This window comes from Esox lucius, chromosome 13 (assembly GCF_011004845.1).
Source record: "Esox lucius isolate fEsoLuc1 chromosome 13, fEsoLuc1.pri, whole genome shotgun sequence".
Classification (NCBI taxonomy): Eukaryota; Metazoa; Chordata; class Actinopteri; order Esociformes; family Esocidae; genus Esox; species Esox lucius.
Genome location: NC_047581.1, coordinates 7,876,522 through 8,120,314, shown reverse-complemented (window position 1 = coordinate 8,120,314; position 243,793 = coordinate 7,876,522). Strand labels below are relative to the sequence as shown.

Here is a 243,793-nt window from a genome sequence, read left to right as displayed (position 1 = left end):
GGGTACATTTCTGCTGTGATGAAACGTAAACAAACATTTCAGTGGTAGAATAAAATACCTTTTCTTTTGGTCAACAAACCAATTTTCAGTTGATAAAAAAAAAAAATCAGAAATCCAAAGTGTTCAAAATAAACATTTGACAGAATGGTGCAGTACAGTTTTTTACCAATTGGGTGTGAAAAACGTCATAAGTCATGTGCTTGTATTTATTAGAAAAACTGACTTGATCAGAAAGGGTCATTAGAGTACATCATTGTTTTGGGGCATTACGTTTACGCACCAACGCATGTTACTGTGAGAACATATTGGTTTTCTTACACAAGGGCCAATCCTGTGTTTTGCCAGCACCAGGGCCATATTCAAGTAAGGCAATAATACATTGAAACTCCAGCAGTGGTTACTGGAATAATTGTATTTCTGGCTAAGTAATTATTAATTATTTATTAGCTACCAGTTTTCTTAGGCCATGGACTCACCAACGTATTCACTAAAGAAGAAAAACAGTCAGTTAATTGGCAGAATGTTTTTTGGTTTTCTAGTAAAGGTTTCAAGTTGGTGATGCTGGACATTGAGGTCGATGCCATGACTTGCAATGCCCAAAATGCACTGTGGTGAGGTAACTCAGCTACTGGGTACTAAATGTCTGCAAGCTAACCATTTGCATGCATTTCTCACAGATTAAATTATGTGCTTACTGTAACATGGGATGTGAAACAGCAAGCCCAACACGAAATGCATTAGGCAGAGGACACTGCAAATGAGACATTATTTTTGTTATCAATTGCAAATGTTCTAATATATGCCAGTGATTTAACAGTGGGTTCATATTTTAGACTTTACTGAACAACATTTTAGGAAGGTTCGGCCTGCTAATAATCAAATTATTGACACCTCTCTTCTTTTCCTACCATCAGTGAGAAGTACACTGAGAACTCCCGGTTCTGTCTGATCTCAAATAACTTGTCTAAGATCATCCGGGCCTGCAGAATGGTTTTGCATCAGGTTCCGCATTGGACCCCTGTCCCAGGACCAGATGATCCCCAGGCTGGAGCACGTTATCCAGCAGGAGAGGTGAGGCTGAGAAGCCTTTGTTGGGTATAGCTGAAAAAAATGTTTTGGGTTTAACCAATAAAGGAAACCGCAATCAACCACTGTTGAGGAGAGTGAGATCTATTCATGGTCTTAGAGAATACAGACACAGCTTGTTCTGTCGTCAATGGTTCTCACTCACTCTGAACTGCCCACAGAAATGTGAATACATGCCATATGCACAGAGACACAACATTGTTTGTTTAGATAAGCCACTGACCTTCACCAAAAGTGCAACACATCTTCCTATCAATTCCAACGGTTTATCATGCCCTGTCCATACCACACATCCTGATTTCCCTTTAAGGTTTAGCTTTACTTAGTGATCGTATAGTTCTCATCTGCATTGTGTTAAAGGTATAATACATGTAATTGGAATCCAACAATGTGTAGGCTAGTATACTATACACTCAGCATTGTTATCTGCATTACATTATCTGCTCTCAAATGAGCTGACATCATTCTAAACAACACTAATTTACATTATCCATAGAGTATGAATTGTATGTTTCACAGTTAAATCATGAAGTGTTATTATTCCCATTTGACTATAAGACATGTTAAGGTAGGTTAGGATAAAATGTGAAATGCTACGATGCTGATCCTACATTGAATGGACTTTTTAAACGTGCATCACTCCACAGAAATGAACCAGAGTAGCCTGTTCTGTAAGAACCTGAAAGATTGGAACAAGACGGTAGACAACTCTATTATTATTATACACTTAACTCTGTTTGAATACAATAGGTACCCATCCCTAGTTGATGGCCCATCTATTGACAATTATGTTAAGTCAAGAGCCTGCCCTGCTGTGAGACTGTCTCTGTGAGAGTTTTCTGAATGCAGGAACAACATGCTTTTTAAAAGAACAGTGTCAGTAGGGAGGCTAAACCAGTATCACAGCCTCACTCGTTATGATATCAATTGACACCGACTTCAATATCTTGTCTTGTAAAGCTCTCATCTCAGCAGTTTTTAACAAAATGCTTATACAGATAACCAGTCATGTAGCTTTGAGATGTTTTACACAATCAAAAGTTATCAGGCCGACATTCCTACTAGGGGGAATGTATGTTCAAACGTATGTTGTATTTAAATACCAACTGTATTTATATGCAACAGGAACATACTGTGTTGGTGAAGCTTGGCAATACGCAGTAAACACACAGATACAGTGCCTTGCTGTGTCAAAATATCATCTTTTACTTTGGCCAACAGGGCTGGGTAGTTAGCTAGATTGCTTGTTTAGTTTAGTGTGTACTCAGGCATTTTAATTAACTGAAGTTTGATTTCATCAGAACTTTAATGACATTGGATCATCGAAAATGACAGCAGTTTCTGCTAATTGTTTTCAGACTGGGATCCAAATTCACCCCACACACAAAACAAGCTTATTTGAACTGTCAAATAGTGTTTTCTGATGTGAAGTGGAAATGGTTTAAGGGAAACTGTTAAACAGTTCAGGACACACTAAAATCTTAAAAATAATCCTGCAGAGGCAAGGCAAGTTGATTCATATAGCACATGTCTTACATGGGGCAATTAAAAGTGCTTTACATAAAAAATTTAACAAACTAGTAATACATTTAGAACAAAAGACAAAGCATTCAAATAAAGGTTTTTAGCCTAGATGTAAAAGTGGTCAGTGGTGGAACAAGTCTAAGATTTTCTGCTGATTAACCAGCTAGCCAACAATAATTCATGAATTAGCAACTGCTTCCTCCCACCAGCTATAGCAATCTTTGTGTCGGACGTTGGTTAGAGATATATATTAAGAACCTCTTGATACAGTATTGGTAGAAATAGCCTTTGACATGGTCTTCAATACAAACTGGCCCAACACTGCAGTGACCCGTCGGGGTAGCAGATCATTTAGATCTTGACTTGTTTACATTATTAATCTTGTTTTATTTATTTTTATTGCTGATGCAAATCTGGCAACATGTAGTGGTTCTCAAACCTCCTCTGGGGACCCCCAGCCAGCTGATTATCAAGTCCTTGGCTGCTTGATTCAGATGAGCTAGGCTTCTGACTCAATTCACAAACATACGATATAGTATGTCAAATTAAAATGTCCTGAACCATAGTGTGTTGGAAATAGCATGCCAAATGTGCCTGGATGTTTTTTTTAGTATGCAACCATGCATGCTTTTTGGGGTAACAACCCCTTGCATAATGGAAGAGGAGGGTTTTGCAACAATTTTTTTCACTTAAAAAATTTGACAATTATTGAATGAATGACAAAATGAACATTGTTATGCCATGAAATGTAGCACGCTAGCTAGGTTAATATTATTAGCAATTTTAAGGTGCAATCCATTACTTGCTGATGTCATCAGTATCTTGCTAGGTATAGCCAGCTACCTTTGCTCAAGTAAGATTAGATTTGGCAGTGTAAAGTTAATCTACAATCTCGCCAGCGTGGGCTCAATTCTCATGACCATTCCATGGTACTCAGATATTAGTACTACTGGCTTGTAAGTTTTTTCAAGCAGCCAGTTGGCAAAAGCCATAAATGGATGCTTCTTGTCATAGATGTTAATCTGCCATAAAAAATACTAATACAAAGAAAAGGTTGGTCAATGAAGGACCATGCTTAATGTTGTCTTGCTATATATTCAATACATTTTGATTTTAATGTGCAAGAAAGTGGTTTAATTTCAAGATGCAATTTTATGACAAGGTGGTATGCCCCAATACTGGCATACTGGCTTACTATATAATTAATAGTACACGAGAGGTTTCAGAATCACTGACCTAGGAGATCAAGGACCCATGTGCAGTTAATATGGGTGTGCCATGTGGGTGTAAAATATGTTTTTGCTAGATTGTCACATGCTGTTAATGCATTTTGATTTTCAGGGGTTGAGAAAAATGAAGTGATAAATCGAGAAAAAAATCCCCAACCTCAGGTTACTATGGTAACTTCACTGCCAAATGATTGTATTTATTTTTGTAGTCATCAATCTCCACACCAAATCCCATAATGAAAAACAAAAACGTGGTTTTAGAAAAATGGGCCGATTTGTAGAAAATAAAAAACTTAAATGTGCATAAGTACCCCAGAATACTTTATTCAGTACTTTTTAAAAGGCCCTTTGTGATATTGTGTTGTGTTTATTATTCGAAAAAATATACATTTAATCAATTATAAGTCGAGGACAAAATGTGGAGAAAGGGTCTTACTTTCCTAAGGCACTACATTAATATACATATATAGTTGGTTTGAATCCTGATTGGCTAATATAGCCATAAACTTTTCAATGTTTGTCTAGGGTGCATTTATTCAAGTGAGCAAAGTTGTTTCAATTAAACCTTGAAATAAGAAAAGCCACAAAGCGCCATCTCTACTTAATAGACCATGTACTCCATTTATAAGATTAGTAGGTGTCGCTCTCTACACTTGGTTTCAGATTTTAACAATAGAAGTCAATATTATCTTGTGGAAAATTGGTGTTTCACAAACTCGGCATTTCCGTAGCCCTCGATTACCTCTCCCAACAACACAACTGGTAAAGCTATTATCTGAGAAGGCACACTATTACATCAACTTACGTCATGGATGTTTTGAGAAAGACCCCGCAGCACTTACGCCTAGAAAATGACCGGGAAAGCCTTTCCATGTTGCTGTAATTTTCCACATAAAAAACGTCTTGACGCATACATTAGCGTCACACCCTGCATGTCAGCACCGCTAGTATATCACCCCGATGTCCTTGCGACATGACAGGCCTTTCTTTAATGTATTGATAGACCACCCATAATCGTTTTGTGATACACCGTCAGGGCCTTTCAGGGTGCCTATATTGAACGATCTATAAACGGTTTGCGTATTTGTAGTTCTAGCTGTTTGGATTCGATTCGAATCCAAAATGAAATGTAAACAACGCTAAGATCAGAATCCACATTTCGAACAGTAATTGATTCCAGACACGCTAGTAAGCACGCAACATTTTATTAAGATAAAACAAAAATCCAACAATGCAACTGGTCAAATGATACAGAATAAAGAATGGGGTTTCCTGAACCGAAACCGGGAATGGGATAGTGTTTTTAGCATAGCCTTCAGCTACCTGAACGCAATGCTAGAGCAGCATACATGTACACTTGGCAAAAGGATTAGGCATTTCATGCCTTCTCCTTGCGTTTCCGTAGATAAGCACCATTGCTAGAAAATTGATATTATACAAAGTGAAAAGACATCCTCGAACTGATAACAGAAATACGTTTTGGCACTCTGAGTCATGTTTTAAGTGTCAATTCACTGTTGTACTCTAGTCCGGCGTTGGCACACAGGGCCTACACTGCGCAACGTCTCTTTTGTCGTGCAAACGTAGGGCCTCCCATTGATTCAAACTGCGGCCATTTGGCCTCGACCAGCCTTAATATCCACCAGAGTATCCACCACCACCGCCGCTCCTGTATCCGCCACCACCTCCGTATCCTCGGTCTTCGCCACCGCCATAACTACGGCCGCCACCGCCATATCCTCCACCACCACCACCATAGCCTCCGCCGCCACTGTATCCTCCGCCGCCACCGTATCCTCCGCCTCCTCTGGAGCCTCTGTATCCACCGCCTCCACCACCGCCGCCACGACCGCCACCCTGGCCTGCCTCATTTACGCGGATGGTTCTTCCATCGAGAGACTGGCCGTTCATGGCCTCCATGGCGTCCTTCGCATCTTCGGTATTGTCGAACTTCACGAAGCCGAATCCACGAGGCCTTCCCGTTTCTCTGTCCATGATAACATCACATTTAGCAATGCTTCCAAACTTGGAAAAAGCTTCTGCAAGAGACTGCTCTGTGGTGTCGAAGCTCAGGCCACCGACGAACAGTTTCCCTTCGTCGGACATATTTCTTTGTTTTCTACGGCGCTAGGATAAAGAGCTGCTGCTTGAAGTGGAACGTCGTAGCAAGAGAATGGGTGTGTTGCCGCGAAATATTATAAAGATGACTTAGACTCCGCCCACAGGGAAAAAACAGTTGTGATTGGTTGTAGACCTGCCGTAAACTGTTTACCATCGCATCTTGTTGAAGTGCAGCGCGCCAAATACATCTTCCATATTCCATATTACATATTAAGTCGTATTTTTGTAATTAAAATACCTGGCAGTTAGGCAAATATTCAACTGATTAAAATGGCGTCGACTAGCAAGATACCATTGCAGTCAAGAAATTTGCCGTGGTAAGTTGAGGACAGTAGATAGATTTCAAATGCTAGCTTTTCAACTAGTAAGCTAACCTGGCTTAGCTATCTACGTCGTCAGTAGGCTTTTTATGTTAGCTTGCATATAAACAACATATACATGTACATGTGTTGTGGAAGTCTGTTGATGTGTATTTTAGTTTATTGTATGTAGTTATTTTATCAAACATTTACTGCGTGAATGTTTAATGTTGGGCCTACCTTCAAGTCTGTACTGTCGATTTTTAGGGTGGAGAAATACAGGCCACAGACCCTAGATGACTTGATTTCTCACAAGGACATATTAAGCACTAGTAAGTTTACTGTTGTTAGTCCTTCCTTGAAGAAGCAAAAATATAAGTGCAGTACACAACAATGTATGGTCATGTGAATGTATTCAAAATGTTTTAATGTATTGCTTGAGTTTTATTTAACAGCATTTAGTAACCAATCCTGACTTTCTTCAGTCCAGAAGTTTATCAGTGAGGATAGGCTGCCACACCTCCTCTTCTATGGACCCCCAGGCACAGGGAAGACATCTACTATTCTTGCCTGTGCCAAGCAGCTCTACAAAGACAAGGAGTTCAACGCTATGGTCCTGGAGGTATGCCCCAACTCATCACTGAGATGTAGAAATATCAAGAAACCTAACACTGCATTTCAGGGTAGTCTGGTTTTCACATTATACAGGCAGACTATTAACTTTCTGTCAGTTATCCTTTTCTCACCAACTGATTTCTCACCAACGGAATTTTCACCCTCTGAAGTCCTTCAGGTTGAATTATGATTTTTACATAGGTTACCATTCATTCCTGGTCTTGTGTGCTTTTCCCAAAATATTAATTCAGTCACAAACTGCTGCTGCAGTCATTGTTGACCCGTCCCACCCTTGTCACCCACTGATTGAAAAACAGGTGGACAGTACTGGTCAGTCACAACCAAACAAATCCCCCAAATGAACCGTTTTTATCCCCATACTGTGGCCCTTAGCAACCTGTCACTTAGACACTAATAAGAAAATGCTTATTACATCAGAATGTTAACTTTCTCGCTGCAGTGTACAGTAAACATATTGTTATTATTACACTACAATATTTTTCTTTAGATGAATGAGGTCTGGGAAAAAGTTGGCTTTGCCCACGTGCAGAAAGATTTCCTCATTATTAGTTTGAATTGAAAATTCGACCTACCTGTTTTGTTGATGTTATTTAATTGAAATCGTCTTCATGATGCTTGTTGTAGTCAGAGTTAATGATCATCTCTCTTTATCTTGAAAGACTGCTGACGATGTATACAGTAACAGTCAAAGGTTTAGACACATACGAATTCTAGTGTATTTTTTTATTTTTTACTATTTTCCACATTGTAGAACAATAGTGAAGGCTACAAAACTAGGTAACTAAACATATGGAATCATGTAGCAACCAAAAATACAGATCAAAATACAGTAGCCAATCTTTGTCTTGATGAAAGCATGGAATACCCTTGGCATTCTCTCAACCAGCTTCATGGGGTAGTTACCTGGAATGCTTTTCCAACAATCTTGCAGGATTTCACACATGCTGAGCACTTGTTGGCTGCTTTTCCTTCACTCTGCAGTCCTTCCTGCTGCAGTACCTGTGCTTTGGTGGCAAGAGCATTGAACCACCTCCCCCAGACCACTGAAGAAGTATATTTCAATGGCACATTGTAATGACAAAGACCTCTTTCCAAGAGGTGTTGAATGTTTCCAGATGGGCTAGCCTCATAGGTGAACGATTCACAGCCCTCTTCAGGTACCCAGAGATTTTGGTACAAATAATCAATTTAAATATCATTTTCATGACAACTAGATAACATTTTCAGTTCACACCGCAAACAGGAGAGGCTTTTAATGCTACAAAGTGTTTATCTAAAATAATGTAAACAGGTGAAAATTGAAATTGTCGCACATTTCCTTCCTGAGGTAAAATATTACACTCTCTGCAGCAACTGAGTTGTACAGATGTTGTCTTGTTCGGTGTGTATTGGAGAGGAATGAGAGTTGTTTTATGAAGTCTCCATGTGTAAACAGAATCAGAAAAATATTTTTTGTAGGGAAGAAACTGAAAACATGACACAATGATACTGAAACTATTCTAGAGCACCATGTTTGTTACCAGGTAAACATAGTGAGTTTGTACACCTTTCAGGCCATGGGGATAACTAAAACACTGTTTTATATCAAAACTGTCCAGAAACTTGGGTAAGTTATAGGCTTGCAGGAAAATTTAAATATCAGGATGTTGTTGCTCTGGCATTAAAGTGGCAAAGATATGGTACATTTTCTCAGAGATAAATTGCAAAAAAAAAAAATCCAGTGGCAGAACACAGAACCCTTTCTATTGGTCAACAGACTATTTTCAATTGCTTAATTATTCATTAATCAAAACTCTTCACAATAAGTACTTCAGGGACAAGTTATTGTTCTTACATGTTCATGCAATACCTATTTTATAGCTAAATGCATCAGATGACAGAGGTATAGATGTGGTTCGAGGGCCAATCCTGAGTTTCGCCAGCACCAGGACCATATTCAAGTAAGACAATAATACGTTGACACTCCAACATGTTATGTTTCCTTGTGGTTACCAACACTGTTGGCTTTTAAAGTAGTAGACTTCCAGTAGCTTTTAGCTACCTGTCATTCCAGAAGAAGAAAACCTCAACCTTTTATTACAAGTCCCTGTAAACAGCACAGATGACCCTTACTTAGGAAGATTTAGGATTTTTATTTTCGTCTTCCAGGAAGGGTTTCAAGTTGGTGATACTGGACGAGGCTGATGCCATGACCCGCGATGCACAGAATGCATTGCGACGAGGTACCATATTTTTTTACGATCTCATTTGTTGGGTGTCAACTGTCTGTCCGCTAACCAATAATTTTAGAATCGCCTTTAAAGTACATTCATGGACAGATTTCGGGGTAATGTAGTGTAGCAATTTTCCTGTTAGTCTACAGTCGTTCCCACAGATTCAAATATCTGCTTACAGTAACATGTAAGACAGCAAGCAACATGCTGAATGCTTTTTTTCCCCCCCAAGCGACAGCCAATTATTAATACTGCCAATTATTTTGAATGTGAATGTCCTGCTGTTTCTCGTTACTAAACCAATGTTTTGCAGGAAAGTCGTATTCTAGACACGTCGTGACTTTCTTGACATCCATCCCTTTTTCTCTCTCTCTCTCTCTCTCTCTCTCTCTCTCTCTCTCTCTCCTACACCTCTTTCTCTCTCTCTCTCCTACACCTCTTTCTCTCTCTCTCTCCTACACCTCTTTCTCTCTCTCTCTCTCTCTCTCTCTCTTACACCTCTTTCTCTCTCTCTCTCTCTCTCTCCTACACCTCTTTCTCTCTCCTACTCAAACAGTCATTGAGAAGTACACTGAGAACACCCGGTTCTGTCTGATCTGTAACTACCTGTCTAAGATCATCCCGGCCCTGCAGTCCAGATGCACCAGGTTCCGCTTCGGACCCCTGTCCCAGGACCAGATGATCCCCAGGCTGGAGCATGTTATACAGCAGGAGAGGTGAGGCTAAGAAGGCCTGGGTAATGACAGGCTGCTCTTCTGGGGAATGTGGGCCAGAGACGACTGTGTGCAGTTCATTGAACAGTGTACATTTTGTTATTAGGACTTGCAAATTTTTGAGGGAGGAATTGTGTAACTATTTCAAAACCGGGTATCTGATGTTAGTAATCCTCCAGAGTGGTAGGTCAGGCATGCTCTGATTGTATTTGGCTTGCATGTAAACCTTGAGAGTATTGCATTATTTGTATTTCCAGAGGTGTTATGTATTTGTGAGACCGCATACCTCTCCAGGCCCAATATCCAATAAAAACGTGAGCGAACTGAAGGAATAACACCGGGGTTTAAAACAATCTACTTTGTCTTGTGCTATCTGTGAGCATCTTGTTTTCTCTGTTCTGTGTTTTTTCTTCCGTTTATTTTGTCTGTTCTGTGTTTTTTTTCTCATGTCTGTTCATTCATACATGTATACGCGGGGCCCAGCTATAAAAGAGACCTCGAAATAAAGTTCTAATAATAATAATTCTTGACTTTTCAGTCAGGCTTATGCATCTGTGTTCTTGTCCCTGCAGTATTGATGTAACTCCAGATGGAATGAAAGCTATTGTGACCCTGTCATCAGGGGACATGAGAAGATCCCTCAATATACTGCAGGTACAGAAAAGAGCACACTACCAGTATGTAGCCAAATGGTCTGACATATGTTGTGGTTTTTAAATGTTTTTTGGGAAAGACAGTTGGGAAAGAGTTTTCTGAATGAGCTGTAGGTTGAGGGCAAACCTACGCTGCATTGGTGGTCTTCACAATTCTGTAAGACTGAGGGGACACACTCTAGACCAAAGATATAAAGCACTGTGCTCCTGTGCAGGATAATGTACTATAAACAGTCTCTCTACTAGTTACGTTTTCTGCTGATAGAAGGAGAATACTGCTTCTTTAACAAACTAACAATGAAACTCATTGTCTGCTTGGTCATATAATATATTTGTATATTACAGAACTGACTGTTATTGCATTGTAGAAAGTTTACTGTACACAAAAAACACCTAATTTCTCATGAAATGTAGGATTATTTATTCAGGAGTTTTCTTTTATGGCGCCAAAACACACATACCACTAGTATGGCCCTATGTTCTCCCCCCAAATTATTATAATAATTTTTTCTAGTTTAAGTTTTTACTCTCAAAATCATTTTTTTTTTAACATTAGCATAAATGTTCATGGCTAAACAATGTGGTAAGCTTTGGCATTGACTATACAGAGCAGCCCATTCTCATTACCTCTTCCATAACTGGTGTTCTAGGATAAACGTTTTTCAAATTAATATTGATTACACATACTAATTTTTAATGTTGTGGGATTCTGTTTGAGTATCTGGATTGGCCAAGTGTTCTGCGAAAGATTTCCTTTCTGGTTGTACATTATGCTAGGCCTGTTTGTGTAGATTACAAATATCCAAATAGGGTATTTTACTGTTTTAATTCACGTTTACATTTTTTTTTAGTTTCACTCAAATATTGTGGGTTACTGTGTGTAAACAAAACAAGAAAAAGTAAGATATGATGTGTTAGCATATCAGGCTGTAAGGCAACAAAAGGTGGCCATTTTTAAAGGGGGCAGTGACTTTCTAGATCAACCTTAAAACAGATTGCTTTTAAACACTGTGTGTTCTCACATTTGCTCAATCTGGAACTTTTCCAAATAATAATATTTGTATGATCAGAACATTTGTATGATCAGAACATTTGTATGATCAGAACACGTGAGAAAAAATCATACAGTGAAGGAAATCCCGTGCTGGTTTTTGTACGTTTGCCCACTGACAAAGAAATGGTCAGTAAATAATTTCAATGGTAGGTTTATTTGAACAGTTAGAGACAGAATAACAACAAAAAAAATCCAGAAAAACATGTAAAATGTTTTACATTGATTTGCATTTTAATGAGTGAAATGTTAACGGGAGCGAGAAGAGGGTGTTCCACGTGCGTGTGCAAAACTGATTGTCTACACAGCGTTCCCTGCTGAGAAATAGTCAGTGTGAACGTGACAATCGCTAATCAAGACATGCTGTCATGTCTGATTGCAAACCAAGCACCTATGCCTGTGCCTTTAGGTATGTTAAGTCATGAGCCTGCCCTGCTGTGAGACTGTCTCTGTGAGAGTTTTCTGAATGCAGGAACAACATGCTTTTTAAAGAACAGTGTCAGTAGGGAGGCTAAACCAGTATCACGGCCTCGCTTATTATGATACTTAAGAACATTGACATCATATTAGAACAATTTAGAAGCCCAGCGCTAGTTTATACCAAACAATACAGATTCTGAATGCAGTATTTTTAGCTGGAATCCTTCAATATAAAAAAGAGGGTTTTCCTGGCTTTCGCTGTAAGGCTGGGGTAATGCAATGTAACCACTCTGATATTCACAGAATGATTGATGCAGTGGACATCAACTGTCTAGTGTTCAAAAGTGTTTTTACCATGTTTCGAGGCTTCATAGTATTGAATCACATTTTTGACAAACCCTGCTTTAAACCCACTTACATGAGCTTTGGACTGCGAAACAAATTTCATGACCTTTTGTGTTATTACATTTACGTTTTTAATTTATCACTTTAGTGCAACCTTCAAAAACAAAACTTTCCTTCAATTTTATTGATTTAGTCAAACAGCCATGTGAACTATTTGTCCTGATATCAAATTCTTTACTTTGTGAGTTCCGTCTGTGGCTGCGTGGGAGCCACTCCCACTGACTGTGTAACCGTGACAACAGCATCTAATCGTGTTGAAACTGCCACTAGATCAGGTTTTAAATAGTTTATAAAAAATTATTGATTCTATGTCTGTTAGTTATAATGTAAACAATGTCCAAGTCTAAAACATGTTAGAAATAGACAGTCATGCTGAAGTAGAGTCATGTGTATAGCATCATGACTTGAGTTTTCAGTTTGCTGGGTTATTGACTTGAATTAATTACATCATTCAAAATATTTGTTATTTTAATTGAAAGATTTAAATAATGTTGAACTTTCTGTTACTTGTCATTATTGGCCACATTGAAATCTAGTATGCCCACACAGAAGGAATTTACTAAAAAGGTACGAACATAATGGCTAAACGGAAATCTTGTACCACCAACTGAAAGACTCCGTAGCACCAGTGGAAAATGTTCATCTGGAGCCCAGTCTTTAATGTAACGCTTAAAAACAACCAAATTGACAGACTTACGTCTGTAATGACTGATTGTGTCCCAAATTGTACCTCACAACTAAGGAATGCTAGTTCCACATTCTTAACTTTGAGGTCTTTTGACGTTTTGTTTCCTCTGTATTTGTCAGAGCACCAGCATGGCCTATGGGAAGGTGACTGAGGACAATGTTTACACCTGCACCGGTCACCCACTTCGCTCAGACATAGCCAACATCCTGGAATGGGCCCTAAACAAGGACTTCAGCACCGCTTACAAACGTATCCTCTGTTCACTCCCACATCATATGTTGTGCCAGAATGTTTAGTCTATTAAAAAAACAACTTTGCCCTTACCCAAAGCAGCTCTTACAAATACCATCAGATACATGATATTACCACCTACAACAATGCAGTATTTGTAAAGTCTCCAATGTTTAATAAGTTAATTTAACATGATGTCTCTGTTAGGAAATATTCTGAAAATGTAGGATTAATCCTGGAGGTTTGAGCGAAGCTTAGGGATGGCTATTCTCTACCACCCACACATCCACCGTTTTCCCAGTAGCTCCCACCTCTTCTAGGAACTGGCTGTGAAAGCCTTGCTGTGTTCTGGTATCATACTGGGATGCCATAATGTCAGTATAGAAAGTCACTTTCAATGAAATCTCTATTCCAGTCCATGACCATGTCAAAAAAAGCACAAACTCCAGATAAATACAAAGTCACACCTCTGCACTGGACCAGGACAACTCAGAAAATGAAAATGTTTTCTAAGCCGTGAAACGTCCGCTTCTATTTTGAATGGATAACATTTTAGAGGAGAAATCAATTTCTTAATAAACCTTTAATTTAACAGGTATGTCCAGAAAAATAAACTCTATCGAGAGATGTTCCTTAGCTTCTGTACCTCAGAGACTCTTCAGCTGAAGACGTTGAAAGGCCTGGCCCTGCATGACATCCTGACGGAGATCCATCTAGTCATACACAGAGGTAAGCCCTGGTCAAAGTCAGGCTTTTTATTGTACAAATAACAAAATAACAGTGGTGCTCTGAGCAGTGAAATGATGACGACATTACATTCTTATGTCTGGACACAGAGCACCTTTACAATTCAGTGGCTCATGTAATTAGTTCCCATGCTGTATGAGTCATTCTTCCATTGAGTGAATCATTCAAGATGTTCAAGGACATTGTGCTCAGTAGCTGCATCGTTTCTGGTTCAAATCCCCTCAACTGACAAGGTGGGGAAATTGTCTGATTGTATTGTTACATGGTACATAAACAGCTTCATGCTGCCAGGTATGAGAGGACACTTACTAAATCTGAATTTGACAGCGTCTGCATAGAGGCTTGATGTTTTCTTGCTGCGGGTTCCCAGAAGACCCCATGGTGATTATCATGGCTGTGAACAGTAGAAGGAATGCCATTGGGGTAGAGTGGCACCCTAAAATGAACAAAATGGTTGACTTTGTTTTAGAATGTTTCTACGTTCATAACTGTGAAGTATTTTCTTATTTTTGAGGTTACGTGTCGGTTCTTAAGCAGTTTGGTCAGATTGTTCTGGTCTTACCATAGACAGCTTTCATTAGCTGATAGCTTTTACTTTCATAATGCAGGATTTGAGGGATTTGATACAGTATGTACCTACAAACAATTGTAACGGTGGATGTAAATGACTGGATTGTTTGTAATGGAATTGGCCATAATCTAAGACTTTGGAAAAACTCTGTTCTCAAATAGAGGTTGAAACTCATTACGCCATTATAAATTGTGTAGCCAAATGCAACACAGACCTTGACCCTGAATAAACAATGTTTTTCCCTGAATTCAATGCCAGAGCAGTACACTACAGGAGAGGACATTTTCTGTCTTTTCCTTGTGCTTCCGTTGATATTGACATGGTCAAATAAATGAGAGCTAGAAAATACCTGAACTTCTTCATACATTGCAAATTGAAATGAAGCATCATTTCTTTGTTATGTTGATAATGTAAAACAATCCTTTATGTCAGTGTCTTTTCACTGTTGTTTTCTGGTTCTGCCATATGTAACACTTCTTTGTCGGAAAGCAAAGAGGGCATCCCATTGTTGGGGAACCGTTTGAGCAAGCCCCCACCTCAATGCTAATTCCTTTGATATTCAAACTGCGGCCATTTGGCGGCATGGTTCTTAGCTGGGTGTGAAGCCACTGAATAGACAACTGGTGATTTTTTTCCCTCTTCTTCTCCCCCACGGAGAGGCGTCTCCTTCCTCCCCCCCTAGAGAGAGGGTCCCCCATTGTGATTTGAGCAGATGGGTTCACGCCTCAGTCCTGTGTTGATTAGTTTGAGTAGATTACTTGAGACGTTGATCAGAAGTGTTGCCCTTCCTGGTCAGACGGAGCAGTGATCAATGTTTTGATGTATTTGATTGCTCTCTGTGGTGTTATATGCCATTATTAACAATGTAATTTGATTTGTTACAGTGGATTTCCCTCCTGCCATTCGGATGGGCCTGCTTATCAAGTTGGCAGAGATTGAGTAAGTGTCTCTTTAGTTTGCTGGTGACATAGAGCTTTCCCAAAAGTGATGAATAGCTTACTGTTTTAAGTTGCTCTGGATGAACGCATCTGTTAAATGCCTCAAATGGGAATTGAATGTGAATCTTTTTCTTTCAGGTACCGGCTGGCCTCAGGAACCAGCGAGAAGATCCAGTTGAGTTCGATGGTGGCAGCTTTTCAGGCGGTCAGAGACATCGTGGTCAATGAGGCTACCTAGACCGTCTGTACCAAAACGGTCACAAACACTGAGTGCACAGAGGTCTCGTTCCCAAGGTCCTAGGGGCCTATGGTGTGTTGGTTCCAGTCGATCACTAGCATATCTGGTCAAGGCCAAAGTAACCTGAATTGTGTGTTAGTGCTGGGGGGGAACAAAAAGGCCTGCATTGACTGGTCACCATGACTGGGACTCTATGAGGGGAGAGAACTCCTGAGACTGATGCTTGTGCTTGTTTAAGAAAATTCCTGTATGTACATTAGATTGAATGTCTGTTTAATTAAATAATGTAAAAGTTTCTACTATGTTGTCATGGAATAATGTTTAAACCAGTTTCCTGTACACGTTTCCAGTTGATTTAATCTTTGTAAATAATACATACATAAATTACAGTTTACACAATATATACCTCTAACAAAAAATAGACTTCTGGTAGCAACTTCCAGAAAGGTTTCTGAAACTTGTAATTTTATCTTTTATAATGTTAGGATTCAAGGCTTTTAAAAGTGCCATTGCATGTTTGAATTTAATCATAAGGGGAATTTTCACTTAGGCATCCTGAGAGATTTCCTCAGACAAATCTAGCTGATTGGACATGACTGCTTAACCCATTTATAACATTTGCCACGGTAGAGCATTTTCTAGAGAAAAGAGTAAAAGTGGCATATTAAAATGGCATATAGCAGATGCTCTGACCAAGAACTGAGTGCCGCCCCTCCATGCTCTACCAGCGGAGCCACACGGTCCACTCCATTCAGAGCCCTAAAACAACCCAGCAGGCCCATCAACACATCATGCACTTTAAAAGCAGGCAAGATAAGCTCCTGTGCCTGGACTGTTTGATCATCAGTCAATCAATACTCGACAACTCAAAAAGGATTGCAAAAGTAGTCCAAAAACAAGTTCTCTGCCCATTCCCAAAGTCACGATATGGTCGTATCTGTGAAGCAGTCAGGCCGTGCTACCATGAGGTCCGGGATGTCTCTGTAGGTGAGGAACTCCAGGATTCTGCGTGGAATAGGGAGGGCCTCCACCTGTTGGGTGGAGACTGACAGACGCAAAGCGGAGCGACACAGGTGGCTCAGGCTGGGTACTGACCTAGGCACCTTCCAGAATCTCACATGGCCATCTCTGGTCCTGCAACCACAACACACAGGCACAGCCAATTTGTTTGCCTTGTTGTAACCTTCCTACATGTATATGCCAACTAAGACTTCCTTTTTTTAACTGCATCAACACAAGGTGTTGGGAGTATAGCTAAAAAATATAACTGCTTATATTCCTTGTTTCCTTACCTCATCTATACTATTCATCTTTATTAATAGTAATTCCAATAAAAATGGACCAACAAACTATTGATCCACGGTTGATACAATGTTTTTGTATGTCAGCAATCAAGTTTTGAAAACAACTTGAAAAATTGCAGGTATGGTGTGTTTAGGATCATATGACATTTTCCAACATCTGGCATATTTTGGAAGGGCTACATCTTGAAACCAATATTGCCGACATCAAAATGTTGGTAGTGTCAACAGTGGACTAAAGAAACAGAAACGTCATTGAAAGTGAATCTACCCTGTGGCAACGACGCCACCATGTGGATGGAAGTTGCAGCACAGCCCATTGGAGGCACGGTCCTCTTTGGTCTGCATCACCATGCCCCTCTTTCCCAGCTCCCAAAGCTGGAGGGCTCTGTAAAACAGCAAACATTTCTGTAACTGCATTCCCTATTTTCATATGTAAAGTCCTTAAAGAAGTAGTGTACACAGTGGTCAGTTTTTTTAAATATATAAAGGTGTATATAGATATACAGGTGCATCTAAAAAAAAAATATTGTGGAAAAGTTATTTTCCGTAATTCGTATTAAGAAGTTACACCTTCATATATTCTAGATTCATTATACAAAGTGAAACATTTCAAAGCCTTTGTTTCCATCTAGATTACAACTTACCGCTCATGGAAATCCAAAATCCAGTATCTCAAAAAAATGTTAGAAAATATATATAATACAGAAATGTTGACCTGAGAAGAGCTCTAATCAGCTAATTAACTCCCTGAGCCTTCAGTACACATAACCACAATCATGAGGAAGACAATCATTGACACCATCCATGAGGAGGGTAAGCTACAGAAGGTCATTGCTGAAAGGGCTGGCTGTTCACAGAGTGCTGTATCAAAGCATATTCATGGAAAGTTGACTGGAAGGGAAAAGTGTGGTAGGAAAAGGTGCACAAGCAACAGGGAATGAGAGGATTGTCAAGCCAAGCCAATTCAAGAACTTGGGGGAGCTTCATAAGGAATTAACTGAGGCTAGAGTGAGTGCTTCAAGAGCCACCACACACAGACGTGTCCAGGAAATGGGCTACAAATGTCCAGCCACTCCCACGTCAGAAGCGTCTTACCTGGGCAAAGGAGAAAAAGAACTGGACTGTTGCTCAGTTGTCTAAAGTCATATCTTCAGATGACAGTACATTTTGCATTTAATTTGGAAGTCTACATCCTTGAGTTTGGAGGAAGAGTGGAGAGGCACAGAATACAAGTTGCTTGAAGTCCAGTGTGAAGTTTCCACAGTCAATGATGATTTGAGGCGCCATGTCATCTGCTGGTCTTGATCCACTGTGTTTAATCAAGTCCAGAGTCAATGCAGCCGTCTCCCAGGAGATTTTAGAGCACTTCATGCTTCCATCTGCTGACAAGCTTTATGGAGATGCGGATTTATTTTTCCAGCAGTACTTGGAAACGGCCCACAGTGCCAAAACAACTGGTAACTGGTTTGCTGTCCGTGGTGTTACTGTGCTTGTTTGGCCAGCCAACTCGCATGACCTGAACCCCATAGAGAATCTATGGGGTCTTGTCAAGAGGAAAATGAGATACACCAGACCCAACAACAAAGATGAGCTGAAGGTCGCTATCAAAGCAACCTGGGCTTTCATAACACCTCAGCAGTGCCACAAGCTGATTGCCACACTGCATTGATAAAGTAATTAGTGCAAAAGGATTGAGTGCCTAAATTAATATACATAGGAAACCTTTGCAGGTGCTTTGAGTTAATTAGCTGATTAGAGCTCTTCTCAGATTGACATTTCTCTGTTCTAATATTTTGATATTGGATTTAAAATTTTTATTTCCATGAGCTGTAAGCCTTAATTATCAAGTTTGAAACAAAAAAAGGCTTGAAATGTTTGACTTTATGTGTAATGATTCTAGAATATATGAAGGTGACTTATTGATTTGAATTATGGGGGGGGATGAACTTTTCAAAAAAAAAAATTTTAGATGCATATATCACAACATAATTCTAGGAATTCATACCATACCAAAACAATTGTGTTTTCCACACACAAGTCCAACTAGAAAGTCAGTCTGACAAGCTCACTTGACGGGTGATCTCAGGTAGCTTTTATTAGGAGTCACTCCGACACGAGAAAAGCCAAAGCCATCAATATGCATGGGCTCATGCAGTTTCCAACCACACATCAGCCAGCAGCAAACTCATGGCTCAAACGTGGTGTCCATAGACTTCTTAATGTGTTAGAAAACCAGTATGTCGTTTTGTAGTTTCGATGAACAATCCCTTTAAATAGACTTTCCATAAGGTTTGCATATTTTTTCAGAGAGTAGTTCTGAAAGTATCACGAGAGGCAAAACATGGCTTCAAAACAACATGCTGTCTTTCATTTTGCCCTCCTAAAATTTTTTTTACTCCTCATATGTGTAACATATCAAAAGGTTGTGATTAGCTAATCATTTACTCATGCTAAAGATCCTTGTACATGTTAGTAATCTGTAATTTTAACCAAATTAACATCAATTAAATATCACTAATAGAAACACTCTAGTTGTAAAATCGTGTCATAGTTTAATAAACTTCATCAAAGTAAACCTCTAATATCTCGACTAACTTTACTCTCACCTGTCCTCCGTAACAATAGCCAGGTACAAACCATCGGGTGAGAATCGCAGCGATGAGATCTGGTTCTGTCCATACATCTCACAGCAGTCCCTATGGAGAAGGCAACAACTTTAAACTAATGAACGACAAATATCCAACAATTACCACGACACACACACACTTACACCAGTGAGGCCAGTTTCTGTGCAGTGTATGGGTCCCACAGATCAATCCACCAACCGGAGCCGCTGAAAGCAGCGGTGGCAAGCAGTGCCCCATCAGGAGTGAAGTCACAGGAAGCTAACAGGTAGAACGTCTTGTGATTTGTCCCCTTTAAGTTCTTGATAAAGGTGTACGACCGCAGGCTCCACAGACACACCATCTGATAACAGAAAGAAAAGGTACTTTTCACACCACCATCCTGAGATTAACCAAACTCTGACATTGGCTCTGACATTTCCGTTTCAGCACATGGTGCATAGATCTTTTCAACCACGTGGTGGTTGCATAGATCTGCTCTCTACCGCATGGTTTGATTTGGCTTACTTATGTAAAAAGATCATGTTTTGTTGGGTTTGCAGCCTGTCTGCATTTAAATAGTGTGAATATTGTAAGATGAATTATTCAAACCCCTTCACTTTGTTCACATTTTGTTTGATTTTGTTACAGCTGTATTCTAAAAGGATTACATAGACCTTTTTCCTCAATACCCCATAACAACGTTTTTTAGAAAGTTGGAAAATACAAATATCACATTTACAATATTCAGATTCTTTGCTATGACACCTGAAACAGAGCTCAGGTGCATCCTGTTTCCACTGTACATACTTGAAATATTTTTACAACTTAAGAGTCTACCTGTGGTAAATTCAATTGATTGGACATGATTTGTAAAGGCACACATCTGTTTATTTAAGATCCCACAGTTGACAGTGCATGTCAGTGAAAAAGCCATGAGGTCAATGGAGTTGTCCACAGAGCTCCGAGACAGGATTGTGTTTAGAAACCGACCTGGGAAAATTATTTCTGCATTGGTCTTAGTCACTGAGGTGACCAAGAAACCAATAATCACTCTGACAGAGTTCTTGTGTGGAGATGGCAGAACATTGCAGATTGACAACCACCTCTGCTGCACTCCAATAATCAGTTCTTGGTGGTAGAGTGACAGTAAATGGCACATGACAGCCAGACGAGAGTCCTTTAGGTGCCCTTCAGGTGCCTTGACATCGGGTTCTTGGTCACCTCCCTGACCAAGGCCATTCTCCCGATTGCTCAGTTTGGACGGGTTGACAGATTTAGAAAGACTGTTGGGGGTTCCAGTCTTTTTCCATTTCACAATGATGGAGCCAACTCTGCTCCTGGTAACTTTCAGTGCTATAGCAATTGAGAGTCCTGGCAAAGGGCCCGAATCTTTTTTTTTTTTAAGTTGGTGAATTTCTAAAAACATGTTGTCTTTGCAAAAAAAAATATGTAATCAATTATAAATGAAGTCCATAACACAACAAAACCTGGAAAAAGTGAAAGGGTCTGAATACTTTCTGAAAGCACTGTATATTTAGATTTTTTTCTTTGTAAGGGAGGTGAAACAATCAAAGGAAGTAAAAATAAGTAAATAATACTGAACAACTTTAAAAAGTGTTTGACTACGGTCACATCTGAAATCTCCCACAAAAGTCTTTGCAGACAAATCATTGGTTCAGTGGAAAATACAACTTACTCTGTCAAACCTGCCAACGGACGCTATCATGCTGCAGTCTGGTGAGATGCTACAGCAGCTGATCCAATCCTTGTGACCAGTGAGGACATGCGACTCCTTTTTACCTATGAAGGCCAGAGAATGAAATCACATACACTGTATAGAACTTGAAGGTAAATTCCCTATATGAACCTGTTAAACATTGGCCACGTTCTCCTAAAGGATTAACAGAGCTGAGAGAAGGATGAACTGAGCAAAATATAGGTAGGTCCTCCATTGCTTACTAACCGTCTGCATTTCCAGGTTGTTTTGTTCTTTTATTCTATACCTAAACACTTTTTTTACTTTGGGTCTTGGCTGGGTATAGCACTTTTAGACAACACTGCTGATGTAAAAAGGGCTGTACAAAATACATGTGATGAGTTGATTTGAAAAATATTTAAATTAATTTTGTATATACTAAATATTTGCCCAAAAGGGAGATGAGTAAATACTTTAATCTAAAAAAGAACGCCTTGCCACCTGGTAGTCCCATACTAGAAGATTCTATCTGCAAAAAATATGATTCTATTAACCTATATGCTTCTGAAGCCTCATTTCTTTCAAGTGTCATATTTTTTGTTATCACTATATTTTTGAGTATTATACAAATACAGAATATTCAACTGAACAAGGTTGTCTAATTCTCAATTCTAACCCAACTGAAGATAGAATCTTTCAGTCTCAATCTCTTAATATAATTTGGAGTGAGGTTTGAACAGTAGCTGACCTTTCTGGGTTAGATCCCATATCCTTAAGGTTTTGTCTCGAGAGGAAGACACAAGAGTGAGCTTTCCGTTGGGAGTGAAAACCAGTTCCCTTGCAATCCCCTCATGTCCTCTGAGGTCAAACCGAAGCTGACCTGAAAATACCATCAGGGCACTTGTAAGAGACTTGGGTTTTATGATCATTGCATGAAAGAGAAGTGTATTGAGTTAAATATCCCACCAGTTGCAACATCCCATATCTTGATCACTCCGTTCTCTAAGCCAGTTGCCAGAAGCAGTCGAGATGATTTTCTGTCACAGGATGCCGCTTTATCTTTGAGTGCTTGGTTCTTCGATGGACGTGGTCCAAATGCCAGCCCCCACACTGTCTGACCACAGTTCAGAGACTGGTCCTTTGGATGGCTCTCTGGGGCAATCCCAACCTTGTTGGCCCTATTTGGACAAAAATGATTGACAGTGAGCACATAATCAACACTTTAAAGTGGAAGTTCAAATGGGTAGGATGTTGGACAGGGCTGCCATGTCTTGACCGCTCTAGCTACTCCTTGTGGTCGGTCAGGTGAATGCAAGCTTAATCATGGTTGTTGTGAATATTCTCTCCAAGCAGGTAGGCAATGTGGGTGGTGAATACATCCTGATTAAGCGAACAGTGTGATAAGAAGCGGAATGGCGTGACATGATTTGCATGGAAGATCAACACAACTTGATCTTCCATTCTTCTGAACCCATTTGGTTGCTGCCATGATTCAAAACAATAATTGTAAACCCACTGAAAAACGAAATTAAAATAAGACCACATGTTAAAATCGTTGAACTTCGCATTTAATGAGAAGGGAGGAAAGACAGGGAGATTGGAAGCAAATACTTTTAGAAAGTCAAAAGCATGGATATTATTTACAGGAATAGTCTTTGTCCATATACTTATCATACCGAAGCGGCCAGGCGACCACCCACACAATCCCGTGTCCCATGGTCCATGCAAACCATGATCCATCGTGAGAGAAGTCCACGCTCCACGTCTCGCAACCAGCGCGCCCCTCCAGGGATATAGGGTGGGCGGATTTCAACTCCAATATCAGCCCGTCGGACGCTGTAAATGGCAAGACGTTTTTGTAACATTTTATGTTGTTGGACTATAACACAATACAACACATTTGAGCGAATACTCTACATATCAGTGCGCAATACAGCGGTTCGAACATAAAGCTTCCCTTCTCCCCAATAATTTCTCTTGCTGTTGATGTCCAATTGATTTATTTTGCCTGCTATTTAATGAGGTGTTGATGTAATTGCTCGTCTTTTCTGGAAGACTCGGACTCCAAACGTAATAGAGATGTTAAGAATCTACTAGAAAAAACGCAGGAATTCTTCAAACACATGGTATTTACATATAACATGTACTGTACCTGACTGAATGTCCGGAGTGTTGTCTTCGGACGAACACATTGTTGCAAATGATATACCTTGACAGGAGTGGGTTTACATTCTTGATCCGTTGACTGTCTCTACTTCCTGATTACTTGACGATACCGTCGAGTCCATTTGCCTACATGTTAAAACGCCGTTGGTCTATTTCTAAAGAAAAAGAGCGCAGTTTGTTTCTTGTTTGACGAAGTGACGTGCTAGACGAGTTATCTTCTCAGAAAACAACAAAAAAACGTGACTCTAAGCAACATGTTACATGTTATTTCCTGTAAATGCAATTCCTCAAACCCAACACGATTGGCTACCTTGCCACACGTGCTGTTATTTTCTTTTACGTAACAAACTCATCTCTAGCTTGTTTGATCTCATGATTAGGCTAGGCCTCACCATTGTATCAGTGGTTCATTATAAAAAAGGAAAGAGATTCACCTCCATATACTTTTACATTCATATTTAGTTTTGTGTTTAGTAATACAACATTTTATGTAACATTGTATAAAAAAAGTAATTTAATGATAAATGGCATCAATCCGTTGAAATAACCCTGTTAACGACCAATTGATAAACCTGAAGCTAAAACGATACAAGGGTGAAATGACAGTAGCAAACATAATCAATCAATCTACATATTAGGTTAAATCCAACCAACAATAATTTCACACAGTCATAAGTAATACACGTTGTTTCATATTCTCTGAAAAAGAACAAATAAATAAACAAAAACACCTAAAATGTGACAAGTTCTTCCGTATCCGTAGTATGTTCTAACTGTAATGGATGTTCAACAATTTCTGCATCTTCGTATATACTTTTACATTCATATTTAGTTTTGTGTTTAGTAATACAACATTTCATATAACATTGTATAAAAAAAAAGTAATTTAATGATAAATGGCATCAATCCGTTGAAATAACCCTGTTAACGACCAATTGATAAACCTGAAGCTAAAACGATACAAGGGTGAAATGACAGTAGCAAACATAATCAACCAATCTACATATTAGGTTAAATCCAACCAACAATTATTTCACACATTCATAGGTAATACATGTTTTGTTTCATATTCTCTGAAAAAGAACAAATAAATAAACAAAAACACCTAAAATGTGACAAGTTCTTCCGTATCCGTAGTATGTTCTAACTGTAATGGATGTTCAACAATTTCTGCATCTTCGTGGTCATCTACAAAATATGTTAGAAAAATAGGGGTTAGACTTGCATCTTCCAGTTCCAGAGCCTTTTCCATGATTTAAAGGGTATTTTCAGTCATATGCTTTATTGGACAGTAAAGTGGTAAAATATCACTAAATATATTAGAGACAGAGGTGGAATTGCTGCATTACAATCATTTCACTTGCCTTCCTAATATAAGGTGGAATTGACCTATACCTTTTCAAAACACATTATGCTGGTAATAACCCTATGGGCTTTTCCACTGATATTAGGAAATTCACCCTTACTGGACGGAATTCTGTGTATCTGCACAAATGTGGTGTTGTGTCCATTAGCCACAGGTTGCGAAGGTAGTCTGGGTACAGCTTCCTCAAACACAAACTCCTCGTCGGAATCAACTAGGCTTATCACATCTCCCGTCTCCTCCTCCATTCGCCCAAATCCATTATCTGTTATAAAAAGGACCAAGTTGCTTGTCAGAATCTAAATACATATTTGAATAGTCAGTACATTTCCATGTCATTATTAATAATTAAGTATTATCTTTCATTAAGGTTGAATTAGAATTTAATTACTAAAAGTTGAATTAGTATTTTCTTTTCATAAAAATATCAAAAAAACAATAAGATTATTACCCAGGCAAATTCGGTCACGTCGGGAGTATAATATTTTCGCAATAACAACTCCAGATCCAACGACCAAAATGGCAAGGAAAACCCCAATGACTGCTCCAGTGTACTGTGATGAGTCTGTTAATAAAAACAGACATGTTTTAGCTGCTGAAAGTGGTTTACACTCGCATAAATGTCACTTAATGGCCATAACTGTACAATAATCACTCACAAGGAGAGGCAACAGGTTCAGCAACATTCCAGAATAGGTGTTGCCTCCTTTTGCACCCGCAGTTACTTCAAGATTTCATTGTCTAAAAATGTGTATATTATGTTCACAAACAGATCCCACACACCTAGCCCCTTTCTAATCAGTGATATTGATTATAACTAGGGACAGATCATTCTGCAGACACATTTTCCATACAGTTTACAACACGTTTTATTTATTTTCTGTATAGCAAGGAAAACTAAACATGGAAACATGGTTTTGAAGTACCTGCCCAGGGAAAATCTCACTTTTGAAAGTTCACATTTCCAAATGTGGATGTTAACTCATATAGACATAAGAAATCCCAGAATACTCCTGAGGTGTATGAATCAGTCAATGAGAGGTCTAGAGAAGTATTACTTGTCCCATTAACTGTCATCACATAGTAACATTTTTGATGAAAATAATAAAAACATTTTAGGTATATTACGGTATATTTCATGACCTTTTTGTAAGAAACTATTTCAACATGATTATATTCTAATTAATTGTGAAGTAAAATGAAAATACTGGGCAGTACCATAAACTTAAGCAGACCATAAGTGGGTTCTCTCTTATCACCAGAGGGTTAAAGACTTGCATTGGCCTGGTCTATGAGCAGGGGGCCGGCAAAGCTTCCTTTGTCTTATTGCTCTATAGGGGCTGCCACAGGCAGAACTGTGGTCATTCCCTGTCGTTATTCCTTGTCTTATTGCTCTATAGGGGCTGCCACAGGCAGAACTGTGGTCAATCCTTGTTGACCAAGCGGCGTACAATGTGCCAGAACAGCAGGTATATATTGGAGGACACATATCCTAAACTTCAACTCCCCCGAGCCATTTGTGAGTTACTGCGATAAGACAAGGTGGTAACAACTAAGTGGATATACACAAACATGGAGATAAAGAGGGGTAAAATAGGATGTACATGTACACATTGATTGTTTGAACTATGAAATAGAAATAACATCTCTCTGAACTTACACTTCACCGTCAACTGGATCTCAAGTTCGCGGACCATTAGCGGGTTCTCACTCCTACAGAAGTAGAAGCCCTCGTCCTCCATGGTGACATTAACTATGGTAAGGCTGAAGACTGGGCCATTCTCCGACATCACATACTTTGCGCTGGGGATCACGTCCTCCTGGTGGATTGTCTTCTGCCAGGTAGTGATGGCTGGAGGCACGGAGATGGACTCTGTACAGGTTAACGTGACATTGGTCCCCTCCAGGGCTGTCACCAATGGATTCCCACTGGGATAGGGAGACCCTGAGGAGAGGGTTATTTCAGATATGAGGACAGGGAGACCCCAAGGAGACGATTATTTCAGATATGAGGACAGGGAGACCCCAAGGAGACAAGTATTTCAGATATGAGGATAGGGAGACCCTGAGGAGACAGGTATTTCAGATATGAGGATAGGGACACCCTGAGGAGACAGGTATTTCAGATATGAGGATAGGGAGACCCTGAAGAGACAGGTATTTCAGATATGAGGATAGGGAGACCCTGAAGAGACAGGTATTTCAGATATGAGGATAGGGAGACCCTGAGGAGACAGGTATTTCAGATATGAGGATAGGGAGACCCTGAAGAGACAGGTATTTCAGATATGAGGATAGGGAGACCCTGAGGAGACAGGTATTTCAGTTATGAGGATAGGAAGACCCTGAAGAGACAGGTATTTCAGATATGAGGATAGGGAGACCCTGAGGAGACAGGTATTTCAGATATGAGGATAGGGAGACCCTGAGGAGACAGGTATTTCAGATATGAGGATAGGGAGACCATGAGGAGACTGGTATTTCAGATATGAGGATAGGGAGACCCTGAGGAGACAGGTATTTCAGATATGAGGATAGGGAGACCATGAGGAGACTGGTATTTCAGATATGAGGATAGGCGGGGCGTGTGCTAAGACCACTCTGACAACCAACATATCATGCCCTTGTATATTTTACCAGACAACTCCCTTGCTTGTTGTTTTTGGAACAGTGCCCCGTTTCTCATGAAAGACATTTTCTGAGCTTCTTTATGGCCAAAGACAAACCAGAGACATGTCGATTTCTATTAGTTGCAAAACAGTCAACGTGTTGATAAATTGTCAAATGTCAGTGTTGTGATGAGTTACACCGCTTCTACAGCCTTCCCAATAACTCCAGGCCACACCCTGACACTCCACATTTGTTCCTACTCCTTAATCAGCTTTTCTTGATTCCTTTTGCACACTCAATTTCCTTTGTAAGCTTCATGTGCTTTTCCACCTACAAGTTTAGTTTGTGAAAGATGATGCCACTGCGGAACAGCCTAGAGTAGTCCTCTTTTTCCTTCCTCTGTGTGTGAAACATTCACTTTTCATTGTTCATTGTTTGAGTGTTTCTAATGGAAACATTATAGCTACAACATGTATAATACTACCAATTCGTTTAGCCGGACCAGGTGATATTCTTGTTCAGTTCTGCTTAAGTTAGGCTGTTTCTTTTTTTTTTTTAACACAGTAAAAGCAAAGTAAAGCATAACATCAGAGTAAAAGCAGAGTAAAGCATAACATCAGAAAGTCCATTTACCTCCTTGTTCGTTCACCGGTCACTACACTTAATCCTTCCTAGACCTTGATTTACCACCCTTTAGGTAAATCTGCTCCTGATCTGTGGTATTTGTCTCTACATCAGACAACTACAGCTCACTTACCTACCTACCTTGCCAGACTCAAATCTTGGACCCATCCATCTACGCCTCTGCTTTGCTGTGTGTAAATAAAGTGGATTATCCTGTCGTCATTTCCGGCTCCTCGGTTCATTCTTACCCACGGCCTGTGACAGCAGTGAAGCCCTGAACCTCGTCCCGGACCAACCAGTCATACAGGAAATGTCTTCATTGTCATTATTTTGTTTCAGTTGGTATGTTCCAATAAAGCCTTACTGAAGGGTGCTGCGGTGCTTCTATTCTGATAGGTACAGTGGTAATGCAGTAAAGAAAAGGCCTAACAGCGCTTGCTTTATACCTAGTAAATGTGCAACTTTTAAGTATCCTCTTGTGTATGTACATTTGAATTTGGAGCAGTCTGTGCATACCACAGATGCCTTTTATTCTGATTCTACCGGAGTATCTTGTCAGTTGTCCCTGACATGTCTATATAGTATAAATTGTGTTCAGAAGTCAAAGCTTTTAGATTACTTACTGAGAGTGAAGAGGCAGAACTTCTCCTCTTCCGGTCTAATTGTAGGGTGATGCCCGTAACACCTCAGATTCTCCTCTTCCAGTAACAACGACCTGTTCAGATTTACCACCAAACTGACTGTCTCCTCCTCCTGCATCAGCTGTTCAAACACCTAAGACCACAACATAAGTATGTTATTAGCATTTTTAATGACATTAAATGCTTTAGTCCCATTAAATTTGATTTCCGAACTGTTGACAAACAACACAAAAAAGATATTCAAAATACCTGACTCCCTGGCATGATATGACTCTCCCCCCAGAATAATGTCGGAGTGGGGTAGCCTCCAAACCAACTGCAATTAAACTGGACATGGTTCAGGTCCTTTGCTACCCTCCACATGCACTCTGGACTCCTCTCAGGGGGATCTACGGGAGAAAATGTATTAGGTTCATATATCATATTCAAATGTATTTATTTTTGTTAATAAAATGCCTCAGAGACAGGCAAAAGATTGTTCCAATTGTGTTTTCATTTCACACAACCGTTTTATATGCGCATGCAACTTTAGTTAAGGTTGTCAATTAATCCGGCTTTACACTCCTGCCCAAATGTAGGAGATTTCCCAACCTACTTGAGCAGTCCCAAGAGCAGAGTTCGATAGGCAAAAATGTTGCCCTTTATTTGGGGTATGGTGTGCTGTCCTGCACAACCAGACTTTGAACAGGCAATATTCATACACCTTAAAATGAAACTGAATTTCTATTTTTTTAATAAGTTCTCTTTTCACTTAAAGGAATTGTGCACATTGTAAAAGAAAACAATTTTAGAATGTCTATTTAATATGTAAGCATATCATTTTTAAAAGAGCCTAATTACAGTTATTACAAACAATGTATAATTTTGATTTTAATAAGAATTAAAATGATTAGGAAAAATATTTCATCTCAAAAAGCACTAACACCATATATACCTAGTATCCAGCCAGTGGCTACTGCAGATGGAGAAAACCCTTTTGACAATCATTTTGTTTTTAACTTTTACCCAATTTTCCACCCAATGTTCTGATATCCAACATGTGATCATCACCATAACATAATGTGTACTCCGAATCGCATCAAATTTTGTACTGGTTCTTATCACGCTGCTTGCATAAGTAATTCTGTACCATAATCCTTATTCACTGCAGGTAAACACTCTTTAGTCTTCTACAGTGATTGCGCTCACTAATGCCCAAAACTGACACGAGGAGTCCCAACAAGGGTAAGGAGTCCCAACAAGGGTAAGGAGTCCCAACAAGGGTAAGGAGTCCCAACAAGGGTAAGGAGTCCCAACAAGGGAAGGAGTCACAACAAGGGAAGGAGTCACAACAAGGGAAGGAGTCACAACAAGGGAAGGAGTCACAACAAGGGAAGGGAACAATATTCGATGAGTAACTACCCTCTGTTGGATCCCTGGGCTAATCAGCAGCAGGATTCAAACTCTGGTCTTGCAATGACGCAGCTAACTGTGAGGGAACATAACGAACTAACCTGACGAAACGTACTAACTACTGGGGGGGGGGGCATATTAATTGTCCTGCCTATGTAAACACAACCTTAGTCGATTACCCTTTATAGTCACCTACAGTATACGAGCAGCTCTTTGCTCCCAACAACTGCCTCCTCGGAGACTGAGTTCTGTGCTCTGCAGCTGTAGATCCCCTGATCTTTGGGTTGGACCTCTATACTGATGTTCAACCAGGATCCATTCCCGGCTGCCAGGGATTCATTGCTGGACGCCACACCTTGAAACCACCAGGACAGTCTCTGGGAGGGGTAGAACAAGCTGGAGCAGTTCAAGGCCAGTCTGGAACCCCTCTGGATGAAAAGGGTCCCATTGGGAAGGGCCTTGGCCGGTCCGATGACTGTGATACCATTGTCAGGACCACCTTGGTGAAGTAAACGTTGTAGTTTAGTACCAGTGTAGTCAAAGTAGGCATATCCATAAGGATTCAATAAGTCTTCAAGGTATACAAAGTCAAGCCCTGGTACAACCAGAGGCGTCCACCTTTCATTATTACAAGACATTTCATCATTATTGCTTAGAGAATGTGCATCTTAGGATTCAGTATTTCATTCAGCAAAATGTCAGTACTTTACATGATTAAAAAACAGACCCTTTAACAGACAGTATATAAAATAAACTGCAATTGTTCCTTTGTCATGCACATTCAAGTGCCGAATAGACACATGGATATGCTAACACAGTATCTGTTGTTTCCCTGAAACTAGCTTCAGCCACAAATATACCGGTGTAACCAGTTTCAAGGAAACACCTGCGCTTTGGAGCCAGGGTGGTTCCTTTTATGAATTAATTATATAAACCGGCACATTGGAAGACAGTCATATACTTACTGACTATTTGCAATTTGACATTTGTTAGATTTTTTTTCTCGTTGGGTAAGGATACACAAATATAGTCCCCTTGATCTGATCTAGCTAGCACATTAATGTACAAACTTTGATTGTTCAGTATCGTCAGGTGCGCTTCACTTAAAGGCGTTATAATTTTTGAATGATTGCTGTCAATAATTAATTGTCCATTCTTCATCCATTGCGTCAACGTAGGGGTAACATTAATCGCTGTGTTACAACACGGAAGTACAATACTCTCTCCTAGTGTTCCATATAGAACTGTCTCATCTGGGCTCCCATTTGCTGCGCCTTTCAAAAAAAAAATAAACAAGACCATTAGAAAAACAATAACAAAAATAGCCAATAAAGGTGAGCAGTAAACAAAATATTTTTAAAATATTCATAATTTCACTGTGTCACGCTAAAACAACGAATGTTTCAACTCAGTTACTTATTCATAAAGATGTTATAAATGACACTCACCTGTCTGATGTATGAACGTAAGGAAAAACGCAACTGTGAATCCCTTCATTATACTTGATGTACAGCTTACATACACTGATTTCAAACTTCACAATTTCTGGATTTGACTAAACTACCTGTTTTATGTGCGGTGACAGAACACACCACCTCAACAATTAGTTCACAGAAGACTGAACAGATAAGATAATGTATCCCTTATGAGCCATTTTGGCTATAATAATTCAATCTGTATCTTTTCCGTGTAACTGCCACTGCCACATGCTATGGTTTGTCAACCAGTCGGCTACTTGGTTGTTTACTCGTGCAAGTTCACCCGGAAACTTCAAACCACACCCAAAGCTTACCTTCTTAAAGGAGAAACAGGCACACCTGTCACTCTGCTGAGCCGGGGTCTACGCTCTGCTCGGCTACTACAAAAAATATAGGCAAAAATCTGTTGTAGGCTATAGGCCTGCTTCCTGACAATATAATATTTGGAAAAATTAATAAAACTCGACTAACAGCGGTTAAAAAACTAGACTAACATAAATAAAAACGTCATGAAAAATGTAGGCTATGCGGTGTCTTTATTTACAATATTTATCCCATGCACACACACTTCTTATTCCGAAAATTGAAAGCATACCTACGAAGGATTGCTCAGGCACTTTTCCAACGCAGAATTATTTTGAACAAGGAGTACTTAGTGAATACACATTCTTAAAGGTATAGTATCATATTCCCACATTCGCCTATTTCCAAATCCGGATTAAATCTACAGGTGCTGGTCATACAATTATAATATTTATTTCAGTAATTCCATTCAAAAAGTGAAACTTGTATAATGTATACATTCATTCCACACAGACAAGTGTTTATTTCTTTTAATTTTGATGATTATAACTGACAACTAATGAAAACCCCAAATTCAGTATCTCAGAAAATTTGAATATTGTGACAAGGTTCAATATTGAAGAGACCTGGTGCCACACTCTAATCAGCTAATTAACCCAAAACACCTGCAAAGGCCATTAAATGGTCTCTCAGTCTAGTTCTGTAGGCAACACAATCATGCGGAAGACTGCTGACTTGACAGCTGTCCAAAAGACGACCATTGACACCTTGCACAAGGAGGGCAAGACACAAAAGGTCATAGCTAAAGAGGCTGGCTGTTCACAGAGCTCTGTGTCCAAGCACATTAATAGAGAGGCGAAGGTAAGGAAAAGACGTGGTAGAAAAAGGTGTACAAGCAATAGGGATAACCGCACCCTGGAGAGGATTGTGAAACAAAACCCATTCAAAAATGTGTGGGAGATTCACAAAGAGTGGACTGCAGCTGGAGTCAGTGCTTCAAGAACCACCACGCACAGACGTATGCAAGACATGGGTTTCAGCTGTCGCATTCCTTGTGTCAAGCCACTCTTGAACAAGACACAGCATCAGAAGCATCTCGCCTGGGCTAAAGACAAAAAGGACTGGACTGCTGCTGAGTTATGTTCTCTGATGAAAGTACATTTTGCATTTCCTTTGGAAATCAAGGTCCCAGAGTCTGGAGGAAGAGAGGAGAGTCACAGAATCCACGTTGCTTGAAGTCCTGTGTAAAGTTTCCACAGTCAGTGATGGTTTGGGGTGCCATGTCATTTGCTGGTGTTGGTCCACTGTGTTTTCTGAGGTCCAAGGTCAACGCAGCCACCTACCAGGAAGTTTTAGAGCACTTCATGCTTCCTGCTGCTGACCAACTTTATGGAGATGCAGATTTCATTTTCCAACAGGACTTGGCACCTGCACACAGTGCCAAAGCTACCAGTACCTGGTTTAAGGACCATGGTATCCCTGTTCTTAATTGGCCAGCAAACTCGCCTGACCTTAACTCTATAGAAAATCTTGGGGTATTGTGAAGAGGAAGATGCAATATGCCAGACCCAACAATGCAGAAGAGCTGAAGGCCACTATCAGAGCAACCTGTGCTCTCATAACACCTGAGCAGTGCCACAGACTGATGCTACGCCGCACTGCTGCAGTAATTCAGGCAAAAGGAGCACCAACTAAGTATTGAGTGCTGTACATGCTCATACCTTTCATGTTCATACTTTTCAGTTGGCCAACATTTCTAAAAATCATTTTTTTGTATTGGTCTTAAGTCATATTCTAATTTTCAGAGATACTGAATTTGGGATTTTCATTAGTTGTCAGTTATAATCATCACAATTAAAAGAAATAAACATTTGAAATATATCAGTCTGTGTGTAATGAATGAATATAATATACATGCTTGACTTTTTGAATGGAATTACTGAAATAAATCCACTTTTTGATGATATTCTAATTTTATGACCAGCACCTGTATATGCCCGGGGTAAAAGTGTAGTCATCCATGCAACAACTCAATCAGCGATGTGTCTGGCTGGTTGGGCTTCACCTATCTGGCTGAACATAGGAAAATAGCAGACCTACCCTTGAACTTTCTGTATGTTTGTTATTTCATGAAAAAACTGATTAGAGGCAGTAAGATAATGTCATGAAGAATATACTGTTGCAATTTGGGATGAATAGCTAAAAATATGAATAAGCTGTTTCAAAGGGACATTTTTAAATACTTAAAAAAAACACCTGCTTGTTATTTCAAGACAAAAACAAGGTTGAGGCAGTCACATAATGTTATGTATAATATACTGATGACATTTGGGATACATATACAGTTAGGTCCGGAAATAATTGGACACTGACACAGGTTTTGTTATTTTGGCTGTTCAACAAAATATATTCATTTTACAGTTAAATAATGAATATTGGCTTAAAGTGCAGTATCTCAGCATTCATTTGAGCATATTCACATCCAAATTGGAGGAAGGGTTTAGGAATTACAGCTCTTTAATATGTAGTTCCTTCTATTTCAAGGGACAAAAAGTAATTTGGCAATTGACTCAAAAGCTGTTTCATGGAAAGGTGTGGGCTATTCCTTCATTATTTCTTCATCAATTAAGCAGGTAAAAGGTCTGGAGTTGATTCCAGGTGTGGAATTTGCATTTGGAAGCTGTTGCTGTGAACCCACAACATGCGGTCAAAGGAGATCTCAATGCAAGTGAAACAGGCCATCCTTATGCTGGAAAAAAATCCATCAGAGAGATAGCAGGAACATTAGGAGTGGCCAAATCAACAGTTTGGTACATTCTGAGAAAAAAAAAGAATGCACTTGTAAGCTCTGCAGCACAAAAAGGCCACATCCATGGAAGACAACAGTGGTGGATGATCGTAGGATCCTCTCCATGGTAAAGAAAAACTCCTTCACAACATGCAGCCAAGTGAAGAACACTCTCCAGGAGGTAGGCATATCATAATCCAATTCTACCATAAAGAGAAGACTTCACAAGAGCAAATACAGAGGGTTCACCACAAGGTGCAAACCATTCATAAGTCTCAAGAATAGAAAGGCCAGATTAGACTTTGTCAAGAAATATCTAAAAAAGACAGACCAGTTCTGGATCAGCATTCTTTGGACAGATGAAACTAAGATCAACCTGTACCAGAATGATTGAGGGAAAAAAGTATGGAGACGGCTTGGAACAGCTCATGATCCGAAGCATACCACATCCTCAGTATAACACGGTGGAGGCAGTGTGATGGCATGGGCATTCATAGCTTCCAATTGCAGTGGGTCACTAGTTTTTATTAATGATATGTCATTCACCAGATCTCAACATGATTGAGCATGCTTTTCACTTGCTGAAGACAAAACTTAAGGCAGAAAGACCCATGAACAAACAACAACTGAAGACAGCTGCTGTAAAGGCCTGGTAAAGCATCACAAAGGAGGATACCCAGCAACCAACATTTTATTTATGAATGTGTAAGTTTGTCCAATTACATTTTAGCCACTGAATTTCAGGGACTGTGTATGAAAATGGTTGCAATTCCTAAATATTTCATATTTTTTGTCACATTAATCAACCCCTTGAATGAAAACTTAAAGTCGGCACTTCAATTGCATCTTGGTTGTATCATTTCAAATCCATTGTGTCAGTGTACGGATCAAAAATACGAAAATTGTGTCAGTGTCCAAATATTTCAGGACCTAAATATATCTCAACATTGAAAAAGCTGTTTCAGAGGGAAGCATTAAAACATTTTATTGTTCTAAAGCTTAATTTTACTATTATTGTTATTCACCCCAAAACAAATCTTCAGGTAGTTAGACAATGTCATATAAAATGTACTGATCTGATTTAGGATGAATATCTGAACATTAGAAAAATATATTTCAAAGTAATTGTTTTGAAAAATAAAAAAAATATGAATGCATGATATTTGGTGAAAAAACAAGGTTGACCCAGTTAGTGTAATTTATCATAGAGAATGATTTGATATTAATATCTTTACAGTTATCAAATATATATATTTTAAGTAGGCAAATCATTTATCCACTGTACAGAGGAGCACTTTAATGGTTGTCCCTATCCTCGCTGAATCTTGAGTACTACAATGTACCGTATGCAGTGGCAGTCGCCACTATTAGGCAAGGTAGCCAACCACCTACGGCCCCAGAAAGCCTAGGGCCTTGTGAAAATTCTAACTGAAATAAAATATAGGAAAATATAATAATACATTGTTTTTTAATATTCTTTTTTGTATTATTAAGATCTGATGGTGTTACTCAAAATGACTAAAATTAAATTATTTCTTCTAATACATTATTTGTTTGAGACCGAACCCCCATCTTTTACTCAAATGGTCTGTTCAATAATGTTTCTCACTGCAGCAGCCCGAAAGATGTTAGGTAGCTTACTCAGTCAGCCTAAGTATGCTACACTACACAAGACATGGACAGCAACGTTTTTAAAATATAAGGAAGGAGGAAAATAGAATAAGTGTCCATAACAGTTATAGCTTAGTGGCTGAGGCTACTACTTGTGTTATAAACATGAGTAGCATAGCAGCTGTGGCTATTGTTTACTGAATGGGACTGTTTGACATAAGGCTGTAATTATAATATACACTCACCTTAAGGATTATTAGGAACACCATACTAATACTGTGTTTGACCCCCTTTCGCCTTCAGAACTGCCTTAATTCTACGTGGCATTGATTTCAACAAGGTGCTTAAAGCATTCTTTAGAAATGTTGGCCCATATTGATAGGATAGCATCTTGCAGTTGATGGAGATTTGTGGGATGCACATCCAGGGCACGAAGCTCCCGTTCCACCACATCCCAAAGATGCTCTATTGGGTTGAGATCTGGTGACTGTGGGGGCCTTTTCAGTAGTGAACTCATTGTCATGTTCAAGAAACCAATTTGAAATGATTCGAGCTTTGTGACATGGTGCATTATCCTGCTGGAAGTAGCCATCTGAGGATGGCTACATGGTGGTCATGAAGGGATGGACATGGTCAGAAACAATGCTCAGGTAGGCCGAGGCATTTGAACGATGCCCAATTGGTACTAAGGGGCCTAAAGTGTGCCAAGAAAACATCCCCCACACCTTTACACCACCACCACCAGCCTGCACAGTGGTAACAAGGCATGATGGATCCATGTTCTCATTCTGTTTACGCCAAATTCTGACTCTACCATTTGAATGTCTCAACAGAAATCAAGACTCATCAGACCAGGCAACATTCTTCCAGTCTTCAACTGTCCAATTTTGGTGAGCTCGTGCAAATTGTAGCCTCTTTATCCTATTTGTAGTGGAGATGAGTAGTACCCGGTGGGGTGTTCTGCTGTTGTAGCTCATCTGCCTCAAGGTTGTGCGTGTTGTGGCTTCACAAATGCTTTGCTGCATACCACGGTTGTAACGAGTGGTTATTTCAGTCAAAATTGCTCTTCTATCAGCTTGAATCAGTCGCCTATTCTCCTCTGACCTCTAGCATCAACAGGGCATTTTCGCCCACAGGACTGCCGCATACTGGATATTTTTCCCTTTTCACACCATTCTTTGTAAACCCTAGAAATGGTTGTGCGTAAAAATCCCAGTAACTGAGCAGATTGTGAAATACTCAGACCGGCCCGTCTGGCACCAACAACCATGCCACGCTCAAAATTGCTTAAATCACCTTTCTTCCCCATTCAGTTTGGAGTTCAGGAGATTGTCTTGACCAGGACCACACCCCTAAATGCATTGAAGCAACTGCCATGTGATTGGTTGATTAGATAATTGCATTAATGAGAAATTGAACAGGTGTTCCTAATAATCCTTTAGGTGAGTGTATATTGGGGTGGACACATCCTCCCTATAGTCAGATATTGTTAACATGTCCCCCTCAATATATTGATATATAAAGTATTAATGAAATAAAAATGTGCTACGCTACAGGCAACCACCCCCAGCCGTCCGAAATAATCATTAGCAAATGTATTCATAATTATAACCAAACTCAACAAATTGACATTATTATTACTAATGCTTCTAGTATTATGTTGTACTGCAGTTCTTGTGTGTGGTTTGTCCAAGTGGTGTTGCCGTACCCCAGCAAAAGCCATTGGTTGACTGCTGCATAGAATGTAACGTGTGTGTTACATAGGCTATATCACTGTTGAATGTGATAGTTTTAATGAAAACATCAATACATCTTTTTGCACTGGAACTGTAGTTGTGGAAATTAATAAAATGTTGTTAAAGTGTCAGTAATTGTAAGTGGAAAGAAAAAAAATTCCGAGTTAAGTGTCAATCATTTATGTTGCCCTGCATGTGTAATTTATGTAGACAGTAGTAGCTTTCATTTATTGCATATTCATATAGTATACTGTATATCTGTACTTGCTTATAAATAGCATTATTAGTGTTTATTTGAAAGCAATTTTATTACAGCTTTCATTCACAGTGAGTGTCATCATGAGCACGAGGAAGGGAGGCAGTGATATTTCATCCGTTTTTTGGGTAGCCCCAGAAAAGCTGAGAGCAGTGAGAAAATGAGTACTAGTCTGATTATAGAAGTAGGCTATACAATATTCTGTATTTGGACTGGGGTAACCAACTAACTACAGGTCAGTTACAATGATGGTCCTGGAGCAACATTAATTATGATGTTGTAGGAACAACACCAACACAGTAATATCAGATTGTACAAATATTGACAATTAAGGGTCTTGGCTACGGCTTTGGTTTGACATAAGAAAGTGCTATCCCTGGGCTGGACCATCATGAATGGCCACCAGTTCATGGTTAAGAAGACATGATTCAGTTTCATCATGTCTGTCTTCTAACGTCACACATTTTGATTACAATTACACCAGGGTTGGTTATGATGGTGATAGGGACAGTGCCACGGATCACAAATGAGCAATGTTGATGTTTACTCTGCCCTGGCTCTGACAGTGTAGTCAGACAGAAGATAATGTCTGGTCCAGGTATATGTGGCCCTCCCAGCTGACAGATAAGGAGAGGTGCAGGATAGTGAGAAAAGGAAGGTATATGAATGCACTTGATCACTATTAAGAAACTTTACACTTGAACTAAATGGCTAAATGCTTTGTGCTTCATTGTAGTTGTAGCTTATAAGGCAGTATGTAAGCAAGCAAACAAGAAAGCAAGTTCATACATAGAAGCAATTCAATGTGCTTCACAAAAAAAAAGAGAAATAGAAAAATACAACAGAAAAGAAACTAATACTAGAATAAAAACAATAAACAATAACAAATCATAATAAGAAAACATCAGTAAGAAAATAGAAATAGAATTAAAACAAAATAAAAACATAACTGGTAGATTCCGTATTAGATTCCATGAGGAAGCTATAAAAGCTGCAAGGTTAAACAGTGTGGTTAATTCTAAGCACTCAGTCACAGGTGTGTGAAAAGATAAGTGTTTTTAACCTGGATTTAAAAATGGATACGTTTGGGACACATCTAAGATCTTCTCTTAGTATATTCTAGTTATGTACAGCATAACTGCTAAACGCAGCTTCTCCATGTTTAGTTTGGACTCTGGGCTCTACTAGCTGACATGAGTTAATGGATCTAGGAGCCCTGTTCGGTTTATATTCTTCAAATGTATCAGAAATTTATTCGGGGCCTAAACCATTGATAAACTAAAAGCACCACTTTAAAATCTATTCTGTAAAGTTTTAAGAACCAGAGTGATGTGCTCTGTTCTCTTGGTCCTGGTTAACATTCTAGCAGCTGCATTCTGAATGAGCTGTAGCTGTTTTACAGTATTTTCTGGGGAGTCCAATTAAGAGGTCATTACAGTAGTCAACTCTACTAGAGATAATAGCATGGATCAGCTTCTCTTGGTCTTTTTGGGACACAAAGCCCTTAATTCTAATGTGATAGAATGCTGTTTTGGTGACAGCTTTGATGTGACTGTTGAACATGTGGTATGAGTCTTTCAGAACACCAAGATAACGCACTTGGTCCCTGGTTTTTAGGGCCCGGGAATTTTTGTTGCCAAACATAATAATCTCTATTGTATCTTGGTTTAATTGTAGACAATTTTGGTTCATCCAGGTATTTATGTGCTCTATACAGGGACAGTGAGTCTATTGAGCCATATATATTTGAGTATCATCTACATAGCTATGGTAGTTAGTGTTGTTGATCTGAGTTGTTGTAGCATATATTGATTGGACGGAAGTGGTCCGAGAACTGATCCCTGAGGAACTTTGCATGTCATAGCCACCCTATCAGATACATGATTACCAATGGTGACAAAGTAACTCCGGCCATCTAGATAAGATCTGAACCAATCAAGGACTGTCCCGGAGAGTCCTACCCAATTTTCCAGCCTATCTATAAGTGTTTTATGATCTACAATGTCAAATGCTGCACTGAGATCTAATTGAACCAGAACTTTTACTTTATCCAAATCAGTATTCAGCCATATATCCTTTAAAACTTTTATCAGAGCTGTTTCAATACTGTGGTGAGGTCAGAAGCCTGTCTGAAATTTGTCTAAGAGACCACTTGAGGTCATAAAATTGCTGAGTTGATTGAAGACAACATTCTCAATGATTTTGACTATAAATGGGAGATTTGATAGAGGCCTATACTTGTTCAGTATAGATGCATCCAGTGGTCTCTTTTTTAATAGAGGCTTCATGGCAGCTGTTTTTGGAGAATGTGGGAAAATGCCTGATTGCAAGAGCCATTAACTATTTGCTTTAGATTCATTGTTATAGAGCTAAAAATAGTATTAAGAAAAGTCAGATGACAGTGTGTTGAGACAACATGTGGAAGCTTTAAGATGTCGAACTGGGGTTCCTGATAAATGTTGCTGTCTAGCCCAGCGTAACGCTTAGTTGAAGCTACCAAGGCTTTGTTTCTAGATGTCTTAGTGGATTTTAAGTTTAGTTTTTCTCCAGTTACGTTCCGCTTTCCTGCATTCTCTTTTCAGGGCACTTGCCATCATAGTAGTTCTCCATGGTGCTTTTCTGTAGTTCTCTTTACCTTTACCGGAGCAGCACGATCCATGACATTCAATATTTTGGTGTTAAAATTATCAAGGAGTACATCGACTGGCTTTGCACTTATTGTTGGGGAGATAGCTATGGCCTCCGTAAACTGAGCATTGGTTCTCTCATTAACTAACCTTTTCTTAACACTAACAGAGTTTACTTGAACAACCGGGGTGATCAGTGATTTAAAAAAGACAATGAAATGATCAGACAGGACCAAGTCCATGACAGAGGAAATATCGAGACCTTTGGAAATAACCAGATCTATGTGGCCTTGAGTGTGCGTACGCTCTTTCACATATTGGGTGAGAACAAATTATTTTTAAACTAATTGATTTGCTCTACTGAAAAGGGCAGCAACGCTAGTGTCTTTGTAAGTAGCAGTTCAGATCAACAATAAAGAAAGAAGTTATGTTTAAAATGTTGCCATATGGCTTTGATAAGGGCAATAGGTAAAAAACTGAGGATGTTGGGGCCTCAACCAGTCTCTGCAGAGGCTCCCAAATCACTACAACCGCCACTGATGGCATGTTTTATTTAATGGATCTGAGTCCCTTTAAGGAAGAGCTGCTTGGTAGATATTGACATGATGAGATCATTGCTGTCACATACAGTAAGATGAGATGAGCAAGGCAAGACATATTGTGCGCATGTGAAAGTGTTTAGTTTCACACTCCTACAACGTTACTAGAAGCTTCAAAGTTGAGTTGTTGAAGAAACTGACCCAATGCTGCTTCATTTCGGTATCTACATTATATTGCTGACTCCACCTTTAAGGTAATACAAAAACATACATTAAGCATTTCTAGTAAGTGCTATTATCACCAACTAGCCAATCTGAAAAAAATGGTCAACTCAAACAGGATTTGTTCTCGATTTGTCATCTAGGGTTCTAGAACTTTACATTGGGGTCAGGCGGAGCTGTAGAAGCACTGTGCAACGAGAGTTGGCCCATTGGCCAATCACAAAATGTTTTATCAAGTGGGGGTTTTATTAAGGTACCAGGAAATGGCACGTTAGGTAAACAGACAAAAGCAATTAGTGTGGCGCAACTAGATCAAATGAAACAATGTTTTTTTTCATTTCACCTTTATTTAACAAGGTAGGCCGATTATGATTAAGAACCAATTCTCCTTCAGAATGCAGACTAATAATTTCACGACAACACTCAGCGTCAGACAAATGCTAGAAAAAAACAGACACTATATGTAGAATGGAATGCTCATGAGATCAATAAGTTAAACCATCTTGCATGGGTATTTTACTCTTTCTCTACAAGGGCAGGAGTCTCTTTCCTGTTTTACCTCAACATTTATTGCACCCACTTGGTATTAATAAGTCCCTGATTAGGGGGTTGCAATGAAAAAATAGAGTGGAACCCAGAGTTGAATACCCATGCCATATGGGATACATACAAAGGACTAAGGTGTACAGATGCTCACCACAAGATTTGGTACATAGAGATAGATGGATTAGGTACTTGATCAGATAACAGCTCTGAAAATTTGCTTTTGAAAGAATAAAATTGCCAGGTTTCCCGTCATAGGTACCAGAGTACTAGAAAGAATGACCAGGGTAATGTATCCACTGGAGTGCAGAATTATTGGTAGGCAGGCAAATATTGAAGTGCAAACTGGGGTAAAGGGGGATTGGCCTAAGAATCTAAGTTGGAACTAGGGATCGAAAGTTCGTCTCTTTACTGATTCAGTAAAAATAATTTCGAATCATTGCAGTCAGTTGTCAGTAACACCAGGAGTAGTGTTCACAGTGAGTCTGTTGTTGCGTCTCCAGTTATAACTGTTAATGAAAGCAATGAAATAATTTGAGATTCACCGTTCCGACGTGGTTTGAATCAACTATCTTTTTCCGGTGCAGAACACGCCTTCCCGGGACCGATATAAAACTCCCTCGTTAGCACAAAAGTAAATCATGTGATAGTCCCATGCACCTGACTGCCCCCTGGTGTGTGTTTTGTTGCAGAAGTGAAATCTGCATGGTGCAGCAGGCGTGCAGTTCATCCTCATCAGTCGAAATGCCGGTAGATTTGAGTCAGTGGACTGGTGGTCTTGACCTAACAGACGTTGATGAAAAGCCTGCACAGACCCTCCATGTCAAATATGGCTCTGTTGAAATCGACGAGTTAGGGAAAGTGCTGACGCCAACCCAGGTACCGTTATGCTTATGAGCTAGCCTGTTAGTTCGAGTATGATATTGTGGGGCTGAGAGCTCGTATTTATTGTCATGTTTGAGCGGTATGTAAGTGAAACAAAATTAGCTGGTAAGCTAATAAAAATGTTTTTTTATCTGTCTCTATGACTGCGCTTGCAATTCTTAGTTCACAGTATTTGATGGCTAGACAACATAGCCATTAATAGTGTTGCTAACTTTAGCAAGCTAACTAGTTTAAATGTGCATGACTACAGTACAGGCAACTTTTCTGGAACCAGGCTTTAGCTAGAAAATAAGCAACTCTCATTAAAGATCCAGAAGCTTCTACGCATGTTTTTATTCACTACGCGGAATTGCTGAGTTGCTGCTCGACTTCCGTTTACTTTGGAATGCTTTCCTTTCTGGCACGCTGAGTACAGTTAGACGTTAGAAGATAGTTTGACGTTCGGTATTTGACAGATATTCAGACATTCAAAACTCAATAGCTCGCAAACATTTTTAAGCTACAGACCTCTGGTTAGATATGAAAGAAAAAAGTTAGACAACACTGCACAGGTCTCGTTTTCTCGATTCCGACCGTCATTTTGAAATTGCAGGAGACATTTATAGCGACATTGCAGTCAGTCTGCACATCACCAAAGCACGTCGCAAGGGAGCGTCAACAAAGTGCATCATCAACATTTTCAAATCTCAACTACTCTTTGAGACTCTCACCTATAAATCTCAAACCAATATAAAACTGTTCAGGAAGACATGGATATGGGCTGCTCTTTAATAAGGATTGCTAAACCTTTTTATGGATAACATAGATATTTATATATTTTCTATGAACAGATTAAAACGATGTACAGTTTAGAATTTCGATAGCTCTCTGATCACATGACCTAGATTTTTCAAAGCACTGTTATAATCTTCAGAGAGATGGCTCACACATTGCACAGCCTTTGGTTTCCCAGTTAAGCACCTACACAATTTTAGGGAAGCATTTCAATAGCTTTTGCTTAGAATGAGTAGGGCAGCATGTTCCTTGTGAATTCAATAGCTCTCTGATCACATGACCTAGATGCTTTAAATCACTCTTCTAATCTTCAGAGGGAAGGGTCACCGAGTTGGTTTGATCTACAGCACAGGGTTGGCAGATTTGATTGACAGTGTGCTGCCCAATTCTGGAAAAAATCATGCTGACTTGACTATAACCTCATCCAAAAATCAATGTTCATAAATCAGCTGCCTTTACTTTACTTTATATGTTTTAGTAGCAGATTGTAATATAGGCTGTTATCTTTGGAATTTGCAAACATGTATGATCAAATGAATAGATTTGATGGACTATAATTTACAAATTAAATTTAAGGTTAAGTATGACGATGCTGAGATTATGGTTAGAAAACACGTAAACGTATAGTATTTTGCGTATTCCCCCTAGACCAGCCTGACTGCTCAGGTGGTCAGATGGTCAACATCCGACAGGGTTGGGCTATTGATGACTGTTGCTGTGCCTCATCAGCATTCTACTAGCCTCAAAAATCCAGCACTTCACAGCTTTGCAATACCTCCGTTTATGTTCTGGTAGATTAAATTTAACTGATATTGGTGTCTTCCGCAATGGTCAAATTCAGTAGTGGACTGTCGATCTGTCATCATCATTGACTGAGTGCATTCCCCGACTAGTTAATTAGTTCTCAGTGTGGCCAGATTGGGATGTTGGGCACGTTCAAGAGGATCAATACTGCAGCCGCTTACATTTTATTTGTAGATAAATCACTCACATTGCTGTTTTTAACTGATCCTCTGGACAAAGCCATAGATTTTTTCCCCCTTTTGTAATTGGTCTGGTGGATAGTCAGGTGCGCCTTGTCTTGTCACGGTATTGTGACTCCTTATTTTAAGGTCTGGTGCCTACAAACTAAATTGTGGATGTACAGTCGGAAGTATTTTGGTCAGTGGTCTTGTGTGATGGTCGAATGTGATAATTCGCTGATGGGCCAGCCTAATTAAAAGTTTAACACATTTTTACCTTTTGCCTTGGAAAATGGGTAAGAATTTTCTCACAAAGGAACATTGCTCCGTTGTTCGCCAACATGCAACTCCTGTTGAAAAAGCATCCCAAATACCTGATCCAGATTAAACCAATGTCCCAGTTTGGCAGTGTACTAGTTAGCACACTCCACGAGCAGGTGACCACTCACAACTGAACAAATACATATTTGGTTTCTGTTCTCGATGGCTGTGTGTGGTCGCAGCATTTAATCACCTTTAATCCGTTACATGTACTCAAAACTTTACTTTGTGAAATAGTGCCACTGGCAATAGACAACATATTGCATGTCTGTCCACTCCTACACCTACTCTCCTTATTTCCCCAGTCCTGCGAAGAGGATTCCCCCCAAAGCAAGCATTTCTCTTGCAGTTTTCTTTTATGGGGAGGGTTGTGCGTGACCAGAAAAAGAATTGCTAGTGAGATGACTTGCTTGTTGCCTTGTGTGTGTGATCCGTAATAACCACAACCACCTTGGTCTGTATTCACTGTGGTTCCAGTCACATTAGACTTTGCCTTCTACATGTCTCTGCTGAACATCAGGTGCAGAGCCGACCCACCAGTGTGGAATGGACGGGCTGTGATTCCAGTAAGCTGTATACTCTGGTCATGACCGACCCGGACGCGCCCAGCAGGAAAGACCCCAAGTTCCGGTGTGTAGTCCTTATGTCTCCTTTGGAAAGCACTTCATATTTAACCAGTGTTTCATGTTGGAATCATAATGAATGTTAACATTTGAATGATGAATAATTCTTTCTTTTAGGGAATGGCACCACTTCCTGGTGGTGAACATGAAAGGCAACGATGTCTCCAGCGGACACGTTTTGTCTGACTACGTTGGGTCAGGACCACCTAAAGGCACTGGTAAGTCCATGCCTCCCCAACCAGTTTTTAATGTCTTAAGCTTGAAAGTGTGGAATCTGAAGTTCTGTTTGACGCTTTTGTGCATGTGGGTAACTGAGTCCATCCACACCTCTGTAATGATCACTGTAGACTAAATCACCCCATCTCCTGTTCCTCAACATCTGTTTTTGGCCATCCACAGGTCTCCACAGGTATGTTTGGCTGGTTTACGAGCAATCGGGCAGTATTTCCTGTACCGAGCCGATCCTGACCAACCACTCTGGGGCTAACCGGGGAAAGTTCAAGATCCGGGCCTTCCGCCAGAAATACGGTCTGGGAACTCCTGTGGCCGGAACCTGCTATCAGGCAGAATGGGATGACTACGTCCCAAAGCTTTATGAACAACTGTCTGGAAAGTAAAGTAACTTGTGAGATGAAGGGTAATGCTGAAATTGACATTCAGTAGCTGAAGTCACTGCAACCCCCTCCCCCCCAGAGAACCTTTGTTGTTTGTGCCACACTCACCCCACTCTTATATTATAACTCAACAAAGTATACTGACCCACAACTGCTAACTGGTAATTTGCCTTTCAAACATTGTCCATGTAGCATACTGTTTTAACTAGTTTATTACACTGTGTCGTCTTTTTTGGTGATGCTGGTAAAGTAGCTTGCAATAATGAATCGTGATCCTGTGAGGGTCCCCTTCAAAATCTGAGCCTTTGTAATGAATAAAGCATGGTAAAACCCTAAGCTGGATACCCAGCCTGTAGTGGACCCTGAATGGCACCAGTGTCCTCAGAGTCATACCAGTTGTAGTATTAGTGAATAGCTTTGTTAATCATTTGTTAATTTATCACTGTAATTTATGCTAATCTGATGTGGTACACTGAGTTGGGTATTCAATAAATAGAACCAGACGTCTGGGGAAAAGTTATTAATGATAAACCATTTAAATGGGACACCATTCTTTGGAGATTTGTTTGACCATTACCAGAAAAGGCTGAATAAATGTCAGTTTGCTTAGATTGGCTGATATAAGCAAATCATATCTAGTAACTTGCTGTTAAAGATCTAACGACAATGTATTAAAGCATCATAAATTCAAACAGAACTTTGTGATGAGCACTTTATTTACAAATATAATTAAAAGCTCTGACAGATTCATGCTTTCTCAATCCTGAAAAACAAAATTAAAGTGCATGCAATAATAAAGCCTTTATTTTCAATGATCTGGTTTTATAAGAAGCCCCCCAGCTTTTAGAGGGGGCAACATTTAAAGTCCTTATCAGTCACATTGCCACTCCCAACTTTCCAAACTGTTCACAAAAAGTGATCTTGCAGACATCAGCACTGATCCCTATCAAAATGAGGTTAAGGTGTACAGTAGGTCGTTTTGGGGCCAGGGACGCACTGCTGTCTTTCAATAGACTAGACATTGCTGTCACTCATTGCCTTCTAAACCAAATATTTGGTTGCAAGGGAGGCTTCTCAGATTGAGATTTCTGATAAAAGATGTGACTTGACTGGACCTTTTAAAGCAAGAATGATTCATTTCAGACAGAAATTTCTGAGAAAGAAACCCATTGATCAATTCATTGGACTTTCAAATACTGAACAAATAGAAGAAAAAAATCATCCGTCATTTAAAAAAAAAATGATTTGAGTAACAGTTAAAATAGTACAATACGAAAATAAGTAAAAGCTCTCCATAAATCCATCTATACACAAAATACATGTCCCTCCCCCAAGCCCCAACAAAGCCCTTTGTGCTACCTGGGAGTAGGGATTCACATGGCTCTGAAATGACACCCTATCCCCAACACAGTGCACTATTTTACATACTATAGTGCACTAACCAGAGACCTAGAAGTACTGCACAGCACAGGGAATAGTGTGTCACTGCAGACTCAACAATGTGGTTTTCACATTACCTGCCAGTACAGAGAATCTGTATGATACAGTGAAGTACCAGGATGCATTGCAAGTCTCCCTCCTCAGTGTCCCAAGCAAATAATCAGATTCTCTCCAAATGAGGAGTCACATTTATTTACTGTACCTTCAGGTACATCATTACTTTAAATATGTTGTCAAAATATTAAAATCACTTTCAAATTTTGTCTATAGAAATTTTCCAGATGAATACAAATAGCAAAAAGAGCCGAATGAACTTTAACCAGGGTCGGCTTGTTTTCCTTTTTTTTTTTTTTTGCGGTTTGATGTTTTCGCACAGCTTGAACGAATGAACAACCTCTACTGCGGTGTTGCTGAGCAACACAGTGTTGCTCCCTTGGTTCGTCCCTTAACCTATCGCTCTCTTTCTCTGATTTGACTTTCAGTCACACTCAAGTTTTTCCATTGCACAAGAAACAGGAACACTGGGACATTGTATTATTCTTTAAAACAGACAACCAAGGGCAGTCATCTAGCATTCTGTCATCTAGTGACAGACACCCCAGGAAAAGGCGGGCCCGTTGGCTTGGACCAGCACCGACGCGCCTGTGTGTCTGCGTTTCAGGTGTGTGCGTATTTTTGTCTGGTGTGTGTTTGTGCGTGTGTGCGTTTTTCTTTCTGGTGTGTGTGTTTCTGTCTGGTGTGTGTTTATGTGTGTATGGGCATCAGTAGCTAAAGACAATCTACCCGGCCGAACCAAAACCAGACCAGATCGCAACAGGTCAGAGGTCCAACAAGGAAGAGGAGGGCCAGTCCAGACGATGCTGATGAAGACTGAGGTCACTGGGGCTGGCCTAGTCATCTGTAGTCGTCCTTGGGGTAGTCCAGTGCCCCCAGGTTACTGAAACCCAGACGAAGGCTCTCCATGTCGAATGTGTCGATCTCCCTCTCCTGGCGCTCCAGCAGATGTTTGATCCTCTCCGTACGCTCCTTTTGAAGGGAAGCCAGCTCCTCTTCAATCTACCAAACCACAACAGTTAACTAATGAAAGCAAGCGCATTTGGAAGGTACTGAAGTAAGCTATTATTGAGTAATGCAGAGTTGTGAATTTCTTTGCTTCCTAGGGGGCCAAGCTTTAATCTGAAACCCCTTCGCCAACTAACTCCAGACAGAAATACTCCGTCCTCAGCCGTGTGTACGGCCTTACACTTTTTACCACCAAGCTTCAATCAATGTCTACATCTTAAATCAATAAATAGTGGTTGTTCATATTTCAGTTTCAGCCTTTGGCATGAATTGATTCATGATTTCATTCCATGAAGCCTCGGTCTCTGGGTTTCATCTCGCTGTGAATCGCCACGTCGAGACAGTGGATCCATATCTGCAGTCTGCAGCCCCCCCACCCCCACCGTGATTTGGAAGCACACGTCTTGAAAGGTGTGTTCACCAGGACAAAGACGAATGACAGTAAAGGGACCATCTGCACTCTCTCTCCTCTATACATCCCGCTTTGTCAATAAAGTGTAAACATTTCCCAAAACAAATAAAACATATTATAAATGTTAATTATACGTTTTTCCAGCTAATGTATACCACGATCAACAGTTAACGATGACATCACCTGTTCCAGACAGACTGCAGTGGTGAACAGGACCACCAGGTGACGCCACATCACCACTGGTTGAGTACTGATGTAATGATACCTCTATAAGATATCGTCTGGGCGACTGAAACTGGATCAAGGCGGCATGTTCCTTTGTTTTCAAGGAGCGCTATAAAGCGATGACATCATTGCCTCAGATAAACATAGTATTCTATAAAAAAAATTATGAACCATTGATAATTTGGCCTATAAACTGATTTGATTTGACGCACTGTGCTAGTTTCTGCGTGTTTAGATGCAAATGCACAACACTGGGGCAAAGAACCAGTGAGTGGAGAAAAGCGGAGAACAAGGTATTGTGACTCCAGACTGGATAAGACGGGATGAAGTGTGTGGCTAATTAAATTCAACTGGAGACAACAAGCAGCGTGTCACATAGTGAGTGTGTAACATCTTATGGCTGTCAATGACCATGTTACGTAACGGATTATCATAAATCACTTGTTCGTTTTCAACCCCCCTCTCATGTGATCAAAGTGTAGGGCATGTTATGAGAATAACAAATACACAATTTACACTGGTGGGATTTCACCACACAGCCTGAGCGTATGACATGAGCAGGGCCTTCGTTACATATCTGTCAAATGATCTCTCTGTCTGTCTCTCCATGTCTGTCTGTCCATCCATCTCTGTCTGTCTCTCCATGTCTGTCTGTCTGTCTGTCCATCCATCTCTGTCTGTCTCTCCATGTCTGTCTGTCTCTCCATCCATCCATCTCTGTCTGTCTCTCCATGTCTGTCTGTCCGTCCATCCATCTCTGTCTGTCTCTCCGTGTCTGTCTGTCTGTCTGTCTCTCCATGTCTGTCTGTCTGTCCATCCATCTCTGTCTGTCTGTCTCTCCATGTCTGTCTGTCTGTCTCTCTATCCATCCATCTCTCTGTCCCTCCATCTTTGTCTGTTGTCCCTCCATCTCTGTCTGTTGTCCATCTCTCTGTCTGTTGTCCCTCCATCTCTGTCTGTTGTCCATCTCTCTGTCTGTTGTCCATCTCTCTGTCTGTTGTCCATCTCTCTGTCTGTTGTCCATCTCATCTATCTCTCTCTCATCCATCTCTCTGTCCATCCATCTCTCTGTCCATCCATCTCTCTGTCCATCCATCCTCTTTCTGTCTGTCAGTCTTTCGGTTGATTCAGCTTCCAGCATGTTGTGCTCCAGATGGACTCCACCAGCATGCATGTGTATGTAGTAGCTGTCTGTCTCTTTTTGCCTGTGTGCGGGTGCGAGTGTGTGTGGGAAGGGGGTTGGCCTGTCCGTCCTCCTCTCTGTTTGTCCATCTGTCCATCTCTGTCTACCTTTCCGTCTCTCTATGGTCTGTCTGTCTCCACTGTCTTTCAGTCTGTCTACCTCTGTCTGCTCATCTTTCTGTTCACCGGTCTCTCTCCATTGGTGCCCTCCTAGCTCCCAGGCACGGTACCTTTTGTTCTAGGTGGGCGCGGCGCAGCAACACCTTCTGCTCCAACTTCTGCTGCTCCCTGTCGTGCTGTGCCTCCGTCTGCATCTTGATCTTACTCTGGTAGGCGTTGAGGAGCTCCATCTCCTGCTGCAGCTGCTGCCTCAGAGCCTGGCACTCGGCTTCCTGGGCCTCGTCCAGACGCAGCTGACCGGGAGGAAACAAAGACCCCGACAGAGAGAGGCAACAAAGAGACAGAGAGAGAGAGGTGGAAACATGGGGAGAGCAGGGGGAGGAAAGGGCGGGAATAGAAGAGGGACAGTGAAGAGGAGATAGAGACGGGGGAGAGACGGGGGAGAGACGGGGAATTAGAGAACCATACAGGGTCGCTCATCCAACTGCCTTAATGTCTGATAACTCGGGGCCGAAAATGTGATCCACTTATACAACTCTTACCATTTTTTTGTTTTTTAAAGTGAGATAACACTTATAGACTTGATTTCAATGATTCTTGGAGATGTTCATAAAGGAATCAACCAGATAAAGGAATCGACCATAAAGGAATCAACCCCACTTCCCAGTAATCCCAACTAAAGGTTGCGGAAACGTCCGTCCTCCATTTTGAGCCGACTCACCGCCTGCGATGCCATCATCTCGTTGATGCTCTGCTCGTACTGCTCGGCCAGGATGGCCAGTTTCCGCGTCTGCTCCTCCTTTAGGGCCTTAAGTACCGTCTTGTGCTCGCTCTTGGGTGTCACCTCCATCTGATGGTGTCTCAGAGCCTTGTACTGTTTGGTCTGGACTTTACAGGTGTCCTGGAACTGTTTCTTGATCTGCAGCTCCATGGCCTCACAATGTTGGAGGGGAGATTGGATTTAGTTTTAGGTGAAGTGGTAGTGGTCAAGATAAGCATACAAACAGACATATTCTAGGGTTGATTTTCTACGTTCAGATACAGTCCTATCCTTGCCTGTCCGAATAGGCTTAAGGCTATTAAATTCAACAGATTGTTTTGTTTATAAAGAACGGGGGGGCTGATTCAATAGATATAATTTTGTAATAGGCCCTGCGAAGCAACGTTTATATGCCTAGCTTCTTGAACGTAACAAAAAGGTTGCAGTTTGCAAGCAAATTCCCAGTGACTTTATACATTTTATCATGGGGTGAAGAGGTATAGTTTTTTACAGCTGTATGGCAAAAATTACATTTTACATTGTGCCTTACTACACCCTCTTAACTTACTTCCTGCAATGAAAGTTTCCCTTCATCCAAATCTGGCTTATCTGCTGTTATTGGTTTAGGTGTTACAAAAAAGGGGAAAAAACACACTGTGTAAATCTGATCTTCCACCAGTTGGAGAACCAAAAAACCCAGTTTAAAAAACTCCTGCCCAGTTATTTGACTATTGTTCAGCAATTCCCATTTCCTGCTGGAAACGGTCTCAAATGAGGCTGCATGCCAACATTGTGCCCGTTGCCGATCTAGCCCCGGCCTCGTCCTCACCTTCAGGTTCTTGGGCTGCTGCCGTAGTTCCAGGACGTGCTTGCGGTGGAGCTCCCTCTCACGCCGGTTGTTGTACTCGATCTGGTTTTCCAGTTCCGTCTGATGCTGTAGGCGGATCAGATCCATGCGCAGCTTCTGGAGAGTCTTCAGCTGGCGGTGCTCCAGCTCCTGGGTAGACTCGTCGTGTCGGATCAGCATGGCGTGCTCCATTTCCTTCTGGGTCTTCTTCTTGTTCAGCTCCTGTTGGAACGGTGGGGCGGGTAGAAATTAGCATCCCTGACGCAAACTTGGCTTTTGTATAGGAGGAGGAAATCCGATTTAGATGAGAAAAAAAACTATTCAGACATTCGGAATGGAGCGTCTCGTGGCTTTGCCCTAAATGGTCACTGGTCGACATTGGACTTCACTTGTCCCTGTGCTTGTTTTTCTGTCAAATCTACCATTGCGCTGCTAAGCTAAGGCGATGGTGCTGTGTAAATAATGTCTGGCACAACTGTATCATAATGCTGGAGGTATTAAGACATGCAGAGAGTAAAGCTTTATGAAAATACTTCCTGAAGTCAATGACAGGATTGGCTTTGGTATGTTCTGGGTCTTGGAAAACCCAGGGTAGTGTTCTGGTGTTGCGTCATTTTCGGGGCGGACAAGTCAGAAAAAGGCTTATTTGGGAGCAGGTTGGCTTCAGAGTATCACCCATAATGTCGCCATAGGATTTTGGGGTGACATCCATGTTGGGCTCAAAGCTAATACTTACCACTTGATTTACAGAGCAGATTAGGAGATTACTGCATTGTTGCCTTGCTTAAACTCATTAAATCTGCTTTCCTAGAAATTGAAAACATCCTTCTTTGCTTTCTGCTAAACAACATTCCATGTTGGTCAGAGAACATGATAATTTAGTGAGAACCTTGTTTTCCCCGTTACAATGTAGATGTTATAAGATCTGCCCAACCCTGTTTCTAGAGAACTACCATCCTGTAGGTGTTCATTAACCCTACTCCAAATCAGTTTGTTCACAACTGGGGTTGGAGCAAAACTCACAGGACATTACAGTGAATCTCCAGAAATACTGTATAATCATGCGGCCATCTAACCAGGGATATGTTCAGTTGTCACGCCAGCTACTCCCCACGCCTTCTTGTTTGAAAGAGGAAACGTTACCTCTCGTATCTGCTCCTGCTCGAACTCATGCCTCTTGACCATGACCTTGCGTTTGAAGCCTCTGCAGTTCCTGTCATAGAAGACCCTCTGCTGGCTCAGGAGAAGGGCCTCCTCCTCTGCCTGGCTGTGCTGCAGGTTCTCCTTGTGCTTCGACAGGCGCTCCTGCTTCTCCTTCTTAGGGGTGTGTTGGTCCTCGTTCATCTCCTGGAAGGGACACAGGGAAACAGTTTATGATATTGGGTTCCTTGCGACTTTATGTGGCCTTGTGGGTCAGGTATGAGGCGGATCACCTCATTATCTAAGGGTGAACTCATCACACATAATTTACATATTGATCTGAGCTATTCAAATGTACTCCAATTAGTGAAAAACAAAATGAATGTAAAATAATTTGTAGTGGTCTTCAACAAGATGCAGTTTTCAGCCAAACTCTGTTTGATTAGGGACCATCACCATTTTATTTAATGACGTTACGCTAAATCCATTTCAGCATCCCAAATAGCATATTTAGAGCAATATTTAGTATGTTGGTCAAAAGGCAGTGTACTACACAGGGAATGTGGAGCCATTAGGGGGAAAACCCAACCTATTCATCTCCTCTTAATATAATGCCTTTAACACTGCTTCTAATTGCAGATTTTAAGCTACTGTTTTTAGTTGGGAAAACCATCATCAATCCAGGCCAACAAGGCCTCTTAACTGATAAGGCCTAGTTCAGGTCACCAACAGAAAAATGCTGTATATGATGCCTCACAATGAAGGCTTGGGGTTTTAGAAATAGTTTGGAAAGGTTCTTAAAAGCCCCAAAACAGTGTGTGCGCGCTGTGTGTGTAGGAGGGATGACTCAGCTGCTCCAAAGTAAAATGTACAACAAACATACTGCACTTGTGTATTTGCTAGTTTGTGTGTGTATCCGTAGGAGGGTTGATTCCACCCAGCACAATACACCACATTGAATGTTTGACACCATAGCCTCCAGTGATTCACGAGGGTGAGATAAGTTGTACAAGAGAGGGGGAGAGAGGGTATGGTACTGCTAGCTGGGGAGGGGGTGGGTAGGAAAAGGAGGCTGGCGTTGCGAACCTCTTTAATCTTCTCTTTACAGAGCTTGTACTGCTTCTTCTGGTTATCTAGGAAGGTGGTAAGCTCCTTCTTCTGCTGGGCCAGTATCTGTTGCTGGAACTTCTTCTCGTCTGCAGACGTCGTCTTCATCTGGGAGCAGATAAGAAGGGGGTAGAGAGAGGGACAGGGTACGAAACAGATAGAGAGGGAGAGATGAAGGGAGAGAGAGAAAGAGAGACGCTGGTTAGCTTTGTAAGTGCCTCAGAGGTGCCAAGAGATAAAAACACCACATGGCCACTGTTTTTCTGCTAGCTGGATTTTTATTGCTGAAACAAAGTGTGTTATTGTATAACACTGAGAGCCTGCTGGATTATGAGGGACACCCAGTGAGCAAAATAATCTGAAAGACATCTGAAAAACACATATTTTCAATTCCCCCACACACATATTTTCAGTGTCTTCTCAACGCCCTTTCAGCTTCTGATGCTCATTGTCCTACCAGTCAACAGAGTTTCAGACCTACAGTATTTTGCCCTGGCTCTTCAACATTGAGTGGCAGCAATTTCCAAGCCATGAAACAAGGGATTTGTCCTCTCTGATTTGTAGTAGGTTACCATCCCAATCCCTTCCCAGGTAAGTCGGTCTGGGTGGACAAGCCGGTTTTTCCCCTTCCACCTCCCACACTCACCTCTTTGTCACAGTGGACGGCGTGTCTCTTGGCCAGTTTCTCCAGCTCGATGTAGGCGTTGTTGGCCTGGGTCTCCACCTCCTTCTGCAGCTTCAGCCGGTGTTCATCCATCTCAGCCTTCAGCTTGTTCTCCAGGGCGATCAGCTGCTTCTGGTGCTGCCGCCTCATCCGTTTGTAACCCGACATCTGCTCCCGTAGCTCATTCTCCTGCTCATGCTCGTGGATCTGCTTGGTCACCTGTGGAAAAAGTTAGGATCAAAGGTCAAAAGGCAAGGCATACCCACTGAAACTGACAGGATAGAGTCAAGCGATACCTGGGACACTGGAGCCCTAGCAGTCAAAAGATTTTATATTAGCATTGGTCTTCAAGCTTTAGCAGTTCCTCGTTCATGCAGATTTTATTTTAATTCCATCCCCTTAATCGGCTCAATGTAGCCTTATGAGTGGACTTGAATATAATGTGAACAACTCAAACACTTCTACTGACATGTTGTCAAAGCACAGAACACAATTAGTCACTGACCCAACATTTAGCCGGAGTTGAGGACGTTCTAAGAATTAGAACACAACAAGACAATGTACAGCGGCCCAGCAGTATACTGGCAAAAGTAGAGCTCATGATCGAGCTTATCAGCCAGTTTTCAGAGGCTTTCGCAAAGCATGTTAACCTGCCGACAAGAACAATCCCTCCACAAGGCATCCAACCAGCACCAACGTTCCCCAAAGCTGCATTAAAACCAACCAACAGGAATCTAACCAGTGCCATCACTGAGAAACCCAACCGAACCAAGTTAGTAGAAAAAAAACAATTCTCGACGGCTTCCGTTGCTCACAGCTCCAAACCGGTCAAAATCCCAACATCATCAAGCGAACAAACAAACCACACCTGACAAAAGTGACTGTCCGGATCCCCGTAGAAGTCGCTCATCTTCTCATAGCTGATCTTCTGCAGGCCAAGCATCATGGCAACATTCATGTTGGACAACCGCGCGAGCATCCAGACCCCCTGTGTATGTGGCGTATCCTCAACCTGAACCTCTCAACCTCACCCAACCCGGCTGCGAATCGACAGAGACCGACGCTGACTGGGGTGCGTTTTGGACAAACGGCGTCAGGCGAACACTGTGGCTGTGATACCCGGGGGGTGGGAGGGTGGCAGGGGTGTGAACTGTGAATGGGTAGGGAGGGGGAGCGAGCTTCGTGGTCAGGAAGAACAGAGGGGGCTCTTTTTGGGGGGCCGAACGGCACTCCTTCAGCAGGTGGGTGACATGAAAGCCTCATTGAGAGATTGAGAGGAAGAGGGAGAGAGAGGGAGAGAGAGGGAGGAGAGTCCGAAAGAAAGCGAGGGGGGCTGAGAGAGAGTGGGGGAAATGGCGAGAGAGGGTTGAGAGGGGGAGATCCCTCCCCTAATCTAGCTGAATCAATACCCCTACTGTAATGCAGGCCCAATCCTGGTCACTAGCTTTCAGCCACGCTGCCGACCTGGGCCAAACCGGGTCATGTGACCCCGCCATTGACACCGCCTGGCTCGCGGGAGGGAATCAGGACCAAGCAGGGGGAACGCTTCCAGGTCAAAGGTTAATAAGACTTACTAAACAGGGCCACCAGGTGGGAGTACCTATTCATTTGTTCAGATGACCAGGTCACCCAGTGAGCTAATTGCTCGTTTGATCAAAGTAGGGGTTTAAATAAAGTTGTTCTTTATTTTCAATATATTATACTTCATCCTTTCTATTGTAATGTTGGTATTACTATGTATCATTTGAAATGGCACCACCTTCATGGTAGTATTTGAATAGATAACAGGACTGTTCAGAAGGTGTATGTTGCTTAGAGGGCAGGTTCGTGGTCAGAGAGCCGTTCACTGTTCCTCATGTCTTTCTAAGGGTAAGCAGTGGTTTCATTCATTATTACACGTTCTCTCCCCCACCCCCCCGCCCTCTCTGTCTCTATTGAGGAATTTTTCCAAATGCTGTTGCGGACACCCTAAAGAGGTGCATTTTTTGTTACTGGTCAGTTTATAATCAGTCAGCGATTTGTTATCGGTCAGCGATTTGTTATCGGTCAGCGATTTGTTATCGGTTAATTGCTTTGCCATAAAACGTGATTCAACCAACACATCAGACAAAGAACAACTGGCATGGATTTTTACTCCATGTACATTAAACCTGTCAAAGGGACATGGCCTAAACCCCAAAAAATATAAAGATTTCAGATCTCTCATCTGGCTGACCTGCAATAACCCCATTCCTCCCTGTCTCCCCCAGATGGGGCTCTGTGTTTAACCCTGTGTCCAGCCCCATCCCTCTCTGCTCCTCCTTTCAGTTTAAAACCATTCAGTGAGACCAGACAACACGCCACTCTTCTCTCCCACCGGCTGGCGCTCTCTCTTCAGTCTCTCCTTCATTGCTCTCTATCTCGTCTGTCTGCTTCTCCTTTCTCCATCCCGTCAGGTTCTCTCCTCACCCTCTTCATAATCACTACCCCCAGCTCCCCGTCGTAACACCCCCCCTAACCCCCCCCCCCCCCCCGGTCTACACCTGCTCTATCCAGTCTTAGCGAGCGGCGCAGGACCAACCCAGGGAGGCTCACCCTTCACGGTGGCCAAGGGGAGGTGATGTCATCGCCTCATCGCGCGCGTCAACAGACTTCCCTGACGCTGTTCACACCTCCACTCCACATGCACCACCCCCCCCCCCCGGCACAGCGGACGTTACACAGGTTAAGGACGTGGAAGCGCGGTTCCCTCCCGGAGCCCAAGCCAGTCCGAGGACGGGCGCTGAGGGAAACCCATCCACCATTAAAAGCAGTGGGAGGACAGACCATAGATACCATTACCAATGACTGATTGCTTACTGGAGCCCCGTAACCATGACAACAGACACAGAGAGAGGGAGAGAAAGAGAGAGGGGGTAATATTGGTGCATACTGCTGCCCTCCGAACCCCAAAACCACAGAGGGGGTACTGGAGTGATGTATTAATGAGGGGAAAAGTACAGGAGTGAAAGAGAGGGAGGGGAATGGAAGGTGGAGAGGAGCAGAACCATAGTGAAGGACCAGTAGATGACAAAGGAGTTGAGTGAGGAGAAGGACACAGGGAGGGAGGGAGGGGGAGAGAAGGGAACTGAAGAGAGAGAGAAGAAAAAGACCAATAAGAAAGAGAGTGGGAGGGGAGGACAATACCAGAGAGGGAGAGCGAAAAAGACAAGAAGAGGAAGCAAACAGAGTGAGGAAGGAGAGGGCGCAGGAAGCCAGGGAGAGAGATAGGACACTTAAGCCGAAATCAAGAGGGGAAAGATTAGGGAGGACGCGTCGCCCAGGGAGAGCCATGAGAAGGAGAGAGAGATGGCAATAGAGTGTAGTCCTTACCAGGGACGCGTCGCCCAGGGAGAGCCATGAGAAGCAGAGAGAGATGGCAATAGAGTGTAGTCCTTACCAGGGACGCGTCGCCCAGGGAGAGCCATGAGAAGCAGAGAGAGATGGCAATAGAGTGTAGTCCTTACCAGGGATGCTGACTTGATGGTAGAGAAGTTGTTGTGGCGGTAGTGGTGTGTCGGGCCCTTGTCTGAAGGCGCCGGTCCCAACTCGGTCCTGTGGTCTCGTTTCCCACCGTCGTCCCAGTTGTAGCCGTGTTCCTGGTGACAAACCACGGACATTATGAGGTTCACCGCCCACTACTACAATACTCCAAAGTTAACAACCACAAAAAATAAGGGGCATATTGGGATCTAGTGATGGGGTTTTGCTTCGAAAATCAGCCGGACGCTAGACACCCGGGAGGGTTTGAGATCGTATTCAGTCTGATGCCAGTATGGTCACATGACACTGCACTGGGGTTAGGAGTTCCTGGTGGCCGGTTATTTGGGTCAAGGAAGGGTCGAGGGACTTTTCATCCGAGTCGTTATCTATAGACAGGCAGCTGTCTACAACCCGCGTTTGCCTCGGCGACGTCATCGGCCTACACGCCGAAAGACATGGGTAATTATGGCCTGTCACTGCAGACAGATCCCAGAACAAAGGCCAGACACGAAACGCGGGCTAAGAGGAGGAATGACAGGCATCTTATCTGTCGGCTTCTGATTGAAGTGTGTTTGTGTGTGTGTGTGTGTGTGTGTGTGTCCGTGCGTCATACTGAGAATTTGGAGAGGAATGTCAGGCATTCAGCAGCGAGTCCTCATCAACCCGCACAAAAGTCCAGGAGCGAGAGTGAATGACATCCGTGTGAGAAACCCTGCCCCCGTTTGTGTGAGCGCGACTGTCTCTGTTAGGTGCATATCATTTTCAGAAAACGAGCAGGACACTCAAAACGGGGGAAGAATGTGGTTTCCATGGCGTCCGAGCATTCGGAACACAGTTTGGTTAGTTTGTGAACATGATTTCCACCCGGGGGGGGAGGGGGGGTTGGTTGATTGCGTGTGTGCAAGCCGAATGTCGGTTCCGTGGAAGCTCGCTGCTATGTACGAGGGCCTCTGCGCTTTTGTGTGCCTCTGCGCCCCGTAGGCCTGTCATTCTTAAGGACGTGGGCTGAGGTTTGGCGTAGGTGGCTGCCGGCTGGCTGGCTGAGGGGGCGAGATGAGCGTTACCATCCCGGTGTGTTTACTTGTATTTCTCTGCCGACTAGCCATAACCTTCCTCTGCACTCTTTCCTGGCCGGCCGGGGGTTTACCTTCTTGCTGTGCGCCGAGGACTCAGGCTCACTGTCGCAGTCGCGGTGCATCATGGTCAGGTCAGAGCAGCTCTCGTCCAGGACCTCCTGCATGCTGTTGACACTGCTGCTCTGACTCCCCGTGCTGATGGATGTGCTGGGGATGGAGTGGTTACTGCCCAGGCTGTTCATCTTACAGCTGGCCCGCTCCGACTCCTAGAGGAAGAGCACATAGAGGGGGATCGGCATTCGGCACAGCAATAGCGCCAACACACAGGTACACGTAAACACAATGTCACGCAGAATATCTGTCTGACGCCACCCCCACACCCCAAAACAAACACAGAGGTTAATGTCCAATGCAGTGTGACGTTGAACGTGTCGCCGTCTCCCAGTCGCAGGATTAGTTAGGCTATTAGGAAATTGATATTTATGGTTAGACGGTGTGTTTGTTTCGGAAGCGCGAATCAAATACAGTTGCCAAGAACAAACTGTCCTGAACTGTGTTATTTAGCTAAATTAATAAAAAAATACTTGCAGTCAACTTTTGCAATACATTACGAGATGAGGCAGATGTTTTTTTTTTCATGTCACATTTTTACATACTGTCAAGTTTACATGCTTACAACTGAAACATCTTGGCCTAGTCACGTCACATGTTTTTGTTTGGAAAACTAGTGGTGAAATCTGCTGAGAGTCAATTGGTTTAGTTAGCAAAGTAAGTGTCTGAATTACAACGGAATTTGTACACTTATGTTGGTCTTTGAATATTCATTTACACATCAATTGTTTTCATTTGTAAATGCTCAAACTGAAAAGAAATTGGTGTTGGTAGCTGGCTATACTTGTATAACATTGAGTTGGATTGGTAATATTTTCAATTTGTTTGTTTACTATCGATCATTATTAACAAAAGACTGCTGGTATAATAATATTGTAAACATTCTGGTAACAAATGCCTAAATCGTATTTTTTTAGGTTTATTTTGTAACTGTGCTTCCATTTTGCGCCAAACATGAACAGGAGTCGAGGTTAAAACCTGGAGCAACGCACCTCCTCCTCCTCTTCATGACTCTCCCCCATTGGTCCATTATGCTTCTCCTGATAGAGGATCTTCTTCATCTTGCGGTACTGCAGGTTGTCCAGGTCCCGCACCGCGTCCTTGGTCCTCTGGATGAGCTCCATAAGGACCCGCGGGGGGCGCTCCCGACGCACAAAGTCATGCTGGTGGAAAAAAGATGTCAGAGGTCAGGATGTGCAAGCACATACATTGTCTGTCAGTCTAATTATGTTTGAAATAGTCCCGAAATGGTCTGAGGGTCTCAGGTCAGGGTTAGTGTGACAACAGGCCCATAAAATGTTCAATCTCTAATAACCAGCGTTTACTTGATGTTAAAAATCTATAGTACAAACATCATTCATAGTCTGTAATCGTACTTCATCAATTGTCAATGTGATTATTATTATATCAGAGATCATTACAATTTTCTCTCTCTATCCATAAAGGAATTGTTCTGATGATTGAGTTCTCTCAATCATCTCAGTAGAGGGCGCCTGTGAGTTATTCAACCTAGATAGAGTTGCATACTGGGAATACTCTACTCTGTGGAGGTGGGGACGCATGGAACTGACCAGTAGCAAAGACACGTGCGCACATTCACACGCACACATGCACACCTGCATTCAACACTCATTCATGAAAAATCTATTAGCTGAAATGGGTGAGTGAAAATGTAATGTATGCAACCCCTCTGGGTCTGTGTGGTTCTGGACCGGTAGACCGTTCTCCTGGCGGGGATAATGTACCACACACTCATTTAGAGGCACTCTGATGACATCATGTTCTGGAAATAGACATGAGACATTTCCTGTTTAAAAAAAATAAACTAAACGGAAGGACGGAGAGAGAACCGGAGCTGTCATGGACCAGGGGGTGGGGGAGGGAGAGAGAGATAATGAGAGGGGGAGAGAGAGAGATACTGAGAGGGGGAGAGAGAGAGATACTGAGGGGGGGAGAGAGAGATACTGAGGGGGGAGAGAGAGATACTGAGGGGGGAGAGAGAGATACTGAGAGGGGGAGAGAGAGAGATACTGAGGGGGGAGAGAGATACTGAGGGGGGAGAGAGATACTGAGGGGGGAGAGAGATACTGAGGGGGGAGAGAGATACTGAGGGGGGAGAGAGAGATACTGAGGGGGGAGAGAGATACTGAGGGTGGAGAGAGAGATACTGAGGGTGGAGAGAGAGATAATGAGGGGAGAGAGAGATACTGAGGGGGGAGAGAGAGATACTGAGGGGGGAGAGAGAGATACTGAGGGGGGAGAGAGAGATACTGAGGGGGGAGAGAGAGATACTGAGGGGAGAGAGAGAGATACTGAGGGGAGAGAGAGATACTGAGGGGGGAGAGAGAGATACTGAGGGGGGAGAGAGAGATACTGAGGGGGGAGAGAGAGATACTGAGGGGGGAGAGAGAGATACTGAGGGGGGAGAGAGAGATGTTGAGAGGGAGAGAGCGAGATGCTGAGAGGGAGAGAGAGATGCTGAGAGGGAGAGAGAGATGCTGAGAGGGAGAGAGAGAGAGAGAGATGCTGAGGGGGAGAGAGAGAAAGATGCTGAGGGGGAGAGAGAGAAAGATGCTGAGGGGGAGAGAGAGAAAGATGCTGAGGGGGAGAGAGAGAAAGATGCTGAGGGGGAGAGAGAGAAAGATGCTGAGGGGGAGAGAGACAAAGATGCTGAGGGGGAGAGAGACAAAGATGCTGAGGGGGGGAGAGAGATATGCTGAGGGGGAGAGAGATGCTGAGGGGGAGAGAGATATGCTGAGGGGGAGAGAGATATGCTGAGGGGGAGAGAGATATGCTGAGGGGAGAGTGATATGCTGAGGGGGAGAGAGAGAGATGCTGAGGGGGAGAGAGAGAGATGCTGAGGGGGAGAGAGAGAGATGCTGAGGGGGAGAGAGAGAGATGCTGAGGGGGAGAGAGAGAGATACTGAGAGGAAGAGAGAGAGATACTGAGAGGAAGAGAGAGATACTGAGAGGAAGAGAGAGAGACTGAGAGGAAGAGATGCAGAGAAAAACGAGAAACAGGGAGTAGGAGAGAGAGATACTGAGGGGGAGAGAGAGATGACTAATCTTCAGTGTAATCCCTGCCTAAAAAAAGGAAATCAGAAGCTCCAATCCTGACGACTGTGAAGGAAGTCGGACAGACAGTCGCACATCATTCTCTCGCCCACCCGAACACAGTCCTCCCCCATTAGTCCGCTGCACGCGCCCAACCACGCCACCCTCCTAAGACCATGGGGATGGTGGTGTTCGGGATGGGTGTAAAAGTAAAGGAGCATGGGAAATTTTGTATTAATCTAAACCAAGGAGGCGGAACCTGAAGGAAAAGGGGCCGTTGACAGCTCAGAGGGGAGAGATTAATGACCTGATTTCTCCTAAAGAGCTCTAAGATAGGCAGAGGGGCCCCTGTGTGTGTGCGTGTGTGTCTGCACATTAATCAGGGGCTCTGGGTCTAGATGCCCCCTGTCTTGACCCAGATTAGAAGGAACTTGCATACTAGCCTTTTCCCCACGAACATTAAAAGGTAATGGGAAAGCAGATCTGGGCCCCAAGGGACAAGGTGCCCAGAGCTCCAGACGAGCCACCCTCCCCACCGTCTCATCCCCTCCAGTCCCACTGACTCCCACCCTCCCTGGGCAGCCAGGTAAGACCGACAAGGCCCCCTTGGCTGGAGCTCTACATCAGACCAAGAACATTAAACCCTTAGCAGGCCAAAAGGATTACCTGTCGGCCAAACAAACAAAAAGATCAACTTTTCATTACACGCCCAGACACCGACTGGACACAACACACAGATTAACACACACAGGACTGGCAGATCAGGACGTACAAATTACAAAGACTGGCTGGCTGAGCAATCAGCGGACTGTTTTTATACAATAACTCACAGGTCTGAGAGGGCCAGTCAGTCCCACTTCAGATTTTATTTTATGTCGAGGGGAGTCCACACACAGATGGATGCCTTATCAACTGCTAACACGAGGCGTAGGGGAAAAAAAGGTTCAAAAACACTAAACAAAACCCTGTGGAATCAGCGTGTGTGTGTTTTTGTGTTCTTGTGTGAAAACAACAAAAACCTAGCCCCAGTGGAATCAATGAGGCAGTGAGTCATCCACCACTTCTGAAATGGCGACCTATTCCCTACAAAGTGGTCTACATTGACCCTGGGAGGGGGGCAGCCTGGTCTAAAGGAGTGCACTAAGCAGGGAACAGGGCGACATTTCGGACATGTGCACATCCAGATGGTGTTTGAGAGACCGATACAGGAAGTGAAGTCCTCGTCTCTGTCAGAGATAACAGGAAGTGCACTCACTCGCAGCAGTTCCCCTGACGAGGGTCTGTCCTGAGGAATTTTGAGTAGGCAGTAATCCACAAAGCTCCGGAAAGGGTCCGACCTTGTACCAAGATGGAGGGGTGAAGAGGTGAAGTGATGAAGGGAAACAGGATATTTAAGAGAAAACATAATACATTGTAGTCATTTAAAGCTTTACAGTGAGGGTTAAGTGGGACAACTACACAACTATTGTAGTACATGCACTTTCTAATTATTATTATAATTAAGAACCTGCATCTTAAATGGAAATGGGGGGGGGGGGGTAAGGATTTATAGCAGTCTTAATAAATGCCTTAGAAATTGTTTAGAAGATCCTTCAAAAAATAATAATAATTCTGGATGCTTTAAATACAAGTGTTGCCAGATCTTTCCAAATGTTACTCTGTATTGCAATATTTCTAAAAGCTTCAGATTTTGGCCTGAGGGCTGTCTGAATCACCTCCAACGGATGATAGGCATTCACTGAGGTAAACAGAACACAATGCTAATGCGTCTCTATGGGAGAGACACAGCCTTGCCTCTCCAGCACAAGGCTTGCTTTTCATGCTAATTTCTACTAAATATGCATCATCTTTGGTTACTGAAAGTCAAACACAAATTTCTTGGATAGTCTGCTGCTTGTACTTTGAGTTTCGTAACACGCTGAACCAGCTCTGACACCGGAGAACAATGGCTTTTACTGTTCTGTAGGTTACATGTGTTCTGGAGAAAAAAAACAATAGCACCTAAAGGCAATTCACCTTGTCAAGAAAAGCGCATGACGCCACCAAACATTTGCAGAAATTAATGTATTCTTAAAATCATGTAAGCCCTTGATTTAACAGACATGATTTGGGTTTAAACAAAGTTATGGCCACAGGACCATTCAATTATCCAGGGCAAATGAAAGTAGACTGAGACTGACATTGTGATATGGTAAATAAAAAGAAACAAAGTTTTAGTATTGTGACACTGTAAATATAAGTTAACAGGGAATAACATTTTGACATGGTAAATTAACGTTAACTGGGCGTATTATTTTGACATGGTAAATGAATGTTTCCTTGTGTATTATTTTGATATGGTAAATTAATGTTTACTACTGTGGTGTTTTGACATGGTAAATGAATGCTAACTGGGCATAGTAGAATAGTATAGTATGGACTTGGTGTAGGGTGTGATTAAGGCCCTGCTTCATTGCAGGAAATTCCATCGGACTCATGACAGTCAATGTTGAGATATGAAGTATATCCAATGCCGTTCTGGTTCTCACCCTACTGCTGGCTTAACCAGGAAGTCTCATCTGAAATCTCTATGTGCCAGAAGGATCACACTCTCACGGCAAAGCAAGGGGACTTACCATACCAACCACTGTTAACCATAATGTTCAGGGAAAAAAGGACAATTGTTTTCACTTTGCAAACGGATATTTCCTCTAGCAACCTTTCGGTTACAGGTCAGATGCTCCAAAGAGCCTCTCTCAGTCCATCCGCCCGAGTATGGTGGGGTACGGTACAGTAGAAGCCTGTGTATGCGAGCTGAGCCTGGGGCTTGGTTCTTTAAATAGGCTAGGTCTCAGCTCGTCCCCTCAGGTAATTACATAACAGACTCTGACAGGGAATTCCGGGGCAGCGGGAGGGTGTGTGGTCGGAAGGACCCTGGTCGGCTTACCACTCATTGGACTGCAGCGTGGGAGAGTCGTTCTGGGCGATGTGATATAAGGCACTCATAGCGTTCATGTTGAACAGGGGAGGCTTGCGCTCCGCTATGGAGGGAGGGGGAGAAAGAGAGATAGGAGAGAAGCGGGGGGTTATCACAGCTGGTTGACAGAAGACCTGGACACTGTTATCCCCTCCCTCCCACTCTTTCTCCCTCACTTTCTGTTTACATGCAGTGTCTGAAATAGATAAGAGCCCATGGTAATCACATGAGGAACACATGACCGAGCCACGCTGTGAATCAAGGGTCATGTGTTGAGGAGTGGCATGTAGATGCGTCAAGGTAGATGCGTCACATAGATGCGTCAAGGTAGATGCATCACATAGATGCGTCACATAGATGCGTCACGCAGTAGACGTCTGCACCCAGATCTTTTTTCATTTAAGCATTTTCATTTTAATTTGACAAATACATATTGGGTGTCTCTGCTCTCTAGGTGGGGAAATCCTATGTCAATTTCCCAGGACACAGTCTCCCATGACAGGAATGGAATTTCCCTAGTGAAGGTTACTCCTGTGCAAAACAGTGTTCTGGAAGCAGAGTGGGATAGCTGCAGATTTACAGCTCTCATCTTGTTCTCCAAGGTCGAAAAAAAACGTAATCGTTTTTATCAGGGAGTCATTAAAACCTTGGAGACTGGGTGTGTTCAGTTATCATGAGGGTAGAAACAAAAACTGAATGGATAAATGAATGAAATGTTCAACGTAAAAAGAAAAGTGTCTACAGAAGCAAGAGGCAAAGATAAACAGAGGGCTGTTCACATACCCAGTTCAATACAGGTGATTCCTAAGGACCAGATGTCCACCTTCCCTTCATACTGACCCTCATCCATGGCTAGGATCACTTCCGGGGCCATCCTGGGACGGACGGACACACACACACACACACACGCATACACACAGTGACAGAGACAGAGACAGAGGCAGACACACACACACACACACACACACACACACACAGAGACAGACACACATACACGCAGACAGACACACATACACGCGGACAGACACACACACACCATACACAGACAGACAGACAGACAGACACACACACACACACACACACACACACACACACACAGACAGACACACACATCAGTTACTAACTACCACTGTTAAATTCATGGTAATGCATGATCTTAAAAAGTCTGTGGTATGCAGTGATAGCCTAAGCTCAGGCCAGAGTAATGTGCTGCTTAGATAGGGGTCTAAATAATGTGACGGAATGAAAGTAGACTGATGATGTGTAGAGCGGCAGGAAAATCAACAGACTGGGGTCTTCTGATGGTTCTCAGAGTTCTCTGTGTGTTTGGTTTATACTTCACTAGAATTACTGGCAGTGATTCTATAGGAATGACCAGTGACTTTCATAACATTCTAGTTGCAAATCACAGCACATAGTGATCTGGTCCTGGGGATTCCCACATTCTGCATTTCAGAATTCCAGCTGGACATGTAAGTCAATGAATCAACTATTCGCCAAGCCCTTGAATTGTTTAATCAGATGTGACAGCTGGAACAAACAAATGGCATTCTTGTGAGGCCTGAAGACTGGGACAGAAAATCCCTGTGTGTTTGGTACAGTATGTAGGTTATATTATTTCCACCAAGGTGAAGTTTAAGACTGGGCCTCCATGACACTGACCTGAATGATAAATAGGTATTTACAAATTCAATACAAACTCTGTTAAAGTACTGCCCAGTAAAGTATAGTGTTGAAATTATGGTTAATGGTGGACATTGACCTGTAGTGTTGAGGTAATAATTAATGGTAAACATTGACCAATACTGTTGAGGTAATGATAGACATTGACCTATATTGATGAGGTAATGGTTAACTATAGAAATGGACTTATAGTGTTGAGGTAATGGTTAATGGTAGACATTGACCTGTTGTGTTGAGGTAACGGTTAACGCTAGACATTGACCTGTAGTGTTAAGGTAACGGTTAACGCTAGACATTTGTAGTGTTGAGGTACTGGTTAATGGTAGTCATTTGTAGAGTTGAGGTACTGGTTAATGGTAGACATTTGTAGAGTTGAGGTACTGGTTAATGGTAGACATTTGTAGTGTTGAGGTACTGGTTAATGGTAGACATTTGTAGTACTGAGGTACTGGTTAATGGTAGACATTTGTAGTGTTGAGGTACTGGTTAATTGTTGGTACTCACCAGTAAGGTGTTCCTACAAAGGAGTTGGCAGGAGAAGCTATAGAGGCAGAGCCAAAGTCTGCCAGTTTGACCTGGCCTGGCTCAGTTAGCAGGATGTTTCCAGCTTTCACATCTCTGGAGGGAGGAGTGAAAGCGACAACACAGAGTAAGAAAAAAACAACAAAAGTAAAATCATCCTTTCGTACTTGAAAGGCTTTTCCTGATAACTATTTCTGTGGGGAAAATATGCCACTATGACTTTGATATGATGTTGTTTCTCCTAGCTTAAATACGTCTTTTTAGTATTGAATGTTTTTATTAAGGATGCAAAAAAGCAGCTTTTCTGTTTTGCAATTGTATAGGCGATCACAACAACACAATGATCTGGCCATATACTGGTTAGTACAAATATTTATTTGAGTAGATGGGCCAGCTCATCGCTCTCTATAATTCTGTTTCCCCGGCTCCTCCCTTAATACACTTCTGATTGAACAGCTCATCTTCTTGTGACACTTCAGGTACATAGCTACTTTTCTTGAGTGATTTGTTTTAGGTACACTGGTGTCATGTTCGTGCATTTCCCCTAGCCAAAGCTTTAGCCATAGATGTAAAACAATGCTTTATATCTACGGATCTAGCATCACTTGTGATGTACATATGTCAGTGTAAATTTATACTGGTGGATTTAAAACAATAAACATCTCCAAAAAGAAAGGAACATTTGGGCTCACTGGCAAGTTGGAGCACACGGATGTGGTTGCAATGTAAATAAGGCAAGCTTAAAAACTAAAACATTTCTTTAAGACCTGTACCATGGAGTCACAACCTCACACTAACTGATTAAATATACTCATTTCTTTGCTTTCGGTTTCAGTATTTCTAAATGACAAAAACATGGTAAATCAGTGTGGCAGTGATCGGATTAGCTTTTGCTAAACAACGACAGTCAGATCATTTAGGGCTGAGTACTGGCTCAACTGCCAAACAGACTTGTGTATGAGTGCAATAAAAAGGGCCAAACTTGGTGAACTGATACGGGTTTCACATTTTCTGTAAATGACGTTCACCCAGGGGCCTCGCCCGGATTGCACACTGAACCGCAGATTAGTACATGACAGACAGACCGATGTGACCCCTGAGAGGGTTTTATCTCCGACACACTTCATATTCATAACCCAACAAGTGAGACCAACCGCACAACATATGGCGCCTCTGCATCAGCTCCAACTTGTTTCAATGGGCTGAAGAGACGCTTGGGCCGAGAGCTCACCTGTGAATCATATTATGGGAATGTAGGTAAGCCAGTCCCAGTAAGGCACCATGGGTTATGGCAGCAATTTCAACCTCTTGGAGCGGTTTCTTATGAACTGGCAGAGAGGGAACGAGGAAGAGAAAGGGGGGAAAAAAACATCAGCGTTATCTAAAGGTGAAGGGTGAAACTATGTCTGTATTGTGGCAGTGTCTTTTCCGACAGGATGAAAGACTAGCCAAAAACCCTGAAGCGTCTGATTAATGTGGAATGTCTAAAAGGGCTGGAATATAAAAACACACAAGGTTAGAAAACATCCTCAGCACGCGGAATTCTGCTCTGGGTGTGATAGACGGCTTCCTGGTCTGTTTGTGCAGGAGTCGGCATTGGCGGGCCTACACAAACAGACACTCAAGAGTCAAAGGGTGCTGTTGAACTACACTGTAGGAAATTCAGAAGTGCTTCAAAAATATGGCTGTTTAAAACAGTTTCCATGACAGCCAATACAGGACAAACAGAAGTGTTAAACATACTACTCAGGCCAAGGAATGTCGGGAAGGCATGAACGTCTGCACTGGAATATGACATGGAGCAGATTTACAGAAGTCTCAACCAAAATGTTTCAAAATAGGGGGGAAAAATGCAAAAAAAAAAATTGTATAAATAAATTGAGTTGTTAAGATTTGGTAGTTTTTTACTTTTTACCTAATTAATTGTTTCTAGTGTGTGTGTGTGTGTGTGTGTGTGTGTTTACGCATTACCTTCTAATAAATCTGATGCAGAGCCTAGGCAGTACTCCATCACCAGCTGAAAGAAAAAGACAGGTCAGATAAATTGACATGCAAAAACACCCCAGATTGAGAAAAACATTAGCCAAATTAACTACAAATTAATTACATAACAACAAACTAAAACAATGAAGGCCTGATAAAATGCAGTCGTTTTGTTCATAATAGCTGTTGTGGAAACCACACTGAAGTGAAAAGGTATGGTCAAGCGCAAAACGATTCTCCCAACACTGGAAGTGGTTAGTTCTTATACAAAAAAATAATGACAAATCAACCACATTAAAAAAGGAGGGTTTGGGAAAGAGAGACAAGCTTAGAAAGAAAGACAAACACTGAAAAGAAAGAGAATCTGCAGGTGTGTACAAGTGCATTAAAAAGGGGAGAGAGAGAGGGAGAGGGAGAGAGAGAGAGGGGGGAGAGGGAAGGAGTAAGTTGTGAGGAAAGATAGGAAACAGCATGTTAAAGAGGCATACAACACGTCTCCCTGACAGCACTGTCCCAGACCACTGACCCAGGCAGTGTTGTCTTTCAAGTAGCAGCCTTTATACTCAATGGTATTTGGGTGACGCAGCTGTTCCAAAAACTTGACCTCCTTAATGATGTCCTGCCATTTCTGAGGAGAGACCGAGAGAAAGGAAGAGAGACAGAGAGAGAAAGTGAGAGTGTCAACAACATCTGCAAAAAGGCCTATTCAAAGAATGCTGGCCCAGACATATTGGGCAGGGCATTGGGTTTATGGATAGGTGAGTTACCTTTACACCAAAGGAGCTAGAACCAAAGCCCTGACCCCGAACCTTAATCTAAACCAGAACCAAGATGGTAAATTAATAGAAAGATAGGTCACGCAGGCTATTTTCCTTCTGGCCTGCATAAGGTGGTATAAGACAGGTCTGGTCTGCTAAGCTTAATGATAGAAAAATATGACAGCAGGATTTCTAGGCTTCCTTCTCTGATTGTAGGCCATGCTTCCAAAAACCATTGCTGACCCGCCTCCTATGGAGCTCTGGAGAATCTTGTATTCGCCGAAATGGTTGAATTGTCCACTTTCAGCAGGGTAAGATGGTCTGGACAATACATAAATAACCCTCCCACTACATGCTTGTAGAGTCCAATGAGCAGATTTTTTTTGGTGAACAGAGCAATAAATTAAGGCTCACAGAAAATATTTGAAATCCCCATCTCGACTCTCCCTACCCAAGCACTGGGGGATGTAGTATGAATGAACAGGTCTACCTGCCAGTACCCTCAGCAGCGCATTCCGGAAAACGGGTTTGACAACGACCATACTTCATATCGTCATACTTTGGAATGAAATTATTTTAACTGAGGAAGTGATCATTATTAATTCAGCAATCCACACTGGATGTCCTCCTACGCCCCCAGCCTATGATGTGAGCAGCGCACTTGCATTTGCGATGCATTTCCAAGCGACGGATGACAACGTTAACTTGTCATTTCCTAATTCGCTCAGTTGCAGTGCTGCTTTGCCATCTATTCTCTAACAGGAATTTCACTAGCTGACTTGTTTATTTTTTTGCTGACGCGTTTACCGATGTTCAATTCACTGTCAGAAAATGTAGGCAGGCTACGAAAAAAAACTAAATCATTCACTTGACTCTGACTTAGTTCAAGCCCTATTTTTATTTATTTTTTGTCTTGCTTGGATTGAGAGCTACTTTGAAAAGGTATTTTTCTACGAAATAGTGCAGCAGATCATGTATTCTGTGGTTAATAAAGTCCCTTAGTGGCAGGAGTGGTGCCCTCAGGGGGTGTAAGAGGCAGCAGTTATCTTCTCACCTCGGTGGTCTGCTTGCCATTGTAGGACATCTTCTTGATGGCCACCACCTCGTTGGAATAGGAGTTTCTGGCCTGAAAGATGGAGAGGGAGGGAAAAGAGAAAAAAAAATGCAATTGAGAGATGGAATCGGGCAAATAGAGAGACAGAGCAGACAAAGAGACAGAGAGAAAAGGGTGATTGGGAGGCATCTATGATAGAAATACATCACGAAAGTCTGGTTACAGGATATGTTCATTTATAGAGCTGGGTTATTCAACTCTTACCCTAAAAAGTCCAAACCCTGCTTGTTTTCTGTTCTACCTCATCATTAACATCACCCACCTGGTGTCCCAGGACAGTCCCTAAGTAGAAGGTTGACATTAGAAAATGGAGTGGAACTGGCCTGGATGTCCAGATTTGAGTTTGAGGGCTTTAGAGTCTTAGCCAAAAACAAGGCAAGTCAATTAATTTAAGAAGGCCCATCTAATAAGGACAGCTGTCATGAATACAGTATGTGTTTGCCTTTCTGCCCCTTGTTACAGACAAACGAGAAGCTAATTAGCTTTGGGTACTTGTTGGAGAACAGTTAGAACACGGAGGGTTTCCTAAAACACAGCGCCTACCCTGGAAACAGATGGCCTACCAATGGAAAGGACCACAGAGTTTAACAAGTTTAGACCTTCATTTTCACAAATATCTATAGTGTAATGGGGGTCATGCTGTGATTGTGTTCTATGGTTCTACTGGTCCAATTAGGGAAAATAACTGGTTCTACTGGTACGACTAGACATAATGACTGGTTCTACCGGTAAAACTAGGGAAAATGACTGGTTCTGCTGGTACGACTAGACATAATGACTGGTTCTGCTGGTACGACTAGACATAATGACTGGTTCTACCGGTACGACTAGGGAAAATGACTGGTTCTGCTGGTACGACTAGACATAACGACTGGTTCTACCGGTACGACTAGAGAAAATGACTGGTTCTACTGGTACGACTAGACATAACGACTGGTTCTACTGGTACGACTAGACATAACGACTGGTTCTACCGGTACGACTAGGGAAAATGACTGGTTCTACTGGTACGACTACACATAATGACTGGTTCTACCTGTACGACTAGGGAAAACATGCAGTTTATTAGGCTGAAATAAACAGGTTAGGGTGAAAGTCCACAGGGGGGAGAAAATGCAAGGTGATGAGCTTGGCCCCAAAAAATAACCAGGGTCTTATTCTGGCGACATTATGATGGAGGCTTGGAAGATAATCTGTCTTTCATCCATAATAATCTCATAATGCAACCCACACTACACGTACTGCTGGCTAGAGAGCAGGTGTCAAGACCAGAGTGAACACATGAACGCAAACAATTCCATGACAACTATCAGTAGAGTTGAAAATGCAATAAAACCAGACTGAAGTTTTTATTTCACACAGGAAAACATACAGCAAAAAACTCAGCTTGGTCAAAAACGTCAGTGGTGGGAAACAGATATGAATGCATTTAATATTTTTCAATATTGGCTTGGAAATCTGTAACCAATTGGATGGAAATGAAGACGATAAAGTCATATCATCATAACATGCCAAAGCAGCCAGTGAGACCTCATACAGCCAGGAGTGCTGCCCCTTGACATACTGTACTTCAACCACAGAAAGACAACCACTAGAATGGAATAGAAATCCCTTCTTACAGCCAGCTGACTGGAACTCTTGCAAACAGGGATGGGTACATCTATTTTGGACTTTTAAATGAATTCTCGGTGGACCTATTACAAAGTGGTTGCCCTTTAAAAATAAATTCAGATTCTAGTAATTATATTTCTATGACCACAGCCTCGCCTCGTAGGTGACTGATTATTCTGGAGGAGCAGCGAAACCAGTGGACCCAGGCCTAAGGAAACCTCACGTGTAGCCTACTATCCATCAGTCTATCCATCCATCGCCAGCTGGCCTCACCGCATAACCCGCAGAACATCTGTCTTCGAAAGCACAGCTTCATCCCTTCTCTCTAAGAGACTTACATCTGGAGAGGCTGCGTAATGGAAGGGGTTGAGGGGAGGCTGGAAGAGAAAAAAAGAGGCTAGGGATGAAAAGGGATGGAGAGGAAGAGGACAGAGGGAGGGAGCCAGGAGTGGTGGAGAAGAAAGAAGGAGAGGGGTGGAGGTGGAGGAGGACAGAGGAGAGATTGGTGCTGGCAGGTTCATCCGCCCTCTCTCTGTGTTGATTTAGAATCAAAGGCTTTGTGTCATTAGTGACAACCAGATTAAGAAACGCAGCCTAAAAACCAGACGAAAATGGAGCACAGTCACGTAAGGAAATGACTGAGAGACAGACATACAAACAGAGAAAGACAGGGAGTGAGAGAGACGGAGTGAGAGAGACAGGGAGAGAAACCAAAAGAGAAAGACACAGACACACAGAGAGAAAGACACCGACACACAGAGAGAAAGACACCGACAGAGAGAGAAAGACACCGACAGAGAGAGAAAGACACCGACAGAGAGAGAAAGACACCGACAGAGAGAGAAAGACACCGACAGAGAGAGAAAGACACCGACAGAGAGAGAAAGACACCGACAGAGAGAGAAAGACACCGACAGAGAGAGAAAGACACCGACAGAGAGAGAAAGACACCGACAGAGAGAGAAAGACACCGACAGAGAGAGAAAGACACCGACAGAGAGAGAAAGACACCGACAGAGAGAGAAAGACACCGACAGAGAGAGAAAGACACCGACAGAGAGAGAAAGACACCAACAGAGAGAGAAAGACACCGACAGAGAGAGAAAGACACCGACAGAGAGAGAAAGACACCGACAGAGAGAAAGACACACTGTGGAATCACTGTTCACTTTTTTGATGTTGTTTGCTTTGCCTATAATTTTAATTTTAATATATATTTAGGTTTGCTTTTTTGGTGATGGAGTTTCATTTTTTTTTGTCAAGGTCGACTTTTACAATGTATGTACACATTCCATGTCAATGAAGCCATTTTGATTTAACTGACACCCAGTGAGAAAGAGAGACACCGAGAGAGATGGAGAGGTCTGGGGTTCACTTACCAACAAATAATTTACTACTGTAAAACTTTAATTTGTATTTTGCCCCTAAAATTGTAATCATATGAAGCAGCTACTCCAGACTTTCACTGTATACTTTTATTCACAATGTATGCTGTAAACGTATGTTGGATAACATTTGAATAATATTTTTTTAATTAATCAATCAAATTACTTAAAAATAAAAGGGATATTTCCAATCTATTGAATGTGCCACAGCAAGACACTTCAATAAAGTTCTAGATGCATCTTAAGGATCAAAAAAGGAAAACTTCTAAAAGCTTGTTTTCACTTTGTCTTTATATATCATAGTGAAGTGATCAATAAAAAATTCAGACTAACAAAAGAAAATGTGGACAAAGTGAAGAGACCGAAATACTTCCCTAAGCCACTGCAGGTACTTATCAAGAACTACATAGGAGGTCCTTGTGACTCCAGAACAACCTGAATTCTTCACAGCTTGAATTCAACAATGTGCTGGAAGCATTCCTATGGGACCTTGGTCTGTACTGACTCAATATCATCAAGCAACATGGAGGAGAACTATCGTTTTCAGGTAAATATAGCAAAGTTACTGGTGTCCTGGAAAAATGTAATCGGTGATTCCATTACTGGCAGTATTAGACTAAAGAATCAGCCGGCGATCGTACACTGTTTACGGGGGCAGAGCCACCGACATAGCCGCAAATCTGGTGTTGGTTGGCAGTGTTCGAGGATCTAAACTCAACACTGCGAAATACTTTAGATACGGTTGCACCACTAAAAACTAAAGAAATACACAACAAGAAACATGCTCCCTGGTACACATACAATGCTAGAGCACTCAAGCAAGCCTCCAGAAAACTGGAGCAAAAGTGGTGCACCACAAAGTTGGAAGTATTCAGACTAGCCTGGATAGACAGTACACTACAATACCGAAAAGCACTCACGTCTGCTCGATCAGCTTATTCTCCAACCTGTTTGAGGTGAAAAAAAACCAATCCAAAATGTATCTTCAATACAGTTGCAAAGTTAACAAAAAAGCAACGCTCAACAAGTGAAGTGGGTCTTCACTTTAGCTGTAATGAATACATGAACTACTTTGATGAAAAGATCATCACCATTAGAAAACAAATAACTGACTCCCCCTTAAATAGTTATATTCCCCAATATCTCAGTTGTCCTGAGAATGTCCTGAACCTCCCTGACCAGGTGTCAATGGGGACATTTGAATTTTTTGATCCCGTATCGCTCGACACATTCACTAAATTTGTAATGAGTTCTAAACCCACAAATTGTCAGCTAGACCAGATTCCAACAAAATTACTTAAGGAGCTATTTCCTGTGCTAGGTCAGCCAATGTAGAACATTCTAATGGCCTAAGACAAAGGTTCCGCATCCTTCCTGTTGCTTCTTGATCTTAGTGCTGCTTTTGAAACTATTTATCACTCCCTTCTCTTAATGAGACTGAAAACCCATATTGGCCTTCGTAGACATGTTCTAGCCTGGTTTAAATCTTATTTATCTGAAAGATATCAGTTCGTATGCGTGGATGGCATAACCTCTGACTAGGAAGTGGATGACAGAGAACGTCTTGCTTTTTTGGAAGATCTCCCTGTGAAACTCGACGGCTGCATGGTCGTATCCCAAAAAACTGTAAGAAACCTCAGCGTTATCCTTGACCCTGACCTTTCCTTTGATTAATATATAAAATATATTATTGCTTATTTTCATCTTCGACACATTGCAAAAATCTGATCTTCATCCGCTTTTCCGTATCGGGTCACTGGGGCAGCAGCTCCAGCAAGGGACCCCAAACGTCCCTTTCCTGAGCCACATTTGCCGGCTCTGACTGGGGGATCCCGAGGCGTTCCCAAGCCAGCTGGACGTGCCTGGAACATCTCCCTAGGGAGACGTCCAGGGGGCATCCTTACCAGATGCCCCAACCACCTCAATTGGCTCCATTCGAAGCAAAGGAGCAGCGGCTCTACTCCGAGTTCCTCACGGATGGCTGAGCTTCTCACCCTATCCCTAAGGGAGAAGCCAGCCACTCTTCTGAGAAAACCCATTTCAGCCGCTTGTACTCGCGATCTTGTTCTTTCGGTCATGACCCAACCTTCATGACCATAGGTGAGGGTAGGAAGGAAAATTGACCGGTATATCGAGAGCTTTGCCTTCCGGCTCAGCTCTCTTTTCGTCACAACAGTGCGGTAAAGCGAATGCAATACCGCCCCTGCTGCTCCGATTCTCCGGCCAATCTCCCCTCACTCACGAACAAGACCCAGAGATACTTGAACTCCTTTACTTGGGGTAACGCCTCATTCCCTACCCGGAGAAAGCTGCGAACCGAAGGCAGTTTCCTGCTGAGAATCATGGCCTCAGATTTAGAGATGCTAATCCTCATCCCAACCGCTTCGCACTCGGCTGCGAACCGGTCCAGTGAGTGCTGAAGGTCACAGACCGTTGATGCCATCAGAACCACATCATCCGCAAAAAGCAGCGATGAGATCCCCAGGACACCGAACTGCAACCCCTCCCCACCCTGACTACGCCTCAATATCCTGTCCATAAAAGTTACAAACAGGATTGGTGACAAAGCGCAGCCCTGGCGGAGGCCAACCCCCACCTGGAACGAGTCCGACTTACTTCAGAGAACCCGAACGCAGCTCACTTTGGACGTACAGGGATTGGATAGCCCTCAAAAGGGACCGCCTTCTCCAGATCCACAAAACACATGTACACAGGATGGGCATATTTCCAGGCCCCCTCCAGGATCCTTGCAAGAGTAAAGAGCTGGTTGGTTGTTCCACGACCAGGATGGAATCCGCATTGTTCCTCTTCAATCTGAGGTTCGACTATCTGCCGAACCCTCCTTTCTAGTACCTTTGAGTAGACTTTCCCAGGGAGGCTGAGAAGTGTGATACCCCTGTAATTGGCACACACCCTCTGGTCCCCCTTTTTGAACAGGGGAACCACCACCCCCGTCTATCAAAAACTGATGCAGAAAAACAAATCCATGCTTTTGTTACTTCTAGATTAGATTACTGTAATGCTATTCTTTCCAGTTACCCTGACAAATCAATAAATAAACTTCAATTAGTGCTGCACACGGCTGCTAGAATCCCAACTACAACAAAAAAACGTGAACACATTACTCCAGTACTAGCCTCTTTACACTGGCTGCTTGTTAGCGTTAGGGGTTGATTTTAAGGTTTTATTATTAACCTATAAATCAATACATGGACTTGCTCCTCCTTAACTCACTGAAATGATCCAGCCATACATACCTACACGTAACCTGAGATCGCAAGATGCAGGCCTTTTAATTGTACCTAGAATTTCGAAACCAACAGCCGGAGGCAGGGTCTTCTCTCATAGAGCTCCACTACTGTGGAATGATTTGCCAATTACGGTTAGAAATGCAAACTCAATGCAAATTTTCAAGTGTCTACTAAAGACTCATCTCTACAGCGTGGTCTATAATTAAGTGTAGTCTGGCCCAGGGGCGTGAAGGTGACCAGAAGGCTTGATACTGTCCACCCTTGCGGTCTCCCCGGGTGGGATCTCATCACCACTGGGATGCCCTCCCTCCAATGCCATTCGGGGGCGGAGTCACTGGCTTGTTGTTGTCTATCTGTTGCGCACTTGTGCAATTGGACTCTACTCTGCTGGCAATACTCTGCCCTCTTTTAGGGTGGTTGCGGTTGGTGGGGGTCCCTTTGGTTGATGCTTGGCAATGCAGGTGGACTGACTTCCTGCCTGTTGGGCCCTGTCCGGGGGCCTCCCCAGATAGGGCCACAGTGTAACTGGAACCCCCTGTCTCAGCCCCAAGGTCTTACGCTGCTGTATTATTGTGCTGGGGGAGTAGGGTCAGACCATAAATCCCTGTATATCTAAGGAATGCATTTTCTAAATTTTCCCTGTCTCCTGACGTTTTAACCTAGGAGGACATGAGGTCTTGGCCCACACCTGAGGAGTACCAGGCTTGAATGACACTTTGCTGTTCCTGTCCAAAGTGCTCCTGGTTGTGTTGCAGATCAAGACGATACCTGATGATTTCAGCTGCCACTGTGCTTCCGACCTGGACAACATTTTTATCTCTGGACTCAGCCCACATGCATTTATTAATTATTACAATTTGTACTCTTAATATGTTCACACAGCACAGCCAGAAGAGGACTGGCCCCTCCTCTGAGCCTGGGTCCTCTCTAGGTATCTTCCTAAATTTCGGCCTTCTTAGGGAGTTCTTCCTAGCCACTGAAATTCAACACTACTGTTGTTTGCTCCTTGGGGTTTAAGGCCGGGGGTTTTGTAAAAGCACTTTGTGACAACTGCTGATGTAAAAAGGGCTTTATAAATACATTTGATTGATTGATTGATTGAAGCAGTCAGTGCAGATTCTTCAGCCACACACTCATGCCACGAATTAGAGTATCCCAAAGGTGCTCTAATGGATTGAGATCTAGGTAATGGGCAAGTCACTGGAAAACTGAAGACACTTGGAGGGAACTGAAGTTCTTGGAGCCATCTTGAGATATGCGCTTTGTGACATTATGACATTATCCTCCTGAAAGTACTCATTTCAAAATGGGTAGTCTGCAGCAAGAAACTGATGCAAATGGTCAGCAACAATTCTTTGGTACGCTGCAGCATGGAAATTATGCTCAGTTGGTATTAAGGGCAATAATATGTGCCAAGAAAACATACCAATACACCAACACCAGCCTGCACTGTTGACATGATGCAGAATGGATCCATGGGTTCATGCAGTTTATGCCGTAAACTGAGATTAGACAGAGCATGTAGCGTTTTTTCCAATCTTCACTTTATCTTCATCTCCCTGGTTTTAGCTTACAGGAGTGGAACCCAGCATGGTCTCCTGCTGATGTAGCCCATCCTCCTCAAGGTTTGAAACGTTGTGAGTTCAGAGAAGCCCTTCTGCACACCACTGTTGTAAAGATTGGTTATTTCAGCATTCATGCCCTTTGGTCAGCTTTTCAACCCACAAAACTGTCTCATTGTTTTTTGTGTTACCTGCATCATTCTCTGTAAACTCTAGAGACTTTATTGACTGAAAATTACAGGAAGTAAGCTGTTTCTGAGAAGCTGGAACCACCACGTCTGGCACCAACAATCACACCACTGTCAAAGTACACAGTATACCCCTGCTGAATGCAGTGCCAACTGTAATGTTCGGTGGAGGAAGAATAATGGTCTGGGGCTGTTTTTCAGTGAAGGAAAATCCTTTACACTACAGCATAAAATGACATTCAAGATATCTGTGCTTCTGACTTTGGGGCAGGTTAGGGGAAGGCCTGTTCGCGTTTCAGCATGACAACGTCGACAGGCAAAAATGGAGGTTTTTACTGAAAGACAAGATCTGTATGGAAGAATCTGACTGGCCCACACAAAGCACTGACCTCAACAACATCAAACACCTTTGGGATGAATTGAAACACTGACTGCGAGTCGGGCAAAATCACCACACATCACTGCCCGGCCTCAGTAATGCTCTTGTGGCTGCATGGAAACAAATCCCTGTATTAATGCTCCAACATTTGTTGGAAAGCCTTCCCTGAAGAGTGGAGGTTGTTACAGCAGCAAAGGTGGGACCGACTCCATATTAATGCCCATGGTTTTGGAAGGACATGTTCGGCGAGCAGGTGTCCACATACTATTAGCCAGATTACACAGCAGGCAGCGGCCAAGACGCCAGACCATTCGAAAAAATACGCTCAACTACTGACGGGCATCGAAGCATCTTCACTGGTCGATAATCTGAACAGAAAGCTACCCTCTCCGATTGTCCAAAGGCCGATAACCTCGGCTCTCCGTTTACCATGAGGACTCCCCAGTGATGTGAGTCAGGCATGTGTCGTTTCCCTGTCCTACTCACAAAGTAGACAGCACCGAAGCTGCCATGGCCGATCTCGTGCAGGTCACAGAAGACTTCCTCTGGGTCATCTTTGAAGAAGAGGTCGGCCAGCTTGGGGTCCTTCTGCGCTCCCTTCCGCGTGGACGAGGGCATGGTGGGGTTGGCGGGGGCTAGACGGTACCGTGGTTACCGTGGTGATCCACCTCACTGCTGCTGCTCTTCCTCATCCACGCGCCGGGCATTTACCATACCTACCAGGACGGGAGGCAGATGGAGAAACAGACACACACACACATAGAGACAGAAAGAGAGATATCAGTTTATATTTCCTTGTGGTTTAGACTCCTCACAAATGTTTCCTATATAAAGTACATAAAGTTATTTAAATTGGAATTTAAGTGAGACAAACAGAGACCGAAAGATAGAAAGGGCGATGAGTTGATCATGTAACAGTGCAGCGGGACAGCCGTTCGCACTAACTGGATGGAGAACAGTGAAGGACGGTGTATTTATGACGGCGTTAACTCTAACCACTACACAGAGGCTGACACAAACGTGCTCCTTCACACAGATGCAGTCACGTCTGCTCCTCTCTCTAATCATCCTCAGGTAACATGATTCTTTCCAGACGGTACAAGCTGCGCGCGTGCGTGTTGACAGGTTAGAGAGAGAAGGAGATGGTCGAGGACTGCTCATTGTCTGCTCTTGTTGTTCATCCAGGCAGAAGTTTGCGTGCATACATGCACGCACACGCATGCACGCACAGTTGCTTGTTGAGTCATTGGTGCATCAGATCCACACACAAACGCATACACACACCCACACACACAGTGCAGAGCGCCACATGAACAAAAACACTACCACACCCCAGACCACCCACATAAGGACAGCTCTTTTTCAACTGCCAATAAGTGACAAAATAATCCCATACACCGAATGTATCCTACATGCACATACCCTATGAGGTGGTTAAGTCACATTTTACTGTGAGCCTATGTAAAAAATAAATCATTGAATAATAAGGATATTTCATGATCTAAAGTGATATGTTGGAAGGACATGGGGGGGTGAAAGGAACCCTATGACCTGGCTCGCAGAAAACTGATGAAATGCCCGTCACGGAGAGAGAACTTAACCATCATCATTCTGACGAGAGCCATCTTTTCAAGAGCTTGTGAATGTTTTAAAATCTCAACAAAATGATTCAAAACAATCAACTAAATTGGAAACCATTTAATGTTTATTTAAAAATAAAACATTTGTGGAAAACGCATCTCTTCCATTTCCGCGTGAATGAATGAACGGCATGGAATGACCCAGATTATGCTAGTCCTGTGTTGTGGCATAGCTGCTGGCTACTTACCTACGTAGCTAGCCTACTTCCATAATTAGTGTATACACACACATATGCTTACATCCTCCAGCTAACTTTGCTGTGGTAAAAGAAGATGGTATTTCCCTTGAGCAGAACGAGGCGGTCACAGAGCACATTGTTTCTATATGGCAGGCAGGGCTCTATACCAGCGTTTTTACATTTGAAGCATGTACCTTTTAGTTATTAAATCTAGACAGACAATTTTTTGTCTCGATTGCTGATAATTAACCACAAAAATTACAGGCAACAACAGAGCTGAAAACGTATTATACGTACTATATTGCAGAGGGCGTTAACACGTATGGGATCTACTTACAAATGAAACATGTTACGAGCCACTCCTTTTTTCCGCTTTCAATTAGTCATTTTCTTCTTTCCCCTGAAACTTTTTCATATGTCCATGTTGTGCAAGAGAAGAGTTACCAATAAACTACTCTAAAGGGGCCCCTATTAAATCAGTTTATAAACAGTGTTCAACATTTTCCAGTATTTCGTTTTCTTAGTGGTATTTTACCTGGTTTAGGATAATTTTTTAAGCGTCATCTCTATGAATAGTACAAGCACTCAGAGGGAAAAAAAGGGTCCATTTCAATTATTCAGTGACATCGGAATCATAAAAAGGTGGTTTGTATCATTTTTTAGAGATTTCTAGCTCAATTAGATTTTTTTCACACATAACCGTTCAAAAGGAGCGCGTTAATGGGATTTGCGTGCTAAACAACACACTAAAACATCAGAATACTTATTGAAAAATTAGATCTGAATAATTAGCAGAAATCTTCTTTTTATATTGCAATGACTCTATGTTATACCAATAGGTCTACATGTCAATGTCTGTATTTGCATCCCTCCTGTTAGAGCCACAATGTCTATTAGCAGATATATTAATAAAAATACAAGATGTCATCAACTCTGGGGAGGATATACTTTCTGCATTGACCCACGGCCTTTCTAAACAGCATCCTGGTAGACAGAATGAGCAATGTTAGCTAACTAACTGTACATTACACAACAAAATGAATTTTCATCCTGATGGATACATCTTTGATAGTGATCTTACATGGTGATACTGAACCACACGTTGGAAACAGCATCCTCCTGACGAAATCTTGGTGAAACACGTTCAAATATGCTTTGAAGAATCTATTTACTAATCACATTTGGACTACAACAGTTTTATCAGGATCAAAACAGCCAATAAATAAGATAGTTCTATTGATTTGCACCTTGCTTCCTGCTAAACAGGAAGACTGTTTCTTGGTTTACTGTAGGTTTAGAAGATACAGTATCTATTGAGATCTGCAGCTAGCAAATAATATGTAAAACACAGCAACTCTTAGATATGGCTATTGTTAAAACTGCTATTTTACCGCAACATTGGAGCCTAACCATGCTTGATAGGGATCTGTGTGCCTGAGTGAAACAATTCTGGCAAGTTAGTGAATATTTAGAAGAACAAACAAAACCACTCTCACACATCGTCCACAGCTCTCCATGTTGTCTCTGTCCCTGTCTACATGGTTGCACTGCTGACCTGGACTCTCTCAAGATACAGCGCACCACTATATATTGAGCCGGTCGTCTGAACAGGCATGTGGCCCAAAAAGTTGATATACTCTTATAATCTTCCCCCGGCACAGCTCAATGATGACTGGCCACGCCTCAGAGTCTGGCCCCTCTCAAGGTTTCTTCCTAGGTTCCTATGAGTTTTTCCTAGCCACTGTGCATCAATCTCTGTTTCTTGCTCTTTGTGATTTTGGGCTAGGTATCTGTACATGCAACTGCTTATGTAAATAGGGCTTTAGAAAATACATTGGATTAACTTATTTGATTGATTGGAAAACCATTTAAGAAGTTCACACACATTGATTTTTGTTGCATATGTGACTGAAATTGTCAAGCTGTACAGCTCTGGGCAGTTAGGTGGACTTTGGAACAGAAGCATAGGAACGGGGGGAGGTGGGGCTTTAGCATACAAAGGAAATATTCTAAATGTATTGCAGCCTGGTAACAAAGGTCTTTATTAGTGTTACAATACATTGTGTGAGATTCCTGCAAAAGCATCATCTTGTTCAATTTGTATTCAGTCCTTTTATTCATTAAACTTAGTGTGGTCACCAGTCATTTTAGCCAGCGTTCCACTTGCTCTAGTCCTTGCAATGAGCCAAAAAACACAAGATGGAGTACAGGGAGTGGAACTGTGGCTAGAAGACACTGGCACCCGGGCTACCTAACGTTATGATAGCTACATAATACCCGTAGTTAACATGGGTTGAAATATTTTTAAAAAATTTATTCTGGTATCCATTGAAATGGATAACTTCTGGCAACTTATCAGTGATAGTGGTTAAGCCAACAGGCTTTCCAAGCCAAGAGGCGCCAGGTTTTTTATGAGCCTGTACAGTTATAGACTATATAGAATGTTAAATACACCCTTCAGCTATAGGAAAACACCATGTCTTCAAACATCCTGAAAACGGTCACTGGCCCTTTGAAGACAAAAAACACACTGTATGTGTGTGTGTGTGTGTGTGTGTGTGTGTGCGCACGCATGTTTGTGTGTGTGCGTGGGTGTTTGTGTGTGTGCGCGCGGGTGTGTTTGGGAGGAGACCATGTTTTTGTTTCCATGATTAGAGGCTTTTTTGCAGATCCAAATAAACTATTCCAAGTGTGTGTGTGTGTGTGTGTGTGTGTGCGTGCGTCTCTCTCTCTTCATTGCATCATCTCTGCCTGTCTCCTCTCCTGTTGAGCTCAACTCTCTCCACTAAGAGCTTCAAATAAAACCTGACGTAAGCCCCCCCGCTCAATCTGGATACACAGCACCAGATAACTGAGAGCGACAGAGAGAGAGAGACATACAGAGACAGAGACACATACAGAGAGAGAGAGACATACAGAGAGAGAGAGACATACAGAGAGAGAGAATAATTGCTTGAACCCACGTGCAGGGGGTCTCAAAGGTTTCCAAGCCAACAGAAATGAGAGTGATCGACGGCTACAGGGGGTGGGGTCGGAGACAAAACTGGAGCAAACTGACACATGATCACTCCAGGGACCCTTCACTTCCATCTCTCGCTTCTTTCATTTTTCTTTCTGTCCTCTCTCACCTCCTCCTCTTTTCCCTCCAACCTCTTCCTCCGGAATGCGTGATATGATGCAATCAGGCAACAACAGGTTGTAACCAGCCAGTGGCCCCGCTGTCCTTCCTCTTACCGGCTTACACCGTTTGTTTCGGATGGTTGTCTGACTGTGTGTGTGTGTGTGTCTGGGTGTTGGAGAATAATTGTGGATCTATGAATGGCATTGTGCTGAGGGAGGTGATTAGTGAAGCGGCTTAGACAGATTAGGAAGTGTGTGCACATGCCTCTCCGTAATTTGGAGCATGTGTGTGCAGGAGTGCATGAGTATGTGCATGCACGTGTGGGATTGCAAGAGTATGTGCGTGCACGTGTGGGATTGCAAGAGTATGTGCATGCACGTGTAGGAGTGCACGAGTATGTGCATGCACGTGTAGGAGTGCATGAGTAAGTGTGTGCACGTGTAGGAGTACATAGAGGAATTGGTGTCTACATGAATGAGTAAGGGGATGCATATGTTATCTCGGTGGGTTGGTTGTGATAGTGTGTTTGTGTGGGTGTGTGTGTGTGTGTGTGTGTGCAAGCATGTGTTAAGTCATGTACATCAAGGGAGATGATCACACACTTTGCACGTGCTCAAACATGCAGTCCCATTACAAATATTAATAAACAGATCCTTACATATCCTCTTACCCACACCCACACACACAGACACACACACACACTTCTCACGCTGTGGGTTCCCTGAGGCCTCAGGCACTGCCATTACTAATTCATCTCTAAACGTGTTGCTCTGAAAAAAGACCATCAGGCTGCTGAATATTGTATTCCAGAGCTCTGAGCAGAAGGACACAAACACGCACTTCACAAACACATTTGAATGGCCACACATCCCATGCACCCATGCCGTTTTATTTGCGCAAACACGGCCACCCAGACAATCAGGCGATATCAACCACCCGGTACAGTGAGGGGGTGCAGATGGACTGGAAGACAGCGTACTGCGAGCAGCCCATTCTCCTAACTCACTCCTCCCTCCCGGGTCGGTGTATTCCATTTGAACTCAAATCCGACTGTGGGAATTCTAACCCGGATTCAAAAACGCAGCCCCGGGAACCAATAAGAAATGAAAGGCTAATCTGGCAGATCGTGCGGCGCGATAACGTACGGAGGGTTAGTGGGATAGAAAGGAAGGAGAGAAAGAGAGGATGACGAGGAAGAGCGGGAGAGAATAATTACGCAATGATCCTTTGACTTTCTCCACTAGTCATGATATTGAAGAGCGGGATTAAGTCTTTTGATAGGGTATTCTACTGTGCTGTTCATTACCATAGAGAATCTCTGCACTTGGGTGAAGCCTTGGTAATGAAGATGGACAGCCTCTGTAAAAATGGCTCACCTCGCAGAACGCCCCCCCAACCCCACCCAAATACACTTGTACTTCAAAGAGCACTTCAACAGGGGGGTGATGTGTTGTACCCGTGGATGAGGTAGTAGTGAGAGCCTGTGAGCGGGTGCGTGAGGGCAGGAATGAAGAAGGCAGGGATTCACACATGCACCAGCAGACTAGCAGACATGGAGTAGTAGACACCCTGCTCTGTCTCTCCCTCCCCCTTAGTCCACAGTCCCCCCGCCCCGGACCCCCCAGATTCTCTGCTCTACTCCGTGTGACTCAGCAGCCCGTGTTGCTCCTAGGGCTGTGTGTGTGTGTCGGCGTGTGCGTGTGTCCGCGTGTGTAGGCGCGTGTGTGTGTGTGTGTGTGTGGAGAGAAACTGGATCAAGCAGTGTCAAGAGCCAGCTTGCTCCTCCTCTCCCAAAGAAGCATTTCATTCTGAGTGATTCGCCGTTAGGGCAGAGTGGAGCCGTTCCTCACAGACGCCTGCTCAGTTACAAGGCAGAGGCACTTCGTTCACAAACACCCACATCGATGAATTGATTCCTTTTCAACAATCAGGATGAATTTAACATGTACTTTAAATGTTCGTTTTTTTCCCCAGGCTTGTTATGCTTCATTGAACAGGAAAGTGGTGAAAGACGGAGAGGGTGTTTGCACCAGGTGGGATTAGAAGCCGTGCTGCAGCAGTACATGTGCACCGAGCGGCAGCAGCCCAGACTGCCCCACCACCCTACGCCACAGGATGAACTGAATACTGACTTGGACAACAAGTTCTGAAGGTTGGTTCAGATGATTCCTGCACAGGCTAATCTTTATAAAGGTTGGCTGAAAAGTAGGTTTTGTCTTAAATGTGTCTTCTAGTAATATTACCTCAGAAAATGTGCTTTTCTCCGGGCTCAGAGTGGGTCTACAGCCCACCCCACTGCTTCATGACTGGGACAGTCGATGGGGGAAAACCTGAAGAACAAAAGAACATTCTTACATTAGTTTTTGTGGCACAATCCCGTCATATCAAACGTTCAAACGCACTTACGAATATACCCTGGTCTATTTCTCAACAAAGGGTGTCGGAAAAGTGTATATTCTAGACAAGAGCCTGTGGAAAACATTCTACATGGAACATGAACGGACTCCACCTAAAACAGAATAGGTTCAAAACTGAAACAGAAGGCTTCATGAAAAGGCTCCCACACAGTTCGGGGCCAAATAAGACATTCACAAAAAACCCGAACACCTTCAGTCGGGTATTGAGCTATCGTATGGTCATGTTGTCGGGACACGCTAGCATTGCGGAGCAATTGCTCACCTGGACAAGAAAGTCAGACAAGAGAACAAGTATATTATTTAACCAATGATCCTTAATCTCTTACTCAGAAAACTAGAGCTTCTTTTCTCCAAAACAAATTCTTCACTCTAAAGTGCATGCTACAGATCAGGTCTGGGGTAAAGAGCTGCCGTTTGAATAATAAAGGAAGAGGATAAAAATGTATTGTGCTTCTGGTGAGTGTCGCTGCATGATTTATAACTGAAACTGACGCAGGAGGCAGGAGCCTTGGGGAAAGTTGAGCTCTCAACTGGTCTATTCCTCTTTTTCTTTCAACTTCAGGAAGAGTGTACTGTCACAAAAAGACAGAAAGGGAAACACAGAGAAAGACACACAGACAGAGAGAGAGAAAGAGACAAAGAACAAGACAGACAGACAGAGAAAGAGACAGAGAGAAAGAGAGAAACAATTTGTCTTTAAGACATTTTGATGACCTGACCAGAAAAAGTACACCAGCTTGTGTTGTAGGTCCGCCAGCAGCCAGGCAGGGGGTTTAAGAAAAGCAAGTTTGCGCTACAAGGAGGACGCCACCAAGTTGTTAATGATCAGCACCCTCCTTCTGTATGATACTTAGGACAGGATCCGCCTCCATATGGTCTGCTTGACAAGGCAGCTGTCAACACTCCCTCCCTCTTCCTAACCCAAGACAAGGGGCACTAACCCTTTCACCAAATACCTTCACACAGGTATATCGCCCGGTGGTGGGACCCCTCTGAACCCAGATACACCCCTAGAACCTTCAGCCCCTCACTCCCCCTGGGTAAACCACCTGGAAGCCGTGGAGGATCCCTGTACCCCAAAACCACACACTACAATGCCTCACTCTTACCCCAGTTTGACTTGGCCGGCGACACCCCCTTATATACCATTAAGCTGGTCTCCAAGGCCTATATGTCCAGCTCATCCTGTACAAGGCCAGAGACGTAATCAGCGTAGGCTGACTTGGCTAAACCAGCCCTCAGCCCCATGCCTGTCAAGGCTATCCCCTGCAGTCTGCCACGCAACAGACCAAAAAAAGGCTCACTATCAAGGGTGAACAGCTGCCCAGATAAAGGACACCCCTGCCGAATGCAAGATACTTATTCCCCAGCATTAAGAATCTTGACCCAGGCCAAAGTGATCATCAAAACCTAATACAAACAACACATTAAACAGATAGTTATGGTCCACTCTGTCAGAGGATTTCTCCTCATCTAAAGAAACCAGCCCAAAAGTCAAATCTGAAAGCCTTGACAGGTCTAACACGATTAAAACAGTTTATCAGTGATACTGCAACCCGGTGAAGAGTTCTTTGGGTCCTCATGTAAGATTGCGCCCAGGTGGGTTTTCAGTCTATTAGGAAGGACCTCGGCAGAGATCTTACAGTCAACGCAGAGCAATGCCACAGGTCGCCAATTTTTTAGATCACTTAAATCCCCCTTTTTAGGCAAGAGACTCAAAGCCGCCCTCTGGCAGCTCAGCATCAGCTCCCAAGCTCTGGTGCATTCAAACAACAGTAATCCTGTCCTAGAAGACACAAGAACTTTTCTGAAAATTCCACTGGAAGTCCATCGACACCCGGGGCACAAACAGGGTTGATCAGGGTAAATGCAATTGTGAGTTCAGACAATGTCATAGGAATATCCATTTAAGATCTCTGTGACAGATCATTTGTGACGGTCAGTAAGCAAAACCTGACAACATTTTGGATCACATCTTTCACCCCCTGCTCCCGCAACTCCCCAACCATGGAAAGTCCCCCGCCTATCAGCCATACGTAAACAGTGCATTCTTTTAAAAAATATTTGCCAAAAAGTAGGAACTGGGTGCATCCATCTCTCCAAACATCAAAAACATAGCTCTTTCAATTGAAAAAAGCACACAGGTCGTTGCATAGTTAATCTAAATTTGATTGTAGGAAAATGCTGAGAATCGCGCACTGAAAAGAACAATTTGGGCTTTCCCAACATCCTACCACTGACCAGCGTGACCAGTGACTCAAAGTCATCTTTCTGCAGCCCGCACCCCACCCAGAAAACAGCAAAACTGGAGCAAAAAGCAGCATTTTGTAAGAGTCTTACAAAACACTTCCAAAATGACACCTGCCGGGGCAACAGGCCTACGGTTTTATAATTGTCAGAAAGACCAACCGAGTGTATCGAAGATTCCTATTGCTCTTTGTTATGGAACTTTTAGACTAAGGTGCATTCGAGAAATGTCTGTCTTTCCAGAGAATTTCGTCTCTGTACTTCCTTCTAAAAGAGAGTTCTGATCGATAGAATTACCATCACATCTTGTGCCTGAACACACAGATGTGTTTGAAGACAAGAGGCACTAACCCTTTCGCCAAATACTTCACCCAGGTATATCGGCCGGTGGTGGGATACTTAGTTCTTCATACATCCACCAAATCATACTGATTCAAAACATCCACCAGAAGCCTTGCTGAGCTCTGATGTGTTTCTTCACCATTGCAGGTAAAATCTATTGTGTATAGTTCCAATAACCTCGTTTTAGTGGGGTATCCCCTTCCATAAACACCAAAAACAAAGCACTCCCCTCTCCCATCCAGCATTGGGTGCATACATGTTCAAGAAAATGAACACAATGTCACCGATTTCAGCACTAACTACCAACAACCTGCCACAACGCCTCTTCAACTACCTCTTCTTGCACTATGCTGTCCAGCCCTCTGGGTCTGCTCACCAACGCCGGACGAGTCAGCCCAACCTTCACCACACCTTCCACGCCCCCCGTTCTGTCCTGGGTGTTACCCTAAGGGATGCCGCACCCCCCCCCCCCCCCCTCTTGGCAAAGCACCCCTAGTGGGCACCACACCGTTCAAACCCAAACAAACCTCCCCTCAAAAAACCTGCGCTTTCAGAAAATAAAAACAGCTAAAACTCCATGCAAAATCCAGGTAACACTCGGACACACCTAAAACCCAGCATGCAACAGAGACAGACAAAGACACAGTGAAAGAAAGAGGGGAAGAGTGAAAATGACTAAACACACAGATAGAGACAGTTTGGTAGGGGTCTTTATTTGGGTGTGTGATGTAACTAGCTGAGCTAGGTCCGAGAATGCCTTGTGGTAGCCAAGGGCAGGGGACGGCCTTCAGACAATGTTATTGCTGTGTGACTGTGTTAGAGCGCGTGTGACTGTGTGAGTGATCCGTGCGCTGATCCACTGTACGTGTGCAGACATCCTACAGACAATTATTTAGGTGTGTGTGTGTTTGTGTGTGTGTGATTATAATCCATTGTGAGTCTACTCATGCCTGTTTTTGTGTGTGTGTGGGTGTGCGTGCGTGTGTGTGTGTGTGTGTGTGTGTGTGTGTGTGTGTGTGTGTGTGTGTGTGTGTGTGTGTGTGTGTGTGTGTGTGTGTGTGTGTGAGAGAGAGAGAGAGAGAGAGAGAAGAGCACACCAAAGTCAGAAGGCTAAGAAAAAGGCAGCCTGGCTGAATGTGTCTGGGTGAGGACAGAAGAGACAGCATGGCCGACATTCCTTTTTTTGTCAGGGGCTAATATTAAGCCGATTTTAACTGCCGCTCGCTTGGCGGCAGAGGAAATTCATTGGACTAGAATGGAAACGTATTAATGTCACAGCACAGACCACAATTGAGAGAGAGAGAAAGAAATAAAGAAAGAGAGAGAAAGACAGAGAGAGAAAGAGAGACCATTGTGGCTGACCCAAAATTAAGAAAAATCTAGACTTTGTGCAGAGTCTGTGAGCACTCCATGGCTATTGCAAAAGCATGCCACCGGCCAGCCTGGCATTCGAAAGAACACAGACTATGTGCACACAATATGAGGTGGAAATGGAGCTGCACTTTATATAACCTCCTGCCAAATGTACAACCACATAAGAACCACAAATTTCCTTCAGATCCACAATTAATTTGAAATTAAATCAAACATTGAAAAACTATTTTTTAAACAAAATACTGCAATGTGCAATCCCAACAGTAAGATTTATGACCCGTTGCTATAAGGAAAAGGCAACCAGTGGAGCATAAACAACCTTGTGAACAAAACCAATATTAATCTCTTAATCCATTCAACTACTTGCACAATTTTACAACATTGCAGATAGCTAACATAACAAAGGCAGGATTTCAGAGAATTCTTCAGAGCTTCTCACCTCAGCAGAGCTGTGAAAGTAATGAGCCTGCTCATTTAAAACTCACAAAAAAAAAATCACAGTAGTTAGGCTACCTCGTCAAAATCTGGTGCCAATATTAACTTTGGGTTTCAGCCGACTGGGCTACCAGCTCTGTCCTGTTAGTAAAACATTTCGGAGTGGCGTTTCTCGAGGATCAGTTTCCCTTCCAGATTCCAACAAATAGATAGGATAACTTCAACAATGAGGACGTAATCACAGATCGGTTGTACCCAAGCACACGTCTTTACTATTGCCCCTGACAAACAGACCCAATTCAACTTGTCCATTGATCATCAGGCCCTCAAAGAGCTCAATTGGATTTGTTTGTCCTGCCACAACACAAATGTGTGCTGTTTGCGGGCAGGAGTGAGCTAGAACTGCCGGATCAGCTCTACATGGGGGATTTTCCTTCAGAGTAGTGTGGCCTGTGGGGACTTAGAGCATCACCAGGGCTGAATATAGCCCCTAACAGAAGCAGCCTGGTGGTGTTTTAAAGTATCACTAATGACGGTGGGCCTCACTTAACCCTTTAAATATCCATCAATCTTAATGCCAGCCGTTCAGTTAAAAAGTCCTCATTAAAAAAGCACTCTCTCACGCTCGCGCGCAAACACGCAATCGTTCGCTCTTGTATATATAGGATCTCTCTAAGTGACAACATGAAATATTCAGTCCCGCCCCGGCCTTATAAAAGCAGCCATTCCAGAAAAGCTCCGGGGGACCGCTCCAAGTTCTGGCGAGACTTCGCCGCCTCCCGTGCAACACCTCTTCCGGGAAACACACATATCGCGGTGGGTACTGCACACACAAGGTCTTACTTAAGCAAACATGGCGCACACAGCCTGGGAAATAAATCACGTCGCCGGGCCACTATCCTCCCCCTCTGGCCCCCTCTCATCTTGGTATAGTCTGGTATTAAAAGCAATAGATTGTATTAGGGGTCAGATCAAAGACCAGTCATGGATATCAGATGGAGGCGGCTGGTTGTGATCAATACGGCTGTGAAAGAAGATTTCTTGCCAGACAGGCGCTTTGTTGCCCTGTGTTTTGGCCACACGTTTGGGGTGTAGGATAAGGACAAGGAAAACAGATGTGCACACGCGGTACACAGCGGTGATTGGCCATACACCACGGGTGTGGTGTTTTGTGTGCATAGTTTGGTGTAGTGTTTCAGAGTTTTGGTTAACAGATCGAATTAGGACTAGTCCTCATGAGGATGGTGAAACATGAAAGGAGTGCCCCCAATACGACCTTTGGCCGGACCACACTACAACAAATACAATATCCGTCTTAGGGGATATGTTTAATGTAAAACTTACAAATAGGGCTAGTGTTAGAATGTAGGCTATTCTAAGGTTTAGGCATTACAGGTTTGAGGTTAGGGAACAGCGATACACACACGCATAGAAACAGACAACTAGGTGGGTGCACGTGCATGAGTGTGTGTGTGTGTGTGTGTGTAGAGGAGAGAGTGAGAGCGAGTTAGTGGAGATAGAGAGCTAAAAGAGAGACAGCTGAGAGAGAGACAGCTGAGAGAGAGAGAGAGACAGCTGAGAGACAGAACAGAGAGAGAAAGTGGAGAAAGACAGCTGAGAGAGAGACAGCTGAGAGACAGAACAGAGAGAAAGTGGAGAAAGACAGCTGAGAGAGAGAGACAGCTGAGAGACAGAGGCCATTGAGAGAAGAAAACAGATAGAGAGACATCAGACAAAGAGAGGCAGCGAAGATAGAGCTAACATAGAGTGATCTAACAGAGTGATCTAACATAGAGTGATCTAACATAGAGTGATCTAACATAGAGTGATCTAACATAGAGTGATCTAACATACAGTGATCTAACATACAGTAGCTAATGGGTAGTCAGGAGAGCCCTGCTCCGGAGCAAAGGTTGGGAACATTTCAAAGCTTTATTGGTTGCAATTAATAGCAGATGTTGTCAAGGGTGTAGTAAAACACCAGTGTAACAGCACCTGAACGAATAAAGGAACTAACGTCTAAAGGGAAAAGTCCACAGGTACAAAATACAAATGAACTGATAAACATCCAAAGGTCAAGGAAAAAGGATAGAAACTATTTCAAGTGACAGATGTTTCCCAGGGTGCTGAATGTGGAACTGCAGTATGGAATGAATGTGTGTACGTGTGTGCCTGGGACAGTGTGCCCACATTGAGTGCATGTGAATGAGCTGAAGTGTGTGTTTTGTGAGAGTGTGTAAAAGGCTCTAAGCTGGGGTGAAGGGCAGATAAGGTGTCTGTTTCATTTAAGAGGAGTATGAACAGAGAAATAGGAGCAGGGGGTGCATGTCAAAGTCCGCTCAGCATCTCCTCTCCTCTAAGATCCATCAGAGGATCCATACACTGCTACCAGGTGAAGGATCATCAGGTTTGAGACCTACTCCTACCTCTACTCCTCTACTCCTCTACTCCTCTACTCCTCTACTCCTCTACTCCTCTACCCTTGCTACCTGTTCCTACATCTTTGGAAGGATAATCTGCCGAACTAAGAATCTGGTGAATAAATGAGAGATAAAAACAGAAACCAACCTGTATGTCACAGGATTACAAAGGTTCAGTTTTTACTACCTCCTCTGCTGAGCTGAGTCAATGGTGTGACGCGCACACACGCGCACACACACACACGCGCACGCTCGCATGCGCACGCTCGCACGCACGCACACACAATGGTGTGGGATTTTAAGATGTTTGCAAAAGCACTCAATCAATCTGTGTGTATTTTGGAGTTGTGTGATTCAACCACATAACTTAGTCATTTTCCCCCAGAGAGCAGGAGGAGAAAACATGTCTACATCGACCTCCAGGCTAGGGCTGACCCAGATTTACACTTTCCAACTTCAAAATATTGAAGATATTTTACTACATTACATCTTTACATTGTAAGCACGGCACACACAGCAGTAGGCTACGTTTAATGTTCCAAAAAGCCTTTGGTCTGGGAAACGGTTGCTGAAGAGCACAGCACAAGGAGCAGAAATGTTTGAAATGTTGAAAACACATGGGTTGCTAATGACTAGAAGAGTTCCTTTGGAAACAATCAGAAGACATTAAAACAATATTAAGTGAATGAAGATATTTTACACATGAATAAGATATAAACAAAAAAATCTAATCAAAAACACATTATGTAAAATGGAGTAAGCAAGAGGTCAATATGTTACACAGAAGGAGGTGATCCATATTTACAAATGATAAGGTGCACAGAGCATGTGAGGAAACACTATACAAAAGAACAAAGTGCAAAGTTGCTCAGTGCTGGTTAATGACATGAGGAAGTCTTAGAAAATAATTTCTATCGGCAAATTATGAGCCTGATTACCTTGATAAGGTAGACACGCAAAGTACCTCATAAAATGAAAAACATATAGGTTATAAACTTAAAACTTCTACGATTACATGGTTTTAAAATGCTGCCTTTGTTGTTGCAGGTTGTCAGGTGAATGATATGTGCGGTGCTTAGAGGGCTCTTGCCTTTCTCTGTAAAGCTGTGCATTGAGTATATTGAAAATAACACGCCGTTTGACGTAATTATCCAATAATATATTTGTTAAATATGACTGGCTATTTGGCATATAGGCAAAGCATACCTATTAAGCCCACACACACTGTAAGCACATATTTGGATTCAAATCAAAAAGGGAATAAATGTTTTTTTGATATTTAATGACTCTACCAAGAGAGTCCACTGCACCTTCTTCTTTCCTTTCCAAAAAGGTTGAGTAAGGTAAGGTTTTGAGTAAGTAACAGAAGGGTTAAAATAAAGAGACCACTGCAAATTTAACGCTTCTGTTCCTCACTCATAACTTTCCTTTTCAACTTTTTTAGGAAGGAAAGAAAAAGGTGCAGTGGTCATTTAATGTTTCCCGGACGTGTATCTGTTACATTCATATACAGTGGGGAGAACAAGTATTTGATACACTGCTGATTTTTCCACTTACAAAGCATGTAGAAGTCAAACATTTTTATCATATGTACTCTTCAACTGTGAGTAATTAATTTGCATGTTATTGCATCACATAAGTATTTGATACATCAGAAAAGCAGAACTTAATATTTGGTAGAGAAACCTTTGTTTGCAATTACAGAAACCTTTGTTTGCAAAAACTACGTTTCCTGTAGTTCTTGACCAGGTTTGCACACACTGCAGCAGGGATTTTGGCCCACTCCTCCATACAGACCTTCTCCAGATCCTTCAGGTTTCATGATCAGTTCCAATAATTCAGGTATTTAGAAAGTTAGCTTATAAAGTAAATGTCATTTAATCATGTTTATTACATATTAAACAATAAATCTGGAGATTGGCTTATTTGGAACACCTATTGGTTTAAGAGTACACATGATACCCATTAAGCCCAGTCCAGGCATTTCACGTTTTAACTGATAATGATCCAAGTAAAGACATAACTTCAAATGAGAGACTAATCATTTTATCTCCACTTATTTTGAAAACCTGTGCAATTTATTATAAATGTCTAAATTTAGATTTTAGGGGGCTAAATAGGAACACAGACTATATTGTTTTTGTTATTTTCCAAAATATTGTAATTTATGATGGGTTTGTTGGCATGGCCATTTACCCATATGACTGTAGTGCTGAAAAGGCAAACCATGATGTTGAAGCACTTTAATTCAGTCATCTGTGTGGAGTGTTGTGTAGCTGTTTGTGCGGGGGACTAGCACAGATGCCATGAAAATGTGTCATTTTCAATTCATGTCATAAATCGTGTGGTTTAAATTCTGAATGCTGATTTACTAGAAGTCGTGGAATATGAGACAATATACCACAAGCATGACCCCACACCCCCAATTTCATTAGATTATCAAACCCAATTATCAAAGCAATCCTCCAAAACCAATCCTCCTGTATTGTAATGACAAAAGCTGCATGATTTTACATTTTAATGTCAAACTGTACATGGGAAAGAATTTCCTAAAATGTGCAAATAAGCAAATTCACTAACAATTCAAGCAGGGCAGGAATAGGAAGACTCTTCTACTGCCAAGTGGAACCGGGGCACATTCACTGAGCCCAGCCCAGATAGCCTGGGAGGGAGACCGGGACCAAGAGGAGATGCAGAGAGTGAAGGCCATTTGTTTCCCTGTGTGCCCTCTCTCTCACCCTGGGCTCCTGTAATTATAGTCTTACAGTCAGAGACAGATGCAGAGCGAGGGGAACACATCTCTGCCCCCAAATTCTCAGAGTCACACACACACACACACAGTCACACACATTGTCCCACACTAGCATACAGTTACACCAGCACACACACACCCACACACAAGGACACACACCCACACACAGTTACACACTAGGACACACACATACACAGTTACACACTAGGACACACACACACACACACACACACACAGTTACACACACACAATGATAATACAGTCAGACATGCAGCCAGCCTTACTATCTGCCTATGAAGCCTTTCAGTTTCTACTGGCATGATGCACAGGCCCACACACATTCACATGCACATGTCTCCTACCTGTCTTATTACAGCTCAATGTAACTGATCACGCCAACACATCTCTGTAACTCTGCTATAGAAAGCAACTACATCCAGCCAGCAGAGGACAAGGTGCCAGTTTAAGGCAGAAGGCTATTGTTGTGTGTGTGTGTGTGTGTGTGTGTGTGTGTGTGTATGGCCTCTTGGCGGGTTGCTAAACAAAACCAGTGCCCGACTCACCAGCCCACACTTGCGTGAGCATCGGAGGAGTCTCCTGACACAATGCCCTCTTCCTCAGAGACAGGAACCTCAGGCCTGACTGAACTTGCGTCACATATGGGGAAGGGGGGTGGGGCGAAGAAGTGCGAACCGACCATCACCGATCCAAAAATAACATCTGTGAGGTTTTCACTGAGCGTTCTCTGGGGAAGATGACCTTACCACACTGAATATAAAAATAATAGAAATACATTAGCTATTAGCTCACTGCAGACAGTTACAGGCTCATCTATGAAAGAGAACTACACTCACCTAAAGGATTATTAGGAACCCCATACTAATACTGTGTTTGACCCCCTTCTGCTTTCAGAATTGCCTTAATTTTACGTGGCATTGATTCAACAAGGTGCTGAAAGCATTCTTTAGAAATGTTGGCCCATATTGATAGGATAGCATCTTGCAGTTGATGGAGATTTGTGGGATGCACATCCAGGGCACGAAGCTCCCATTCCACCACATCCCAAAGATGCTCTATTGGGTTGAGATCTGGTGATTGTGGGGGCCATTTCAGTACAGTGAACTCATTGTCATGTTCAAGAAACCAATTTGAAATGATTCGAGCTTTGTGACATGGTGCATTATCCTGCTGGAAGTAGCCATCAGAGGATGGGTACATGGTGGTCATAAAGGGATGGACATGGTCAGAAACAATGCACAGGTAGGCCGTGGCATTTATGCGATGCCCAATTGGCACTAAGGGGCCTAAAGTGTGCCAAGAAAACATCCCCCACACCATTACACTACCACCACCACCAGCCTGCACAGTGGTAACAAGGCATGATGGATCCATGTTCTCATTCTGTTTACGCCAAATTCTGACTCTACAATCTGAATGTCTCAACAGAAATCGAGACTCATCAGACCAGGCAACCTTCTTCCAGTCTTCAACTGTCCAATTTTGGTGAGCTCATGCAAATTGTAGCCTCTTTTTCCTATTTGTAGTGGAGATGAGTGGTACCCGGTGGGGTCTTCTGCTGTTGTAGCCCATCCGCCTCAAGGTTGTGCGTGTTGTGGCTTCACAAATGCTTTGCTGCATACCTCGGTTGTAACGAGTGGTTATTTCAGTCAAAGTTGCTCTTCTATCAGCTTGAATCAGTCGGCCCATTCTCCTCTGACCTCTAGCATCAACAGGGCATTTTCGCCCACAGGACTGCCGCATACTGGATGTTTTTCCCTTTTCACACCATTCTTTGTAAACCCTAGAAATGGTTGTGCGTGAAAATCCCAGTAACTGAGCAGATTGTGAAATACTCAGACCGGCCCGTCTGGCACCAACAACCATGCCACGCTCAAAATAGCTTAAATCACCTTTCTTTCCCATTCTGACATTCAGTTTGGAGTTCAGGAGATTGTCTTGACAAGGACCACACCCCTAAATGCATTGAAGCAACTGCCATGTGATTGGTTGATTAGATAATTGCATTAATGAGAAATTTAACAGGTGTTCCTAATAATCCTTTAGGTGAGTGTAGGTCTCAAACAGACTTCTCTGTAGAAATAAAGGTTAAAAAGAATGAAAATAATAACAAGTCTCCAACTCTCAGAGTCAGGAGCTTTTCTTTACGATGTGTAAAATCTAATATCGTATAAGGCCTTGTTTCCTGCAGGGTCCTGTGACCTAATAAAGCATGGAGGTCACTAAGCCGCACCCCAGATATAAGGTTGGACGTTACATCATGTGTAGTTTAGCCAGTACTAGGCTTCTTCCGCCCCCTACACAACACCTGTCCAATCACATGCTCCATTCCCTCTGCCTTCAGTAGCAGATCAGGGGTTTTAGTGAATGGACTTTGTTAACGTAGGGGTAAACTGGGAATCAAGCGACAGGTAGGCAGGCTTTAAAGACATTGTAGGAGGGTAATGGTTAGGTCTATGAATCCACACTTTATCGAGACCAATTTATTGTTGTTGGGTGAAATCCAGGTTGGCATTATAGGAAGTTGTTTTATTAGGGGTATTTATAAAACCTCATTTAATCCAGGGTGCTTTAGTGTGGGAAGGATAGTACTACAAGTGTCTAAAGCAAGTATAAGGAGATTACAGTTCAATGTAAACTCATAGACAGACCAGTGAGAAAGTTTAAACGAGGAATATGTTAGTCAAATCGGATTACTTCTGTAGAACATGTGAAACATTAACTTAAAACATTAACTGCAAAGGTGATATTTGCTTGTTTTTATGTTAGGAGCACAGTAACATTAGACAACATTAGATTATTGAGATGCCCCCAACTCAAAACAATATTACAGGGGTCATTGAAGTCCCTGTAGTTGCCATAAAGTGTTCATAGTGACAGCCATGGTTTGACATGGGACTGGTGTCCCCCGCTGTTATGCAGACACACGATCAGATGAAATGACTGACCATTCGATTGTTTCTCATTCCCAGCAGTGTGAATCCCCCCACCCGCTTCAGCTCAACTGTATTGGCATCGAGCGAGCTTGGGCAATAACCCTAGGTATGTTCCTGACACTGTCAATTAATAAAAACATTATGCATTTCCCGTACAGGGACGCGCGCTCATGCTCACACACACGCTCACGCTCACACACACACACAAGCACTCAGTTCAATCCAAGGCTAGACCCAGCCTGCAGCGTGCTGGTGTGTGTAAGGGAGCTGAGAAGACTGGCGAGAAGGGCGGTCTCGAATCCATCCCGCCGTGTGACTCTGTCAGTGGGTATGGATTAGCTGTGGTTTAGAACCGTTGTCTCATGGCTTTGGGTTTCAGGCGTCTTCGGCATCCACTAACTGGCTGGCTGTTACAGAGACGATAATTCCGTATGGGGAGGGGGGCGCACGCACACACAATCCTCACGGATGCCCTTGACACAACCGTAACAAGTGCTTGTGGTGCGATGTCTACCCGAGTCCAGTGAGTCATGTCGCTGTTACAGCCCCAGCCTGCACGCTTCCCTGAGCCATGGAAAATGCATGAGGTGAAGTCACACACACACAAACAGCATGAAAACATTCACAGTGTATCCACACACACACAGAAGAAAATAGTACTGTACAAATTACATTACACACATACCACACAACCCACAAACACACACACACACACACACACACTTCCGTCTGTGTACAAGAGCACGCAGTAACTCAACAGCTGATTTACTTCCAGAGGGGAGGAGGCGGATTGAAGAGGAGTACGATGCTCTAAAGCCCAACAGGATTTTCCAATCAAAGAGGACCAGGAAGATTAATAACAGTCTGCTTTGCACGGCCGCGTCCAAAACCACGCCCCATTTCCCTGACAAGTGCACTACTTTGTTTTGACGTGGGCCCACGTAGCTACGCGTCTTGTAGCGAGCACCGGATCACGAGCAACGGAGGAAGACTTAAAACCCACCAATGGGACGGGGCTGCGGCCATGGCTCTTGCGTATACACCAACCCAGAGCCCGCTTGTTAGTTTTATGCCATTAAATATTTAAAATATCAAATTAACAGACACTGCTTCGGTTCTAACCGTTAGATGTTAGACATGTTAACAGGGGTAGCAGCTTCGCTCCAACGAACTAGACAGTTCCTCATGTGATTTGGAGGAGTATCTTGTAGTGCTGGGCAAGACACTGATCACTTACAGGCCAAAAACTGACCCTCAAAAGAAAAACTTTAAGGATTGGAATTTATGAAAATACTTCTGAGCTTGATTCGACTGATCTACTGGATGGAGGTGGAGACTATTTCAAAAGTGTGAAGTCGATTTCCTCACCGTTCTCGTTATAGATCACAACACATACTGTACTGATCTTCTATGGATGGAACATCTTGCATCTCCTGCGATGCAGTCCAAGACTGCCTTGCCTTTTTGAGGTCGGTGTTATAAGGTCATGCTAGGAACAGCCAGGCAAGGTTGTCATATATTTGCCATACATGAGACTAGATGAAGTTGGGGCTAGCCTATCCCAGCCAACAAGGGGGCAGCCATTTTGGAAAAGAGGGTGTTGATTTAAGCTAGGGAAGAAAAAAATCAACACTTATAAACCCAACCTACAAAAAAAATACAAAATATGTCATGCAACCCAACAAGCGGAAAACAAAAAAACATGCAGCATGCGCTCTCAATCAATTAGCAATCATGAGCAAAGACGCAAGTCGACACTGGCTCATCCAATCAGAAGAAAAAGCGCACCCTTGAAGTGGTTGGTTGTGAAAGAAACGTGCACATATTCCAATGAAGAGGGTCTAGACACGGCCTAGGCATGATGACGTCGCAAGCTTCTACTATAAAAAACTAATTGAGAGAACAAGCTAAGTGAGAGAAAAGGAGAGAGATTACGAGACAGAACAAGTAACAGAGCGAGAGAAACAAAATAAGGGAGAGGGGGGAGGGAAAAAGAAACAGGAGGAAACCCCAAAAAGGAAACATTGCAACTAGGCCACTGAGTCATTTCCCTTGCGCTTCTGTACGCTTGTCTATCTTTAATATACACAACTGACAGTATAAATTATGTACATCGAGGCTGGGAGTTTACAGGGGAGAGAGAGAGGGGACCCATGGGCTTAGGGCCTGGATTTCAGCTTTTATCCCTGTAAAGTCTGCCTGCAATTAATTTGGGAATTAACGCCGGCTCAGAACTGTGGAGCTTCTCTCTCTCGTTCTCTCTTTGGCTGCCTGGTTTCATCCTCATCTCTTTCAATAAAACGCTTAGAATGGAGCCCTGTGGTGCCGGGCTGTGTGTGAGTGTGTGTTTGAGACTGTGTTGCAAAGATTTCTTGCTACGGCTAACACCCTGTGCTAGTAGCGATGTTGACTGTCGAGCATTACGTGGCGCTCCACTGTAGCCGAGCAGCTGCACGCTTGCCTGGAAATGATTTACACTCAGAGAGATCCCACTAGAGGTCATTTACTGGTGTGTTACACAAAGGTTTGTTACATAAGAAAATCGATACACTGGAGAACTGCGTCGAACCGTGGATTCGGAGGCATCGGAATATTGATGGACCCCTTTAAACACACAACACACACGGACTGGATGATATATTGACTGCCCGATATACTTGTGCACAACCCCAACCCCCCTCAACCTAAACTGAACCAGAATAACCTAACATTTATGCCTGCACTTAACATAGACCTAACCGGGAACGCCTAACCCAAATTTTAACCCAACGCCCAATTGTAAGTTTTGCCCTAAACCTAACAATTAAGCCCACATTTTTTTGTATTGTTTTTAAACGGCTACAAAAAAAAAAGAAACCATCATTCAAACATTTCAGCTAAAGTTTCTGACATTTTTGTCCCCATACTATAGTTAGGTTAGAAACACACATCTCTTTGTACAGTGAGGAGGCAAAACACCTTGTCACATCACCTTAGTGAGTGTTTGCTACTCCCATCCGCCTGTGTCTGTCTGCTCCATGTGTGTGCATGCGTGTAGACTGTCCTCAGCAGCCTGTAGCCTAAGGTCTAACAGAGCAGAGCGGCGGTTATAAGGGTGACTGGGCAGAGAGTTGTTCCACAATCGTCCTTTCCGACTCTCCCACCCAGCCAAAGAAGACAGGCTAAACACACAGTGCGACGCTCCCTGGGAATACATTTTCTCCTTCTTTGCAAAATATAATTGTTTAAACTTAAAAATTAAGTAAATGAAGAAGCCAAACGAAAGTCTCTTTTCACCAATGCAATGCAAGCCTTTCATTCACGAACGACCCAACGCTAGTATGTAGTCCACTGTCTGACCTGAGCCCATATAGAAGGTTGTATGTGTTTGTACGTGTTCTGAAGTGAACTAAAACTGAGTTAGCTCTTCGCTCTTTCGGCCAGTGACCAGGCAGCCAGTCAGCTGTGAGGTGCCAGACGTTGTGCCCACTAACCTTTCTGTGGGAGATGGATATCATCAGTATTTATCCTGACCTGCTGGCCTTCGCCTCATCTGTTACCACCGTTTCTCCGAAAAACTTCCTTCTATGCGAGCCAAGGTTCCAACTTAACACAACCTTCATTTCTCCCGTCAGGCATCAGGGCCAATACAATAATTGACTGCCAATACGTTTCCACATATACAATGATATGCTACATAAATCAGTAGTGGTATTTACAATTCGGCACCCATATGGTGTGTACTGGAACTGTGTATCTTCCTGACTAGCTTCATCTGCCTGGCAAGCATCTCCTGGCAGGCTACATCCTCCCAAATCCAGTTCCCCCCAAATCCACTTCTCCCATCCTCATTACATCGAGAACGGCTGCTTAGGTAAAGCAACCGGAGAGATCTGCTACTGGAAGTGATTAGAGACACCCCCTCCACCATCACGCCCTCCCTCCACACACGCCATGCTCTGTGAGACAACTGTCCTATGTCTTTGTTCACGTGACCACTCAGAAATACTGCGCCGAACACCTCTGTCAGATGTAAAACAATCATGTGACTAAAACCTCCTCTGGGAAAAAAGCATATTTGATTCAAAAGGTTTATGTAGAGGAAGTGGTACAGACTTCCGCAAAATAAATATGGTGTCTTACTGGTAACTGGTAATCATCTGCTGCTAATAGATTTGCAATGTGTGACATTTATCCGTGCTCCAAACACCACATGGTTAAAATAATCAAAATGTTTGTACAGATTTTGAATGGTCTTTGGCCTAACCACGTTGTAAAATCTGAGATTATGTAAATTTATGGCAGCATAAATGTTTTACTATATTTGTATGGACGTAGGTTTCATGTGTCTGAACTGGCACCCTACGCCTTATTTAATACAACATTTTAACTAGATCTTAGACCCTTAAGTAGAGCACAAAGAGTATGGGTTCAATTTCTAACAGTTGATCTGAGACAGAGAGAGACAGAGTTCTTTTGTTGGTTCCCTGTTCATGAGTTCAAACACTTGGTCTCCTCAGACAATCACATTTCCTAGAGAAGAATTAACGTAGGGTGCAGAGACCATCAGCTGTGTGGAGTAGCACATCTGTTCCTGTGTGCATGACCAACGGCAAGACAGAGAGTGCTTTTTGTGTGGAAGTGGGAAAAGGGAGGGAGGGAGAGAAAGAGAGAGGGGGAGAGGGGGAGAGAGAGACACCGTTTAAAGCGAGTCACAGTTTAATTTGTCTATTGTTCAGTTGAAACCCATGTGCTTCAGACTCACAAAGGCATGAAAAAACCCAGGCAGCATGGGCTATTAAGCAAGAAAAAGGACCGAAATTTTACTCCGGTTCCAATTTTCCTTCTTTTTACTCATGAAGAATCGGGCCTGTTTGTTTAGAGAATATGGAACACCCTTCTCTAGGGTCAGGAGCAACATTAGTATACGATGCTTGATGAATTTGACGTTGCAAAGTGGGATCCTAGCGGTACTTTTGGGAGGTGTCGAAGTCAAACATATCATTTAATAAGAGGACATGCACAGCATGTAGACAGAGGGGCTTGAAACGTGGTTTGTTGGTTGGCCTTCATGGTGCGATGCATTATGGATTAAGAGGGAAATGAGACACAAGACACATACGAGTGTACACAAGAGAGGGAGAGCAAGAGAGACAAATAAAATCACATTTAGCCTAATTCACGGCTGGCTCGCAATGAGCCTGATGCAATCTCCCTAGATTCACCAAAGGCCAGGCAAATCTCCACTTGACCCAATGGAGAGCATCCAGTTGGAGCATTAGTTAGGGGTTACACGCAGAAAGAGCAGGGGGAGAGAGGGCGCCGAGGCAGGGACCTACATTCTGGTTCCTCCCCTTGGGACCGGGGGAAATGCCCAAGCTCTGGGAATCCAACGCCGACAGATGAAAGCTTCTGTGTCCCAGCGTCATCGTGTCCAGTCAGCCAAGGGTTTATGGAGGGCTTCTCTCTCGACATTTGAAAAAACAGTCATGGCAGGTTACAAGCATGCATGTCCGTTTTCATAACGCCTGTCATTAGCGTGCAATTAACGGCAGAGACGTCGTTGTTGGCTCCACCTGCCCCCATGCAACTTCCATCCACAATAAACAACTGGCAACTGAATATGATTCTTTGGAAAAGGACGCTTTAGAAGATGGGTTTAAAGCTGATGTTGGCCTGGGTCTGTTGCAGAGCGGTCAAGTGATGGTGAGACAAAGCGCTTTAGGCAGGCAGAGAAAGAGCCCAAAAATAGACTGTCATCCGCCACGACTGCCTGGGCCCAGTATTAACCGAGTCACATCAGCAAATGTGTCCATCGCAATCAGACTCTAAAAGGAGCTGACATCCCCTCACTGCAATTGCAACCCTAGTTAGCTCAACGCGGATACTTTAGCTGCTAGCTAATCCACTCAGGGTTCGTTTGGCTCGTTTCCGGAATCCAACTGCTGCGTGGCACACAAAAGCCGTGACATGACATTTAACTGACCCTGTACATGTGGAGAAAAAACCTGAAAATATAACTAGCGTCTGCTACATTTTAAAGAGCTACATTGAACAGTGATCCAGGGACAGAGGCAGAGCAGCAGAGATGAGCAAAGTCTTGTTGTCAGAAGTCAAAGAAACCCCATTAATGTCTCCTTTTCTCCGTCTGTGGGAAACACTTGATGGGTGAAAACAATGTGGTGGAAGGCATCTCCTTACTAGTCTGGCTTTCAAATCAGCCAGCTGACCCGCTCCCTCTCAGATGAAAGAGGGGACAGCTTCAGCACAACAGGCAGCTAGAAAACAAGTCATGTACAGTCAAGCCTCTTTCACCAAGAGTGATGACAGACATAACTGCCTTTTCAACTGTATGGCCTCATCGTGGGGGGCCGGGGGTAGCTCAGTCACAGGCAGTTTTGGTAGTATGGGGGACAGATGCACAAGAGGGGTTAGAGTTATTAAGGGGGGTTGGACGACGACTCACAGGTCGCAGCTGCCGTCCTCACCCCCCACACCCCTCCACCAGAAGATCTGAGAAGGCGTATTTTGTACTGGAAAGGCTGCAATTAAGTTGCTTGCTAGTGCTGCGTCCCACGCCCAGTCAGCGTAGGACGATTTGCCAAGAATGCCTCTCTCGTGACTGAGGGGGTTGTACACGGCTAAGAGCTCCAAGGAAACAATGCACCAGGAGGAGAGCATATGTATACTATCAGCAACCTAGATTTGATGCCTCTTCTGCCTATCTAGCCATTGTATAGCTGCAAGGACATAGAGATGTTGGGGGGGCTAGGTGAGGTGAATGAAAATGTCAAGCCAGCCACGAGACCGGCCAGAGTCTACATGGACCAGCGATTTTAGTTTTTATTATTAGGTTTGTCTAGATCAAATAGGTCAGTTAGACTACAGAGAGTTAAACGGATGCTGAGCTGCTCAATGTTGGGGATCTAACGCTCTGTGTTCCTATCTGGTGACTCGCCGAGGCTCCCAGTACCCTAGAAGTCAAACGTCACCGAGAACGGAGGTGGGTTTGGTAGGGGGGTGAGGTCACTGGGATGTAATCGATGACATAACCTCAGCGACTGTAGCGCCTTTAATTGCATACCGATCGAGATAGCGACCCTGGACCCTGCATAGCGCTGTGCCCTTGACTAGGCTGTGCAGTGTGCAATGCAGGGATTTGACCAGGGCAGCTGGTGGACCACGATGAGCCATGAGCAGATGTACTCACATGTCCCAGTGACTCCTTCCCTCCTTTCCACAGTCAGACATCCAAGAGGCAGGAGCACCACTTTCCACCAGACCGTGCCAGAGAGCAAGGGGATGGAACGTCTCGGAGCGACGGCTGGGCCTCCAGGCCTCATTGGAAACTGACAGTGGAGCGGCTTATTAGGAGGGAGGGAGAGGCAGCTAAGCGTGAAGCAGGCTTCAAAACCCGACCAGACAGACAAAGCACATCTGAATTAAACACACACACACACCCACACCCCTTTGATTAGGCTGACCGCCAGACGCTCCCTGGTCTGGCTTACAAACAGAGAGTAGTCAGAGATGATGGTCACTAAGCATACGATTAATCCATTTCAGATTGAGAATGCATCTCTTGGCTACTATGTACTCAAACTATATCGCTCGGCTATTACAAGAACTTAGCAACTGTGCTAAGATCCCTTTTAACCAGAGTATGTGCAGCTTTCCAAACCCAGCGGTCAGGTACAAAGCGGGCAGGTACTTCCATGGCATTGTGCGGTGAACTAGCGTAAACCCGCCGTAAGCACATGGAGTCTGTTGCGTGGCAGTAATAGGGGATGTGGTCAATATTCGTAATTAAATAACGGGTCTGGCAGAGTAATCTGGTTGGCCAATGGCAACCGAGCGCACTGATTCAGACCAAAGTGATGAACAAGGTGCCATTCCTCATGAAAAACCCTTGCGCCTGCTTTCACAAGACCGACCCCAGTCTCTCAGCGTATGCTGTCTTTCCTAATCATCGCTTAAGAGACCCACAGGAGTGTGTCTTGCTCAGAGATGGAAAGGAACTTGAAACAATGGACAAGAAGAGCGGAGAATAACTCTCCTCGTCATCCGAGACGGCATTCTTACATTAGCCCAGTTAAACCCGATCTGTGTCCAAAATTTCCGTAATACCTAGATGGCGCCCCGTTCCCTTTAGAGTGCACTACTTTTGACCAGAGCACCCCATGGTCCCCGGTCAAAGTAGTGCACTCTATAGGGAATCAGGTGCCATTTGGGGCCCAGCCCAGATCAGTGCAGAACATTAAGCTTGACAGCGCAATGCTTTAATATTTGATGGGCTTTTCAACAGCCTTGGCATGCGTTGGTGTTCACACTCACACACAGGCAAACGGCTGCTGCATCGCTAGCTTATGACTGCAACTCTCTCGATACCCCATGCATCCATCCCTCCACTAAATACATTTTTCAAATGTAAGGCTCTCTTATTTTGGAGAGAAAAACAGAGAGAGAAAGACAGAGCGAAAGTCGAGGCAGCGACAGAGGGAAGACGAGAAGTTCAAGGTTTTCAGGTGAGACGCACGGGGGAGTTGTGTTGCACCACAGGAGGAGGAGGTGGGGAGGAGGACATGTGATGGCATTGCACTGAACTGGCGGAGGACTGACTCGCAACAGGTTGTCCTTGCCACCGACTCAGGGAGTGAAGCCTACAGGGCCTTTTACACAGGAAGCACACAGGATGTCAGTTGACAGGCAATGGGGGAAGGTAGGCAAGGCTGCGGCGGCCACGTTTTAGCTTTAACCCCGTGCTCCCAAGACATTACACAAACTGGGGCTTGTTTTATCGACATGTGGTGCCTTCAGAAACTATTCAGGCCCCACACACTTTGTTTTGTCATTGACTGACTTAATATATTTGATTAAATAACTTTTGTCATCAATCTACACACAATTCCCTATAATGACAATGTGAAAACACATTTTTAGAAATTTGTGCCAGTTTATAAAATCTCTTGTGTAAGTAAATATCACTCTTTGCCATGACACTACACATTGAGGCCAGATGCATCCTATGTCCTTCAATAATCCTGAAGGTGTCTCTGGAACTTGATTTAGAAAGGTACACATCTGTCAGTATAAGGTCCCACACTTCACAGTGCATGTCACAGCAAAAACTAAGCCATGAAGTCCAAGAACCTATCTTTATCCTTATTTGTTTTGTGGATTGATCTGGGGAAGGTAAAAACAAAATGCTAAGGAGAGCTATGGGCTCTATGGATGTTGGGAACCACCAAGCTAAGTGACCAAGCACGATAGGTCTGAAGCCCTCCTAAATAAACTGAAGCCCTCCTAAATAAAAGACATATGACTGAAGAGCATGAGGAAGAGCCTGAAGAAAACACTTAATTGGACTGATGATACTATAACCAAACTATTAGGCCTGAATGCCAAGCACTACGTCTGACAAAAACAAGGTACTGCTCATCACACCCTGTGGTGGTGGAAGCATCATGCTATGGTGATGCTTCTCACCTAAAGGACGGACTTGAAACCGATTGAACATCGCAGTGGACGAGGATTGATGATGAAATCTGACAAAGCATGAGAGGATCTACAAATAAACATTTGAGAAACTTCCCAAATCCAGGTCTGCAGAACTGGTAGAGGCATACCCAAGAAGATTTGATGCTGTGATCACTGCCAAAGGTGCATCGATATTACTGTTTATTTTCAATAAATTCAGACAGATTTTTAAAACTGTGTTATCACTTTGTCATTATGGGGTATTGTGTGTAAATTGATGGCAAATAAAATCGAATCAATTATAAAGTCAGTCCATAACACAACAAAATGTGGAGAAAGTGATGTTGTCTGAATACTTTCTGAAGGCACTGCACGCTCACCAACAAATGAAAGGAATTACACTAACTATCTACACATCGACAACAACAAAAATCTGCCTGGAAAGTCTGTACTGCCATTTATAAACAAGGCTTGCTGTTTATGGGCATTGTATATTGCCGTTCTCCAACATGCTCACAGTAGCCCTTAGGCTCATCAGTTAAACATTAACATAGAATCCTTTTGAGAAAACAATGATTCAACTGCAGGCCCACATTGGAGGGTTCATTAACGCAATGATACAAAGCAGGTAAACGTATTCCTTTTGACACGGCAATGATCCGTACTGGGTCAGGGGAGTGTGGAAGGGATATGGAACAGGGCTGTTCAGCGGGAGAATCAATTGTCATATTACAGCTGGCGAAAAAGAGGCAGAGGTATATGGGGAGAGACAGCCATGTGTCCTTGGAGCACTGTTATCAGTGCTAATTAGAATGCACCCAGATCCTCTCGGGTCACAAGCTGGCCGTTGCTAGCGCCACTCATTGGCATAGAGGCTGACTTGTAGCCGCTATTAAACTAGCCTGTCAGGATTACATTAAGACTGAAAGTGTCATTAGCCTTAAAGTCGAGGTGAACGGAGGTCAGCACACCCATATTAGAGATAACACATTTATTGCCTTTTTATTGATTAATCTGTTTATTGGCTATTCCACCTGCTTTGGCAATGTAAACATCTGTTTCCTTGGTCAATAAAGCCCTTTGAATGGAATTGAAAAATGAACCTATATCCCTATGTCTTTACCATGAGTCTACATACAGTGCAATGCCATAACCTGTCCTCGTTAGGGGGCTGTCAGGATACTAGTGCTGCAATACACCTCAGTGTTGAGGTCAGGAAAGAAAACATGAAGCAGATGAGGTGTCTGATAGCCTAGCAATCAAGAGCATTTTGTCAGTTTACGAAAGGTTACAGGTTTAACCACCCAAGCCGAAGAGGTAAAAAAAGATATTGTGTTGTTGAGAAAGGCACTTAGCTTCCTGAAGTTTCTCTGGATAAGAACATTGGCTAAATAGCCTACAACCACAACCAGGGAAGCACCCACCTCCTGCCAGTGTTGGGGAGTGTTACTTTTAAAAGTAATTAATTACAGTTAGTAGTAACAGTTCCTGTAAAGTTACTGTAAATATGCATTACTTAGTTACTTTAAGATTTAGTTACATTAAGATCATTTTTTGAGTCTATATTCACGTGTTGGTCACCTTTAATGGGTTATCGTATAATTACATATTCAGGTATTGCATATTCAGTATCAGTCACCAGCACTATCAATCATTCACCATTATACAGCAAGAGTGACCAGTCCTATTATCTCAAGTAATCATTTACCATAAAGAGAAAAAATATTTGCATTTAGTTCTTTAATTAAGAATCTCTTAAAAATCAAGAAATTATTTTGTATTGCAAGTGACTCCACATTTTCAGGCCAGGCTTATTTAACAGCCTATGGGTACAGACTTCAATACTAGATAGATCCATTGCAGTGAACAATGAAGAACAGAATAAAAACAGCTGTGGCCTTGTACACTGATAAACAACTTTTCAAAAAAAGAAAACATTAGGGACATTGCAATTTGAAATCTTTTTGCAATAATGTTTGATGACTTTATTCAAAGGTGAAAAATTACTAAATACGTTTTGAAATGATTCCGAATAATTGTGTTAATAAACAGAACATGTATTTTGATGTTCATTTGCAATCAACTTAGGTTGTGCAACAGAGGATGATTTGGGATCGAACTTTGGTTGTCCAACAGGCAAGAGATTCCATCCAAAACATAACAGCAAACCCTGGTGATTGGTTATATGCCAGGGTAATAATGACATAGTCGAAATAGTAAACTGCTTCCCAAACCTAAATTCGCAAAACTCAGCCTTCCGCTACACAAATCGCTCGTTGGCGCTACGTATCGATGTGAAATTAATGGGAGATGTGTGCGTGGCTTAGGTTTATCATGAACTTTAACAAGGAGAGCTGGTGCTGCCATCTTTGAATCCTTTGTTGCCACTTGCTACTGGAGAAAATAAACACTATGTAAAGATACATTCATTGCACTGAGGGGAAATTAGTATTTATTGAAAATAAATAACTAGTTAGGGCTTATAAAATGAAACAACTAACGCATTAAGTTACTCATTACCGTTAAAAAATAGTCTGACTAATAACACAACGCGTTACTTACTTTATTACTTTGTAAGGCGTTAGCCCCAACACTGCACACTCCACACAGGTATATTTTCTCTTTTTATCAGTGAGTGCACATGTGTATGTGTGAATCTGTCACACAGCTCCTTCAGTAATAACTCCATAATCTTTCTTTCCCTATGAGTCTCCTTCTAATGAAGCAAAAAATGATATACCTAAAAATAGAGGAGTAAAATTTTTTTGGGGGGTGTGTGTGTGTTTAATCAGTGTGAAATGGCTAGCCCGTTAGCTTAGTGAGCTGGTAGCATTTTAATCCGCGATTAAACTTGCTCTGAAACCTTAGTCGTTTCCCTTGCTTAGCAGGGGCCACAGCATTTGTGTTGCAACAGTAACAACAGTTTGTGGCTGAATGTTCCTGATGCGTTCAAATGACTGTTGGTTAGAGCCTTGAGTGGGGTGGTCAAAAGTGGAGTACGCAATACTGTTACATATCCACCATGTAAACATTGCTTAGGCGAGATTGAATTAATACCAGCCTTATGCCCTAATGGGCATACAACAATTATAATTTTACCATCTAGTGTCATTTGGGTTCGCTTCAGGTTTTCATATTTCCCTCAGAACAAAAACTTTTACTGGTATGTTGGTTATTGGCCAATTTACACCTGACAAACTGGTGTTTCTCTGGGTGGACAACATTTTTCATTCTTTAATTAAAAATAATATCTTCCTGGCCTTGTCCTTAGAGTAAGGAACGGAATGTATGGGAGAGACATGTCATGGAACACAGAGTTGTGACGATCTGGGAAGAGACAGACATTAAGGACACTCCTCACTGGCCTCATTCAACTTCGTCCCAAACGGTTGAAGGAGAGAGCAAGCTAAGTCCAAAGAATTATAACAGCCATGACTGGTCCTTGAGGGAGAGAGGGGAGGGGGAGAAACAGCTGCAGTGGAAAAGCTCTCTCCCTCTCTAACTTGTCTTTCGTCTCTCCTTCCTATCTGAAAACTTTATTCACACCCAGATTATCCAAAGCCTTCCACAGAGCACTCAGTGTGTAGTGATTAGGCATGTTGCCAGGGCTTACACCTCCCCTTCTGATGGTGGCTCTGCCTGCCTGGGAAAGACTTTCAGCTGCCAGAGAGCCGGTGTCCCATAGGGTTCTGGTCAGAACTAGTGTACTATACAAGGGATAGGGGGCCATTTGGGCAGCAGGCCACCAGCCTCTTTCTTCCCTATCTGACAACCACATGAGTCAGCTGATGGGTCCTCACCCTATCCATCCACCTGAACACCCACCCACACATACACAGTATATAGTTACACATGATATATACACATATGCAGTCACACAACAAGTCCCTGACTGACTCACATAGGAGGATGCGTATCTAACTGGACGTGTATCAAGAGCTTCGAAATGACTGCCGGCTGACTGATCTACAAATCACCTCACTACTATATTTTACATCAGTCAGTCACAATTGACCCACCATACACTGCAGTTGTGATTCTCTAACACACACCCCAACACAGGGAAGCAGGAAGAAGAGACATTATTCAAGCAGGATCATGTACATCACTATTACACACAAAGATATTTACTAAGTAATGCATGCAACCAAAGAGCAGCTTTTGAACAAGCCAAAATAGAATGTGGGATACACAGGATGTCAGTGACAATCCAAATGACAGCCGATTACCTGTAGGACTTGAGTAGTAACAGCCCTATGTGCCCTGGTAAGTGGTGTAATACATAATGAATAGGGTGCAAGTTAGGACAGTCTGAATATTCTACAGAAAACAATAATGTGTAGTGTGTAGGTCAGGATGCACATGTTGAGGTTACATTTTAGGATTTAAACATCTAACTTGATGCAACAACATCAAGACAGCAGTTTCAAAAACTAGATAAGCATTGATCCTTATGTAATGGAAGGCCTAGTTGCAACTAGGTGGCCAAACTTTCTGTTCATAGCTACTTCCTTTTCAGAGCTAAAGACTTACAGATGAGCTTGATGACCTACTTGACAGGCAGAGATGGGGAGTAACGCATTACAAAAAACAGTAACTAATCAGTTACAATACCAACACAAATATTGTAATCGGATTACAGATTATTTTGAAAAAAATGTATGTTTACATTTGGATTTAAAAAGAATAGGTGCGTGAAATAATAATGACACATTGCATGTTTGAGTGTGTTATCTAATATTTTAAAAACATTGTTATTTGAACCAAAATAAGAATTGTGCGCCTCAGTTGTGTGTGATCATCATGCGTGCAAAGTTGGTTCGCTGGCATAACCGCATTAGTGATGGGCGAAGTTTTTTGGCTGGTTGGATGGCTGATAAAAAGTATTTCTACAATAATATTAGCCGAGCCATATAAAATGCTGGCAATCTACTCAACGCATCTTTTTCAGAACAATGATAGGCAAATAGGCCTACCTGGTGTTTTCAAGTTTCAAGGTTTATTTGTCAAATGCACTGAACACAGCCAGGACAAGTTGCACCGAAGAATTTAGACAGGAATTGTTTCATAGGTTAGGTAACTATTTGTTAGACAGCTGTAACATTGCGCTGCCTTCAAGATAAAACATTATATGGAATTTACCACGACATTTGAGGAGAAAAGGTGTGTTGGGAAGCACTCTGCCAAAGGATGATTATTTGCATTTGACGCAGCCACATCAACTCCATCCATACATGTAGGCCATGTGATTTTGCTTGCTTTGCATCTTTGAAAATTGTGTCCATTGGTTATCATTGGCTGCTGACGTCATTTACTTTAAGCTAAGAGTGCAGGTTTATAATCAGTTTATTTATTAGTGTTTTTTAAATACATCACTGGTGGCACTAATAATCACGGGTGAATCTTGGCGCGGGTAAATCTTATTTCTATGCGGGTGTTCACGATTGCAAAAGTGCATTCGCGTGCCTGGGTTTTCTGCAACATTTTGAACAATGTTGTTGGTTGTGGAGCAAAACATCAGTCTACTGCAGATTTAGTATATGCACGAAAAACTACAGATATCTTAATTTTTATATACAACAATGTACCTTTTAGAGTAATTTATTTTATGCCATTTATTTTTCAACAACGTTTTGAAGCAATTATAAACATGAATAAAACAATAACAAAAAATAACAGAATAGGCTTAACCATCATTAGATTTTGGTTTATGTTCAGATGAAAAAGAAGATTCTGGAAGATCGAGGGTTATTGGATTAATTGGAATGACTGAATATCTGACAGACATTTAGCATGTAATGTAGAGATGTTACCCATTCATATTGAAGTAGAAGCAATGGTTAAGAAACCGTTTCCAAAGGCACTGTACACAACCCATAAGATAAAATGCAAATTCCGTTTTTGGCCAGCTATGTAAACTCTAACATTGATTGATCCTACAAAAGGTATTCAATTGGTTATAGGCTATTCCTATTTTTTTCCCCAATGCCTCTTAATATGAAAGTAATTTAAAAGTAATTGAATTATGTTACAGAGTTTGAGTAATCCATAAATTATGTTACTGATTACAAATGTGGACAGGTAACTTGTAACTGTAATGGATTACATTTAAAAAGTAACCTACCCAACCCTGTTGACAGTCTTACTATAGGTTATGAGGAAGCAAATAGACTTAGCTGGAGCACTGAAAGTTCAACTTCCTGAATTAAAGGCAACGGTTATTTATTTAAATAGAAAATAAATACCTGAGAGACAAAGGAAATTGCAATGTTCACCTGACAACCAGAAAATATACTTATAAATCAATATACTAATTCTGGTAGTTCATGACCTCACATGGCTTAGGCTAAGAAATATTTTGTGAAATGAAGACATTGCATGTTCTGAAAAAAGAAATGTGCATCTGTTAGCTGGCTACTCAAGCAGGAAGGATGACATCATGAAGTCAGGTTGGCTTTTGTAGGCTGTTTCACTGGCTGCTATTTTAGCCATTTAAATCAGTCATTTCAAGCGCGTCATGTTAACCTACATTTACTTTTATGCAGATTACTGGCAAACAAAAGACCTGCATATCATTGGCTAAGCTCTCATTTGAAAGCGTTATATGAATGACAATAGACCGCAAAATCTAACAAAAAGGCTGATTTAAGCTGTCAATGTTGTAAAACTAGCATTCAGTCTACACAAGTCCAACATTTTCTTCGAGCCCAAATAGAATAGACGCACTACTCTCGGGGACAATGTCCTTTTTTTCGCTGTCTGTCAGTTTACTGTAAAACCAACGCAAAATCTAATAGACATTGTTCAATTTGCATTGAGCAATGCAATCGTTGTCTATTTCTTGCAATCCATCGAAGTATGTCCTGAAAATAGAGTAGGTTGCAGAACGTTCACTCGCTACAAGGTATCCGCCGGAAAACAGTCTGTGGCACAGCCAGACAGTCTCGCTACATTGTAGACCCAGCTGTCTAGTGACACCTCGCTAACCGTCAAACCTTTCAAAACGACAATTCTCAAAATTGACGGCTGAAGTTGAAATGCTTTAGAGTAAACGCAAAACGGTTTAAAAATACAGTTAATTGTGTACCGAGTGATTTAGTTTGTAAATGTAGAAGAACCAAACTGACATATATGGTTCGCAATACACTTACCATGAGCTCAGGTGCCTTTTATGAAAAACCGTCCTCTATTCCTCATTTGTGAAAGCATAGCCTATTGTCATCGATTAAAATGGAATTTATGAACGAACAAATGTCCAATGAAACCGATAATGAAGATTGTTTTGCGAGCAGCTCAAACTAACCAACAGAACACAGTTGAACTACCCCTACGCACTTCATTGGCAGTCTATCTGGTCACAACAACAGATGCGTTCAAGTCTCAACTAGTCCTCATGCTATCTGGCAATAAGAAATGACGAATAGTAAGTACATTTGCCTGCAGTAGCTTAACTATGAAGACCAAATCCACAGTAATATACTTCAATTTCAGCTTAAGGAAACGAACACACGATGACAGGGTAGAAGGAAGTGTCTCTCGACTCGTGCACGAGGCCAGCAATTTACAATATCCGTGAACCCAATTTAAATAAATATGTATTCTTTCATTACAAATAAACCAAAGTATTAACTGACCAGTGATGCTCTTGTTCCTATTGAAGAATCCCACGCAAGAACATTTAATCCAACTCCGCAGGAGACGACTTTCTGAAGTGTTGTCAGGACTTCCTGAATGGAAGGTCGAGACTCTTCGCACGAGAACGGACCTCGTCGTTGACAGTTAGTTTGACAAGCGGAAATGTAATAAGTTCGTATGTATTTTATCTGGCAAGTGGCAAGCAGCAGCTCTTGCTTGTTGTAGCAGCGATGTGTACCTTCAAACGGTTTGGCAAAAAAAAGAGAAAAAAATACCCCTATGTGCCACAATTGCTAGACAATACATTTGTTTTTCAGTTTATATATACAAATCAAGTTCATTCAAAGCAAACAAAGACAATTGATATGAGGTAAGGATGAGGAGAGAAATGATGCATCGGTTGTCAGCTATAGAGGATCATTCAAACAAAACCATACGCAGACTATGGCAATTGTATTAGGTATTAGTTCAATTGAAGTGTTCATGAAGAAGCAGCCCTACAATATAGTGTACATTGCAATTGTGTACATAAAACCTAGGCAATCCTGTAGGGTTAGAGGCTAATGTGTTACTGTTAAACATTGCATTTGTGGCAATAATGAACACTGAAAGCGATTAATGTCGTTCAGAGAAAAAAACCCCGTCAATTCCGACCAAATGTGTCAAGGCAGTGTCCACAAAAGAATAAGGCGACACTGCCTTCTGGTGCTAGAACTTAGAATGACAACGACGATATCAGAGAACACTTATGCTACATAGTTCTTTAAGGGATAACCCTCTGGAGGCCTGGTGAATAAAAAGGTGCACGCCAGTCACATGATCCATCTTTTGCCATAAAAGTAAAATAAGTAAAATACAGTAAAATAAGCATACTGGAATCCCTTCATGTGGAACAAAGAAGGTCCAAAGTCCAAAGACAGTGCTGACAGTTGACTCCCCACAATACCCCTACATTTCCTTTCCTTGGAAACAGTTGTTGTTGGACAAAACCAGAATTCCTTTGCGCCAGCACCAAGTGCCCAAGGTCTGCCACAGTATACGCAGAGAGGGACCTCATAGAAGAAGCTCTAGCGGCCTGAATCATCGCAATGACGTTCAGGGAGAGTCTGAGGTATAAGCCTTCCCAGAGACGAGAACCTCCGGTCACTCTCTTGGAACGGGACCAGCTGACTAGTAGGGACCAGAATGGTAGTTCCAGCCACCAGGAGCCTAAACCGGGGCCAGGTATCACATCAAAGCAATAATTGCTCAGGGGCCGAACGTATGGACACGAAGGCCCAGAGAGGCCGAAAATGGGATCAGCACCACATCCCTGACAGGCCAAATGGGATGACAGCCACCAATGATGTCATCATTCCCAGGAGTTGAAGGGGCTTGCGAAAGTGAACTTACACTCCGGGATGGAATCGGTAAGAACAGCAAAAAGCAAAAATCTGTGAACGGGTGCAAATGCAGAATTTAGAATCTAATGTAACTTGAGACTTAAAAACTGTACCTGCTGGGATTGAGTCTGGCAACTCTTCTCCAGATCCACTCTGAACCCCCCAAAATAGTTTGTCAGATAATTATAGCAGGGTGCACTGCCACCTACTGGTGTGACGAGGCTACTATTAGCCAATCTTTAAAATAAGATAGCACCATTTGTCCCTCAGTCTCAATGGAGCCAGAAATCCCCCGACCACATTAGAAAAGGGTGGAAAGACAGGTAGAGGCCAAAAGGGCCACAGTCACAAAATAAAACCTGAAACACTTTCTGCATGGGGATATATTTAAATACACAGAAGTGCTGTGAACATCACCCAACCAACAAATGTAAACTAATGCTGGGCCCCCGTGAGCAGTGAAGTGAAATGGCTTTCACCGCCTCCCCAATCACACATCTGAACATAATTCAACTTACTGTTCTGGAGTGCAGAGGGATTTCAAACTCCTTTATCCCTCAAAGAACTGCAGGGTTTTCTTCATGGAGAATGGTGCAATATCGCACAACACAAAGTTCAGAACTTGTATGACAGCATTCCAAGAAAGATTGGAGCTGTTCTGAAGGCAAAGGGTGGCCCTACTCTTTTTTAAGTCATAGATAATAATAATTATTATAATAATAATAATTGTTAGGTGTTTCCATAATTTTGTCCATCCCTTATACAGTGGGGAGAACAAGTATTTGATACACCGCCCATTTTGCATGTTTTCCTACTTACAAAGCAAAAATCCAGAAAATCACATTGTATGATTTTTTTATAATTAATTAGCATTTTATTGCATGACATAAGTATTTGATCACTTACCAACCAGTAAGAATTCCGGCTCTCACAGACCTGTTAGTTTTTCTTTAAGAAGCCCTCCTGTTCTCCACTCATTACCTGTATTAACTGCACTTGTTTGAACTCGTTACCTGTATAAAAGACACCCGTCCAAACAATCAATCAAACAGACTTCAACCTCTCCACAATGGCCAAGACCATAGAGCTGTGTAAGGACATCAGGGATAAAATTGTAGACCTGCACAAGGCTGGGATGAGTTACAGGACAATAGGCAAGCAGCTTGGTGAGAAGGCAACAACTGTTGGTGCAATTATTAGAAAATGGAAGAAGTTCAAGATGACGGTCAATCTCCCTCAGTCTGGGGCTCCATGCAAGATCTCACCTCGTGGGGCATCAATGATCATGAGGAAGGTGAGAGATCAGCCCGGAACTACATGGCAGGACCTGGTCAATGACCTGAAGAGAGCTGGGACCACAGTCTCAAAGAAAACCATAAGTAACACACTACGCCGCCATGGATTAAAATCCTGCAGCGCACACAAGGTCACCCTGATCAAGCTAGCGCATTTCCAGGCCGTCTGAAGTTTGCCAATGACCATCTGGATGATCCAGAAGAGGAATGGGAGAAGGTCATGTGGTCTGATGAGACAAAAATAGAGCTTTTTGGTCTAAACTCCACTCGCCGTGTTTGGAGGAAGAAAAAGAATGAGTACAACCCCAAGAACACCATCCCAACCGTGAAGCATGGAGGTGGAAACATCATTCTTTGGGGATGCTTTTCAGCAAAGGGGACAGGACGACTGCACCGTATTGAGGGGAGGATGGACGGGGCCATGTATCGCGAGATCTTGGCCAACAACCTCGTTCCCTCAGTAAGAGCAGTGAAGATTGGTCGTGGCTGGGTCTTCCAGCATGACAACGACCCGAAACACACAGCCAGGGCAACTAAGGAGTGGCTCCGTAAGAAGCATTTCAAGGTCCTGGAGTGGCCTAGCCAGTCTCCAGACCTGAACCCAACAGAAAATCTTTGGAGGGAGCTGAAAGTCTGTATTGCCCAACGAAAGCCCCGAAACCTGAAGGTTCTGGAGAAGGTCTGTATGGAGGAGTGGGCCAAAATCTCTGCTGCAGTTTGTGCAAACCTGATCAAGAACTACAGGAAATGTATGATCTCTGTAATTGCAAACAAAGGTTTCTGTACCAAATATTTAGTTCTGCTCTTCTGATGTATCAAATACTTATGTCATGCAATAAAATCCAAATTAATTACTTATGGACCATACAATGTGATTTTCTGGATTTTTGTTTTGTATTCCGTCCCTTACAGTTGAAGAGTACCTATGATAAGAATTACAGACTTCTACATCCTTTGTAAGTGGGAAAACCTGCAGAATCGGCAATGTATCAAATACTTGTTCTCCCCACTGTATATACATCCCTATTTACATCAGCAGTTGTCACAAACTGCTCATAAACAGCCTAAAACTGCAAGTAAGTAACAACCAGAAAGTGATGCACAGTGGCTAGGAAAAACTCCCTAGTAGGGTTGGAACCAAGGAAGGAAACTAGATAAGAGTTTCTAATCATATGCAGGATTCTTGGGTAGTCGGTTTTATATAGAAAAGAGATCAGGGTCCAGAGTAACTTAGAGACTCTTCACTGTTTTTTGGAGAAAATTGTTCATTGAGAGATCACACATCAAATGTCTTTGTTTCTTGGGACTTAAAATCAGCATTTTCCAAGATAAAATAAGAAAATGATCTGTCATCTTCTTCCTCGGGTCTGAAACAAGGTAAGCAATTTTGGGGCAGCATATAGATTAGATTCAACTTTATTTAAGTACAGTACAAATAAAATGCAGTAAGCATCTAACCAGAAGTGCAAAAAGAGGGCAGAAAATGTAAAATTATTTACAAGTATTAAGTATCTTTATATTACATGTAGAATGTGCAGATGTGCAATGAAGGCAAATGCAGTGCAAATGACAATACTAAATTGAATGCAAATAGAGGAGTGCAGAAAGTTTACTAGTATTAGGTGTAGTGCATAATAGAAGTGGGATAACAGTTGTTCGGTAACAAATGGCAATTTATAAATGGCATACAAGATGTGCAAACAAAGCAAATGAAGGAATACTGTAGGAGGGTAGCATGAGCAAAAAAGCACAGTGGCATTTCTAAAAGTGCAGCGAGACAAATTGAATGTACACGGTGCATGTGCAGCTGGAATGCGGAGACAGCAGCGGTGAGGTTCCTGAGGTAGACCTTTACCTGTAACCACTGAATACATCCATTATCAGGCTTTGCAAGGCAGTGTCAGAGTAGTACAATGGAGTAGAGCAACAAGGTCCCTGAGAGGTGGGGGGGGGGGGGTGATATGTGATAGGTCACAGAGTTCTTTAGTCCGTATATTTTATGTTTAATGTCTGGTCTTTATTTTGCTGTATACATTTCAATGATGGCTTTTATTGTGATAAAAAAAAAAATCATTAGTCAAAGAGCATCCAAAAATCTTTGGGTTGTCCGCTCACAGCAAGGTCCTTGGTTGGGGAACAAGTGAGTTTAGTTGTTGTGGGGGTAACGTAATAAGATGGTGGCCTGGATTAAGGAAAAAATATTTACAATATCCATTCCACAGGAAAAAAACGAAATCCAAGGTATGATTGTGGCGTAGCCCCAGAAACACTTTGGACAAAACCTTGTGAGTCAATTGTCTCTAAAGGCTTAGGAGGGGGTAACTGGCGTTCCTGTGGATACTGAAGTCACCTAAAAATATATATATATTATAAATTCAATATATCCACCATCTTTCGTCAAATCAAACGTTTCATAATAAATTAACAACATTAAGTAACTATTTCGAATTCCCAGATTCAGATACCAAATATTATAGTGACAACATTAAATGTTATCATTTGTGAATGTGTGGTATTACTTTCGAAACGTGCACTTTTGCTCAATTGCAGGAAAAGCAGAACATAACCGCGAAAATATTGATTCTCTGCACTAGAGCTTACCTGATAAATGCCTTTTTAGATTCTACAGATTAGGTGCAGCTGTATGGGACACGCCTTTATATATATATATATATATATATAACCGAGTTATATATATAACCGAGTATGTATAAAAAAAAGGCTGGTCCACATAGCTTTGAGAAAATAACTCAAAGAAAACAAATATTGTGTTGTGACTTTTAGATTATGGTCAGGCATGTTGGCAGCCTACTCGCAGGTATTGGGGTCTTAACAGATGTAGGCGCTGTTTTGTTCTGAACTGCAAATTCCAAATCGATTGTTTATCTAACGTTTGTTTACAATTTTACTAGGCATCAAATGGCTTCCACTTTACTGTCACCGATGGTAGACTATTACAATGACGAAGAAGAACTTGATAGTGTGGACGAGGACGATGATCGAAGTTTCAGAGGAAGAGACTCGGAAGAAGGTAATGTTAGGTTCGCTAACGATGTTAGCTACTATGTTACATTTAGCTTGCTAGCTCGCTAAATAGGTACATTAGCTACTTGTGTGGTATTTTCAAATTAATTATTTTTTTCGGAATGAATCCCATTAAACTGCAAAGTCAGTTAGGTTTGTTAACGTTGGTTGATAACGTAACGATAGTAAGCCAACTTTTAATCAACTGCCAAGTACAGTGCTACTAGTGAAATCTAAGACAAGTACGTCTTCTGATTGTACTCTCGTTATACTGTACAGTACTGTTTGTACCTAATTAGCTGGTAAGAAATATACCTGTCAGTTTTAGAGTGGGAGGAGTTAATTCCTTTTTCAACTACAGTATCGTGCCATAATTTGCTTCCAAGCCTGTGTAACTATACTTACTCTTCTCGTTAACGATAACTTAGTTACTACAAAACCATTTCTGGTCGTGGTCTGGAAATTATTACTGTACTTTATTGTAGCTAACAACCTACTTAGTTAAAGAAAATAAAGCGTGCTGGGTAACTGTGCATTGAATCTCGATTCTGGACTGTATATAATAGTCATTCTCACTAGAAAAGGTGTAGAGAGACGCTATTTTGTAGTATGATTTAATTGATTGGCCTTTTCTGACACGGTAGTTGTGATGTTTAAAAAACGCGTTTATTTTGACCTCTTTAATATCCCTTCCATGTTCGTGAAGGTGGTTGGAATATCTGTTATCTTCGATCGAGCGAACGCTGAGACTCATTCAAAATGTCAGCTACAGTATTGTGTTTAAAGTTGACTTAGCAAATGACTTAGCAAATGTTTGATAGAAATGTGTTCGTTTTGTTAGCCTCTTAAACTGCAAATCTAATTTGCGAAACGTTAGCTAGTTCTGTAGCTTGCTGGCTACATTTAGCTACCATCCGCTGACAGGTCACCAGTCAAACTTTTGCACCGGCAGCTTAGTAACGTTAGGCTAGTTTAGTAAGCTAGCTAGTAGGGTCAGGATTGCCCTCTGGTTAATTACGTCAAGTAAATTACGAGATTATTTCCCTAACTAGCGAACTAAAGAAACTAACCTAATTAACTTCAGTAGCTACCGTTATCCGGCCCTGTCAAATATTAATTGTATCTGTGGCCTAGAGGATTGAGTCATTGCTAATATATAGACTGGTTAGCTTGCCACATCGCTCGCCTTGAAGTTGGCTACATGAGCTAACTTAACATTACGCATTAGCAACCGGTCTATCAGTCATCATGCGGCAAATGTTCGACAATCAATGTAAACCGTTTGCTATGGAGAATGAAGTGGTTAGTCGAGTGAGAAAGGACTGATGACATCAGTAACTTTATTCTTTAGTACTTTCTGTCAACAACATCTTGATACAAACGACCTAGTATTCGTTGAATGTCTAGCAGTTACTCGCCACCTTGCGTGTGACCGTACGCTACAAGCTAGGAAGCTAACTCCAGAATTTAACCTACGACATAACCAACTTCGCTAAGCACTCTTCGAATATATATTTTTGGGAATAACCTGTGCATTTTCACCAGCGTCACCACCAATTTGTTGTATTTTATTCTAAACGGAAATGGCTGGCAATACACTAATGGGTGATGCAAATAAAGGTAACTTTACTGAGTGAATACCAAGGTTTTTACCAGTCTAGATAGTTTACTTGATTTTCTTGGCTTTTGTGCCGGAATTTTAATATAAAGGACTAAAGTGTTATAAAAATATTGTTAATATACTATGTAATAGCTGACAATTGCCCCTTTTCAGACACTGAAGACGCAAGTGAAACTGACCTAGCGAAACATGACGAGGATGACTATGTGGAAATCAAAGAACAGTGAGTTTTCCCCATAAAAGGAGTATCACATTACATACAATATAGGTAGCCTGATCTAGAAAACATAAATTAGACAAAAGTAGTTGGTTCTGATGATGATTGTGATTATTTTGTTGCAGAATGTACCAAGACAAGTTGGCATCATTGAAAAGACAGTTGACACAACTCCAAGAAGGTAGACTGTTTCCCTTACTGCATTTATGATTTAGATTTACTAAATGGCCTTGTGGTTCAATTGTCCAGTTAAAGATTGTAGGGGTTGGAAGAACAATCCATTGCCAAATCACACCAGAGACTGTAATAAACGACCTGATTCATCTCTACTTGGCACTGAGATTGGAGATAGGCTCTAATTCTTGCGTAAGTCCTATCTAAGTTAGACCTCTTCAAATATAAACCAGACATATATTTTGTTTTCTCAAATTGTGGGCTATGGTCTATGATTCACACTTGTTAGTCCAGAAAAGCAGCCTTGCATTTGAACCAAGTATTGCAACTGATGGTAGGTACAATGGAATCTGTATGTGCCAACATTTAGATGTTTGGGGCATTGGTATAACTTTTAAAAAAAATCAAATACTTTATTGGCCCTGCTCATTTACGCAAACAGTGCCGTCAGAGCTGTCTACCAATTAAGGACACTGTTTAAACAGTAAAGTGACAGTTTGGCCTAAATTATCATGGGGCAATTCCATGGTAAAACGTATGTTGATGCTTAGATATGTTACTCTAAAATATATACCAACAAATGCCATTGAGTGTAACAAGCAATAAAAGATTTTGCATAATTGCAACTTAACTACATCCACTAAACATTTGACATTTTACCAATGGTGTATGTATTGTGCAAATGGTACAGGAGGCTTGATATCAGACATTTAGTTTACTGTGTAAATTATTCAAATGAGTCAACATACACTCACCTAAAGGATTATTAGGAACACCTGTTGGATTTCTCATTAATGCAATTATCTAATCAACCAATCACATGGCAGTTGCTTCAATGCATTTAGGGGTGTGGTCCTGGTCAAGACAATCTCCTGAACTCCAAACTGAATGTCAGAATGGGAAAGAAAGGTGATTTAAGCAATTTTGAGCGTGGCATGGTTGTTGGTGCCAGACGGGCCGGTCTGAGTATTTCACAATCTGCTCAGTTACTGGGATTTTCACGCACAACCATTTCTAGGGTTTACAAATAATGGTGTGAAAAGGGAAAAACATCCAGTATGCGGCAGTCCTGTGGGCGAAAATGCCCTGTTGATGCTAGAGGTCAGAGGAGAATGGGCCGACTGATTCAAGCTGATAGAAGAGCAACTTTGACTGAAATAACCACTCGTTACAACCGAGGTATGCAGCAAAGCATTTGTGAAGCCACAACACGCACAACCTTGAGGCAGATGGGCTACAACAGCAGAAGACCCCACCGGGTACCACTCATCTCCACTACAAATAGAAAAAAGAGGCTACAATTTGCACAAGCTCACCAAAATTGGACAGTTGAAGACTGGAAGAATGTTGCCTGGTCTGATGAGTCTCGATTTCTGTTGAGACATTCAGATGGTAGAGTCAGAATTTGGTGTAAACAGAATGAGAACATGGATCCATCATGCATTGTTTCCACTGTGCAGGCTGGTGGTGGTGGTAGTGTAATGGTGTGGGGGATGTTTTCTTGGCACACTTTAGGCCCCTTAGTGCCAATTGGGCATTGTTTAAATGCCGCGGCCTACCTGAGCATTGTTTCTGACCATGTCCATCCCTTTATGACCACCATGTACCATGATGGCTACTTCCAGCAGGATAATGCACCATGTCACAAAGCTTGAATAATTTCAAATTGGTTTCTTGAACATGACAACGAGTTCACTGTACTGAATTGGCCCCCACAGTCACCAGATTTCCACACAATAGAGCATCTTTGGGATGTGGTGGAAGGGGTGCTTCATGCCCTGGATGTGCATCCCACAAATCTCCATCAACTGCAAGATGCTATCCTATCAATATGGGCCAACATTTCTAAAGAATGCTTTCAGCACCTTGTTGAATCAATGCCACGTAGAATTAAGGCAGTTCTGAAGGCGAAAGGGGGTCAAACACAGTATTGGTATGGTGTTCCTAATAATCCTTTAGGTGAGTGTATATGCCACTGTGATTTAAAACTTTTTAAATTGTGTACTTTGTTTGGAATACATTTTAAATATTGGCTCAGCAAAATAGAATTCAATTTGAATAGCCTATATATTGGGATGAGCGACACGCAGGCCTTTTCTCTAACACAGTCACCCCCAGCAACGGTGCATATGTGCCGATTCGCTTCACACAGCAGAAAAGTTAAGCTTTGTGCATCAACACTCATTGTGGCAATTGTCCCACTTGGCATTTTACTTTTTACATATACTGTTGAAATTGTTCAAAGCAGTCATTGGATGTAGTTGTATTGTTTGAGATATATATACATACATATACACAAAGTATCTCACAAAAGTGAGTATACCCCTCACATTTTTGCAAATATATGATTTTATCTTTTCATGTGACAACACTGAAGAAATTAAACTTAGCTATAATGTAAAGTAGTGAGTGTACAGCTTGTATAAGAGTGTACATTTGCTGTCCCTTCAAAATCACGCAACACACAGCCATTAATGTCTAAATCGCTGGCAACAAAAGTGAGTACACCCCTAAGTGAAAATGTCCAAATTTGGCCCAAAGTGTCAATGTTTTTGTGGCCACTATTATTTTGCAGCCCTGCCTTAACTCTCTTGGCATGGAGTTCACCAGAACTTCACAGGTTGCCACTGTAGTCCTCCTCCATGACGACATCATGGAGCTGGTGGATGTTAGATAGCTTGCGCTCCTCCACCTTCCGTTTGAGGATGCCCCACATATGCTCAATAGGGTTTAGGTCTGGAGACATGCTTGGCAAGTCCATCACCTTTATCCTCAGCTTATTTAGCAAGACAGTGGTCGTCTTGGAGGTGTTTTGGGGTCGTTATCATGTTGGAATACTACCCTGTGGCCCAGTCTCTGAAGGGAGGTGATCATGCTCTGCATTCATGGTTCCCTCAATGAACTGTAGCTCCCCAGTGCCGGCAGCCCCAGACCATTACACTCCCACCACCATGCTTGACTGTTGGCAAGACCCACTTGTCTTTGTACTCCACACCTGGTTGCCGCCACACACGCTTGATTGCTGCTACATCTGAACCAAATAAGTTTATCTTGATCTCTTCAAACCACAGGACATGGTTCCAGTAATCCATGTCCTTAGTCTGCTTGTCTTCAGCAAACTGTTTGCAGGCTTTCTTGTGCATCATCTTTAGAAGAGGCTTCCTCCTGGGACAACCGCCATGCAGACCAATTTGATGCAGTGTACGGCGTATGGTCTGAGCATTGACAGGCTGACCCCAGCCCCCCCCTCCTTAAACCTCTGCAGCAATGCTGGTAGCACTCATAGGTTAATTTCCCAAAGACAACCTCTGGATATGACGCTTAGCACGTGCACTCAACTTCTTTGGTCGACCATGGCGAGGCCTCTTCTGAGTGGAACCTGTCCTGTTAAACCGCTGTATTGTCTTGGCCACCGTGTTGCAGCTCAGTTTCGGGGGCCTGGCGCTCTTATAGCCTAGGCCATCTTTTTGTAGAGCAACAATTATTTTTTTTCAGATCCTCAGAGTTCTTTACCATGAGGTCCTCAGTTTTGTCACATGAAAATATATAATCAAATATTTGCAAAAACATGAGGGTTGTACTTACCTTTGTGAGATACTGTCTATATATAAGCAAAGGTTCTTGCTTGACATGCATCTTCAGTTACAAAAGTGTCAGTGTAATTTCATGACCCTAAAATGGCCAGAATGTGAAAAATTATTTGGGTATGTTTGAAGTATGCCACATTCTCATCCCTGCAGGTACACTTCAAGAGTACCAGAAGAGAATGAAGAAGCTGGACCAGCAATACAAAGAGCGGCTTCGGAATGCTGGTAGGATTTCTTTGTTTTTTCACACCTATATGCTTCATTCTTTAGCTTTTATTTTAGAACTACACCAAGGGTGTAGGTTTTGTAATCCAAGTCAGTGAGAGACATGGATTAACTGCCAATTTAGTTAAACCCTTGTCTTGTCTTTTTCTACAGATCTCTTCCTACAGCTGGAGGTAAGACATGTTTGTTAATATTACCAAACATTTTTGTACCATTGAATCATTAATCTGCCATGTCTTTTTGACACTGAAAGTCATTGGGCCTCACCTGTCTGATGTTTTTCTTTCTTTTCATTTTGTATTAATATTATTATTATTTTTTTGTTTCTTTTTCAATTTTTTTCTCTTTCTTAGTTTTTTCTTCAGGATGTCTTTCTCCTTTTCTTTTTTTTCTCTTCATTACATTTACTGTTATTGTTTTTATGTAATACTGGGCTATATACAGTTAGTGCATTCATTTTAAGATGGGTAAGTGGATAAACAGGACAACTTGGTAGCAATCAGCCAAGTAAATGCTTGAAGAAAAAATACAAGCATTAATTAATAAAGGCAAATGGCCAGCACTCTGGTGTCCTTGCTTCAAAGGTAATCTGGTTCCACCATTAGCGTGCCAGGGCACAATCATTTTGACTGAGTGGGTGCTGACCTTGTTTAGGGGTGGGACAGCTAAAAGCCCTGAGCCGGCAGAACATAGAGCTCTGATAGATATGTAGACTCTGAGGATTACCTGAAAGTAGGGAGGGGATGTTCCCTTTGCTTATCCATATGCAAGCCCTAATGTTGTGTAGTGGATGGTTGGGAAGGTTGAACGTAAGGTGGCTTCGGTTTAGATGAGCTGCAGTACCTTTTTCTCTTTCTCAGACAGAACAGGTGGAGAGGAACTACATCAAAGAGAAAAAGGCTGCGGTGAAAGAATTTGACGATAAGAAGGTAGAGCTGAAGGAGAACTTAATTGCAGAGCTGGAGGAGAAGAAGAAGATGATTGAGAATGAGAAGTTAACCATGGAGCTCACAGGCGGTAGGATGATCACTGAGAACAATCAGAGAACGGAAACATAATCCCCCCCCCCCCCCACACACACCATAAGATGTAGAGAAAGATGTGAACTATGCGTGGGAAGACAATGTTGGCAAATTTTTCTTCTCTCATTTGAAGTGTTTTGGGAAATGAGAGCTTCCAACCCCTATCTCAGATCTCACAGCCTTAGTATTTACAAGCGCTCCAATTAAAATGTCCTGCATTGTTTTCTCTCACTTTACTTGTCTCCAATTTCCTGTCAGTATTGTTTCAGTGCAGTCATGTTATTATAGCAGTAAAGTCATACTGTCTGATAGCTAAAGGAAAATGTGTATATTGACTAATTTTTTATTTCATCTGCAGTGACCTTAGTGCTGATGGTTTGTTTCACTGTGTAGATTCCATGGAGGTGAAACCTATTATGACCCGGAAGTTGAGGAGGAGGCCAAACGATCCAGTCCCCATTCCAGACAAACGGAGGAAACCAGCACCTGATATCCTTTGTTTCAACGTGTCCTTGGCAGCTCTCTTTGCTTGCTTTATGAAAGGTTGACCAGAGGACTCAACTGGGAACATGTGTTCCAGCACACATATCGCCATTGAGGGAATTTGCAGTTTTAATGTAGTCAGCTGTGGCACCTATAATGTGATTGGGCGATCCCTCAGTCGATCAATAATTCTGAAATTGACTGTTTTTACATGGAGATGGCCCAGTCACCCAGGTGAGACTTTGCTCTGTCTTCATAGCCAGGCACTGCTAAACCCGTTTTTCTAAGATACCCTGTTAGCTTTTAACGAAAATATGTAATTACGGGTGTAGTGGCGTTCTTATGACACAAGTTGTCCTTAACTCCGCACACCTCAGTTGAATTACCTGCTGACAGAAGAACAGATAACAGAAGATCTACGAACACTGAACAAGCAGCTCAAGTCACCGAAGCGTCCAGGTGTGTCATTGGTCACACTTCAGTGCTGATACCTGATTGTTTTGTATCAGACTACAATATTAATAGGATTAGGTTTTTTCTTTTGTGGGCACTGCCCTGCTCTGTAGTATCCCTTATATAGAGAGAGAGTTCATTTTCCTGGACAGGGGAGCACATCCAAATCCTTGTTTTCCATGGAAGGGTACATAATTTTTTTATTTTTAATAGGAAATATGGCAAAATGATTATAGTCATTGACAAGGTTAGAAATAATGATATTTAATTGAAATAATAATTGTCCTTCAATCTTTGCTTTTGTCAAAGAATCCTCCATTTGGTGCAGTTACAGCCTTGCAGACCTTTGGCATTCTAGTTGACAGTTTGTTGAGGTCATCTGAAGATATTTCACTACATGCTTCCTGAAGCACCTCCCACAAGCTGAAATGGCTTGATGGGCACTTCTTACGTACCATTCAGTCAAGCTGCTCCCACAACAGCTCAATAGGGTTGAGATCCGGTGACTGTGCTGGCCTCTCCGTTATAGACAGAATACCAGCTGACTGCTTCTTCCCTAAATAGTTGTTGTATAGTTTGGAGCTGTGCTTTGTGTCATTGTCATGTTGTAGAAGGAAATTGGCTCCAATCAAGCGCCATCCACAGGGTATGGCATGGTGTTGCAAATTGGAGTGATAGTCTTCCTTCTTCTTGCTACCACCAAAACACCCCCAGACCATCACATTGCTTCCCCCATGTTTTGTGATCCGAACATGTCAAACTTAGATTCATCTATCCACATTTTTCCAATCTTCCTCTGTCCATTGTCTGTAATTTTGACGATCTTAATTAGGGGTCCTTGCCCTGAAGGGGCTCAAGGAGCCATATTATTTTTGGATGCATAGTCCTGTGACATGGTATGTGCTACAGTGACGCCACTTGGCCCATAGGTGTATACCAGGGGTGTCCAAACCATTCCACGGAGGGCTGTGTTTCTGCAGGTTTTAGTTTTTTCTTGTAAATTGGTTCCCAGTTAACACCTACACAACCAGGTGATGGTAGAAACTAACCAATTAGTAACCTGATTAGTCAATCAAGTAGAAAGAGAGAGCGAAAACCTGCAGACACCCAACTTCTGCTTGCAGATATATTTTATTTTAATTTGTCAGTGATATGGCTTTTCTTTGCAACTCTGCCTAGAAGGCCAGCATCCCGGAGTTACCTCTTCACTGTTGAAATTGAGACTGGTGTTTTGCGGGTACTATTTAATGAAGATGCCAGTTGAAGACCTGTGCGGTGTCTGTTTATTATTTGTCCTTATGCTCAGTTGTGCACCAGGGTCTCCCACACTTTCTATTCTGGTTAGAGACAGTTTGCGCTGTTTGAAGGGTGTAGTACACAGTGTTGTGTGATATCTTCAGTTTCTTGTCATTTCTTGCATGGAATGGCCTTAATTTCTCAACAAGAATAGACTGAGTTTCAGAAGAAAGTGTTTTCTGGAAATGTTCAGCCTGTACAGACATGCGTGCGTGCGTGTGTGTGTGTGTGTGTGTGTGTGTGTGTGTGTGTGTGTGTGTGTGTGTGTATATATATATATCACACACACAGGTGCATCTCAAACAGTTAGAATATTGTGGAAAAGTTCATTTTCTGTAATTCAAATCAAAAAGTGACGTTCTAGATTCATCACACAAAGTGTAATATTTCAAGCCTTTCAACATTTCATTGTTGATGATTACGGCTTACAGCTCATGGAAATTCCTGTGAATTTTAGAATAAGAAATGTACAATACAGAAATGTCGACCTGAGAAGATCTCTAATCAGCTAATTAACCACAATCATGGGGAAGACTGCTGACTTGACAGTTGTCCAGAAGACACTATCTGACACCATCCATGAGGAGGGTAAGCTACAGGTCATTGCTGAAAGGGCTGGCTGTTCGCAGAGTGCTGTATCAAAGCATATTCATAGAAAGTCTGGAAGGGAAACATTTGGTAGGAAAAGTTGCACAAGGAACAGGGATGACCGCAAAGCTGATTCAAGAACCTAGGGGGAGCTTCACAAGGAATTAACTGAGGCTGGAGTGCATCAAGAGCCACCACACACAGACGTGTCCAGGAAATGGGCTTCAAATGTCGCACTCCTAGTGTCCAGCCACGCCTGAAGCAGAGACAAATTCAGAAGCGTCTTACCTGGGCACGTCCAGAGTCAATGCAGCCGTCTCCCAGGAGATTTTAGAGCACTTCATGCTTGCATCTGCTGACAAGCTTTATGGAGATTTGGATATCCTTTTCCAGCAGGACTTGGCAACTGCCCAGAGTGCCAAAACAACTGAACTGGTTAGCTGCCCATGGTAATACTGTGCTTGATTGGCCAGCCAACTCGCCTTACCTGAACCAAGAGGAAAATTAGATATACCAGACCCAACAACAAAGACAAGCATAAGGCTGCTATCAAAGCAACCTGGGTTTCCATAACACCTCACCGGTGCCACATGCTGATTGCCTCCGTAACACACTGCTTAGATGCAGTAATTTGTGCAAAAGGAGCCCCAAGTATTGAGTGCATAACTTAACATACTTGGGAAATGCACTTTTACAGTGGGGAGAACAAGTTTTTGATAAACCTGCAAAATCGGCAGTGTTCCTACTTACAAAGCATGTAGAGGTCTGTAATTTTTATCATAGGTACACTTCAATTGTGAGAGACGGAACCTAAAACCAATCCAGAAAATCACATTATGATTTTTTTATAATTAATTAGCATTTTATTGCATGACATAAGTATTTGATCACCTACCAACCAGTAAGAATTCCGTCTCTCACAGACCTGTTAGTTTTTCTTTAAGAAGCCCTCCTGTTCTCCACTCATTACCTGTATTAACTGCACCTGTTTGAACTCGTTACCTGTATAAAAGACACCTGTCCACACCCTCCATCAAACAGACTCCAATCTCTCCACAATGGCCAAGACCAGAGAGCTGTGTAAGGACATCAGGGATAAAATTGTAGACCTGCACAAGGCTGGGTGGGCTACAGGACAATAGGCAAGCAGCTTGGTGAGAAGGCAACAACTGTTGGTGCAATTATTAGGAAATGGAAGAAGTTCAAGATGACGGTCAATCTCCCTCAGTCTGGGGCTCCATGCAAGATCTCACCTCGTGGAGGAAGGTGAGGGTTCAGCCCAGAACTACACGGCAGGACCTGGTCAATGACCTGGAGAGAGCTGGGACCACAGTCTCAAAGAAAACCATTAGTAACACACTACGCCGTCATGGATTAAAATCCTGCAGCGCACGCAAGGTCACCCTGATCAAGCCAGCGCATGTCCAGGCCTGTCTGAAGTTTGCCAATGACCATCTGGATAATCCAGAGGCGGAATAGGAGAAGGTCATGTGGTCTGATGAGACACATGACCTTCTGTAGTAGGACCTAATATGGCGTGTTTATACGTGTGCTTGTCCACTACTCTAAGCTACATTTGGAACTCAACAGTTGGACAGACCTGCTTAGAGAGACATGCTCATAAACAAAAAACAGTTTTAACAAACTTGTAACCAGACATGAGTAGTGAATAAAAATGTGAAGCAGCAGTTCCAATTGCTTTAACAAGCTCCGCAGGAGGAACAAGGAAATGCAATGGCAACATGAAGCATTGTGATTGAATTTGAGGTTTGAATGTTTGAAAGCACATATCGCACGAAAAGGCAACCTCCTTTGTTGACTGGGGTTTCATTTTGATACATGAGAAGTAATGTTTCATGTATATATTATACTTTTCAGTGTCAGTGTTGTACTTGCCAGACCATGGAAATTAAACTAAACACACTTTCCGTTTCCTTGTCAAATTGGCAGGGATTAGGCGTACCTTATCATGACAAAGATAATGCATAATATTACCTAGAATTAGTTCTGTCACCAAAAATGCATACCCATTTAAAAAAGGTTGTGGAGTAGCATATGCTCAAGCATAAATGTGGAAATACAATCAACTTGGACCAATAGATTTCCATTCATATTGAGACTTGCATTTGGTAAACGTTAAGTCAATGTTATTTTTTCTTGTACCATATCTTCTCCCCCAGCTTCCCCGTCATCTCCAGACCACATGCCCGCCGCTCCGATGGAGGCCCCCTCCCAGCGCTACGAGGCCCGCATCGAAGAGGGAAAACTCTATTATGACAAGAGATGGTATGACATGAATACATGCATGTTGGCAGTTCAGACTACACCAAGCTTTACGAAGGCCGTTTACACCCGTTATACACACATGAATACGTTCAGTCCGTTTACACCCGTTATACACGCATGCATATGTTCAGTCCGTTTACACCCTTTATACACGCATGCATTCGTTCAGTCCGTTTACACCCTTTATACACGCATGCATATGTTCAGTCCGTTTACACCCGTTATACACACATGCATACGTTCAGTCCGTTTACACCCGTTATACACACATGCATACGTTCAGTCCGTTTACACCCGTTATACACGCATGCATACGTTCAGTCCGTTTACACCCGTTATACACGCATGCATACGTTCAGTCCGTTCACACCCTTTATACACGCATGCATACGTTCAGTCCGTTTACACCCTTTATACACGCATGCATACGTTCAGTCCGTTTACACCCTTTATACACGCATGCATACGTTCAGTCCGTTTACACCCGTTATACACGCATGCATACGTTCAGTCCGTTTACACCCGTTATACACACATGCATACGTTCAGTCCGTTCACACCCGTTATACACACATGCATACGTTCAGTCCGTTCACACCCGTTATACACACATGCATACGTTCAGTCCGTTTACACCCGTTATACACACATGCATACGTTCAGTCCGTTTACACCCGTTATACACACATGCATACGTTCAGTCCGTTCACACCCGTTATACACACATGCATACGTTCAGTCCGTTCACACCCGTTATACACACATGCATACGTTCAGTCCGTTTACACCCTTTTACACACATGCATACGTTCAGTCCGTTTACACCCTTTTACACACATGCATACGTTCAGTCCGTTTACACCCTTTATACACACATGCATACGTTCAGTCCGTTTACACCCTTTATACACACATGCATACGTTCAGTCCGTTTACACCCTTTATACACACATGCATACGTTCAGTCCGTTTACACCCTTTATACACACATGCATACGTTCAGTCCGTTTACACCCTTTATACACACATGCATACGTTCAGTCCGTTTACACCCTTTATACACACATGCATACGTTCAGTCCGTTTACACCCTTTATACACACCTGCATACGTTCAGTCCGTTTAAAAATGTAAAAGAACATTGTTTTGTCAGGGAGATTCACTTAAGTCCAGAGTACTTCCACTGTGGTTGTTCTGTTGTGTACTGTTGTATTTTGTCACTTGTGTTGACCAAGAAGATTGGGCAAAATGTGATCTTTTGAGCTAGTTCATTATCAATATTATATTATGATTTGAATATTGAGAGGTTTTATCCATTGTGGAGTTGACTTTCACTAGCCACTAGATGGCCACGTACCCTTAGAAATTCTCACTGCACCAACGAAACGCACAGCTTTGCCGGCCATATTTCCAGCATGTCCGCAAAAGCTTTTAAGGAAGATTTCTCGTCTTAATCATGCACCTTTGCATTTCATAACAACATGACCTGTGGCTAATAAAAAAAGATTTCTTAGCCTGTGGATGATAGGAATGTTGGCCAAGCCGGCTCATACTATCTACCACCACGGAATAAAATTTAATTTTACTCTCATGGGGCTGGAACATGGTTTTGGCCGAGAGAGCTGTATAGCGATAGTTCTGCATCCCGACAGAAAGGATGATTGCTGGCTTCACTGGGATTATCCATCCTCTCAGGCCCCTTGGGTTGACTATAGCTCTCGCCGCATAGGATATCACGCACCAATGAATAATTCCTTTTGAAGATTGGAAAATGTAAAACGCGCCTCTGTGATGTTACAAATGGCTTTCCATGACTTCAACGTAGCCTCTGATAACTTCTGAAGTGAGCGAGATGGGGGTGAGGTGATTGAAGATTGACTGGCGCTTGCTCCCATGCTGTCTTACACTTCCTATTTCGGTATGTGTGAAAGTAAAGGCTTGGGTGAGGGCACTGGACACTCCACAGCCATGTCTACGGAAGAACAGGGAGTGCTTATGTACTTTAAAACAAGAGAGTTAAAAAAGAGGAATATGTACACTGTGAAAAAGAGTAATTAATGGTAATAGCTTGGGTGTATCCCTACTTCCTCGGAGTAAAGGTACTCTAGTTGATGTCCACGGTGAGAAGGTAGTGGAGTGTGCGCGCATGTGTGTGTGTTGACAGTATATTTATGTGGACATGAAGTCAGCTAGCCGTAATGATTTTCCAGTCGCATTTTACTGTTTTATGGCTTAGTGGTCTGCTCTACTTAACAGTGATATTCTCCTCAGGGAGAATGTATGATAATCAGAGTCCCCGGCGGGCTGCCTTACAGGAGCTGCAGAACATTATCTATTTAATATCAATTGAATTGAAATATTTGCTCTGGTGATATTGTTAAAAAGTGTTTTTAATTAAGCCTTTGCCTGGATGGATTCCTGTGCTTATCCCACAGTCGTGCCAGAGCCCTTTTTAAATGTTAAATATTTCCTCATGGTTTTTGAAGGACATTCTGAAATTGGTTCTAGACTTCCGGGGAAGGTAATTCTAATCCCCAAAAACATTCATTATTAATGTATTTTGTGTTCTTGACCTTCTGTTGACCCTGTCAGGTACCACAGGAGTCAGGCAATCTACCTGGAATCTAAGGAGAACACCAAGATCAGCTGTGTCATCAGCTCTGTGGGAACAAACGAGGTGGGTGAGAGACCTAAGGGATGTGTTTACACACTGATCCATCCCAAACTAGAACAGATTCATTTTGGCCTGGGGTCACATGCACGTGCGTTGTATGCCGATTGGTTCACAGGTCTGTGCCCATCAAACATTTACCACAACTTGGGCCTCATTTACAAACAGTTTGAGAGTTGTTTGCAGTCACTTCTGTGCCTTGTATGCGGTCACTTGCTCTGAAAAAGAGCCTAAGTGTAAAAACTATGATATACCAAAATGAATGTGTAAAAACAAAAATAACTGTAGGTGACGTGAGAACGTCCTTAACTCCATTGGAACTTTAAACCATGCATAAGTACAAACATGGAACACCAGAAGAGTCAAATAAATGTATTCTTTCAGTCATTTAACAATATTATTGTGAAATCAAATTTATTTTACAAAGACACTTCTGCATCAGTAAAAACTCCTTAGTAGGGTTGGAACCTAGGAAGAAACTTAGAGGGGAACCAGACCTAGAGGTAGCTAGTCCACTTCTGGCTGTGCTGGGTGAAAATAAATGTACATTACCCTTTTGCACCACAGTCACATTTTTGCATATTCAAATGACCAGTGGGTCAATCATCACAGGTGTGATGTGTATAGAGTTTAAGTAGAATTTTGAATAGGTGCACAACCAGGTGGACAAGGATGTTATAGAAGATTGTATGTTTTCCTAATGGCTTTGGTCATTAAAACATAATTTAATGGTCTATCCCCACAAGATGTATTTCAGAATATCAAAGCCTTTTCAAATAATATGGAATTTTTTATGATCACAAGGGATATGTCAATCCATACGATTGAGGTTTAAGCTGGTGAAATATGGACAATAATAATGTTGCAAAATATATGTATTACATTTTTTATGTATTTGTTAAATTTTATCACTTAGTCCTCCATACGCAACTGGTTGTGTGTGAATTATTGTATTGCAAGCTGACAAGTACTCTTATGGAAGAATGAGGAAATGCTTATTTATACGAGACTAAAATGTTGAGGCAAAAGTATAATTTGTTAAAAACTAAATCCAGTATAAATGCCTCATTTTTTCTGGCTGAGATGGGTTCTTATTTCCGAAGTAGCCGTACAATATATAGTGATTGTTTAAATTTTTCCTAGCGAGCATGTCACATTTTTTAAATCCCATTCACTGCATTGGGTTTATCGTGAAGGCTGTGGTGAAATTGGAATATTTTACACTGAAGCAGTTGAATGTTGTAATGTTGGAAGTATAAGCGTGATAGTATTTATTTTGTGTAGCTTACCTATACAATGTTTCTGAATTTGCATTTATGTCTCAATTTAGGTTCAGGGAAGAAAGGTCAACACAACTTTGGTTGAATTCAAATGTTTAGAAATGTTATTAAAGCTTGTAGCTTATTTAAAATACATCTTCCATAAAATATACTGTTGTGCAATAGGAGTGATATCATGGCTTATTTAATGTCACAATCAGTACGTAAAGAACAAAAACAATCTAGTGATAAATAACGTTGTGCATTTTGCCTACTTTTTAAATACCGTCATTCTTGCAGAATGTGCTAAAAAGGCAATTTCTATTAATAGGTATGGTTGAAAATAAAATATAAAAACATTCTGTGCCCACTTCTATAGAAATGTGCTAATAAATTACCATTGGGCTTTCTTTTAGAAACTGCCTTAACCTCATTCCTAATTTATAAAGCATAAGAAGGGTTGGTTAATCTGTTCATAAGTTTATTTTTAAAAATCTAAGTGAGGAAAGCACTGGCCAAATCACCAGAAATTAAATAACATTGTCCCTTGCTTCTTTAACAACAGGTTTTTAATAACTGTCAAATTCTTATTTAGGGGTGTGTTTATTTTGAGTCACATGGAATATAATACAGTGGCTTTCACAGTATAGTATAAATGAGTAAATAAAAACAATAGTTTGAATAAAGGTATAAAAAAATACATTGAATGAAGGTATATATCCATGTCACGGGACACTGTTGTAGTCCTTGTGGCAACACTGCAAAATGCTGTGAAATCTAGGAATCAGATTTTTGCCCAATTCTTCTCCCAAAGGTATGATTTCACCTACAGACGCTTTTCGTTGTTGCGTGAAGAACCAACGAGTCCTGTTTTCTTCTTTTCTCTGTCAGATCTGGGTGAGGAAGACCAGCGACAGCACAAAGATGAGGATCTACCTGGGACAGCTACAGAGAGGAGCGTTTGTCATCCGCCGACGGTCGGCGGCATAATCGCCAACCTTTTTTCACTCCATCCATCCCTCCCTCCAGAATTCTCTCATTCTCTTACATATCTGTCCATACACTATGCCGCTTCCCTCCTCATGTTGCTCCCCATCCTACGCCGTGCCCGAGGAAGTCTTCTCAACGACTTCCTGCCGTTTCAACCACAGGAAGGGAAGTGTGAGACTGCAACCCAGCATTCTGTGAATTAGTTTTTCAGCCACCCTCAAGCGCAGATGGAAGCCATTTTTCCTAGCCTTTTTTTTTTTCTCCTGTCAATAATCGAGCCCCGTCTCAAAAGCCCTACAACTGTACAGAGCTAAAGGAATGGAAAGCCGTGGTGAATGAAATGTCAAAATATACCCGCCATACATTATTGAGTTGAGTTCTTTACTTTCTACAAACACTATGTAATCCTCCCCAATTTACACAAGTGTATTGAAGGTTGGAGCAGATTTTGGAATGGATTTTTATTTTTATTAACGTGTTTTTGTGAGAGTTTCCTTGAGGTTGGTGGTTCATCTGAAAATCACGTTTTTTCTAAGATCCAAGCTTATCGGAACTACATTAAATAGGCTGGAGGGGAAAATGGACAGACAACATGTCAATCAACATTCATCTGGTACTTTCTGTTATTGTGTTTTTCTGCGCCTGTTTTACCTCTTTCTTGTAAAAATATATATATAATGTATTGGATTCACTTTTTTAAGATTTTAATTTGTATCTGTGTTGACATTAAATTAGTTCAGTTCACCTGAATGTAGAATCATATCTTTACATGGCTGCAGTGCAATTTACCAATTTTGCTTCAACTTTTGTTAATTCCATTAATCTGTTACTGCCTTTTTGTCAGTGTGAAATGCGTTTCCCGTGACGTACCTGTTGACGATGGCCTTTTTCTACAACCAACCACGCCGGCCGCCGTTGATCTGGCATTGTGTGCCACTATATTAAACACTAGTCTTTTCCACTAACCAGGTCCGTTGTTTACCGTACCTGATGACTTGCCAGCATCTCCATTCTGTGACCCTGATTTTTTTAGATGGCCAACAAATCCCCACTAGACAGCAATTTCCTCTCACATGTCTCCTCCGCTCACTCTCCCTCTACCAACCTTCACAGTGCGGAATCAATTGTCCCTGAGCATTAGTCTCCCCTCGCCCGGCGAGATTTTCATCAATGTCTTCATTGCCTTTTTGTTTGGCTCGTGTCTCCGCCATTTCCCTCGGCAGAACAAAACCTGATGACAGGTTTTAGTTGGCCTCGCGTAATGACACGGCTTGTCAAGGAGCGGCAATTGCTGTGTTTTTGGTGCTCAGTCGCTGTAATGCTAGACCGGATTGTTTGTTGTTTGTGGAAGCCCTGTATTTGATCACTGATTGCTCAATTTCGCCCAGGCTTTGAAATGAGCTAGTAAGAAATGGTTTTATCCTGTCTTGTTTTAATCCCAGACTGGCGTGTGTGTGAATTGTGGTGGGATGGGGTTGCTAATTGCAATGTTTACGTGAGGTCCACAGTAGTCGCGGCTGTCTCGTTGCAAAGTGTGTGTGTGTGTGTGTGTGTGTGTGTGTGTGTGTGTGTGTGTGTGTGTGTGTGTGTGTGTGTGTGTGTGTGTGTGTGTGTGTGTGTGTGTGTGTGTGTGTGTGTGTGTGTGTGTGTGTGTGTGTGTGTGTGTGTGTGTGTGTGTGTGTGTGTGTGTGTGTGTGTGTGTGTGTGTGTGTGTGGTCAGTCCCAACTGCAAATTGCCATGTGTCTGCTTTGAACCAGGCCATTTTAATTTATCCTGGATCAATGGCTAATTTTTCTGATTTGCTGATATTTCAATACCAACGCAAAACGGGGAAGGTACAATGGGTGCCGGTTTTCAGCAGAAGTGTGGATATAATTACATTGACATTTAGCTGCAGGACTACTGACGTCAGCAAACCCCTAATTTGTTTCGAGCTGAATGGCAAAACCCGGATCCTGGTTCAGCACTCCTAGTAATGTTGTGAACAGTGTTTTCTACATTCGTCTCAAGTTGTGCGCTATTCCCATTTTTTGGGATTCTTTTAACCCAAACTCTACGCACCTTGGCCAAAAGTAGTGCTCTACATAGGGCCTCGGTGACACCTGTGTGGGTCAACATCTGCTCAATCACTGAAATGTATTTTCTAAATCCCTTTTTACGCCACCAGGCTCTGAGGGGTGGCCGGTCCTCTTCTGGCTGTGCCGGGTGAACATTTTAAGCCGAGAATCGTCAGGTATCGTCAGCAACTGATCAGTTCTGTAGCCTACTAAGAGTTGGTTATCTGACCAAACGGGAACACTGCTGCCTCATGACATGAGACGTAGAACCGAGGGAGACCCACGTCACTGGTGGTTCATAGAGAACGTGTGGTTTAGAATGTGTAGGCAGACGGTACATATAAGGAGGTTTTACAGGAACAAAAGCCCGATGTATACGTACAGCTCTGTGTGTCTTAAAAGACTACACCATCTATGGTGTTGAGGTGGAGAGATTGCTGCTGAAAATGCAAGCTGACAGCACTCACCAAGTGGCCTGTATGGAAATGAATCCGCTCTCAAATGTTTCCGTCCACTGTCTGGCGGGAGGCTAGTCAGTGTTGGGCTGGTAGTGGCTTGTGCATTAAAAGATATCTTGGGTGTCAATAAAATCCTCCACAATTCTCCAGCTGAAAACACCCCACCAACCCCAAGTGTTAACCCTTTGCTCTTCTAAACTGCGCTTGCTACACACTATGTGTTAGAGTTGCATCGATACATGGTTGGCAGTCCTAAAGTTGCCTTTTGCTCAGGGCTGTCTGCTATGCAGACCTTCCTCTGGTGGACCAATGAGAGGCTGTTATGTTAATACTATCCCTCCACAGCATGGCTTTGTGGGTTGCTGTGTTGAAAGGAAGAGTACTTATTTCGCTCGCATCTCTTCACTCTGGGTGTGGTGCTCCTGAAATGGAAATGGAAACATCCGTCTTTATTCAACATTACCATGTTATATCACTCTTGCATTTATGTGAGTGGTGCAGAATTAACTTTGTTAATGAAAATTGGTTGATGTGTTACATTAATGGAAATGAATAAGATCAAACAGAATATCTTCTTTTCATTGATTGTTGCTAATAAACAATGGTTTAATGTTGTCAGGGACATTTTAGTTTTTTTCTCATGGATTATAGTGAAACATTGAGTTTTTCTTCTTGAAGGGGTGGTATTAAGCCCATGCTGCTGCAGGTATATACAGTGGAGACATTGGCTCAGACCTCTGGACCACCCAAGGCTGGGGCTGTTTGTTAACAGACTGCTTGAAATCTCCTTTATTGGCAACGGTTCATTGCCAATTTAACAACACCTAAGTGAAAACCGTTGTACCATACGCAGTACCAAATCCCCCCCTGGCATTCTTGACCGAGTAATGTTCATTGCACTTGTCATTCATGATGACAGATTTTCTCAGGTGGTTTTCCTGCAATGGAATAGTTATCTTTGAGTCCAAAATGGCACTATTCTGTGACACATTGCACTGCTTTGGACATGGGACTATTTGGGATTTGGTGAGAAGCAGTGCGATATACAGCAAATAGGGTGCCATTACAGGTGCATTTTCCTCTGTGATGGCTTTTGGTTATTGTGCAACAAACAACTGTCAAGCAAAGACTTTTGTGACACTTGTGTTGGAAGCTTTGTCTGCTGACACTGGCAGACAATTTTGCACTGGCAGACAATAGATACTCTGACTGACACAACCCAGGTGAACAACTTTGTATTAGCTGGACTAGACAACATTGACTACAAAGGAGTTACAAAGAAACACCAATCCAGCTGCCTCCGAAACAACATGTCAAGTACAAATTGAAGAAATCACCGCACTTCTGTGTAATGTCGACACAGATACTACCAGTTTGGTTGTTGTTAGAGGTGTCCGATTCAGAATGCTGTGGTGCTTGTGCCTTGGTTTTTCCAACATTAGCTTTTCTGATGTAGAATGAGGAGGAGACGGTGAGACTGGCAGTTTTTTTTCCGTCATTGGGGCTAATCGACTTTTAATCCTTTTGTGGAGCTGTTGTTTGTAACCATCTTGGGCTAGATCGGCAATAATTGCCTAATGATGATCATTAGCTTTAGACAATGAGTTTAATCTCTACCAGCTAGCCCCATGTTTTGCACCTTGTCTCCAAGCCCCTGTTGTCACTGTGTATGTTATATTTTCATACTCAGAACCTATTTGAAGGTAAAATTCCCATCTGTTTGTTATCACTGAGTTATCTTACTAGCTAAGATATTGTCATATGGTTATAAATACCTGTTCAATGGAGGGTTCCTAATTGTATTGAAGGACGTGTTGTCTGAAATCCAGACTTCACTGACTAGGTGTACACGTGGGAAAATTTTCTATGGAAGAAGAATGTTTGCCTAGTCATTTTATATAGACATGGTGATGCGTTTGTCTGGCTTCTATAAGAACATGTCTGTAAGTGATCCAAATCAAAACAACTCCGTTGATTTCATTAGATGATGATGATTTCATTCAGTGTAAACAGTCAGTGTTAGTATGTCTATGGAAGTGGTTCTCAGAACTCTTCTCGGGGACTCCCTCAAGTTCCAAACTTATGTCCTAGATGTGGGCTTGAGGATTAGTTGACAAGCTGATTCTGGTGCCCTAATTGGAAAGCTCAATGCAGTAGGAATTTTTCTAGACTGAAAGTTTGGATTTTATATCACAGAAGTACTATGTGGTTAGGTTTAGGTTCACTTCTGTTTGAATATATTGTTTTTACTATTTAGAAAAATACATTCATCTTACTGTTTCAGGGGACCAAAAGTATTAGGACAATTGGGAGTCTGCACTAGGTGTCTGGTAGTATTAAAGAAGCCATTGATGCTGAACAATCATCAAAATGTCATTCAGAACACAGCTGAAACCTTAGGCTTACCAAAGACCACTGTTTGGGACATGATAAAAATTAAGGAAAACAATGAAAATAGTGAAGAAAACTGTCACAAATAGCAAACCTCTAAGGAAGACATCTATAGTGGATGACTGAAGAATGTGTCAACAACTACCATCTGCTGAAAACCTCAAACAGAATGGCAGAGACTACTAACCTCAAAAACAAAATGGCCATGGTACAGTACCTAAAATAGCCTGAAGAGTTCTGGAAATGGGTACTGTGGACGGATGACCAATATTCACTTGTACCAGTGGCAAAGCAATGTTTAGAGATAATAATAGGTTTTCCCCCTTTCACCTGATCTGTGACATATGGTTGAGGGCATTTTGGCTCAGCCATACATGGATGCCAATGGAACAGGCCCACTTCATGGGTAATGGAACTGCTGAGGGCAGATGCAGAATTAATTCTAAAGTGTATAGACATATTTTGCCTGCAGAAGTACAAGCAAATGCCTATAACCTCATTGCACGATACTTCATCATGATATTGCCATAGCAACTGTTGAGATATTTTTCTTTGGGGACAAAAACGGAGTTAGTTCTTGACTGGCAAAGTTAATTTCCAGATTTAAATCTAATTGAACAAGCCTTTAATTTCAATCAATCAATCAAATCAACAGCAGTTGTCACGAAGTGCTTTACAGAGACACCCGGCCTTAATCCCCAAGGAGCAAACAACAGTAGTGTTGAATTTCAGTGGCTAGGAAATCTCCCTATGAAGGCCGAATTTTAGGAAGAAACCTAGAGAGGACCCAGGCTCAGAGGGGTGACCAGTCCTCTTCTGGCTGTGCTGGGTGAGATATTAAGGGTCCAATTGGAATAATTAATGCATTTCTCTGGGCTAAATCCAGAGGCTATTTGATTTTAGACTAGGTCAGAAGTATGACCAGGTGGACAAGGACAGGGACAGCAATGGGCCCCCCAAACCAGGTAATCCGCAGGTGTGGACCAGGACCTCATCTCCTAAAATTTAAAACTGGAGGAAACTGAGAAAAGTTAGTGCATTCCTAATATCCCCCAGCACAATAATATAGCAGCGTAACACCTTGGAACTGAGACGGGGGGTGAATTTGGTGAATATGACATCAAAACAAACAACATCGGGGTGCTGTGCAGCACAGGCCTTGCAGAGCATCATCAGAAGAGAAACTCAGTGTTTGGTCGGTACCATGGGTCAGACATCTGGCAGTTAATGCATGCTAAGAAAATGTGACAGCATACTAAACACGAATGCTTAATTCAGACATTACATTAATCCATCCCATTACTTTCAGTGCCATGAAATTAGAAGAATTATGTTTTGTCACTTAAATGTTCAAACTGATCTGTACACCAATACCTACCAAAAAAGAGCTTGTAGTTGAATGGGTGAATAAATATGTGGTAACGTTTATAAGGGTAGGTAAGTTTGTGTATGCATGTGTGACCAGAGTTAGTGTACAGTACAGTGAGCCAATAGGTCAGTCTGATGGCTTGAAGATCAGTCCCCTGAGTGCACTACCTTAAATGTATTAGGATAGGAATAGGGTTATATTTAGGACCCAACCCAGGAAGCTTTGTACTGATCACAGCTTGGTTGCTTTGCACACAAGCCCTGTCAGATTGGATGGAGAGCGTCAATGAATTGTGATCTTCTGGTCAGAGCTTTGACTGGATCAGCCAAGGGCATTCACGTGTACTGAAGCCATTGAGAACAGTAAGAAATTAGAATGCTGTCACCCTTATACAGTTTTTTTTTAATTAATATACAGTATATCGATTTCACTTATTGAGTTCAGACTGGAAATAGAATGCAGAATATTGGTACCCTGTGTTTTTAATATATATATATATATATATATATGTGTGGGAAATTGTGCAGCAATTTAGATGTGATATGTCTTGGCATTTAGATTCTCACTCCCAGTAATTCCACTTGAGAGAAAAATAACTGCGTTTTTGTCATTTCAAGACGCATTTAAGCACACTGGGATAAAAGCAGTAAGACATATTTTCGCCGGATACTATGTAACTATTTTTGTCCTCATGCTTTTATTTAGAACTTTGCATACATTGACCTGACCTGAGATTTTATAACTTTTTCCTGACCATGGGACCGGACTACATCTTTACCCTAAACGTACAACACAGAGCATGCATGCCCTAGAAGCCACCTTGGCAATGACTTTGGGCTTGAAGATTCAGATCTGTTTTGCCCAGATAAGATTTCATCTGATAAGATAGAGAGAGACAACTGAACAGCTGGTATCTGGACAACACCATGGAATCAGAATACTGACCCCTTTTCTCCCCCGACGTCTCAGTAGTCACATCTCAGCTTACTGCATATATTATTCAACACTATGACACGCCCGTGTCCCAAACGCAACCATATTACCTACATAGAGCCCTACTTTTGAGTTGCAGGATTCTGTTTGGGACTGTAATAGGTTTGAGGGATGGGTTTTTAGGTGGGCACCATATGCCTCCGATATCTTCGAAGACAGCCTCTCTCACTGTCATCAGTCTGAATGAGCTGGCGCCTGTGCACGCACACCAGCGGGACTGCAAGAACCAGGGTCTTCAGGGTCCCTTTGGTAAAAACAAGTCTCTCTTCTGTAAGACAGATCAGGTCTGGCCTTTTGAGAGGCAGGCATATGGAGCATGGTCTCCAAGAAGGTGCCTCAAAAGCCTGTGTCAGCTTTCAACAACAGACACGGCATCTGCCCTCTGTCTGAACACTGTGTAGAGAATGAAAACCATGAGTCCATTTTTATATCATCAAACAAAGCAGTGACAAGCGACTCATTCATTTGAAATGTTGTGGCAGGATGTTTCCTTAATACTGCAGACCGTTTCCTTACGGATGGTTTGCAGTATTTAACCACCAAGCAGACCCCTCACAAGTAATTCTTGGTGGAATTACAAGTTGCATGGGTTTGTGAAATTTCATATTAATGGCGTATTGGTTAGGGCTGACGTTCTTTACAATAGATTCGGTGCTCTTTTGTGGATTTCTTTATGAGGGCATCGTCCTGGTGGAGTCAAAATCACCTTTATCCATTAATTACATTCACACAAACTCCAAAATGTACTTAGCGAAATGGTGAGGTAGACAACACAGGGATCTAATACACAACATCTAAAGAGTTGCCATAGTTAAATACAATGAGCTGTGGGCATGTAAGATAATACATGATTGATCAACATATATGCTCAAATACTTGTCTCTTCTTACATTCATTTTATAGAAGCTCATATCCGGAGGGCATACATGATTATACTGGCCCACTGTGGAAATGGAAACTACAGCACTGCCAATGCAAGCGCCATGCTCCACCAGCCGTACTACAAGCAACTGTAAATGGCCCAAATTTTTACACAGTGAATTTTGACCCTGCATTACACATTCTTGGTCTATCCTTCAAAGAGTAGCTTGCGGCTACATGGAATGAGTTTAGATAAGTAATCCAATGGTTTCCCGAGCTGCTGTTTTTTTAATTCAACACCGCGGATTATTTAGAAGGGTGGGTGAAATAAGAACGTAAACGTATTACAGCTTACTAAACTGAGTTAAGGTAACCAGACGTGCCCATTTTCTGGGGTCAATCCCGTTTTGATGTCCTGTCCCAGTGAAATGTTCCCGGTTTAGCCCTGAGAACGTAAACAATCGAGTGAATTATTTTGATCTGCCGGTATTGTTGTTTCGTTTGCACTCTCACATGTGGCTCCCGCTCTACAGCTAGTCTTCGTTATGTAGCAAGCACTGGCGTAGCTGGGTGATGCTGGGCCGGGGTGCAAGCTGTCCCCCCTTTTTGTCAAGTAGGTAAGTGAGTTGTAGAAGAACATGAGACGAAACACATCAAGTTAAGTGGAGAAAGAGCTATTAGTGTTTTGTGTTATTCCTTAGAACTTAGATATTCTGTTTACAGCTACCGTTTAGGTAAGCACCTGTTAGCTGAATTTTTAAGCAGCTGGCAAGAGTTAGGCCTACAGGTACATTCGGTCACAAAGGAATGTATTAAATGTATTTGTGAAATCAGATTAATGTTATTACAGTTTAATAAACTGAAAAATAGAGGAGGGAGAGTGGACAAGGAAGATAAACAGGAAAGTACAGGAGGAGAGGAAGATGGGTTATTGGAGAGAAAGACAGGAAAGAGTTACAACAAGGACAGAGGACATACTTTAATGTACATTTTTCCTCCCTAGAGAGAAGGCTGTGCATCATTCTGAATGATATTAAATGCCATTCCAATGTGCTAGCCTGGCTGGACCGTGCCCACAATTCTAACATTCACCTACTATTACTGGTGTGAATTTAATTAAGTGAATTTAATGTGTTTAGCATAACAATCTCAGTATTCCACTACTATGTGATCATCGTTATTATTTTAACTTGTTTCACCTGGCTGTCCCACTGAGATTTTATGATATTATGACAAAGTAATTTTAAATAAAAAAAAGGTATAGGCTATATAGTGTCACAGAAATAATAATAACAATTTGGATGCAGTGCCAAACAAAAAACGTCCCAGTTCTCAGTTCAGAAGTGTGGCCACCTTAAGTAACTAACCCCTGGAAGATGAATGCACAACCTGAGGTCTGACTCCATAATAACACAGCTTTTCCATCTTCAACGGCACTGCATGACTACCCGCTGAAACCTTTTCTTCTTCCACACTGCCATTAGCAACCATTGACCTGTGGACATTTGCCTGGCTTTATTGCAAGGAAAAGAAGGAAAAATGGTTGCCATTAAAGCCCATTGATTGGGAGAATGTCCGCCTTTATGGTAATGGGGGGTAAATGCTACTAAGCGCTCACCTTTTTTGTTTTGCATGGCTGTTCACTGACCTTTGTCAGAAAAGTAGAAGGAGCTATGCCTTTTTTTTTTACCACAACCGGCGATCAAAGTTAATCCACCCAATTTTTTTCACCCCACTGGTCTGTGAGAGCAGGTTACGGGGCTGTCAAAGAGTGATTGCAATGTGCTGCATTCTGGTCCAAACCGACATTGTGTTATAGCTCAACTCATCCCTTCCCACGTATGCTTTCATTGTCATCCTACTAGTTTGTGCTGCTGCAACCCCCGGATGACAGTCATTTTCAAAATATCAATACCGAATGTCTTGGACACTCACCTGGTGGTCAGTTGGATCCGATGGCGGGGGAGGAAGCTGGACAGACTTGGCAGACCCAAGCGTACTGTAAGGGTCTGCTGGGAACGTCTGGCCGAGTCTCATGTCAGAGAGATCTTTAACTCCCACCTCCGGCAGAGCTTCGACTGGATCCCGAGGGAGGCTGGAGATATTGAGTCAGAGTGGACCATGTTCTCCACCTCCTTTGTCGAAGCGGCCGCTCGGAGCTGTGGCCGTAAGGTCTCCGGTGCCTGTCGAGGCGGCAATCCTTGAACCCGGTGGTGGACAGCGGAAGTAAGGGATGCCATCAAGCTGAAGAAGTCCTATCAGGCCTGGTTGGCTTGTGGGACTCCTGAGGCAGCTGACGGGTACCGGCAGGCCAAGCGGACTGCAGCCCGGGTGGTTGAGTTTGGCTCGGGCCTGGGAGGAGTTTGGTGAGGTCATGGAGAAGGACTATCGGCTGGCCTCGAAGAGATTCTGGCAAACCGTCCGGCGCCTCAGGAGAGGGAAACAGTGCCCTACCAACGCTGTTTGTGGAGGTGGGCAGCTGTTGACCTCAACTGGGGATGTCGTCGGGCGGTGGAAGGAGTACTTCAAGGATCTCCTCAATCCCGCCGACACGTCTTCCATTGAGGAAGCAGAGGCTGAGGGCTCAGAGGTGGACTCGTCCATCACCCGGGCTGAAGTCACTGAGGTAGTCAAGAAACTCCTCGGTGGCAAGGCACCGGGGGTGGATGAGATCCGCCCTGAGTACCTCAAGTCTCTGGATGTTGTGGGGCTGTCTTGGTTGACACACCTCTGCAGCATCGCGTGGCGGTCGGGGACAGTGCCTCTGGGATGGCAGACCGGGGTGGTGGTCCCTCTTTTTAAGAAGGGGGACCGGAGGGTGTGTTCCAACTATAGGGGGATCACACTTCTCAGCCACCCCGGTAAAGTCTATGCCAGGGTACTGGAGAGGAGAATATGGCCGATAGTAGAACCTCGGATTCAGGAGGAACAGTGTGGTTTTCGTCCGGGCCGTGGAACATTGGACCAGCTCTATACCCTCTACGGGGTGATGGAGGGTTCATGGGAGTTTTGTGGATTTGGAGAAGGCATTCGACTGTGTCCCTCGCGGCATCCTGTGGAGGGTGCTTCGGGAGTACGGGGTCCTGGGTCCTTTGCTAAGGGCTGTCAGGTCCCTGTACGACCGAAACAAAAGCTTGGTCCGCATTGCCGGCAGTAAGTCAGACTTGTTCCCAGTGCATGTTGGACTCCGGCAGGGCTGCCCTTTGTCACGGTGGGGATGAGAATCAGTCCTCAGTCAGAAAAGGGTGGCTTGCCCACTTCAGGTTGGTGGAGAGTGCTTGCCTCAAGTAGAGGAGTTTAAATATCTAGGGGTCTTGTTCACGAGTGAGGGAAGGATGGAACGGGAGATTGACAGACGGATCGGTGTAGCTTCTGCAGTAATGCGGTCGATGTATCGGTCTGTCGTGGTGAAGATTTACCGGTCAATCTACGTTCCTACTACCACCTATGGTCATGAGCTTTGGGACATGACCGAAAGGACAAGATCCCGGATACAGGCGGCCGAAATGAGCTTTCTCCGCAGGGTGGCCGGGCGATCCCTTAGAGAGATGAGAGGGTGAGAAGCTCGGTCACCCGGGAGGAGCTCAGAGTAGAGCCGCTGCTCCTCCACATCGAGAGGGGTCAGCTGAGGTGGCTTGGGCATCTGTTCCCGATGCCTCCTGGATGCCTTCCCGGGAAGGTGTTCCGGGCCCGTCCCACCAGGAGGAGACCCCGGGGTAGACCTAGGACACGCTGGAGGGACTATGTCTAGGGAGAGGGAAGTCTGGGCATCTCTGCTTAGACTGCTGCCCCCGCGACCCGGAATACCGATATAAATGCCTAAGTCATGATGCATAAATTATGCTGTATGATTGTCTCGTCTTTGGTTATTGGGGTACTCTGAAGCAGTAATTAGTCATCAGGTTGTCACTGTTGAAACATAGTGATTCCAGGGCAGACCAACTACCACCCTGCAGGGATTTCTAGTTAAAAGCCATTTGCGGTACTGTAGGCCATTTCTTGCCGAAAACAAGAATCCCATTACAGTCAATGTGAGCATGGCAGTCTTTGTGGTCAATCTTTCTGGATATAAATGTCCCACAACATGTTTATGGTACCAACCTGCTTCCATTTCACAAAATGTACAATATATCTGTGAACCAATTATTAAGTAAGACAGAAAGTTGTAAGGATAATGTCAGCATCCATTACTCTGGTCAACGATATGCTTCCTTCATAGAACAGCTCAAACATATTTTCTTTATGTCTTTACGGAACGTGTTGGTGAAAATGTCAGGTTTATGGGGTAAATGAAAACGAGAACTGACCGCATCCTCCCTCCGCAAGCACAACGAGGTGAAATAGATTACAAAATTAATGAATTGTCAAAAATACAGTTCTAAAAAATGCTATGTAATAGAGTAAGATACTCAACTCGCATTTTTCAAAAAATACATCAAATATTAATAATAATGTTTGAAAATAACTTATTTGCATGTGGGCATTATATACAAAATTAGCATGAAATTACTCTCCATCCATCCAACACTTTCTAACATACCGCCCCCAGAGACAATTTGTAACTGCCCCTCGAAGACTCCCATCATCTTTCTCCAGAGCTTGTTCCCAATATCTAGTAGAATTATTATTCATGATCGATGTCATCTAGAATATTAAACTCCAGACTGAAATGTTTGTTCCCACAATAGTAAAGTCCAGGAGAAAATGTGGTTGCTAAGGTAATCATATGAATATTGTTGGTGTCTATTTGGAAAGCAATTGGTGAAGGGGCAATTAGTTGTCAAAAGGATTATCCCCGGCCAATTACTTATGGTCCCCACATACAGTAGGTAAATAAAATGCTCTGCTTCACGCAGGTGCAGTCTCCATATTCTGCAGCATGTCACCTTATTCCAGTCTTAATGATATATGTGTGTGTGTGTGTGTCTGTGTGTGTGTGTGTGTCCTCGTCTGTCACTCCTGTCCCATTCTTAATGACTCCTCGTGACACTCTCTCTTTCCTACATCAAATCAACATGCTGCCTCATCATGGTGATGCATGGGTAGAGTGAGCCACACACACACACACACACACACACACTCAACACCACTGCCATGGATACATGATAATGGGAAGAGAAGCATTATCATACCAGGACGCTGCTCCTTTCATTAGCTTTATTAAAATTGAGAGCAAAATTACCTCCAATTAGCATTTCCGAGACGATGCGCCATCACTCTAATGATATTCTGTGCCCCCCTTCCATCCAGGAAATTGTTTTTGCCGCTCCCCCCGGCTGTTCAAAGGCAGTTTGGTGCACAGCTATGTCAGGGCCATTACAGACAGGGACGTACATGCCTGTGACAGCTCGTGCACGTGTTATACATCACAGGACCACACTGCTCATGCGCATCCCGTCTGTTCGCAATGAATGGTATTATTTTCCTGGATGTCTCCAAAGATTTGTTCTGTTTGATGGCGGATCAGTATCGAGGGAGGGTCATTTATTATTTACTTGAAGCAGCTATCCATATCTCTCAAGATCTTTTGTTATCACAATTCACTATGGGCAGGCATTCTGTGGTGGAGGCATGTCTTTTGGACAACGCTTCATCGCAGGAATTATGTGCATATGTAACTATTTTGGAAAATGCGATCGCGTTCAGTATGAACATATCATCAGTGCTATTACGTTCAGTATAAACACATCATCAGTGGTATCACATTCAGCATAAACATATCAGTGGTATTATGTTCAGTATAAACATGTCATCAGTGCTATTATGTTCAGTATAAACATGTCATCAGTGCTATTACATTCAATATCAACTTATCCCAGTGCTATTGGTCCTTAATAACATATGAAAAGTGCTGTTCACATTTGGAAACCGGTCACTAAAGGATGTTCTGCACATATACATTTTTAAATAGAGTGGCTGTTCACTAGGGCGTTGTGGGCCGGTATGGTGGGCGTTTATGGTGGCTGGGATGGTGGGCAGGGATGGTGGGCGGGGATGGTGGGCAGGGATGGTGGGCGGGGATGGTAGTTGGGAATGGTGGGGTGGGATGGTGGTTGGGAATGGTGGGCGGGGATGGTGGTTGGGGATGGTGGGGTGGGATGGTAGTTGGGGATGGTGGTTGGGGATGGTGGGGTGGGATGGTAGTTGGGGATGGTGGGCGGGGATGGTAGTTGGGGATGGTGGTTGGGAATGGTGGGCGGGGATGGTGGTTGGGGATGGTGGGGTGGGATGGTGGTTGGGTATGGTGGGCGGGGATGGTAGTTGGGGATGGTGGGCGGGGATGGTGGTTGGGGATGGTGGGGTGGGATGGTAGTTGGGGATGGTGGTTGGGGATGGTGGGCGGGGATGGTAGTTGGGGATGGTGGTTGGGGATGGTGGGGTGGGATGGTAGTTGGGGATGGTGGGCAGGGATGGTGGGGTGGGATGGTGGTTGGACGTTTCTGCAACTTTACCCTTAACCTTCATCCTAATCCTTAAACTCAGTACTGTGATGCTTAACATTAACTCTAATCTCACTCATCTTTAATCCTAACCTTAATGCCATCACTGTCATGTTTAATCTATACCCTAATTTAACCTTAAACATTAACAATAAATGTTCTATGTGACAAGTTATTTTTCAATAGCATTGGGAATATGTTCATAGCGAACGTAATGGCATCAATTTATGTTCATACTAGCTTCGTGAGGCCACACCTCCAATCTCGTCTGGCCTCCTTGTACATTCTAGTCCTGGTTTAAGAGTCTGTGTTCATACTGAATGTAACCAAGGTTTACAAAATAGTTTCATAAGAACGTTATTCCTGAGATGTAGGGTTGCTTTTGGACCAGAACATACACTGAACAAATTTATAAACGCAACAATTTTGCTTTTGCCCCCATTTATCATGAGCTGAACTCAAAGATCGAAGACTTTCTCTATGTTCACAAAAGGCCTATTTCTCTCAAATATTGTTCACAAATCTGTCAAAGTCTGTGTTAGTGAGCACTTCTTTGCAGAGATAATCCATCCACCTCACAGGTGTGGTATATCAAGATGCTGATTAGACAGCATGATTATTGCACAGGTATGCCTTAGGCTGGCCACAATAAAAGGCCAATCTAAAATGTTCAGTTTCACTGTATTGGGGGGTCCGAAAACCAGTCAGTATCTGGTGTGACCACCATTTGCCTCAAACAGTGCAACACATCTCCATCGCATAGAGTTGATCAGGTTGTTGATTGTGGCCTGTGGAATATTGGTCTACTCCTCTTCAATGGCTGTGTGAAGTTGCTGGATATTGGCAGGACCTGGAACACGCTGGTCCTGTTGTTGCGTTTATAATTTTGTTCAGTGTATTTGTCGAAGTGTGTGTCCTTGCTTGTGTTTTTTAGTTGTAATGTCTCATAGGACACTTATTTTGTGTGTGTGTCTGTGTGTTTGTCCAACCTGTCCAGGCCACAAATTATTTCCAACAGGTTCTATTGATTGCGGTTGTTTTAATGACAGCGCTGTGTAATGATGGTTCATACAGGAGCCATATTACTGTTTATATGTAGTACTTGCCAGTGTTTATACTGTGAAATATAACTAGTTGATAGGCGCTTTTCTCAACAGCAAAGCTTTCTACAACACTGGCTGTGGCAGTGAACATTGCCTTTTGAACACACCATCCATTTAGACAATTCTCGTTACTCTCCGCCAAATGTCATAGAATGTTTTTTGTATTGGATGACATCGGGGCAGGGCTTTCATTAGGCGTTCGACTCTTCACCCTTTATTCCAGGCTTGGTGTGGTGGTGTACTCCTTGTTTGTAGAAGAGATTACTAAAGTCATTAAGATGGGTGCTGCAGCCTACCTGTTTCGTGCGTTTTCTTCCTCCTTTCTCCATTTCTCAAACCAACACTGTTTGTCTAGCCTCCCTCCTGCCCTCCCATTGTGAATATACCGTGGGCTGGTTGACATCTCAGTCTGGACATTAGGAGAACTGATGGCACGGCAAGAAGACTCCCCGGGCTGTATAACACACATAACATTATAGGTCCATTTCACCTGTCTGTGAAAAGAAAAGCTAGTACTGGGATCATTATCCTTTGTCATAAACCCCCTAGAAGACTGTGTTTTTGTGTCTGTGTGTGTGTCTGTGTGTGTCTGTGTTTTTGTGTCTGTGTGTGTGAGCAGCAGTGTTCATGATCAAGATTATTAATTTAAAGGACTGGCTGTGTAGCAGAATTAGGTCACTTCGTCTTTCTTTGAAAACGAAGGAAATACCAACTCTTGCTGTATCAATTCATAGTTAGGATAAACCCTGATGTCTTTTGGGATTCATCATAGATTACATACAGTAACATATCTTGATTCTGGTTCTGAAGGGAATTTGCCTACAGTAACTTTAAATCTGGATTTTTATACTGTAGGACAATTTGTTTGTACAATGTGTCAATAAATCTGACAATTTCAGCTGTTCAATTTCAGCTGTCATCTTTTTTTTGTTTTTGTTTTACCAGTAGCCCTGGTTGTTCTGAAAAGAAAATGGTAATTTCACTTAGTGTGAAGCTAAATATGAGCACAAAGCATGCAGATTCAATAAAATTTGATAAGAAACAGATTTTTACTTTGGCCTCTGGGACTGATGAGATAATTAACATAATACTTAATTCTGAAATTATGCCATTAGCAATAACAAGATCCGGGTAAAAAAAAATCTTGTGTCTGATAAGGGCAATTATCACTCGTAAAGAACCCCCACCATGCAGATCCACAGATGGAAGGAATATTAATGTGTGTTTCAGATTAGACTTGTATCTTTTAAAGTGAGGCATCATATCTTTGATTAAGATCTTAAGCTTAACCTTTCTGGAACATAAGCATGACCACAAATTATTTAATTCAACAACTCAATTGACACCCTATATTTCTGAAATATAATTGTTGTTTTAGGCTGTGCATTAATGAGAATAAACAATGCTAACATTTAAAACAATTTCCTACCAGGCCATTTAACTTCTCTTTGGGAGTTTTGTCCAAGCTAAATGGATAACTATAGACACATTCATACTCTATTTGAGCTGAATAGGGATTTGTTTAAGGTTGCAATTTATTCTGTATTTTGGAGCCTATATATTTATATATATGCTCTATAGAAACCTCTTGCAACAGTTAAAACAACTTCATATTTCAACTAGATATATGATTGAATAGATGGCTAGAACCAGATAGCTTTAACTTGCAATAAAAAATGTGTACCCAATAACTCTTTTAAATCAGATAGCAAACAGCCTTGATACAAACAGCCTTGAAACAGTCTTGATACAAACAGCCTTGATACAAACAGTATTGATACAAACAGTCTTGATACAAACAGTATTGATACAAACAGTCTTGATACAAACAGTATTGATACAAACAGCCTTGATACAAACAGTCTTGATACAAACAGCCTTGATACAAAAAGCCTTGATACAAACAGCCTTGAAACAAACAGTCTTGAAACAAACAGTCTTGATATGCCGTGTGGAGATGGAAATGTTTATCAGGGTTTTAAAGTCCCTGCAGCTTTTCAGAACCATGGACAGAGACAATACTGTCCTTGCGATCAGCCCATACACTTCATACTGCTGGCTTCCATTCCTTGAACACTAACAACACATCATATAGATCAACTTAATGACCTGGTGCCAGTTGTTGCTCCTGGGTAATTGACGAACGGTGACCATGTCTGGATATGAATATAGGGTTCCCCATCTACATGGTCATATAAAATACTTCAACATGTATATCAAGTAAAGCCTACATAATGACTTTGATTATGTTCACATGTAGATGCACGTTTCATTCCTCAAATAATGGCCATGTTTCGCATTCACAGCAAATTATTGTTATTATGATATTATTAACGACTGAATAAGCAATCCCCACACTCCCATTCTCTCAGTATTTATAGCATAATTTATTTCTCTATCAATCTATGCAATAACAGAATGGAACTTAGTTGAGATAAGTTAACCTGCTGTCAAATGTAGAAACAATGATCGAGTGTGTTGTGTTTTGTTCAGAGCAATCAACTCTGTGTTCAAAAACGATTCCCTACAGATGCAATATGGATAATGATGTCAAGCTAAATGTCTTTCTCTCTGCTACCAAAAAGAACCACAATCATTCATGGACATGAGCTGATCTCTTTTTTTGCCTACAGGGACAAAAACATCAATCCCAAGTTCCTGATTGCAATTGGAAGTCCTCGCCCCCTCCCTCCCTCCCACCCTGCATGCTTGCTCACCGCAGCGACTTGGAAAACTTATCAGCCATCGCAGCCATGTGTCTTCGCACGGTTCCAACCGGAGTTTTAATCAGCGCAAGATAAAAGCAGAAACGCTTGACAAAGTAACAGCCTCCTATAATTTGATTTGTTTGCTCTGGAGATGAGAGGGAATACTTTGTCTCTTTCTGCTCATAAATGAGAGAGCACTTTTATCTCCTAGCCAGAGATGGGGACATAAAATGGCACCCAGCAAAACTGCACCCAAAACAAAACAACAAAACACACTTTGTGAGTTAGTGATAGCAGCGGTGGCTGCCCAAACATGTTAGGGTCTTGTTTCCTCCACACAACATAGCAACACAGCAAGCCTATTAGCTCTAGTCTGCCCGATTAGTTTTGTGTGTTTCTTATCTCTGATGTTCAGGCCAATCACTTCTATGACCAAATAATGATATTATGTTTACAGCAAAGAAGGCATTTTCAGTTTACAATAGAATAACAAACCAACCTCTGGGCTTCATCCCTTGATGATACAGTCCCAATAGCTATGCATAAATAAGCTGTTTCAGCCATGCTGTGACGAATGGATGTATGACAGAATCTTTTGTTTTACAGAATTTTGCAATATAAAACAAACAGAAAATAATCCATGAGTGCAGACACCAGCAGACTGTTGTTGGGTTATTTAATTTCAGCTGAAAGCAAAACACACAAGAGTCAATTCCTTAAGATTGATTCATTTTTTCAAATCGAAGAATTCCTTCCAATATAATGACAAGAAAAATTTGTGCTGTCAGATGATTATTATAATGAACTGTATTATAATACACTGTATTTAGTTGCGATATTTTTTGTTGTTGATTTTGATCGCTTTTGGGTGTAAATAATCTGTCTAAAACAGTTCATTATGTTAAATATGGTGCATTCGCAATGTATTCTGACCCATTCCCCTTTTCCTCGTTGTGTTACTTTACAGCCTTATTCTAAAATGAAGGAAAACATTTTTTTCCCCTCATCAATACCCAACAATGACAAAGCATAAACAGATTTTTTGACATTTTTGCTAATTCATATAAAAATGCAATATATAATATATATATTCATATAAAAATACTCTTGGGTATGACGCTACTAGCTTGGCACACCTGGATTTTGGCAGCTTTTTCCTTTCTTCCCTCTAGACCTTCTCAAGCTCTTTCAGATTGGATGGTGTTGTGTCAGTGAAATGTAAACTTCAGGTCAGCCCTGAATCTGGCTGGACCAAACAATGGCTTTCCTCTGGTTTCTTGGTCACCTCTTTGACCAAGGGGCTCTCCTCCCCAATTGCTCCATATGGCCGGGTGACCAGCTAGAAAGACTGTTGGTGGATCTAAACATCAAGAATGATGGAGGCAATTTGGTTCTTGGTGACCTTCAATTCTGCAGACAGTTTTTGTTATCCTCACCCTGATCTGTGCCTCGACACAATCCAATCTCAAAGACAACTCTGTCAACCTATGTGCCTCTCCAAATCATCTCCAAATTATTGAATTTACCACAGGTAGATTCAAATCAAGTTGTAGAAACATCTCAAGGATGATCAGTGGAGACAGGATGCACCTGAGCTCCATTTCGAGTGTCCGAACAAGGTCTGAATACTAATGGTGTTGTGATATTTCAGTTTTTTTATTTTCGATTAAATTATTCCTAAATTCAACCACATGCATAAAGTAGGTACTTCAATAACAGGCAAAGGCATAATCCAGGTAAGTTGGCTAGAGAAGCTTATCCACCGAGAGATCTGTAATTTATGCACAGCATGGATGTTGTTTATTAATATTATTAAAATATGTTTTGGTGGAAACTCAACTGAAAATGACATTAATGCTTGGCTTAGGCAAGCAAAAATAAAAATAATTAATTGACCATGTTAAAAGCAAGTTAATAGGGGGATCGCTCACACAGCATCAGGGGACCAGTTGGAGAAGAGGGTCAGCGGGAAGTCTCCTCTGGCCTTCTCATACATGGTTACGACAACTTGGAATGGTACCAATGTTTACCCCACAGGATTCACAGAAATGGATGGTTCTGTGGCTCAAAAGAAAAAAATATGTTTACAGTGACCAGAAAATTACTGGTGTTGAGCATTTTAAACCATGAGTTAATTTTGACAGCCTTAAATAAAACATTAATTCAACATGTTCTTTTGCCCAGTGGTTATAATGCCATTTGATACTATTATTGTAATTATTCATTATTCTTAAATGTTCTCTGTAAGCTTGTTGTCAGCATTTTGCTGTCAAACCTCTGTCATTGATCTCTCTTTCAGATTAAGTTTATTGACTTATTGGTGACTAAATCGATATCTCCTCTTCTGAGTTACGGCTTCCTTGATTTTACCAGCTTTGGGACATGGGGATTCTGGGAAGCCGTTTCACTGTGTGTGATCACCACAGATCACACGAATGCCCCACCCCCCACCACCACACACACACGCACCTCTGATTACGGCATCACATAATTTGGGGTGCTCTGCTGCATCTTCCTGCCAGACCGCTGAGGCAAGCAGGCAGGTGCAAATTGATTTTTGGTGTGAAAGAGTGAGTGAGAACATGGGCTTTGCCTGACAGACAGGATTAGCAATACCAGGGCTGGATCAGCGTGCTGAAGTAAAAGAAGCTGTGTCCAAGGGAGTCAAAGATTCAAAGGGGTTTGATGTTAATTCTCCTGCTAACAGTCTTGATTGTAGCCAGATCAGGGATACTCTCCAGGAGGTTGGTGTTGATGTGTTATCCTCTACCACCCACAGAAGACTTCCCTAGCCTAAGTACAGAGGCTTTACTGCAAGGAGAAAAAACACTAGCAAGCCTTAAAAGACAGGATGGCCTAAGAAGTACCTGAAAGAGCCTGCTGAGTTCTGGAAATACGTGGACAAATACATGGACAGATGAGACAAGGATTTAGATTTACCATAGTAATGACAAGAGGAAGGTTAGAAGACCAGTAAGCGACGGACTCCCCACATTTAATATATGTAGAAATATGTTGGAGAGGGTGTTAAAGCTTGGCACTTGGTGGACATTTTATGTGGTGCACATGCACATTATCGCAAATAGCCAAACAGCGAATCATGTGGCTGCAACTCAATATATGAAGCATACAGACGTAGTCAAGAGGTTTAGTTATTATTTGACCAAACATTTGAATGGGATGACGTTTGATCTAGCCGACTCTGATTGCGGTATGATTTTTGGTGCCAAATGTGATTGTTCCAACAGCACAGAAACAGATGATTAGAGATTTTCAACCACTGTAGTGTCTAGAGTTTACTGAGAATGGTGTGATTTACATAAAACATCTAGCAAGCGGTGGTTCTTTGGGAAAAAAACATCTTGTTAATGAGAGAGATCAGAGGAGAATGGCCAGACTTGTTCAAGCAGAAGGCCACAAATACTCAAATAACCAGTCTTATCAACAATGGTATGTACACTGCGTGCACAATTATTAGGCACATCGTATTTCTCAAGATTTATTTTATTGTTGAACAATCACAATGTTTTACGTCAATCCGAAATATAATTGAACCTCAAACCTGAAAGTTTAACAAAGGAAAAGTGAGTTTTGTTCTTTCTCAGGGGAATATATGTAATAGCTATAATATAAGTGTGCGGAAATATTAGGCAACTAAATTACAAAAATAATTTCTCCTAACACACTTAAGTAACAAATAAGTAACACAAAATTACAATTAATTAAAATGTGTGTCTTTTCAAAAATATTCAGTGACCAATATAGCCACCCTTCTTTTAAATAACTGCCATGAGCCTTCCATCCATAGAGTCTGTCAGTTTCCTGATCTGTTCACCATAAACTTTCGCTGAATCAGCAACCACAGCCTCCCAAATGCTGTTCAAAGAGGTGTATTGTCTTCCCTGACTGTAAATCTCACGTTTGAGAAGGGCCCACAAATTCTCAATAGGACTTAAGCCATGTGAGGAAGGGGGCCAGGTCATTATTTGGGCATCTTAGAGGCCCTTGCTTGCTAGCCAACAGTGGAGTACTTTGATGCATGTGATGGAGCATTGTCCTGCATAAAGATCATGGCCTTCTTGCTGATTGTCTGGTGGCCACGCATTAATAGTGTAGCTATTTCAAGAGTGTTGCATCCGTCTGAAAGGCATTTTACAATTAATGATTTTTCAGTGTCAGTTAAATCTCTATTTTGGCCCATTTTACTTGAGGTCATGAAGCTGCCTAATAATCATGCACACCTTGATATAAGGTGTAATTCACTTTCACCACACCCTCCCTCATTACACAAATACACCTGAAAATGATTCAGTCCAATCCATTTTGTTGCTTTGCAGCCTGAAATGAAGACAGACACAGTTTTTTTTTCATTCAGCTGTATTTACTCAATGCAACTTATAACATCCAAGTGAAAGATATAACACCAACATGTCAGATTTTTTTTTTTAAATAAAAAAACATAATCACTGAGTTGGAAAAAGGATCACCCCCTTGTGTCAGTATTTTGTTGAACCACCTTTTGCTTTAATTACAGCCTTTAGTCTGTTGGGATATGTCTCTACTAACTTTGCACATCTAGACGTTGCAATATTTCACCACTCTTCTTTGCAGAACTGCTCAAGTTTGTGGACTGCTGTCTTCAAGTCATTCCTCAGATTTTCAATGGGTGTTTAAGTCCGGGCTCTGACTAAGCCATGCAAGGACATTCACCTTTTTCTCCTTCAACCACTGTGTGGTCAGTTTTGCTGTGTGCTTTGGGTCATTGTCATGTTGGAAGGTAAATCTTCTTCCCATTGACAACTTTCTGGCAGAGAACAGCAGATTTTCCTCAAGAATTTGACAGTATTTTGCCCCATCCATTTTTCCTTCTATCCTGACAAGTGCTCCAGTCCCTGCTACAGAGAAACAACCCCATAAAATGATATTACCACCTCCATGCTTTACTGTATGAATGATGTTATTTGGATGGTGAGCTTTATTGGATTTTCGCCAGACATATCGTTTGGCGTTGAGGACAAATAATTCAATTTTAGTCTCATCTGACCATAACACCTTTTTCCACGTGGTCTTAGAATCTTCAAGGTGTGTTTTGGCAAAGCTCAGTCGTGACTGCATGTGGCCTTTCTTGAGGAGTGGCTTTTTTCTTGCAACCCTCCCATACACTCCACATTGGTGGAGAATTTGTGATATTGTTGTCACATGCACACAATGACCACTCTTTGTCATGAATTCCTGCAACTGCTTCAGAGTGGCTGTAGGCCTCTTGGTAGCCTCTCTGACCAGTTTCCTCCTGGCTCTTTCATCCAGTTTGGACGACGTCCTGACCCAGGGAGGGTCTGTGTTATACCAAATACCTTCCACTTCTTAATAATAGACTGCTTCTAGGCACTGATAAAGCCTTTGAATTTTTTTTGTATCCATCTCCTGACTTTATCCCGGAGATCTTTTGACAATGCTTTGCCACCCATAGTTGATTGTTTTCTTCAGTTGCACTACCAAGGACTGAAATGCTTCAGGAAAAGCTTGTTTCATGCTGAGCTAATCAAAATGACCACAGCTGATCACAGTTGAAAGTCAATTGGCTTTGTGTGCTATTGAGAAGGTGATTAACTAAACCTAGTTGGGTTCACAAGTCATTTTTAGGAGGGGGTGATTATTTTTCCAACTCAGTGATTCTGTTTTTTAATTTGTAAAAAAAAAAAATTCTGACAAGTTGGTATTATATCTTTCACTTGGATGTTATAAGTTGTAAATACAGCTGTTTTCATTTCAGGCTGCAAAGCAACAAAATGTGCTTATTTTAAAGGGGGGTGATTCTTTTCTATACCCACTGTATATGGTTTGGAGTTGGAAAATGTGCATAGAAATAATGATATGATCAGAATACTCACTTGCCTAATAATTGTGCACGCAGTGTAGAAGAGCTTCTCTGAACGCCCAACACATTGAACCTTGAAGTGGATAGGCTACAGCAGCAGAAAGCCCAGCTTGGTTTTCTTGCATTCCATGGATTTTACTTGATTCTACTCGTATTTCTTCCTCCTTTCTATGTCTTCCCAAATTGGTAGCTCACCTCAATTTTCTAACATTTCCTCTATTTTGGTAATCAGATAAGTCAGGTATTGTTGGTGTAATATAACCTCCTAAGACCTGAGCTTTGATAATGTATGCATTTTTCATGTCTCTTAGCTATTTGGGATTAGTAGGACCTGATATGTATAATATCTAAGCATGGCGCAGACAACTGTCCACTAATAAGGGCAAAGGTTTAAATAAGCCGAAGGAAGTACATGGAAGCCTAAAACATAATGTCCTCATAGCGGACAAAGTGTCTCAAGAGGATAAAATCTTTGAAATAAAAAATAAGCTAACAAAAGCTAACTGGTTATGTATGTTTCTAGTGAAGCACGCTCGCTAACTTAAATGCGCACCTCTCAGATAGTAGTGGAAATCGTGTGTGTGTGTATGTGTGGTAAAGAATTCTGTCACATGGTAAAAAGAATAGGAGTCTTTGGATGTTTTCATTATGGCATTTAGATGAAGAATACAAAATTGGCACCCAAAATACTGAAGTTGCCCTTTATTGTCATGCCAGTTTTTGCACTGGATTCACTGCTGTTGGTAACATCTGTGGCTACAGGTTTTTTGTACATTTGCCACATGCTATTTGTTTGTCATTTATGTGTTATGCATATTAATGTGGACACTGTAGAACATTGCATTGCATTGCCTGAACAGTCTGAATATGAAGCTAAAATAAATAATTTGACTGTTATATTGGCTGTTATATTGGCTGTTATAGGGGTTCATATATTGGTAATACACTTTGTGTATAGAGCCAAAAGCACATTTAGAACAATCTGCCAGAAAATCTTAGACTTGCTAAAACACTGAACACTTATAAATCTTAAATGTGATGTTTTTATCTTGTATGCTTTGTCTTTTATGGTAAATGTATTTATATTATTTCCATTATTCCTATCATTTTCTCTAATATAATGCACTTTGAATTGCCCTGTGTATGAAACATGCAATACAAATAAACTTGCCTTGCCTTGCCAAGAGACAAACAAAATATTCACTCTCCACTTGCTTATGGAATTGGAGGTCGCTGCATTTACAGTAGTTCCATCTAGATTAGGAGCTTCTAGAGTTGTCAGGAGTATTAATTCTTTGGCCCCCATCTCAGCCCCCCTCAAAAGAGGACATTTTTTGAGCACCACTGAATTTGGTTCAGGAAACACATTAGGGCTCAGAGCAGCTCTTAATGTAAGAAATGGGGAAGACCAATAGCTGTTTTCAATACAAGGGGACATGCTTCTGTTTTCTACAACATTCTCAATGTCTAATACCTCATGGCATGGAAGAAAAAAGGTTAATGGAATTAGTGAAACCACCATGTCTGTCTTTATCTTGATTTCTTTAAATATCTTTCCATTTCCATTTGAATCATTCAGCTGAAGCTCTCATCTGGAACGACTTACACACATTCGGGATTGCATACATTTAGTACCTATACTACAGTACTTTACAATGTATTTTAGGCACATGGAGGAGGAGTGGGGATGATTTAGACCGTTTTTGATGGTATGACAACCGAATTGTACATTTAGATATCAAGGTTGTCAACCCTACCCTTTTGATAATAACCATGGATCATTCAAGTCAGGACATGCATTTAACATCTTATCCGAAAGACGGCATGCCCTTATGTAGTACGTAGCTACATTAAAGCCTATCAAAGAGGGGTCTAAGATTTGCCAGGGTATAGGTCTTTTCTCCCCTTATTTCTCCCCCTGTTGTGCTCCCTAAAGACATGAGTATGAAACGTGTAGCTAGCTGTACCCCCATCTGTGACTGATTAGCCCATTACATAGGCAACTCTCTCCGTTGACCCAAGGCACCTTCAAGGTCACCATGAAACTCTCTGAAACCTCACTCACTCTCCCTTTTTAACACACTCTTTCTTCAGGCAAAATGAAAAGCAGCCATTTCACATGAAGTGTCTTGGGATAAAAGCCTAATTGTGAGAAACACTGGTAATGGTTGTCTGGGTTGTTGTGAAGTACTCTCGAAGGGCCAGGTCACACACACAACAGAGAGATCTTACAAATACAACAGCCTTATATGAAACTGTTTCTAAGAAACCATTTTTTGTTAATAACAGTATACACAGTGATCTGGCATGTTCTACCAGGATAATATACAGTATATTTGCATCGCAGTGTTATCAGCTCTTCTATAACTATGTAGTTTGCTCTCACAGGGGATGTGCAGGTTGACTGCTTTGTGTATAATATTCTACATACGGACGTCTCTCTTTCAACGGCTCTCTTCCACCAAAAGGCTCTCTTTCATTTAATACAGGCAGCAATTAGGTTGAGATGACTATACACGTATTGCATTTGAGTCCTGTATTCCGATACTCATCTAAAAGGAGAAATATAGAACATGTCCTGGGCACTAGAGTTTTTGGGACAATTGGCTGAATTAGGCTTGTTATTGGTTATTCACTCGTATTCCCTCACATCATTGTCTTGTCTTGATTCTAGGTTTTGTGTTTGCCTTTGGAGTCAGCTACTGTTGCAAAACAACATGACGATAAAAGGAGTCTGTGAAAGTCGTGGAATACAATACATTAGTTGCCAAAACAAAAGTAAGGCAAAAAACAACGACACTTAGCCAAAACCTTAGGCTAACCGAAAACATTTTGGAATATGATTAAAAAGAAGGAAAGCACTGATGAGCTTAGCAATCACAATTACATTTGTAGGCCAAATAAGACCTCAAGAGTAGATGACCACCATAATTAAATAATTTGTATTCATTTTTTTCATTTTATTGTTGTAATACAGGGCTCAGCTGTGAAAAAGACAAGGTTGTGTTTAGATTACATGCAAAAATCCAGATAGCCATGCCAGTAACGCTTGGGGGTGCTCTCTTGTACACATTTCAAGAGGGTTTTGTAGCATTTCATGAAGCCTTGAATATAACATGCCTGTTTGTCTTAAGCTCTGGTTATTCAATGGCCAACAATTGTTGCTGGTAAGAACATATCCAAAATCTGGAAATCCCCAAATATCCGTTTAGGGCAGAAAGACATCAGAACAAACAACTGAAGATGGCTACAGACCTATCAGTGCACCAACAGAGAAGATACCAAGAATCTCGTAGGATCAATAAATCGCAAACCTAAGACATTAGGTGATTACAACTGATATGCAACCATACACAAAACATAACCGGTTAATTTAAACATTATATTTACCTATGCCTAAAATAGGGCAGTTACGTAAATAGAGCTTTGTCATTTCTAATGATTTCAAGTACCATTTCTAGTGAAACCAATGTGTACACTACCCTCAAACGATCATGGGGAACATACACTTTAACATTATGGTACTTGATTGATTTCCAAATCCAAACTGTCCCAGTGAATATGAAGGGCGTGGTACAGTATTTGCTCCCCAGTTGAACAGTCTCGGTCATAGTTGGGACAGATGCAGTCTCCTGTCAATCCATCTTTGTTTGGTAGCTACCGTATTACTCAACTATTTCAATTTGGGAGATGCATGAGAGAAGCCCAGAGTCGATACAAGGTGAATGGAAGTCATAAGCAGCTTGTTGTGGCAGAGGGAGGGAAGAGAGGGAGGGAAGAGAGGGAGGGAAGAGAGGGAGGGAAGAGAGGGAGGGAAAAGAGGGAGGGAAGGGGGGAGGGAAGAGAGGGAGGGAAGGGGGGAGGGAAGGGGGGAGGGAGGGGCGGGGGACAGGGTAGGGAGGGAAAGTGCACCATCCATGGTCTGCTCCGAGTTTAGGAATAAAAGGGGAAAACCAAATCTAACTGTCACGCAGGGCCATTTTAATGAGAGAACAAGTGAACAGGGACCATGGTTAGGGATGTGTGCAGAATGTCATCAGTGTGCATTACGCTTCTGCGCTATTTCAATTCTGTAAAGTCATGGTAGGGAATGGGTGCGACAGCCCAATCATATTACCTTTATTAATTCAAATTTGACAGAGCAGTATGTTGAGAAATTGAAAAGGATAAGTTAAATGCTGCCAACTTTCAAGCAACAAAGAACCGAGTGTGTGTTTGTTCATGTATTTGCCCATAAACGACACAGAAACATTGACTAGAATGAAACCAAATGAAATATTATCCAGCACTTATGGCATAAATAAAACTTGTTTTCAAAATATCCTAAAACGCAATTACAACCAATCCATTTCAGACAAAAGGATTGCCTTTAACTTATTTTGAATAAACATTTTAAAAGGCCTTTTGATTTAGAACTCTTTTTCTTGTTTCTGTCAGAGGGTAACTGCTTTCAAACCATTTTTGGTAATTGTACCACAGACTAAATTCTTCTCTGCCCGCAATACTTCGAAGTACCCCCTCATGTTCATTTTACAAGTAGGTCTATGGTCTCATGATGTTTCTCAAGTACAAAGCTGTGGAGAGGAAAAGTACCTCTTGGGGTCCTAGAACCTCTGGTTGGGAATCACTGGACTAGATTACTGAAGTAGTGCAGAGTGAGAGAGTTATAGAGAGAGCTGTAATGTAGCACTCCAACAAATGCCTCAAAGCTCTATCTTGGGGTGCCAGCATTCCAGTGCTCCACTATGCATCAGCAATGATTCATATGAGGATGACAAAGTGACAGGCGCAGCTGTGGTTCTTGGAGACAGGAAGCTCCACAAAGCTCCCAAATCTTACTAAGACTTAGCTATATGAAAAAAATTGGCCTCCCGAGTGGCGTAGCAGTCTGTCGCGGTGCCACAACACCCTAGGCAGGGGTGCCTGACTTATTAAAGTGGGGGTGCACAATCCGGGAGGGGGGTCTGGTGATCCTATCCCAGAAGCTCCCCCACACAATTCCATATTATTAAGTTGTGGAATCCATGCTTGACAGAACACAAAATTTCTTCTAAGGATTTTGCCCCAATGAATGCAACTGAAAGGGGTTTTCTGACTACTGTAGACGACTTATTCAGTCCCACCCACAGCGACTGATCACCAAGTCTGTAAAAACGACCAGCTGTGTTACTTTTAATGTACCGCTGCTCATTTCTGGTGCCAGTAATACCGAGACTGTTTATGTTTGGGTGCAGGATCTCCAGAATCCTTTGGATGTAAAATTATTTCAGAGATACAAGAACTGAAACGGGTGTAGGTTCTCAACGACACTGAGCTCTGGCCCAAGTATAGCTAGCAATGTTTTTTTTTAACTGTACCAAGGCTGTATTCACTGGAAAACAATCACACCTAAAACGAACAAGTGGGACCTATCTGCATTTTCTTGAATGTTGAATGATGTTCAACCCCTTACTCCATTGAAATAAGTGGGGGAGAAATCTTGAAAAATAGTGCTTTGTTTCATATTTTCTCATGCATTTCAATGTTAGGTTATTGTAGGATTCTCCTTTTTCTCTAGTTGACTTAACAGGGAAATCCATTAATGCCTTGTCCTTGACCTCTGTGTGAATTCTATGACTGACAGGTTTCCCCCTCAAACTCAATGACTGTTTTTCCCTTCTGGGAAGGATTAACGAGGAGGACTTAAGCTTGAGGTTTAAGCTCTTTCTCTCATTCTGTACCTGAGAGGGACAGACATGCAAACACACACACTCACAGCATGGACAAAAACACACACAAGTACACACACAGACGGATGTAGACGCATAAACACACAGACACAAACATACACTTCAGGGACACAAACACAGACAGCAAACACACATTCACGCAAACACGTACACATGCACATTATCACACAGACATTAACCTTTTACTTGACAGAATGAACCCTATGTAATTAAGTGCCATCCAAGCGTTGTGTAATTATTTACTCTTAACCTTTAATTAAACCGAAAGCAAGCAGGTGTGTTTGCCGCCTGTTTTGGCTAGACGATATACAGGAGTGAACACAGACACACTGTCACTTCCACTTTCACAACTCCAACAAGCCAGTTCATTCAGTGTGCTGTTTAAAAAAAATTCAGTACATAGGGCATCTGTTGCCACTTGAAGTGCATCCTGAGATCCATCTGACCTCGACCTAGTTTTACATCTTATGTGCTGTAATGGAACAATGTAGCCTGGAGATGATTTATTTATATTGATCAATAACTTAAGATTGTAACACAATTATCCTTTGTTGTATTTCACACAAGCACACAGTGGATAATGTACGTGCAAATTGGAAATGTATGTTCTGGGGGTTGTGGGGGGGGGGGGGGGGGGGGCAGAGTGAGTGGGGCCATAACAGTGGGATCAGGTCAGGGATTCAGTGCATCAATGGACCAATGCTCTTACAATGCTCACTTTCCCACTTTCTTGGGCCATTTTAATTAATGTTAAGGAGGTCAGTGGAACTGGATGTAATTCAGGGGATGACGTTAACATAGAATATACTGGGGATGACCTCCTTACATACTTAGACTTTTACTTCAACATTGTGTGAAATACACATACGAATAGTAACAAGAATAGAGTAGGCACATGGGTTTCAATGGGGAGATTTAAAGCATTTTACACAAGGGGGGACTTTTCCATTGTTTGGGTTCAGTCCCATTAACCCCTTTACTGAATGTAGAGCACTCACCTAGAGACAGACTTGGTAAAGAAACTGTTTTCCTACAGACATACCCCTGTTGAGGTATACTTATTACTTAGATTGAAAACTTGTAGTCATTTAGCAGATCCTCTTATCAAGCCTTGTTCAAAGGCAGATTTTTCACTTAGCAAAATAAGGATTTGAACAGCCAACTTTACTGGCCCTACACTAGGCTGTCTCCTGAATTTCTTTCTATAATTTTCAACTGAAGTTCATACTGTTTCTATCTCTTAAGCATAGGACTGTTTCACAGATGTAAATTGACAGAATCTAGCAGGGCTTTCTGTGATAGGTACAGTACATTGTCACAACACTGGTCCTATATATCTACACATGTATACCCATTTATTAAATTGGAAACAATGGTTGATTGTAGCAACATTTCTTTCTGATTTTGTATTAATGATTACTAATACTGCCAATTCTCTTGATGTTAGATTGAAAAATCAGCAGTATTCTCACATTTTGCAAATGTGTCAACTGAATTCCAAAAATATTGGACAGCCACTCTCCTTAGGGATTTTTTTGATAAGGCTTTAATTGTCTGTTAGGCCTGTGAAGTGGAAGGTGGAGATGGTGTGGAGATGTGTATTGAACCCTGCTCCCCTGCTTCAGCATCCATGTCTTATGTTAAGGAAAAACGCTTGTCCAAATGACAGAAAGTAACAGAAGAGAGGCAAGACCAAAGATAGTCTTTGAAATCTACATAGGAAAAAAACTTTTACAAGGAGTGGGCATCACAGACAGTCTATTCTGAACTGCAGCTGTTTATACATTTAAAAGTTTAAGTGTGTTTCTCCTCATGGTGATAGAGAATCAGCAGTAGAGAGAGGCGAAGAGAGAGAGGTAGTGGAGGTACATAGAGAAGAACTGACTGGCCGTTTTTTTTTTTTTATCAATCTCCCATTTATTTACTTTCCACTCAGGTGTATGAATGAATAACCAGAAAAAAGCGAGCTTTTCTGACAGCTGATCTTTGAGAAGAAAAACGTTCCGATTTGTACTTTGTCTGTCAAGTTCCATTTAGATTGTCCTTGAAAAGCTAGCTGAAATAATAATTGGTACATTTTCAAGATGCGTGAAGTTGCATGGAGATAATGGAGATTTGAATGACTATCCAAGCACCAAAGGGCTGTGAAGGGTTATGCAGCCTTGATGGACATAAATACCATGGCTTGAAGCTCAACTATTTTATGACTAACAGAACAGAAGTGGAGGCTTTGTAAAATACAAAATCACATTCGTCCTTGTCCTTCAGGAGTAAATGAGATGTATAAGCGCAGTGTGTTCCGTGTGAAATCATTCTACGTCTCTGCTTACTTTTGTACCTGCCGAGACTAAATCAGTTGTCTAATAATCTTAAAATAATCTTCTAAAACGTTTTCCATCAGCCTACTCATCCAGTTCTCTGCTTTGCTATTGTTTGCGTGTTATTCTATTCTCGGGCACTTTTTGTCACACAGTACTTCAAATGTTCTGTGAAGACAATGTTAAGGAACATTTGTACATATTATTGTAGGTTTTGTTACAGTTTTGTTAGGACCTTATATGAAATCATCAATGTATAAACTAAGAAACACTATAAGCCTGCATATCTATTGCACTGTTTCTATAGTGACAGCTGCACCATAGGTACAGCCAGGATTTCAAAAGATGTGAAAACAGTCGGGAGGCGGAATTGGAATTGGCTTGGCTAATCGGTGTGTGTGCATGTCTGTCTTTGTATGTGGGTGCAGGCAAATCATGTGGCTGGCTTCAAAAGAGCATTGAAATTGCGGATCCATTAGTAGAATTGAACAGGACTAGCTACTCCAAGTTTCTCCCATCCAAAATCGATGGTCAACAGTGTGATAGCGTGCCAGTTGGTTCTGGGTAATTGGCTAGATTAATCGATACCTCCCATTTGCTTACAGGGCAGCTTTTTACACACACTTCCAATGCCTGTGTCTTAAATGACACCTTGTTCCCTTTAAAGGGCATTATATTTGGCCAGGGCTCTGTCCAATAAGGATCTGTAGCCTGTTACAGTGTGTTTGTGTTGTTCGCATTGTACATTGCAGAGCTCTGGTAAGTAGGGCACAAGTGCCAGGTCACAGGGATGACTCTGCTTTGTTGCCAAATGGCAACAAAATGAATGAAAAAGCAGCACACTCTAAACTCAAATACATATCCTTTCTTAATACAATAACCTATAAAAGCATGTGATTTGCAGTGTTTTTCATTGTACCCTGATGAAGACAGCGTGTCTGTCGAAACGTTGGTCTTATTAAAAAATTATATGCATTTGAGTTTAGAGTGTACAGATTTTTCATTCATTTTGTTTCCATTCCGTACCCTTTAGCCAGCACCTCAACAACAAAGGTGTGCGTTTCTTCTTCTTTTATCCTGTATATTGTTACCAAATGGCACCAGATGTGCCAGGACCTGTGCCACAAGCTCTGCAATGTACAACGCCACCACACAAACATAACAGGCTACAGATCCTTATTTTTTACAGAGATGGACAGATGCAGCGCATGACGGTTGTGTAGACAGGCGGTTTATGTAAAAAGTACATACAGTGGGGAGAACAAGTACTTGATACACTGCCGATATTGAAGGTTTTCCCACTTACAAAGCATGTAGAGGTCTGTCATTTTTATCATAGGTACACTTCAACTGTGAGAGATGGAATCTAAAATCCAGAAAATCACACTGTATGATTTTTTTAGAATTTATTTGCATTTTATTGCATGACATAATTATTTGATCACCTACCAACCAGTAAGAATTCCGGCTCTCACAGACCTGTTAGTTTTTCTTTAAGAAGCCCTCCTGTTCTCCACTCATTACCTGTATTAACTGCACCTGTTTGAACTTGTTACTTGTATAAAAGACACCTGTCCACACCCTCCATCAAACAGACTCCAACCTCTCCACAATGGCCAAGACCAGAGAGCTGTGTAAGGACACCAGGGATAAAATTGTAGACCTGCACAAGGCTGGGATGGGCTACAGGACAATAGGCAAGAAGCTTGGTGAGAAGGCAACAACTGTTGGCGCAGTTATTAGAAAATGGAAGATGTTCAAGATGACGGTCAATCTCCCTCAGTCTGGGGCTCCATGCAAGACTCACCTTGTGGGGCATCAATGATCATGAGGAAGGTGAGGGATCAACCCAGAACTACACGGCAGGTCCTGGTCAATGACTTGAAGAGAGCTGGGACCACAGTCTCAAAGAAAACCATTAGTAACACACTACGCCGTCATGGATTAAAATCTTGCAGCGCACGCAAGGCCCCCCTGCTCAAGCCAGCGCATGTCCAGGCCCGTCTGAAGTGTGCCAATGACCATCTGGATGATCCAGAGGAGGAATGGGAGAAGGTCATGTGGTCTGATGAGACAAAAATAGAGCTTTTTGGTTTAAACTCCACTTGCCGTGTTTGGAGGAAGAAGAAGGATGAGTACAACCCCAAGAACACCATCCCAACCATGAAGCATGGAGGTGGAAACATCATTCTTTGGGGAAGCTTTTCTGCAAAGGGGACAGGACGACGGATGGATGGAGCCATGTATCGGATGGCTCCGGATGGATGGATGGAGCCATGTATCGCGAGATCTTGGCCAACAACCTCCTTCCCTCAGTAACAGCATTGAAGATGGGTCGTGGCTGGGTCTTCCAGCATGACAACGACCCGAAACACACTGCCAGGGCAACTAAGGAGTGGCTCCGTAAGAAGCATCTCAAGGTCCTGGAGTGGCCTAGCCAGTCTCCAGACCTGAACCCACTAGAAAATCTTTGGAGGGAGCTGAAAGTCTGTTTTTCTTTGCGATAGCCCCGAAACCTGAAGAATCTGGAGAAGGTCTGTATGGAGGAGTGGGCCAAAATCCCTACCTCAGTGTGTGCAAACCTGGTCAAGAACTACAGGAAACATATGATCTCTGTAATTGCAAACAAAGGTTTCTGTACCAAATATTAAGTTCTGCTTTTCTGATGTATCAAATACTTATGTCATGCAATAAAATGCAAATTAATTATAAAAAAATCATACAGTCTGATTTTCTGGATTTTTGTTTTAGATTCCGTCACTCACAGTAGAAGAGTACCTATGATAAAAAAGACTTCTACATCCTTTGTAAGTGGGAAAACCTGCAAAATCGGCAGTGTATCAAATACTTGTTCTCCCCACTGTGTGTAAACAATAAGGCACAAGGTGGTATGGTATATGGCTAATATACACTCACCTAAAGGATTGTTAGGAACACCATACTAATACTGTGTTTGACCCCCTTTCGCCTTCAGAACTGCCTTTATTCTACGTGGCATTGATTCAACAAGGTGCTGAAAGCATTCTTTAGAAATGTTGGCCCATATTGATAGGATAGCATCTTGCAGTTGATGGAGATTTGTGGGATGCACATCCAGGGCACGAAGCTCCCGTTCCACCACATCCCAAAGATTCTCTATTGGGTTGCGATCTGGTGACTATGGGGGCCATTTCAGTAGAGTGAACTCATTGTCATGTTCAAGAAACCAATTTGAAATGATTCGAGCTTTGTGACATGGTGCATTATCCTGCTGGAAGTAGCCATCAGAGGATGGGTACATGGTGGTCATAAAGGGATGGACATGGTCAGAAACAATGCTCAGGTAGGCCGTGGCATTTAAACGATGCCAAATTGGCACTAAGGGGCCTAAAGTGTGCCAAGAAAACATCCCCCACACCATTACACCACCACCAGCAGCCTGCACAGTGGTAACAAGGCATGATGGATCCATGTTCTCATTCTGTTTACACCAAATTCTGACTCTACCATCTGAATGTCTCAACAGAAATCGAGACTCATCAGACCAGGCAACATTCTTCCAGTCTTCAACTGTCCAATTTTAATGAGCTCGTGCAAATTGTAGCCTCTTTATCCTATTTGTAGTGGAGATGAGTGGTACCCGGTGGGGTCTTCTGCTGTTGTAGCCCATCTGCCTCAAGGTTGTGCGTGTTGTGACGTCACAAATGCTTTGCTGCATACCTCGGTTGTAACGAGTGGTTATTTCAGTCATAGTTGCTCTTCTATCACCTTGAATCAGTCGGCCCATTCTCCTCTGACCTCTAGCATCAACAAGGCCTTTTCGCCCACAGGACTGCCGCATACTGGATGTTTTTCCCTTTTCACACCATTCTTTGTAAACCCTAGAAATGGTTGTGCGTGAAAAATCCCAGTAACTGAGCAGATTGTGAAATACTCAGACCGGCCCGTCTGGAACCAACAACCATGCCACACTCAAAATTGCTTAAATCACCTTTCTTTCCCATTCTGACATTCAGTTTGGAGTTCAGGAGATTGTCTTGACCAGGATCACACCCCTAAATGCATTGAAGCAAATGCCATGTGATTGGTTGATTAGATAATTGCATTAATGAGAAATTGAACAGGTGTTCCTAATAATCCTTTAGGTGAGTGTACCATGGCTAACAGCTTCCTCAATACAGCATTTACTGGTGGTATATATGCAATATAAAACAAACAAAAAATATTAAGATGGGCAAAGGAACACAGACACTGGACAGAGGAAGAACTCTGCCAACATCCCGGAGTCGTCACTTCACTGTTGACATTGAGACTTTTTTGGTTTTGTGGATACTATTTAATGAACCTGCCAGTTGAGGACCTGTGAGGCTTCTGTTTCTCAAACTAGACACAAATATATTTGTTCTCTTGCTCAGTTGTGCACCAAAGTCTCCCACTGCTCTTTCAATTCTAGTTAGAGCCAGTTTGCGCTGTTCTGTGAAGGGAGTACTACGTTATTGTACGTGATCTTCAGTTTCTTGGCAATTTCTTGCATGGAATAGCTTTCATTTCTCAGAACAAGAATAGACTGACAAAATAAACTCACAAAAGCTGATACTGAAGATACTCAACTAGTCTGAAGAGGGACAGTTTTATTGCTTCTTTAAACAGCACAACCGTTTTTAGCTGTGCTAACAATTGAAAAATACTTTTCTAATGATCGATTATCGTTTTAAAATTATAAACTTGGATTAGAAAACACAACGTTCCATTGGAACATAGGAGTGATGGTTGCAGATAATGGGCCTGTGTACGCCTATGTAGATATTCCATTAAAAAACTGCAGTTTCCAGCTACAATAGTCATTTACAACATTAACAATGCCCAGAAGTATTTATGATCCATTTAATGTTACTATAATGCACAGATGCACAAAAACAAGGAAATCTCTAAGTGATCCCAAACTTGTGAACGATAGTGTACATTAACAATGTTCCACACAGTCACACAGTCTACTCAGCAGTAATAATAACAAGACATTTGTTTAAATACATATATATATATATATATATATATATATATATATATATATATATATATATAAAGTTCAATCTCAAAGTAGCCTAACATTTTTATTTTGCAAAAATTTTTACAATCTGTCATTCATGGTATTTCTGCAGCCTCAGGTGGTAGTTTGTTAAGAATAAGAGTTCCTTACGAAAACTAACTTGAAGCATCTACAAATGAGATAAGAATATATTATAATTTAAATGTGCAGCTTCATCACCAATAAAAGACAAATGATATATTAGGTCAGTGGCTGTTCACTCAATGTGATTTGATTTTAATCTTTTACTCAAATGGTTTAGTGACTTCAGATAAGGGCTAGACCATGTTTCACTGTTATAATAATGAATATGATTTGACTGTGTTTAATTCGCTTCAATGTCTTTTCAATAAGGTCTTTGAGCCACCTTTACCAAGTACAAGCTTTATTTAAATTTCAGGTTGACAGTCACATGATATTGGTGACACTAGAAGTGTCAAAAGTCTAAAGACATTATACTGTACCATGATTGCATGATCAGTATCAGCCAATCATATTATACAGAGTTTCAAGACATTATTTTTAGGTAATTACTGTTATCCAGAACAACTTACAGTGGTGAGTACAAAGATTCATACCTGAATCAAATAAAAAACCCTGGCATTACAACTGCCCTGCTTTTACAAAGTAAGCTACAGAGAGATGGGTGGTGGGTATTTTCAGGACGCAATGAAAAGTGAAAACAAGAAAGAAAAGTGGGGATTAGAAATGATGCAACAAATGTGTTGTGATATTTAATAGTATGCTACGTTACAAATTTTGTGTGAAATCTTACAAACTGCAAATAAAAAAAGAAATTGCTAAAATAACATATACAATTTGATGTGCTAATACATCACAAAATGTAATTCAAGAAGATCGAAATTCAGTCACCATACAACACCAAAAAATTAAGATACTAACACTTTTTCAATCCCAATGAAATGGTAAATACAATTTAGTGATATCAGCTTTATGTCCAATCTGAGCCACGGTATAAAATTGTCCTTGAGCCTGAAGCTGTAAGAGAAATATCCAATTCCATAGGCTACTAAAGAACTCCATATAGGCTTTTAAATTCATAAAATTGCAGTGGCTCTTTCAAATATCAAAACTGAGCCCAGTATACTGAAATTCAAAACTACTGTTGTTTGCTCCTTGGGGTTTAAGGCCGGGTGACTCTGTAAAGCACTTTGTGACAACTGCTGTTGTAAAAATGGCTTTATAAATAAATTTGATTGATTGATTGATATAACCATCAACAATTGACTTCTTTTTTTAAGAAATGTATTTGTGATTAAGATTTGAGCAGAAACAATGTTATAGTAAAAGTAGTTGTAGTTTCAAGCGTACGTGGTACTGGCAGCATGAACTAGTCTAATGTAAATCTTTTTTAGACTGTATTCTGTGACTTTGGGTGAATGAGTGTGTATCCTGTTGAGCAGAGTCAGTGTAGTTGGCCAGACAGTCAGGTATTCAGCAGTCTGACAGCCTGCAAGCAGAAACTGTCTCAGAGCCTCTTATTACAAGATCCAATGCTCCAGTCAGTTCCCGTCTTGCTGATGGTAGGCGAATGAAGTGTACGTGGATGGGGTGAGAAGCAGTGACGTAGTGGTATAAAAAGGTTGGTAAACTATAAACTCCTTCAGGCAACCGTGTAAAAAAAAAAATCTTAGATAAAAATCAAAGCATATAATATTTTCAAACTGGATCATTTGATTGCTTTTCATGTAGGTCTATTAATAGGGAAGGCCTGGTGTAATCTTCTGTAAATTACACAAAATCGCATGGGGTCATTTCTACCCAAAATAGGTAATTGAAACAATTTTAGAATGTTCTTATTGATGTCATATCAGCTGCACTGCAAATATGTATTGTATACTGCTAAAGTGCACCAGTGCTGATATTAAATGTGATATTAAACAATTTAAATAGAATATATATAGAAAAAGCTGTCACATATCCAATCAGTCTAATCTCTGTTAAGAAAGGTTTGAAAGTATAAGTGTTTGACTACACTTACTTTATTTACCCACTTCAATGGATCAGTCTAACATACACTCACCTAAAGGATTATTAGGAACACCATACTAATACTGTGTTTGACCCCCTTTCACCTTCAGAACTGCCTTAATTCTACGTGGCATTGATTCAACAAGGTGCTGAAAGCATTTTCTAGAAATGTTGGCCCATATTGATAGGATAGCATCTTGCAGTTGATGGAGATGTGTGGGATGCACATCCAGGGCACGAAGCTCCCGTTCCACCACATCCCAAAGATGCTCTATTGGGTTGAGATCTGGTGACTGTGGGGGCCATTTCAATACAGTGAACTCATTGTCATGTTCAAGAAACCAATTTGAAATGATTCGAGCTTTGTGACATATGGTGCATTATCCTGCTGGAAGTAGCCATCAGAGGATGGGTACTTGGTGGTCATAAAGGGATGGACATGGTCAGAAACAATGCTCAGGTAGGCCGTGGCATTTAAACGATGCCAAATTGGCACTAAGGAGCCTAAAGTGTGCCAAGAAAACATCCCCCACACCATTACACCACCACCAGCAGCCTGCACAATGGTAACAAGGCATCATGGATCCATGTTCTCATTCTGTTTACACCAAATTCTGACTCTACCATCTGAATGTCTCAACAGAAATCGAGACTCATCAGACTAGGCAACATTCTTCCAGTCTTCAACTGTCCAATTTTGGTGAGCTCGTGCAAATTGTAGCCTCTTTTTTCTATTTGTAGTGGAGATGAGTGGTACCCGGTGGGGTCTTCTGCTGTTGTAGCCCATCTGCCTCAAGGTTGTGCGTGTTGTGGCTTCACAAATGCTTTGCTGCATACCTCGGTTGTAACGAGTGGTTATTTCAGTCAAATTTTCTCTTCTATCAGCTTGAATCAGTCGGCCCATTCTCCTTTGACCTCTAGCATCAACAAGGCATTTTCGCCCACAGGACTGCTGCATACTGGATGTTTTTCCCTTTTCACACCATTCTTTGTAAACCCTAGAAATGGTTGTGCGTGAAAATCCCAGTAACTGAGCAGATTGTGAAATACTCAGACCGGCCCGTCTGGCACCAACAACCATGCCACACTCAAAATTGCTTAAATCACCTTTCTTTCCCATTCTGACATTCAGTTTGGAGTTCAGGAGATTGTTTTAACCAGGATCACACCCCTAAATGCATTGAAGCAACTGCCATGTGATTGGTTGATTAGATAATTGCATTAATGAGAAATCGAACAGGTGTTCCTAATAATCCTTTAGGTGAGTGTATGTTGGCCTTTATAACCAACAAAATCTATTAATTGAACTACCAAAGCACTAACCTCTCCTCTTTCTGTCCCATCATGCATTGCAGCCTGCCTCAGCACCACTGTGTTCCTCATCCCTGTTTGTCTCACAAGTTTCAATCTGTGTTTTTATAGTCATGACAATATTATTTGTATTCATCAGCACTAAATTTACTGATTAAATAGATATAGTATATTAGCTAAGGGTTTTACCCAAACAGGTGGTGGAGGGGTTTGAGTACCCGAGTGACCCTAGGAGCTATGTTGTCTGGGGCTATATGCCCCTGGTAGGGTCTCCCAAGGCAAACAGGTCCTAGGCGACGGGTCAGACTAAGAGCGGTTCAAAACACCCCTTAATGATGAATAATTATTTGAGTTCCGTGACGTCGCCCGGTATGGCGCAGCCGGGGCCCCACCCTGGAGCCAGGCCCGGGGTTGGGGCTCGCACGCGAGCGCCTGGTGGCCGGGCCTTTCCCCATGGGGCCCGGCCGGGCATAGCCCGAAGGAGCGACGTGGGGCCGCCCTCCCGTGGGCTCACCACCCACAGGAGGGACCATAAGGGGTCGGTGCGTAGAGGATCGGGCGGCAGTCGAAGGCAGGGGCCTAGGCAACCCGATCCCTGGACACGGAAACTAGCTCTAGGGACGTGGAACGTCACCTCGCTGGCGGGGAAGGAGCCTGAGATAGTGCGTGAGGTTGAGAGGTTCCGACTGGAGGTAGTCGGAATCACCTCTACGCACGGCTTGGGCTCTGGAACCACACTCCTTGAGAGAGGATGGACTCTTCACCACTCTGGAGTTGCCCATGGTGAGAGGCGGCGGGCTGGTGTGGGTTTGCTTATAGCTCCCCAGCTCTGCCGCCATGTGTTGGAGTTTACCCCGGTGAACGAGAGGGTCGTTTCCCTGCGCCTTCGGGTCGGGGATAGGTCTCTCACTGTTGTTTGTGCCTATGGGCCGAACGGCAGTGCAGAGTACCCGACCTTCTTGGAGTCTCTGGGAGGGGTGCTGGAAAGTGCTCCAACTGGGGACTCTATCGTTCTACTGGGGGACTTCAACGCCCACGTGGGCAACGACAGTGACACCTGGAGGGGTGTGATTGGGAGGAACGGCCCCCCTGATCTGAACCCGAGTGGTGTTCAGTTATTGGACTTCTGTGCTAGTCACAGTTTGTCCATAACGAACACCATGTTCAAGCATAAGGGTGTCCATCAGTGCACATGGCACCAGGACACCCTAGGCCGCAGGTCGATGATCGACTTTGTTGTCGTTTCATCTGACCTGCGGCCGTATGTCTTGGACACTCGGGTGAAGAGAGGGGCGGAGCTGTCAACTGATCACCACCTGGTGGTGAGCTGGATCCGATGGCGGGGGAGGAAGCTGGACAGACTCGGCAGGCCCAAGCGTACTGTAAGGGTCTGCTGGGAACGTCTGGCCGAGTCTCCTGTCAGAGAGATCTTTAACTCCCACCTCCGACAGAGCTTCGACTGGATCCCGAGGAGGCTGGAGATATTGAGTCCGAGTGGACCATGTTCTCCACCGCCATTGTCGAAGCGGCCGTTCGGAGCTGTGGACGTAAGGTCTCCGGTGCCTGTCGAGGCGGCAATCCCCGAACCCGGTGGTGGACACCGGAAGTAAGGGATGCCGTCAAGCTGAAGAAGGAGTCCTATCAGGCCTGGTTGGCTTGTGGGACTCCTGAGGCAGCTGATGGGTACCGACAGGCCAAGCGGACTGCAGCCCGGGTGGTTGTGGAGGCAAAAACTCGGGCCTGGGAGGAGTTCGGTGAGGCCATGGAGAAGGACTATCGGCTGGCCTCGAAGAAATTCTGGCAAACCGTCCGGCGCCTCAGGAGAGGGAAACAGTGCCCTACCAACGCTGTTTACAGTAGAGGTGGCCAGCTGTTGACCTCAACTGGGGATGTCGTCGGGCGGTGGAAGGAGTACTTCGAGGATCTCCTCAATCCCGCCGTCACATCTTCCATTGAGGAAGCAGAGGATGAGGGCTCAGAGGTGGACTCGTCCATCACCCGGGCTGAAGTCACTGAGGTGGTCAAGAAACTCCTCGGTGGCAAGGCACCGGGGTTGGATGAGATCCGCCCTGAGTACCTCAAGTCTCTGGATGTTGTGGGGCTGTCTTGGTTGACAGCCGAGTGTGAAGCGGTGGGGATGAGAATCAGTACCTCCAAATCTGAGGCCATGGTCCTCAGTCGGAAAAGGGTGGCTTGCTCACTTCAGGTTGGTGGAGAGTGCCTGCCTCAAGTGGAGGAGTTTAAGTATCTAGGGGTCTTGTTCACGAGTGAGGGAAGGATGGAACGGGAGATTGACAGACGGATCGGTGCAGCTTCTGCAGTAATGCGGTCGATGTATCGGTCTGTCGTGGTGAAGAAAGAGCTGAGCCGCAAAGCGAAGCTCTCGATTTACCGGTCAATCTACGTTCCTACTCTCACCTATGGTCATGAGCTTTGGGTCATGACCGAAAGGACAAGATCCCGGATACCGGCGGCCGAAATGAGCTTTCTCCGCAGGGTGGCTGGGCGTTCCCTTAGAGATAGGGTGAGAAGCTCGGTCACCCGGGAGGAGCTCGGAGTAGAGCCGCTGCTGTTCCACATCGAGAGGGGTCAGCTGAGGTGGCTTGGGCATCTGTTTCGGATGCCTCCGGAACGCCTTCCAGGGAAGGTGTTCCGGTCCCGTCCCACCGGGAGGAGACCCCGGGGAAGACCTAGGACACGCTGGAGGGACTATGTCTCCCGGCTGGCCTGGGAACGCCTCGGTGTCCCCCCGGAAGAGCTGGAAGAAGTGTCTGGGGAGAGGGAAGTCTGGGCATCCCTGCTTAGACTGCTGCCCCCGCGACCCGGCCCCGGATGAAGCGGAAGAAGATGATGATGATGATGAGGTGAGACCATCTACAATACGTCAATCTGGGCATCAATTACAAGACTTTACAATGAGTAGTGACGCCATGTGGTACGAGGAAACAGACATTTGTTAGATATGAAGTGTAAAATATTGGTAACATGCACTGATTACTCCCAAGTCCTTTTTCTCAAGTGTGCAAATATAGAAGGGAGGGATAGTATTCAGACTACTTTTACTGAAGAATACTATGTGAGAAAGCAGGATACAATGAGTTTGGCACACACCTGCTTGTTTTGGAGCTGAAAAAGTGTTGATTGAGTTACATAATGAATAAAGACAAGAGGGGCAGTTCCAGTGATGTGATATCACGTGGAAATGTCAGTGTACCATCAAGAGGACTAAACCAAGTGGAAAGGACAGAGCACCATCACGTGGACTAAGCCACGTGGAAAGGACAGAGCACCATCACGTGGACTAAGTCACGTGGAAAGGACAGAGCACCATCACGTGGACTAACCCACGTGGAAAGGACAGAGCACCATCACGTGGCATGAGACATATATGCTCATGCCACATTAACAATTGATGGTATGCTGGTGATTGTTCTTAAAGGGATAGTTCGTCCAAAAATCATATTTGTGTAAAAGTCCACTGAGTTGTTCCTGAAGGCGCATAGAGTCATTTTTTAAAACAATCCATTACTCAGCTCTGTCCCAGTCCGAAATTAGCTGCATTGCAATCAGAAAACAACTCCAAAACACTTCAAACTACATTTGGTAATCCATCGTGCCAGCATCGATTTTTTTAAACTGTATTCTGACAAAACAACTGGTGGAATTGGGTGAATTCAAATGTGCACCAAATAGCCACCATAAACAGCTTCTGTTCTTTGGCAGTGATGTCATCAAGGTGAGTGTTAGCCTCAACAAGCTATGTGAAGAAAGGTAGCTTTGCTTAGCTGGCCCATTTTCATCAGTGGACAGCATTATATTTGTAATTGTGGTCATGCTAAGAAAGGTACAAGAGACATGTGAGAGGAGACTTGAGGTTTCACTCGTTGCCATGTCTTAAGACACAGTTATGTAAACTGTGGCTTATTGCCATAAATTACCATGATGTGGGAGAATCAGTGGAGCAACTCTGCAAACGAGACATATGAGTGTGTGAGAAACATTTTACTTTAGAGGATCGTGACCCACATTCACTTGAAAGAGGACTAAAGGCGAATGGAATTCCATCAAGTTACCCAGTTCAACCCGTGGAGACAAGACAGATTGTAAGTAATACTTTCGATTGCTATGTTATAATACACTAAGTACACATTGCCTCTGGATATTCTGGGCAAGGGTTGGGGATCAACTGATTCACCTTCACCTCCCTTCTCAGCTGCTGTCCGAGCCTCTAGTTCAGTCAACTCATCCTCTGTGTATGTCACAGGACAGGCATATAACAACACTGAACATAGTAGTACTAGACTTGTAATGTGTGGCAAGCATGCCCGTCTCCCCGTTGATGTGATTTCCAGTGTAGAGGCCTGGATGGGTGGGTGAGGCATCACCATGGCCAACTACGCAGAGCCTACAGTCGGGTTGAGGAGAGGACCCGTCATCAGCAGGAACAAGAATAACAGAGGTATGATAAGCGGGTAAGGGAACATTGTTGGGAGGAGAGTGGGTGTTCCTGCGTAACTTTAGACAACCTGACCTGGGTAAACTCCCCGATGGCAGCCACAACCCTTGGTCATCCTAGGGCCATTGCTGCCCAGATATCCAGTCTTTCGCGTTCAGCCTGAAGGAGGAGGGCCGGTGCGAACAATCCATTGCAACCATTTACGACCGTGCCCCTACCAGGTCCCCAGACCTCCCCCAACAGAAGACCCTACAACGCCCTATTATGTTGGGGATAGGTTCCCCGGGAGACGGGAAGCCAGGAACATATCCCCATCCCCTTTCTTTCATGTTTATCATGGTCTTGTCTGTCTTTTCCTCTTTCCATAAATTACCCCGTAGCAGTGGAGTATCCCTTTATAGGTGTGGGTGGAGTAGCACAGTGCCGAGGGTGGGTTCCTCAGTGTGTTTCACCCTAGGACAGTGGTATTGTTTTACACCATACTATTTGTGTTTTATACCTAACCCTTTGCAGTGTTTTGCTTTGATTATGTGTGGTGTCATTAAGAAATGGTTTAGTGTGGAGGCATGTTGTGACATTGTTATGCCCTGTAGATGGGGAGGCAACCCATTGATGGAAGGCTCCTTCTGTGCCCATATAGAGCGTGGAGATCGGAGTGTTGATGTGGGGGGGAAGAAAATGGAATGTATTTTATGGATTCTATAGTGTTATTACTGAATTTAACTTTGTAATAGAACATACCTGCTTGTGAGTACTTACCTGTCCTGGTTGTCTGTATTTGGGTTGTGTGCTTGATATTGCTAAAGCCTGTAGCGGTGGAGTGGCCAAGGCCTGTCCCATTAGTGGGCCGGCCTCTGACATGTATCCTTGTACAAACAAATAAGTGTCATGATCTCACAGAGGGACTGAGGCTAGCGCAGGGTTGAAGTAAGGAGATTTTAATACAAAAAGGAAACCAAAACGCTGCAGACCACAACCATTGACTGGGCACATGTACATGAACCATGACACTACAACAATGACCCACAAGGACAGGGCGAAAATGCCAGAACTAAATACACAGACTAACAAGGAGAACAGAAACAGGTGGGGGCTAAACACAGGTGAAAGGAATAAACTGATTTACTGAAACAAGAACAGGAAAGACCAAACAAGGACATGACAAACCAAGGACACACAGAAAACACGAAGCGGAATGGTTCCTTCCGGCCAGGACCATTACAGTAAGGCTTTATCCCAAGAAAAAAGAATTCTTCCTGGTTGAGTCAGACATAATTGTTTTTTCCTTTTTTTCTTCAAGCAAATAAAGTTTGACTGTCTGAGGTGAATATCATTAACGAAATAGTTAACTTGCTTTCTAGCTAGCGGAAACTAACTTTTGTTTACTGTGAAGTATACACTTCCTCTTCCCGACAGAAGGCGTGGATTGAATAAAATTGAACAGTAAACACAGGAAGTACCAGTTAATTTGAAATGAGATTTCTATTGCGGAAATTACAACTTTATTTTGTGGAATACAACATTGTCATATTCTTTGAAGTAAACAACACCACTAGTCTTAGTTCGGGGTGTTTTAGGGTAGTTTTCCACTTGCAATGCGGCTTTGGTATAGTGGTACACACCGTTTCCATTCATGAATTTGGACAATGCTAATAATGCAACTTACGGACTGGGAAAGAGCTGAATAGGGTTTTAAAAAATGACTCTATGACTTTTATCCAAAAATGATTTTTGGATAAACTAGCCTTTTAACAATTTCTTCTTGCCATCACTGGTCAAATGTTAATCAGTGTTATATATCATCATAAAATACACAATATATGGCCAAAAGTATGTGGACACCTCACCATCACAACTATATGAGCTTGTTGGACATCCCATTCCAACACCATGGGCATTAATATGGAGATGCCCCCTACCCTTTGTGGCTATGTGGGAATTAGTCCTCATTCAGCCAAAAGAGCATTTGTGAGGTCAGGCAGTGATGTTGGACGAGAAGGCCTGGCTAGCAATCGTCATACCAATTCATCCCAAAGGTGTTCAGTGGGGTTGAGGTCAGGGCTCTATGCAGGTCAGTCATGTTCCTGCACACCAAACTCATTGCACCATGCCTTTATGGACCTTGTTTGGTCCACAGGGGCACAGTATTGCTGGAACAGGAAAGGGCCTTCCCCAAACTGCTGCCACAAAATTGGAAGCATCCAACTGTCTAAAATATCTTTGTATCCTGTGGCATTAAGATGACCCTTCACTGGAATTAAGGGGCCTAGCCCAAACCCTGAAAAACAGACCCAGAACATCATCCCTCCTCCACCATATTTTACAGTAAGCACTATGCATTCCGTTATGTAATGTTTTCCTGGCATCCTCCACACATAGATTCATCCATCAGATTTCAAGTTAGTGAAAGTTGATTCATCACTCTAGAGAGCATGTGTCCACTGCTCCAGAGTCCACCACTCCAGCTGATGCTTGGCATTGCGCATGTCAATGAGACTTGCGTACAGCTGCTCTGCCGTGGAAACCCATTTTGTGAAGTTCCCGACACACAGTTCTTGTGCAGATATTGCTTCCAGAGGCAGATTGGAACCCTGTGTTGAGTGATGCAACAGATGATAGGTCATTTGTACGCGCTACGCTTTTCAGCACTCGGCGGCCTCACTCTGTGAGTTATCAAGGTCTACCACTTCGTGGCTGGGTTTTTGTTGCTCCTAGATGCTTCCACTTCACAAATATATCCCTTACAGTTGACTGGGGCAGATTTAGTGCAAACATTTTACAAACTGATTTGTGTCATCCTATGACATTGCCAAGTTTAAAGTCACTGAGCTCTTCAGTACGACCCATTGTACTACCTGTGATTGTCTATGGAGATTTCATGGCTTTTACATTTCATGTGAAGAACGGGGGTGGCTGAAACCCCTGAACCCAGTAATTAGTAAGGGTGTCCACATACTTTTGGCCATACAGTGTATGATTTTTATCTAAGTGTTAGGAACAGCTCCCTCTGCTGTTTTCTTTTAACACTGTTGTTTCCACAGTATACACCTTTCAATCAGGAATGCTACATGAACATTTTTATCTTAAACATTTATATTTTAAAGGCAATCTGAATTAATTGGCTTGCTTATACTTAAAGCGTGTGATGTATAGTGGTAGTTTGAGTAGGAGAGCCTAAAAAAAAGTGTGAAATGCATGTATCTATGGGACTTCAAAAAGGGCCAACATACTGTAGTTTATAATATTGAAGAGACTCAATAAATTTGGCATGTCTGTAAAAACTCTCACCAACTTCTTCAGGTGCACCATTGAAAGCATTTTCTCTCAGGCTGAGTAACTGCCTGGTACAGCAACTGCTCTTCTGCAGACCGCAAGTCCCTCCAGAGGGTGGTGAAGTCTGCAGAGCGCATCATCGGCTCCTTGCAAGGAATCTACCATACATGATGTCTTAGGAAAGCACAGAACATCATCAAAGACTACAGCCACCCAGGCTATGGTCTGTTCACTCTGTTGCCATCTGGTAGATGTTACTGGAGCATCAGGGCAGGCACTTCCTGACTCATATATATATTTTTTCCTCAGCCCATTAGGCTCCTCGGTAACAGTGATCCATAATCATACTAATCGCACATGAACATTCCAGATGCTCTGATGTCCTTTCAGGTACTTTTAACGGGCATTAGAATATCCCTTTGCATGTACCATTCATAAGCTTATTACACTCATATGTATCTATAATATTCAATAATTCTACCAATTGCTGATAATTTACACTGTTATGTATATTACTGTCATACGTCCGATATCTAAATGTTCAATAATACTGCCCAGATTGCTGCTAGTTTACAGCATTATGTATACCTTTATTTTATTACTATATTTTGTCTGGCTATTTTTTGTATATATTACCATATATATTCTTCTTCTTAACTCTCACTATGTAGTTTTGGGGTGCCATTTCACAATAATTTAATTGTGCAGGATGACGCTGTGTTGTTCGGTCCATTTGACAAATATTCCTTGAAACTGAATTTTTTTTAACTAACATAGAGTGCAATGATGTGTGCTGAAACTATCACCTGTGATAAAGCATAATGCACTATGATATACTATATTTAGAGGTTTTTAACTGAGGTAGAAACATTCATAGAAATAATCTCACCATAAACAACAGCAGGCACAAAAGTAGACTAAACAATTCAACTTATGCTAGCTAATGTAAGGCGTGTCCTATTTCTTGATGAAAAGCAATTTTTTATTCTAAGTATTTAAGCCTAGATTAACAGAGATATTTCTAGGTTTAGAAAATTACCTACACTATTTTCATTCATTTAATTCATTTTGAGTTTCCTAGAACAAATTATTCTTAGCCTTGCTAACGTTAGCTTAGGGTTTCTCGTTGCTAGTCTCCTTTCTTTCGCTTCTTTGCCGTTTTCGTAGTGTATGCTGTTGCAGACAAGGGAGGAATTGGCAGTTTGCCATCCTGGTCTCTAGCTGCCATTATAGTTTCTTACAGTAAGTGAACTTTGCTCCCTTTGGCATACTTATGCTATATATAATATCATCCAGGTAAAATGCTTGTTCACAAAATAAACCAAAGGGGAAAGCCTGCCTCGCAGAAGTCGGGTGGCTGTAATGAGATTGCATTGGTTGCTGGTGTTAGGGTATCACTCTTATTGGCTATTAGTATTAGGGTATCTCACTGATTGGCTGTAGGTAGAACAAACCATTTGTACAGAAAAATTTTAATCATAACACTGCATAGAGAAAAACAGCAAGGAGAAAAAACACAAATCCCTTCATCAATGCAATTCGTCTGTTTAATAACTGTGTAACTTTCTTGTTAGGAATGAACACTAAGATTGACTGACAAATTAATAATTATATTTAAGACAACCAAATGGATGCCCCCACTCCTCACTGCCCGTTCTCTGTGATTCAAATGAACAAGCTAATTTGTGCAAAGAAGATTGAGAGGAGTAATATATATGGCGGTCTGTAGGCATTCATGACAGTGGGAGGTTAAAGCTACCTATCTGTAGTCTTTCATGACATGGGATGTCAACGTTACTGGTCTGTAGTGATTCATGACATGGGGGTGCCCCTTCTAGGGAACCGGGACCAGGCAGGATGTCTTCCACAACACCGCAACCTTTTCCAAGGTAAGGCTGAGGTTGATGAGCTGCTGAAATACCCCACATAGTTGGTAAGCACAGCCCCTTAGCACATTGGGTTGATACTCTATGTTGTAGAGTGCTGTCATCATTGTGTGATCTTGAGGACATTCATTTAGCTTGGTTCTCACTTAAACTCGCCAGAGTAGCATGATCTCTACGTAGCATTTACTGTGCATTGAGAATAGCTTCAGGAAATTCCCGATCTTCTGGTCTCAAGATGGACTAAACAGTCAAGATCTGAGTTTAGGAATAAGGTACCATACACTCCCAGACGAGTCCTCTGAATCTCTTTGCTGTTTATTCGTCGACCAATCAACCTCAATGTGGCAATAGAAGACAGACACTAAACAGCTTGTTTAGGCTGAAGCTAAATTAGCACCCTATTTTTTATAGAATACTTTTGACAAGGGCCCTATGCACTATTTGGTGAATAGGGCATTGTTTGCGATGGTAGGGAGTTACTCCGAATTTCAGAAGGATCCTCAGAAGGATTTAATGGGGATTGGTATTTCCCACAACACCTACTTGTTTAAACAAGCAAGCAAAGGCCAACACAATGTACAAGTTAATAATTTGCTTGTTATTTATTAATTTATACTGGTTCTTGAGAAAATTAGCCTGTGACACTTCTTGCTTTCATACCGAACTGAGAAACGTTCAGTCATCTTGTCTTTTTTACAAAGATCTGTGGTCAAATTTAATTAGGATTTACTAGTTTGTAAAGGGTGTGACATGTTCTCTTTAGCACGACTCAGACTTTGCACTTCAATGTGATTTATAGCCACTGGCCATAACCTATATTTCTCCTTCACTGTATGAGAGTGAAAACCCAGCCAGGCATTGGGGCTGCTGTCATCTTGTCATAAAGTCCACTCACAGACTGACGCAGCCTGCTGATTCATAAGGCTCCATTCTTCTCAGAGTTTTATAGGATCCTGACAGACATGGGTTCCAATCCTTTTGAAATCATTGCACACACTGTATCTGCGCTAGATTGAGCTCTCCAGTTGCGCTGGAACCTACTGAAAATGATTTAAGTGCTCTCTCATAATGCACCAGGCGCTTCAGGCTGAAGCAAACACTCAAAGATTTTTATTTTTTATTTTAGCCCAATTGTGGACCCTGCTACAGTACAATACGCAGTGAGACAGAAAATGCGGCATATCTACCGGGGCAAGAATACGACAATCGAACAAAAAGCTGAAAGCATGAAGGGGAAGTTTTGTTCAGACCAGGTCATGCGATGTCAATGCCGTACCAGTGTTGTTACCTGGCCAGGGGCCGTCCAGTCATAGTGGATGAATACTTCGAGAGGACAAGCAGGTTTTATCTTTCACTCCTTTTTATAGTCAATTTCATGACTCCCTGGACCCATGGAGTATATTTGCCAGGGACTGTAGGTTGTTAAATATGGCATGGCAAAAAGCAAGCTTACGATAACCGTCAGTAAATAAATAAATAACTCATAATATTTTATTTATATCTTTTGATATAACGTGTTCTTTCATTTTTTGCAATTGCCTTAAGCGCTTTGTTTGTGTGCCTAATATGACTAATTGTGTCGATGAATAAAAAATGCTCTGTGAAATGTCACTGAGAAGGACACCACTGAAGATAAAAATGGATTGACTGATGGTTTCTACTACGGATTAAGCTGAATGACTGCTCCATCTCTCTGTTGTTCTCTCAATCCCACTCTCCCAATCTCTCACACTCGGTTGTTCTCTCACTTTCTTTCCCCTCTTCGTCTCTCTCCCCTTTTGCTTACTCTTTCTTGCCCCCCCCCCATCATCCCACTGGCTTCCATAATCCTATTTTTATGCTATACTATGACACATCATGAAACTACAATTTGTAACACATCATGAAACTACAATTTGTAACACATCATGAAACTACCAATTTGTAAACTAATTAGAAGGTACAATTTATATCCTGTTGCTTCTATTGTTCAACTCAGCTTCTTTTCACAGTCTATGTATAAAGGGATGAGTGAAGTGGTAGTTCTTCAACATATTTTATAACGTCAGCATTTTTCATAGCATTCAACAAGAACTCAACATTTGACAATAACTTTGAAGCTCAAATATCATGGGTCCAAACCTTTGACTTGAAAGTTTGAAAGTGTTTAGGTCAAAGCATAATTGAATTCAAATTGTAGCTGTCCATTACATAAGCTGTAGAGTAAAAGGCACCCCCAACTTTTTTTCTTAATGAGAAACCTCACCGGTATTTATTTAGATTTTTTAAAATGTTTTATGATTTGTGTTATGTTTTCAATTTCAAAGCAGAATGAACAGCTTTATATGAAAGGGGACAAACTAAATTTGAAGGTTTACTTTCATTTTAATGACCAAGTAAAGCTATATGTAGAAATGCTATTGGTTTGTGAATAAAAAGAGCTTTGGTTGGCCACTGCAGAAATAGTTACATTTAATATAGCCAGCTTGTTAGGTTATCAAGAAATGTTCATTTTTAATCTGTTTCTTTAAACAATGCTACTAAGTCTAGATCCACGGGGGGTGTTAAAGCCAAGCTTTGCCTCCCAAGATAGAATCTGTGCCTCCCCAGTTTTGTTTCCCCTTAAACACTGCGAATAGTATATGAATATGTTATGCATCCCCATTGATAACAAAATACCCCCTCAGTAATTTCGTCCTGAAGTTGGCCCTTCCTTATAGATCTCCCGCTTTACCTTCACTCTCACCTTCCCTATTTTTTTATCCATATGTTTTTTAATTGTATTTATTTTGTTTATTTTAACAAGGTGAGTCAATTGACAACTAATACTTAACCTTAACAACGGTGTAGCAAAGGGCATGCAATTTCAAGCAACAGAAATTGTATACAATTTTGGGGGCCCCCTCTCCCCTAGTGGTCCGGGGCTCACTAGCAGTCCGGGGCCCTTAGGAGCCAATTATGTTGCTTATGCCTAGGGCCGGACAGCACCACATGAATAATGAAAAAATATATATTTAAATAAATAGGCTACGACATTTACATCATAACCTCCTAAGGAAGCAGGAAACTTTTGAAATTATAGTGTGGAGGAACCTCCCCAATGAAATTGAGGCTTCAGATACACAGCAACTTCTGAGTTCCACCAAGGACATAATGGTGGGTTTATCCACCTGTCTGAGTCATTTCATATTTATTGTCCCCTCTCCCAAAAAAAAATTTAAGAATCAAGAAGCCTTCTCTATCAGCAAGGACCTAAATCATATCTGAAATGTTGTATTTTCTTAGGTTTAGATTCAGATATTTCCAGGAGTGTAAATACAAGATTTTCATTAACTTTCCACTACTACTCTGACCTCTCATTTTTAGCTTCAATCTCAGTGGAAATGAAGTTATCATTCTTCACCTGCCCAAGCATTATTTGTGCTCTCACCATATTGAACAGAAGCAGTGTTGAAGATTGTATTTTGTTCAATATCCCTTCTTTTTGAGAGGCATAAATCAGGGTAATCAGCAGTTCCTATCTTTCCTATCATATTGTTTTTCTCAGTTCATTGAATTCTAGCGGAAGAACCTGTTTTATCAGCTAATCTGAACCTTGTCAGTCTTCCAAATGCCTTTTTCCTGTGAAGAGTTTATTACATGAACAAATAGCAAACAGGAGTAGCAAAAAGTCATTTATTTATAAAATATATTCTCCTTTAACATTATTCGTCATTAATTGAGTTATGTGTGGAAGACCACAAACCACTATGGAACACTATGAAATCCAACATTTTATTCTCCTAACAACAAAATGTTTGGTGAATGATCCATCTTTTTGATGGAATACTTTATGCAGCATGTTTCCCAATCCTGGTCCTGGGGACCCAAAGGGGGGTGCACACTTTAGTTTTTTCCCTAGCACTCGCACACCTGTTTCAAATGTTGCCCTACCACCTACACACTTGATTGACGTAATTAACCTATCATCAAGTCTTTCATTTGAATCAGGTGTGTGAGTGTTAGGGCAAAAACGTGCATCCCTTTGGGTCCCAAGGACTTGGGAAACACTGGTATAGGTCCTTTCTTTCCTATATTTGTGAAGGTAAGAGAATCCCCAGAAGGATAATAAGATGTAGAATGTGTCCTTGTGCAGACATTTCACCAACCCATGAGGAAAATTCAATTTTAAGGTACATTTTTGGGTAAATGCTGCAATTGTAGTGTTTAGAATTAGTGTTAGAATTAGAGTTATGGGTTGGGAGGTATGGTTATTGTTTAGGGTTAAAGTTAGGGTTATGTTTTGAGAACATGGGGTCCCCACAAAGACAGTAAAACTTGTGCTTAAGTGTATGTGTGTTGATGTGCTTGAGAGAGATGAAGTCTAGCCTGATTTCAAGCTAGACCGCCCTGCTAAATTTAGGAGCTGTAATTCATTCATCACCCAGTTAGTGAATGCACCAGAGATGCCCATTTCTCTTCCCAGGTGTTGGATCTGTCCTTCAGGGTCTTTGGCCGTGACTTTGAAACAGTCTGCTGAACATGACTCCCTCAACAAATCTACAGGCAGACAGACATCTTGTGAAATTCTCTAGTGTGTTCCAAATGGCTGCATAAAACCTACATTTTGTAAGGGGCAGATTATTTATTGGGGCAGGGAGACTTGTCAAACTCTAGTTATCAACAAAAAAAATGCACCACCATCCCCAACGAAAACAATATTTCCACTTGAAACAACCCCCCCTCTAAATAAAGCTAAAAATGAAAATAGTTGTATTTATCTGTGCTTTGTTAATAGCCACCATATGCAAGATTTCAATCAAAAACGTCATTTAGCACAGTGGTTGTCTAACTTTTTTCAGGCGAACCACTTCGTGACCCAAATGACACCAAATAAGAGCTTCTAAAATTATTAATATTATTGGTGAGTAGTCAGTAGCAGTAGTAACAGAAAAATAGTGGGACATTATAATCAGTCATCATAAAAGTTTAGGTCAGACCATGCTCATTCCTTGCAAATATGAATTCAGGCCTACTAATCAGAAAATGTAATGTGACAGATACAAAAATCAGGTGCAGAGATCAGTATATACCTGGGCACTGTCTTTATCACCTTCAGAATGTGTGACAGCTAGTGTCCACAACTTACACCAACACACGACATGTGCACTTGTTTTTATGCAGGCTATTTCACCACATGTGGTTAGTAGACAGAGGTAGAATGATAATGCAGCGGAGTAATCTCATTACCAGACACTCAATAACACAGGGGTGAGGTTAACGGGATAAACAACTTTATGGGATTTATTTTACCTTCCTGTGGAGCCGGTCCTGTTTCATTCACACGCAAGTCAAATACAGTATTTGGGTCCCGACCCACTGGGGGCTGGAATTGTGAGATATTCATTTAACATAATCACAACATGATTTACATTTCTATGTTCAGTGTCTTTTGCTTCTGTTTCTATTAGTGATGGGCAAACAAGGCTTCATTAGCATTATTTTAGCAGCTCAGATTTTCCTTACCGCAATTAAAGCCATCATTGAAATTTATAAGGCCATATAGTTTACCATCTAGTCTGTTAAAAAGAACAGACAACAACAACATTTGAACGGACATTAAACATAAAAAGACAGACTAGATTGACAGACTAGATTGTTAACTATATTACCTTATACACTCACCTAAAGGATTATTAGGAACACCATACTAATACTGTGTTTGCCTTCAGAACTGCCTTAATTCTATGTGGCATTGATTCAACAAGGTGCTGAAAGCCTTCTTTAGAAATGTTGGCCCATATTGATAGGATAGCATCTTGCAGTTGATGGAGATTTGTGGGATGCACATCCAGGGCATGAAGCACCCCTTCCACCACATCCCAAAGATGCTCTATTGGGTTGAGATCTGGTGACTGTGGGGGCCATTTTAGTACAGTGAACTCATTGAAATGATTAGAGCTTTGTGACATGGTGCATTATCCTGCTGGAAGTAGCCATCAGAGGATGGGTACATGGTGGTCATAAAGGGATGGACATGGTCAGAAACAATTCTCAGGTAGGCCGTGGCATTTAAACGAGGCCCAATTGGCACTAAGGGGCCTAAAGTGTGCCAAGAAAACATCCCCCACACCATTACACCACCACCACCAGCCTGCACAGTGGTAACAAGGCATGATGGATTCATGTTCTCATTCTGTTTACGCCAAATTCTGACTCTACCATCTGAATGTCTCAACAGAAATCGAGACTCATCAGACCAGGCAACATTCTTTCAGTCTTCAACTGTCCAATTTTGGTGAGCTCGTGCAAATTGTAGCCTCTTTTTCCTATTTGTAGTGGAGATGAGTGGTACCCGGTGGGGTCTTCTGCTGTTGTAGCCCATCCGCCTCAAGGTTGTGCGTGTTGTGGCTTCACAAATGCTTTGCTGCATACCTCGGTTGTAACAAGTGGTTATTTCAGTCAAAGTTGCTCTTCTATCAGCTTGAATCAGTCGGCCCATTCTCCTCTGACCTCTAGCATCAACAAGGCATTTTCGCCCACAGGACTGCCGCATACTGGATGTTTTTCCCTTTTCAGACCACTCTTTGTAAACCCTAGAAATGGTTGTGCGTGAAAATCCCAGTAACTGAGCAGATTGTGAAATACTCAGACCGGCCCGTCTGGCACCAACAACCATGCCACGCTCAAAATTGCTTAAATCACCTTTCTTTCCCATTCTGACATTCAGTCAGAGTTCAGGAGATTGTCTTGACCAGGACCACACCCCTAAATGCATTGAAGCAACTGCCATGTGATTGGTTGATTAGATAATTGCATTAATGAGAAATTGAAATAGGTGTTCGTAATAATCCTTTAGGTGAGTGTATGTCATTTTTTTAGTTTCACCAGTATTTAGTTTGACCCTCGTTAGGTCCCTATTTAACTTCCTCCTGCCCTAGTCTTTCTGGTCAGTCATTGTTTTATATGTAACTTTGTGGTCAAGTCAAATCACGTCAGGTCTCATTGTTGTTGTTTCCTGTTTGTCTTTCGTGTCAATCACAAACAAATACTTGATTTAATGAGGGCATGAAAACTTGACAGATTGTTAGACATTTTATTTCAAATAAACAGAATAGCATGTTTTCCATTTTATTTATCCATGCTCAGTACCAAAGTTTACGCCAAGGCAAATAAATTAACATGAAACTATTCACACAACCTTTACTTTTCCCAAATTGTTTATATTACAGCTATACTCAAAAATGCATAAATAGATTGTATTCCTCACCAGACTGAATACAGTGCGTCATAATGACAAAGCAAAAACAGGTAAGGAAGGGTATTTCTACTAATAAAATTACCATTGAATTTCTATTTCTGGAGCTGCATTTGTTCTAGCAGCCAGTTCTCATTTGGCACAGAGATGATTCTGAGAGATGTGTGACAGAGTAATGTTCTCGTCAAATTCATAAAAGTCCGCTGCCCAACTACAATAAATACACATATTATTTGATACAAATTAGAAAATATATCCTAATAAAATAGGAAGGTTATTTCTACACCAAATAGAAACTGACTAATTAAGTGTCGCCAGTAGACATGTAAGGAAGGTGTTGAGTCACAGCTATTTAAGTAACAGTTGTATTTTGGAAAGGGGCCCACTTGCAATATTTTGCAAGTTAAGTTTAGTTATACCCATTAGAATGTATTTTCTGTTTATGTTAAGGTAGCATTAAAACTGTTTGACTTATACATGGGCCCATTGCAGTATGACTTGGAAAATGTACTTTTTCCTGAGCTGCTTGGTTAATATGTGCTACTCTGATCAGCACACTCCATTCTCAATTTGATATATAAATAATTGAATATTGTATTAAGACCACAATTAGTCTATCATTATACCCTACCGTTCAAATGTTTGGTGTCACTTAGCAATGTCCTTGTTTTCTAAAGAAAACAAAAGCCTAACAAAATTCATTCTTACAAAAGCCTAATTAACGGGTACGTCATTTCACATGGTATACCTTCATTGTTTTCATCATGTACTGTCCATTGATTGCATTCAGAGAGACTCATTTCTGTAAATAGTTATTATAATATAGTTATTCCTTAATGAATTATCCTGATCAACTGTAAATAATGAATGTGTGCTAACCTAGCTTATATTGACGGAAATTACCAAGGGTATAATCTTGAGTATAATGTAATATATATTTTGTTACCAGTAAATGTTCTCCTGGATATCAAGAAATACTTGAGAAGTTAGACCAAGAGTTTGGTTTTGGGTGAAACTAATTGAATAAATGTCAATGTGGGAATGCCGGTTTCTTTGTTTCATTGTTGGAGAAAACAAAGGAAGAAGGCAATATATTTTTTGCGCCAGTCCTCTTCTGTTTTCACACCTTTTGGAACAAAGAATCAACCTTTCGGTCAAGAGAATATAAAGCCCCCTGTAGCCATAAGACTTCGAGCAACCGATCCTGCAGTTACTGTATGTTCTGCTTCTGACGTGCTGTTGACTTGCTCCCGTGCAACCGAATTAATCCACATAACCAACTGCTGTTGATTTGCTCCTGTGCAACCGAATAAATCCACATAACCAACTGCTGTTGACTTGCTCCTGTGCAACCGAATAAATCCTCATAACCAACTGCTGTTGACTTGCTCTTGTGCAACCGAATAAATCCACATAACCAACTGCTATTTACGTTTGAAGACTTGATTGTAAATCATATTACTGAGAGGAATTTGTTGAGTTTCAAAATCACACTGCACCTTAGCCTAGGGCTAAGAGCCTCCTAAGCCCAGGGCTAAGCAAGTGTTACATTTGCATATTCTGAAGTGGGCTAGCATTACCCTTAGCCTGGGGCTAGCAGGCCCTGCTCTGGAGCAGGGTTAGCACTGACTTTTCAAGGCTAGTCCCAGAAACATGTTAAGAGCCCCCTAAGCCCAGGGCTAAGCAAGTGTTACATTTGCATATTTTCTCTTTCTTTTCATAGTTTTAACAAAGTTGTCCAAGCAAATACCGACTTGATCAACCGATGTCATGAATTTGTTAATTGAATCATGGTAGTGTAACATTGATCATGTGTCTGTGATGTAGGCTACTGTAACATTATTCCCATGCTAGAGAGAACATAATATTTGTAGCTTATCATAGAATGTAAAATGGTATTGAGTCGTATTTGTCCGTTAGCCCAGGGCTTAGGAATACAAGTGTGAATCCTTAACTTAGGGTTGAACCTTAGCCCAGTGTTACTCTTGTGTGAACACAGGCTAAGCTAAACCGTGGACAGTCTTAGCCTGGGGTTAAGATAGCCCAGGGCTTAGAACAATGCAGTGTGAAAAGGTCTATTGATCCAAAATACAATGTAGACAATGTTAATTTTGTAAATTAATATTGTAATTGGAAATAGCAGATTTGTTTGTGGAATATCCACATAGGTGTACACAGGTTTATTTGCAGCAACCATCACTCCTATGTTCCAATGGCATGTTGTGCAAATCCAAGTTTATCATTTTAAAAATGTATCATTAGAAAACCCTTTTGCGATTATGTTAGCACCACTGAAACTGTTGAAGGAAAAAAAATGGCCTTCTTTGCACCAGGTTTTTCAGCATCAGCATTTCTGGGTTCGACTACAGGCTCAAAATGACCAGAAACAAATAACTTTCTTCTGAAACTTGTCAGTCTTTTCTTGTTCTGAAGAATAAAGGCCATTCCATGTGAGAAATTGCCAAGAAACCGAAGAGCAACGACAACGATGTGTAGTACTCCCTCCAAAGCACAGTGCAACCTGGCTCAAATTACAATAGAAAAAGGAGTGGGGCCCCGGTGCACAACTGAGCGAGTGGACAAATACATTTATATCTAATTTGAGAAACAACGCCTCACAGGTAGCTTCATTACATAGTACCCACAGACACCAGTCTCAACATCAACGTGATGGAGTGACTCCAGAATGCTGGCCTTCTAGCAAGGGAAGGACACCATCAATTAAATTAAAACCTGCAAAAACTGTTTAACCCAAATTCTCGCTGTCCTCCCCTGTCCCCTCCCCCCAAAATATCAAGCAATTATTCCATCCATTAATCAGTTGCTTAGAAACAATCAGATGTATACTACGCTGACACATTGAATTGTAGTAATAATAGGATTGTAATAACCAAGGTCCACCAAGCATTGTTAATGTAATTTTTAGGATACTTGAAGATATAAATTAACTGATGACACTTGATTTTGGCCTGGGGCTACTGCAATGCTTTCTATACAAACACATATAAACAACACAAAGGATGTGTGAACGATTTCAGCTTATGATTTTTAATCACTAAAAACAGCAGGAGGGTTCTGTGAAATTCATGAAAAGGTCAGAGAAGCTCTTCACATAATTTTGTGTTTGTAAGACATAGGTTGCTTTTATATTTTGCTACAGCCTTTATACAATGTATCCAAGTATTTAGGGTCCAATATGGATGAAAATACACTTATATTACATTGTACACACTGCAATTTAACCCCATAGTCACTGTATCATTTTAAATCCAAAGCCTGGAACACAGAGCCGCCCCCACCACCCCAAACATTTTTTACTGTCCAAATACTTTTGGCATTTTCTTTATTTACCAATTGCAAAATATGAGCTATTGGAGGTTACTTGTGTAACCCTGGACCCAAGAAATGCTTGGACCAGCAGGCAATCAATGGAAATGTTTTGAGAATAACGCTAGGGTGAACTACTTTGGCTGCTATGGTGAAAAACAAGTACCATAGACTGAAGCCCTATCAAAAATGACCCAGATTAAGTGTGCCAGGACATTACATATCGGATTTAGGGGGCCATTTGGGTTTGTGATAATATTTAGGATCATAATAAAATCAGAAAATGACAGTCTAGAAAAAAATAACATCTATTCGCTCTTTCTACTAAGAAGAGGGTTCCTATTGACCTATTTCCTTTATAAACTGAGACTAATATAATTTTGGAAACCAAACAATGCCTTCACGCTCAATGCTAAATATTGATCCAAGGTTGTTGTGGAAGTAAGCTTATTGCCGCTCTAAATCTAGCATGGAGACATGCGTGATCACAGGCTCCCAAGTTTACCTCAAAGACCCCTCCACTAGCCAACAGAATCACTGTAATGGGCCCATGACAGAGTTAGGAAACAGAAATGTAATTACAAAGAAAATGTAATGGAATTAGCAATGAAACGGCAGGGCTCTAAGTCAAAAGGAAACCTACTCTCCATTTACTGCACTTATTTTGATTAAGAGAGCTATCAGGATGCCATTTTGGAATCACCTCAGGTAAAGGAATGTAGCATGTTGCCTTGAATGGTGAGTGAGTGGGTGTCGTTTTGTAATTGAAAGCAGGTGCTGCGACCATCCAACCAAGTACCATTAATAGTAGACCCATCAGTCATAAGTAAAAGTTCTCTATCCTTCTCTCTCCTTCACTCCATCCATAAAAAAGTTGGTAGGAGGAGTAAAAGATAAGAAGAGGTTGAGTGGTATGCCCTTCAAACATAAGCCAAGATACATTGTTTTAGCTCTAAGCGTCCATGTTGCCTTTGGAATAGATAGATAACTTAATTCCAAATGGAAATGATTCACCATTGTTCACAGAGGATCAATTTGGAATCCAAGCTTATTTAGAATGGCTCTGTGACCTAGTGCTACAACTCTCCTTAGCATTTAACCCTGGACGCATAATCCAACAACATGAATCTGTTAAATGTAACCTAAAACATAAATTTATGCCCAACGGGTCACATACAACGTTATTTATCATGAAAGTAAACAACAACTAATAATTACAATAATATTAATATATTAAAGTTCTAATGCCAATATTAAACAAGCAATAAGGTAGTCATGACAGCTCAGCTAACTGAGACCAAGTCTTTGAATGCTGCAAAAGTTGGTTTTGTGTCTAGTATTTTTCTTAACCCAAAAACAACTACTGTAAATGCAATACAACTAGAATTTATCAGAACCAAAAGTTAATACAGGTAACAGGATATTTTGTGGTCATGACTGACAGGTGCTGGAGAATCATTTTGGGAAAAGAAGGTGATCAGGTTGGAAATGATCAGAAATGATCTTTTATTCATATTTCATTAAGGACTTCGATGAAGGTTTAAGTGTTGGTCGTTTCCTTTTTTTGCGGACAATACATTGCATTGCAGCTCTCCCCGGAGCCTGGCAGAAGCAGACCAAAACCACTGGACACAGTAAGAGAGGATGGACTCGATGGCTGCATAAAGCCGGATCAGGACTGATTGTTTTATTTTCAGCTAGCGGTGCATCTGCCGGTGACACTTTCTGCTAATCGCTGGGGTTGTTGTCGTCCCACCAGAGACTGTGGGAGATGATGGACACTAGACATTGTAATGATTCTCCCCAACTAACAGCTGAGCCCAGTCTCAGTGGGGTGGCGGGTGGGGTGGGGGGTTCCTGAAGTTCACAACCTTCATGGTGTTGCATGTGTTAAGTTCCAAGTTATTTTCACTGCATCAGGCTACCCAGCCAATGCATTGTGGGAGGTCCGGTCTTTGCCATAAAGTAAGTGGAAGTGAGAGCAGATATCCTGGTGCAGCTTCAGTGGAAGGGGATGAATAGTTCATTTTATGCTTACCCATCTTCAATGTACAGCTGAAATCCACAAACAGGATCCTTGTCTTTGGGTTGCCAAGGTGTTGGTTGAAGTAATCAAGGCTTATGTTGATAGTGGTGTCAACAGACCTAAACAAAAACCTCCGTGACGGTTTTTATATCAGTCAAATCTGCTGTAGAACTGGTTTAGTTTACTTTGCATTCAATGTACCCCTTGTTTGATAATCTTTTTGATACACATATAAATGTACAGGAGCTTTCTGGTCAGGCTGCTTTATTGCTGCATTCTTCATGAAGGATGACAACTGAGATAAATTAGCTAATTATTTGTTTATTTAAATTGATGGATTAATGTATGTTGATCATTAACATACCCATATTGTACAGTTATTCCTTGATCAGTGTGGTTTTCTTCTAATACACATTTGTTTCCTGGATTTGGAAATATATGAATACCTGCAATTATACATTTTAATCCTCTAACTAATGGTTGTGAAATGAAAGCAATATGGCCTGCTTTGTTTGCATTACAATAAATCAATTATCCTGGTTCCCCCTCAGTGGAATAAATTGATGTGAATTTAGTGTCCATGTCTGTTGCTCTGAGCCTGTTATTATCAAACGATTACACTGCAGAAATAAAATGTTTGACTCGATTTATTTGAGCAATTTCACACACTAGAAAGCACAGAATACATATTTGGTGATGCTGATTAATGATGTAGTCCTTATTCCTTAACCCTAAAAGTGACATGAATTTTGACCAACAGGAGTAGAAATATAATCATTTGAAAAAGCAATTTTTAATCCTTCTGAAATGGCTACATCGTCACCGTCACTACTGACTGATCCCTGGCTGTGACTCCACTCTCTGAGGGTTTCTTGGTTGGAGTAGGATATGAAAAAACGTATTTCGACATGTTATTTGTCATCTCACAATACCACTCGTCCCAGACAAATACTGCTGTATGTTCACTGAATTTAAAAGATTACAAAAAAACTGTACATGTGGTATGTGCAAAGTTTTGGGCAACTTAGTCATTACTTTGTAATATTCCCAGAAATCACAGCTTTTATAATATCCGAGTCTTCGGACTTTAAAAGCTACTCAAAAAACCTAATCTTTCATTTTATGTTGTTTATCTTTTGGTATTTTGGACCATTGTCTTGTTGTAACATCCAACCTCTTTTCAGCTTCAATTTCTTCACTGACTGTGGAACATTAGCTTCCAATGTCTGTTGATATTTAGTAGAATCCATTCTTCCCTCTAACTTCACAATACATCCTATGTCACTGACTGCCACTCAACCCCAAAGCATAATAGATCCACCCCTAGTCTTAAAAGTTGGCAACATTTTCTTTTCTTCAAATGCTATCTTTTTTTCTCCAAATGTCACTTTGCTGATTGTGGCCAAAGAATAAATGTTTTACTTCAGACCACAGCAATGTGTTCAGAAACGCCTCAGGCTTATCTAAATGCTGTGCTGCATACTTCAGAAGTCTCATATAAAAAAAGTTGTAACATAGTTTAGGTTTCCTTCTGGTGACTCTTCAACATAGACCATGTTTGTGCAATGCTGAACAGTGGATCGGTGCATCAATACTCCTATAATAGCTAACCATCTGAATGCTCTGCATTCCTGACTACTCTAGTACTCCTGACTACTCTACTCTAGTACTCTAATAAAGAAAATAAAGCAACAGAGTTGGAAAGACCTAATTTGGTACGATGCCATTGACTCAATAGAAAAACAGAGCGCTGAGACCAAGACATAGCCTGCAGAACCTATAACAACACAAAATTACCTCAGAATTCTCCCAAATCCTTCTATTAAAGGTAGATAGTTTTGACAAAATACTTAAACTAAATAATGAATAATCTGGCTTACAGTTGCAGTGTCATGGGTGTAGATGGAGAAGGAGCCAGTTGCAGGAGCTTGAGGAAGAAATTAGCTTTATTACTCAAGTTCAAACACTGTATTGTAAACAAACTGAGCATGGTGTTATTGTTTATTTTATTTTAACTACCAGAAAAATATTACCATATATTCATAACCGAACAACCAAATTGCATTGATAGTTTACTCCTCCCTCCCCACTGAGCCCCTCCTTAAGTACGAAATGTATAGTCGAAACAGGAAAGTCTAGAGCCAACATTAGCATAAATCGCAGGTATAGCCCTGGTACCGGGGTAAAGCACCAGTGGAAACGCGGCATTAGAAAGTCCAGAAACATTTGCATACAACTACATCAGTACCTGTAAAAACACTTCCATTGGTACTGAGGTAAAAATTGATTTGGAGACACCTTTGAGTTTGCCCTCTATAAATCAGAAACTACAGAGATGAATACATATCTAGCTTCTGGTCAATTTATACCAAGATGTCTGTGTATTTAATAGGGTTAACACAGGTCTAAACCAGCTTCAGATAACAGGTTAACACTGACAACACAGTACAACTGTCTTCCTTATCCAGAGCTGAGATTTAGCACTTTGATTTCATTTGAAAAACCCACAGTCTACACTGCAAAAAAATATATGGCTTATCAAGTATATTTATCTTATTTTGAGGTTAAAACCCTACCATCCTTAAAATGTGGTATATTTTTCTTAACAAGCAAGATTATATTGTTGGTTTTTAGAACATATGAATATTGTAAAAAATGTCTTGTTCCATTGGCAGAATAATTTGAATATTGTGTAATTGTTCTTGTTCCATTGTCAGATTATTTCACTTATTTCAAGCAAATATCTCCTCAAATATAGTTAAAATGTCTTGTTCCATTGGCAACATTGTTTGCAGTGTAAAAAAGGACTCCCTTACCAAGGCCTTTCATGATGCAGAGATGTGTAAACGTTTAATATTTGTTTGTATTGAAGTGAACATGCCATCACTTAAATCAAGGATTTTTTAAGAAGAGTGCCTTGGTCTATTTTGTTTTTAATAACACTGACTGTAGCAAATTCAGCTTGATTCAGTTCGAAGGTCCAGGTTATCTGAAATTATAATCACTACTGTTGGTCTTCTTCAGTGGTGTTGAATGGAGGTATTTGTTGTTATTAATTTTCTCATCTTTAATGATATATGGATTGGACCGCTTCCTCTCAAATTGTTAGGAATCTTCATTGCACTTTATCAAACATCTCAGCTTATTGTTCTGCTTTAATCAATATTTAACAGAGGCACCTTAGGCAGCAATTACAGTGTCTACCAGCTTTGCATATTTGGACACAACAATTTTTACTTTCTCCACAAAGTTGAATCAGGACAATCAGACATTCTTCCCCCCCCCACAAATTCACTGGGCCACACAAGGACATTTACATTCACTGGGCCACACAAGGACATTTACATTCACTGGGCCACACAAGGAAATTTTTGCATTTAAGCCACTTCAGTGTGGCTTTGGAATCATTGTTCTGGGGGACAATGAGTCTTCTCCCATATCCCAGGTTTCTTCAGCAGAATTCAATATTTTTCTTTCCCAGCATTTACATTTTAGTCATATAACTGACACCCTTAGCCAGAGCAACTTACAGTAGTGAGTGCATACATTTCCAATCTGGTGCCCCATGTGAATTGAACCCACAACCTCTGGTGTTACCTGTAATTTGCGGCATCCATTTTTCCTTCTTTTTTCGCAAGCTTTTGAGACTTTCACGTGGATGTAATCTGAACCTCACCCACAAAATCTCAGTACAATCAATTTCCATGTCAGACATTTCCCATCCAATCCTAATAACTAAGACTGAACTCAGTGAGAAGAGAGCCAGTCACATCAGGCGTTGAATAATCTGCACGCCAACGTCAAAAGGCAATATGAGGGGAGGGCAGCAGCCATTCTTCCGCACACCGGCGGCGTATCCCATATCTCTCCCCTTATCCCGTCCTGTCCAGCGGACACAGTGTTGCTAATGAGAGGTCAGCCAAGGTGGTGTTATCCTGGCCGGGCAGGGCAGTACATGCACAGCACTGCTGGGGGATGCATTACTCACAGCCATAATCATCACACTGATAATCGTCTGTGGCAGAAACTGCGGGGAGGCAGTTAGCGTTCACAGCCTTATTATATCCGGTTAAAGAACCCATGCTCACCCTCCGATTATCAGTCTTTGTCTGCATATAAAAAGGAGAACGATAGGAAAGTAGGTGGATGGGGAGAAAGGGAGCCGAGGGGTGTAGGAGAAGACGGAGGAGAACAGTGAGGTATGGATGGAGGAATGGAGAAGTGGGAAGGAGGGGAGGCGTGAATAAGGGAAACGAGTGGTTGACAGTCTGAATGTGATGGTAATCCTCGTATTTCCATTGGTGTATGGCTGTTGTTTTAACCCTGTGGGCTTTGTTGCCTCAGGCTGTGGTTTAAGTTCCATTCTCTTCTGTTTGTATTTGTTAAATTATTCATTAACTACTAATACCAATGTTTTGGTGAACTCTCCTGTGCTTTTTCTTTTTTTGTCCAGCAAATTATCTGAAACAGAATTAGCATTGGTGTGTCTAGTTCAGAATTGGCAATATATTTTGCATTTGCATGTATTTACATTGTCTTACATTTTTTAAAAGGTGCACAGATGTGAGTTCAAACACTGTTTTGCCTTCCAATTAGGCTCATTCTTTGTAATTATCATTTAATCATCCACTTCACCCCCTTTCGTAGGACAATATTACAATTATCACCAATGTTACACTCTTAAATGCTTGATAGATATTAGACTAATTAGACGTTAAATCTTGTTTTTATCATTTTTAGAACCTTTTCAAGATTTCTACCTACCACCACATCACTTAGGATGACATCATATCTTTCTTACAGTATTACATTAACTTAAAAAATATAAAGTATACATTTGTATGATTTTCCTTGCTTTAGCCATTCCTAAACACTTGTTCAACATTTACCTTGAAACTCAATCCTGAGTGCAATTTTCCAGTTTGTTAATCCTCGCTTTGTAAAAATGTTGTGCATCCAGGTTAACTGATTACTCCAGCCACGGTCTTTCATCATAGCAGATTGGGTTTAATACACGAGTGGTTTGACCAAATAGACATTTAGAGAACGATTTACACCTCGTTGAAGCCCCAAACACACCTACAGCGCCAATGCGCTGTGATACACCGTAAGTTAATTCATTTCAAATGGAACGCTGCGATTGGCTTGCAGCATTGCAGTGTAGAAGCAGTTGCAAAACGTTTAGTCTTGTGTATGTGTTGGATTTTTTTCAATGTATGCCTAAAATTGTATTTGTGGAAGCAGGGCGGAAGTAGTAGCGATATATATTTGATATATATGTTTCACCACCAGGGAAACTAGAGCAGTATAATCTATTAGCTAACATCCCCCTATTATTGGCCACCCCCTATTTTTGTCCATTTCTAGTGGGTGGAGAACTAAATCCTCTCAATTTCAAAATGTAAATGCACTGGAAAATAACGGTACATTTTGCTATTAAATATACACTTTCAGCTAGCCCACCTCCATTTTATAGAGATGTATGGGGGTCAAATCATTTTTTGGGAGATTTAATAAATATCATGTAAGGTGCAAATCGTGAAATTCGACTCGTGTGACAGACCAGACGTGATGAAATATTAAAGTGATCAGTCTTTTTGTCTGCACCAGAAGGCATGAAAGGTAACTAAAACTTTATAGTAGACACATCAGAGAAGACTATGATCTGTCATTGGTAATCCAATTAAAAAGGAATTATAATGTAATTCTACAAAATAGTAAGGTGGCCACAGTGGTCGATGATAACCAACTAGCAGAAGATAATATCTCCACTGACATTTCAGAAATTATAATTAATGACATGCTAGCAAACACTTTAATGTCACTAATAATCCCAAAACATTGAGAACTTGATCAAATGATTACTGAGTACAAGAAGATTTATTTCACAACTGCTGTTGTCTATGCTGATAATAGGGGATTCTACACTAGTTCTAAATTCTAATGAGACAAAGCTACGAGTCATCACTCCTTAGTTTATTTTGCTTCCTCAGAGATTCACCAATAGTAAACTAATCCCACAAATGCTCTCCTACATTCTGCATCAGACCAAGAAGCTAATCATTCTCAATTTGTCCCATGAATTGCTGGCAGGTTAAAAAGAGCAGAGAGGTTGATTCCGGTGAGGAGACACCCCTATTCCCTGGACACTTCAGTATAAACAGAGCCCTAAGAGCTCTGTTGAAAAAGTATTTAAATACATGGGGAATAGGGGGTCATTTGTGCTTCTAGCAGGGTCTTTCATGTTATCAAGATTAATGTTTGATGGTTTTCAGTCAACATAGCAGTTAGGCTACAGTTTCTTAAGGTCTCTTAACAAGGTCTCTTTCTTCTCCCCACCAGTTTCTGTTTTCACGTTGCTGAAAAATAACTGACATTAAATATTCAACAACTTATGGCCTTGCTGTTAAATGACTGTTGGTTATGTTTTTTGTCCTGCTCTCTTTACCAGGTAAGTACGACTGAGAACACATATTCAGCAACAACCTAGGAGCAATTAGGGTAAACTATCTGACATTTTTCTCATCATTCACCATTGACATTCAAAGTGAAGATGCATAGAAAACACACTAATGTAGTCTAATAATGTAGTCAACTGGAGGTAATCAAGGACAGATATATCTATTTATTGTAGAAGTCATTATATAATTTCAGAATAGCCTTCAAATGATATGGCCAACTTTACCACTCCTGAGGTCAAAGAATTCTGTAAATCCCCCTAAATGTAGAGGAGAGTTCTGCACTATACAGCTCAGTAAAATTGTACACATGCTATGGCACCTTTGTTGGTAAGATATATAAATGGTTGTATGCCAAAGCAGAACGACCATTTCCACTTCCTTGGCTGTGAGGTGTATGTGGCTGGATGGATGGTAGATGGCATGTGTGTGCGTGTGTTTTTGTTGGACCTTTGAAGTGTGACAAAATTTGGTATTCATCTCAGTCTGTTCTGCCATGTTTTACATTTCCCTTTCTTCTTTCGTTATGAAGGATGTAAGTCAACCATGAAAGCTTTGAAGATGCCATCACCATGAGCTATCAGGGCCCATATGCCCGTCAAGTGGTATTTTTATAGAAATAATTCGGACAGGGAAGTGTTTGCATATATGGTCACCGGTGTAAAGAATGCTGTTCCTTGCTGTGCATGTTTTTGCCCAGGTGTTCTTAACTGAAACAAATTGAGTCAATTGAGTAATTAGCTGCTGTGTTATAGCCAAAGGGCAAATGAGGAAGGCGAAGGGGGAAAAAGGAAAGCAGAAAGTTACATCTCTGGGATATTTTCAGCCTTCTCAATTAATTGGCTATCTTAAAGAATTTTGACTTGAATAGGCAGACTTTGAGTCTATTGACAGACATGCTGGACATCAATCAATCAATCAATCAATCAAATGTATTTATAAAGCCCTTTTTACATCAGCAGTTGTCACAAAGTGCTTTACAAGGACACCCGGCCTTAAACCCCAAGGAGCAAACAACAGTAGTGTTGGATTTCAGTGTCTAGGAAAAACTCCCTAAGAAGGCCGAATTTTAGTAAGAAACCTAGAGAGGACCCAGTCTCAGAGAGGTGACCAGTCCTCTTCTGGCTGTGCTGGGTGAGATATTTAGAGTTCAATTGGAATAATTTATACATTTCTCTAAGCTAAATCCAGAGTCTATTTGATTTTAGACTAGGTCAAAAGTATGACCAGGTGGACAAGGACAGGGACAGCAACGGATCCCCCAAACCAGGTACTCCGCAGGTGTGGACCTGGACCTCATCTCCTCCTAAAATGTAAAACTGGAGGAGACTGAGAAAAGTTAGAAAGTGCATTCCTCATATCCCCCAGCACAATAATATAGCAGCGTAACACCTTGGAACTGAGACGGGGGGGTCCGGCGACACTGTGGCCCTACCCGGGGGAGGCCCCGGACAGGGCCCAACAGGCAGGAAATCAATCCACCCACATTGCCAGGCATCAACCAAAGGGACACCCACCAACCGCAACCCCCCTGAATGAGGGCCGAGTATTGCCAGCAGCGTACAGCCCAATTGCACAAGTGCGCAACAGAGAGTCAACAACAAGCCAGTGACTCTTCCCCGAAAGGCATTGGAGGGAGGGCATCCCAGTGGCGACGAGAGCCCACCTGGCAAGACAGCAAGGGTGGACAGTATCAAGCCTACTGGTCACCTTCACGCCCCTGGGCCAGGCTACACCTAATTATAAACCGTGCTGTAGAGATTCGTTTTTAGTAGACACTTGAAAGTTTGCACTGAGTTTGCATTTCTAACCTTAATTGGCAGATCATTCCATAGTAGTGGAGCTCTATGAGAAAAGGCCCTGCCACCAGCTGTTTATTTAGAAATTCTAGGTACAATTAAAAGGCCTGCATCTTGCGATCGTAGGTTACGTGTAGTAGGTATGTATGGCTGGATCATTTCAGCAAGGTAAGTAGGAGCAAGTCCATGTATTGATTTATAGGTTAAGAGTAAAACCTTAAAATCAGGCCTAACCCTAACAGGCAGCCAGTGTAAGGACGCTAGGACAGGAGTAATGTGTTCACATTTTTTTGTTCTAGTTAGGATTCTAGCAGCTGTGTGCAGCACTAATTGAAGTTTATTTATTCATTTGTCTGGATAACCAGAGAGAAGAGCATTGCAGTAATCTCGTCTAGAAGTAACGAAAGCATGGATACATTATTCTGCATCAGTTTTTGATAGAAAGTTTCACATTTTTGCAATGTTTCGAAGATGAAAATAAGCAACTCTTGAGACATATTTTACATGTTCTTCAAAGGTGAGGTCAGGGTCGAGGTTCACAGTGAGATCTGCTAACAACGCTCTTTGTTTCTTGGGTCGTAAAACGAGCATTTCTGTTTTCCTTGAGTTTAAGAGCAAAACATTCTCTGTCATCCACTTCCTAATATCTGAAACGCATGGTTCCAAAGTAGCTAATTTAGGAGCTTCTCCATGCTTCACTGAAATATATAACTGTGTGTCATCAGCGTAACAGTGAAAGTTTAAATTGTCATTCCGGATTACATCGCCCAGAGGGAGCATATATAGTGAGAACAATAATGGGCCCAGAACCGAGCTTTGAGGAACACCAAAGCATACCTTTTACTTGTCAGAGGATATGCCATCCACACTAAAAAACTGATATATTTCAGATAATTAAGATTTAAACCAGGCTAGAACATGTCCACGTAGCCCAATATGGGTTTCCAGTCTCTCTAAGAGAAGGGAGTGATCAATAGTGTCAAAAGCAGCACTAAGATCAAGAAGCAACAGGATGGATGCGGAACCTTTGTCTGAGGCCATTAGAAAGTAATTGTTACCTTCACGAGTGCAGTCTCAGTACTATGATGGAATCTGAAACCGGACTGGAGTATTTCATAAATGTTATTTGTCTTCAGGAAGGCATTCAGTTGTTGGGAAACCCATTTTTCTAAGATTTTTTAGAGCAACGGGAGGTTCGATATTGGCCTATAATTGTTTAATATGTCGGGATCCAGATTAGATTTTTTTAGAAGAGGCTTAATTTTCGCTATTTCTAGTGAGTTTGGTACACATCCGGAGGAAAGGGAGCAATGTATTATGTTCAGCATTGGCAGACCTAGCACAGGAAATAGCTTCTTAAGTAATTTTGTTGGAATTGGGTCTAGCTGAGAGTTTGTAGGTTTAGAACTCATTACAAATTTAGTAAATGTGTTGAGCAATACGGTATCAAAAAATTCAAGTGTCCCCATTGACACCTGGTCAGGGAGGTTCAGGACATTTTTAGGACAACTGAGATTTTCAGGACCATAACTATTTAAGGAGGAGTCAGTTACTTGTTTTCTAATGGTGATGATCTTTTCATCAAAGTAGTTCATGTATTCATTACAACTAAAGTGAAGACCAACTTCACTTGCTAAGCTTTGCTTTTTTGTTAACTTTGCAACTGGATTGTTTTTGTTCACCTCAATCAGGTTGGAGAAATAAGCTGATCGAGCAGACATGAGTGATTTTCGGCATTGTAGTGTACTGTCTATCCAGGCTAGTCTGAATACTTCCAACTTGGTGGAGTGCCACTTTTGCTCAAATTTTCTGGAGGCTTGCTTAAGTGCTCTAGTATAGTCTGTGTACCAGGGAGCAAGTTTCTTGTTGTGTATTTCTTAAATTTTTAGTGGTGCAACTGTGTCTAATGTATTCCGCAGTGTTGAGTTTAGATCCTTGATTTGATCGTTTACAGCTTTATTTACACTGTCGTTAATGAGCGAACTTGTAAGAATATCAAGGAATTTATTTGTAGTCCGAGAATTTATAATACGGCTTTTGAAACTCATTGTTTGCGGAGCAAGTGGATTTCTTGTTTTAACGGTAAATGTAATAAGACAGTGATCCGATAATCCAGGATTTTGGGGGTAAATTATTAGATCTACAATATCTATTTCTCGTGACAGGACTACATCTAAGGTATGATTGTGGCAATGTGTTGGACCTGAGACATGTTGGATAAAACCCATTGAGTCAATTATGGCTTCAAAGGCTTTTTGAAGAGGATCATTGGACTTTTCCATATGAATATTGAAATCACCACAAATTAGAATACTATCTGCCATGACTACAAGGTTAGACAAGAATTCTGGAAACTCATTGAGGAACATTGTGTATGGCCCGGGGGGCCTATAAATAGTAGCTATGTAAAACGATTTATCGGCCTGGTTAACTTTCATTAGTAAAACTTCAAAAGAATGAAACTCAGTGATATGTTTGAGAGTAAATTTATATTAAATACATAAATATTAGCAACACCCCCCCCCTTTTCGGGATGCACAAGGGATATGATCACTAGTATAACCAGGAGGAGAGGCATCATTTAAGGCAGTGAATTCATTAGGCTTTAGCCACGTTTCACATAAACCAATAACATCTAGTTTATGATCAGAGATGAATTCATTTACGGCAACTGCCTTTGGAGCAAGGGATCTAACATTTAGGAGTCCCATTTTGAGAATCGAGGTGATACAGTCATTTTTATTTTTATTTGTGACCGAGGTGGAGGATGGCTTTCTCTTAATAAGGTTGTTTTTGTTAGCACTACCTTGTTTAACTTTTCTCAGCCTGGAATGAGTCACAGTGGCAATAGGTAAACTACTCTGGCTATGCTATCGACAGACTCCACTGTCCTAGCAGGCTGGCTTTCTGTTGAAAGTGTCAGTTGGATTTAGCAACGATTCTGGTTTAACTGGTCGACGGCATTTCTTCCCAGTGACCAAGAGAAAGTTCTTGCCCGGCTGCAGGAGCTGTGCCGGGGGGCTAACAAGACAATCGTTTCTTCCTGGTGGCACTGACACAGTTTTTTCTATTTCTACACTAGCATAATCCTTGCCTGACATTTGCGTCAGAAGCCGAACCTCTAACTCTGCTATCTTTACCTGAAGACGATAGTTCTCCTCCGTGTTGTTGATACAACAATTACAGTGATAAGGCATTTTAATGATACTTAGCCTCGGGTGTTCAGGAGTGAGTAGTTCTGTTAATTATGTCCAAAAGAGTTGGATAAGAGGTCAACAGATGAAAATATTGCGTTGGTAAAACTCTTAAAATATAATTTTTACCAATTAGTTCATATAGAGTAAATTCGAAATAAGTTTGGCAGGTAGCCAGGTAGGTAACAGCAGGCAGCGTACAGCACGTCAACAATCTGCAATCTCAACAATCCCACAATACAGTTCGTAACCAATCAATACAGTGTCTTTGACATTTGTTATCTACACATAAAGGTGTACAGATTAAACTGAGAATGCTAAATTTAGTTAGCTAAGTGTGCAAAGACAAGTATGACACGAAAACAGTGCACTTGTACTGTAGGCTAATTCAGTGGTCCAACCTCAGGACCTGTGGAACAGGGTGCTACGCCAGTGGATGCCATTCTTCAAAATGTCCAGTTAGGTCCGGAAATAATTGGACACCAAAATTGGTTGTTTACCAAAATATATTCAAATTACTGTTAAATAATGAATATAGGCTTACAATGCAGTCTCTCAGCTTTAATTTGAGGGTATTCACATGCAAATTGGAGGAGGGGTTAGGAATCACATTTTTAATATGTAGCCCCTTCTTTTTCATGGGACCACAAGTAATTAGATAATTGACTCAAAGCTGTTTCATGGACAGGTGTGGGCTATTCCTTCATTATTTCTTCATCAATTTAGCAGGTGACAGGTCTGGAGTAGATTCCAGGTGTGGCATTCACATTTGGAAGCTGTTGCTGTGAACCCACAACATGTGGTTCAAGGAGCTCTCAATGCAAGTGAAACAGGCCATCCTTAAGCTGCAAAGAAAAATCCATCAGAAAGATAGCAGGAACATTAGGAGTGGCCAAATCAACAGTTTGGTACATTCTGAGAAAAAACGAATGCACTGGTAAGCTCTGCAACACAAAAAGGCCTGGACGTCCACAGAAGACAACAGTGGTGGGTGATCATAGGATCCTTTCCATGGTAAAGCAAAAACCTCTTCACAACATCCACCCAAGTGAAGAACACTCTCCAGGAGGTAGGCAAATCATTATCCAAGTCTACCATAAAGAGAATACTTCACAAGAGCAAATTCAGAGAGTTCACCACAAGGAGCAAACCATTCATAAGCCTCAAGAATGGAAAGGCCAGATTAAACTTTGCCAAAAAACATCAAAAAAGGCAGCCCAGTTCTGGAACAGCATTCTTTGTACAGATGAAACTAAGATCAACCTGAACCAGAATGACAAAAGACAGAAGCCGCCGGATGAATTCTAAAGTGTATAGGGTTATATTGCCTGCTCAGATTCAGCCAAATTCAGTGAAGATTAAAGCTGAAACTCTGCACTTCAATTGCATCTTGGTTGTTTCATTTCAAATCCAATGTGGTGGCATACAGAGTCAAAATTAAGAAAACTGTGTCAGTGTCCAAATATTTCCAGACCTAACTATCTCGTTCAACAGTGTGAAAAAATTGTAAATGTCAACTAGTACTTTATGAGTTCTTAGTACTTACTGCTACATCGAATGATTAGCATATTTTGTAACAATGGTACTTACCTTTTTGTTCCACACTAGATCAAAGGAACCTTTTGTAATTAATAATTGAAACGGTTTAATGTATTTATATTTTTACATTAAACCTTCGAGTAGGCAAAGTTATCGAAAAGTGACTAGCAGTGCTGTAGGAGTTATTTTAGATACTCTTCAAAGCTTCTAGGCGGAGCTGGTTCCAACATTTTATTTTACCACAAGGCAGGGCAAAGTTTGCATGTGACAAAAGACAAATGCCTTGCGTTAAATTGCCACGGGGAACATCCAAATTAGGACACGACTTCACTCAATCTCTTAATATGAAATGTGTCAGGCATAATTGGTCTCTCAGTGGATTAAAGCATAAAAACCGCAGGGGGGATGCTGTTCCCAGTCTAACTCCATCTGTGCCAGCTGACGTGCCACAGCTAGGCCATTAACATGCGTTTAAGCTCTATACTGTAGAGCTGAAGTTCCACACAACAAACCTGCGCTCGACTCCCCTGTAGATCCAGTGGATGACATTACGAGAGCCAGTCACACATCATCCCTCCCATTACACGTGCCACATAATGGCACGCCTCCATCCCTTCCCAAATTCCAAAAACAAATGTGCCAGGCAGGCGGCTGTGTGTTTGTTTGTGTGGAGCTATCAGCCACAGGACAGATGTGCTCCTTGGCATCGACTATACAGCAAAGCAGTACTTGTAGTCATCGTCTGTGTGTTTGTGTATCTAGGTGTGTGTGTGTGGCGTGACCGTCACTGTCCAATTATAGAGCTGACTGCAGCAAGCAATTCTCTGCTGTTCTGTTCAACTGTGCATATTTGCTCCAGAGCACAGCAAAGCATTCTGGTCCAAACTATTTGGAATCCAAAGCCCCTTGGCATGTAGTGTCTCACCTTCCCTGAAGAGTTTCTCTGTGAACAAATGTGCCATATCAACACGCATGCACAGACACACACACATCTCTCTTGATTTATGCAGTACGATTTTAGACAACCCTAGTTGGTCAAAAGGGAGTCTTTCTGGTGTCAGCCATATCATTTTATACAATAGCAGCCATTTTTTCTAATTTAGTAGAATCTTATCTGGGGCAATTTGCATAAGTGATTGCTTACATCTGAGTATTTATGGTTCTTGTAATTCCTTATGGGGGAAGGAGTGAGAATGAGTCAGTCAGCTGGAATCTGGGGATGATTTGTAGATGGCCTTGATGGTATAAGGGACAGACAATAATTTAGTGAGGAAACCTGCTCTTAAGTGCAATGCAGGGCAATGTAGTTAGGGCTAACAGCACTTAAATGCAATTTACACACCTTTTGAAAAATTGAATTTACTGGTTTTTTAGCCATTATTTACCTTTTATTATGGTTGAGTGGCTTATTGTTACGGTTATCATGGATCATCACTCCGAAATGAGTTGAAAATGAACAACTGGAATCGTGATTGTGGTTGTTTCCTCTTCACCCTTTTGATTTCTCTGAGTTGTGCATTCACAGCCTGAGTGTGAATCTCTTAAGCTTATATTTCCCTCCCTGTACTCAATCTCCATGTGCCCAGAAAAACTGGATTTAGTCTTCAAACATGAACATTCTCTAAGAGAAAAGAGGATTGCATTCTGATTGAACAACCCAGACAGCTATCCTTCAATCACAATGTGTATGCAAGTATTGGACCTCCAGTTTTTCTCTTTACAGAACATGTTCGTTGCCAAGCAACTGTTGTTTGACCAGTTGAAACCAGAGTGTCAAAAGTTGCTAGCTCATGACTAAATTCTGAAGGTGAAAATACATGCTACAATTCCAACATCAAACCTCAATATACTTTATTCAACTTAATTATTTGTGATCATGTAATTTACATAATGTTACCTGCACTTAATAACAAAAAATGGATAACATTAGCACACCACTGTCCGAATCACAATATTTAGGTTTTATAACCTTAAACAAACAGAACCATTAAATGACCTGTGTCAAGTTGGCCCCCCATCCAATGCAAAACTTTGGCAAAATAGGCTTAATCGTTTGTGTGCGGTTTGTGCTGGTTTGTGCCATAAACATTTTCATTTGTGCTGCTGTCATTTTATAGATATTAAATAATATTTTATAGGTAATTCTGAGGTCACTCAGCCCCCCAACAGGCTCCAAAATCAACCAAAATAGTCTTGTTTGGTTGTGCTGTGTTTGTGTCGGTGTGACAGTGAGGTGACAACCAGCCACGTCATCTCCCACTTTCCCCAGTTTACTTTTCATACACGAACACATCCCGGACTTCTCTTGTCTCTGATTATCACCCACACCTGGTCCCAATCCGGTCGTTAGTATATGTTTCAATGTTGCTCCTCTGCTCCCTTCATTTGTCGGTCATTGTTGCTTGTCTACGTTTGTTTCATGTATGTGGTGAGTGTTCTGTTTTGGTGTATCCCTTTTGTTTTGTATGTTTTTGGTGCTCAGTGTTATTTTTCATTAAAAACACATCATGGACTGCCACACTGCCTGCGTCTGGTTCCTTCCTACGCCATTCGTGACAGACGGTTTGTGTTGTTAAATGTTTTATTTGTGCTGCTTCTGTATTTTACACACTAGACATTTTCCAAAATGAGTCAATATAGGCTAATTTGTTTGTGCTTCATTTGTGCTGTTAAAATTTTCATTTGTGCTGTTGTCATTTTTTAGATATTAAATAAATTGTATAGGTCATTCTGAGGTCACTCAGCCCCCATCATGCTCCACATTCAACCAAAATAGTCCAGTTTTTTTATGCTCCATTTGTGCCATTAAAACTTTTGTTTTTGCTGCTTCTGTGTTTTTAATATTAGACATTTAATTGCAGGCAATAGCATCCCCAGCCCCCCAACCTGCTCCAAATTGCATCAAAATAGTCCCAAACTTTTGTGCACCGGCTTTACTCTCTTTCCACTATAGCTCTGTCCTTATCAGTAAGAAAGGCATCTGCAAAAACAAATCTTTATCAGCACAAACGGAACAAAATATAGGATACATACCAGTAAAGCTACAAAACTCCCACTTGCTACTGATGTGTTTATTTAACACATCAACAAACAGCGTGACTCCACAAAACACTTAACGACAGAGCGGCTTGCTTCTACCAGGTGTTGTAGTACACATACTGGAGAGAGAGACCTTCATGTGTAATTGCTCTCCTTCTCTCTCACACACATAAAATTACCATTGTCACATTTACAAACCTAAATTAGGAATGCAACCAAACTCAGAACCAATGTGCCTACAGGGCCATATGCGAACAGCAATGAGCTCAACACCACTGAAGGCCACAACAAAGCGTAAAGACAACTTTTTAGGGATACAGATCCATTCTATGACAACAAACTTAATAGATAATTATGGACACACTGACACTTGTCACCATCTATATCAATCAATCCAACACAAAAAAGGCAGTATGACAAAATATGCTTCACTCACCAAGGCTGAGGGCTCACTTGAAGAGAAAGGTGGCACGGCGGTTCTTCCTCTGGGCAAACTTATCTATGACTTTGGGAATGAAGTCATGTAGCTGCTGAATCAGCTGGCTTTCGATGGACAACATGGCCAAGGCGTTGAGTCGCGGCTGTCCCATGGTATTACGAGTGAAGGTTTTTACCCTCTTCAAGGTGGAAAAGTTCCTCTCTGACTCGAATGTCATCATAGGTGTTGTTATGATCATTTTCAGCAGAGTGACGGTCTCAGCAAAAGCCTCCTCTAGATTGTTCTCAAGGATGGATCTTAATAGAGACAGGGCTGTCTTTCCAGTGTGAAGCTCAGTGTGGTGGTACAGAGTGGTCAGCTCAGACTTCAACTTTTCCTTGTTTCCTAGAGGCCATAATTTCACCGCACAGTCAAGCTCAGGGAATGACAGGACAAATTGTTGGAAGAGCGAGCTGTCAACCAACTTGGCAGCGATCAGGTGGTCACTTTGTAAAAAACCTCTGCTCCACCTGGGAGATGACTGTGTCACATGCCTCCTTCATCATCGGCGCTGTGTTGGTTACTCGTTGGCCTGGCTCGTCTGTTCCATCGTGAACGGTGGCAGCCCATTCTTCATTTTGCTTCTGCAAATATGTTTATGTGCGCCAGAGAAAAAGGTGGCAAAAGCAGTTAAATCTGCCAAAAACACCTTCAGGATGCTCATTCTTGCTGAACGATCTTGCTGCAATGTCAGGTTCAGCTGATGAGCATAGCAGTGAACAAACCAGGCATGTGGGTATGTCTCTTTCATTAGCGTCTGTACCCCTCGGACGTTTCCACTCATTACAACTGCACCATCATAAGTCTGAGCGATCAGCTTTTCTCCCAGCTTCAGTGGTTCCAGCACACCCTTGATGCTATTAGAGAGGCCGAGTCCTGTTTTATCTTCGACTTCCACAAACTCCAAAAACTTCTCTTTCACTGTATTGTCAGGCAACATGTGTCGTAACTCAACCACCATTTGTGATTTACAGGAGACATCAGTTGTCTCATCTGCCTCTATGGCAAAAATGATGTCTTGTCCACTTGCTTGGCTATCTCCTCCCTGTACCCTTCATACATACACTCTTAACAGTTTGTTTTGTACAGTGCTAGATGTCCCTTTGAAGATGGGCTGAGTGTTATATTGCCTCTGAAGTCTCGAATCGCCCTCACACATAGTCTCGTAAATGCATCTGAATATTCTAGGATTCAGGGAGTCCACCGACTTGTCAAGCCCCCGCAGTGCGGTTTCACATTTTCCACAAAGTTTAATACGTTATGATCCAACTGAGAACATACCTGTTTTCCTCCACCTGTTTGTTATGCTGCTCAATGGAGCACCTGTATGCACTATCAACTTGGGCTGTGACATTTACCCTTCCAAGTAAGCCCAATTTCACAGCATTATCCAGATGACTCCCACTGCTCTCATGTTTTGCAATCCTCTCAGAAAGATGTTTCAAATCTTTGTAACCCATCCTCGACCAAGTACCATCTCTACCAAATAGCAGACATGAAAAACAGAAGAGTGCATTCTTTTGTATGCTAACCGTTAGCCACTTTTTCTTCAAAAACCACTCCACGTTAAACCCATGGTTACTTTTACCAGCAGTTGGAGTGATGACAATATCCTGTGGCTGACAATATCCTGTGGTCTTTCTACTTCAAATTTCTCCTCCAAATTAAGGGTTTCAAAATGGTGCTCGAGTATGAAGTCCACTTTATTCATTTTCTCAAGTTATCTGGCGTTTGTGAAGCTAACAAGCTAGCTAAGACAATCTACCTTCCTCGCTCTTCTTGCCAACTAATGTTGGCGCCAGAAAGACACAGCAAATCAGGTCTGAAATACGAAAATGACGCTGTAGTGGGGCTACCGGCTGTTAGCCCCACTTGGCATCAAATTTGTGTGATCTACATTGATCACACTAACATTCTGAGCATGCGTATGAATATTTTCACACATACAATGTACAGTGCATTGTGAGAGAGGGGCTACCCCCACATTCACGCTTAGTCTATGGCCTACTACTGCAAACTTGAATCGACTGAATGCAGTCTGAAGCAGCAAGCAATGAACATTAAATAAAATCCTAACACAAATGATATGCAATTTAGGAAGATGCTATATTCATAGATAATACATTATAGGAAATAATTTCAAGAAATAAAAATAAAACTTTTGTTGCAGTTCTAATGACCAGTCGCCCCGGACCCTTCTAAAGAGATTAGTCTTCAAGAAACACTTAAATTATGAAAGAGTCTCCCTCACATTAATCAGCAGCATCATTACTCAATAATGGAACTCAAGACGTATAGTTAATGTACCACCTTGACAAGCGCAAGATAATGATCAGGTCTAAAACCTGAATGACATTTTATAGATTTTGTTTCTTTAGAAATGTGGTGAGTTGTGGGGAAATCGTTTTTTTTAAATATGGAGGCTGATAGTTATTAAAACTGCATCACAGTTTGACATTTTTCAAAGACACTATTGCCACAAGAAGACGAAGAGAAGAGAGGACTTGTATAACTTGTCTTATCTACTATCACTCTTCATATGACAGGTAATTAAAGGGAATAAGTCATCTTTTTCATGCTTGAAAAATTTTTCATTATTCCACACACACAAAAAAGCACCCATGCAAAAACAAACACACACACAAACACTACAAAGAGCTGATGTGCACGTCTGACAGCATAATGCTATCCTCCTGTCATGTGAGTGTTGTAGTGACTATGACAGCTCTAGCTTTTTATTTCAACATAACAAAATACAAAGTTGTGCCAGACGCTAACACAGATATTCCGTAGGCATATAGCATAGATCAAATCTAACATATTTCACATCTGAGCTGTATATAAAGTGGTCAAAAGTTTGGACACTTCTCATTCCAGTGTATTTTTTTATTTTTACTATTTTCCACATTGTAGAATAATTGTGAACACCAAAACTATTAAATAACTCATACGGAATCATGAACTGACCAAAACACTTAAAAAATATGGTAACACTTGAAGTATAGTGTCATAACATGGTCATAACTCTGTCATAACCATGCCATAATGTGTCATGTCAGCTGACATGACATGTCATATCCTGTCATAACATGGTCACAACACTGTAATGACACATATTTTTTAATATTATGACAGATGTTGCATTTTGTATGACTGGTTATGACACCTATGCAAGTCTATCAAAACATAACAAACCATTCTGTAACATCAGTCTTCTTATAAACAGTATTTGTATATTACATTTCATCATAAATGCTATAGATCAATATAATTATGCATAAAGTGATGTTAGATATTTACCTTCCCCAGTGCAACATTTCTCATGACTAGGATGCCAGCAGTAGATTTCAGGAGCAGGACATGACATACTCTTTGTGATTACTGACCAACATAAGGGCATGTACAGCTAGGTGATAGGTCTATCTGCTTCCAATGATGATGGTCATAATGCTTCTTTTGTATTGTCATAAACTGTATTTTGTCAGTTCAAGTAAAGTGACACTGGAGTGTCATAATGCTATCATGACATTTTCATCAACTGTAGTTTGTCACCTTCCCCAATGCTTTGTTTCTCATGAATAGGATGTCAGCACTAGTAGATTTTAGGAGCAGAACATGACATCCTCTTTGTGAACAATGATCAACATAAGACATTCTCTATGTGACTAACGACCAACATTAGGCCATGCACAGCTAGATGATAGGCCTATCTAGTTTGTTTGATTATAGTAATGATGCTTCTCCTGTGACAAATATCTAACATGAACCCTACACGGCCAAAATTCCGACAGCTTTGTTTGCAAAATCTGGTCTGTACCCATCAATAACCAGCAAAACAGTGAACAACTTTCACAGTTCTAGATTTTCGGCTATGAAATGTTATGTATTTTTTTTAATAAAAATGAATATACTTTTAATACAAAAATATATTATTATGGTATATGATATCATTAATATAATTCCTATTTTTATATAATTATATACTTTTTATATAATGTAGGCTACCTTTTTTAATGTGAATCAGGGAGCATGGCCTACTTGGTAAGGAAATCTCGGTTCAAGTGGGTACACTGCAATGACCATGCTGCTGATCTAAGTGAAGTAAAGGCAGAAGTTAATTTAGATTATAAAATGGTTCTTGGTAGAACCCTTTATATAGTGTTCTAGTTAGAACCATATACAGGTATTTTTTTGAAGAAGCCTATATTGAACCCTCAGAAAGAGTTATTTAAACAAGATTCCATTTAGAGGACAAATTGAGGAACCCTATATGGTTTTACTAAATTTATTTTTAGCAAGAATGCACTAGGCATAGCACAGTGTTTCCCAGTCTGCCTCTTTTTTGTTTCTGATTTTGGATAGATAGGTAGCTACCTTTGGTTTCCAATAAAAACATAAAAAATTTAATTGCATGGAAATATCGAAGTTATAGGCTGTATGTTCGCAACAAACAGTAGCCTAGTTGTTAACATGTGTAGCTAATTATGTTACATGCATTGCAGTAAACATTTATTTTGTTAGCTTGTGCAAGGAAATTGCTTGGAGTTAATACATAGACCATGCAAGTGTAAGAATGGCTGCAAACAAACTGTATTTACTTTTAACTAATAACTTTTCTTTGGCAGTTTCAGAATGGATCTAGGACAAAAAAAACAGTGTGAGGAAATAACTGCACCAGAGGCCACAGAAGTATTGGAGTGATAGCATTCTTTATTCAAGATCCCTTTTACCCTGAACAAATCTCCCACTTTACCACCACCAAAGCACCCCCAGACCATCACATTCCCTCCACCATGCTTCACAGATGGCGTAATGAACTCCTCCAGCATCTTTTCATTTGGTCTGTGTCTTATGAATGTTAATTTTGATCCGAAAACCTCAAACAGATTTTTTTGTCCATAACAATTTTTGTCTAGTGTCTGTGTTCCTTTGCCCATCTTAATCGTTTCTTTTTATTGGCCAGTCTGAGATATGGCTTTTTTTTGCAACTCTGCCTAGAAGGTCAGCATCCCGGAGTTACTTCTTTACTGTTGATGCTGTGACCTGTGTTTTGCACAGACGTCTGTTTTTCAAACTTGGCACTATTGTATTTGTTGTCTTCCTCAGTTATCCCACTCTTTCTATTCTGGTTAGAGACAGTTTTCCCTGTTCTGTGAGAGACTAGTACACAGCATTGTACGAGATCATCAGTTTCTTGGCAATCTCCCACATGGAACAGCTTTCATTTCTCAGAACAAGAATAGACTGACGAGTTTCAGAAGAAAGTTTTTTGTTTCTGGACATTTTAGTTAGAAAACAAGAACATTTCGAAGTGACCCCTAACTTTTGAAAGTTAGTGTGTGTGTGTGTGTATATACATACACACACATTACCTTAACTTTAGACAGAAGGTGACCATGCTAGTGATGCATTTGATGTTAGTGTAGATTTTATATACTATACAAAAGTAATTTGCCATGACCCTCCTGTCATTTTATTTTGACTAAATAACTAAACGTTGTCAGTTTAATTGATCTGAGAAAATGCAGTTTATGAAAATGTCATGATAGCATTATGATCATCCTGTGTCAATTGAACCGATAAAATACATCTTATGAAAATTTAATTGTAGAATTTTGACCATTCTTTGTCACTTGAACTGACAAAATACTGTTTATGACAATACAAAAAAACTATTGGAACCAGATGCCCTAGACTAGAATAGATGCCCTTATGTTGGTTATTAGTCACAAAGAGGACGTCATGTCCTAAAATGTACTGCTGGCATCCTAGTCATGAGAAATGTTGCATTGGGGAAGGTAAATATCTGACATCACATCATGCATAATTATATTGATATATCGCATTTATAATGTAGTATAAAAATACTGTTTATAAGAAGCCTGCTGTTACAGAATGGTTTGTTATGTTTTGAAAGACTTGTGTAAAAAAACACATTATATGTCATATTTCAAAATATGTGTCATTATAGTGTCATAACCATGTTATGACAGGATATGACATGTTATGTCAGCTGACATGACACATTATGACATGGTTATGATAGATTAATGACACTACACTTCAAATAAACTGTTACCAAAAATACATTTATATTTTAGGTTCTTCAAAGTAGCCACACTTTGTGGAGATGACTGCTTGGCAAACTTTTTGCATTCTCTCAACCAGCTTCATGAGGTAAATCAATAAAATCTAGTTTAATTACTAGTGAGAAAGTGCACACAATGACTGCCTATGGAAAAGGGCCCAAACAGCATTAATAACATACACGGTCAGCCATAACAATATGACCACCTGCCTAATATTATCCCCCTTTTGCTTCCAAAACAGCCCTGACTCATTGAGGCATGGACTCCACTAGACTTCTGAAGGTGTGCTGTGGTATCAGGCACCAAGACATTCCCATCTGGGAATACTCTTGCCATGAAAGGGAGCACATGGTCTGCAACAATGATTAGGTAGGTAGTACGTTTCAAAGTAAAATCAGGACCCAAGGTTTCCCAGCAGAACATTGCCCAAAGCATCACACTGCCCCCACCAGATTGCCTCCTTGCCTTAGTGCATTCTGGTACCATGTGTTCTCCAGGTAAGCGACACACACACACCCAGCCATCCACGTGATGTAAAAGGAAAGGTGATTCATCAAATAAGGCCACCTTCTTCTATTGCTCTGTGGTCCTGTTCTGATGCTCAGGTGCCCATTGTAGGTGCTTTCGGCAGTGGACACAGGGGTCAGCATGGGCACCCTGACTGGTCCGCGGCTATGCAGCCCCATATGCAACAATCTGCGATGCACTGTGTGTTCTGATACCTTTCTATCAGTACCAGCATAAACCTTTTCAGCAATTTGAGCTACAGTAGCTCATCTGTTGGATCAGACCACAAAGGCCAGTCTTCACTCCACACGTGCATCAATGAGAGTTCGCCGCCCCTGACCCTGTCGCTGGTTCATCACTTTTCCTTCCTTGGACCCCTTTTGATAGGTACTGACCACTGCAGGCTGGGAACACATCACAGTTTTGGAGATGCTCTGACCCAGTCATCTAGCCATCACAATTTGGCCCTTATCAAATTCGCTCAGATCCTTACACTTGCCCATTTTTCCTGCTTTTCACTTCACCTGTCGGTGAAATAGTGAGCAAATCCGACGACTAAGTAACCTTACTTGCTCAAATGCTTACTTGTTTTACAAGCCAAAAAAGTCTTTATTTTCCTGGGACAATTCTAAATAGAAAAGAGGGTGCATGTAATTTTCAAGGAATATCGTTCTTTAGTGATTCAGTCTTTCTGAATCCCTAAACGGATGCATTGATTGTCTTTGTTTATTTTCTACCAAAGAAAGCTTTGAAAAAGATTAGATTAGATTCAACTTTATTGTCTTTGAACAAGTACAAGTACAACGAAATGTAGCTGGCATCTAACCAGACGTGCAAATAGAAGATGGCAGAACAATTAAGAACAATGTATGTAAAAGGTGGGATGTGTAAATGTGCAATGAAGGCAAGTGCATGTACAAATGGCAATTCTAAATGTGTAATGAAGGCAAATTGAAGGTGCAAGGTAGCATGTACATCTGCAATACAGGGATAGCAGCAATGAGGTTCCCAAAGTACACATGTAAATGTAACAACTGAAAACGTCCTTATCAGACTTTGCAAACAATGTCACAGTCCTGTAGTGCGAAGACAGTAACAAGGTCCCTAAAAGAGCAAGTAGTAAGCGGTGGGCGGGTGGGTATGTTTAGGGTTGGTTACAGAGATTAGCAGGGTTACAATAGCTGGAAAGAAACTGTTCCTGAGCCTGCTGGTGCAGGAACATAGAGACCTGTACCACCTGCCTGATGGTAGGAGGGCAAACAGTTTGTGGCATGGATGTGAAGAGTCCCTGATCATGCCACACGCCCTGTGCAGACATCGCTTGCGCTGTTGGTCTACGATGGCTGGGAGCCGGGCACCAGTGATGTGCTGGGCGGTTTTCGCCACCTGTTGCAGGGCCTTCCGGTTGTTATCAGTGCACAATGCCGCCGGGCACTTAACCTCTGTAGGCTGACTTGTCATTGTCCCTGTTGTAGACAGCTTATCTGTGGATACATAAAACATTTAAAATAAAATATTATTACAGCATGAAAGTCTTTAGTGTGTGTTTTGATAACTTTTAATGAGTTTAGTGTGATTGGTCCCTACTTCGCAAACACAGCTTCACCAGTGGCACATACCATGTCAAGCATTTTGACATGGTCATGGTACCTTTGTAGCCATACATAGACACCAATTTCAAAATTTGACAAATGTCTTATCTGTCGGTAAGACACTTAAAGTGTGTCCAAACCATTGACCAGTACTGTGATGTCGCAAAACCCGGCCAATCAGAATATTGACAGAATGTTGACCAACACTGTATAATGTCATCACACCTATCTGTGTGTGTGAGTATGTGTGTATAAGTGGTATTCAGTGCCCTTGTGAGTCTGGGCTATGTAATGGAAAGACTATGTAAGAGATATCTTCATCAACCAATCAATCAAATGTATTTATAAAGCCCTTTTCACATCAGCAGTTGTCACAAAGTGCTTTTACAAAACACCCGGCCTTAAACAAACAACAGTAGTGTTGAATTTCAGTGGCTAGGAAAGCTCTTAAAGGTGAGATAAGGTTGCCTGAGACAAGTGAAACATGCAAAGGCCTTCCTACTGCTCTTCTTCCTTCTCTCCCTGTCCTCGTCCAAACCTCATCTTCTAGACACCTTCCTCCTTCCCTGGGGGCAAAGCTGTATCTGCACTGTCTACCGGTGGAGTCAAATCTCAATCAGCCCTAAACCTTCTGGGAAATTTCAGAGAAGATAAAAAATAGAATACACAATAGGTTTCTCCTGACTTGGGCCTTTTCTGGGTTTTTCATTTGATCTCTATCACAGGAGGCTAGTATGGCTAAAAGCATGAAAAGGTGAGCATTCACTATTCTCAAGGCGCTCTGGGAAGTGCATCTATTTAACAACTTACAATAAATGTAATAACCCAATAGACCTAAATACACTTCAGACAGAAACTTTGTTTGAGTGATCATATAGTTAATAGCATTAAAATTAATCAAGATAAATAATATACACAGTACATGTATTTTGCCACATTCTAAGCAATATTCATTTGTTTAGGGGACAAACTAAAAACAATCACTTTCTGCTATTTTATTCATTGAGAAGCAACAAGCAAAAACAAAGGTGTGCGCTGCAAGGTCATAATCCCCTGAAAGGTTTTCTATCTCGCTTTTTTCCTGTTCCATTTGGGCCAGCTGTTGGACACCAGTGTTCCATCACCCAGAATGCCCTGTACAAAACCTGAATTGCATTCCATTCCCAAACCATGATTCAAATTGTTGTCATCATTCCAGTGAACACAACATTGGCTGAAGCCAAGCATGATAGTACACCATCACAGTCCATATCATTAACATCTACATCACAGGGTTATGGAGCGATGATGTGATGAAACAGTGTGTTCCAAATTACATTGCTATTCCCGACATAGTGCACTACTTTGGACACGAGATCCAGGGTAGTGATGCAGGAAGTGATGCTGCAAAACACAGCCAATCTGAATATTGACAGATTTTTTACCAACAATGTACACTCACCTAAAGGATTATTAGGAACACCTGTTCAATTTCTCATTAATGCAATTATCTAATCAACCAATCACATGGCAGTTGCTTTAATGCATTTAGGGGTGTGGTCCTTGTCAAGACAATCTCCTGAACTCCAAACTGAATGTCAGAATGGGAAAGAAAGGTGATTTAAGCAATTTTGAGCGTGGCATGGTTGTTGGTGCCAGACGGGCCGGTCTGAGTATTTCACAATCTGCTCAGTTACTGGGATTTTCACGCACAACCATTTCTAGGGTTTACAAAGAATGGTGTGAAAAGGGAAAAACATCCAGTATGCGGAAGTCCTGTGGGCGAAAATGCCATGTTGATGCTAGAGGTCAGAGGAGAATGGGCTGACTGATTCAAGCTGAAAGAAGAGCAACTTTGACTGAAATAACCACTTGTTACAACCGAGGTATGCAGCAAAGCATTTGTGAAGCCACAACACGCACAACCTTGAGGCGGTTGGGCTACAACAGCAGAAGACCCCACCGGGTACCACTCATCTCCACTACAAATAGGAAAAAGAGGCTACAATTTGCACAAGCTCACCAAAATTGGACAGTTGAAGACTGGAAGAATGTTGCCTGGTCAGATGAGTCTCGATTTCTGTTGAGACATTCAGATGGTAGAGTCAGAATTTGGCATAAACAGAATGAGAACATGGATCCATCATGCCTTGTTACCACTGTGCAGGCTCCTGGTGGTGGTGTTATGGTGTGGGGGATGTTTTCTTGGCACATTTTAGGCCCCTTAGTGCCAATTGGGCATTGTTTAAATGCCACGGCCTACCTGAGCATTGTTTCTGACCATGTCCATCCCTTTATGACCACCATGTACCCATCCTCTGATGGCTACTTCCAGCAGGATAATGCACCATATGTTACAAAGCTCGAATCATTTCAAATTGGTTTCTTGAACATGACAATGAGTTCACTGTACTGAAATGGCCCCCACAGTCACCAGATCTCAACCCAATAGAGCATCTTTGGGATGTGGTGGAATGGGAGCTTCGTGCCCTGGATGTGCATCCCACAAATCTCCATCAACTGCAAGATGCTATCCTATCAATATGGGCCAACATTTCTAAAGAAGGCTTTCAGCACCTTGTTGAATCAATGCCACGTAGAATTAAGGCAGTTCTGAAGGCGAAAGGGGGTCAAACACAGTATTAGTATGGTGTTCCTAATAATCCTTTAGGTGAGTGTATAATGTCATCACACCTTGTAACTGCGTAAATATAAAGATTGTTTCTTTTTAAAAAGATGTGTCTTAGGCCTAGGCATACCCAAAAACACGTACAAACAAACACATGTACACACACTACGATAGAGATGCCAGAGTAATGGAAGACAACATTCCTGAGTGATGGATGGAACACTATTCCATTGACAGTCCCTCCTGGCCTGGAAGTAAAATCTAGTCCCTTCCAATGTGCTGCTATATTTAGTGCTTTGGGAAAGTATGTAAACCCCTTCATTTTGTCCCATTATTATATGGTCCAGGCATATTCTAAAATTGATTAAAATGATTAATACTGATCTACACATAATTCCATGGAATGGCCAAGCAAAAACAAGTTTAGACATTTTGGCAAATATCTGAACAAAACAGAAATATTTGTTTAGGTACACGTGCATCAAAAGATTTAGAACACCCCCATTTATTAATTTTATAAATCCAGTGAATAATCTGAAAGGGTACGAAACTAAGCAGTAAACTGCCAGAGCTTAGGTCACCATAATGTATATTTCAGAGTAAATATTTTTTTTTGGAAGATATTCTGTTATTAGACCATCTTACACATTATTTGGACAATATTGTGTTTCAGGAAGTAGTATATTATATCCCGGGTTGGGTAAGTTACTTTTCAAATTTGACCCGTTTCACATTTGTAAAGGTTACCTGTCCACATTTGTAATCAGTAACGTAACTTTTTAATTAACGTAATCCACACAAATACGTTTTACTAGCGCGAACATAACCTGCGATTATTAGGGCTACCAGTGATAGATTTTCAAATCGTAAATGAAAGAAATAAACTATGACTATACACCTACTCTTAGCTTAAAGTCATAGTCGTCAGCAGCCAATGCTAACCAATGAACACAATTGTCTGAGATGCAAAGCAGGTAGAATCACATGGCCTACCTTTTTGGACGCAGTTGAGTTCATCAAATGCAATCATCCTTTGGCAGAGTGCTTCCCAATACACCTTTTCTTCTCAAATATCTGTGATAAATTCCATATAATGTTTTATCTTGAAGGCAGCGACTTGTTGCAGCTATCTAACAAATATTTGCCTAATCTTCTAAACAATTTCTTTCCGGCATTGTTCGGTGCATTTGACAAATAAACCTTGAAATGTGATAAGCAATGAGAAAAACGGATTACAGTCACTTCCCAACTCTGATTATATCATAAAGGCATGAACAGGGCAATTAACAAAGGAAGACAGACAGACCATTATAACCCTTAAAAGTGTTTCCTTTAATAAAATTGCAAAAAAAGACAGAAACTCATACAGGAAGAGGTCTGGCAGACCCAAAGTCACAACAGAATGTGAAGACACGTTTCTGAGAGTCAACACATTGCATGATGGGTGGCTTACAGGACAATAGCTTCAAGCACAGCTTAGTAATGTTAGAAGTAAGTAAGTCTTAGTTTCAACTGTCAAGGAAAGGTTTCAAGTTGCTGGTTTGACAGGTCGTGTGGGAGTAAGAAAGCCATTGCAAAGATGGCAAATTAAGAAAGAGGCTTGCCTGGGCCATGAAGCACAGCCAGTAGACAACTGAAGACTGGAAGGTCATATAGACCAATTAATTTGGGGAAAACTTTCAGAACAATATTTGATTTCCATTGTAGAAAGAATGCCACAAGTGTGTTTGCTGTTATGTCTACAAAAGGTAGCTACTTCAAATATGTAGATACAATTTTGTTTAACAAAACGATTCCATGATTGTCTCCAATTGTTTATTTGTTCTATGCTTTAATTTCAGAGTATATTAAGACAAGACTGTGAATTCCCCCAAAATACTGGAGGAACTGAGGTGTTCTAAAACTTTTGACTGGTAGTGTACATATTCAGAACATTTTACTCAGTACATGGTTGAAGCTAGTATAGCCTTGAGTCTTCATGGGTATGATGCAACAAGCTTGGGAAGTGTATTTGGGGAGATTCTTCCATTCTTCTCTGCACATCCTCTCAAACTCTGTCAGGTTGGATGAAGAACATCACTGCACAGAAAATTTCAGGTCTCTCCAGAGACATTTGATCCGGTTCTTAGTGCTCTAGAGCAGGTTTCATCAAGGATCTGTCTATATTTTTCTCCATTTATCTTTCCCTTGATCCTGACTAGTGATTGTCCTTCTCGAAGGTTCACCAATCTCCACACAGGAGCTTCTGAGCTCAAGGCCTTACTTCCCTGATTGCTCAGTTTGTTTGAAAGGCCAGCTCTCGAAAGAGTGTTGGTGGTTCCAAACTCCAAAATTTAAGAATGACACATGTCAATGTGGCAGACATTTTTTGGTAGCCTTCCCCAGATCTGTTCCTCAGCACAATCCTGTCTACGGACAATTCCTTCAACCTCATGGCTTGGTTTTTACTCTCACATGCACTTTCAATTGTGTGATCTTATATAGACTGTTGTGTGCTTAACCAAATCATGTCCTATCAATTGAATTGACCACAGATGGACTCTAATCAAGCATCTCAAGGATGATCAATGAAACCAGGATGAAACTGAGCTCAATTTCGAGTGTCATAGCAAAAGTTCTGAATACTTGTCAGTGTAATGTCTTTTTTTCAATACATTTCGAAAAAACAAACATATTTTGCTTTGACATTCTGGGATATTGTGTTTAGACTGATGAGGAAAAAAAATCCATGTAATTCATTTTAGAATAAGGCTGTAGTTGTCTACCCTTGCTGTCCCTAATGTAAATACACTTTTAAATAAATAGTAATGTAGTCCTGTGTAAATAACAATAACCTCTGTGATACTCTCACAGATTTAGAGGGCACAAACAAAACACAAATGGACACCACAGAATTGCCTGAAGTATGATATTTCCTGAATAACTGTAGTTATAACCAGAGCTTTATGGAACCTGGTTAAATGTAGTGCACTATTTATGGAAGAGTGGCATTTTGGACGCAACTAGTGTGAGCTTTATGTGACTGCTGTAACCTTGATTTTTGCTGAGACCGATAATAGACAGGGCTCAATGCCTGGTTAGAAAACTGCTCTCACTCCCTCCCTCCCTCTCTCTCACTCTCTCTCCCTTTTTTTTTTTTATCTTCTAGCGCCATATGTCTGTCATCAGTGGGCATCCTTATCAATCCTTGCTCAGAGTCAGTTCCCTGGATCCCCAGGGAGTGGATGATCTTTTACTAAATCAATCTGACTCTCAGGACTGGAGCGGATTCAGGGAGGGAGGCAGACAGAAGGCTCCCTCCATGAAGCTACCTGGGGTGACTTGGCTACTGTAGCAGGAGTGCTTTGTGTGTGTGTGTGTGTACATGTGTGTGTGTGTGTGTGTGTGTGTGCACGGCCGGCTCCAGGCATGAGCAACGTAAGTGGTCGCTTAGGGCCCCCGACTGCTAGGGGGCCTCTGACTGCTAAGGATCCCCCGACCGATAGGGAAGAGGGGGCACCAAATGACATTTTGTTTAGGCCCTCCAAAAGGCTAGAGCCGGCACTGGGTTTGCGTGTGTGTGTTTGTATGCTTGTGTGTTTTGCTTGCATGCCTTTGCGTGCGTGCATGCGTGCGTGCATGTGTGTGTGGGGGTGTGGGTGAGTCTTTGCAGGCCTGTATACATGTGGTTTGACAGCAACAGTGGTGGCCATTGTATTGACGCACCAATGAACTGGCAAGATGACACATGTCAATCAAAACTGTCATAACTCCTGCACTGTCTTCAAGATCTCTTTCATAATACAGGCAGTTGGCTGACAGAGCCCATCTGTGGGAGGAAGAGTTGACAGAGAACAACCCTGTGCCCTTGATAGTGCCCTATGTCTGACACCGCTCCAGACCCTGTATTAGCCTTTCAGAGATCAGAGTTAGCCGTGCCGTCCACGGTGTTGGCCATATATGGCTCCAACACCACGGTCAAGTTGGCTGACAATCACAGACAATGGCGAGAACCTATTGGGGAATGTCAGGAACCAACAAATGCCAAGAAAACAATCCGTCCCTCAACGTCAGCAAGACCAGACTGTAGTGTGGCAGTCTGAGAGTCCTTCAAGTTCCCTTGTTTAAGCATCAGAGGTAAATGGTCCAACACACAGTTAAGGAGAGGGTATGTCAGTTCTTCTTCCCCCTTAGGAGGCTGGGAAGATATTTGCCACAGGAATTTGGATTCTTAAGAAGTCTATAGGGGCACCATTTAGAGCACCTTCACAGCCTGCATCGTGCTTAGTATGGCAACTACTCTAGATAACATGGTGATTCAGAGTGTTGCAAATGCCTGAGTGTATCACCTGGGTCCATGTCATCCAGGACCAATACACCAGGAAGTGTCATAGGAAGGCCCTAAAAATATCCAAAGCCTCAAGCCTCGCCCGAAGTAGACTGTTCTCCATACCCCTGCATAAGTGCTCCCAGCGTAAGATACCTAGAACCCACAAAACCCTCTACAGCGTTTAAACATAATTCACATGCCACTGAATTATGATAATTGACCTGCCATGCAGTAGTGTAAAGAACATTTTATAACTTGGGTGTCTGGAGTCTTTAATTATTTTTAGGAACATCGCTTCTCACATACTTGTAGGTATACCCCCGAGCCCTGTAATAATTAACATAACTGTTACTAAAGGGTGACTTTGACTATCCACAAGTCCCTGTTTTGTATTAACCCTTCAGTACTGACTTCCTTCACTGTTTCTGATTAAATAAAGATTTCAGGGTGAACCTGATGAGGGTGATTTTCCACTGACTCTTTAGCTTAGCTTTTGGTTGACAGCATGGCTTGTGAGCATCTAACAGCACAACTAAACACCTGTTGAAGAGAGTCGTGATTCGAATTAAGTTACTTATGAGTTTGTAGCTCCATTTATTTGGTCATGGCGAACGTCTTTGTGACAAGACATCAGCCACTGACAACCTCTTTCAATTGGTATACCACGAATTTGGGTCACAAATGTTTCAATGCTTACAGACATCTTAGTGTGGCCTGTCTCTTTACTGTGTGTGTGTGTGTGTGTGTGTGTGTTTGGGTGTGTGACTCTTCCAAGGCCCTGGTCAGAAGCATCATAGTCACAGGTCAGAGGTTACAGGGTATGTGGGGTCAGCTAAAAATGACCCAACGGCAGTTTCTTAGTATTTACTATTGCACTATATTGTCTGGGTGTTCAGGTGGCCTGAATAGTCATATACTTTGCTGTTACATTATAACATTGAGACTGTAATACCCATAATGCAATATTCCACCCAAGCAGAGAATTGTGATTTGCGTGACTAAACAATGTTACATTGTCAGCTGAAGTATTTTATAAAAATGTGTTAAACCATTTGTCCTTTATAAAGGAACAAACATAAACTATTCAAACAATGCTATGTCCAAGTTCTACCATAGGGACAGCCAAATATCCCTTTCCAAACCCTTTCCTTCTTGACTGTAGCAGAATAAGAATGACGCTTTTTGTAACTGAGACAGGAGGGTTCTGACTTAAGCTTGAACTATAACTTGTTGCTTGAGGAGAGAATATTTCACATAATTTTCACTGAACAAACATTGGGCTTATTATATTGCAAATGTTACTGCACACCCATCCAAATGTTCTCTTAAATTGACCCGTCAATCTATTTATTTTTCATTATGGTGCAGCCAATGTGTAATACAGAACGATTTGAGACTTCAGGATGGATGGGGTGAATAACCAAGTGTTACAGAATACTGAATACCAGCAGTTCACCTGGTTTCCTCTAAATCCACATCTTGTTGATTGAATTTGTTTCATTGGATGTGTTGCTAAATTTCATTCATATCCTCGGCTTTAGTTGAACATCCTCTCCCATACACACAGAGACCACACAGGCACGGAAGCATACAGTATAAATTAAGCTTAAGTGCTGGAACAAATGGTCATTGGCGTAAATGAGAATGTGTTCTCACTCATTCTTACCTGGTAAAATAAGGGTAAAAAACAGTCCAGGACTTGAGTGGAAAATGTTTAAGTGTAATCTGTCACATGCAAATCAGATTAGGATATTTCAAAATTCAGGAAGGATATGTGCAGGGTTTTGCCTGGTGGAAGCCAAATCATGCCTACAGTACATCTACATATATTATCCGTATATAAATACTGTTAAGCAAACCATTTCAGTATCTTTGCCAGAACAAAATAACCTGGAGGTTTCATTAAGCCTTTTAATATTTCAGATACAACTTTGAATGGCTATTAACTATACGTAAATATAGTAACATGGCACTGCCATCAGCATTACTGGATGAAGATGCCAAACTGTGTGGAACTTGATATGATAGGTAAGGAGGAAAAGGCGATTAGCAATTAGCACTCTGCCCTCTGAAAGCGAGTGATGTAAACATGCTATGACAAGCTTTCCATCCCATCCTCCAACCTCCACCGCATACTGACAGGCCATGTGATATTGTTTTGCTGTGGACTCTAGAGCTGTAACAATATCCATAGCTGACATTGTCTGCTGAGCAGATTCACTTTAAGTAAAACATGTTAAGTGTAAAATGCTGTTTAAAAATTAAATGTCAGTGTCAAAACAAAAACAAAAGTTGGACATGTGACAGAGTTTAGTTACTGTAAAGACCCAGCTAGTTGTGTTATTAACGTTGCTAAAGTAGAAAGCAATGGGATACTGTTTAAAGTCAGCTGTGAGTTATTAACTCACTTAAAGTGAGTTAATAATCTCAGTAATCAGATTATTTTAATATATTTGGATAATCCAAAATATATGTTACTTCTAAAAAAAATGTGACTAGTAAATAGTAACTGTAATAGGTTACACATAGACATCACTGTGGATGACAACCGAAATAGACCCCAGTCTGCCCTCACTTCACAGTATGACACCACACTGAACAGGAATTGTCGTGGGTAGCCATGTGGCTACCAGAGTCAGTTGAAATTTAAAAATAGACCCCAGTCTGCCCTCACTTCACAGTATGACACCACACTGAACAGGAATTGTCGTGGGTAGCCATGTGGCTACCAGAGTCAGTTGAAATTTAAAAATAGACCGGACGTCTCTAACTCCGGACGTCTAACAACCTAGGACTTCGGTCATAAGTAATGCGCTATGAATGGAATCAAATGGAATCTGGGAGTTAGCCTCTGTGCTCACCACCTATCTTCAATAATTCCCACTTTCAAAACAGCATGCCTGCCTCTGAAGGCCATTCAGATGGAAATGAGTTGTGGAAAAGAGTTTGAGGCTCCTGGGGGCAAAGATTCATCATACCAGACAATTGAGAACCTCTCACTTTGGCCTTGCTAAATCCATCTGCAAAAGGCTTGCTCTACAATGATTTATTACTCTGCGTAGGTGCATTATGATGGGCTTTGTCATGTTTTGGTGCAGCGGCACTGGGCAGAATAGAGACATTTAACAGGCAGACCATTTTCTCTCTGTCTCTCTCTGTCTTCTTTCTTAAACTCACGCTATCGCTGTTTCGCTCTTGCTTTCACTCTGTTCTCACGACTGCTAGTGCCTCAGTACTCACTCAATTACAGACATCAAAAGCCATTTTCTTGCTAACTGTAACTTCAGACAGAAAACTCAGCATATTAGTTAGACTGTTTATTAGAGACATGCACAACAATACATGTCTTGGTGTCCGGTTCTGCTCCTCTGAGGTAACTCACTACCATATCAACATTAAAATATAATTAATAGAAATCCTCATAGGCAACGAGCAAGGTACTCAGTTTGACATTGTGATTGGAGCGATCCCCGGCATCAGCTGATACGTCGCTGACTAATGACCACTGTGGCTTTCTGTCTGAACTGGCTATGTTGACTGTTCTTTGAAAATGTAGTAGGCTGTGCACTGGGAACAGTTTTTTTATTCCAGGGCTTATGAGTCAGAGGTTTTGCCCTAAATGCCATCCCAGTCCCTACATACTTGAATACGTTTTGACCACTATCTAGGGTAACATTGCCACCTATGGAACTTACCCACTGTACTTATTATTTTTCATCGGTTTGCTGCAATTGAAAGTCACTCAGAGGACCCGTGATAAATGTAAGAGGGAATAACGGATGACAGGTGAAGTGGTCCTTAAAAAAGATCAGCGAGAGATTGAGAATACCATACAGAGAAAGAGAGCGAAAGAGAGAATAGCTTCTGAAACACCAGCTAGTGAAACAGAAAGAAAGCCTCAGAAACACAGTGCCAGCCAAAATGAGTGAAAGATAGGGGACACACATGGAAAGCCAGACAGAGACAATAGAGAAGATGAGCCAGAAAGAAGGAGAGGGCTCTGCATCTTTTTCTGTCAAAATTATGACATTTGATTTTATCTGGCTGCCGCTTTTAGTGTGACAGGCAATGGGCTGGCAGATCGATACCTCTCCTTATTCTTGCAACACCTCCTCACCTTTATTTTCTTTCTCATTATTTCCCTCCTTGCTTTCATTTTCTTAATCTCCGTCGTCTCTGCTCCTCTCCATCTTCATACTTTGTTTTGTTTTCCACTGCGCTCTCCCTCATTCGCCTGCCTTTCAGTCTCCTCTCGCTCTCTCTTTCTAACGCTTACATCCCTGGATGACTAACGATAATGGTCCTTAGCCCCTGATGTATAAAGAATTTAGCAATCAGCCTCTCTGCATGACAAACTCCACGATAGGCCTCATTTAGAGGCAAAATTCAAACGCCACAAAATCAGAGCCAGATTACAGAAATAAATGTGTAATTCATGTGTTTTATTTCACTTTTATTATCTTTTTTTTATTTCAATGGCTAAATAAAAAGGTTTGACAACAAGGCTAATGACATTTAGGCCTAACGTTATTGTAGTTGGACCTATAGATACAAATTGAATGACATATGAATATATATATTGAGTACCAATGTAGTAAGGGGGCAAAATTATTGCTTAGAATGTTACTGAGGGGACAGGTAAGAAAATTAGAGCATGAGAATATAAACTACATAATAATTTTAAATCTAATAATCTGACTACATATTTGATAATGTATGCATTCATAAATTACCATAATATGCCTTTTTCATCACAAACGAAACATTAAAAGGTAATGTTAATGACAACCAACTCAAATCCTCAATGTCTCTTTTCAGTCAAGTACAGAAGGCAGTTGATAGTATAGCAATCCGGGTTCAGGGATGACAAGTCTGATCACAATTTACATATTTGTGTGTACTTATAGGAGTTATCACAATCCACCATAATGTGCAGGTTGTCAGAAACCGTAAAATTAAAATGCCTTGTGTTCCTGGGCCTACACAGAATGTTTTGAAACCCACAATTCAGGGCTGACAAGTCTGGTCACTTAGACCTCCTTATGTTTAAGTAATTATTGGTAGTCCTTGGGAACCGACCACGGGTATGGATATAGGTTCCCAGTGACCCCACCGGGGGGATTTGAAGATGAACGAGGAATGTCGTCGTAATCTATATTTCAAAGTAATACAATGTCTTCCATACAGTATACATTAGTACTATATCACTTTCATTCACTATGTCATTAAAAGTCTTTGTGAAGAACAGATGTGTCAGTTAATTACTATTTGTGTGGAACAGTGTCAATTAATCAAAATGTAGTGTTGATGCAGTAATTATTTGTATTCTGTAATTCAATGCTATTCATATAAACTCCCCTTTCCCCCAAATCCTTTAATTTTGGTTCTAATAATGATAATCAATGAAAAGAAGACAGAGACCAAGGACATGAATAACTGAGCACCCTGTGACCCATATGTGTTGCTGTGGCCCCAAAAGCGTAAACAATGCTGAATAGATTATTATTAGGAACCACGGATAACATGTTCTTATTAAAACTGTAATTACAGTCTGGAATCTTGCGACAGTTTAGATCTCAATTACATGACGGTGGTTGCGTAGATAAGGTTGTTGGCATTGGAGCTGACTGAATAAAACAACACAGACGCAGAATCTGTCATATTTCCAAAGATATACTGGCTATAGTTTTATAGTTTTTATATATTTATTTCAAACTTTAAAATGTCTCTTCCCCTCTTAACCTTTACAAGGCACGGTTCCCTTTCTCTCTCTCCATGCTTCATTTGCAGCAATCTTTGCAGTTAGCGTTGTTTTTTCAACAGGATTTTCTAAGATTCTTTCTCAAAATATTTATTTGATTTGGGCCGGGCCAGGGTTTGGGCTTCAGGCAATATGGCTTGGGTCGGACCTGGCAAAAATGTTCAGGCCCGATCAGAACTCTTTTGGAAACACATCTGAATTCATACTTATTATTTCATCACAAGAGGACAATTTTGCCCTGCAGTCCCATGCAAACCAAAGTAGTTGGTTCTATTTTATAGCCAATATATTTGTAACGACTTTTATTATTAGCAGAAATGAATGGATATGAGATTAGTGTGTGTCCTCGGAGGATGCAGAGGTAGCACATTGGTCAGAATTTCTCTTATGGAGAAACTTCTCTGATGTTCTGATGTAAATATGTCAATAGGCTACAAGTCAATGACCTAAGAATTGTATTATTAGAACATACTCACATGAATGTTGCCGGATGCTTTGAGGACACAGGACGCTGAGGTCAGTAATGTCACGCTCTGAAATGTATGCAGAAAGGTCAGTGATATCACACTCTGAAATGAAATGCAATTATCTGATGTAACAGGCGGTGAAGCCTGCTGCAATGAACTGGTACTGGACGGACAGTTATTCATTTGTCAGTTTATTCAATTATTGTAATTCACACTGTCGTCATTTTCAAATAGCGTGGTTTACCGTATCACCATCATACAGCCCAACCATTACAGACATTTCCTCTGTGAGGAGGCAACATTTCCTGTGAGGAAGCAACGGTCTTCATTTTGAGTCACGACTCCAGGAAAGGCAGGGGATTCTGACAGCTTATTACTCACATGCCAGTATGTTGTGCTGTGCAAGGACAAAACCATATGTATAGTGTCGATCTCAGGCTCGAGACTCGTGTTAATATGGAATCAGAGAGGCTTGTCTGCTGCCAGTATCTTTCTCTGTCTGTGAGAGGATGAAAAGGGTTGTATCATGTCAAATACAGACCAGGCAGGGGAGCGTGGTATGTGTGGCCAGGGAAAGAGGCACAGACACTGCTCCCTCCCTGGACCGCTGCTCCCTCCCTGGACCGCTGCTCCCTCCCTGGACCGCTGCTCCCTCCTGGGACCCCTGCTCCATTGAACACAGAGTCATTGTGTGCATTCGAAATGGCACTTTAATTTCCTATATAGAGTAGTGCTCTACTTTTGGTCAGGGCCCATAAGGATCTGGTATTTTGGAAGTGGATGCTTCTGTCCCTCCATAATCTGGACTGTCTTGGAAAGGTTTCCCTCTGCTTGGCTCTGGTCGTGAGGAGGCGGCCCATTGTCCAGCATGACTGCTGCGGTTGTCTCGCACGGGAGGCGACCAAGCACCAAGGGATGGCCTGCATTCCAGCTTTTCCTGGCTATCTCTCTTTCATCTTTCTCATACTCTCTCTATTTCTGTCCCTTTATCTGTCCTTATCTGTGTCCAACACAACCCAACACTGGCCAGAGTGCCGAATGAGCTAAAAAAAAACAAATCTCCACAATGTCAATTTTAGGACCCTACTAGCTTAAAAGCTTAGGTCTCACCTTGACCTTTTTTCCAGGATGTGGTAACCAAGGCAATGTCATGTTATTAAAAAAGATAGGAAATGCAATACCTTTTTTCCCTAAAATGTCCATGTAAATCATGTCATAAATAAATATATATTGATGAGAAACGTATGGAAAAGCATTGCTGCTGCTGTCCTATGCAGAATCCTTATGATTTATAATTTGTTGAATAGATTAGCTTTTTTCCCTTAAAACTGAAAAGACAAATTCAGTAGAAAAACTCAGTTGGATGTGTTTTTCGCTGCATGTCAAGGTGAACATCCGTTTATCAGAAGAAAGCAAACTTTCAAGAGGTAAGGTCTTCTGCTACTTAGAATAAACAAGGTGTTCATAATTAAGGTCGGGCTGATACAGAGAAAAATTAAGAAACAGAATGACAGCAAGGGAGGAAAAATGTGAAAAAAAATACAGAGCAAGAGAAAGACTGATAGCGAGAAGAAACGAGCAAGTGACAGAACGAGGGAGAGAGGGACAGTAATGAAAAGAGACCAAGGGATTGGTTCAACTATTCATTTGTCATCAAGACCTTTGCAAACAAAATGTCAAAGTCATGAATATTCAGGAGGAAGGATATGAAAGCACTACACAAAAACGAGGGCTGGAGAAAGCCAGAGGGAAATCTAGGCAAAATTACATTTGACATCTAGGCAAATCCAATGTCCTCTCATTGTTTACTGTGGTTTGGAAGGTCTAATACAAGGCATACTTAAATTGCTTCTCAGGCGTTATTGTAACCAAACAAGAGCACCGTCTTCCAGGTGGGATATTGAACAGTTGTCCTGCATTTCTGCAATTGATAAAGATTCAATGGCACAAGCAGGGTGGCGGTTTTTTATACTTTTCCTGGATGATGGAAAAGTATGAAAAAATAGGATGCAGAGATGTTTATACTGATGTGTGTGTTTTTTTTTTTATGCATTCATGTTCTGATTATCTCATGATAAGATTCAAATATTTTCTCAGTTCATGAGACACCTTGTCAGTTACAGGGGACCCCACACGGTACTAGTCTATTAACTTCTGTCTCTGCTTGCTTCATCTCTCTATTCACCTCCTGCCTTGTTGCCTGGCTTTACAGTTCTCCATAAGGCAAATGTGTTTTGTCATAAGATTAAGAGTCAATTGTAATCTATCATTTTGTTACTGTAGCAATCTTAACCGAATACAGTCAGATGCCTTTTCTGAGGTCAGGTTCTATATACCTTGAGGTACTTCAACTAGTTATTCTCTCTCCTACTTTGTAATGTCTCCAGTGGCGTCATTTGATTTGGTCTTTGTGGGATTTAGGACATCATATTTTTGGTCTAGCCCTCAGGTCAATATTATAATATTATTTTGATACATTTTGCCAATTTTAATATGAGGAAACTGAGGACTGGATGTAACTCAGTCCTCTGGTGCCACAGTCCAAGAGCCTGACATGAGAGTTAGTGTTGCCAAATGGTGAGGTTTCCTGCCCAAGTGGGCTATTTTAATGACTGTGCGTGAAAAAATGGGCTGGGATGAGTAGATTTATAGAGTTTCGATGAGTTATTAGTGGACTCCAGAGCCGGTTCTAGGTATAAGCGACATTAGCGGTTATTTATAGCACTGTATGCTGGGGGGAGGGCCCAACTAAATTTTGGTTAGGGCCCCCAAAAGACTAGAGCCGGGTCTGGTGGAGTCAGGGATTTAAGCTGTGATTGTGCGGTATACTGTCCATAAAATCTGGCCACACTATTTGCAGTTGAGTTTGGCTTGGTACACCAACAAATATGTAAATCGCTGACTAAATAGTGCTAATACTGTGTTTTTTAACAGCAGTTTTTCCACAGTAAACAGTAATTAAAAAAATTACTGTGACCTTGTCTACAGGCTTCTCTCAACTATGCAAAAC

At 41.7% G+C, this 243,793-nt stretch overlaps 7 protein-coding genes across 10 annotated transcripts; 3 read left to right on the top strand and 4 right to left on the bottom strand.

Moving 5' to 3' along the window:
- Positions 1-5,028: 5,028 nt before the first annotated feature.
- LOC106023672 (glycine-rich RNA-binding protein 10-like) lies at positions 5,029-6,025 on the bottom strand. The gene has a single exon (XM_013132758.4). The coding sequence runs from the start codon at positions 5,943-5,945 to the stop codon at positions 5,472-5,474; it is 474 nt and encodes a 157-aa protein (XP_012988212.2). The 5' UTR covers positions 5,946-6,025; the 3' UTR covers positions 5,029-5,471.
- A 90-nt stretch (positions 6,026-6,115) lies between these two features.
- Positions 6,116-16,058, top strand: rfc5 (replication factor C (activator 1) 5). The gene is given in 11 exon segments (NM_001303808.1): positions 6,116-6,277; positions 6,527-6,591; positions 6,745-6,881; positions 8,756-8,835; positions 9,044-9,117; positions 9,665-9,824; positions 10,394-10,475; positions 13,158-13,287; positions 13,921-13,998; positions 15,472-15,526; positions 15,664-16,058. Coding segments are annotated over 11 exon segments (1,008 nt in total). The 5' UTR covers positions 6,116-6,230; the 3' UTR covers positions 15,764-16,058.
- A 44-nt stretch (positions 16,059-16,102) lies between these two features.
- Positions 16,103-23,838, bottom strand: wsb2 (WD repeat and SOCS box containing 2). The gene is made up of 9 exons (XM_010864145.3): positions 23,522-23,838; positions 23,046-23,205; positions 22,336-22,547; positions 22,118-22,249; positions 21,370-21,473; positions 19,838-20,034; positions 19,674-19,763; positions 17,336-17,452; positions 16,103-16,897 (listed from the first exon to the last, which is right to left on the bottom strand). Exons 1-9 carry the CDS (start codon positions 23,559-23,561, stop codon positions 16,684-16,686), a joined length of 1,266 nt encoding a protein of 421 aa, XP_010862447.1. The 5' UTR covers positions 23,562-23,838; the 3' UTR covers positions 16,103-16,683.
- Positions 23,839-24,028: 190 nt separating this feature from the next.
- On the bottom strand, positions 24,029-32,186 carry vsig10 (V-set and immunoglobulin domain containing 10). Its single transcript, XM_010864144.4, has 9 exons — positions 31,614-32,186; positions 31,131-31,439; positions 30,362-30,664; positions 29,023-29,162; positions 28,756-28,906; positions 26,559-26,843; positions 25,350-25,463; positions 25,002-25,163; positions 24,029-24,723 (listed from the first exon to the last, which is right to left on the bottom strand). The coding sequence occupies exons 1-9, from the start codon at positions 31,660-31,662 to the stop codon at positions 24,641-24,643; spliced, it is 1,596 nt and encodes a 531-aa protein (XP_010862446.2). The 5' UTR covers positions 31,663-32,186; the 3' UTR covers positions 24,029-24,640.
- Positions 32,187-41,733: 9,547 nt separating this feature from the next.
- Positions 41,734-47,141, top strand: pebp1 (phosphatidylethanolamine binding protein 1). 2 transcript variants are annotated; one of them, XM_010864143.5, is made up of 5 exons: positions 41,734-41,757; positions 42,961-43,147; positions 45,731-45,840; positions 45,951-46,051; positions 46,233-47,141. In XM_010864143.5, the coding sequence occupies exons 2-5, from the start codon at positions 42,974-42,976 to the stop codon at positions 46,448-46,450; spliced, it is 603 nt and encodes a 200-aa protein (XP_010862445.2). In that variant the 5' UTR covers positions 41,734-41,757; positions 42,961-42,973; the 3' UTR covers positions 46,451-47,141.
- Positions 47,142-48,226: 1,085 nt separating this feature from the next.
- On the bottom strand, positions 48,227-117,684 carry taok3a (TAO kinase 3a). Of its 2 annotated transcripts, none has more exons than XM_010864140.4 (21): positions 117,512-117,684; positions 87,724-87,810; positions 81,027-81,256; positions 72,105-72,176; positions 70,819-70,920; positions 70,281-70,326; positions 69,541-69,637; positions 68,292-68,405; positions 66,888-66,979; positions 66,075-66,168; positions 64,404-64,485; positions 61,087-61,257; positions 60,055-60,249; positions 58,892-59,023; positions 55,389-55,625; positions 54,722-54,850; positions 53,639-53,842; positions 52,478-52,717; positions 51,610-51,822; positions 50,999-51,181; positions 48,227-48,943 (listed from the first exon to the last, which is right to left on the bottom strand). In XM_010864140.4, the coding sequence occupies exons 3-21, from the start codon at positions 81,156-81,158 to the stop codon at positions 48,782-48,784; spliced, it is 2,697 nt and encodes an 898-aa protein (XP_010862442.2). In that variant the 5' UTR covers positions 81,159-81,256; positions 87,724-87,810; positions 117,512-117,684; the 3' UTR covers positions 48,227-48,781. The 2 variants fall into 2 exon arrangements, with proteins under 2 accessions (XP_010862442.2, XP_010862444.2); XM_010864142.4 differs by lacking the exon at positions 117,512-117,684 and adding an exon at positions 117,029-117,385.
- On the top strand, positions 117,660-140,829 carry suds3 (SDS3 homolog, SIN3A corepressor complex component). 2 transcript variants are annotated; one of them, XM_010864138.4, is made up of 12 exons: positions 117,660-117,676; positions 123,102-123,220; positions 124,988-125,057; positions 125,177-125,232; positions 128,966-129,037; positions 129,191-129,210; positions 129,898-130,054; positions 130,453-130,548; positions 130,915-131,001; positions 135,060-135,165; positions 137,758-137,842; positions 139,987-140,829. In XM_010864138.4, coding segments are annotated over exons 1-12 (969 nt in total). In that variant the 5' UTR covers positions 117,660-117,674; the 3' UTR covers positions 140,086-140,829. The 2 variants fall into 2 exon arrangements, with proteins under 2 accessions (XP_010862440.2, XP_010862441.1); XM_010864139.5 differs by lacking the exons at positions 117,660-117,676; positions 123,102-123,220 and adding an exon at positions 123,634-124,833.
- The last annotated feature ends 102,964 nt before the right edge of the window (positions 140,830-243,793 follow it).

Coding starts and splice junctions, on each gene's coding strand:
- LOC106023672 (XM_013132758.4), bottom strand. CDS start 5,945: ATGTCCGACGAAGGGAAACTGTTCGTCGGTGGCCTGAGCTTCGACACC.
- wsb2 (XM_010864145.3), bottom strand. CDS start 23,561: ATGTGTTCGTCCGAAGACAACACTCCGGACATTCAGTCAG. Junction 22,548..23,045: donor GTGGTCGCCTGGCCGCTTCG/GTATGATAAGTA, acceptor TTGTCCAAATAG/GGCCAACAAGGTTGGGATTG. Junction 16,898..17,335: donor GGTGGCGTCGTTGCCACAGG/GTAGATTCACTT, acceptor TTGTGGTTGCAG/GACCAGAGATGGCCATGTGA.
- vsig10 (XM_010864144.4), bottom strand. CDS start 31,662: ATGAAGGGATTCACAGTTGCGTTTTTCCTTACGTTCATACATCAGACA. Junction 29,163..30,361: donor CAAAGAGCTGCTCGTATACT/GTAGGTGACTAT, acceptor TTTCTCCCGTAG/ATCCCCCTGAGAGGAGTCCA. Junction 25,464..26,558: donor GATCCAGTTGACGGTGAAGT/GTAAGTTCAGAG, acceptor TTTTATTAACAG/ACTCATCACAGTACACTGGA.
- pebp1 (XM_010864143.5), top strand. CDS start 42,974: ATGGTGCAGCAGGCGTGCAGTTCATCCTCATCAGTCGAAATGCCGGTA. Junction 43,148..45,730: donor AAGTGCTGACGCCAACCCAG/GTACCGTTATGC, acceptor GCTGAACATCAG/GTGCAGAGCCGACCCACCAG. Junction 45,841..45,950: donor AGGAAAGACCCCAAGTTCCG/GTGTGTAGTCCT, acceptor TCTTTCTTTTAG/GGAATGGCACCACTTCCTGG.
- taok3a (XM_010864140.4), bottom strand. CDS start 81,158: ATGCCCTCGTCCACGCGGAAGGGAGCGCAGAAGGACCCCAAGCTGGCC. Junction 51,182..51,609: donor AGATGATGGCATCGCAGGCG/GTGAGTCGGCTC, acceptor CCTCCCGGTCAG/CTGCGTCTGGACGAGGCCCA. Junction 48,944..50,998: donor GCGCCCACCTAGAACAAAAG/GTACCGTGCCTG, acceptor GTGGTTTGGTAG/ATTGAAGAGGAGCTGGCTTC.
- suds3 (XM_010864138.4), top strand. Junction 125,233..128,965: donor GTTGACACAACTCCAAGAAG/GTAGACTGTTTC, acceptor TCATCCCTGCAG/GTACACTTCAAGAGTACCAG. Junction 129,038..129,190: donor AGAGCGGCTTCGGAATGCTG/GTAGGATTTCTT, acceptor CTTTTTCTACAG/ATCTCTTCCTACAGCTGGAG.